The sequence below is a fragment of the Eublepharis macularius genome, chromosome 11 (genome assembly GCF_028583425.1).
Source record: "Eublepharis macularius isolate TG4126 chromosome 11, MPM_Emac_v1.0, whole genome shotgun sequence".
In the NCBI taxonomy this organism is placed as follows: domain Eukaryota; kingdom Metazoa; phylum Chordata; class Lepidosauria; order Squamata; family Eublepharidae; genus Eublepharis; species Eublepharis macularius.
The window spans coordinates 84,271,016-84,532,536 of record NC_072800.1 but is presented as its reverse complement, the minus strand read 5'-3'; the positions used below and the strand labels follow the sequence as shown (position 1 = coordinate 84,532,536).

At 42.4% G+C, this 261,521-nt stretch overlaps 3 protein-coding genes across 11 annotated transcripts; 2 read left to right on the top strand and 1 right to left on the bottom strand.

Annotated features, from left to right (window-relative positions):
* Window positions 1-18,014: 18,014 nt before the first annotated feature.
* Window positions 18,015-53,120, top strand: GALNT11 (polypeptide N-acetylgalactosaminyltransferase 11). 4 transcript variants are annotated; one of them, XM_054991460.1, is made up of 12 exons: window positions 18,015-18,170; window positions 30,498-30,694; window positions 34,131-34,254; window positions 34,774-34,940; window positions 35,702-35,827; window positions 37,684-37,933; window positions 38,511-38,628; window positions 39,743-39,895; window positions 40,595-40,813; window positions 44,618-44,722; window positions 50,777-50,914; window positions 52,502-53,120. In XM_054991460.1, the coding sequence occupies exons 2-12, from the start codon at window positions 30,691-30,693 to the stop codon at window positions 52,631-52,633; spliced, it is 1,536 nt and encodes a 511-aa protein (XP_054847435.1). In that variant the 5' UTR covers window positions 18,015-18,170; window positions 30,498-30,690; the 3' UTR covers window positions 52,634-53,120. The 4 variants fall into 4 exon arrangements, with proteins under 4 accessions (XP_054847435.1, XP_054847433.1, XP_054847432.1 ...); XM_054991458.1 differs by having other exon boundaries at window positions 18,087-18,170; window positions 30,368-30,694; XM_054991457.1 differs by lacking the exon at window positions 18,015-18,170 and adding an exon at window positions 29,791-29,871 and having other exon boundaries at window positions 30,368-30,694.
* Window positions 53,121-54,480: 1,360 nt separating this feature from the next.
* Window positions 54,481-252,643, bottom strand: KMT2C (lysine methyltransferase 2C). 6 transcript variants are annotated; one of them, XM_054991675.1, is made up of 60 exons: window positions 252,039-252,643; window positions 192,787-192,875; window positions 185,253-185,391; window positions 181,227-181,436; window positions 177,606-177,751; window positions 173,556-173,665; window positions 148,023-148,185; window positions 146,822-146,993; window positions 145,611-145,725; window positions 143,026-143,198; window positions 142,211-142,371; window positions 140,175-140,279; window positions 136,001-136,713; window positions 130,246-130,365; window positions 128,426-128,542; window positions 126,541-126,642; window positions 125,496-125,600; window positions 123,821-124,002; window positions 123,388-123,552; window positions 120,401-120,510; window positions 114,760-114,825; window positions 114,044-114,256; window positions 110,277-110,405; window positions 107,997-108,116; window positions 102,164-102,294; window positions 101,139-101,325; window positions 100,397-100,501; window positions 99,991-100,038; window positions 97,141-97,278; window positions 96,926-96,958; window positions 96,407-96,532; window positions 94,408-94,546; window positions 94,027-94,241; window positions 93,517-93,590; window positions 92,540-92,722; window positions 89,894-91,897; window positions 88,594-88,895; window positions 85,556-87,351; window positions 83,772-83,883; window positions 82,668-82,746; window positions 82,143-82,206; window positions 80,486-80,718; window positions 78,432-80,132; window positions 74,816-75,028; window positions 72,735-72,899; window positions 70,341-70,482; window positions 69,525-69,672; window positions 68,205-68,383; window positions 67,962-68,098; window positions 66,598-66,850; window positions 66,144-66,283; window positions 64,887-64,994; window positions 62,954-64,073; window positions 61,236-61,372; window positions 59,103-59,245; window positions 58,670-58,838; window positions 58,317-58,433; window positions 57,663-57,736; window positions 57,270-57,378; window positions 54,481-56,412 (listed from the first exon to the last, which is right to left on the bottom strand). In XM_054991675.1, the coding sequence occupies exons 1-60, from the start codon at window positions 252,221-252,223 to the stop codon at window positions 56,320-56,322; spliced, it is 15,027 nt and encodes a 5,008-aa protein (XP_054847650.1). In that variant the 5' UTR covers window positions 252,224-252,643; the 3' UTR covers window positions 54,481-56,319. The 6 variants fall into 6 exon arrangements, with proteins under 6 accessions (XP_054847650.1, XP_054847652.1, XP_054847653.1 ...); XM_054991677.1 differs by having other exon boundaries at window positions 59,115-59,245; XM_054991678.1 differs by having other exon boundaries at window positions 89,918-91,897.
* On the top strand, window positions 207,727-208,842 carry LOC129337742 (CAAX prenyl protease 2-like). Its single transcript, XM_054991681.1, has one exon. It carries the CDS (start codon window positions 207,814-207,816, stop codon window positions 208,759-208,761), a length of 948 nt encoding a protein of 315 aa, XP_054847656.1. The 5' UTR covers window positions 207,727-207,813; the 3' UTR covers window positions 208,762-208,842.
* Window positions 252,644-261,521: the final 8,878 nt, after the last annotated feature.

The window sequence follows — 261,521 nt, the reverse complement described above, 5'->3', positions numbered from 1 at the left end:
GCCCCGCAGGCAAACCATTTTCCCTCAGATCTAGCCCCAGTTTAGAATCTCAGTTTGTGTAAACTCCGATTTATCCAGGTGCCTGCATTTGAGTGTCACAGCAAATTGGAGTTTGATTCTAGGCTAGGAACAGTCTTTCTCCACACATGCGGAGAATAAGGAGCAAGCAAGGGAGTAGAGGACTTCACAACAATCCCCTGACTGTTGTTATATCTGAGTTAGGGTGGCCAACCCTGGGGTAGGGTTGCCAGCCTCCAGGTAGCGGATTGAGATCTCTCAGAATTACAACTGTTCTACAGATGACAGAGATCAGTTCCCCTGGAGAAAATGGCTGCTTTGGAGGGGGGATGGTATGGTATTATATTCCCTTGAGGCCCCTCCCCTCTCTAAACCCCACCCTCTCCAGCCTCCACCCCCAAATTCTCCAAGAATTCCCCAATCCAGAGCTGGCAACCCTACCCTGGGGAGGGACCTCAGTAGGGTCATAAAATCCAAAGCAGCTGCTTCCTCCAGGGAAAATGATCCCTGTTGTCTGGCAATCAGTTATAATTCTGGGTGATCTCCAGGCTCCACCTGGAGGTTGGCAACGTTAATCTAAATGCAGTCATAAAGGCAGGCCAAATTCACAAGTGCCACTTCACTCTTCACCCTTTCTCCCACCGCGTCCACACCCAGAACACACAAAGACAGTTTTTCAATGCATACCTCTCTGAGCCAAGCTACAAGTGACAAATGACACTTGCCTGGCAAGTGAACAGGCTCATGTGTATTCCTCCCTGTTCCCTTGCCGTTCACTTGATCAAGTGGAGCACAAGTGAACGGCAAGTGAACAGGGAGGAATACACGTGAGCCTGTTCACTTGCCAGGCAAGTGTCATTCATCACTTGTAGCTTGGCTCTCAGGTTCCTGACTCACAAAAAGCAGAAAGGCTGTTTTCAGTACATGTCTTAGATTTTTTAATCAGTTGATAGGCCAGTAGGGCCTGAGCCCAGAAACCCCACCTTTACTTAAGGTCAAGATCACACATGCTGCTTTTTAGAGATCCCACCGTTAACGTGCACATGTGAAAAACAGAAAGGCAGTTTTACATCTGTTTGCACAAGATTTTCCTGGGCCCTACAAAGCACATCTGGTTTGGTGCAGGAACGCAACCCCGGTCCATCTTTTTCAATGTATGTGAATCCGGTCACAGAGTCCCTAGCTTTCTTCTACCAAGCCTTGTACTTGGACTGTTTTTGCCCTGAAGAACAAGGAGGCTTTATACGCTGGCTCCTGATCGACATTCCAAACAACAAGTTTGCTCCAACACAGATGTCTTAAAACTTGGCACTTGGCGTTGAACCAATGTCAGTGAGAGCTTCTTCCAGCAGGGCTTGGAAGAAAAAAACGATCTGTGGATGGCACAGAAATCTTCAGTTTGGGCAGGTTTTAAAACAGCCCCAAACTATCAGGCCTAGGAAATGGCTGCTGCTCTTTTCTGCATCTTTATTGCGGAGTTAACCATAGCCAGCCTCCTGGATCATACACAAGAGGGGGCCAAGCAGCAAAGCCAAGCCAAGGAAGCCAAAGGCCATGAACAAAATACTACTGGCAACCATACCAAAACTACAGCCTGTGGCTTGTTTTTGTCAAGGAGCACAGACATTCAACAGGCAGGAATTGCCCCCAGCTGCAGGAAGCAAGTTTTTAGCAGCCTATATATTCTGCTAACTGGGAGAATAGTTAGAAGCATTAGGTGGCGCTAAAATCTCAAATTCTAAAATCTCAAATTCCGTAACAAGCAGTCTCCAAATACTGAAAGTAGAATGAGTTTGACATTACCTTGTAGAATCTGGAAGTTCTTTGGATCAGGAATATGGTTGCCAGCTCCAGGTTTGGAAATTCCTGGAGATGTTGGGGGTGGAGCCTGGAGAGGGTGGAGTTTAGGGAGGTGAGGGGCCTCCGTGGGGTATAATGCCATAGAGTCCACCCTCCAAAGCAGCCATTTTCTCCAGGGGAACTGATCTTTGTCATCTGGAGATCAGTTGTAATTCCAGGAGATCTCCAGCCACCACCTGGAGGCTGGCAACCGGGAATTAGCCAAAGGGTTTTGTTTTCTTGTCCTTGCTAAAATAGTCACATGATAGCCATCAGGCTGGTGGCAGTTGAGGTGAGAAGCTGTGTACCCACCCTGGCAGAGTTGCCAGCCTTCAGGTGAGGCCCAGAGTTCTCCGGGAATTAAAACTGATTTCCAGACTACAACGATCAGCCCCGCTGGAAGAAACGGCAGCGTCAGAGCGTGGACTCTCTCTGCTGAGCTCCCTCCCCTCTGCAAACCCTGCCTTGCCCAGGCACTGCCTCAAAATCCGCAGGAATTTCCCAAGCTAGAGTTGGCAACCCCAACCATGTCTTCCCATGACACCAGGGTTCCCAGCCTCCAAGCAGGGCCTGGAGTTCTCCCAGGTTTGCAACTGATCTCCAGATTAGAAAGATCAATTACCCCGTAGGAAAAGGCACTCTCAGGCAATAGCCGTCATGGCATCAAATCCCCGCGGAGTTCCTTCCCGAAACACCATCATCCTGAGGCACCACCACTAAATTGTCAGGATTTTTCCAAAGGCAGAAATGACAACTCTGTGTGAAACATACAGTCACTCTGGGCTAGGCTTTCAAGGTCATTTGCATATGTGGCCTGATTGGGGATCAGCCCAGCATTCTAAACAGTTGCTAAGGCAGTCATTGAATGTGTCCTGAGGCAAAATGCACCTCCCAGTCTTCCCCTAAAAGTTCACTAGGGTTGCCAGCCTCCCGGTGATAGCTGGAGATCTCCCAGAATTACAACTGTTCTCCAGGCAACAGAGATCAGTTCCCCTGGAGAAAATGGCTGCTTTGAAGGGTGAACTCTATGGAATTACACCCCACTGAAACCTCTCCTTCCCCCCAAACCCCACCCTCTTCAGGCTCCGCCCCCAAAATCTCCAGGAATTTCCCAACCTGGACCTGGCAACCCTACTCTGGGCCCTACTTGATAACTTCTTCTCAAACTAGCAAAGTAGGGAGACTGGGAGCTTCCTTGAGCCAGCTGAGCTTTTGGTCTTCCTCCTTGCAGGTATTTAATTTGGGCATAGCCAGAGGCACAAACCTTCTTTTCTTGATGCTTGCACCTATAAAAAATAAACAAACCAATAAAAATATACAGAAGATAATCAACACGGCCCAAGCAGCCACACAGAAATACATCCAACCTGATGCTTCCAAGCCCAGAAATCCTTCACCAAATTAAGGCCAAATTCACACGTGCTAATTCATGTGCTTCACAGCCCCAGCGCTGGACATGAATGTATGTAAAGCAGAAAGGCAGTTCTCAGTGTACTTGTTTTTGAACAGACGAATGATCGTGCAGGCAGGCCGATGCCAACCTTCCTGAGCATTATGAGTGATTTCTGTCTCACTTCAACTGCTATGATGACTCTCTTTTGTTCTCTGTACTAAAGTTGCCAACTAGACTGGGGGGAAATATGTCCTGCCCCTTTCATAGAGGCTTAATGAGCGGAAATTGGCAGCTGAAGGTTTTCATGGCATGATGTTAAATAGCAACACCTGAGCATTGGTAGCTGAGCAAGGGCGCTTGACTCTCCGAAGCTTATATCCTGGAAATCTTGTTGGTCTTTAAGATGTTACTGGATTCAAATCTTGACCATTGCTGCAGATCAAACTGAGATAGAGAGACACTCAAAAGGACATTTTGAAAAGTCTGCAACCCTGATATGCACCAGTCACCCATGCTGGCTAGGACACTGTCTCTTGCTCTTCAGCGTCACTGGACTTTTACCGTGCCTCTGCCTTATGCTCTCTGTTATTCTGTTCATAGTACACTGTATCAGTAGGTGCAAAGGTAAAAGATACCAGCCAGAAACTGGCCAAGAACGGCGTCATTGTGGGACACTGGGGCTGGAATCCTAAGAGCATATTCCTGGAATTAAGCGCCGCTGAATTAACATGAGGCTTACTTCTGAGTAGATCCACTTAGGATTGCTTCCTGGGAAAACAGTAAAAAGTCCAGTAGAACCTTTAAGACTAACCAACTTTATTGTGGCATAAGCTTTTGAGAGCCACAGCTCTCTTCGTCAGATGGATCTCATTTATTTATTTTATTGGGGAAAGTATCTGAGCCTTGTGTTCTTTTGTTTCAATTTTTCATTAAAGAGGTCAAAGCCATTACAGAGTTAAAAAGAGTCCAGTAGCACCTCCAAGACTAACCAATTTTATTGTAGCATAAGCTTTCGAGAATCAAGTTCTCTTCGTCAGATACATGCATCTGACGAAGAGAACTTGATTCTCGAAAGCTTATGCTACAATAAAATTGGTTAGTCTTGGAGGTGCTACTGGACTCTTTTTGATTTTGCTACTACAGACTAACACGGCTAACTCCTCTGGATCTTTGATTACAGAGTTAGTATCCTTTTCTTTTTGTGAACAAGCTCTGCCAGGCCGACCTTGCAAAAGAAAAGAGTGGAGGAAATTCTACTTGTTCTCAAGAATCCACATGTATGTCCCCCCAGCTTTGCACGTACAGGCAGGAGACCTTGTAGGGGGTACTGGTGAGACCTCCAACATCACACACTTGTCCCCAACCCCCTTAAAATCCTCCCATTGGCCCTGGCTGCCAGCATGTCCCTAGAGACACCTTCCTCATACTTCAAGAGTTCTGAAGTAGACAGTCACTTCCTTGAGCAAGATATGGGCTCAGTAGCACCTTAAAGACCAACTAGATTGGCTTTAGGGAGCTCTGACTCTTGAAAGCTCATACCCTGCCAATCTAGTTGGTCTGAACTAGAGAGCCAGTTTGGTGTAGCGGTTAAGAGTGTGCGACTCTAATCTGGAGAACTGGGTTTGATTCCCCCCTCCTCCACTTGAAGCCAGCTGGGTGACCTTGGGTCAGTCACAGCTTCTCGGAGCTCTCTCAGCCCCATCCACCTCACAGGGTGTTTTGTTGTGGGGATAATAATGACATACTTTGTAAACTACTCTGAGTGGGTGTTAAGTCATCCTGAAGGGTGGTATATAAATTGAATGTTGTTGTTGTTGTTGTTGTTGTTGTTGTTGTTGTTGTTATTCCAAGGTGCTACTGGATCCCAATCCTGCTCTTCTATTACAGACCAACACGGCGACCTGCCATGAAATTAAAGTCACTTCCTTCGATGATTAAGCCTTAAGAAACATCACCACACACTGAATGTTCAGTTATGCTTGAAGAACACTACTTAAGACTTACAAGTCGGAAAAGTAGAGCAAGAAAGAAAGAAAAGAAAGAAACTTGAAAGTATTTATTGCACGGCTTTTTTCTGGGAAAGAGGTGGTGGAACTCAGTGGGTTGCCAGCACAGGGGGCAACTCCTGGGAGGAGGTGGTGCCCCTGGTACCATATGCACATGCACAAAGTGCGTGCACGTTCCCGGGACCATGCAATGACATCATTTTGGGTCAGCTGGAACAGGGGGGGGGGAGTTTTTTAAAGTTTAAATCGCCCTCAGAGAAAATGGTCACGTGGCTGGTGGCCCCACCCTCTGACCTCCAGACAGAGGGGAGTTTAGATCTAAACTCCCCTCTGTCTGGAGATCAGGGGACGGGGCCACCAGTCACGTGACCATTTTTAAGAGGTCCCGGAACTCCGTTCCACCTCGTTCCAGCTGGAAAAAAGCCCTGATTTATTGAGATTCTCTTGTGATACCGTAGAAAGGGGATGATGGTTCTTCCTCTTTGGTTTGGGCTCCACCAAAACTGTGCCAGGCCCTTTGTGGAAGATAAAACCCTTTGTACTTTACTTGAAGTGTATCTCATGCAATACAGACCAAGTAATAGTGTGTGGTCTTTGGATGCTAGGGGATGAAAAAAGTGAAAGGTGAACTTGGGAGAAACCAGATATTGAGTGTCATTTCTTTAAAAACTGTGCTTACATCATTGCCTGTACATTAGATCCCATGGAAGAGTGAAACAAGTCCAGAGTTCAAGGGGAACATAAAAGCTACCACCAACCGGCTCCTGTCCCATAATGTATTCCTGCTGTTCCTTTGTTTATTTGTCCGCTGTATTGTTTTGGAGCCCCATCTAGTGAAGGTGTTGAGAATTACATCTGACTAGTGGACGAAAGAGACAAGTATTCTGTGTCTATTGGAAGGTACATCAAGTGGCTTCTTCCACGTGTTTCTCCATGGAGCTCTTGTTGCTCCTGCGAATGCAGAACATTTGCAGTGACAATGGGTTGTCCACATGGCACTTTCCCTAGCCCGCACTTTCCTTGCCTCAGCCCCTCAGGGCCGCCATTCCCCACACCTGTACCACCAGAGGATTCTATGGGGCTTTTTTCTTTTGAACCAAAACTTCCTAGATCACTACAGTGTTCTAATGTTATAGGATTAGAGTCTTACTTTAAAAAAAAACACTAGGAATTCAGAGGAACAAGAAGATCAGGCCAATAGATTGTTATAATGCTATAGCGATCTAACAATTGTGAGTTATGTGCTGTCAAGTTGTCTCCGACCTATGATGACTCTATGAATTAAAGACTTCCAAAATGTTCTATTGTTAACAGACTTGCTCAGATCTTGCAAACTGGAGGATGTGCCTTCTTTTATTAAGCCATCTTGTTTTGGGTCTTCCTCTTTTCTTACTGCCTTCCACTTTTCCTAGCATTATTGACTTTTCCAGAGAGTCTTGTCTTCTCATGGTGTGACCAAAGTACGATAGCCTCAGTATATAAATCGAATGTTATTATTTCTCATTTTAGCTTCTAGGGAGAATTCAGGCTTGATGAGATCTAGTACCCACTTACTTGTCTTTTTGGCCATCGATGGTATCTTCAAACCAGCACCACATTTCAAATGAATCAATTTTCTTCCTTGTCAACTTTCCTCACTACCCAACTTTCACATCCATACATGGCAATGGGAAATACCATAGTTTTTGGATTATCTTGATCATGGTCTCCAGAGAGACATCATTATCTTTAAAATAGTAAAGAGTCCAGTAGCACCTTTAAGACGCAGATGCATCTGATGAAGAGAGCTGTGGTTCTTGAAAGCTTATGCTACAATAAAGTTGATTAGTCTTAAAGGTGCTACTGAACTCTTTACTTTGAAGTTTACAGAACCCCCCCCCACACACACACCCAGCAGAGGGGAGGGGGCGCCTGGCGAGAGCCCAACGCCTGCACTCCCCTCCCAACCGCATGTTCTCCCTCCCATAGACTGCCGCTCTGTAAACTTCAATTAAATGGAGAGCCAAGCTGCAAGACCAGGATGCCTACATTTCCCATCAAAACTTGAGGGAAGCTGACAAGTGTCCAACCTGTGTCAGGCGTCACTTGTAGCTTGGCTCTGAGTCAAAGTTGGTTTGCCATTGTCTTCCTCTGAAGCGTCTTCCTTGAGGGGTCTTCCATTCAAGTGCCAACCCTGCTTAGCTTTCGAGATCTGACAAGATTGGGCTATATTTGCCTTCCTTTCTCTTTACCACTACTGAACCATTAAAAATGTTTGGGAGATCCATTCATAGCTTTACAAGGCATCTTGTCTTAGTCTGACTACTTGGAGCATAAGAGAATGCTAACCTATGTATCTCTCAAATCAGCTCAGACAGAAGTTCTTTCAGGATCTTAATATTTGATATTTTTATAGCACATTTCCTAAACTCGCAAAAGCACTTGATATCCATTGCCTCAGCAGTTATTAAAATAACTCTGTAAGATTATATCATCATCATCCCATGCTGTAGATGGGGGGAGGGTGCTGAGAGTTGGCAACTTGCCTAAAGCCACCCCGTGAATTCATTGCTGAAATGAAATCAGAGTCAAGGATTCTTGACTCACAATTCATTCTCTTAATCATTCCATTAGGTCACTTTCCTGTTAGGGAAAATAGAAGGCAGAAATTAAGAACATAAGAGAAGCCATGTTGGATCAGGCCAATGGTCCATCCAGTCCAACACTCTGTGTCACATAGTGGCCAAAACCCCAGGTGTCCTCAGGAGGTCTGCTAGTGGGGAAGGGACACTAGAAGCCCTCCCACTGATTGCCCCCCCCCCCCAAATACCAAGAATACAGAGCATCACTGCCCTAGACAGAGAGTTCCATCTATACCTTGTGGCTAAGAGCCACTGATGGACCTCTGCTCCATATGTTTATCCAGTCCCCTCTTGAAGCTGTCTATGCTTGAAGCTGCCACCACCTCCATGTGTTAATCACTCTTTGGGTGAAGAAGTACTTCCTTTTATCCTTTCTAATTCCACAGCAGCATCCTTTTCTACTTTTCTACTTTTACTGTACCAGGTGAAAGTTTGCCTATGATGCAATTATTAAGGCACAAAGCTGGGACGGGGGGAGCAATTCTGTAAAGACACAAAGCAGCTTGCTGTTCACCCAGTTCAGCTATATCACCTCTGACCAGTACTGTTTTTTCATCAGAGAAGGATCTTTCTCCCTGTCTGTGACCTGAGGTGCCTTTAACAAGAGATGCCACCACTGAACCTGGGGCCTTCTGTACGTAAAGCACATGCTCTGACAACTTAGCTACAGCTGCAGGGAGCAACTGCCTAGAAGAGGATGGTTAACATTACAATCCTTGAGCATGTACGCTCAAGTAAATCCCACTGAGTGCAACAGAACTTAGTCTCTCGTAAGTGTGCTTAAGGTTGCAGCCTGATTGTAGCCTGTAGCTCACAGCTCTCCCTACACTCATCAGGGGTGCTTTCAGGTCGTAAAATGGGGAGGCGAGTCAAGAGATTTGGGTAGGGCTGATTCCTCCCATTTTGTCTAGCCCTGGGGTTGCCAGGCCCCCTCAACCTCCCAGCGGGGAATAGGGGCCTGGCACTTACCTTGGGGGAGAGGGGGTGTGCATGTGCAAAGTGCGCGCACACGCCCCACAAGTGTAATGACATTGCTTTGGGAGTGATGTCATCGCGCGGCCCCTGGGAACGCACCCAGGCTCTGCAGGGGCTCAAAACAGGCCTGATCCATGCTGAAACGGGCCCCTTTTGAGGCACTGCAGAGCACAGGAGTGCTCCTGTGCTCGCAGCGGCCCCGATCCAGGCAGCTGCTTCGCACAGGAGCGTGCAGTGCCGCGGGAGAGCACTCAGGGAAGGTGTGCGCCCCCCGCTAGTTAGATAAGTGGAGGCGGGGTGTGCGGAGTGGGGGTGGGGGATCCCCCGCCCCGGTCAGGGAGTCTGGCATCACTATCTAGCCCACCAGTTAACATCTGCCTTACAAGCCCCGCTTTCTGTGTCCTCGCCTTCAGAGGTGAAGTGGATGGCAACCAGAGACGGGGCATTTTTAGTAGTGGCACCTCATGTACAGAATGCCCTTCCCTTGAGGCTTGATTGGTGCCTGCCTACATTGCTTTCTTTTAGGCACCAGGTCAAAATGTTTCTGTTCACCCCAGCTGAAAATTAAGGGGATGATTTTGTTAAAAACTATTTTCATCTGGAAACTTGTTGGTGGTGAGACTTAAAAAGGAAAGAAAGAAGCAGAGTTTGATATTAGTGGATTGGAAATAAGTAGACAGACTTCTAGCTCTAGAAAAATAAGTTTACCACATATTGGAAAAAGGGTACATTTGGTAAGAAAATAAAGAATATCTAACTAACTAGCTACGTCTTGATGGCTAGAAAGACTGAGACACACTTAGAACTGAGACTGAACTGACTGGACAAAGAGCAATAAAACCTTATTATATGTTGCTAGCTAATTGCCCCCCAATAAACTGGCTCATCCAATAGACAATCCTAGATTCCTTCACTAGGACTAAAGATTCCTTCATTAGGACTAAAGACTAAAGTTTCCATGGCGGGAACTTTTACTCGAGGCCTAAGTGGTCCTATGCTAACTAGCTATCTGACTAAACAAACAGAATAACAATTTAACTCTTTCATGACTGAACACAGGACACTTGCAACAATCCCAACAAAACTTTTAAAAAAATTGTTAGTGGTCTGTTTTATAGTCTATGTTTTTATGCTGGGCTGGGTTTTAATGGTGGGTTTGAATTAGGGTTAGAGTCTTTTAATGTTGTATTTTTTATTTTGTAAGTAGTCTTAGGCAGGATCCTGAAGAAATACTTTTTCTCAAATAAAATAAATAAATAAATAAATAAACAAGTAGGGAGGAGAAAGATTCACAGCAACGCTTATAATAATAACTGTATTTATATACCACAATGCCAGACAGATTAGTGCTTCACTCAGAGCAGTGAACAAGTTAGTGTTGTTATTATCCCCCACAATACAGCTGGGGAGCTGGGGCTGGGACGAGTGGCTTATCCAAGGCCACCTGCTGAGCTCATGGCAGGAGTGGGATTCGAACCAGTAGAGTGCTGATTCGCAGCCAAACCACTTAACTACTGTGCTACAATAGCTCTAATGTTTTTCCCAAAAAAGTTTTCAAAAAGAGTTGGCCATACCAAGTTGCGTGATTTCAAACTACCAGTAGCCCTAATGTATTCCTTTGCGTTCCTTGCCGAACTTATATCCATCGAAGGGCACAGCTTTGATAGTATGAATGTGAAAGTTTAGCACGGAGAGAAGATGATTGAGAGGTGATATGATAACCATCTTCAAGTACTTGAAGGGCTGCAATATAGAGGATGGCAATGGAGTTGTTTTCCACTGCCCCAGAAGCTTGGACCAGAACCAATGGCCCGAAATTAAATCAAAAGAGCTTTCAGCTAAACATTAGGAAGAACTTCCTGATAGTTAGAGTGGTCCCTCGGTGGAACAGGCTTCCTCAGGAGGCGGTGGGCTCTCCTTCTTTGGAAGTTTTTAAGCAGAGGCTGGATGGCTATCTGACAGCAATGCTGATTCTGTGAACCTGGACGGATCAGGAGGGGAAGGGCAGAAGGGGTTGCATCAGTGCTTGGTTTCTGTGGCCCTTCTTACATGCCCAGGGTAATGCTGATCGCCACCTTGGGGTCAGGTAGCAATTTTCCCCAGCCCAGTTTGGTTAGGGATCCTTGGAGGTGTTTCGCCATCTTCTGAGCATGGAAAAGGGGGGTCACTGGGGCAGTTTGGGGGGTAGTTGTGGGGGGGTAGTTCCTGCATTGGGCAGGGGGTTGAACTAGATGACTCTAGAGGTCCCTTCCAACCCTATGATTCTATGAATGTTTTGCATTCAGCTATTACTGAATGCTTGCAGTTATATGACATTTTAGTACAAGTGATGCTTCGTTTAAAAAGCAAAGCAATTCGTGCCCCCAGTACTGTGAGACAGGAACGGCTAGGAATGCCACAAATAATGACTATAAAAAGTGCTAGTCTTCTGTTAAAATGAATTGGCCTGATAATACTAAATGCAGCTCCCAGCAGAGAAGTTATTGGTGTTATTAAGCACAGACTGTTCATATTTTGTACCATTGCTTGCTTTTAAAGTTTTCTAACGTTAGTTGTTACCTAAGTCTTAGCGGTGCAGCTCCCACGAATGGCACCCTCCCCAAAGCTGGAAAAGTGACAGGTGGAAACCGGAAAATTCTTTTCTTTGCAGAAAATGTGCAGCAGGTTCGAAATATGAGAAATTACTGGAGTGAGAGTGGGGAAGAACGGCCATTAATTAATTCAGTTCTTGAACAATATGTACTTCTAAGCTGCTTGAGCACAAGAAGAGTATTAAGCGCATGTGTTCCTTTGAGCAAACAATCTTTTGTACAAGATTAAGATTCCTGTGACGCTGATTAATGTGGGCGCAGCGCCGTCAAGCCAATCTTGCTGAAAGTGTTATGGAGAACAGCCCCTCTGTTATGAGACCAAAGGTCTGATTGTGGGTTTAATTGTGCAGGTTTTCTTAGCTTCAGAATGTGACCTAATTCACATCAAGGCAGTCTGTGCTCAACATTTGGGGGGTTTTGTTGTTGTTCTTATTCTTTACTGCAAGGTTCTGTTTTCTTGTTTTGCAGTCGTCGTCCCCCCTTCAAAATAACCCTTGCGGAAAGATCAACTTTTGGACAGTTAATAAGTGATAGGCGACACCAGGGCTTTTTTTCAGCTGGAGCACGGTGGAATGGAGTTCCAGCACCTCTTGAAAATGGTCACATGGCCAGTGGCCCCGCCCCCTGCTCTCCAGACAGAGGGTAGATTGTCCTCCGCGCTGCTGAGCGAGGGCAATTTAACTTTAAAAAACTCCCCCCTTGTTCCAGCTGACCCAAAGGGATGTCATTGTGTGGTCCTGAGTTCCACCACCTCTTTTCCCAGAAAAAAAGCCCTGGGTGACAGACACTTATTTCTGAATTAAAATTAGAGGCACATTTTCTCACTTGCACTCCAAAAGTTTCCTCTTAAGACTGTGTATGTGAGTTCCTTATCTTCAGAGGTTTGTTTTTTTTTTTTACTCGTACAAGACCCATTTGTGCACATCATACTGCGTACCCTCCCGCCGGAAAAGGAGGGAGCTGTGGCTCTGCTTTGCTTGCAGAAGGTCCCAGGTTCAAGCCCCGGCATCTCCAGCTAAAAAGATCAGACCGGAGGTGATGTGAAGGACCTTTACTGAAAGACCCCGGAGAGCCGATGCCGGTCTGGGTAGACAAGACTAACCTTGTTGGACCAATTGTCTGATTAATGATAAGGAAGCTTCATGTCACATGAATCATGTGTGTTCATAGTCTTCGCTTTCATTGTCCTCTCTCCTGACTTTTCTCTCTGATGGCCCCTCACTGAATCTTCCCTTGCCTTCTGAAGGGCTTGGCTTGTCCTACTCTTGGGCCCTTCAGTGGCTTCACCCTTCTGGAGATCTGAGAAGTACCCCTGGGAAGCTGTCCCTGCTTCTCCGCAGTGCAGAAGTTATTCATGTCCCTAATTCCTACCCCCAGGGTTGCCTCCCAGCTGATTGTCAGATTGTGAGCCATTTATTTATGTATTTGTACCCTGCTTTTCCGCTTGGCTCAAGGTGGCTTGCAAGTTAAGGGCCAGTCAAGTCTGGCCAGGAGGTGTCACCTTAAAGGCATTGCGCAAATGGTTCTGGCTTGCTGAAAGGACACCGGGGGCAGCTCTGTGGACCCCAGCACCACCCTTTTGTCCCTTGATTTCCTGGCCTCGCTATTCTGCATGGACTTCCTCTGAGGACAAGTAAAGTGCCCTTCACATATAGCTGCCCTGCCAAGAAAGCTGATTTTCTTGAGTTCAACTGATGGGATGCCATAATTTTTAAGCAGATCAGCCACGTGGGATGCAAGCCCTTAACTGCTACAGCTGCCACCCTGGGATGAACCCATAGAAAAGCATCTCCCACAGTGGGGCCTTAACATATAGAGGGACACTTCATTCCACTGCAGTTTTTCATTGACAATTATCTGGTACCAGTTTGGTGTAGTGGTTAAGAGCGCGGGACTCTAATCTGGAGAGCCGGGTTTGATTCCCCACTCCTCCACTGAAGCCAGCTGGGTGACCTTGGGCTAGTCACTGCTCTCTGGAGCTCTCTCAGCCCCACCCACCTCACAGGGTGTTTGTTGTGGGGATAATAATGACATACTTTGTAAACCACTCTGAGTGGGCATTAAATTTATCCTGAAGGGCAGTATATAAATCGAATGTTGTTGTTATTATTATTATACCACACTAGCCATGCAAAAGTGTCTGGATGCTTCTATGAGCTCAAAGTGACTGCCTACTGCATCTCTGGATAGTTTATTGTTCAGGCCTTGCCTCTCTCAGGACACAGTATGGGAATTAATGAGAAGGGAAGGGAATCTATTTGAAAATCCTACCCTATTCCTCTCCAAATTTCCCTCCAGGATCCAGCGGTTTGACTTCCAGAGACTTGACCAGGCATAGGGGTTCACTCTACATGAGAAAGACTCTCTACATGAGAGAGACTCTCTACACAAGACGTCTTGGCACATGTTCATCAAGTGTAGGGAGACACAATGTTAGCGGGGAAGCGTAGTTTAAAAAGAAAGAGGTGGCGGAGATTGCTCCTCAGAGGGTTTGTTAATTTCATTTTCACCTCTGGGAAGGCTCTGTCAAATTCACCTCTCCAGTCTGAAACTGTTGGGGTTTGCAACCAGAGGGCAGCAAGGAATGGAAATGGGCTGGAGCTGCCTTCCAGAGCTGGACTTGGACCTGGAGAGGTTATAATGAGCTGAAGTTTCCCTTCTGGCATTTCACAGCCCCTTCACACAGCTCCAGTGTATAGCAAAGCCTTTACCCTGCAAATGGGCTCAGAAAGCTGCAGCAGGGGATGGGAGAGCTCCTGCCTTTCCCTTAAGCTTTTTTCCCCATGCAAAAAGAGTGGTGGGGGGGGGAGCGTTTTCCCCTTTCTGCTGCCTTATGTGCTCACAACACCTCCCCGTGGAGTAGCAGAAATGGGGAAATGTTTCCATCCACACTGTTTTTTCATGGGGGGGGGAAGCTTGGGAAAAAGGCAGGGTCTCCCCCTCCTCCGGCAGCGGCTTTCCCACCCATTTGCGTTCTCCTTTTTAAATAGAAGCCAATCCCTGGAGCTGATGTGTGTCTACATGGAGCACGGGTTGGCTCCGTGGAGAAGCTGTCAAAGAAGGAACGAGTGACGCTGAGTCTCCAGTGCGCTCAACATTCTGTGCTCCTCGCGGATGCTCAGGCCATTTCAGAGTTCTTTTTTCTTTTGAAAGTTGCATTTTTCTGCACCCCTGGTGGTGATGGTGGTGGGTCCTCTGAACATAAAGACCTTTTCTGAGGGTAGACCCACCGTGCTGATTTCGTGATCATAAGGGAGGGGGTGCATCATCTCTACTGTTAAGAACGCTTGTAAGCCTGCTCTTGAGTTCTGCAAAATGGACTTTTGTTTTGCAGAAGCTGGCTACATTATTTCATCCTTGTCAGGAAACGGAGCCTGTAAGAGCTGCCCTTGGAACTTCCTGCTATTTGGGGAAATGAGGAGCCTGGTGAAATGATTATATAAATCTCCATATTCAATGCGGAAAAGACGGCAGTCGTCTTTAAAAGAGAAAAAAAACACAGTCATTGGAAACACCTGAAGCAGGCTTTTAAAAAAATGATCAGGGTTAAGAGGACGAGTTGCTGTGAAGATAGCAATCGGTCCTGATATACATGCCCATAAAGCAAATCAGAGGTAGAACTTAAACAGGGGCCTGCAGCCTATGGCTCTATAACCAAATGGGGCTCTGATACATAAATCATATGTGACCCCAGAAACCTAATGAAAGGATTCCATGTTTGGGCCGTTAGCAGAGTCTATCGTTTAGCAGGGGAAGCGTGATTATAGGTGGTTGTGAGCTGGTTCTGCTGGTTGGTGTGTGTGCAGGAGAGAAAACAACAAAGCATACACTTGCTTATATTGAGAAAGAAAAGAAGTGTTCTTTATTATCGGAACTCCATAATTTGATAAGAAAGGAGGAGAGATCGATCCTATCTACCTATCTAGTCTAAGGATGGGCATAGATGCTAGGACAAGTTCTGCATCCATGCTTCCAAGAGAGGGAAGAGAAGGTGAGAGATGGTGCCTGGAACAAAGCCAGGAAGAGGGGAGAGAGAGAGAGAGAGAGAGAGAGAGAGAGAGAGAGAGAGAGAGTGAGTGTGTGGGGGGAGGAAGTCAGGAAGAGGAAGTCCTGAGAATAGCAATCTACATATCAAAGGATAGTCAGGGCAATAAACAGAGTGCCCTGATCTCTCTATCTTTCTCTTTGGTTTGTCCCCCTCTGAAACCTGAGGAAAGGGACAGTGCTGATTCTCCTCTCCCAACAACTACAGAACCAAATATAGCTCTTTTAAAAAGTAATTGAAATCTTTACGTAAAGACATATTGGAGTGGTAGGTGAGATGCTAGAACAACCAGTATGTGAAAGGAATGGCAGCCCAAGATTTTTACGGGACTAAAGGATTTCTTTGAGATGCTTTACAGAAAGAGAAATGGTAAAGGTGAATGGTTGCCAGGCGCAGACAACACGCAGATTTATGCCAGTGCACAAAAGCAATTGCTGAGGTTGCTCCTGCATATATTGATTACTTATTGTGAAACTTTGTGTGTGCCACTTTGTAATAAGAAACTGTGACAACTAATGGTTGGGCTGCAGAAACTTTACAGATTATATGTCAGCAGGTCAATTATCCATAATGTCAACTTGTATCATTTCAGTTATGCAGATGGGTTCTTATACTGGCTCTTTGTCGACCTCTTGCTTTGAATGTTGGTGTAGTTTCGATCTTTAATTGCAAATTGTATTGGTCATTGAATGTGATCAGAGCTTTTTGTCTGGGAAAAGAAGTGGTGGAACTCAGTGGTGGAACTCAGGACCGCACAAGGATGTCACTTTGGGTCAGCTGGAATAAGGGAGGAGTTTTTAAAAGTTTAAATCGCTGTCAGCAAAAATGGTCACATGGCCAGTGGCCCCGCCCTCTGACCTCCAGACAGAGGGGAGTTTAGATTGTCCTCCACACTGCGCAGAGGGCAATCTAAACTCCCCTCTGTCTGGAGATCAGGGGGCGGGACCAGCAGCCATGTGACCATTTTCAAGAGGTGCCGGAACTCCGTTCCACTGCGTTCCAGCTGAAAAAAAGCCCTGAATATGATCACATTGCTGATCATATTGATTTACACTATGTAATCTGCCTTGAGTCTCAGTGAGAAAGGTGGACTATAAATAACAATTTAAAACTAAAACAATGCCAAAAATAACAAAGAATCTTGCGGTACCTTAAAGGTTTAACATGTTTATTGTGGTAGAGGCTTCATGCATCTGGCGAGCAGTGATTCATGATAGCGTCTGCCAAAAGGCATTCCTTATTAGTCTTCAAGGTGCCACAAAGATCTTAGTTGTTTGGGTTGCCGCACAGGGCTACTCCTCTGAGATTTATCTTTATGGAAGGCCCTGCATGTAACCTGTAAAGTAAAAATTGATCAGCCTCATGAAGAAACATGTGCAGATATGGACTGGCAGCATCTTTTAAAATAGAAAACAATGGAGCTTTGTACAGTCATGCACCTGAAAAAAGTACTTGGAAGTCCAAGAAAATGAGAAAATTTCTGCATCAGTGGAAAAAAGATTTAAAAACAAAAAAACGGTCTGTTCCTTTACCTATATAATCTCTTGTCTGTTTATCTTAAAGGTCAATTTTTTAAAAAAAAGTTGGGATTAGTTTTTAATATTATCAATAATAAAATGAGACAGATAAAACAGAAAATTTGAAGAGGTACGTCTATGAAGGGAATATTGTAGTTTTAAAATATTTGTTGAAAGTTTAAGTGAAATCAATATTAGACTGGAGTAATTCTGCTTAGAACTGAAATAGATCAAGATGGGTAGCCGTGTTAGTCTGTCTGTAGCAGCAGAAAAGAGCAAGAGTCTAGTAGTACCTATAAGACTAACAACATTTGTGGTAGGGTATGAGCTTTCGTGAGTCACAGCTCACTTCTTCAGATATCACATAGAATTCAAATAAACTTGCAATGTTTGCGTACTGACCTGCACAGAAACCATAAATGTATTTATTATTTATTTAATTATATTTATAATCTGTTCTCCCCGCAGTGGGCTCAGAGCAGAGCACAACATGAAACATGGTAGCATAAAACAATACAGAATTACTTAAAAACATAACTGCACAATCTGCCAAAACAGAACCTATCTATAAATATATATTTATATAATATACATTCGTAATAAAAAAATAAAAATAAGTAAATAAAATAAATAAAAATGATTTTTTCAATTTCTTAAAAAAAATAAATCAACTAAAATTTAATTGGTGGGTTAGGAGGAGAGTGCCGTCAAGTCACAGCGGACGTAGGACGACCCCTGCCGGGGGAGCTGCGAGGATTCCTCTCCTTTGCTCTTGCCACCTAATTGCTGAGCAGTTACATCTCACGCATGCGCGAACGCCCCCTTGGCAGACAGCAGTCAGTAGAGCGATGCCTCTAGCGTCTTGGCGACCAGACGCGCGCATCCGGGCGAATCGAGGCGGGCAAGCCACGTGGCCGGCCGGGACCAATGAGCTGCGGCGTCAGCGGCGAGGCGGTGCCGGCGAGCGAGAGGTTTCTCTCTCCTGCCTGCGGGCGTCGTGACGGTTGGCGGCGCGCGCAGCTGCGGCTCTCCCCCGCCCCCGTTCCCAAGGGAGCCGTCGCGTCGCCGCCTCCTCTTCAGGCGAGGGGCAGGCGGAGGATGGTCCTGCCGCGGCGCCCGGCTGCCCAAACCCCCGGGCTTCTGGCTGCGCGGCGCCGCAACGCGGGTGAGTCTCCAGAGAGCCGCGCTGCCGCCTCACAGCGGAGAAAGGCGACGGTTGTCCCCGCCCCTTGAGGGGGGAGGAGGGGGGGTCTGGAGACAGCCGCATCACACCCACCCACCCACCTACCCACACCCGCCACGTTCCCTGCAAACTCAGCGCGGGAGCGTCGCCTCCTCCGCCCGCCCGCCCTCCTTCGCCGCGGCTGCAGCCGCTCGGGATCAAAACGCCGCCGTCTTTCGGGTGCCACAGGACTCTTGCTCCTGCGGACTCGCGGCGCAGAGGAACCCCGCCCCAGGGGTAGGAGAGTGGATGAGCGGTGGGGATGCGAGTCAGCACTCTGCCGGCCCGATTCCCACTGCTGCTGTGAGCGCTGCAGGCGGCCTTGGGGAAGCCGCTCCTCTCCGCCCCAGCTGCAATGTGGGGATAATAACAACGGGGCTCTGAGTGGGGCACTGATCTGTCTGGAAGAGCCGTATATAAGTGCAGTTGTTGTTATTAGTCTAGCTTTCTCATCTTGGTTAATGGTTAGACTGCAAGTCAGGACTCTGCTAGTTCGACTCCCAAGACTACCAGGAGCTCTGCAGGTGGCCTTGGGTGAACCACTCCTCTCAGCCCCAGCTGGAGACAATAACACTGATTTGTTCAGGTTCCAAGTGGGGCACTAATCTGTCTAGAAGTGCAGTATATAAGCGCAGTTGTTGTTATTATTAGTCAACCTTTCTCATAGTGGTTAAGTGTTCGGGCTGCGAGACAGCACTCTACTGGTGCAGTTCCCACTTCTGCCATGAGCTCTGCAGGTGGCCTCAGCTGGATTGTGTGAGCAATAATAATGCTGACCTTATTCATTACTTTGGCAGTGGTATATACACACAGATTGTTGTTGTTACTGTTATTATTGGGCTTTGATTGGGATGGTTCTGTATGGGATTGCTCTGTGACACTGCTGCTCCGCTGCAGTTATTAGGGTTAGTTTTGAGTGCAGTGGTTCATAGAGAGTTTAGCTTATGTACACATGTACATACATATAAGGTCCCTTTTTTAGACGCCTTCAGGGAGCTCTGACTCTTGAAAGCTTATACCCTGAAAATTTTGTTTTTTTTCTAAGAATCCACTGGACTCAGATCCATCTCTTCTACTGCAGACCTAAATCTATATTTGTTTATTTTTATTTATTTATGACAATAGTTCAGTGTAAAAAAGGGGATTGACAAGAAATCCCTTTATCCTTTGCGGAAAGATTGTTTTTGTCTGTGTGTCAGACTTAAAATTGCTTATGGTGTGTTTTCAGTGTTTCTTTGGCTCTGTATTGGATCATTGCTGGCTTTAAATCTTTGCACATTTGCATTTAGGTACCCTGTTACATTGTTTATTGGAATGCCTTTGAAATTGACTGTACTGATTTGCATTGTGTAATCTTCCTTGAATCTTGGTGAGAAGGGTGTACTGTAAATAAATAACAATAAGTCCAGAGGAGTTAGCCGTGTTCGTCTGTAATAGCAAAATAGTAAAGAGTCCAGTAGCACCTTTAAGACTAACCAACTTTACTGTAGCATAAGCTTTCGAGAACCACAGTTCTCTTTGTCAGATGCATGGAGGGTATGAAGAAACTGGCCATATATATAGGTGGTGAGGGGAAAGGGGTGTAGATGCAATGAGTTGCAAAAGTCATGAAAGAGGTGGAGTGCACAGTCCAGGCTGGGTGTGACCCCTCCCCTCCATAGCTGAATCTGAATAGAATGCCTGAAAGGCAGTTACTTCTGATAATGAGATGGCCAGTTTCTTCATACTGTCCATGCATCTGATGAAGATAACTGTGGTTCTTGAAAGCTTATGCTACAGTAAAGTTGGCTAGTCTTAAAGGTGGAACTAGACTCTTTACTATAAAAATAAGTAACAGCTACTCAGATGCAGAGGAGTTAGCCGTGTTAGTCTGTGGTAGCAAAATCAAAAAGAGTCCAGTAGCACCTTTAAGACTAACCAATTTTATTGTAGCATAAGCTTTCGAGAATCAAGTTCTCTTCGTCAGATGCATGGTACAGAAACTGGTCAAATATAGAAGAGGAGGGGAGGAGAGAGAAGATGCAGTTAGGGGGGGAGAGGGAGGATGCAACCAAAACATTCCTTTGCTAGTAAATGTAAACATCTCCTTTTGGTGTGGAGATCAGTTGGCTTGTGTGAGGCTTCAAAGGAGTTTGCCGTGTTAGTTTGTAGCTACTAAGATGAGGCAAAAAAGCAAGATTCTGGTCCAGTAGCACCTTAAAGACCAACAGAAATATGAGCTTTCAAAAGTCCAAGCTCCCTTCTGATGAAAACTCATATCCTGGATTCTCTTTGTTGGTCTCTAAGGTGCTGCTGTTCCGAATCTTGCTTTTTGCCTCATGTAAGCAATTTTTACTCTCCTTATTCTTGCTGCCTCAGTAGTCTTCCTGTTCAGGACCACTGCTTTAAAGGGCTACAATGTAACATTTTTGTGCTACACAGTCATCATAGTTAAAAAGCTATATACACATGTGTAGGATTCCTCCCCTGCCCCTTTATAGGATGGTAGGAATTCCAAGTTTCTCATCTTGAAAGCTGCCTGCTTATATTTCAAACCTGGCTTGTGTACATGATACTCTGAGTTAGCTTCCAGTTTCCATTGTAGTGACAAGCTGATATGAAACTTACTAGACCAGCTGCAAAAAGCAGTTGTTGGTGTACTATCCTTAGCAAATCAAGGCTTGACAAATCCTAGGTGCCAGGTCAACCTAATACCTAAACATTTCATTTTGGTATAATATTTTTTAGCAATCATTTTATTTTAGTGCCTCTCAGTGGAAGTAGAAAGGTTGGATCTAGTCTGTTTTTCTGCTGTTGAAAAAGGGAAGGAGTCCTCTCAGACTACCATGGGGGTTTGGGGTCATGGGACCTGTATGTACTAAAGGCATGTGTAATGGGGGCTGTAATAAGGAGGGGAATTGGCTAAGATTGAGTGAACAAGCTGGATGCATTGATCGTATAATTCCTGTGCTGAAAAATCTGCTCAGTTTTGTTTTTGGGGCAGTTAAGTGCTCATTCTCACTTTACCTAAATGGTTTTAGGCCAGTAAAGATAAAGTTTCAAAGTCCTGCTTCTAGCCTGCAGGTTGTTCTACGGATACTATTTTAGGTTGCTGACTCTTGTTTTTCTATTGCTAGTGGGATTTTTTGTTTGTTTCATTGCTGGTTTTAATATTGATCATTTATGCTTGTTTTTATTGTTTTATTGTTGTTAGCTTGTAAGTTGGCTTGAGCAGGTTTTGGGAGCAGCACCATGTATTTTTCTGAACAAATTTACATCATACCAATCATAGCCAATAAGCTTGGATCCCTGGGTGCAATATAAAGCAGGGACAAGTGTGTTCTCCTGTTGCTGTCAGGATGCATGGCTTTGTTTGTATTTTGTCCCGTTCTGATGTTTAGAGCTGCATGAACATTGTATGTAGACAAGTCTGACTTTTATCTGCAAATACTTGAAATAGATTTTAACTCATTTTTAAAAATCATGGCAGTCTCTAATATGTTATTTACTAGCAAAGCCTTTGTTGGCAGGGTTTTGTGTATTCTTATGGCTGGCAGACTCTTGTTTTTAACTCTTCAGTTTACTTATCAAAATTGTCTATCCCTCGTTCTCATGCAAACTTAAATAACAGTAAAAAGTCTATTTTATAACTGCTAGCATACTACAAAACATCAATTATTAACATTAACATCAATTATTATAACATACTATCAATTACACTACAGGACAGTTGTACAAACTTGCAAAAAACAGAATGATTTCCATTCTTACAGTGTCTCATGACTTAGGTTTGTTGGCTCTAATAATCCTTGCATCTTCTTTGGCATAAGGTGTTATGCGACAGCGATGGCTGACTTGGAACAAGAATTTCATTATTACTGCAGCAGACACAATCATGAGTCCTGTTAATCTTTAAGGTGCCACAAATTTACTAATGCGTATGCTTTCATAGGCTAGATAGAGCCCATTAATCCAGCCTTTATATTTAGGGGGGGGGATGGGAACAGTGGTATCGAACATCGTCTGTGAGGGCATTTTTCTGCTGAACAGAAAGAAACGCTCTTCAACAGATCAACTTGTAATCAGAAATTGCTGAATTGTTTATCAACAGATTTAAATGTATTAAATAGATCCAATACTTTTCTTAGACTGCACTTGTGTTAAGTGGCTTAACTAGGTAGACCGTGGGCTATTGCCAGTTATAGTGGTTGTGAATGGTCATTGTGCTTATCTTGTATACTTCTAAGGTTTGTATAGAAATGTCACAAATTCTTGCCGCTTGTGGCCTTCTCATCTGCTGTTATTTTTTTCTTTGTTTCTCTCCTCTCCACCTTGCGTGATTTTTCTGTTGAAGAGATTTCACTTCACCATCTGATGAAGTGAACTCCAGCTAAAGGTGTAAAACGCTGAACTCTGTAATAAACCACATTCAAAACTCCGGACTCTTTAATCATGTAGTGTCATTAAACACATCATGGCATTTTGTTGCCAAAATTACTCAGATTAAACAATAAGCATATTATGTTGTATATGTCTATAGTATACATAAGAATTACTGTTATCTAAGGATGTGGATTGTCATATTAAAATTAATGGTACACATTGTGAGTAAAACCTTGCTGTAAACATTTCACTCATTCCAAAAGGGGAAAAAATCACAAGTTTTTTTAAGTGCTTCCCAAAACGTCCTGATTTTTTTTCTCACTGGACAAATTGGGATGGTTTTCAGTATTTTTCTCACTCAGAATGCACAATATGAAACGCTTTGTCTTAAAAAAAACATTCTACTTACTTTAAACGGGGAAGTATTTCCCCTGTGCTTCCCAACCTTTCCCAGTTTTTCCACTGGACAAATTAAATTTTTTTTTCATACTAACCTTTTTGAGTAAGAAAAACTCTGTCTTAACAGACGTCTTTTATTCAGAAAGAAAGAGAAAATGGTGCACAGATTTTTTTTTTTTTAGTGTTGCCCCAAATTTTCCCACTGGAAAAATGGAAAGTCCTCAGAAAAAAGCTGTTTTTTCCTGTCCCTTTGAATCTCTAGCTTCAGCTGCGAAGACCTTGTGCTTCATACATCTGTTGGTTTTTAAAGTGCTTTTTGCTGCAAGAGACTGACATGGTGTGTTTTAGTGCAATTGCAAATCCATCAGAGCTGGTCACGTTACCCTGAGAACTGATTTGGCAGATGATTGAAGACTGTATAACCGAACATGAACAATTTGATGCATTGCAATTGCATCCTCCTCCCTTTTTTGGGAGCGGAGAGTGCTTATTGAACTATTAAAACGGGGGATCATACTACAGCTCTTTTTTTTTTTTTGCATATACTGGTAGTGTCAGTGCTACTGCTGATATGTTGTATAGGTACGTCTCATAATTATTCTTTAAATTGTGATTGCTGCATACTGGCAAGTGTGGCTGAAGTGGGTAAGAATTTGTAATTGTGTATAGGGCACTTTGAAGATGAGGGGTAAAGCAGAATATAGGAAGGAGAGCTATTCTTTATCCTGTGATTGCTAAAGTGAGCCTGCTAAATCCCACAAAGTGTAATCTTCTGGCAGGGACGTATTTAGTAGCGTGGTGATTAAGTACTGCTTATTGAAACAGGATAAAATCAGGGAAGCAAAGTCTAAACTAGGCAAATTGTGTATAGGAGCACACTGCCAGAATAAGGCATATTGTAATATTTCTGACATAGAGCACAGACTAGGAGGAGCCCTGTCTTATTTTTTAAATAACTGAACTGTTACAGAGATAATATTAAATCCAGAATATAAAATCATACAGTATATGTGAAATATAGGACATGGCTTGCATGTTATTGCTGAAGGCTTTTTAAATACATAAATGAACAGTCATGCCTTTAACCAGATGTGCAAGTGAATGAAAAGTGCCAGAAGTAAACAAAAGTTCCTAATTTAAGAATTCCCTGGGTAGGATGATCCCATGTGGTTACAGGGTGGTGATGATTACTCATCATCTGCCTTACAGCCTCCAGTATTGAGTCATGTAGGATTTCATTCTGTTTCAAAATAGTAAAAGAGTCCAGTAGCACCTTTAAGACTAACCAACTTATTTCTACCATAAGCTTTCGAGAGCTACAGTTCTCTGTCAGATGCAAGGCATATATTTTAAATGACAAAGAGAGCTGTGGCTCTGGAAAGCTTATGCTACATATACGTTGGTTAGTCTTAAAGGTGCTGCTGGATTCTTTACTATTTTGCTACTACAGACTGACACGGCTCACTCCTCTGGATCTGTTCTGTTTCAGGTAGCTGTGATGGGTTGGATTCCTCTATCATTTCAACATTTCCTGTTCCAGGAACTTGGCCTTGGGTCCATTGCTGTAGTTGTACCTATCCATTAAGGACAGGTAGGACAGAAGGCCTTTTCTCTGGCTCCAGCTTCTGGTGAGGATGTGGCCTGATCATGATACAGCAGTTTTGCTGAAATGCAGCATGCCAGGGCCTGGTCAGAGCCTTAACACAAGGTCTCCTGGGAACTGTGTTACCCATCGCACAAGGCGGGAGCCATAGCAGAGGATGCACCTGTACAGACAGAAACATAAGGGCAGAGAAGGATGGCCAAATGGCATTTAGGATGATGCCCAGTGCTGCGTGTTCAGATTGTCCCGCTTCTTTAAATTCAGCGCATTCTGTTCAGTTCCACGCTGAGGATTTGGAATTGGTGAGATCCAAGCTATCTCCAGGCACAAGAAATTCAGATTCACTCCAGATATGGGTAGACAGGCGTATATTTTAATTGGTTCCTTACATCTGTCCTGGAATAGCTTATAGATTTCTGCACATTTAATTAATCAACATTACCAGAGTTATCAGAGTAACTCTATTACAGCATGCTTGTGGTACTCAAGGATTAAAAGTGTTTTGAGGCATCCTATAAAGAAGAACAGCAAACCCAACAGTCATTAAATTGTTTTGAAAGTGAGTACCTGTTACTTGACAATTTTTATGGTTAATGCTCAGCCATGGGAGTGGTTGCTCCCAAGCAGGGCTGGGAAAATATTTCCGATTCCTAGGGGCTAGTATTGAGTATTAGGAGTAAATCTTGTTAAAAAGCTGAATGATTCCTTATGTTCTCAAATACCACCTGTTAATATCTAGGAGCTAAAATGGGTGGGTACCTGGGATTTTTACAGCTTTGCTTATGTTGCTCTACAGCATGACTGTGGTACAGCAAACATACAACTGCACAAGGGATACACTTAACAGATCTTTTTTTATTTGTTGGTATCACCTTTCTGGTTTCAGTAACTGTTTGTGTTACAGTGCTTAATAAGAGAAGGTGTTTGTGCATGTTGCTCTGGATTGTGAGTGCGTTTTGGATGGGATTAAAGGGCTGGGACATTGGTTGTAATTCTTTGGGACTTTTAAGGGACTGTTCAGAAGCCAGTTTGATGTAGTGGTTAAGAGCAGAGGACTCTGATCTGGAGAACCAAGTTTGATTCCCCACTCCTCCACTTGAAGCCAGCCAGGTGAACTTGGGTCAGTCACAGCTTCTAGGAGCTCTCTCAGCTCCACCCACCTCACAGGGTGTTTGTTGTTGTGGGGATAACGATAACATACTTTGTAAACCGCTCTTGAGTGGGTGTTAAGTCATCCTGAAGGTCGGTTTATAAATCGAATGTTGTTGTTGTTGTTGTTGTGTGTCTTCCTTCCCCTCCTGCTCACCTATTCCTGAGTGAAAGCTAACACCCAAAACTACAATAGGCCCTTTGCATACCGGCTCTTCAAATACTGAAGACAAGCAGTAGCTGAGAACGTGATCATAGGAACGAAGATCAATCGGGAGAATGCAGAGAACTCAGAAGGCCAGTCTGTGCCCTCTAGTCTTAGAGGCCTTTAGCTGTCCATGATCTGAAGAGTTGCTTGTGATTGCAACCCAAGAGCTTGTGCTTATCCAGTGGAGTTTTTATATTTTCTTTTGAACAGCAAGCCGATGCTCATTTCCAGTAATTAACCACTTTTCAAAATTCTGTCAGGGCAGAAGAACACAGTGAAATAAACCGAGAGCCCCCGTTGAGTTTGTGTCCCCTGTAATGTGCAATAAACTTACCCTAAGTCCTCATATCATCATGTGGTGTGTTTGGCAATGAAGAAGAAGAAGAAGAAGGTTTAATTGTATATGGCCAAAGGCCATCACAATACAAAGTGTTTGGCAATGTAAATGCAGGATACATCTCGGCCAGCAACAGTTTCGGATGTGGAAGGAGAAGGATGTGATATCCTGTTCCTATGCTTGTTGCCCTGTGTGGAATTTGCCCTTCTATCCCTTAGTAGCCGACCGTATCTCCTTAGCACAGCCTGCGTTCACTGCATATGGCTGTGCTTGCTAAGCCCCGGTAGTTTTGAGTGAAGAAATATTTAGAAGAAATATATTTATCTAATAAACCACTACTACCTCTCTGTTCCAAACAGGATTTTTGTAAACTGGCATGTTTAGTCCATTTGCGTGTGTGTTCTAATCAGGATGTGGATCTGTTCGACTGTATCATGGCTTACATCCTCTCCCTTTTTCTGATGCCTTGGGATCAAAATCTCAGCTGTTGAATGCACCACAAGCTGTTCTGTGCTTTTTTCCCATTAAAATGGAATGTATTTTGGGGTTCTATTGCTATCGAGTAGACTTTCTATTTTTATTAGCAGTGATGCTTGGGAAACCAAAATAGAGAACCAAGAGATTTCATTTTAAAGAGGAAATTTAGAAAGAGGAAACAGGGTGCAACTAAAAAAAACAATATCCTTGTTAATGCATGTAGTATGAATCTCGATTCTAACATGTTTCAAGATACAGCTTGATGGTAAATTATGCAGCAACCATGTGCAACATAACGTGGTCTGGTTCTGCTCAGTGCATGGGTGGGAAACTGCATAGGAACTTTATGTATGCTGCCTTGAGATCCGTGGAAGGAAACTGTATTATAAATGTAATAAATAACATAAAGCTAATTTTTATAAGTAGACTATTAACGAATTACCTTGTTGTACCCATATCGGAAGTACTGTTTATGGTTAATTATTTTACATAAAGTAATTTATTCAAGCCAATGGAACTGAGTTATGCGTATTGCCCCCAAAGCAGGTGTTGGTTCATGTCAGACTGATGTCAGACTGAAACTACTTGGATGTCAGACTGAAACTACTTGGTCTAGGAAGAAGAATATGTAAGGAAGCTTGAGCCAGAAGATTATCCATTAGGGAATTTGACCATCTGATTGGGGATAGATAAAACTTTTGGAGTTAGCGTTTAAAATTACGTAAACGAGTGTGAGTCAGTAGAGAAATGAAATCTGTTCCAAGTTATAGTATGTTTTAGATTTCTGCTGTGTTTTATTCACCGTTCCTCAGCCCAAAGAAGCAACAAATGAGTATGACATCTGTGTAGGAATGACTCCTTGAATTACTTGCACTTCCTTAATAGTTCCTGCCAAGGTATATTTTGGGAAGCTACAAAATAGCCCACACATTTGAAGAAGGCAAAGAGAAAAAATAGGCATCTTTTGAACGGAGTGGAAAAATGTATCCCGTTTGCTCTTGTTCGTGATAAAACTGCAACACATGTTTTGACGTTTACCATGCTACATAACCAAGAATTCACACAGAATGGTATTAATTGATGAATATGTGCTGATAATGTTACAACTGCTTTAAAATTATATAAGCTTGAGAAATTCCATGCTGTATTTTGGACAGTAAATGTAGAAGGATTTCAGTTAGGTTTTAAGCTGTGCTTCCCCTAAATGTCAGTAGTAGTAATTATGGTTGGTACGTATTTAAAATTTAATGTGGGTTAGTTGTGGGCATTTATGCTCCTCAGCCATGCTGTTGTAAATCGTGTTGGTAAAAGGTACAGTTTTATTCAGCTCCTTTTCAGTGCAGATTATGGATACCAAGGGAATTCTAATCATCATTAGTGATGCTGATATAAGCCTGCAGCTTACCCCGATTCTATTCACTTGTACAGGTGTTTGCTTGTGTATATTTCAGTCTGTCCATTTCTGTTGCTTCTGTCATTCTTTACTCATGACTGTACTTGTTTAAATCTGCTTCATAATTGTCATGAGTGCTCAGAGATAGTTTAGCCATTTTAAAATGCCCACAACCACCTGTGATTTACTTTAGTTAAAATATAAGCAACAACTGTAAATGTGAAGCAGTTAAAATATGCAAAACCTTACAAATTGAGTCATCTGGAACTTGAGGCGGCTGTGGCATTCTGATGGGGAAGGAAACTGTCCCTTGCTTGAGCGCTCAGCTACGTTACCAGCAAATCCTTATTTATGTGTATACTCCTATACCACCTTTTTTTGCTACAAGCAGATTCAAAGGCTTTTTACTTCATGCATTCTAGAGCTAATTATAGAAGTTCTTAATCGAATGGGGATGAACACTGTTACATTCATAAGGAAAGGGTTTGTCAGTGAATCAAATGTGTTGGATGCTCGAGCTTACTGCTCTGCCACACCCTGTACCTAGAGGAATCTGCAGCAACCGTGGAGAATGCCATGGTGACAGTCACCAGACCTAGTGGGACCCTTCCCCTTTCCTCCAAGCTTGTTCTATGCAGCAAGCCAGCTAACTGGCATCCATCCAGCAGAGCTAGCTCCCAGCAGCTAGAGGGGACAGGACGGGAGGCACCTGAGGATGTCAGCTGGCAGTGCCAGCTGGTAGAAACTCAACAAGAGCTGTAGTCATCAAGCTGGTTGGCTGGTGAGGTGGATCCATACATGCCCAAAGACACAAAGGTGTGGTAGGTGATGGCGAAGAGGGGCTTGCTTCTGGGCAATGCCAGATAACTGAGTGTCTGGATAATCAAGTTGTACATAGCAAAGCTTTTACTCTACTTGCTTCTAAGTTAGAGGGGAAAGTACTGTGAATTATTAAGGGAGAAAAGACAGCCAGGTATATAGCTACTAGGGTCATGTTGTCATTAAGAAGGTGCAGGAGCTCCGTGGCACAAAGTGGTAAGCTGACATACTGCAGCCCAAGCTCTGCTCATGACCTGAGTTTGATCCTGGTGGAAGCCGGGTTCAGGTAGCTGGTACAAGGCTGACTCAGCCTTCCATCCTTCCGAGGTTGGTAAAATGAGTACCCAGTTTCCTGGGGGTAAAATGTAGATGACTGGGGAAGGCAAAGGCAAACGACCCTGTAAAAAGTCTGCCAAGAAAACGTCGTGATGCGACATCCCCCCATGGGTCAGTAATGACTTGGTGCATGCACAGGGGGCTACCTTTACCTTTACAATATAATATAAGATAGAGGAACCTGGATATAAACCTTGTATATGGAAAGGGTTCCCTAGAATTGGTTTGGCTCCTAGAAACTTCCCACATAATATGTTGCATAACCCCCAATTCAGGACCTATTCAAATGTGTACCCTGTTAAAAATTAGTTGCTGACCAAGGCAACAAACATGTTAAGTGACTGTAAATATTTAAACTTTCTGCTTAGGCCAGCTTCTAGCATCTTGCAGCCTGACTTTGCCAGTAATCAGTGAACTAGAACTTCGCTTACTGACCAAGGTCTTTGTGCTGCTTCCTTTCTCTCTTTATGTTTGTCTTGCACTGCTTGTCCCAAGTGCTGACAACACTGGTGGTTAGAAATCTAGAGCAACCTCTTCTCTGCCTGGACTTGCAAACAGAAGGTAAAATGACTTTGGCAACTGCTAACTTCCCATTTTAACAAAGTTTTGAAGAAGTCTTGGAAAACCTTGCCTACACTGAGTTATTTACTGGAAAAGAAACAGAAGGCAAAGGAAAATGGTTTCCTCTGGGATATTGTTATGCTAAGCAAACTCTTCCTTTTGTGCTTTGTATAGTGCTCTGCAGTTGTATGTTCTGCAAAATGCCATAATTTCTTTACTTAAAGTAATCTCAGCATCAAGCAATGTTGCTTTGTGTTGTGGCATTTTAAAGTTGTTGGTACAGTACAGACCTGGAACACTAATTACTTAATGTGTGTCTTTATAGTTTTGTGTAGGAGGAAGGCTGGTATTCTTGGATACAATTTCTAAAATACAGTGTTAATCTGGAAGAGAGAATTTTCTGAAAGTCCGTCTTTTAAAAACAACTAGCTGGGAAAGTCTTATCATTGTAAGCCTCACTCTGTTTTCTTTGATTTATTTTTCTTCTTAATAAAAGGGGATTGAGAATGTGCCACCCACAATGCTAGGATTACAATGGGAAGTGTCACGCTTCGCTACTTCTGCTATGGCTGCCTCTTCACATCTGTGACCTGGACGCTTCTGCTCTTTATTTATTTCAACTTCAGTGAAGAGACCCAGTCTTTCAAGAATGTGCCCGTCAAGGGGTTTGAGCCTCAGAAGCCATTTCCCAAAAAATTCTATCCCCGTTTCATTCGTGGGCCAGTCCCTGAACCTCAGCACAGAGATGGCAAGATCAAGCATCCGTTTGGAAATGCTGCACAGGATGCTATCAAGGGTGACGCTGAATTTTCTCCGGAAATGGGTGAGTCTAAGGGATTAGTACTGTAGCATAATGAAGCAGCTCAGGAGGTTGCTTTGATAAGGAAATAGACTTGTAGTCTTTTGCAGTGTTTGCTGTATTATCATCTTCCATTACTGCTTTGTCTTCTACCTCTGCAACCCACTTTCTATATTAGAATCATCGGGTTGGAAGGTACCTCCAGGGTCATCTAGTCCAGCCCCCTGCACAATGCAGGAATTTCACAACTACCTCCCCTTCTCCACACACACCCAGTGACCATGCCCAGAAGATGGCAAAACACTGTCAGGATCCCTAGCCAAACTGGCCTGGGGAAAATTGCTTCCTGACCCCAAGGTGGCAATTGGCATTACCCCTGGGCATGTAAGAAGGGGCCACGAGAATTAAGCGCTGATGTGACCCTTCCTGCCTTCCCTCTCATGATCTGCCTAAATTCACATTACCGTGTCTTAGAGAGGTTTTTTGTGTGTGTTTTGGTTTTTGCTGTTGCTGAGTCCTCCTGCATGGCTTATTGGAGATCTTTGCTGTCTAATTTAATTGTTCTTTAAGCTTTGTAATCTGCCTTGAGGTTTTATTCCGTTTGCGTAAGCTAATAGAGAAATCTAAGATATGAAACTACGGAATGCAGAAAATAAGAAAAAACAGGTTTTCTTGCTACCTAAAATTGAAGGCTTTAGACTGCTTCCCTGAGATGGATCACCTTTCCCACAGCATGGCATCTGAGCTTGGCAGAAGGATGGCAGGAGCGTGTTCCTTTCAGCCCTGTATTTCAAGGGTCACTCAAGAGCAGGGAATTCCTTATCAGTCGAGTCAGAATGTGGGATGCTCATTAATATTTCCTGCTAAAGGAGGGTTTGATCAATAAACGGTTGTATCCCCGGGAGCTTTGCACCCATCCCTTTTTAATGCGGAGTGCAAAGAAAGCCTTGGGGAAGTTAATAGATGTCAGACCCGAAAAAAACTTTCCATGGATCCCTGCTAGGTTGACAGTTGTCAAGTCATTGTGACGAGTGACTGGAGGTGACACCTACATGCTGACTCCCCCCCCCCCCCCGCCCATGGGGAATGCTTATATGTGTTTCTCACCTCCATTTAATGGAGCTTGCAGTTCATCTGAAAATTTAACACAAGACTTGGCCTGTTCTCTGTCTAAAACAGGAATATTCTATAACAGTAATGGACTAAGTTATCATTGATACGCTGTGAGAACCCACCTTTATTATTTTTTAAGGACAAAGGTAAGCTAGAAATGTCTTAAATGAACAACATCTGAATTGTCTACTTCTTTTCACATAGTTGACAAACCGGGAAAGAATGGGAGCCCCATGTTAGAAACTGATATTCCTTTATCCCTTGAAACCCAGCAACTTGCCAGGATTAGTGAGGGCCAAACATTTAATTATAAATTGCTAGGACATATTTCTAATGAAGAATGCAGAGGCCATTAAATTAGATCTGCTATTTTATTAAAAGATTAGAACTGGATCTGATTTTTCTCTTGTTTAGCTTAGGGATGTGCCAAGTATACTAGGGCTGGTTGTCAAGTGAGAACAAACATCATCTGATCAGGTAATCATGTTTTGCTTCATTGTGGTATGAAAGTTCAGCATAGTAGTGTTACTCCATATAAGTCTCTTTCTGAAGGCTTGTATAATATGTTCTTGCATTCATACAGCTGAAAGACTGTCTAGTCAAACTGGAACATAGGAGATCCAGAGCTAGAGCATGCCCAACAAATGGCTGTCCAGCCTCTGTTGGAAGATCTCTAGTGAGGGACACCCCCAACTCCCTGGTTAATTGGCTCTGTTACGGAACTGTTCAGCTGAAATTTGTCATCCTGGAACTTAAGCCCATTAATACTAGTCTTGCCCTTTTGAGCAGCAGAGGACAAGGTTTACCTTCTTCTGGGTAACAGCCCTTCAGGTATTTTCAGGTGGGTAGCCATGTTTGGTCTACAGTAGAAGAGCAAGATTCAAGTCTGGTAGCACCTTAAAAGCCCAACAAGCTTTCTAGGGTGTAAGCTTTCAAGATATTCCACAAAGAGAGCTTTGACTCTTGAAAATACCCAGGCTCTTGACTGATACCCAGGAAATCTTGTTGATCTGACATTTGAAGAGCATCTCCCCTGGTGCCCCAGTTTTCTAATCTTGGCCAATTCCTACAAACTCTCTTTTTACCGGATTTGACATTTGTTAAATAGTACATTTGCATTTATAGTCCACCTTTCTCATTGAGACTCAAGATGGTAAGGCATACCAAGATAAATAAGACAGTATTTTTCTCTTTTTTTTCTTACTCGGTTTTTAAGCAGCCTGGGGGGCTCATTTTTGATTGTAGAAATAACTTGGAGAAATAATTAATCTCTCCCTTCCCAGTTCTGTGATCCAGCTCCATATTGGAGGTCTTCTTATGGCTGCTTTTTAGGACCACATTACACTTACTGAGTTCCAGCCACCGTCATGCGACATTTGGCTTTAAGAATCCCAAATTCACTGCATTTAAGCTTTAATAATGCTTGCTAAGTCCTAGGGACTGAAGAATTGTCTCCCTCCTTGATTGGCCTTCAGATAATACAGCTGTCAGTTATAATGCCATGCTGAAACACCGCTAGTTTCAGTCTTCGGGTATGTGTCAGAATTCCAGCTGCTCTTATTTATGACCAGTAATGAATAAAGGCTAATTCTACCATTAAGCTGTGAGATTTAGGATATATTTAGAGGGGAGCTTTCCGTATAACTGAACATTCTGGAAGGAGTGCTTTTGGGAAAAAAGTCGTAACTGGTGCTCCTATCTATACTATACAATCTGTTTTCCTCACTTGCTTGATACTTGTAGAAAACTGGCAATGTATTTGGAAAGTACAACTTCTTTCAAGAAATGCCCTGTCCAGTTCTGCTATTTTGCCCTGCCAAAAGAGACAAAATCTCTTCAGAGCGCTTTAGCCACTGAATGTCAGCTGGCGTTAAACTTCCTCCCATTGGGCACGGCAGGAAAACCTAGCTCTAGAATGTTTCAAATTGAGGCACTTCACAGGCATGGAAGGCTGTTTGCGTGGCTACAGATGACCCCACGAAGGTAATCAGTTAAGATGATCACTTACAGGCAAGCAGTCTGTTTGTCATTTTGCTCCTTCCTCCCCTTCCTAATATGCCCTGCAACCCAAAAAAGAACTTCTGGAAAAGAACGCTGTAGTAGCCCCACAGTGCGATGGTAGTTACGTGCATCTTAGCTCTGGTTTTAACGAGTGGGCAGTCTTTCACTGTGGCGGCTCCATGTCGATCTTTTCCTTGACCTGTAAAGAGGTACTGTGGAGGCAGTCTGTTTTGGGATAGTTGGACTTTCCATTTAAGAAATCAGACAATAACGTTGTGTGTGTGTGTGTGTGTGTGTTTATACACATTTGAGCAATGATCTAATATTTTCCTTTCTTCTGTTGCAGGAATGATTTTTAATGAACAAGATCAAGAAGTAAGAGATTTAGGCTATCAAAAACATGCCTTCAATGTGCTCATCAGTAACAGGTTGGGATATCACAGAGATGTGCCAGACACAAGAGATCCCAAGTATGTTTCTGCGTTTTCTCTATAAAGTGAATGATTGGTTCAAAAGTCTTATGATGATAAACTTATGAAATAGTTGTCCTTATGGCAGGTGGTGGGAGTGGGATAGAAAGCAGGCTTTTGTATTGCAAGGCAGGGACTACTGTGTCATGTGCAGTGGCAAACGTACTTACCATGGGATAAGATCCTGTTAGGGAGCTGGTTTTGAAACTTCGTGTTCTTATTCTCTGAAAAAGATCGTAGGCTTAGGTGGATTGTAGTGGCAAAAATAATAAAGAAATGTCTATATCCAAAGTAATGGTAGAAAGCACAGAGGCCAAATCCTTCAAATGGAGGGTTAAGAAAACAGCTTTCTGCTGCCTTCAGCAACCCACCTGCTCACCCCAGTTTTTAGGTTCTAGTGGCTGCTGGACATACAGATTTTGATTCTGAGAATTTCTGTGAAGAAAATGGAGTCGTTTCTGCTTTGAAATTGCCTGGTGTTTTGAAAGCCTTGTTGTAATCTGTGCCCTTTTTTTACAGGTGTAAGGAAAAGAGTTACCCTCCTGATTTGCCATATGCTAGCATTATAATCTGTTTCTATAATGAAGCATTTTCTGCCTTGCTCCGGACAGTTCACAGTGTCCTAGACCGAACTCCATCGTATCTTCTACATGAAATTATCTTGGTGGATGACAACAGTGAATTAGGCAAGAGTCTCTGACATTTTCTGCTAGTTTTGTACAGTGTGATCCAGTGCTTAGGTTTGGGTTGGGCTAGAAAGAGCTCACCTGTGGGCTCTGCAGTTCTGCCCAAGCAAGTCACTGTCTCAGCTCTGCTCTTTATGAACTAACAGAAGTTGCATGGAATCGTTACAGAAGTAATGGTGTTGCTGGGGAAAAGTGGTGGTCCCATAGCACCTTTTATTTAAGTAACTGGCACCTGCTTGGTCAAATGCTTCAATGTTGTGTGTTCCTGATTCTTGTGTGTGGTCATGAAAAATTACTTTCAGGCTTAGAGAAACATTCCCAAATACAGGTCGTGATCTGGCTTTCTAGGCAGCTAAAATCAGCTGGTGGTTGGTTTAGACTAAATTTGGCCAAAGGAGAAGGGGATGACTGGAATGCTCTTTCCCTTTTTTGTGAGCACAGAGAACCAGTACAGGTGGTCCTCTAAACCATTGTCAGGAGGACTGGAAATATTTCTCATCGAAGCAGACTTGGAAACATGTTGCAAAACCGTAACTTTTAGTTCTTGTGTTAATCACAAGATGATGTTAATCATAGTTCTCTGATTTGGATGTACTGGCACACTGGTTAAACAGTGTTAAGATGCAAAGACGCAAACTGAAGTTGCTGTGGGGGAAGGGAGAGCTTAATAGTCTGAACTGAGCCAGGGAGCAATTTCTGAACTGCTGTTATAGTCTTGTCAGCCCTGAGACATATTATTTTGACCCCGGTTTATTTTCTAGGTGACCTGAAAGAAGATTTGGATGTTTATATATCAAGAAACCTTCCAAGGAACGTAAAACTAGTAAGAAATGAGAAACGAGAAGGATTAATTCGAGGGCGGATGATTGGTGCTTCTCATGCGACAGGTGGTGCCCCGTTTCTTCAACATTAACTAGTCCCTTTATTTCTTCAGTCCTTCCAAATCAGAATAGTTTGACAGAATCACTTGTGCAACTTCAATAGTATAGTTAATGGATAACATAATTTTTTTCTTTCACTGGCTCAACCTTACTGTGTTTGGTTCTTCCCTAATAGTCAAGTGGTCAATAAATGGTGATACCTTTAGTGCTAATTGAGGGCAGCCATGAAGGGGTCAGACAGTGTTGCAAAATAAGCTTGTGGCCCTAGATTGCTGTCTGGAAAGCGGGGTAAGAAGTAGAGTAGCCCCTGAAAAAACAGAAGCTGGTTTATCCCTTCTGTAACCAACTTAAACATGGGATTTCCCTTACTGTCTAGAGACGTCTCACTTAAATTTGTGACAACTGCAGTGGAAGGGTAGGAGGAAGGTTGCCTGCTCCTGATTTTGAGATATGTTAAGAGGGGGGCTAACAGTTTGTTCTTGTAAATGTTTCAATTTAGCCATAATGTATACTTTCTGTGAAAAGTAAGGTTTAGAAAATGCAGAACTGCATTGGCTTGCTCCTGTGTCCTGAAAGAAGACCGATCCAGCCACGTCTCGTTAAATATGGACTGATATATTCTGATGTTTGTCATAATGGTTTTAAGGCAGTTGACAATACTCTCTGCTCCTTGATTCACAGTCGTCTCGCTAGAGAGGTTTGCTGTGGCTCTAGTAATTGGGTTAGAATATTACTTGATAATCTCTGTAATCAGCCTGCATTAGCGTGCATCAGTGATAACGTGGTGTTAATTCAGGAAATTTTGTATTGTGACGGGTAATGATGGTATAAGCTCTTCCTAATTAATGTGTGTTAATCCTCTACATTGCGGTAATATGATTCCATTGAAATCCTTGGCTTTACGATACCTCAGAATGATAAGAGCATTGTTTGGGTTCAATGCTGCAGATTAAATGAGGATGCTTTACTTTCACTTGTGTGGCATGGTCCAGCATATCACACAGGATTTTAAAAATGTAGTCATTCACTAGAGATGTATGCTTTCTCAAAGTTTTTTTTTTAGTTTTCTTTTAAATATTTATATCCCACCATATGTCCTTAGATTCCAAGTGGCTAACAAAATAATAGAAGTTGCAAGGACCCAAACATAACAATCCATCAAGCACATGTTTTTGCTTTTAGAATTGCAGGTTACATACTCCATGGCAACTTTTTCAAAACAAGCAAATAGAAGTTATACGACTGCTGTTAAAACTGGCCTGATTCCGAAGGGGAGAGGCTCATACAAACCACACGGAGTTCTGCCCGTGTTGCTGCATTGCAGACAAATACTCACGTGGGCCAGATGTGAAACAGCTGGGATAGATAGATGAATGCTGAGAGCTGAGAACTATGACGATATTGTGCCGTCTGTTTGTTTCAAGGTTTCCAGGCCTTGAACGTTACTATGATCACATTTCTCAAGGCTCTTTCCAAATGAACTAGAAAGAATTTGGGACTACCCCCTTTAAAGGCTCCTGAGCCTCTTTTTGGTAAAATGATCCAGAGGAGATAGCCGTGTTAGTCTGTAGTTGCAAAATAGTAAAAAGTCCAGTAGCACCTTTAAAACTAGCCAACTTTATTGAGTCATAAGCTTTCGAGAACCACAGCTCTCTTCGTCAGATGCATCTGACAAAGAGAGCTGCGGTTCTTGAAAGCTTCTGCCGTAGTAAAGTTGTTTAATCTTAAAGGTGCTACTGGACTTTTTACTATTTTGGTAAAATGGGAAGAGATTTTGCAGCTTGTGAAACTATAGAACTCTGAAGGGTAATGGTGGTGGTATTTCCTAGTTCTCTGTGGCTGACGTGCTTTTGCCTTCTCAGGGAAAGTGCTTGTGTTCCTGGACAGCCACTGTGAAGTGAATGAGTTGTGGCTACAGCCTTTGCTAACGCCTATCCGGGAATCACGCAAAACAGTAGTTTGCCCCGTCATCGACATAGTCAGCGCAGACACGCTTACCTACAGCTCTTCCCCAGTTGTCCGTGGAGGGTTCAACTGGGGCCTGCACTTTAAATGGGATCTCGTTCCTTTGTCTGAGTTGGAAGGCCCTGAGGGACCCACTGCTCCAATCAAGTAAGACTTCTCCTAAGTAGTGAAAGATTTTATCAGTTGCAAGCATTATATACTAAGGAACTTCCCTGTTTGTTGTGGAACAGTGCTGGATGCTAAGCTTTATAGGCGTAGTCAAATTGAAATGAAAAGGGCAAAACTGATAGATGGCGTCAGATTTCTTAACAAGCTGCTTATCAGATTTCCTGATGTGTGTAAAACATCTTTGTCCTTCCTGGGGGGAATCTGTTTAACACCTGATCAGTAATCGAACAGTTGACACCTGTACTCTGATGCCAGCTTTGCTAGCAACTGAGGTAACCCTGTTGAAAATTTAAACATTAAATTAGCCTTACATTTCCCCCCCTCAGGTTTGACTAGCTTTTAGTATAACTTATGAATAGTTACACAGTTATTCTATAAGATATTCCTGAAGGTTGCGCAAAACAACTTTGAGGTATGTAGTAGAGGAAGGAGAGAAGGAAAAACAAAATTCAAAAGAGAAGGTGGAGAAAACAACTGCTGCCTGCCTTCTCTCACATTTAATTTCAGCTCTGTGGCCAGAGGTTTTTCTTTCCTTCTGTTGCTGTTCTATTCGCAGGTCGCCTACAATGGCCGGAGGCTTGTTTGCTATGGACAGAGAATATTTCAATGAACTTGGGCAATATGATAGCGGCATGGACATCTGGGGAGGTGAAAACCTGGAAATATCGTTCCGAGTACGTGCCTTCATTGAGAAGAAACTTCCCCTTTTCCCCCCTCGGAGTGCTTTTGGGGCGGCAGCCTTTTCCTGCTTGCCGCAGCTCTGCGCGAAACTATTTCTAGTGTTGCAGAGCAGCATGACCTCCGTTTGTGTTACCTGAGATTCCTTTGATCATCACAGCTGAATGTAAGAGTCTTGCTTCTGGATGGCTTGAAGGAGACTGCAGACCTCAAGTTTGACATTTGACTGAAGTCTGAAAAGGTCAAAGGTCATCCTGGGCAAAGTGTGTTACAAGAAGAGAGTGTAACTAGCTCTAAAACTGGGTGGAAAATAAGTTTTTTAAGTAGTCTAGTCCACCAGTGACTTGTTATCTCAACCAGATGTAGCTGGGTAGGATTATGTTAAGGCCCAGTGCAGAATCTGACAGCACCAGACAAATGCAGTGGAAATGATGACTTGTGAAATAAAGGCAGGCATTCTCCATTTGCACATATGGTGTTAGCTATATTGGGGGGGGGGGGAATGACAATTCCTTGGAGATCACTGAGGCCAGAATATAAACTAATGGAGCTGTCTGTTTCCCAAAGCAACAGCTCCAAATATTTTCTTCTTCCTCTTTTGTGTAGTAAAAGAACACGAGTTATCATCTAGATCTGTTCCGCTTCATTGGCTGTTTTTTGCTTGCTGGATCAAGAAATTTTAAGGGCAGAATACTAGACCTCAGTGTCGTCTTCTCAAATGGAGTGTCATTGTGGTATCAAGGAAGACAGTATAGACTCTAGTGTATGAGAGCTCATTGTGGTAGTAGTTAGCGTCTGTCTGAGTAGGACAGGGAAGAGCCAGGTTCAAATTCCCACTCTAGCATGAAGCTCACTGATCTTGGGACCAGGTGGTTGCTAATCTGCTTTACAGGGTGGTTGTGAGGGTAACATCGAGGTGGTGAGAACCATGTATCGTACCCTGTGCTTCTTGGAGGGTGGGCAGGATAAAGATGCCTGTTCACAACGAGAAGCTCGAGAAATGGATAATCATCATTAGAAAAGAATAAATAAACTAAATCTATTTTTTCTAATTGTATACTTACATGTAATATCATCTTTATTTTACTCTCCCCTGATGTTTCTGGGCAGATCTGGATGTGCGGGGGCAAACTTCTCATTATCCCATGCTCCAGAGTTGGGCACATCTTCCGCAAGCGCCGTCCTTATGGCTCTCCTGGCGGGCGGGACACTATGGCACACAATTCCCTGCGGCTAGCACATGTGTGGATGGATGACTATAAGGCAAGAAAACCGCTGCTATAATAGTAATTAGTACACACTGTAGGGGGGGTGGGTAGGAGTATATCTGGATGGATGGTTATAGCACAATGCACCATGGAAGTGCTGTTGTCAGTCTAGAGAATCTGAGGATTTGGGGGCCAAAGAAGTGGTAGTTGTGTTTTCACCTCTTTCAAGGCTTCAAATTGGAAGAAATGTCTGGAGATTTGCAGAGATGTTTCAGGAAAGGAATGTAGTCTAGAGACACAAATGGTGGGAACTTAGAAAACCATATCTACAAACTGTGTTGAATGGAAAAGATGCAGGTCCATGCTGAGCGTTCCCTTAATATGCACTACCGACCAGACTTTCTGTAGATGAAGCCTAGCAGCAGTTAAAGCAATATATGCTGCAATCCTACAGACATTTGCTCAGAAGCAAGCCTTAATGTTGTTCAGTGGGGCTTACTCCCAGGTAAGTGTTCTTAGGATTGCAGCCATAGTCTCAGGTTGGAATTGCATGTTATGGGAGATACCTGATTGTAGTCAAAGCTCGCTGTGGCCTTTGGGATATAGGATAGCATGTTCAGACTTCTGTACTTTATGCCTCCAGGGACTTCCAGTATTGTGAATGAATTCTCTTTTTAAAATAGGCTTAAGAGATACTGTACCTAGAATCCTTGTTCTGAAGTGTAATTCTCTCTTCTTCCTCTCTTGAACGTAGGAGCAGTATTTTGCCCTAAGGCCAGAACTAAGAAATAGGAACTATGGCAATATTACTGATCGTGTGGAGTTGAGAAAAAAACTGAACTGCAAGTCATTTAAGTGGTACTTAGACAATATATACCCAGAGATGCAAATTTCTGGGCCTAATGCCAAACCACAGCCTCCAGTCTTTTTTAATCGAGGGCAGAAACGACCCAAAACACTGCAGCGTGGACGGGTAAGCACATTGTGCCATCTCTTCAGATTACAGATCAGTCCTTCCTTTCAGATGTAGTTTTGAAGCTTGAGAAACCTTATGTGAATTAAAAGAAATAATATTATTTCCGTGTAGCAGTCAGAAGGGTGCTGCTTTGGAGAAACAACTGCTTTGAAAACTAGTAATTGCATCCTGTAATTCTCTGATCTAAACAAAAACAGAGCTGGTCCTCTACAAGAGGGACTTTCATATTTGTAGTCCACCAAAGTCATTTGTGAGACCAAAAGTTCTGTGGAACCTTTCTAATGAGAGAGACTCCCTAGGAGGGAACACATACATGGAAATGTTGAATCAGAACTGAACCATTAACGTAGTTTCCTCCCAAGAAAGATCTGTAAGTTGGAGCCAGTGGAAATATGATGTCATGGATGCATGTGGCTTTTCTGTTTTGAAGTGCATAAGAGTGTTTAAGCTTTTGCTGCTGTAGATCTCCTCCACGTGGCTTGGTGATTTGTGTCTCTCCCCCCACCCCCCAAGTCTCCAGTCCTTATTTCTGGTACAGGCTCTGCAGGAGACAATGAAGTTTCACCTGTGGCTGCAATAATACAACAACTTGATGATAATCCTACAGAAACAAGACTATTACTGTAAATTCTATAAATAATACATCATAAGAAGAGCCCTGCTGAATCAGACACAATGTTCATCCAATCCATTTCCAACCTTGCTCGGTCTTCTGCTCTTAAAGAGCTAGCAGCGCAGGTTGGAAGCAAAACAGAAGTGCAGAAGTGTAGCTCTCATCTTACTTCCCCGAGTTTTATCATTTTCCTCTCGATGGCTCTTTGTATCACTAGATGCACTACTTTCCAGCAGGGTGGCAATTACAGTAGTAGCAGATGGGAGTTTTTTCCCCCTCTTATGCCAGCTTGGTGTGCAGTGACCTTGCTATTAGTACTCTAATGGAGCTGAAAGGAGAAATGACTGCAGGATTGAAGAGGCAAGAGGAACCAAGGAGAAGCTAGGTGGAGTAGTGGTGACCTTAATAGAGTGGGATAGGTGGCATGGCTGAAAAGCCCTGACGGCTCAGGGTTTAGCCTGAGATATCTGTCGGGACTCAAGCCGAGATGCCTTGCCGTTACCCCTCTGCAATCGCTTGTCTGCTTTGCTGCTCTTTATTATAAATAATGAAGGAGATGGGTAAGGAATGGCTGTGTTCTTGAAAAAGAGCCCTCCAAACGATGTTGTTATGAGCTCGTGAGAACTGGGTAAAGAACTTTCTTTTGGCTCACTTATGTACTAAGAATGTTGAGAGATGCTTTAGCTGGAATGTCAGGGGTGGGGTGCTAGCTGATCAAGGTAGTTTGCTTCTGTTGTACACTACGAGAGAGGCAGGATTGAGCCCGCTGAAATAAATGGCTGTGTTAGATGGCGACCTGTGTGTGGTTACCATTAGACACTAAACAACTAAAAGCCTAATGAGACAATCCAGAGTTTCTCCAGCCTGATTTCAGAGGACAAATTGGGGAAACTCTGCATTGTACTATAAATAGCACACACCAGTGCTGGACTGGTGTAATAGCAGAACAGACTTCTGCTATTACTGAAATTTTTTTGCTAAATGTTTTTCTACCATTTTTGTAGTGAAACTAATGCACTAACGCACAAAACAAAACAAAATCAAAAAGCACTTAAAGAGCTGTACAAATTCTGCATGTCACACAGTCACAGAGCACGTGGTAACTTGAGCATTGCTTGTTTTAGTTAATATTGGATCAATCATTATCACACAATCTCCCAAAAGCTGGGAATCAAGCTGGGAAAGAAGCTGGTAGTGGTGTAAACTCTCACTTACTGTACCCTTTACACCATATTGTATTAACTTCCTTGAAATTGCACCTATTTAGGGTTTTCTGAAAGGTCATGACTATGTTTCTTGAACTTGCAATTAAACATTCCTTTTCTCCAAATCAGCACTGATGTTATGGATATGTTTTACCAGTAAATTTTCAGACCACATTGCTGGTTTCTAGGACTGAAAATAGAAATTAGTATGTGAAAGCATTCTAACATTGGGTGTGCATCTGTTTTAGCCAATAAAAATTATTCAGTTTCAAATGCAGCTTTGCATATTTTGCGTGCTTTGTAATAGATTTTCGAAACATAAAAACAGAGGCAATAGAAGGTTGAAGTAGCACCAGCCAGTGATTGGATCCATTGGAACATTTCCATGGATGGAATGATTTCCACCCCTGAAGCATAACCTTCTTGCCTCCCCCTTCCTGTGACAACCCAAAATGTCCCCCCCCCAGCCCGCTATATTGTATGAATTCGTTCAAGGCACCTGTACATGTGGCCATCACTACTTTCTGTGGAAGTGAGTTCCCTAAATTACCCATTGGGTGACAAATGTTTGGCTGCCATCTTTATTGGGTGCCTGCAAGTTCTAGTATTATGGCCATTTTCTCAACAAAATGCAAAATTTTATAAGCCTGTGTTGTGTCCTCCCATTTAGTCGACCCCCCCCCCCCAAGTTTCAGCTCTTTAGTCTTTCCTCATAGGGAAGTGTTTCCAACCAACCCTTGATAATTTTGATTGTGTTCTTCTGTATTCTTTCTAGTTTCTATTTTGTGATGCAGCAGTCCGAGCTGTGCAGTTTTTAAAAATGTGATTACAGTACAGCTAGCTGCATTTTCCTGGAGCAAATAATATGAACATCTACTATATTTTGAATACCTATAGTGCGGTGATAGCTGTTTAGGACCAGTTTTTGTAACAGTCTGTTTAAAATGTAAGCTGCTGAGCTTCTGGAACATAAAACCTAGAGATGTATAAATATGTCTTCTTTCTTTCTATAAACTGGTGTTCTTGAGCAATTATTACTGTGAAATTGCTGCTTGCTATGAAAACTTCTTTGTGTTAAGGGATAACTCCCAGAGTGCTTATTCACCCTGTTTATTCCTGTGAGGCTTGGGCAGGTGAGCCCAGCTGAAGCTGTGAAAGGTACAGGTAACCCCTGGATCTTGTCTGAAGTAACAGCACCATCTGAACCACTAGTGGAAGTGTTTGTGATGTGAGTCCAAATGTTCACGATTCATTGTAGCTTTTCCTTTTCAGTGTGAATAATAGGCTCAGAATTTACATTCAGTTTGCTATCAGAAGCTGGTCCAATTGGAACATGAGTCCTAGATTAAAAATGGATTTTAACAAATGCTGTTGTAAAATGCTTTACTGACCTCTGCTGTTTGTACAGAGCAAAGAACTCACTGTGGCCTACCTGACAGGAAAACTCTGGACCAAGCTAAATGTTATTCCTAAACGCATGTAATGTAATTCCAGCTGCATTCAGATGCCACAGCAGTTTTAGATTAAACAGGAGTGTGTCTGTATCAGGCAGAAACTCAGCCTGTGTGCTTGTGCTCTTCCATCTCTCTCCCCCTTGTCTGTGGAACTGGGTCGAAATCGCCCTGGTTTGATGAAGTTCCAGTTCGCTGTGCTGAGCAAATTGGCACTTGTTTACTCCTTACAACCCAGGATTGCAAACCTAACCCATTATTCAGTCTCAGTTTGTAGACAGTAAGCTCCAGTTTGTTCAGAAGTCTGTATTTGAATGTTCTGGCAAAAGGGAGCTTGATCAAGTCAGCAGTTTGGGGTCAAGTTCTTCACACAAGGGGAGATGAGAGGGGGATGTTTTGAGTACAGCAAAAGTTGTGTTTGTGCCTGACACTGACATGTCTGTGTTTAGTCTCAGATGGTTGCAGCATCAGAGTGCAGCCGCTTTGGTTGCTCACATTTCCCATCATTTAAGTGGTTTTTTTTCCCTTGCAGCTATATAACATCCAGACAAATAAATGTCTGGTTGCCCAAGGCCATCCAAGTCAGAAAGGAGGACCAGTTGTGGTCAAGGAGTGTGACTACAGTGATCAAAATCAGGCAAGTGGCTTGTGGCCAGTGCTTTGATCTCTCAAGTGTCTCCTGGCATGAGTTTCCTATTGTTACTTTATTTTGGTCAGGCTACTTTAGATTGTGACAAAACCCATGCAAACATGGAAAGAGACACTACCAGGAGTGTTGCCTGCCTGTCGCTGTATGTTTTGGGTCATCCATATCTTTATGACATTTGAAACACGAGGTATCCTGTTTATTGCCCATATTTATTTATTTATTAAAATGTTTTTTTACAAAAATACTTCAAGCTGGTACTCAATCAAAAAAAATCCCCGAAACAGTAATTAAGACCAGTATAGAACAGCTGAATGGAACTGAGTAAGAAATAGTAGCCGTAATCACGATCGTGTCCCTGGTAATCCAAAGAGTAACTGGATCTTAGCCACCATTTTTGGTTCTGCTTCAGGATCATTTTCTAGAAGAATTGTTGAATTTTCCAGTCTCACACTGTAGTAGCAGCACACGTAAAAGCCTCAACAGCTACAATAGAAAAACTGTTTTAAAAAGACACATTGGAAGATCCTCTGTTCCCAGACAGTTTCCCATTGGGATCCGTGAGTAAATAGAATTAGATAGACTCAAAGATGCCATATTTGCTTCCTCTGGCTTCTGGAGCCATATTTGGTTTTGTTGGCCAAGAGTGGTCAACTGACCCTCTTGTCATGGCCATTGGGCCTCTCATTTTCACTTAATTGGCTTAATGCTTTTCTTCATCTATAAAACATTTACAAGTATTACAGTCCCATGCTTCTAACAAATGAGGTAATCTCATGAATGTGTGTACTTAAAAAATTGCAAACTAGAATATTAAGACGGCCCAAATTTATTTTACTGTTCTACAAGCAGTGTTCCATGCAAACGTCATGTTGGGTAACCTGAACCCAGTTTTGCAGTTTGTGAATATTTTATTATTTGCTATAAATTCACAGATTAAATCTGGTCATTGTGAATGTTGAATAAAAATATTCCACATATGAACATTTCATTTATTATTGCTACTTGCAAGAAATAAAATGTTAAAAGGAGAGCTGCAGACTTTAGCCAACGCTGGATCTAAAAGCTGGAGCCTGGGCAGTGGTCATTTTTCTGGGTTTCCAATAAAATGGTACACAGTTTAATAATAAAATGTACTAATGGCATGTACTAATAAAGTAGTACAACATTTAGCTCCAGGTTAGTTTGAATCTCACAGTGCGAAGTGAGCGGCTACAGGGATTTTGGATGGCATTCCTTATTCTTTGAGGGTGAACCCACAAAGGTACCCTCCATCATCGTGGCTTCTCTGCAGAGCCATGTGGGAACTGTGTATGCTCAGGAAGCCACGGAATGTTCTGGAGCTTAATCTGAGCGCAAGGTACTTTCCTTCAGTTGTGTTCCTGCCTTCATGTTATGTGAATGGTGGGGGTTCCTCTTAGTTCACGTTTGTTCCCATGGAGAAATGATGTTCTTCAGAGCATGTATATCTTTTTGGTTGGTAACTTTAAGGTTTAAAAACAGACACTATAGATATAAAAATATTGGACTTTTGTCTTCTTCTGCTTCTTGGGAAGATGGCCTAGAAAAAAAACCCTGTTCAGTAAATGTTCCTGCTGTGAGACGAAAATTCCATTCTCCTTGCCTTCGATTGGGCTCCGTAAACAGTCACAATGGAGCTCTCAGCCATAGAGCCTCTCGCCTTAAAGCAGACCCTGGCTGATACTGATGTGCCAGCAACTCAGTCACCTGCCTCAGAGGGCTCCACCTCAGACAGGAAGACCCGACCGTCCTCGCTCTTGTCAGTTCTGAGATCGGACACAAAGACTCTGCCAGATGATTTGTCTGCCAGATCCTTGTCGCAGCCACTAACAGTGAGAGGCCTCATTGTCGCAGTCAGTTGGAGGCTCCGGCAAAGGGTGAAATCTGAGTAGAAGAATAAGTAATCTCTGGACAGATCTAAGCAAAAGTGCCATTCTTTGACTGCAAACCAACTGGCCCCTGCTGAGCTTGAAAAAATTCAGGATATAGCCCTGCTTCCAAGGACTCCATCCCTGATGTCCATCACACAGCTCTGGTGAGAAGGACCATGTCAGCATCACCCAGTCCTTGTTGGCTCCACAGCTGAGAGACTCATCTAGGTGGAGAAACCAGAAGTCTGAACCTTCTCTCGGCTCTTATGTTGGTTTAGAGATCCCTTTAGAGCCATTACTGGATGAGAATATTTCTGATATCAACCCTTTGCACCCTAATGAGGACTTGAATATTACATCAGCCTTCCATTGTAACAATATATGCAGCAGATTCTCTTGAGTTCCTGTCTTAAAAAAAAAAAGTCAACCTCAAGCCTGTTCCATTGCAGAAATATGCCTTTCCCCTTATATTTCTGCAAGGGCATGGGCTAGAGCCTCACCTTTAAAAACAAAACAAAAAACGAAAGATGGAAATTCAGAGAACCTGCTGCATGCATTATTACAATAGTAGGCTGCTATAATGCAATGAAAAAAATTAAAAATTGGGGTCCAGGGGAGGGGCACCAGAGAAAGCAACGCGATTTGAAAAGAGTATAGCCACTGCTGCTTTCGGCTCCATCGCAACAGAGATCCGTTTGCTCTGCTGGTATCAGCCTCCTCGCTCTGGGTTAGCCTGCATAGGGCTGTCCAGTTTGGACCGGTGTGTGCGCGCGCACACACTTAGGTATGAGAGGCAGAGCTGTTCCCTCTTTTAGGATTCCCCATGTGTTCATTTTTGATCTTTTTTTAAAAAAAAATCCAGCCCTTATATTGCTACAGCGTTATAAACATATGCAGAGAAAAAGGGAGGGTGCTGTGACATCACCAGTGATTTCACCAATGACAACAGCACCTCACTTGGAAATCCTGATTATTTAAGGCGCATACAGAACAAAATAAACAGAATCCACAACTGTAAAAATGCAAATGGAGGGCAGACGTGGAAGAACTGTGTCCAGAACCATCCCAGTGTTTGGGCATCGACTGCTAAGAAAATCAGGAATAAGTTGTGTGTGCAGAAAAGCCCTCAGACTAGAAACCTGTAATTGGCTTATTGGGGCCTACTGAGAGCAGGACCACTTGGCTGTTATCCACGAGCCGCTCAGGGACTTGGACCTGCAGATAGACTGGGACAAATCTTGCCTGGAACCCACTGATAGACTTTATACAATATGCTCTCCCCCCCATGATATCAAGTTCCTCCAGTGTTGACTTCAGTCAGCACTCACATTCAGATGCTGGGAGGGGTAGAACCTTGCAGTCAGATTAAGCTCCAGAACATTCCAGAGCTTTCCAATGTGTACAAATATCCTATATGTGACTACTCTCTGTAGATTTGCTTGTAACTCCCCCCCCCTTCAAGGCTTTCAGAGATCTATGCAAGGAGGGAGAAACCAAATACGCTTCAGAGCTGAAGTGTGAAAGTAGTTGAGGGGTGGCAACGTGGCGATGAGCCATCAAGTAGAAGCAGAAGGCAGTGTGTCTCATGCAGAAGGGCCCAAGTGGGATCAAAGGCACCTCCCGTGGAAATGTTTTTAGGTAGTAGGGCTGGGGAGAATCAGAGAACTGGTGCCAGTCCGATACAGGCTTACCCACCACAAGGCAGGGCCCAGAGTTCTTCCAGAATGACAATTTATCTCCAGGTTACGGAGATCGGTTCCCTTGGATGAAATGGCAGCTGAGCTTCCTCTCCAGATACTACCCCACATCTCCAGGAATTTCTCAAGTTAGAGTTGGCACGGCAGCCCTAGGCAGATTAGAGAATACAGTGGCAAAGGTGTGGCTTCATATAAGGCTGCTCTCTCTCTTCCTCCTCTCAATGGAGGTTAGATCTAGATTTCCAAACAAAAATCAGGAAGGAACTGGAAACTTGCTTTTAAAAAACAGGCTCATTTGCTACACCCTAGAATGTTGGGATCCGGACATGCTCACGCATGCATTTATACATGCTCACATATGCACAGTCATAGAGAGGGGTACTGTTAAAGACCTGAATGGATGCATTCTGTACTGCTAAGTTTGTACTTTGGCCACTAAAGGCAAGAGTCACTTGGTTCCTATGTCCAATACCTGCCCCCCCCCCCCCCGGGTGGCTCTTCTCCCTCTGGCCTCTTCTCACAGTAGACATTCAGTGTCTTACTTCTCTGAAGTTTCTGACACTGCTGCTTATTCCACCCCCCCCCAAAAGGATTATTCATCTTCATATAACAGTTAACTATCACAAGGAACATTTGGGGGGGCACTGGTTTGCATGTTCTGGGCTCCAATGACTAGTCTTACTGTGGAAGGTACCTTTTAATCTGGCCAGCTAGCAGTTAGTCTTCTATAAGAATTACACTGAGCATGTTTAGTTCAATTGCTGCTGCCAGTCTTTAGGGAACAAAAGCAGAGATTTATCACCACCCTCTAAATCTGAATTAAGTGGAATAGGAAAGTGAGCACTTAATGCTAACAGCACAGTGCACTATTAGAATGCATAACAGATAAATTGGTTTCAGAGTTGGTGGGTATACTAGGCTAGTGAAATATGAGTCATCCCTTAATCGCTACTTGTTGTTTGCATCTTTTAAGCTTACGCTTGTGAGTCCTTATTGGACTTGGAAATACTTCTGTATAGGCTGGGGCTGTTCTAATTAATATGTTGACAACCCAGTCCTTGAAAAATGACCTTGCGTATCAGTCTGTTCCAAGAGGCTCTGCTCCTGACCCAGGGTGGCTGTTTCAATGTTCAGAAATTCCTACTTTCCCAAACAGGATAAAGCTGTTGGGCAAACCTAACAGGAGGTTTGTCATAATGGGGTACAAGTAGAGGAGGTGCCCATTCCCCAGGTGCAGAGATACAGGCTGCAGACCCATGGCCATGTTGGGGCGGGGGGAGTTAAGGTGAAATGGTAGATTATGCTGCCCTCTATCTATGACATGTACCTATATGTGATATCAGCGCTTGTGAGATGTGCTGCCCCAGCCCAGGCCTTACTGTAGAACAGAGCAGATGTGCTTATGCAATTAGATGTGGACTTGTAGTTTGAGAAAGAAGTATGTGTATTAATTCATCCATCCATTTATACCCTCACCTTTCTCCCCAATGGGGAGTAAAAGCAACGTGCAACATTCTTCTTTTCTCCATTGTATCCTCATAAAAACCCGGTGAGATTGGTTAGGCTAAGAGTAACCGGCCGAGGGTTATCCAGCGGGCTTCTATGGCGGAGTGAGGATTGGGTCTCCCAGACCTTAGTCCCAGTAATCTAACCACTACACCACAGTGGCTCTTGATCTTTCCTGTGTGACATGCTCTTATGAACTACCAGACCAAGAGTTTTTTGTGCATGGGTTCTTAAAATACAAGACAAAGTAACCTGACTTCTTATATGAGACAACAAAACCAACCGCTGTTACTTTTCATGCAGGAAAATGCAAAACCTCACCCATTTTCCCGTGGTGCCAGTGCCTCTGGCAGATGCTGAAAGACGTTTTAGCTGGTGCTCATCAGAAACTAAGGCAGTTGATTGTGGGGTTAGTAATGGTTAGGCCACATCTGTTGGGTGAGAGTTTGCAAGAGATGTTGAGAAAAAGGTAGAAAAATAAAGCGAGTTGGTCTGTTTATAAAATAGTTACAGCTACATTGGTACATGAGAATTTTTTAAAAAAATCAGAATATCATCTTAAAGCCAATCAAAGTATTTCAGACTAGTTAGCTTTGTAGAACTCTTATTCAGGTTGAGTATTATGTTAAAGTAATTTAAAAGGATAGGTGGTTTGGGGACATGGTTTAAAAAGGGGCAGTGCGGCCCATTATGTGATTTTAGATGTAGTCAGCGTAGTTTCAGAATTAAGATACTGTAAAAAAATTTCTTTCATGATGGAGATCACGTGTACAGAATGAGATTGCTGTGTCTGTGTGTGCACGCGCAAACATGTACCTATGGGAGGGGGCTTTGCGTTTCCAGTTTGTATTGGGCCCACGAGAATGCTTGGAGCTAGGAATGAATGTAATTGGATACTAAGAGATTCACCTTAAAACACACAGCACTAAACTTACTATTCCTGTTCCTAGGTATGGCTTTACAATGAAGATCACGAACTGATCTTAAACAATCTGTTGTGTTTGGATGTGTCTGAAACGCGCACTTCTGATCCACCACGCCTTATGAAATGCCATGGATCCGGAGGATCTCAGCAGTGGGTGTTGGGGGTGAGTGTGTTCTGAATAGGGATAGGTGGAGAAGGGAGAACAGTGTACGCTGCTTTGGGCTCCGCTGGGGGAAAAGGCAGGATAGAAGTGCAGTAAATCCATAAATAAATAAATAACTTCAGTGCTCTGTGGATGGTATACATCTTAACTCTGAACATGGGAAGTAACAAGGATTTCACCATGTTGACTTGCAGTACAGATTTCTGTAACATGATCTGTAAAACTTCTAGACACTAAAATCCTTGCTAGCACAAGTATTTTGGCTACTAGAAGGTTTACAGGCCACACAGTGGAGTCTGAGGTGTACGTGATCCTTCATATGGGCTGTTGCCACAAATTATGTATATTGCATGAGTATATCCAGCCAGCGGGATACATCCCTGTAGGAAACAAACATTAAGTCTAGGCATTAATTCACACAGCTGACTCTCCAGTAGCTTTGCAAACAAACTGACACAAGCTTCTGAATCCTTATATTGCGCAGCTACTGATGGCATCACTGTGTACCACCAGAGCCAGATCAGCTGCTTGGCTTTCTGATGAGCTGTTGATGGCAGGAGTTGGCTAGTGGAGCAACAGCGGAAGAGAAGTCATGCTGAATATGGCTAGTCACAAGCTAACGCTAATTTTAGAAGACAAAATAGGTTTATCTGAACCTGTTTCAGTTTGACTTGCAGCTTGGTTGTGCAACAACCTTGGTTGCCTTAGTGGAATATGTCTGCACCACGAGATGGACAGGCACAACGTTAGCCTGTGGATTCTCTGGAAATTCTCACGTTTGGGCTACCATTGACCCATGGAATCCTGTAGTGACTTGCCGGGATGGGAGTGAGGGGTGCTGCTTTCTTGTCTTCAGTTTGATTCCTTGGAGGTCAATTCCAGAAGGTGATGCTGTGAGATGCCATAGGGGCTGACTCTGCCTCCCATGCTAATTAACGCTTGAGGTGAGGTGCCAGTATCTAGCTGGCATCCAGCTCCATCACTTGTCTAAGGAGGCTGTGAAAGTCACGGGCCAGTGCTGGAGATCAGTGACTGAACGTGGGTTAATCCTGAAAACACTTCCCTAGGAGTAAGTCCCACTGAATAGATACGACTAGGATTCTGAGGAGAATCCTGACTTCTGTGCTTGATTTAGAGTAAAGCAAACGTAAAAGTTATTTCTGTTGGAATTTGAGTAAACACTGAAGCCCTAGAAAGATTAGCTCGCTCTACTTAACTGGCAAAGCTTTTAGAATAGCCTTAATGTCGGCACTGGATTTTCAGCTGTTTTACCTCAACTGTTACTTGATTGTTGTTGTGGGTTTTCCGGGCTGTATTGCCGTGGTCTTGGCATTGTAGTTCCTGACGTTTCGCCAGCAGCTGTGGCTGGCATCTTCAGAGGTGTAGCACCAAAAGACAGAGATCTCTCAGTGTCCTGTCTTTTGGTGCTACACCTCTGAAGATGCCAGCCACAGCTGCTGGCGAAACGTCAGGAACTACAATGCCAAGACCACGGCAATACAGCCCGGAAAACCCACAACAATCATCGTTCTCCGGCCGTGAAAGCCTTCGACAATACATGTTACTTGATTCTTCTTCTCTCTCTAGAAAAACAATCGACTCTATCAGGTGTCCGTTGGGCAATGCATGAAGGTTGTCGACCCGCTTAGCATCAAAGGATATGTGACCATGGCCATTTGTGACGGTTCCCTTCCTCAGCAATGGCGTCTGGAGAGCTGAGGGTCAGAGCAGGTGTCTTTCTCACTAGCCGTTATTTGAACTGAGAATTGGGAAAGGTCTCTGTCCCAGACCTGTTATTTCCAATAGAGACGAGTATTTTTTAAAAAACTACTTTAGATGGCGGTTTTGAAAGCCAGCATCGGGCTACAATGTTTGGGTGACACACAAGCAGTCGGCAGCTTCATTGCAATCTGTCTACACCAGTAGAAGTGCCATTAACAGTTTCTTGGTGTTCCCTTGCATACAGAGAAATGCTAAGTAATAATTAAAACAGTGTAACTTAATTTTTGAGAAATTTCTTGCACAAGTATCATGGTACTACACATGTTCATTTTGTGTTTTAATGGCTGAATTATTTTAGCTGAGCAAGAAAAAATGTTTTATCTTAAAATCATTTGTATATTTAGTTTTAAAAATACCGTATTACATAATTAAAAATTTTCTGTTTTTTGTTCTGCAGTATTTAAAATAAAGTTATTACAATTTATTTTGGTGCTCTATGGATATAGCATTTTAAAAGAAGTGTGGTGTTTTTATTTATTTGGTAGCATCATTGTTTGTTGTCCTTAGCCTCTAAGCCAGGAGGTTAGCAGAAATGGATCTAAAACTTTGACGGTGGTGGTGTAAGATGCATGTGTGTGAGTACGTTTCTCCCTTAGGACTGAAAGCGATGGTTGCATTAAAAAATTCAGAACAATGAGATATTAATTTTATGAAAGGATTTCAGTGCTGCTGTTCTAAATATTGCTTGAAATTAGAAATGAACAAGCAGGACTTGCAAGGCCTTACGGCAGTCATCTCATTTTCACTATTTCCTCTTTCCTGGCTGACAGCCCCTATAACCTTTCCCCTCTCCCTGCTTCCTTCTCTCCTTCCCACCCACTAGATAACCTGTCTTGCCTGCCCTTGTCTCCAGCTTTCCCTCACCCTGACAAAATCTGGCTGGGGCCAGTCTTGTGGGTAGTGAGTCTGTAGCGTTCACCCCAGAGTCTGTCCCCAGTTAGTTCTCCTTCATTGGGAGGGGAAGGACACAGGACCTTTTGCAGGGTTGCTTTGGCCTCCAAGTGTTCTCCCCAATTCAGCCCAGGCTTTGTTTGACTGAAAGCAAGGCTTAGAAGGCTCAGTTATATCACTGTTGTTGCCTGACAACCTCCAAAATGGCCACTGACTGCATAGTGGGCATTCTTTTCTTAAACCTACAGACATTTCTATTACTTTGGGAAGTTTTCATTCCCTGTAGAGAATTCCCCCCTTGTTGTCCCTAGCTCCATTTTGCAGATCTGTTGATCATTTATGGTGCTGTTCAGAATTAGATATGACGATCAGGGGACCTGCAAGGACTTGTTGGAGGGCATCTCATTTCTCCTTCCCCGCTACTTGCTCTTTCCTGGCCCTTAAAGCCCTCCTAGCCTCTCTTCTTTTCTTACTTCTTTCTCACCCAACAGCCAACCTACCCCCCCTCCCCCACGTTCTATCTGTGGCCTGGTTGTGTGGTGCTGGCTGCTGAGGTGGGCCGGGTTGCATGGTAGGGAACCCGCAAGGACTTGCGAAGGAGCCTCATGGCTGGGCTAAGAAATGCTTGGGACAGAGTCTGTTTATTATTTCTACTATCTCTGAAGTTCATCCAACTTCCTCTACAATTAGTCTACTCTGCTTTTCTCTCAGTGATTAAAATACGATCTTTGCAAACTGGTTCCCGGTACGGAACTGTGGTAAAAATCGGACCTGGTCAGTCATGCTCTGGTTGCCCAGGACACATGTGGAAGTAGGGTGTTCAGGATTTGCTGCATCCCGATACGAAGAATAATAGACATTCCCAAATAAAAATATAGAAAGGGGGGTTTATAGATGTAAAATATTTTATTTGTAAATGCTGATCTTCTAAATCTGTTTCCACAAATTTCAAAGCCCATAACACTCTGTATACTTCAAAAATTCATTTTTTGCCAACATTAGATACTATACAGAACAGAAAAAAACCTGTAGGACAAATACTGGTAGGATGTTGGAATATTGTACAAGAGAAGAAAAATATTCAAGAAACAATTTCATACAGCTATTTATCAAGAGAAAAATATATACAATTGATTTATTCTGTAAGATAAAAATACATCATGCCATATACATTACAAGTTCAGAACTGTATCACTGAATATACCAACAGTTTTACAGTCCACTTTAGTTGTGCACACAAAAAACTTCATTTTTTTAATATTTAGACTGTGAAGTGTCAGTACCAGAATTTAAAGTACAAAATAAAAAACTAACCTGGTTCAAAATGTTGATTAGGTTTCTACAAGCAAACACAAACAGTGTTTATTTTTTAAAAGAAATGTAAACAAAACAATCCATACAAACACATTTTAAATTACATTTTCCAAAACCCTATTGCCAGAGTCCTGCAGCTGAAAACACAATTACACCTAATTTTTTTCCTTGTTTTTCCTTTTAAAGAAGGCAGCTATTGTATTAGACTTACGCTCTCACTACACATTTCTATTTTCATTACATGATTTTAGTGTAAGCTGAACAGTCATCTAATCTCCGCTACTTTTTGCTGGAAAAAAACCCCATTCAGCCTCTATTTTGGGTGGTTTTAGCAGTTATTCACAGTTATCACAAATCCTAAGCACAAAAAACCTGATTTAAGAAATAGGGATGTAACAATATAATACAAATAAAATAAATCAGTCAGTCTAAATTTCCTCAGACGTCTACAAAAGTCATAATTGTAATATACATGCTATCAGTCTTAAGGGTTACTTTAAAAAGTTTATTAATAGAGCACAATTGAGCCTGCTTTAAAGATTAAAAAAATAAAGTAAAACCTCTCTTTAAATTGAGATTTTGGTTATTCCATAACATCTGTAATGGCATGTTTAATAATACACAAGATCATATTGTAACATCCCTATCAAAGTTTTATAATAAGCACCCGAACTTCTGCAGAGTCTGGTAGCATTTGGTCAATTACTATTTTTTGTATACTGTACTGTTTTTCTCAAAATATTTACACGTTTGTACAAAGTAACAGGTTGGTTAGTTCTGCAGGTAACAGCAGCAGCAGCAGCTTGGCTTCTAACTTTTCCTTTTAAAAATAGCTTCATTCACTTATTTCAATAATAAATACAAAAAGTTTCTCTTATTTTACAGAAATCAAAAACTACAATAAACTGACTCATGGAATCAAGTATTTAAATGTATTTTAGTGCAAGTTATTTTTCCCTTAGCTCTATCCCTAAGGAAGTCATTTCAGTACATTCCTTGTTCAGTGGTGTCTACTTTTATTTAATTATTTTTCTGTATTTAGAGGGCCTGCCCCTTTAATAAGTAAGGCTGTGGCCAGCACTTTGGACGTCTCCCTTTCGCTGGTGATTTCAGTCTACATTCATTGATGCCCCACCGCCCTTTAGCAGGTCAGCCATCGCTTTTCTGCCCAAGTTCAATGATTTCTCCTTAGTGAGTTCATAAAGTCAAAAGTGCTGGACCGGTCTGGAGATCAGTTTCACCTCTGTGTGCCTGGGCAGTCAGGCAGCTCCACCTCCTGCCAGCGTCTGCTTCCGGTGCTTGCTTTACACGCAAGTTGTATCTTACAGAAGTGATTTGCTTTCATATCCCACCCTCCCAACCCCAAACATCACTTCTTCCTTGGGACAAGCAACCCTCTGAGACAGCAAGGAATGCATCTAGTTCATCCATTTCCGGCAGTTTACAGCTCCACAGTGACATGGAATCTTGTGCTGGTCATCTTCAAAATCAAACTTATAGTCATAACAAAGCTGAAAGAAAGGAATGGTTAGGGATGGCGTTAGACGCTCTGGGCCTTGCAAACACCAAACCCATCAGCCTTTGTAACTGCATTAAAAAAAAACATTCTCCGTGCCATTATGTTGTTGCATTATAAATGGCTGATGGTGATGAAGGAAGAGATCAGCAGCGTTTTCCTATGTGCACAGTACCTATGATGGCATACCCCCACAATGGGTACAAGGGTGAATGAATGGCAGTTCTGAATCCATAATGTGATATGGCAGTGAAAAGTTATTGGGGAATTTAATGGTCAAGAACTATCTCAGGTAATACTTTTATTTACTTATATGTGGGGGAACAGTAATTTCCAAACTAGCTCTAACTAACTTATTATTAGAGCAGGCACTTTTATACGTGTTTTCTTGCAAACTCAGGGCTGAAGCCCATGTGCGTACTGACGAGCCAGAATCCTCACACGCGGAGCAAGTTTCAGAGAGAGAAACATCTGAAAGTGCCCGCCAGAACAGTTTTCTCGTTCTGATGTACTAACTTTTTAATGGGAGGGCACACAAATCATACTAAAAATGAGGTAATACGAACCCTAAATTTACCAGCATTGTAGATATTTTTGTGTTTCAGCATAAATGCTTTGAGATGCAGGTCCTCGTGTAAAGAAAAATCTAAAAATAGTAATGTCTCAACAGTCTAGCACTACGAACAGGCTTCTGTTGTGGTTGCTGAAGGCAACACAGAGAGTAGTGAATGACCAGTTGGCAGAGAAACTCAGTAGACTTCTAAAAGGAAAAAAAATGCTAGTGGACAAGATTCTTGCAGCTTTGACTAAGTGGTCTGAAATAAGAAACGGAGTATACTCTGTAAATCCCACCTCCTCTCCTTTCTGGATTCTCCTGCTGGAGCTGATGATGATCTTATGTCCCCTTTCAAAGGCTACCACTTCAGCCACACAGTTTGGTGCACAGGAATGGTTGATATACCTATGAGAAAAGAAGCCCAACATTTGATTTAGACCACGGAATACATAAGCTAATTTTACTATGAAACAGCCACAGCCACTGAGCTCTGTTTAAGTAAGTAAGACGGCAGCAAAATCAAGACTGTAACAAGTAAGCAGTTTTACATTCCAGTGAATGCATGAATACTGAATGGGCTAACTTAGAAACCACAGAAAGAGTCCAGTAGAACCTCTCAGGAAACAGTCAGTGAAGGGAACGTGGCTGAACTCCAAGCATGAGATCACTATTTCAGTAGAGCCACCCACCTGGCAGGACCTCCTGTCAACGTGGCATCAATGACATGGTCATTGTCAATGCGGAACATGTACACCCCACGATTCTGAGCGGGAAGAAGAAAGAAAATTCTGTCAAACTGGTACAAGCAAAGTCATTCATTCGAACAAACGAGTGACTTGGGATAGCTAGCTCCAAGGTCGAGTTTCTGTTATAATTTGTACAATTCTTTGGTTTCCTAAGGAAGTGGAAATGTGTGCATTTTACTTATGGGAAGCACAGCATTCTTGTTCTGTAACTATGTAGAAATATCAAATATAAAAGACCCCCTACAGGGCTATGCAACTACAGGCTCAAAATAAGCCTTGTCACAGACACTTAATCTTAGCTATGCCCCTGTATGATTACTGGATGGACACACACATGTGCACAGGAAACTTAAGCATTAGGAGCTCATTGCCATATGCGCCCAGATCTCACCTCATCTCTCTCACAGACTCTACTATATGAAGCATAATTAATATTCGTTAACTCTTTCAGGCAATTCTCCAGAATGCTACAGTCTCATCACAGAACAAAAAGAACTTGATTCACACACTTGTCACAATTCACAGCCGTGTGTGTCTTCTAAACCTCCAGTTTTTGTTAGGCAACATGAACAACAGTCAAACTGCCTTAAGCAATACCTGAGATTCATACAGCTTCTCTTTCCTGTTAGCTACTTCATTGCGGATGATGGTTCCAATATATTCAATGACCATGGTGTGCTTTTCAATGTCTCTAGCAGCATATAAGCCCAGGCCCTACAAAGGCAATTAACAACAGTTATACCAAGGTTGGGCTACAAAAGCCCCTTCTGGGAACACCTAAGTACTGAAGTGTACACAGGGAGCTAAATGCACTGAGGATAAATGTTTAGGGGATAAGGTGTCAAAGTTTAGATTATTAAATTAATAACTTTTAACAAACTGCCAAAGAGAAATAGCACTAATATGACCCAGCATTAATACCTTCTAGACGCAGAGGTAATGTAACTGACCTGAATACGTGAACGTGCCAAATACACATTGGATTTCCATTCAGTCTTCATTTTTCGATACTGTGAGGACTTTGAATGAACAAACTGTTTACTGTAAGGTGCATTCAGTTCTCCGGTAACTGTGCTCTGAAATGATTTTGAAGTGCTGGTGCTATTCAAAGTATGAGGCCTGTAGTTATGGGTCACAGAACAGAAGAGACATACAAGGAAAACTGAAGATCTCTCTGAATGTTGTGCATTTTGAATTTTAAAAAAATTCCAGACAGACACACATTCAAAGCCAGCTAGCGTAGACGACAAAGCAGCTTCCCTGGCTTGGACATGCACATACACAGCCAACGACAACAGGGTTTGTAAGCAGCACACAGAAGCACAAATATCCTACGCGGCCTATAAACCCTGGGCTGTACTATGTGAATTTAAAAGAAAATACCTTAACACAAACCTCTTGACATGGGTACTCATTTTTGGCTCAGAGCGGGCACAGCCTGTGGGGTTGATGGCCAGCGGGAGTTCCATGAGTGGATTTCGGCCGTACCGGAAGGTGTAATGCTCACAAGCCTCAACCCCAGGAAGCTGAAAATGACCAAAGAATCACATGTCAATGTGGGTGCAGAACAAACAGCCAAGGAAATGGCTGGTGTGATTTAAGAATGAGAACAGATGCTACAAGCCATGGAACTAGGTGCTTTGCAAATCTCAGTTCTTCCTGATTTTCCTTTAAGCAAGTTCCCAACCCCGTCTTTTCAAATCCTGCTCAAAAGTCTCACCACCATTCTTGGCAGGGTGTTGTACAAAGATTACCTGCCCCTTTTCCACTCTATCGCACATACATCATAGTCACTGAAAGGGAGGCATCTTTCCTGTATTTCCTTTCTTACATTTTTTGCAATCTCCCTCTAACAGGGAATGTACAAATCAAACAAAAAGCATATTAAATACCCCCCCCCCTCTGTATACTACACAGACAGGGAAATGGGAACCACAGACCACTTTTCTCCATGTATCGCCAGACTCTTGACATATGAAAAGCCTGCCTCATCAGATTAGTGGTCCATCTGTCCAGCATCCAGTTTCACACAGTGGCTAACCAGTTACTCTGGATGGCCAGCAAATAGGGCACAGGGGCCAAAGCCTTCCTCTGATGTTGCCTCTCATCATTGGTATTCCAAATGAAGCTACAGCAGACAGCTCAGAGCAGACAGTTCATTTTCAGTCCCTTTCCTCATAATCCCCATCACGGAATTTGCCTTTTTGACCGCTGCTGTGCAATGAGTCAGCATTTTCATCAAGCTGTCTGCTACCACTCCAAGATCTCTTTCCTTACTGCTTAGCTGGAATTCATATGCAGATCTGATACCATCAGACTTGGATTCAATAGGGACTTGAGGCTGGTTGGCTCACTAGAAAAAGCAATTGTACACTACGCAGATTCATCCTACTTTTCCAGTTCATCAACAGTTGGATTCAATCTACACCTATTGTTTACTTTTGTAAGTGACTTTGAGTGCAGCATAATATGACACACCTTGTCCATGGAAAAATCTGGAGTTTCTCACCTAAATTTGCAGTAATTCCCCCCATAGTGCCACAAAGTCCTTGTTATTTTGGCATCAGGAGACTAACCCTATCTACGACACCTCTGGAATTAATCCAAAGACAGACATGCTAAAATATTGTTTAAACCAATCTCAGACCCTTAATGGAGTGATAAGGGGCTGCTATTCTACATATGCTTCCCTGGGAATAAGCATCACTAATCGCATTGGGAGTTATGGGGCATGGGACGCGGCTGTAAATGCCATTATTTTCAATAGGACAATGATGAGCCTAACTTCCTTTGGACTGGGCCAAGGAAAATGGCAGAAAGGCATAATTGGCACATGGCAACATGTATAACATTAGGCTGAATGAGCCTTTGATGCTATGGCTAATGAGGGTACTGGATCCTGGGGTAGTGTTATTGGAATGGATACCTGGACAGAGTTGGCCCTAGGGCTTGTTCTGGGAGCACTGGCTGAAATGGACAGTCTTTATGCAAGCGAGTAAAGCGGACACACATTAAAAAAGGGAAACAGAAACCAACTTGGGGTGTGTGTGTGTGTGTGTGTGCTTCCAAACTCTGAAATTCAGTAACAGAACTGAAGGTTGCAGACTGCCAAATGCATAGCGGGGCCTGTGGAACAGGATAGAAACACCCCGATCTGGAATCCCTCTTCCACTGACAGAGCAGTCCACATCATGCTCTCAGAGTAGACCACTCTGACTGGATCTGCGTTTCACCTGTGTTCAATAATGTCATGCAACATACCTTGTCATGAAACACTAGGCTTTCAGGCCTCATTCTAATCATGTAATCTCCACCACAACCACCCATGTTTGTAGCTATTGATACAAATCTCAACCAGCTAAACTTAACACTCTGGCTCACAAAAACTTTCGTGGTTTCTAAGGTGGTCATCAATACTTTTGTTGCAATGCCTGGTTCAGTTCACTGCCAAACATTAATATTAAGCAAGAACAGGTCAAGAGCTAGTCTGGTTGTAGAGCTGAGGAGGCCACTCACTGATTCTGCTATTCTTGCTACTGCAGAGACAGTCAAACCAAAGAGGTCTTCGCCCTTCAGATATGCAGGGAAGAGCTGGAGCATTTCAGAATTCTTCCTTACACAAACAACAGGATCCAGGATTTTATCCCAAACACCTACACAGGAAAAAAATAGAGTGAAGACAAAAGAAATGCAGGAAAAAGAACAGAACTCTTGTCTCAGTTTATATACTGTCTGAAGAACATGGCCATTTTGGATGCAGCAGTAAGATACTCTCTAGAATATACGAGGGGAAAGATGGCACATTTCTCTGACAATGAATTCTTTACACTGATTTCATTTCTACATGGAAAATCACATTTGCCTTGCATGCATCCTGCCATACATGAGAACAACAACAATAACAACAACATTCGAGTTAGATACCCCCCTTCAGGACAACGCTCACTGAGAATGGATTACAAAGTGTGTATTGTGTATTATTATCCTCACGGCAATCACCCTGTGAGGTGGATGGGGCTGAAAGAGCTCCAAGAAGCTGTGACTGACCAAAGGTCACCCAGTTGGCTTTGAGAGGATCGGTGGGGAATCAAACCCAGTTGTCCAGATTAGAGTCCTGCCGCTCTTAACCACTACACCAAACCGGCTCTCAGCACACACTTGTACATTCCTCTACTTTCTGTAGCACATCTATATGGGGAAACAGTATGAAGTCACAGATGAAGCTGCCTTACACTGAATCAGAGCATCCATCAAGGTCAGTATTGCCTATGCACCCTGGCAGCAGCTCTCCAGGGTCTCATATTACCTCCTACCTGATCCTTAACGGGAGAGGCCGGGGACTGAATCTGGGACCTTCTGCATGCAAAGCACTTCCACTGAGCCACAGCCCCTCCCCAAGTCACTGCAAAGGATAGTAATTGTGGGCATTCACAATTTGCCACACTCAGGTGATATGTGAAGGAATTTGTCTCGTGTGGTGGTCTTGCATATTACAGGCTGCCTTCAGCCTTGCCTTCCGTCATTAGATAATTGCACGAGGCCAGGTCTGGTGCCAGGGTTTCTGGCACCTGAGGCCAGGGGGATGGACGGATGGACTTCAGGACTGCTCCAGGTCCTGCGCGCGCACATTCACCTGGACTGCGGGCAGCTGGGATGGAGAGCTGGGAGGCTACCGGCCCAGCCAGATAAGGCGGGTGGCTGAGGAGGTGTGTGTGCATCCTCCCAGCCCTCCCACTTTGTTGCTCCATGCCCCGCCCCAGACGCCTACCGCACCTGGCCCATGACTGCTGCTCCCGGTGGGGGGCGTGTTGGCAGCGGCGGCGGCGGCAGCGCGGGAGAGCTGGGAGGCTGCAGTGCAGGCCAGGTGTGGCAGGCGGCCAGGGCAGCGCGTGGGCAGCTTCCCATCCCTCCCAATCAGCCGCCCGCACACTGCTGCCCCCAGCCCTGGCACCCCCTCTGGCGCCTTAGCACTGGAGGTGGTTGCTGGGCTTGCCTCAATGGAGGCGCCAGCCCTGCAAGAGGCAATAGAGAGATCTCTGTAACTAATAGTCACAGCTATTTAATTCCTGCAATGGAATGAGGTGGCTCACATTAAATATTTTCACATTAATTTAGTCCAACCCAGGATAAAACAAAGACGAAGCCACTTGAAAATGCCACACGGAAGTAAATAATATATGTGGTACTTGAGAACATGACAGAAAAGTAACTCCTCTCACAGATTAAGGTGTTACCTTTTGGGGTTGAATCGGTAAGAACCACATCTTCATGGCCTTGCTCAGTAATCTTGATGACAAAAAGGGGGAGGCCCTCTTTCTCTTCAATAGAACACAAGTAGCGACATCTGCGGTTTGCGTATCGTGTGCTCCAATATAACCGGCTGGCCTCATAACCCACGGGATAAAGTACCTTTGAGGAGTGGAAGGCCTGCATCTGGTGTGGCAGCAGCTGGCCGATAGTATGGAAGATAAGACTCCCCACCCGGAAGGTGTGTTCTCGGTCCCCCCGTTGTACTATGCTGGCAATCTGGCGGACTTCATCGCGCTGAACGTAGACCCGCCTGAAGACTGCAAAATAGCTGAGTTCTTGCTCATGAGCTCCCTTTGGTTTGTGCATGGGGCAAAGCATGGTTTTGTCTTTAAAAAACATGCATTGTGCTTTAATGGCACAGGTAAAGTGATAAATATTGGTACACCTTAACCTGTGACAGCCGCTGGTGGCACCCATCTTGTGACAGAACATGCATTTCATTTGCAAGCCCCTTCGCAGGGCTAGTTCCACATTTATTAAGGCACCAGCTTGTGTCTCATAGACCTCCGTAGACCAGAGCGCACAGTTCAAATGGACCCAAAGATCTAAGTCAAGGTTAAGAAGTCTAGCTGGTCCATCTGTTAATCCATCGCCCTCTTCGTGACAGAAGCAACACTTTCGGTAGTCCTTAGGTACAGGATCAGGTCTGATGGTTGTGCCCAGTTTCCTGAGGAACTCGTCTATCTCCTCCTCACAAGGAGGCCTAAAGGTTCCTTTAGGAATCACAATTTGTATGTTCCACTTCTTCCACTTCATTCCTTTCCACCTCTTATTTAATGGGCGACAGTCATCAAGACCATTGGGTATTGTTCTCAGACGGGGTTTTAGTTTCACTGTGACCTTCAGCTCATCTGATTTTGGCTCCACCCTGGCTGCTTCAAAAGCAGGAGGGAAGGTAATAAGGGGCGACGATGGTGGAGAAACCTTTTCCTGTAGCTGAGGGAGACAATGTACGTCCAATGTGGAGATGTTGTTGTTATACTGATGGAACACTTTGGGGGGTGCCTCCTTCATGGGGAACTGTGGCAAGGAAGGAATTAATTCCTGCAAAAGAAAAGTAGGAAGCATTTCATTAGTGTTCAGAAATACACGTTCACACAGTATTATGTAAAGGGAGAAAAGCTACAACTGGTAACACACTGGAAGCTGTTAACTTGATTGATTAATATCAGTTCTTTTTACTAAGTGATAAGTTTTCTTAATTAGATAGCATCAAACTTGCTACATGAAGACTAAATTACATTTATAATCCAAGAGTTTAAGACACAGAACTTTATCAAGTTGTTTCTGGAGAGAGGAACCAAAAGAATCTGCACTTTCAATATTTGTGTATGAATTATTGTTTTGGTAAAGGTTTAGGAAACATTGTAAGTTGTTATAGGTTGAATGATAAGAATTAGTATTTGCTTATGTTGAAATAAAAATTAAAAAAGAATATGCACTTTAGAAGAACTGGCATTAAACCTCTTTGGTGAAACACTGAACAGAACAATTACATATGTATATGGAGTGCCATATATGTACCCCCATTTACTTTTGTGACGCCAGCATAGGGGAAGCTCCTGGTAGACAATGCCCTGAAATACAACTGAAAAATTCAGACCAGATCCCAGGAAAAGTCACACACATTAACTCTATACATTGACAGTATGAAACAAAACTAAAGGACAAAAGTTGCCGAAAATAATTTGAATTAAATGAATTATTTCATCCTTGCTATTAAATCTTCAGTATTTTGAAAGGTAAACCACATAACTCGCCATATAAATGTGGATTATTTTAAATTAAACTTTAACGCGTGCTTTATTAAAGAAGCAGCTTCAGGAGGTTGCAGGTATAACATGCTTGTGAATTTACCTTGCTCTCCGAATGTTTTGCTTGCATGGATGCTGAATAAAGAACAAAGCAGTTATTGCTACAAAAGACAACATCCTTCTCCATTCTCTCAGACTTCTCTCTAGAATCCTGAAAATGAAAACACAAACAGCGTAAAAAAAAAACCTCAGGAAAAAAATGTTTAATGGGTCAGCCGTGATTTAAAAAACAAAATCTCCATTTTTATAAGAATCTATCTTATGTTAGTGTGAAATTTTAGAACCCAAATGCTGCAGGAAGGGCTTAACATTTTGAGATCTTGACTTTTCTAATAAGATAAATGTAAAGTCCCACAACAGATTTTCTTTCCTGACAAACAAAACTGTGAAATTAGGCAAAAAACTTTAAGAGGAAAAAAATCTTTTCATTAAGAAATGCAAACTTATTGCTTTGTAGATCTATGTTCACAGTAACACTTCTTCAGATAAAAAATTGGTCATCCTCTAACTACTTTACAGCAAAAGCATTTCAAGCCAAAATTAAATTAACTGACAATAATAATTTGGAGGCATGCCAAACTTCCAAAATTGTGAACTGTTCCAATTTCAGTATCCCAGGAGGAGAGCTTCTGGGGAGGTCTATTTTTTTTTTCTACAGCCACTAAAACAGCAGAAATTGAATGAAAGATAAAAGTTTGGTGAACTCCACTTGAACATATAAATTGCTATGTCTACAGTGCTTTGTCAAGTCATCTCTGTACTAAGGTAAAGGTATTGTGATGTACTAAGGTATTGTGATGCGACGTCTCCTCTGTGCAAGCACCGAGTCATTACTGACCTACGGGGGGACGTCGCATCACAACGTTTTCTTGGCAGACTTTTTGTTACGGGGTGGTTTGCCATTGCCTTCCCCAGTCATCTACACTTTACCTCCAGGAAACTGGGTACTCATTTTACCGAGCTCGGAAGGATGGAAGGCTGAGTCAACCCTGAGCCAGCTACCTGAACCCGGCTTCCGCCAGGATCGAACTCAGGTCGTGAGCAGAGCTTGAGCTGCAGTACTGTAGCTTACCACTCTGCACCACAGGGCTCCTCATCCCTGTACTACTAGAAACATATTTAGAAAAAGTGAAAACTACTGAATTCTTTCATCCTCCAAAAAGAAATAAAATAGAACATCTGTAAATAACTTATACAGTAGAGTGTATATAAATGAAAACAATCTGCGTGCACACATACATATTTGTGATCTTAACCCTATGAGCAAAATAAAATAAAACCACACTTTTTACAATAGTACCTGCTTCAGAAAAGATGGATCCTTGAAAGACTTCCGCACACCACTGCCCAGAACTACCACCTTACAATGTGAACACCACTGTGGCCTCAGTACTGAACCATCAGTGACATTTGGACTGTGAGCCTTATAACCAGCCAAACCTTAAGACAGTAAGAACAAAGTTTGTTACAACGTGCAATTTTAATAAAACATTTGAACCTACTTGACCCTTTCTTCTTCAACCCCATATTCCTCACTAGTGCTACCCACTGACGTTTCAGTAGTTTGGAACTGAATGCGACAGAATGACCGATACTTCCCACTGAAAATAGTATGACCCTCATTTTGCCTAATCATCACCATCAGAACATGCTTTGAATTATGGAAGTGCAGCTGAGTTATTCTCTAGAATCAAATTGTGTTCAAGTTTTAAAAAGCACTTATCAGAAACTCTCAACAGTACAAGCCAACTTACCATTACCGTTTGGTGGAAATGATACATTGGGTTGTTTTAGTCCATAAGGCCCTGTTAGTCCAAGAGAGCCTACAGGGCCTGGCTGGGGTCCATGAAGCAACAGTTGCTGCCTGTACTCAAAGGCTGGATTTGCTCTGTGAGTGTTCATCATTCCCACTGAAGAAGGAACATCTAGGGCATTGCTGACTTCATAACTGTTTGGAATTCTGACATGAAGAAGGCTGGAAAATGCAGCTACCACACTGCCAATATTCTAGAGGAGAAAAAAGAAGAAACTAGAGATGGGCACAAACCAGGAAAATACCGAACCATGTGGTCTGGGGTTCGTTGCATTTCACGAACCATAAACTTTCATGAACTTGCCCCAGTTCGCGAACCAGTTCATTTGGTTCGTAAAAACGTCACTTCTGGGGCAGCAGAAGGTCTGCAGAAAGCCCTCCCCCCCCGTTGCCAAGGAAACTGAGTGATCGGTGGGAGGCTGTCTGTAGTAACAAACCAAAAAATGAACCAAACAAACCGGCTTAAAGTTCGTGGCAGTTTTTCAGAAATGGGCACTGACGAAACGCCGGCTCACAAACTATGAACCAGCCCAGTTCATGACAAACTTTGGTTCATATTTTGGTTCGTGCCCATCTCTAGAAGAAACCCACACACAAGGTCAGCATTCACTTAGAATCTGTATATAAATATACATATTAAACACATAAACAGGCCAGAGGCAGAATCAGGATATGAATGTGTGTGTGTGTGTGTGCATGCATTTTCTGAAGCGTTGTCCTCCCTCCTTGAAATACGGCCATTTGTTTTGCCAACTGTTTCGGGAAAGGCTGCAAAAACGGCCAGAAATGAGTGCCCATTCAGAGGGAGCTACAGCCGACTGGTTGTGGGGCATGGCATCATCACACTGCCTTATACAAGTCTTAGCTTCACTTCCAGAAGAATCCTGTTTCTAAAAACTGGCCACAAGGTTGCAGATCATGAGAAGAAGCTACGGCAAAATGTAAAAAAGGATTTCCTTTTGTGACATCCCACTCACTGCCTCTCCCTCCAGTCTTTCACCTTGAAACTTTCATGGGTAAAATGCAGTACAATTAAATATACTGCACTGAAATCAGAATTTAGAACAGTCTTATTGCAGCAGATCATTCCCCAAAAATAAGATTAATAGCCATTACATCTACAGAATGCTACACACTGTATATAACTTTATCACAGGTTAGGCATGATTTGCTCCAAGTCTGAATGCAAGCAGGTTTGCTTCTTTTACTTTCTCCTTCAGAGATTATTTATCTCCATTCTGGGCAAAGGCATATGGCCATTCAGGGTGATTTCCAAGGTAATTTGCTGGAACTTCGTTTCCTCACCTCCGCTGCTGTGGGATGTAAAGTAATTGCTACCGATACAAGGCCAGATTTTGGACCATTTGGGATAGGTCCAAGCTGCGAGCCAAAAAATCCAGAGCCAGGTTCTGTTTTAATAAAATTCCTTTTTGCTTCTGAACCTTAATGAAAGAGAAAAAGGAAAATTAAATATGCATGCAGCTGAAGTAAATGATACTGCAAGGGCAGAAAATCAGCATATGCATTTAGAATATAAATGGGCATTACCCTTTCCAGTACTGGCAGGTAGGATTGGAATAATAGGAGACGGAATAGGCTCTGGGATCTCTTCCTTGACTGCTGACAGATCAGGATACCTGCTTATTTCCATGCCCAGGACACTCTCAGGAGATGAAGACGGAACAAAGCTGTCAGGAGTATCTCTATCACCACAAGGATCCTGAACTCTGGGAGGAAAAGAAGAAAACTAGAAATGGTATTCATGTTCTGAAGAATGACGAGAGACAGATAACAGGATTCAAAACAAGCAATTTGATGGAAACTGCAGTTCTGTTGGGTTGTTTTCAAAATAGGAAACAAGCTGTGATGTCAACGAGTATAAAATGTAGATCTCTCCCATCAGAAATTCACTCTCTTTGGCCCATGCATTTAGTTATTCAACCAGAATACTCTTAATACTATTTGCAAGGTACTACAAGATAGTGCTAATGCTTACAAGAAAATTACAATTCCATTCAGTGTAATTAGAAAAGAACTCATCCTCCTCCAAAATTTTGTATGTGGAAAAAGTGCCATCCAAACAGGTCCACCCTCCCCTCTGATTTACATGCCACACTCTCACATAGTAGAAGAGATTTTTAAAATCCCAGACTTGGTGCCCAGAGAATGCCCAGATGCTTGACCTAGCCCCAAGGAATAGGCCATGTCCCTGATCTAGTGGGGAATGATTAGATTAATATAATCTAGATTTGAGGACACAAAGCTAAGGCCTAACTAGGTAAGAGAACTAAAAAGATTTCGAACCCTGAAAATATTATCAGTGAGAATAGTAAAAATATTCATGACCTGAAATATTAGCAAGCTATGCGTACCTTTCTTCTAGTCACTTGTTGAGCCCTCCTTTCATGAACAGCTCTGACATTCCCAACCTGAGCAGTCTATGGCCTGATCTACCTAGTCTTGAATGAAAGATTATCTCTAAGAACAAACCACATCTTTGAGGTTTATAACAATAATAATAACTGGGCTTATATACCATTCTTCTTGACAGATTAGTGCCCCACTCAGAGCAGTGAACAAAGTCAGTGTTATTATTGTTCCCACAATACAGCTGAGGAGCTGGGCTGAGAGGAGGTGCTTATCCAAGGCCACCTGCTGAGCTTGTGGCAGTAATGGGAGTTGAACTAGCAGAGTACTGATTCTCAGCCCCACCACTTAACTACTATGCTACAGCGGCAGTTTGCACAGGAAGGAACAACAATTTGACATTTATAGCTGAGAGCAGCCTTCTCAGGGCTATTAGCAGCAATGAAGAGTCCAGTTAGGCTACCAGGCACCCGACACACAGCGAAGGAAGAAAACACTTACCGTAGCTCTTCGTGATTGTTATGAGGTGGCGTTGGAAGGGAAGCAGGAACATCCACACTTTTAGGCCCCTGAGCCATGGCTCTTGCTAACAGATCATCCTGAGGTCTGAAAGGCAGCTGAAACTGTTTGGGTCCTAGAGTCTTGGTAACTGAAACACAGCAAGAACTAAATAAATAACCTAACACACCTAATGATACACAAGAAAAAAAATCTGACCCTGACTTCCATTCATGCTTCCTTTGCTTATTATATTCAGTTTGCAACGAACCCTCCTGAAAATATACCACACACACTCATTCGAAAAGGGAAGACAAAACACTACTGCCCTCTGTTTAGAGAATATGGCAATGGAATTTTCATACATGTTTATCAGGAAGCGGTGGGATGCAATACATAAAGAATGGAGGCCCTTTATTAAGATTTTCACTTATTTTCAAAGAAGGACAGAGGTTTCCGTAAAGAAGCAGCTTCCAGGATGCTGCCTTTATCCAACTCAAATGACCACCACCAATACCTAAAAGCTATTATTGCCCTCATGCTCAAGAATTGCACGATACAAGCATTCTGCAATAATTTACAAATGCATCTCAAATGCACGGAATCTCCACATCTAGAACACAGTTATCTACATCACATTAAGTTTATTCTGTGGTGAACACTGAGTGTTCACATAATTCTTCCCATAAATTCTGCAGAGAATGTAAACAAAATCTCAAAGCATTCTGATATAAATTCAGTTAAAAATTCAGTTAAAAATGTACAGTAAAATAAACCCTGATTTCATTGTGGACATACTTGGCATATAAAGCAACTTACCGTCATGTCCCCCCAGCATGCCAGCCTTGCTAGCGAGTTCCTCAGTGGTTGCAAATCCATTGACCATTTTTTGGCAAGCCACAGGTGGGGGCGTAGGAGGGAGTGAGGCTGGAGGAGTGGGAGGGTTGCTCAGGTTGTTCTGCTGCAGAAGCGGGAAGGACTTCAAGTTAGTTTTTAAGCAAACATATTTGAAAGAACAAGCAAAGTATAATCCACTTCTAAGACTCAATTATAAAACCAAGAACCCCAACAGAATACCTGTAATATTTATTTTCTCAAAATTTATAAATAATGCAACAATTGCTCGACTAAAACATTGTGTATCAAGTCAAAACATTTGATTTTGGACTGAGAAGCAAAGCAGCAAAATTCTTGATCAATCAACATTTCCAATGAAAGCAGTTCTTTTATTAAATAAAAACCAGGACAATTTTGCAGTGTGCTCGATGCTGAGCAATGTGCATTTATAACTATGTACAGGCGAGCATTTCCCCCTTAGCATTTCCACGGTTCTGTTCTAGGCATGGGGGTGCGGAACATTACTCAGCACCAGTGACCCTGCAGGCATTCTTGCTTTACTCTCATTAGGTACTGCTGTAGGAAAAGTCCTGTCTGGAAAGAGACAGTGGCAGGACAGGAAAAAATAGGCCCCTGCTTCCAAGCAATGACAGTTTTACATGACGTCTTTCACACCTGAGAAGTAGTTATCTTGTACATAGTCTGTGTTCATAAATACAGAATGCAGTGTTTAAAAACTTTACTGAACGAGGCAGTCATCGATGACCTGTTGGTCAAAACCGATCACCCAGTTTCCCACCCTAGAGGCAAAAGAGGGATGTGGCTGAATAGCCTTTTGTGTACAGTGAGACTGGCAGCGAGCTACAGCAGGGAGGGAGCATAAGAACTTGATCTGCCACTCCTGACCTGGGAAAAACTATTTATGGGCATCAGCTTCACTTGCTGTAACAGTCATAACGGTTGAAACAATTTTGTACTGAAGGAATTCAAACTGAGATCTGCTAGATTTTTTAACAGGCAATTTAAAAAAAAAACATGGATATGCAGCCAAATGCTTTATTTGCTTTTTCTATAAAGGCTATGATCACACAATGCTATGTGTAGAAAAGAGCAAGAGTCCAGTAGCACCTATAAGACTAACAAAATTTGTGGCAGAGTATAAGCTTTCATGAGCCACAGCTCACTTCTTCAGATAAAGTGAGAACGTGAGTCCATCTGTCCTTATATCTTGGGAGAGTGGAGTGATTTCAGATACCAAATGACAATAGCAGGTAAATGACAATAGCTGGTGAATAACAATAGCAGGCGTGATTGGATGGGGGGTGGTATGCACAGGGGTAGTGGGTGTCCAGAAATTAGCACTGGTAATGAGAACCATCTCAGGTTCTTACTCCTGCTCCTCTAATTTATACCATCACGTGTCAGCAATGCCCTTTGAACCTCTACACAGGACAAACTGGCCAGTCCCTTTCACAAAGAATTAATGGACATTAAGTCTGACATCAGAAACCACAACGTTCAAAAAACAGCGGGGGAACATTTTAATCTTCCAGGACATTCAGTTGCTGACTTAAAACCTAAAAATAGCAGTTATCCTGCAGAGGAATTCCTGTCTCATTACCAGTGCTGATTTCTCCACACCTACCACCTCTCTGGATATCATTGACTGCCAAAAAGACAAATAAGTGGGTTCTAGACCAAATGAGCCCTCACCTAGATAACTCAGGTGAGCCTGATCTTGTCAGATTTCAGAAGCTAAGCAGGATTGGTCTTGGTTAGTAATTGGATGGGAGACCTCCAACAAAGCCCAGGGTCGCAGAGGTGGCTAACAGCAAATTACCTCTGTTAAGTCTCTTGCGATAAAAAACCCACCAGAGGTCACCATAAGTCACCTCCATCAGATCAAATGAAGCCAGAATTCTCCCTAGAAGCTAAAATGACTAAACTGATGCTACTGTACTTTGGTCACATCGTGAGAAGACAAAACTCGCTGGAAAAGACAATAATGCTAGGAAAAGTTGAAGGCAGTAGGAAAAGAGGAAGACCTAAAATGAGATGGCTTGACTCAATAAAGGAAGCCATGGCCTTCAGTTTGCAAGACCTGAGCAAGGCTGTGAATGATAGGATGTTTTGGAGATCATTAATTCTTAAGGTTGCCCTAAGTTTAAAGCAACTTGACAGCAGTTAACACACATAAATAATGTCTTTAATATACTCTGGTATTTCTGTTCTGAATAAGCACAAAATTGATGACAAGAGGGCATCAAAACAATCATTTTAGATACATCAGGCCCTTGTCAATGACCGAGTTAATCCCACTGCTGTGCTTCTAACAGAATAGAATTTCTGGAGAAACTAATATAGGAAAAAATGTACCTTGTAAATTAACTGAGAATAGTAATCTGATACCCCATCAAGCGTAGCACTACCAAAGCTTCCCATAAGGCGACTTCCACTATTCAGATGGCCACTGCCATAAGGAAGGAAGTGGGCAAAACTCACTCCAATTATTGGCTCCATTAGAGGTAGCAAAGAGAGTTGCTGTAGGAAAAGATGAGTAGTTATGATTCGAACTAGCATAAATCATCACAAATGAACCGTGAATTTTCACTCAATTACACAAAGATGACAGGTATCATTAGAAACCCAGTTTTCCTCCACTTACACAGTAGCACTCAAGGAATTCTGTCAGTAGTTAATTTGAAGCCCTCGTTAAAACACTCCCGGGCAGATGCCAGGGTCATCCCATCGTACTCTGACCCTTTCACCTTCTACCAATACAGCAGAACGCTCAGACGTTACAATCAAGGGCCATGGCTCTCCAAATGTCAAGCACCAGCTCAATTTCATAAACTCTTCTTAATGATAAATGATATATTAACAGGGAACATATAATTAAGTTCTTATTAGAACGTAATTATGAATTACAAATGGTCAAAACGTAATTGGTTTTCATAATTTGGAATCTGTAGTAGTTCCTTTGCCAACTTAAGCATTAAATTGTGCTGCCATTTCTCTTTTTTCACTTCCTAATCTCATTTATGGGTCGTCAAACTCCTTCTTGCCAACAGACTTTCCCGTTAGCTCTCTTTGCTATGCCTGCCTCTGCCTACCTTCCTATGCCCCATGCCCCTGGCTGCTTTCTTCCCTTAGCGCTCTCAACAAGCACAGACACTCATCCTATCTCTCTATTCAGTTAGTTTATCTGGGTTCTGCTGATCTGAACCGCCCGATTTCAGATAATTGCTAGAAAACCTCTTGGACCGGGTGCCCAGAAGGGCTTTTTGGGTTGGTGTCATTGTATCAATAAGCCTGTTCTTTTGGAAATATAGTAGAATTAGTCCACTACAGAGACATATAGAGAGTACTGATGGTATCAAGGCTATACAGACTCATTTAGAGATGTGTGCCTACCCATTCCCACACAATATTGTATGCTTTGGGGGATTCTAGTTATTCTGCAATACAGCAAACATTAAAATACATATAATCAAGGGCTAAAATGTAAACATTTCACTGAAAGGAGCAAGAAGATAAATACACATCACAATAAATACAAGCTGTGGATTGCAAGCAAATTGGTCTCCATATGTGGACATGTTTGTGTGTGGTTTCCCCATTGTGGTGCAGTTGCTGATATAGTACAGTGGCAACGGAGCTTCCACATGGCAGGTTTCCCCATCTCAATCTCCCAGCAGTAATCATCTTCCCCTCCCGCAAGCTACAGGGGCATTTTTTATTTTAAAAAATTGTCAATTTGTGATATCAGTATACTATTATAACAATATGTATAACTGACTCTCTGAATGCCCAGCATTTAATCTCTCTTCAAAAAGCAAGTCTCTAGTCCCTTCCATTTTAGAGATATGCCTTTCCTTTTATACCTTCACAACGGACGGGGCTAGAAACATTGTTATAACTGTATCCAACTGCTGAAAACAAAACAAAAAACCCTGGTGGCAGGGGAGGACATGGTTGCTGCGTGATCATTATCAGGGAGGCTGCCATACTTTCCTACTCATACAGCAATCATCCAAGCTTTACTCAATCTTTCCGAAAACTTTGCAGCAAAGAGAAATATTGGAGAAAAGCAGGAGAACTCTGGGAAGTGCATGAATGCACCGCAGATGCTATAAACAGCTTCTTCAAAACACTGAAACTAGGGCAGATAACTGTGGAAATGAGCAAAGATGCTGAAAACATAAAGCATTGTACAGCATCTTGTACAGTACAATGTGCTGGATCCCATTCTGTCAACCATAATGCTTTCCACCGGCATAAGGAGCCTTCCCTTGATGCAAGAGGTTCTTCCGCTGGTGGAAGTGCCCCCTCCTGCACTGTGGGAATGGATCCATGAGATCCAACACATTAAGAGCTTCACTAATGGAACTGAATTTTTTACTCTTTTTTAAAGCTTATTTGTGATGTGTTCCCCACCCCCATCCTACAATGCTCACCTGTTTTAACTGCATAAATGTGTCAGCATTAGGATAAATGGCCTGTTTTTCTTCCTCCTCTTTTTTCCTCTTCTTAGATCGAGGAGCTGTCTTTTCACCTGCCCTCTGAGTTCGTTTGTTTCGTTGCTTTTTCATTTCATGCCCTAAATCTGCTCTCTGAAGTTGGCTATTACTGCATCCAAGTGTGCCTTGCAATGGATTTCCTAATGATTGCTTGTGGAAAAAAGAAGATAAAAGGTATAAGCCATATCAGACATGTATTTGAACATTTTTTTAAAAATTAAATTAAATTTTGGAAGATAGCCTTCTTGCCAAAGTGCTCATATATAAGAACAACAAACCTGCTTTGTTACTTTCCATAGTACAGTGTCATTATAATTAAACAGCATGTACATATACATGTTCATTCCAACAAATGGGAAGAAAGAACGTGACCATAAAGCACCATCCCCGACTTCCCTCTTCCATTATGCTTTCTTTACCCATCTCTCCCAATTCTTCCTCTCACAGATGCCAGGCAAACCCCTTTGCCTCTGTGCCTGCTTCTCATCTGCCCCCTCCCCTCATGCCCTGACACTGACACTTTCTCCTTTCGCAGGCCTAATCAGATCTCTCTACAGCTCCCCTTAACCCTGCCTGCTTCCTGCTTTCCCAGACTACCTGCTCCCTTTGCCTCACTTTACAGCCTTCTCATCTCTCTCTCTCTCTCTCCATTTCTTACACCCTTTCAGAGGTGCCTGCCTTCAGCCCATAAATATGAGGGAGGGGTGATTTACTAGATGCTGCTGTCATAGTCCCTCGAAGGATACACAGGGGAGGGGCTCTCTCCCCCAGAGGAATGGACAAAGGCTCCTCTAACAAATCTTCCCTGCTGGTGATATCCTTCTTGCCCAAGAGTACAGAGTACAGAAGGAAAGAGTACAGAAGGAAAACATGGGTAAAGACTTTCTAATGGTGATTATTATGGAGAAATATAGTATACAAAAGCATTATTAATGCTGACATTTTCTCAAAATGTCAGTTAAGTCACCTTTTCGGTTTTGTGAAGTGAGATGCTCCCGTTATTACAGTATAGTTCAGGCACAACTAAAGAATCCACTGAACTGGGAAGACAGCCTCAACCCACACTACAATTGGTGCTGCATATGAACATTCTGTGTGTGCCAGTTTGTGTCTTTAAAACTACTCAGGTTTCTTTGCCTGCCTCTTTCTCATCTCACTTCTTGGATGAGAAAGATTTGGCCAGTTATCCATGCTCTGATCACATCCGGATTCAATTACTGCAACGTGAGCTACGTGGGGTCTTTGAAGACTCTCTGGAAACTTTCAACTAGCGCAGAATGTAATAGCAAGATTACAGTCTGGTACTTCTGCTCAAGAACCAATGTCACCATTCCTAAAAGATCCAGAGTTCAAAGTGCTGATCCTGGTTCCTTAGGACTGTGTTTTCCATGCCTGCCCATACATCAACATCAAACCAGAGGCCCTGCTGAGAGCAGCATCATTTACTTGAAGTGGCCACAAGAGAAAGGAACTGGTTCTGGAACTCCATTCCCATCCTCTCATGCCTGACGCTTCTGTTGTCTATAGTTTCAGGTACCAGGTAAACACAACTGTACTCTGCCAGGCTTTTAATTATTAGTTTTATATTGTGTACGTCTCACCTTCTCCTGAACTTTGCAGCTGTATAGCAAAATTTACAAAAATTGGTACTGGGCCAATCAGCAACAAAACACAGATTTTATGTTTTTTTAAATGTCACAGAAATAATTTCTCAATTGTATTTAAATGCAGTTCTCTACATATCATAACAACATCAAATACAATGACCACAGCTGTTAAAGACTAACAGAGGGTCAAAAGGAACTCATCATTACAAATATATCAGAATACTCATGCTACAGAAACACCACCATCAGATTTTTTCAAGAATTTGGTTAGTTTGCTTGTTCTTTTGTTTGTTTTTACAGTATTTGACTGAATATTTCCACTGCAACAAATCAGCTCTGTGATGCAGGATTTTAATAAATGCTAAACTAGTTGGTTTCCCAAGAACCAGTCATAAAAAAATTACTAAATTTAAGACAATATGAAAATCACTTAAAGCCATAGAATATAGTTGATTTACATTCAACTTCTACTACTAACAGAAGCATTTTAGCACAATAACTTGATCCCGTGTTCAAGCATTTAAGCAATTAACACGTTACAATAACCACCACTATGCAACACCAATCAAATTATCACAAAATATGGGCAAACTTTCAGGTTCTCCAGAACTCTTCGTTAGACTGGATGTTCAATACAAAAAACAAAAACAAAATGTGGGGGTGGGAGGGAGGCAGGAGAAAATGCTTCAGAGCATCATGAAAAGACACCAAGTCAGCAGCTTGTTGCATCTTACAATGGAATACAGGATGTACCGTAGACCTAATTGGTTTGGAGATACTAGGGGTGAAATAGGGTTCAAATTGCACCAAAGGCTGTTGGGACAACAAAACAGAAATAACATTTTCCCTCTAAGAATATAAAAACTAGCAGTTAATCCAAATAGTAGATTACTGAAAGGATGCTGTTTTTGAAGTTTATGAATAGTAACTCATTGACATATTTTCCAGCTAAGAATTGCCGTATATCTAATGTTCAGCACTGCTATTCTCCAGGCACCTAAAGCAGCTGTTGACCACTGCCATTGCTATTCAGGTAAAAGATTATTCTGTTATGAAAAGCTGTCCAATGCTGCATTCACACAAAATAAAAAAGGAACAGCAAATGTAAATTTGCAGTTTCATTAACTTATCTGCCACGCAATTAATGGAGATATCTGAACAAAACCACATTCAGGGGCAGTGTATCATATGACTGGCACAAGCAACAGGTGATGGCCATCATCTGCATTGTTTTGTTATAAGTTTCCAGAGGCATCTTGATGGGTGTTGTTGATCACACAACATTGGTCTAGGGAGACTGTAATCTGATGTGACCAGATAATTCTCCCGGTTTCAGTTAGCCGAAACATCAGCTTATGAGATCAACGCAGCAAAAAAATACATACATATGGTTGGGATCCAGACTAAATAGGCAAGTTCCACTGATGCCTCCTTCCCACTGCAGACCCTCCCCCCCATATCTTTCCTAGGGGTCCTCTATCCCCCAGGAGTAGCTTTTTGTGGAGATGAGTGGGCTGCAATTGGAGGGGGGCAAGAAAGTTCCAGATTTAGGCTGGATCCCACCCATTTATACAAACATACATACTCATTCCACTCCGATCTGTTATACTTAACTTTAGCTACCCTATATGTTACAGAGGAAGAGCAGAATTTGAAACTGTGATTGGCTTGTTCCAGCAAGAGAGGATGGGCTACTGGAACTATGTATTCAAACACAACAGGAGTTGGCAAAGGGGTTTGTGCTAGGTTCATATTTCTTTACTTCCTGCTTTAGGAGGTGACCCTTGGAGGAAGTAAAAGGCTTGTTACCCCTTAGATCTTTTTTTATTTTAGAAAGAGGGAATTTAACTCTTAGATGTTGGCCTTTTAATAATCAGTACAATACATTATGCTGCATAATGTTCAATACTCTGAAAGTCTGGATGTTAATAAAAATACGTGCTTACCATGCTGCCTTCAACCGGGTCCCGCTTTTCCATGAATTTGCTCTCCTCAGTACTCTCTTCTGATGGGAAGCTGCTTTTTGATTTCTGATTGAGAAGAGAGGCAGATTTTTTGTTCTTAAGCAAGTGTTTGAGGAGTTCATTCCCCGATTCCCCTTTTGCTGCTGGGATGCTGGCAGGTTGTGCCTGACCCTCTGACGAAGGGGCAGGCTGCGCTGAAGCTTTATCCTCTTCCACTTTAATGCCACTTTGATTCTCCATCTTAGGCTCAGCTTGACTAGGGCATTGATCAGCTTCTGTCTTTTCCTGTCTAATTTCCTGAATGCTCACAGAGGCATCCGTCTTGACCTTGTCTGTCTCTGGCTTTACGCTTGATTGCTCAGGCAATTTGTTTTGTGGCAAATCGCTACTGGGGAGCTGACCTTTCAGTTCTAAGGAAGACTGACTCTCGGCAGCATTTGGAGTTGATGAGCCTGGCAGCTCCTCTGCCTCCGTCTCCCCTGGATGGCGTGAAAGTTCACCAGGTGTACTAACTGTTGGGGTGGAGACAGAATCCGAAACAACTGGCGTTGGGGGTGCCGTTATATCTGAGTGTGGTGTAGACGGGGTATTTATTGACTCAGCATCATCCTCTTTCTTCTTTTTTCTTGTTCTTTTCTTTTTTCCCTTTTCCTCTGGAATGATATCAGAATACAACTGAATGAGAGACTGATTTACTGCAGGAAAGTTTGTTCCATGGGGCACACTAGTGTCCTGACCACAGGGGGAACCAGTGGTAGCTACCGGAGAAGCTGCAGGCACACCAGGAGCAAACTGAGGTCTAACTTGGTACTGAGTAAAACCAGCCCCCGAGACACCTCCATGAGATTGTTTAACAGAATGGAAAGTGGGGCTTCCATTTGGAACAGGGGGTGGATCAGGTCCAAAAGGGGAAGTTCCCACGGGTTGTCGCTCACTACATTGTAGAAAGCTGGCGGCAGCAGTATTCAATGGTCCTTGCTGCAAAATGGGTCCCATTTGTTGTTGCTGCTGCTGTTGTGGAGACTGCTGAAGAGGCTGTGGAGGTGGCATGAAATCACATGGCAAGTCAGAATTGAAGAATGGTATCTGAGACAAGGAAGGCCTGCCATTTACTTCTGAACCGATTGTGCCATGCTGCTCCATTTCCATTCTCTGCTGCAAAGCTCTCTGTCGATCTACCTCCTGCATAAGCTGAATCCGTTGCCTTTCCTGCTGTTCTCGCAAACGCTCCTTACGTTCTCGCTCCTGGAAGCTTTCGCTGAATGGGTTGTTATCATCAAACTCTACACGCGGTGGTGGCCCTGACTGCACGCTTGCACCAGCAGCCGAAACAGAAGTGGGTGTCACGGGATTCACCGGCAACTGTGTCAGTGGAGGCTGCAGCCTTGGTGCATTGTGGGGGATGTGTGTTGGGGCAGCATTGGGAGGCTGCCACGCAGGCAAATTTGGCATCCGAGGCTGGTTGGGTTGTCCAGGAATGCCAACTGTATGTTGCTGATGCTGAAGCTGCTGTGGTACCATTGGGAAGCTTTGCTGACCCATTGCTGGTGATGATCCTCCTGGGACCATGGGAGGCTGAGAAGACATGCCAGGCATCATTGCATGGGGGCCCATGCCACATTGCTGCTGCTTTATTCGGTATTCTTCAATGAGTTCCGCGTGTTCCTTTTGTTGCTTTCGTATCTACAATGTAAAATTGTCATTAACAGATATTTCATAGGATCATGCTTTATATTCCTCAAGTTGCAGCATATGAGAAAAACAAATAGGAAAAAGATCTTTAATTTTAACACCTGGGTATAAACACTTAACATTTTCTCTAGCTTGAAAAGCTGGGGGACATTAGTTCCTACGACACGTATAATTCTTGGTTATTTGTGGTATATAATATATGCAACATCATCCAAAAAAAGGGCACTTAATTTACCTCCCTTTTTTGTCATTTTTAAAAATTGCTGTTGTAACACAATCTAATTAGCAATAATAGAGTTCACCTGTGTTCTGCCAAGCCCACACCCCTCCCCATAAATCCCTACCTGTTCCAGCTGCTTTTGAACCATACTCTGCTGCTCTGTGACCTGCTTGAGCTGCTCTGCATCTTCCTCAGGGAACTCTCGGCCAGCCTTTTTTGCAGTACGCTGTTTTGCAGAGAGTGCTTTTTTTGATTTCCTGTGTGCTCCAATTTGGTCTTCGAGGAATTTCTGCTGCATTTGAAGTAGCTGCTGTGTTTCTTGCAGCCATTCTTCATATTGCTTCCTATGTGAATCATCTGGGGGGGGGATATTTTTTTAACAATATTTTTAACAAGGATTCAAATAGTAAAAAGGGGGTTTGGTTGGTTTTATTTTGCAGATATATGTTTGTTCTTTACCAAAGATATTATACAGATGCTTTTCCAAATAACAGATTTTTGGAGATTTTGAACCTCTCCCCCAATCTTATTTTCAGAAAATAGGTCCTCCCTTTCAAAATACTCCCATAGCATTAACATTTGTTTTTGTGACAAGAGTTGAAATGTAAAAAAAAAAAAACTGAAAAGAAGGAATATAGACACTTTATTTTGTATGTATAAAATCTCTTATTTAAGACAGCATTGGCAGCTGCCTCCCTTTTTCCTTAGCCTGATTAAGGATCTGTGTCACCATTTTGAAACTGACAATTAAGAAGCAAAAGCCTTTTTTGCTCTGATTCAGGAAAACCTATTTGTACAATGAGCTGAATGCTTAAGATGTTTATGGACGTGTAGACTGCACTTTTCCAATGACAAATAAAAGAGCCCAGTTTTGTAAAAAGTTATTTCACTTCTACCTTCCCTCTTTTGTTGTACTTCCACATTAAAAATTGTAGCAATAGTTATGTACATAGTTCCTGTACATGTTAAAAAGAAAAGTAATTGATCTAAACATAATTATAAGCTGATACTTTCTCAAGTTTTGTAAACCTTGTTCCAAATTTTTGTTGCAATGAGGCATTCTACAAAATAAAAGCTATTATTAGTTGATGTTTTTAGCAAAAACACAAATTATTATTCTATAACTCCCTATTATACCATATAGGATGTTTTAGCTTGAGTTAATGAATATAATTTATTAACTTGTGAAAATTATTTTGTGGTTGTTGTTAAACCATGACAAAATTCTAAATATATTCCCAGATACTGGATTGTTTTACTGAATTCTTATCTCCAGTGATATAATTATTGAGTCAACCTATTTCACAGTAGTAGTGCAAAATTATAGATTTTACACACAAGATTTTTAAAAACAGAAATAAAAATCTTTTCAATGCTAGTTATTCTCGTTCCATGATTTCTTCCATACCATAACTTTAATATTTTGAAATATAAAAGCAAACTTTTGTTTAATATCTTCAAAAATTCAAATTTATTTAAGGCAAAACAGATCTCTCTCTTTCAAAGCAATATAAACTGTTTTCTGATGATTCCATAAAGTTATTTTTTATATTACATATTTTATATGACAGTCTTTCTTCTCTGTTGTGTTGTGTTTCAAACATTTATTATGAATGGGTTAAGAATGTCTTGGCTATTTTGTTTATTTAGAAGTAAATGTCAGAAAATTAGTGGTCATATAGATAAAAATTACATATATTTTGAAAAATAACATAAGCATGAAGATGTTTTTAAGTATCAAGCCAGGATCACATAGACTAAATTAACAGTGATATACTTACTTACAAAACCAGGACCAAAATTTGGAGGGTTTGGTCTAGAAATCTGAGGTGTTAGGCTGCCATCCTTAAGAGAAAGAAACAAACAATGCCAGAACATGGTAACATAATTCTGTTTTATAGCTGCCATAACGAGGCATGTGGCAACCTGTAAGAAGCAACAGGTTTCTGCCACTGGATATTCCATTGCACGTGCCAGAGGTTGCTGCTGAAACAGGGTTATGTACATGGGCTAAAGGCACAGCTCCAGCCCCAGGCTTTAGAGCCTACAGCTTCACTTCAGGAACTGCCACCCCACTTCAAAACAGATGCTCACTGATATCAGAGGTAACACTCCTATTGTGAGGTGAGGCAGTACTTGAAGATCTCTGAAAGATGAGGCCAGTATTTTCCCTCCATGTTCATGAATGATTTGGATCCAGGCTCATCCAGCACCCCATCTATTACCTTGCATTGGCTCTTAGATTATGATTCACTTTAAGAAAAATTAAGCCCCTTTAACAGATAAATTTGGACAGATTACATTACCTGTGTAATTGCTTGCTGTACTAGATTCTGGCCTTCGCCACTCTGAGTTCCTGGCACCGACTGACCCATAAAGGCAAATCTAACAACATGTAACAGAAAAACAAAAGTTTGATTTATTTTACAACTTGCATATCTGATATAAAATAAGCAAGACAAGTTCGATGTCTCCTAATGTTACTAATTTTTCCCTGCCTGCCATAGTCTGGCAACTTGCACTATTCTAAGCCCCTTTTTCTTTTCTTCTTCAATGGTTTTGGTTATATCCCACCTACAAATCTTAACAAAGCATGATATTTTGTTGACATTACTCTCTACTTCTTGATCAGTGACCATCTCAGCTGTTCTGCCAAAGGATTGGCCCACTGTACATGAAGGAACGATAGTTAGCTTACCCAGGGCTTTTTTTCTGGGAAAAGAGGTGGTGGAGCTCAGTGGGTTGCCCGCGGAGAAAATGGTCACATGGCTGGTGGCCCCGCCCCCTGATCTCCAGACAGAGGGGAGTTGAGATTGCCCTCCGCGCCACCAGCCATGTGACCATTTTCAAGAGGTTCCAGAACTCCGTTCCAGCTGAAAAAAAGCCCTGAGCTTACCTGATACAGACAAGCCAGAAAGCTGAAGCCTAGCTTCAGAAAAGCCCAGAAAGAAACAGACCCAATCAGGCACTGTTGGTTATTATTTCAAGCATTTAGATCCATTCATGGTGATTGTTGGCACAACTGTCTATTACCTTGATTAACAAAAGGTTCTTTGGTAACATCAGACTGTAACCAAACAAATTTTACACCTGAAACTGATACTTCTTTTGTGTCTAACATGCCTACATCTTGCTCTCCTTATTTGGAAAACTTTCTGACATAAAAATCCCCTCCCAGTCATGCTTTCTCTCCACCCTAGCTTCTTCCCCCTTCCTTAGTGTGGAGAAAGTTCCAAAGGCCCAGAAACGCTGATGCCTCCTCCTCCTCCTCCTCCTCCTCCCCCGGCCTAACTAATCTAGAGGTTACACTGAAGATCTCTACAGCCTCCTTCCAATCCAGGAAAATCAGTTTCTGTTAGTTTCTATTATTCCTTGGGCCCCATTATCAATTATTTATTATTTTTGCCTACCTGTTCATGACCATTGGAGGCATTCCCATATTGTTCTGTGCCATCACTTTATTAATCCCTTTAAGAGCCACCATTTTCGCTTTCATTATAGGATCAGTGATTGCATCAAAATCTATGAAACAAGAGTTTAAGACACTTGTTAAATCTGCAAAATATTTCACTTATACAAAGCTGCTGGAATACAAAGCCCTATTAGTACAAACCAGTTCATCACTTAGAATGAAAACCTTTTAAAAGTATTATACAATGGCAACAGAAGGAACTGTTTCATAAGTATTATTTTTTTTCAGACCACATAAGTGATGACTACACTCCCACAGAAACTCCCACAAGAAGAATGAGATTCACGTAGCAGTGAGGGCTAATCTATCAAACTGATGGTGGGATGCCAACTAGCATCACAGCAAAGCAAAGTTCTGTTGGGAGCAGTACTGCTAAGATGCCAGTTCCCCTTAATGGTGGCCCTGAGCCAGGGCCAGCACTGTGATATCCTGATCCCAAGGAGAGGAGATGCAACCGTACTGCTGCTTAAAAGGCGATGAGGAGAGATGGTGCCTGATAATGGAATGTGTCAAGTGCTTCTTTGATGCCTGCATTTGCATTGAGCTTTTTTCAATCTCCCCATTTCCACTCTGGGGGCTTCTCTCAAATGCTCCTTATTACTGGCTTTTGACCGAGCCAGTCTCCTCCTCTCCCCTAGCTGTCAACTCAGCCTGTATCCTGTAGTCTGTGAATTTGCTTCGGCCAAGTAAGCTCAGCATTTTCACAAACCCATTTCAATAAATTGAAACTAGAGCTGGAGTAATTATTCCCTCTTTAAGGTTGGGCACATTTGTTCTTTTGAGATTATAGTGAGGCTACAGTTTAACCCATGATCTTCTGCGCATCTACAGAGCATGCAAGTTCATTTGAGCCCTGAATGAAGTCTGTGCAATGTCACTAAATGCCTTAACATTGTTTCTACACATCATGTGGCAATGGTATACAAGTGGAGATGTGCAAAAAATCAGGATGGTGAGGAGCGGGTAGACAATTGGTCCTGCACCTGCTCCTGCCTCCCCCCATACACAATATCTGCCCATCTCCCTTTCTCTTCCTCTTTGTACACTAACTTCCTCTTTGTATGCTAACTCACAGAGCTTCTCTTCTCCCTTTTCCAGTAGCCGCAACAACGAATGGCTGATATCCCTATCTGTGAGGTTGGGGCCTGGCTAAGCCTAATGACCACGTCTACCATCCACGTATCAGGGCTCACACAGTAACACTCAGCAATCCATTGGGGAGAAATGCAATTGGGGAATAATGACCCTTCACTCATTATTTTATCAAAGGCCAGAAACCTTTTTCCTGCCCTGTCCAACCCTCCATTTTTTGTTCTCCATTTTGAGGAGACTGGCTCAGTCAAGAGCCAGTTTGGTGTAGTGGTTAAGAGCGATGGGACTCTAATCTGGAGAACTGGGTTTGATTCCCCACTCCTCCACTTGAAGCCAGCTGGGTGACCTTGGGTCAGTCACAGATCCCGAGCTCTCTCAGCCCCACCCAGCTCACAGGGTGATTGTTGCGGGGATAATACTTTGTAAACCACTCTGAGTGTTAAGTTGTCCTGAAGGACGGTATATAAATCGGTTGTTGTTATTATTATTTTCTCCACGCCAATCAAACAAACAGGATATAGATATGACATGTGAGCCATTGGTGGACATGTGTGGCACTGACAGAGGTTTGCTGGTTTCCATATACATTGGACAATGAATGCTATAATTAGTACTATACGAAAAACATACCAATGTTGGGAAAAAATGGCTCGGAACGCTGGCGAATCATTGCCTGCATCTGTCTCTGCTGCTGCTGCTCTTGCCTCTCTTGATCCAAAAGATCCTGCAGCAAGAGAGGCTGCTCCTCTAGCAGAAGGGGCCTCTCTCGATTTTGCTGCTGAGCTAATGTCTGAGGGAGCACCATCTGCTGGGAAGGAGGCATACCACCGGGACCAGGACGATTTCCGGCAGGCATGGTTTGATGTCCAGGGTGCCCTGTCCCCAAGTTATGGTTAACTGGCTGGTTAGGGATAAAGCCTGGATTCAATGCTGTCCCTTGAGAGAAACTATGGCTTATCTGTGGAACCATGTTCACATTAGGAGGTATTGCGTTTTCCATGGTTTGACCAGCAGGTGTCATTAAAGTTTGTGGAATACTTGAAACAGGGTTTGTCTGTGCTGCTGGCAGAGTGTGAGGTGGAGAGCTCAGTGGCCTGGCCTCAGGGTTTTCTGAACTCTCGTTAGCTAGCAAACTTGTAAGAACTGGAGTAGATCCAGAAATATTGCAAGAGGTTGTTATACTTTGAGCAGGGCCTTGGGCAGCACCTGGACTAGACACAGCAGTTTCCTCTTTAGTACTTGCTTTGTCCGGTAGCACCACATTACACAGCAATGTGGATTTTTTCTCGCCCTTGAGTAATTCTGTTTCAGCTGTAAGCTGTGTGCTTAGAGATGATGCATTTCTATCGCTTTTTTCATTTTCAGATTTAGTTTCCTCTAATGTGCGTGGAGAGAGCACTTCTGTTTTAATCTCAGTGACTTCGACAGTTTTTTTCTGAAGAGCAAGCAAGTCTGCAGGACCTGTGGCGGCTTTATTATCTTGAGGCTTCTGCTGAGCATCTTCTGCTTTGCCCTGTATATCATCTATTGGGACACTGAGATCCAGCTCCTCATTAAACATACTTTTTTTGTCACCCAAATCAAGTTCTGGATCCGTGTAAGCAATTATGTCAAATTCTCCTGATCTCAGGAGGTCATCAAGATGGCGATCATTCGTTTCAAGATTATCTAATGTATCTAGCTCATCTCCTTTTCCATCCTCTGGGTCCAGATTTAGATTTTCAAGATCTTCATCAACTAAGTCCTTAACCTCAACACCATCAAGATCTTTGACATCTAAGTCTTTCACAGTGGAATCATCAGGATCAAGCTTTTCTTCTAACCCATCAGTGTGTTGGTTTGGAATCCGTAAGCCACTTGTGTCAGCGGATGCTGATGCTGGCAAAGGAGCTCCTGAAAAAGGCTCACTAACTGGTGGATGGTTTAAAGGGCACATTACTAGCACAGGATTAGGATTCACTGGATCTTGCTGAGATGGTGGTAAATGTTCCAAGCCTGCTGACACATGCAATGGATTATTTAAGCCTTGTGGGTTATGTCTTGCTGGCTCCAAATGTCTTGAGCCTTGAAGGTCCTGCCGAGGTACAAACCCTGTACGCTGTTGGTGCTGAGGAACTGTGTTCATGGCAGTAGTTGATGAAGAATTAAAAGGAAGCCTTGGTCTGCCTTCAGGTGCTCTGTGACATAACTCAATAAATGCCTGACCCATTATATTGTGTTGCTGAACCTGAATACCTTGTGGTGGAAAATGCTGAGGCAGCCCAATAGGGTTACCCATTTGTGGTTGGTTTGGTAGTCTAGGCATATCTATAGACATGGATCTTCTTAGCTGCGGTGGAACACCAGAACGTTGCATTTGTTGTGGAGATCCGAGGAAACGTTCTTGACATGGTGGAGGACCACGACCACCTCCAGAAAAACCAAATCTAGGGGAAAAAAGATGCCGTTGGTTGACTTGGATGGTCTATTGTAATATATTTAACATAAAAAGCCAGGCTTGCTGGCTATTGTTGGAGGCAGAATATTGGACTTGATGGACTTTGGATTTGATCCATAAATCAGATCTCGTGTATATATTTTAGTGAACACAGAATTAGAAGCAAAACAGATTAATTTGAATAAACTAGAAAAAGCGAGACCCAGTACGGTGTAGCATTTAAGAGTATTGGTCTAGGATCTGGAAGACCCAAGTTCGAACCCCTGCTCTGCCATGGAAGCTTGCTGAGTAACCTTGGGCCAGTTACACATACTCAACCTAACCCATCTCACAGGACTGTGGTGAGAATGAAAGGGACAATGTTGTAAGCCACTTTGCACCTCCCCTGGGGAGAAAAGTGAAGTAAATAAATAAAAAGTGCTGATTTAAATAAGGCTCATAACTTTCTCATTCTATATTCTCTGAATTGTATACAAATTGGCTGTTGTAACAAAAACATTTGTGTACAACTTCTAATACTACCCAAAGCTACTCATGCCTTTTGTATTACAGAATTTATCTACTAATGAGTATAAGTTTGAAATTAAGGTCCTCTGCTTGGATCTCTCCCTGTTACATGGCAAGGACAGTAAGCGAGATCTCTTTCTTGAAGACTTGTAATCAGAACTTTTTAGAAGCAAAATCTAGCAGTTACCAGAACAGAACAGAACAGTATCAGTCCACGACAAGGAAAGTTGGTGTTCATGCTGCTCAGGTGACAGAGTATAAAATCTTCATAATTTGAATAATAACATGATACACATTCCATGATGTCATATTTATAATGCCTGAGGTCACATAAAAGCTTGTTTTTACTAATATCGTTTGATGGAAGTAATAGATTCAGTTTTAACAATATGGGTTGATCAAACGGATGGACATTTCTGGATCCAACTTCATGGTTTGGACCCAATTTTATGAGTACAGACTTTAGTATCATTTTAAACCAAATTATTTTACAGACACTATAATATAACTGACATTAAAAGGTTTCAAATATTTTAAAAATATTATGTATCAAAATATTATCACATATGCCTTGTTTCATTAATAACAAAGCTGTCAATAAATATGGTAAATGACTGCAATAATTCTGGCTGACAAAATCATCCTCAAAAAGTCAACATAATCATTTTAAAAACTCAAAACTTTATTCAACTTTATTTTATGATTCATAGTTCAAGAAGCATACCTAAAGCCATGAGGCCTCACTCCCATGCTGCCCAAATCTCCTGGAAACTGGGGTCGATTAAATTGTCCATCGACAGCAAAACCCTGGAACCTTAACCCACCAGGTGGGACCATGGATGACCTAACGTTGCCAGGGTAGGGTGGAGGAGGCCGGTTGAAAACCTGGTTCAGATTTTCTTGCGGCCACTGTTGAACAGGTGCTGCATGAGGTGCTGTGACAGGTTGTTGTGGTGTTTTCTCTTGACGTGCTGCATTCTTCTTTTGCTGTTGCTGCTGTAGAATAAGTTCACGTAATTTCTGGCGCTGTCATGAAGCAAAAAATAATTAATCTTGTTAACATTACATTTGCAATAACTTAATGAACATCTCCCCAAGTGCAGTCTCTTCAGATCAATGCACACACACTGAAGTGAAGATCGCTGGTAGACTTCACTCCTTCACCCCACCCTACATCTCCTTCCCTTAACCACGGGATCAGGATACACTGACAGTAACTATGTTTAAGACTAACTAGGCTCCTCCTTGACCAGCATTTTAAAGGGGTTAAAAATTCTGATTATGGAACATAGCTATTCTTAACCACGGAAATATAGGTGATGAAGTATCCCCCGACTGTGTTTATAGAGGGAGAAAATAATTCAAGAAGAGATGAAGGAATAGGGGATGGAGTATATGATCTCATGCCCTGTTCCCAGTCTCTGAACCAGCCCTCTTTTACAGATGTAGTGGCTTTTCAAAAAATCCCACAGAATACTTCCAGCCAATGGCATGATACTGGGAAGAAGACAATTGATGTGACTGTATCCCCAAGCAGCTCCCTCAGCTTTCCCTGCTACCAGGAAGAACCAGGATCCACGAGGGTGAAGCATAACCTTGCTCTCCTCAGGTCAAGAACATTGGATGATACTTGGCTCTGGTTGCAGGATGGCACACTTTGGAGGCAGGAGCTGTTGCCGTAAAAGAGGGTTGCAGAGAGGACATTTTACGTTACCACCCTGCCCCGTGCCTTCATAACAGTTACCACTACCTTTAAAAAAATCTTGCTATGTTTATTGTAAGTCAACTTTCTCTTATTGTAAGCTGCCTTGAAGGCCTGTGGTCTAGCAGAAAGGCAGCATATAAATAAGATACTAGTAACAGGATAACAAGTTTACTTTTGTAGTGCAAAATAGGGCTGCTTGTCTCACATAAATAGAACAGAATTTACTGAGACAGTAGAACTGCATTGTTTCTAAAAGTAACTGAGAGATCCTTTAAATTACTGCATTTCATAGTTTTCAGTAGCACATTATCCAACACACCTGTCTGAGTTTCTCTGCATCTACCTGTGACATCGTATTCTGTGTACTCGTTGCTCCTGTTGTCGGTGCTGGGCCAGGAACTTGAGAGGTTTGGGGAAACTGTTGCCCCTGCGAGCTAATGGAAGAGTTTGCAGATGAGCTGAAGCTCCCCTCAGATCCAGACCTTGGTTGATCTACAACTTCATGGGGAAGCTGAGCAGTTCCAAAGGTTTCTGGCTGAGGTCTTGGAGTCCCTGGAGGCTGATCATAAGGGTCACAAGATTGGGCTGCCGGAGCATGGCTAAAAGAATCTGTCACAGTAGGTCCGGATGTCCTTGGAGGCTGAGTACACGGATCAGATTGCCTTACAAAAGCCCCAGGTAAAGTTCTATTCTGCGATGCCTGCAGATAAGGATCTCGATTTGGCATTAGAGCTGGTCTACTGTAAGTTTCTGATAATCCAGGCCTTGGAGTTGCTGGTGGCTGAGAATACGGATCATTACTAACTGGTCTTGGTGTACCTGGCGGCTGGACATATGGGTCAGAATGCCTTTGATTAGCTGGAACCTGAGCAAATAAATCTGCTGACTGTGCAGGCCTCGGGGTAGGTGGTTGATGCATATATGGATCAACAGTAGAGGGCCGTGGGGTACCTGGAGGCTGAGCATAAGGATCTGTGACTGGCCGTGGTGTACCTGGAGGCTGGGCATAAGGGTCCGTGATTGGCCGTGGGGTACTCGGAGGCTTGGCGTAAGGATCCGTGACTGGCCGTGGGGTACCCGGAGGCTGGGCGTAAGGGTCCGTGATTGGCCGTGGGGTACCCGGAGGCTGGGCATAAGGGTCTGCGGCTGGCCGTGGTGTACCTGGAGGCTGGGCATAAGGATCCTGAGCAGCTCCCCTTGAAATAGTTCCAGACTGAGAAAAAGAATCACTCTGGTTTCGTGGTACTCTCTGAGGATGGACAAAAGTCTCTTTTATTGCTGTGTGGGGAGTCAGAGGGGGCTGGCTGTACAAGTCATTAGATGGATTATGTGAAAAGCTATCCACAGGCCTTGGTGTCAACACAGGCCGTTCATAGGGATCCACAGTCATCCGTCTTGGGGTTGAGGGCATCGAGGCATAAGGATCTTGTGGGGACTGAGCAGGGCGCATTGGTGTTTTAAATGTACCAGGACTTCCCTCAACAATAGAAGCTGGAGTCAACGGAGGCCGTACATATGAATCAGCAGGAGATGTTCGAGGCCTTTGAAATGAATCTGTTCTAGGAGGTGGTTTGGCGAATGGATCATTGTTTGCTGCTGTTATAGAAGGTTTCCCAGAAGGTTCTGCAATTATTGGTGACCTTGGTAGCCCCAAAGGTTTGGAGAATGGTTCTGCTGCCACTACAGGCCTGGGTGTATCTGGAGGTTTTGCATAAGGATCATTGCTGACTGGAGACAAAGAACATGAATCTCTGACTGGTGATGGCCGGCTTCCTGTTGATTCAGATACCTGAACTGGCCTGGATAAAGGGGACGGGGGTGGATGGATATCTACTGATATAACAGAATTTCTCCTGACAAAGTTTTGATTTTGGTTAACAGGTGGTGGCCTGGGTGTTCCCACCATTTTTGCATATGGGTCAACCGGAGAAGGCGGTCGGGTGTTAGAGGAGCCCGGAGAAAAAATCTGTTGTGAAGGAGCCTGAGAATGTACATCTTGAACAGGCATTCTATTTGGTGTCGCAGGTGGAGGTGGGGGCTGCGGTTTTAGGAAAACGTCTGAAGGAGTGGAAGTAGGGGTACCAGGCAACTGTTTTGTAAATAAGTCTTTGTGGAATGTCTGTTGTGCAGGAGACATACTTCCATTACCAGTTTGAGGGGTTAAGGGACTCTGCATCCCACTGCTAGGTGTGTCTGAACCTGACTGGCTCAAAAGCTGTTGTGACCCAAGCTGCTGTTGTAGTTGCTGCTGCTCGTTTTTTACTTGCTCAAGTTTCTGAGTTGCTTCAATTTTAGCTTGCTGTTTACTTTTCTGACGCATTTGCTGTTTTGAACAAGAAAAAGAAGAGACTGTATATCAGCTATAGGGAAAATAAACAAAAGCAAGGAATTAAATTGAAAGATTGGGGGTTTTTATCTGACATTGCTTGGTACCAGGGCCAGTGGTTTAGGCATACCACTGAACGGATAATGGCAAAAGTGCATCTTCTGAAGATCAGAGGATATATTTTAAATGCAAATAAGCATGATAACCTCTTTAACAGCTACAGGTGTATTGGGAATTCATCCAGAGTACAAGTATTACCTGCAACAGAAGCTTCAGATATTATGTGTTCCTGTTTTTAATTTCTGACTACATGTAAGACTTTGCCCATGGTAGCAAGGCATATGACTTTACAGAGCAAGCAACCCACCAAAGTAAATTCTCTTCATTTGAGTATCAGTATAAAATTTGAATTCACTAGTAGAAAAGTCACAGGGACGGTTTCACAGAATTCTCAACAAGAGTTCAGTGGTTAGATGGACGTGTTGTCTACACTTTCTTATGCTGCCTACCCTTGCTACGGTCACAACATATACAGGACAACATATGGACTGCTATTTCCTTTTCTGGCAACCAACCAAAGAGCAGATTGTTTTGCAGCTGTAAGATAGGGGGGGGAGAGGAAAATCAAATGCAACACACCTGTCTAAATTTCCATTCTTGCTCATGCTCTGATTCCCTCTGCTTTAATGGGTCCTTAAAGAGTTCAGAGTCAATACGAGAGCTTGGATCAATGCTATCTTGTTGCTGCTGCCTTTTCATGGAATCGTTTGACATTTGCACTTTGTTGATTCGCAGAGCAGCTCTATTATCTCTGGCTTTTTGCTGTAAAAGAAGAAAGATACATACGTGCAATTTTATCTAGTTTTAGGTTGATAAATACAAGCAATGCATCTGACTACAATTCCTACAAAAATACCAAATTATTTATGGTATTTAATTGCACATATGAAATAAGAAGCTAGGTCAGTTGCTTATACCTGGAGCTACTAATCTCCATAAAGATGTAATATAGGGTGGATGTGTTTACTGCAAGTCAAATGGAGGAGAAAAGTGTCAAATGCAGGAGAAAAGACTAGAATTCTGTGCTATGAGATACAAGGAGAGAACAGAATATGTTCATATATCAACTGAAGAAAATTTGGGCAAAATTCCAAATCAAGCTGAGCAGCATAAAAACTGAAAATAACAAATGTAAACCAAGGAATATGGATATTGCTTCAAGCAAGAACTGTAAGCAATAATGGGGCTTTTAATTATTTAACAGCAGCTACAGGCACTTATTTCTGGTGGATAATCTTGATCATACTGCTCAAGAGCACCATAATGTTCTCAATTATTTTCAAAGGTTATCACAAACTAAGCTTCTGGAGATGCAAAACCAAAGTCACAAGGAAGTCCATGTACTGGGTTTCTACCAAGCTTGAATGGCCTGAACAGCAATTTAGGAAACCAGACAAGAAACGAACTCCAAAAATTAACCAGAAACTGTGTTTTAAAAAATATACTGTGAAGCACCGATATCCTTTTTACCAATTTTAAAACTTAAATTAAGTGAAGACAACTTAACAGAAGACATGTATAATACTGCTATTTAAAATGTTGCAAGTGTTCTTTACCACATATGGAGCTCTCTCCTGTGAGCTTGCTTTTCTCCACAGTTTAGCAATCTGCTTCACTCTTGTTGCCCAGTCTAAGAGATTGGAGGGATAAAAAGGAATGTGGTTTGTTATTTTGTTGTGATTAGGCAGCTCAGTAAAGTACAACTAAACAGTTCCTGTTCTTTATGAAATTATTCAGAGTTTTTAAAAAAATCTATACTGTAAAGATACTGCCTTGACAGATCTTATCATTTACTTCATTTATACCATAGCCTTTTTCTCCCCAATGGAGACTCAAAGCAGCTTACGTATTTTTCTTCTCCATTTTATCCTCACAACAACCCTATGAGATAGGTTAGGCTGAGTGTGTGTGACTGGCCCAAGGTGACCCAGCAAGCTTCCATGGCAGAGCGGGAATTCAAACCTTGTTCAGCCAGATCCTGATCCTAGTCCACCTCTGAGTCTCTAACCACTACACTTCACTGACTTTTTGTAAAGCTATGCTTAACTCTAAAGTTTATGACATACCTGGGAACTCTTCTTTGAGGTTCGGAAAATTGATATTTGTGTACAAAACAGGTGCCACTGTTGCCATTTCACCAAGTGCTTCCTCCTTCTCCCATTTCAGAGTGCTTCTCTGTGCATTAGACATGGTATCACCTTCGCCTTCCAATGGAGCAGCAGATGGAACCCAAGAATTAGTGGTATCATTCATCACTGCATTAAATGTTGCATTCTTATCCCTGAGAAAGGGAAACAGAATTATTTATTTGCATACTGCTAATGGTTTAAGTTATTCTAAAAGCTGGGTAAAGGGGAAAAAGCAGATCTCACTAACAACACTGTATTAAATTAATGTCATTAAAGCAGATAATTTTTGTATAAATCGTGTTTCTCAGTTTTACTCACCTAGTATCTGTATATGATGGTTGTGCTATAGCAGGAAAAGTGCCTAATCCACCTCCAGAAACCAATGGGTTATGAGAGAGATGGGGGGTTGGTCCAATCATTCCATTCATAAGTGGAACTCTTGAAAACACATTATCTCCTTTAAAGAAAAGATGAAAATCTGAATGCCAATTTCTAATTGTATCCAATACGCTATAACAGGAAAAGTGATTTTAACTGATGGTAATTATCAGAATTAATATAGTACTTTGGAACATCCAAAGCACTTTACATATTTTACATTTGGTTTTATACAGCATTAAACTAAAACCATTTGCAGAGATCTTATTTGCACACTCCAGAGTAATAATCATATATAATTTTAATTCTTTTTTGAAGAGCATGTAAGAAGCATGCATTTCAGGGCCTTCATAACCTTAAATAATTTTGCTTGTCATATTATGCTGCTTTGCATAAATAAGACAAGCTACATAGTTTCTGAAAGAGAGATACAAGAGCTATTTTCATTTATATGTATGCATATCATTAATATTCTGTGTAATAGAATTAAATAATGGAATGGTCATTAATGAGAAATGAACCCAAATCTGATGGATAGATACTATAAAACAATGACCTGCAGTTCTCCACATTGTTAAAGTGACTGTCCCTTTATAGTCTGTTTCTCACATCTCCCTTTCCCACAACTCGTAGCTGAATGCTGCCAACCCAAGACATCGATGAGCAGATAAGGACTGCAGGGGCCAATAAGTTCTGAGGCCTCAGACTACTATTAGAGGACTGTAGAGCTGGAAGTGAGCACCAAGCTATATAGTCCAATTCCCTGCGCTAAAGAAAGATCTTCCACACCTGACAGATAGGAACACATATTCCAGGAGAAGGTTTAACAGAACATATCCAGATGGCACAAGCAAGCAATGTAAAGTATGACAGCGGAAGATACAAAACCCCACAATTTTTCAAACGATTCAGCCACAGAAAAAGTTCTTCCCCAACTTCAAATATGGTAAAATTAGACCTAAGGCACAAAAGCAAAACTTATCTGTTGAGCTTCCCTCAAGAGAAAGTTTTCTTAGCACTTTACCTCTTGTTCTCCCCATCTGATATCCTGCCTCTAGATGTGGCCATCTCTGAACCCTCAATGGGATGGGGAAAACCCAAAATCTAAAGGGAAAAAAATTTCTTCCTGACCTCAATAGGCCACTTGAGAGACATCAGATGTAAAAGGTACCACAGAATACTCTTTGAGTTTAAAAATTAAAATTGTACTAAGGAGATAGGTTGTTCCAGAATAATCTCCTTCGTAACAATGATATTATTTCTCAAATGGTTAAGTCCATGATTTATTACTAGAAAGCATGTGTGGCTATTGTTTAAATCATCTAAACCTTATAACCACACAAAATCGGCCTGGGGGAAGTCATAATACAGTTACTGAGCATTTGATTCAAAAATTCCATGCATATATAAAGTATAAAGGAATACCACCTTCCAGGTTTATCAAAATGTTCTAAAACTGTTCAACCAACCTGACAATTGAAAGCCCACAAAGCTTGAAAGGAACAAGTTTTATAACTTAAGTTAACCAAAGTGGTTTAGAATTCAAGTTCAGAAGTCCTCCCAAGTCCTCTTTACACTTTGCAGCCTAACACAAGGCTTTCCATTATCTCTGTGACATCAGAGCAGCCAAGCAAACAAAAGCAAGACGGCCCATTTGCCATCAAATCCTATCAGCCACTCACTTTCTAGCCAATACTCACTGTGAACGTGCCAGTATCTCTACACCTACTGAAAAGCAAACAAAGTCTGACCTGCATCTTTTCTGAAAAGGCAACATGACATACATCTAAGCAATGTAACAAAAGAGTGGAAAGTTTTATTTTCATAATAAAAAAGCACTGTTTACTTTAAAGTTCTGCTTTTTTTTTACAAAATGGGACAATCTGTCAACTGCCATACTTTTTGAAGGAAAACTTAAGAAGAAAAAGTAAGAACAAACCTTGATTGTGCAAATGTACGAGCTGCGGGGGAGGCGGAGGTGGGGGCTGTGGCAAAGGAGCTGCTTGAGTGGTCGCAGGACTCAACACAGCAGTAAACAGGTCTTCAACATCCTTTCCTCCCAGTTCTGTAAAACACTACTTGTGAGTATATGGATATGGATGCACACCACAAAGTTCTTAAAAGACAAGATACCAAACAAAAGGCCTTTTCTGTGGTATTTGTGGACCTCATTCTTGAGAGGTGTTCACCTACCACAGCCATGTATGTCTTTGTTTTTCTTGGTTTGTGTAGCTAACCCTCCCCCCTCCCCTCTTTATGTTTTTAATTTGTGCTGTGGCCGTTAGCTGATTCTCGTTGTGCATTTTTAAAAAAATCATATTGCAGTATTCGTTGCTTTAATTTTTGTTATTATGTTTTTTATAGCTTAATGGAAATCACTTTGAATATCTGCTCAACAGAAAGGCAGCACAGACATATAAATATAGACAAAAGAATACTAAAAAGCAAGAAAACATACCTGGAATCTTGTACAGTTTACCAAGAATTGCACCTGGACAGAGTAAAAGCAACATCAATGTTAGCTATCAAAGCACACTGCACTTATGCCAGATGGAAAAAACAATTTAATTTCAAGAGTTGTAAGACTAAAGTTCATCTAAAAAGGCATGCAGATGGCAATCTTATAAAATAGCAGGTATCTATGTAAGGCAGTGATGCAAGACAAAGATTTACCATCTGTGACCATTTTGTCCAGTTCGGGGCTGAGGATTCCATCTAATTGTTCTTCACTCAGTGGCCGGGCAGTCTGACTGACACATTGTGGAGGCAAAGAGGAGGGATCATCAGAGATGGGTCCAATATCTAGCCCAGCTGAAGGAAGGAAGGAAGGAAGAGTACTGTCAGTCAAAGTAGGAAATGCCAAAAAATAAAATCCTAACTGGTTTAGGAGGAATGCAGTCTACCAGAATTTCCTCTTTTCCATTTTAATAAATGGAAACCACTAACTTGGGATTCCAGTTTAACAAATGAATAAAAAATTGGAGCACTTGAACTGATTGCTGATACTAATTTTGGTCACTTTAAGAAATGAAGATTTTTTTTTTTTGCTAAAGATAATCCAAACCACGCTTAAAATTACTTTTCATAAGTCTCTCCTATTAACAACTTCAAAATAACTAAAAGGGAGCCTATATAACATAGCAATTGGGATATTTTAAAGTTATATAGTGAAAGCATTTTTGAAGCAATAGCTGCTGAGTGGAGGCTTTGCTGCTGGCGTTTAGATTGGAGGAGGAAAACGCTTTATTTACATTTATAAACTGGGTGCCTTTTTCACAGTTGCCGTGTCAATATATCAGATTCCTCAGGGCTACACTGATGATGGAGGCTTCCTTTTAATGCTCTTTTCTTTCAAGTGTAGGTAATGAAAGCTATCAACTTGCAGATGGAAAGAAACTTGAACTTTTGACAGTTTTCTTTGACCTGTTCTGTTGTCGGATGCTAGTAGACTGTCAGTGTGCTGCAGTGGTTAGTGTCGGGGTAGGATCTGGGAGACCCAGGTTCAAATCACCACTCTGCCATGGAAACTCACTGGATGACTTTTAGTCAGTCACACACTCTCAGCCTAACCTATCTTACAGGGTTATTGTGAGGATAAAACGGAGGCGAAAAGAAGAGTTAAACCATTTTGGGTTCCCATGTGATGGGAGAAGTGATGGATATAAATGAAATTACAGTACCATCTTTGAAAAAAAAATAGGAACTACTTCCTAGGCCTCTTTTCTACTGACTCCAGTGGTAAAAGTAGCTTTGCAGCAGTGCTGGAAGTACCACTAATATAAGAGGCAGGAAAACCTATTCTAATTGTTTCTTCTTCCTCACTGAAACTTCCTGTTATGAATGGCTTTTAGCCCACACTGATTGCCCCACTGTCATCTTTTCCTGTGTTAACAGGCAGCTCTAGGGGGAACTGGAAGGCAGGAAAGACCCACTTCTACCAGTGCCTAGAGCTGATAGGATTCATCCCACGATATCTCAGTAGGAAAAAAAAATCTCATGAACAGAATATTTAATACATTTTAATTTGGCGATTCTTCTCCCCGCCCGACCCCCTTTTTGCATTTTTTTGTTATTCCTTCCAAAACTGATCATGTGTTAAATGCAGCCCACAATACAGTCCTGGATCCTAATTACCACAAGCAGAATGGGGATCTCCCTCTATTACCACTTGCATCCCTTGAAAAGCTATCCTGAGGCCTTTGTAGGTTATGACAAGGGCACAGAAAAAGGGCAGTTACTAAACATCAAGAACCTGTATGAGCACGAGCAGAGACACCTTCTGCATCTTTGGACTCAGGCTTTGCTTGGGAAAATCATGGAACCACCCTTGGGAATTAAATGCACATTGCTGCAAACAGCTTTATCTGTGCTTCCTCTTAGAACACACCAAACACTTACTCGTCTAGCAAAAGTCTACACTCTGCTTGGCTGTTCTCCGCAAAAATTCTTCAGTGGTTCTTTTCTGCAACAAGCCAAATACTAGTGATTGTTGGCCAACACTTCTTGAAGTTTGAGGCTGCCCCTGATTCTCTTTAAAGTATACTGCTCATTTCTGAAAGCAAACCTTGTTCTTGTTTACTTGCTTGCAACTTCTTTCAATATCTGCCTGTCCTGAATCACCTTTGATCTAGTCCTTGATCCTCCTTGCCTGTGACGGTGTACTGAGCTCCTCCCTTTCACTGATGACTCACAATTGTGCTATACCTATTCCTGCGAGCACTGTAAGGTAGGACAACATGTCCTTGTATTAGATCAACTACTGGACAGCTGGACAGCTGCCTGAGCTCAACTCAGTTTTAATAAGTGCACATTATAGGAGCCTGATTTCCAATGTGTTTCTGATATCTCTTATGGCCCACTCTTGACTGAATGATACAGACATCAAGAAGACTGCTTACAGAAGACCCCCTTAGTGCAGAGTGTTTTGATAAGATGGCCAAGATAAATCAAAGATTTGTACAAGTCTTCTTATTTAACATAGATCTGTACCTAAAGCAACACATATACCAAAATAAAAATACAAAGTTGGAGTCGTTATAAACAAACCTTGCTTTTATTTCAATAAATGGCTCAAACTGTATGTGTTTCAGGTTTGCAACGGCAGATTAATGTGTCAATGACCACTCAAGGCCGAATTAAAAGCAGCAGTTAATCTTATATTCATGCACCACAAAATAAAAAGCCAATCTGCTACTGTGATAAGAGACATGTTATGCTTTATAATACATACTCAAATTGTACTGCAAAATGCGTGCACTCACACATACACACGTAAATAGACCCCAACTTGTAATTATTCAAAACATTTTCAAGAAAATTTTCACTCTACCAGGTGCACTGTACAGATAGGCTGAGCAAGACTTTGCCCACTTTGCCAGAAATGGTGAAAAATCAAAGTATTTTAGTGACTGATGAAAAAAAAAGCTGACATTTACACATGCACACACCAAAAAATTAGCTGAAACTACTAGGAAAGATAACTACTTCTAACGATGGATCATCATCCATGGTTTATTTTCTTACCAAATGGGGAAGATGAGTTCTCAACCTGGAAAGTGCATAAATCAAGACCTACAGGATCCAAACCAGATAAAATGGATGATTATAATAAGAAAAGGAAAAAAAAAGACTGAAAAAAGCAAGAAAGAACAAACTAAAAGTATATACAGCTGCATGCTGAAATAGCACATGGGTGTGACAGACACCAAAAGGTTTTTTTTTAAAAAAAAAAATCTTATCCCCATACCAGTAGCAAAGCAAAGTGCAAAGTAAAATAAATAGGAAATTTATTGATCAAAGTGAGACAGAAGAAGTCCTTTGCTAGTTGAAACACAATTAGGACAAATGCATCTAGAAATGACTAATTGCATAAAATTATGACCAGGGCACTGGATGAGTCTGTATACCAAAACCAGCTCTAGAAACATACCTGAATGATCCCCAGATTTCACCAAATCATCAGAAAGTATTCCAAGAATATCTTCATCAGTGTTCAACACGTCTGAAAGCGCTGCTAAAGGATCATCTGAGGTACCTACAGAAAAAAATTGTTCATTTGTCAAGAGACAACACGACATCAGATCAAGTGGGAGGCAAGTTGCAAGTCCATACCAGGCTCAAAGAAATTATGACTGAGACCTAAAAGTAGCTTTTCCTTCTAATGTCATGCTGAACCCCACCATAAGTCTACTCTACCCCAGCTCAGATACCCTGCGAACACATTTTCAGTTAATCCTCATGTTTGATACCCTAACGGTCACAAGCTAAACTTGCTCTTTCACAAAAGTATTACTTCCAGCTGGCCTGAGGACATTCCTAAGTTCTTTATCTTTTACTTAAGAGAGCCTACCACCAAAGTCCTTTCTCACACAAAAGCATTCAAACTAGATGAATGTATTGGGATTAATATCTGAAAATACTATATGGTTCCCATAGTTTAGGATCCAACTTCTATATTAATAAGATAGCTATTCAATATATTCCTCTTTCCCCATCCCTTCTGCAACTTTGCTTTTCAACAATCTCATAAAAAATCCTTCCATCCAAGCACTTCTTTCAAACCCTTTCCAAGAACTGTCCTTTCTTTCCAAGCTGTGCACACACTCTACAAGCCTTCCACTTTATAGCCCTTACCGATTATCAATTAAATCCAAGTTTAATTTTTTAAATACCTTGTGTTCCAAGTTTTGATGGAGCTGGAGTAGAAGATGAGCTGGGTAGTAGGTCTGAAGACAGATCTAAGAAGTTTGTATTCAAATTTACTTTGCATGAAATGTTAAGGCTTTCTTCAGATAAGTTATCTAAACTTGGTTTACTATGCCTACTGGTGTCTAGGAGGTCTTTTCCAAAGAAGGCTTCCTGCAATTAAAAATAAGCAAGATTTTAATGTTTTAAACATTCCTTCCTTAGTAGTTCACAGAATTCCCCATATATGAGAAACAGAATGGAAAACAGATCCAGAGGAGTTAGAATGGAAAACAAACTGATTACTTAATGCATAGTATTGTTTTTCCTCAGATTGTATTTATTCTGTTTTTCACTATTTGCTAGATGAAAAATTCAATTAATTCATAAGATAACTAGTGACTCTTACATGTAAAACTTTAAGTTCCACTTTTGATTCAAAGAATTTACTTAAAATAATAAATAAATAAATAATGAATGTAATTCTGACAGATCTCTGTCTTTTGGTGCTACACCTCTGAAGATGCCAGCCACAGCTGCTGGAGAAACGTCAGGAACTACAATGCCAAGACCACGGCAATACAGCCCGGAAAACCCACAACAACCAAATGTAATTATTGCCAATTTTATATCTAAACAGGCATGAAAAGACTATTTTACAAGAATCAATTAATACATTTCTCTTGCAGTATGGCAAACTTAGATCCAACTGAGGATATCTATTTTTATGAAATACATTAACAAACACAGGATGTTTTTAAAATTATATGTTATTGTATTTTCCTGTAAAGCGAAAGAATTAGCAGATTAGAATGAAATAGATCATTTTCATTTTATTACTTAATAGCGTGCAGTTGTTTAAATGATCTCTCCTTATGCAAAAACCAACTCAAGAGTGATAATGAGTTACACATTAGAAAGCAAATGTTTATGTCTTACACCCATTAACAGTTTATTCAATATATGCAAATGTTAATTTTAAGCAGCCCACTTTGCATAGCAATGACTGTACCTGCAAGTATACAGGAAAGGTTTCTTCAAGCTTGTTTTTCTTTTTCCTGTAACGTTTTTTAATTTTCTCTATATTTTCAGGAGTAGGAATAGATTCGTCCACTGGTGTATCTGGCAGCTGTTCACTCCAACCTAAAAACAGTGAATATGCACAACTATGTTAACATTTTATTTATAACCTTGGCCTATGTTTAAGGTGCACTGATCCTGCTCTGCTGAGAAAGGGCATTATTATTGAACTTCTATTTTTTTATCTGTTAATTTCTCATTTAAGCAGTAACATTCTAAATTTGAGATAATACACATTCCAACGACAGAATAATGTGGTGAATTGTGCGTGTTCTTAATGTGTCTACTGATGTCAATGAAATTAAACAGGACAACATTTTCTTTTATTATTTATAGATAATGACATCTATCAAGACTTGTGCACTGAGGAAAGTTTTGAGCTGTTTGTACTGGACTGCAGCCCCAACTTCCTTCATATGGTAAAGTTCTTCCCAGGAAATTTAAAAGCAACTTGCAACATGACATGACAAGTCTGCCATTGAAAGTTAAAAAAAAAAAAAAAACCTGGTCATGTCCAAGCTCATGGGTGCACCTAAAATAACTAGGTCCCTGAATTTAAGTCTACATGTTTAATCCAGGAATATCGGATATTTTAACATGACTACTTTTATTTTTACTATGAAAACCCACACCATTTGTTTGTATCCAGTGATGCATCCATGGAAGTGTTTCCTATACCCTCACTACTCTACTTCTGATACCTGGAGAGAGGGTGAAATCGCCACCTCATTTCTCTTCCATCAGTGGAGCTGGGCAGATGCTGAAGGGAGTACTGGTGGCAACTTCATCTGATTCCTCTACTGCATTGCAGCCCCTAACTGATGTTCATTATTGTATTTTAGCTGTTGATTCGTGCCACACTCAGAGTGGTGAACAAAGTCACTGATGCTTTTATCCCTACAATACAGCTGGGGAGCTGTGGCTAAGAGAAGTGGCTTATCCAAGGCCACCTGTAGAACTCATGGTGGTAGTGGATTCGTACCAGCAGAGTGCTGAGTTACTGCCCAACCACTTAACCACTACGAGAAAGGTGGAGTGATCATCATCGTCATCTCCATGCCTATTCCTCTGTGCAAGTCTTATGACCCTATAGGAATGATCTTTCCTAGGGTCAGGAGCAGAAAGAAGGCAAGAAACCAGCATTCCATAGATGCACCACTGGGTATAGGTCACCAGTCTCTCTCTCTCTCTCTCTCTCTTTCTCTCTCTTACTTGAAAGCTTATTCTGGCTATTTTGATTTGGTTTACTTTCCTCCTAAGAGAAAATTTATTATGTATTAACAGCACTTTATGTACAACATAGAGGAATGGTTTCTATGCATCTATTCCAATGCACTAGCATTTTAATATATGGTTGTGAAGGGCTAAAATAGTAGAGGGTAATTAGTTGCATGAGGCAATTTATTGTGTGGTAGCACTTGGCACAAATGATAAATATTTCTTTATAAATTAACACACAAATTGATTTTGAGAAAAAGGTTATTCCTTTGAGTAGGTTTTTTTGCTTAGCTGGGTTTCTGTTAGTTTGCTTCATGATACTCTCCTTTCTTGTCATGAAATGAGGCAGGGCAAGGACATCTGGGGGAGATAGCATTTAGCAGATATGGTGATGCCGGGCCAAAGTGGAGTCTTTCAGACTACAATCAGACTGGAAACTAACCTGCATCTCCAGATGGCTGCCGTCTACCATCTGGTGTGAAAACATCACCATCTCCTTGATGTTCCAATGACTTTCTATTGGACCAGGGAAATGGTGGGATCTAGAGGTCCAGAACCTCAAGCCTGAATTGGTTAATCTACCTCGGGGTCCACACGAGTGAACCCCTAAAGAAGTGCTGTCTCTTTGTTGTGTTTGTGTTGTGGGAGATGGAAGACTCTCTCTCTCTCTCTGTGTCCCCCATATGATGAGCTATGCGCCCACCCTTCTGGCTCAGCTGGAGCCATACTCCATGGAACCTGTAAGACTTTTTTAGCTAGCAACCTTTCCCATTTTCTCTTTTTTTCCCTTAGATTGCCGGCTTCATTGTATTTCTGTATTTTGCATTACTAATTGTGCCTAGTAGGTAAATTAAATAAAGTTATTTAATTTGAGATGCTGTGCCTTGATTCCTGCTACAACATGGCCCAGCCATTCTCTATGCTACTGAGCAAAAACCCTGAGTGGCTGTTTCCTCTGGGGCAGTTATGGAAGGGCAGGGGGTATCCCTTGGGAGGGGATAAATCAAAGATATCCTGGAGATGGTAGTGGCACTACAGTGAGAGGGACACAATCCCATCTACATGACACATATCTTCAGGAAAGTGTCTTCCACAGTTGTCAGCATGGCCAAATAAATTCAAAGCTAGGTGCATGAATCTGTTTAGAATTCTACATCCTTTGCACAGCTCTTATTCAATTCTGTCTATCACATTATCCATTATCTCTTACAGATGATTGTCAGGGAAAGAATGCCCTGTATGGCACATCTGCATATGGTATAAGTCACTAGTAACAAAGCTGTATGTTCTTATCAGTGACAGATGCTACTGTTAAATGAATAGAAATTGTTAGTGAATTAAACCTCTTGCACAGGCACATCATTTAAACATTTTTGGGCCTCATTAATTCCCTTTGTATGGTCACATTTTGATTAGCTGGGTTGTTATGTGCTCTTCTCAAGCACAGCTAAAGTGTAAAAAGTGCCGCTTGATTACTGAAGTGACACCTGACTGTATTTAGCACCTTCTCAGGTGTTAAGGAAATGTCTGCAGGGCACAAGACATGCGACCCACGTATTATCACTTACAACAACAAAGGAATAAACAAATGAAGATTTCCAACAGATGGAGGAAAATTCCTATTTGTAACAATCAAAAGATGACAGACCACCTAAATCCAAATACAAAACCCACTCTGTAATGTTAAACTGCCCACTCCTGCACATCTGCTATATCAACAGGGCACTCCATTATAATCAGATCTCCTAAGACAGATTTATTAAAAGACAAGTCCTAATTTTATTAGTATTTACAACAGCACTCAAAAGTGTTATTTGAGATCAATCTAACAGACTCCAATTTTTGGTAAAGCCAAAGCCCTGATTCATAACACAGTCAAGTTTGGCATTCTTATGAGTTTGGGTACATATTGTTTGGGGGGGGGGGTATTTCCAGTTTTTTCCCTCCTTTACTGAACTGCCTGAAGCACCACCTTCTGAGAGGTAATCTTGAGTGTAAACGAGCAACATAAAAGAGATGTCAAATTTCCTGAACATTTCGAGCCATGAGGAAAAATGGAAATTTGCAAAAATTGTAATACATGCAATACTTAACTTTTGTATAAAGCCTAAACTTATTTTACTGCTTTAAACAACATGAACTTAACATACAAATTTGTATTATTTGGCATATTTCTAAAATTTATAAATATAAATACCTACAAGCTTAACTACAAATACATCTAATATATATGAGAGAGAGAGAGAGAGAGGGAGACAGACAGACAGACCCCCTTTATGCCACTTCAGTACATATATCTTAGTTTCTGTAGTATGGCAGGTAGTAATGAAAGGATGAAAAAACACAAAATTTGTAGTAGAGAAAAGGAAGTCTATTATTTGGACAGAAACAATTGCATACAGTCACAACAGGACTAGCAGCATGTTTGGGGGAAACTTCGTAACGCTGAAAACACTAGGATTTGAGTTCAGTGGCACCTTAAAGACCAACAAGATTCTCAGAGTGTAAACTTTTGAGAGTTAGAGTTCCCTTCTACAGACACAGAAAACACTGAAAGATTTTATAACATATTATCATCAGACACACAGTACATCAGTTAGTGACAATATCAGTCAAGTTTAAGCAATAAATATATCCTTTAAAATACTGTGTATGTCTACAGTATACACAGAAACTATCATTACCGACTGACAGGGCCGGCGTCCCCATAAAGGCAGGTCCGGCCCCCGCCTCGAGCACTGAGGCGCCAGAGGGGGCACTGGAGGGAGTGCTGGGGGCGGGGGTGTGCTGCGGAGCTGGCGGTGGCAGCGCTGGGGGCTGAGCGGGAGAGATGGGAAGCTGCTCGCACACCACCCCAGCCGCCTGCCATGCCTGGCCCGCAGCTGCTACAGCCAGCCAGCCCTCTCGCCCCACGCTGCCCCCGCCAACACACACCCCTGGCTGGGCGCAGCAGCCATGGGCCAGGCACAGCAGGCGTCTGGGGCAGCGTGCGGAACAATGGAGTGGGAGGCCTGGGAGGATGCACGTGCACCTCCCCAACCACCTGCCACGCCTGACTGGGAGCGCGGGCAGCTTCCGTGCGCCATCCCAGCCGCCCGCCAGACCAATGGGGCCAGCTTGTTATGTGATGACATCGCACGCAGTGACGTCATCACGCAGTCCAGGGCACGCACGCGCACTCTGTGCACACGCGTAGGGGCAGCAACAGACCTGGCGCTGCCCCCAGCCTCGGGCGCCAGAAACCCTGGCGCTGCCCCTGCCAATTGATGTAGAATGTCTCGCATAAAGATCTTTAGACTACGGATTTCTGAGTTAAGTAAAGCATTGTAAAAAGCATCTTATTAATTTCAAACCAAAGATTTCATTATTTGATAGTACGCCCCCTAATTTCCCATTTTTAATGTTAGCATTTTTAAAAAGTTGCGGGGGGGAGGGGATTTTTTCTCAAGGTCTTCACGCCTCTAGTCACAGTGAACCAAACCGGAGTATGAAACTAGGGGAGGCAAGATGAAAAGCTGAAACCCCAAGTTACAAAACAGCAAATGTCTCATTGCTTGTGCAAGTAAAACAAGTAAGGAAGTAAGAATGCTACAAGCTGGGGACAGTCAGAAAGTGGAAAACGCTAGCTCCTTGTGGTAAAAGGCATCAGGTTGATTAACAATTCCAGACAGGTGCAGGGTTGCCTGGGGTTCTGTGAGCATGCCAGGGGTCTTCTCCAGAAGCTCGTCATTCTGACTTGACACCCGACAGGACTACATACGCCTGTTTTGCAACATGCTGTACAAATATGTAACCAGTTAGTCCCTGAGTGAAAAATGTACCTCTACAAATTGTTACACAAAGGACAGAAGACACCAAGATATCAAATATGATGACCTTATTCAAACAACTAGCTCAGTGGAAAAAGCCAGTAAAAGGACACAATCTAATATAAATTTACAAAACTATGGGTGTAAGGAAGTTTTAAGATTAAAACCCAGTTATATCTCAAGGGGGGGGCGGTATTAGGGTCACAAGACCAGCAAAGTAAAATACAGATAAAAAGAACAGTTTTTAAATCCTTAAAATGGGTAAATACATAAAAGATAAAATCATATATATGTATATGTATCTAACAGTAAAAACTCACTCACTTCGTTAATTCACTTCCCAGCAACTGACGTTTCCTTCGTCAAACGATACCCCTTTCTGAGTGCTTTCACACAGAATTTTGCAACTGCGTAAGATACAGTTCTCTGGCTGTCCTCTAAAAGATATACCCGAAGGGTTTTGGGACTAAAATCCATGTAATACTCTAATGGTTTAAATCTATAGAGTAGTGGGATAATAACCGAGTTATATGATCTTGCAGGCATGAGAATTTTTAATGATGTTTATGGATTATAATGACTCTTAAGGAACGACAGGCAACACTGATAATACAGATATTAGAAAACAGCAATTCATTCAATAAAACTACAGTGCAATAATATGTAGTGATAACAGGAGATAAATGAGGAATACTGTTGCATTATACTAAAGGCTCAAGATGCTTAATGAGTACCCACTTTCTTCTCTGTTAGGCATATGTTCAGATACAGAGCCGGAGGAATCTTTCCTGGAAAGAGAGCGCTTTGTTTTTCCTTGTCCTGTACGACTCCTCTGGCGCACCATAAATCCACCAATGCCTGTAAAAACATATACAGCTTAAGGTATTTGAAATAAAACATATTGTGATTTAAAATGTTGTCATCTCTCATGAACACAAAATCAAGGTCCACTTGAAGCATGATAGCAGAAATCACTGCACGTTTAGTGAGCACCTGCTTCTACTCTGTAACAGGAAATAACTACATGCGGGATCCCCCATCCCCAGTCACATGTATATTGTGGGGACATGGATTCAGGAGCCAAGATTGACCTTGGGGCATGTTCCCAAGGCAAAATAAAGACGATCAGGCTGGAAAGCTGATTAGCCTCAGGCAAAGCCCAGAAACTGTCAATAAGGTGTCAGAATTCTTTCTGAGGTTTGATTCACCACAATTACATCTGAAGTGTTGAGGAAGAATAGAGAACAACCATAGAAATGTCAACTTCAGGCATATTCTGAAGGTCAGAGAGATTTTGGAGGGAGACTTTTTGAACATGTCTAAAAGAGGCTGGAAAGGAGATTTGTTGAGGAGCTACATTAGGAAAGGTTTCAGCTACCCCCGTGTGATGGAGGCCTAAAGAAACTCATCTTGGGGAGTCAAGAGCTTCAGGACATTAATATTTTTGCTAACAAATCTTTCAAATTCTAGTGGAGATACCCTATTTACTATAATCCTTATGCACATGGGTATCAGAGCCAGAAAGATGTTCTTTGTATTTTTATTGAAATCAAAACAGATACAAGGCCAAAACGTCCATGAGAACTTTCCAAAAGAATGAGGAGGGATCCAGTTCCACTCAAAGGAGCAATATTCAGGTTCACCTCAGATCTGGTCATTGGGCAGGTGGCGAATTAGCAAAGAGGAGAAGAGCCAGCTCCATGGCAGGAAGCTGTCCTAACTGTCTTTCGCCACAATAGTGCAGAGTGGCAAAATGGTCCTCTGCTCAGTACTCCCCTCCTGAGGAAAGGAGAGACAGAGTCGTATCGGAGTGGGAGTTCCCTGTCAGAGACAGAATGTTCCTTCTTCTTAGCTGGGTGCTGTAGTGAAACCAGTACATTCCTGACCTACTATCTTCAAAGAAAGGGAACGACCATTAAAAACAAGCAAGGAAAGAAGAAGGGGGAAAAGGATAATACATAAAGGTGAAACAAGGTCAACCAGGGAGAGCAAGGAAAGAGACACTGTCCTCACTGGTCTACGTAAGAAGCAGACCAGAGTAGGGAACTCTCACCCTTCAGGTGCTTTGACTGCCCTGAGGAAACTGACTACACACTTCTAGAATGGCCCTCTGCCCATATTTAAACAAATAAAATAAACTCTAATGTTAAAACTAGATTTTCCTCTTGCACCTAAGACCCAGGTGGATTTAGAAATCTGACTGATTCTGGAAAATATTTAAGGTGACCTGCAAAAGAAGGAATTCTACAATTTAGGGCCATAAAGAATACTCTCTAGTTCCTAACTTAGACCTATGGATTTATAGAGATTGGGTATCCTTAACTGCCCTCCTTCCCCAAGAGCCGGATGTGGTTCTTCCCGTTTGATTTTCAGTGGCCCAGATGGGAACCCAGCAGCATGTTTCTATCCAGCTGTTCCTTCTGTATTTGTAGAGAATACCCAGTGAAATGGAAAACACTCAATCTTTTCATCTCTAGCTGTGGTATTAAACCTGGTGACCCCCAGATGTGGAAACCATAAACTTCCCTTCCAGATGGATGTAAGCCTGGATTTACAAGGGATTTTGCCACCTGAATTAGTAGTTTTTGATATAAATTTATAGATGCTGTGGTGGCAGAAAAGACACCTCATGCTGTGGTAAAGGTATTTGCTATAATAAAAATGAATGGTGTGCTGAAATATTATCAGGAGATGGCTCGTGGGAGTTGCACTTCCTTAACACACACCTCAATAGTAGTAGCATCCATCTGCAACAAATGAGAAAGGCAGGCCGCAATCTAGTCTTTAACAGCGTAATGGGGGCAGGATTCCTGCTGTTTGGTAACTCTGGAATGTACATCTTTATAATCGGGCTATAAATTCAGTTATAACCTGATTAGACAAAACTATGGCATACATGAATGAACAAACAGGTCACTTCTCAGCAATTACCCTTCCTAATTTTAAAATTAAATAATTACATACATTCAATAAATATAAAGCTAAAGCCTGCGCATATATCCAAGGCATATACTCTACCAGGTCTGTATGGTTTTCTTTTTCTCTTCTTGATTCCCTCAGTGCCTTCTACTCCCTTGGGATCATCATCTGCAGGTTCCCGCTCAGGGCTAGTATCTGATTTTCCTTCACAATCCATGAGGTCTCCTTCTAAAGAAAAAATTATAATTAGGAGGAAGCTGTCTGTGTATTTGTTAGCACACACACACACACACACACACACACACACACACACACACACACACACACCTCGCTCACTCCACACATACTTGGTAAGGCATATATCAATCAATTCGCATAAAAACTTCAGTATCATTGTGAAATCAAATTTTAAATACAGAGGACATCAACCTTTTGTTTCAATTGTCTATCAAAGTTGTGCTATTCAGCCAGCCAAGGAAAAAATTGTATTCATTTGGTTTACTTCATTTCTACCTTGCCTTTCTACCTAATGGTGACCCAGAGTGGCTTACACAGTTCTCCTCCTCCCCTCTATTTTATGTTAACAACTGTTCTGTGAGGCAGGTTGGACTGAGAGTATGTAATTGGCACAAGGCCACCCAAGCAAGCTTCCATGGCAGAATAGGAATTTGAATCTGGGTCTTCCAAATGCTATTCCGACACTCTAACCAAATGCATAAATACACTGGTGACCTTTATATATAAAGTCACTTTACCATAAAAGTTTAATATTCCTTTTGTTCTTTGAGGGTCTGTTTCTAGGTCAGGATAAATGCAAGTTCACCACCACTCCCTAAACTACTGAATGACTGTCTGAAAGAGGGGTCACGAAGCATGCCAGTTCCACATTCTTGCCCACATGTATTGCTTGATTATGCAGTCTGATAATGACAAAAACAAGGCTGCATTTACCTGAAACTGTTGCTTGTCAAATGGTCTTCTGTGCATGCACACATAGGAACTGTGCAGGTGTAGGTCAGCCAGCCTGTGTAGTTCCCATGTGGGACTGCACAGAGGCCACAATGATGAAAAGAAGGTAGCACTTACCTGTAACTGTTTGTCAAGTGGTCTTCTGTGCAGTCCCCATGTGGGACTGCAAAGAAGCCATGACAACGAACCCTATTTCCTACACTGAAATTGCAGTGGAACTATGTGCACACATATGTGTGTGAAATGAATGCATGCATGCATTCTTTTCTTTGGCTTGCCTTAGAATCCAGGGGCAATAAAGCATTCCCAACCTAGCTAAAGTTTGTTTATTATACTTTAGAATGCTTAGTAACATTTTCTTAACAGGTCAAAGTTCTTAAGAACTGTGGAATATAAATCTCAAATTAAAAAAGGACAAAACCATTCCTTGTTCAACTAACATTACTTGTTCAACTGAGGATAGTAGAGAAACAACAGTTTAATATCAAAAAAGGAGGGCCTAGATATTAGCAATACAGAATACATGTTTTCTCTCAGATTCAGTCCTGGCATCTTCAGCTATATGATCTCAGGTAATACGACTCAGAAAAATTGGAAAACTTAAGTGAGCCATTGCTAGTTTGAGTAGACATTACTACACCAGGTGGAAAAATTCAGCTGGTTCTCATGCACAAGATTGCATGGCTGAATCTCCAATGCTCTACCCATAATATGCCTTTTATTATATTTAATGCAGTTAATACAAAGCAAGGTGTTGTGACTAGAGATGGGCAAGAACAGGGGGGAAAACGAACACGATGTTCATTGCCATCCACGAACAGGGATTCATGAACATCGATGGACATGACATGTTCGCGAACATGTTCGTAGTTGGGAGGTTCATGGGAACCAGAACAGCCCCCTTGGGACTTAGCTGTTGAGCCGGGGAAAGGAGAGTCCATAGGTCTCCCCCTTTCATGTCATGTTCTCTTCACAGTGGCAAAAACTGGACTGTCTGCTGGAAACTACTTTGAGGGGATACAAGCCAAAAGGAAAGCCAGAAGGAGTTCAGACTGAGTTCAGACAGTCCATGCCTATGTTGCCAGGGGAATTGATTGAAAGGCGCCAGACTCTCTGGCTTTACGAATGGCTGACGAAAGCCACGAAGAGGGCTTGGAACGAGCACATATTCGCCGGGAACAGGGCCTCACGAACAGCTTGCTCGCAAACAGCAGATTGGCCTGTTCGTGCCTTTTTTTTGTTCACATTGCTGTTCATGCCCACCTCTAGTTGAGACCCCTTCACATTGCCACCCCCCACAAAACCTCCCTTCTCAGGGATACAGGCAGCCACAACTCACCACCCAATCAGGGCTCTCTTTACAAGGCAGAGAGCCCTGATCTTTTCATACACCCAGGCCCCCTCTTTCCTTCTCTCAGAGATATCAACAGACAGGAAAGTCAGTTCCTTATATTAACCACTCCTCAACCAGTCACTGCCCAGGGTTGTTGGGTCCACCCTGCTTTACTTTTTCTGCTGCCACCAATTTCACAGATCTATATTTGTAGAGCCGCCAAGAAACAGATGGGACTGTGCACGCGTATGCATTTTTTTTCCCTAACAGACCACCTTCAGTCAGGAGGGCTTAACTGTGAAGAAGGAGTGAACTTTTTATTAAAAGTTTAACAACACAGAACTGGTTCATACATAGTTCCTTCTCACTTGAACTTTTGGCTTTAGAGTTTATGCACACTTCAAGTCTTTTGGTTACTATGTGCAAGGTTCTCTCTTAGCTAGGGCAGACTCAGCTGCGCTCTCTGTTGTTTAAGATCCTCCTCTGCTGTACAAAGCTTTCTCTCAGCTCCCTAACTCTCACTTTTAACTGCATTTTCCAGCTGCCACAGCACCCAACATTCAAACAACTCTTATTGGCTGCCTCTGAAAGAGGTACAAGCAGACCTGCCTGTCACACAAAGCAATGCTGCATGTACATAGAAAACACTTGAGAGATAATGGTGAGACAGGTACCCATAATCCACTTGTAAATGAATATCCACATTATTTATTTCATGGCTTGTCGTTACGTAGGCCTTTCTTCAAACCTATGGTTTGTCATCACATTCTGGCATGTTTAATACATTCTACAGATTGCTGACCACATCTTTGTGGGCACTAATCTCCCTTTGAGATATTACAACTATTCACTGGGAAATTAGTAGCGGACAAGCCACAACTCATCAGTTAATGAGTTCGTCCAAGATGCATAAATCTGAATGTACACTGATTCATAAAAAACATTGTCTAAAAGGAATCCATAGCACCAGAACAATTTACTGTTATTATCAAAAAGAGTCCACTACTGGACTCTTTTTGATTTTGCTACTACAGACTAACAAGGCTAACTCCTCTGGATCTATTACTGTTATTATGGTACTGTTTGTATTCCACACTGCAGTTATTCACATTTTGCAAGAAGGAAAATGAATCTGACAGACTATAACTTACCCATGAGTCCTTGGCTGAAAGAGGTTGCAAAAGAACAAACAGTATGGAATGGCTTCCCTATCTGACTTTCCATCAATTTTGGAAGGAAATGGGATATAAATACATAGATTCCTGGGAATGTATAACAGGGCTGCATAAATAGCTGAGCTGGAAGCCTTTTCTAAAGACAGTTTTATTTCAAAAAGTCTGAACTACATACAACCATATGAAATTGTGTTACATTGATCATTGGTCTGTTAAGGTCATTATTGTCTGCTCTGACTGGTGGAGGTTGTCAAGTAGAGTGTCTCAGATAGACACCTTTCACATCACCTTACCACTGGTTTCTTTTTACTAGAGATACTAAGGATTGAACCTAGAATATTTTGCATGGAAAGCAGATATACTTCAACTGAGTTATACGCCCAAGTTACCTCTACTGTCATCCATCTCACCATCCCTTGAGTGTTCTGATTGTATATCAGGCGGTGTTTGGAGTACAGCCACGCTATTCTGGTTTATAATTTTCAACTTGAGCTTTGGCTTTGTCCGTTTTCTTCTTGGTATAACAGCACTGAGGCTCTGTAACTGAGACAGTCCCATTTCCGTCAAACAGACTCCATCCTGAGTGTATGTCTTCGGTGGGTCTATGAAATTAGCATGAAGCATAACAGAATATAAAAGCCCTTAATTAAAAAGTTGCTTACAAACAAGTACATTTATTATTGCTCTTCAAACCCCTTCCCCTCTTTAAGGAATAACATACCACATAACCCATTCTAATACGACAGCAAGTCTTCCTGATCTGACAGCAAAACTACATTGTTTCCTTGTGATCTTTCTGAGTGCTTACTGCAACTACCTGTTCATGGTTCTCCAGCTTGCGCTATAAACTGTTTGTGGATCACTTAAACAAGAAAGGACTCCAATAAATTTTAAAAGAGCACTTGCACATTTAAAGTAAATCAAATTCTAGGTGCTTTAAAGATAAAGATCTAACTTAAAAATAATGCCATTAACAAGAAATGACAGTATGGCAAAAAATAAAGGCAATGTTCATGAGACATACTGATAATGCAATTTAAAAAAACCAAATCGGCTCCAAAATGAAACCATGTTAGAGAAAAGCAAACAAGAATGTTAAATGTACCAAGTTCCTTTGCCTTTGTTATAATCTGGGCTGCAATTAATGATTCACAACATTCAGAGGAAGGCACTGAAAAAGAAAAAAATAATTACTGGATAACTAAAGGATTATATTAATGTTACCCTTAAAAATTAATATTCTCCATAACTTCTATTTTTGACACCAATATCTTTGCTATTGTTACATAACTCCTGGCTAGAGATGGGCACGGAACGAAAAACAACCAAACTGCTCGGTTCGTGGTTCGTTAATTTCCACAGAACATGAACTTAACGAACTCACCCAATTTCCGAACCAGTTCAAGGTTCGGGGATCAGGGGAAAGACTAGGATGGAGGGGGGAAGGAAAAAAGCACCCTTTTCCCAAACACCTCCCCAGTCCCCAGTCAGTAAGAAAAACAAGAAAGCAAGAGAAAAGAGGCTTTTCAGCCCCTTTTCCAATAGCCAGAAGTGCAGGCCAAAGATCCAAGTTCCAATCCCAATCCCAACACCACAGCAAGCCACCAAGCTCTCTTCCCTCTCCCACTCTAGAGAAACTGAAACCAGGAATCACATGGCTTCCCCTATTTATGGTTGGCAGAAAAACCTGCCTAACATGGTTTTGGTGTTACCATGGCTGCTGAAGGCCCATCTCCTCAGTTGCCTTGGAGATTCTAACCCTCCCCCCCTTTTCCTGGCTGGATAGGCCAGAGTGGGAGCTCTCTAGTTGGCAGGGACAGCTGCCAATCAAGCTTGGAGGCCTCAGATTGGGGGCAAGCTAAAGACTGCCACCGTTGCCTGGGCTAGGGAGTATTTGGTGCCAAAAGTATCCGAACTGGCAATCATACGGCAAGAAAAGTTCATTTGGTTCAGAACAATGCAGTCCCACAGAACGCGTGGTTCTTTGACTATGAACCGGTCGTTCCGTACGGAATTTTGTTCTGTAGTTTGTTTTGTGCCTGTCTCTACTCCTGGCCGTTACCATCAGACATGATAGAACTGTATTGTTGTTTTTTTAATAATTTAACCTTGAGGCTGACCTCACTGGGAATTGACACACCTTCATAACTTTTTGTATACTTGTACCAGGAATACAGGGAAGGTGGCATGGTATAGCCTGATCTCATCAGATCTTGGGAAACTAAGCAGGGTTGGTATTTGGATGTACAGGAAGACTCTGCAGAGGAAGGCACTGGCAAACCACCTCTATTTGCGCCCCCCCCCCCCAGTTGGAATGAAGAGGCAGACACAAGAGTTGGGAACTAAAAGGGCCACTTTATTGAATAACAACAGTATAACTTGTCAACATGGCAAGGGCCTAACTAGTGGTACAGGTCCGGCCCTGGGGTCCTTCTTGGACCTCTGCCTTATAGAGGTGGGTACGAACCAGGAAAAACCCCAAACCATGCAGTTCACGGTTCATCCCGTTTCACAAACCACGAACTATCACAAACTTACCCCAGTTTGTGAAACAGTTCATGGTTTGTGGTTCGTGGGGTTTAAATACCCCTTTCCATGCTGCTGCAAAGCACCAGAAAAAGGGGCATTTCACCCCTGCAGGCTTGAATCAGCTGCTTGTCAGGGAGGTTTTAAATGCCCCTTCCCTGCTGCTTTGCAGTAGCATGGAAAGGGGCATTTCACCCTCACAGGCTTCGATCAGCTGCTTGTCGGGGAGATCCCCAACAAGCAGCTGATCTGGGGATCTAAATGCCCCTTTTCCTGCTGCTTTGCAGCAGCATGGAAAGAAGTATTGGGGTTTAACACAAACCAAACGAACTGGTAGACCAGTTCATGGAAGTTCATGGAAAATGGGCTTCCATGAACCGCTAGTTTGTGAAGCACGAACCAGCCCAGTTCGTGAGGAACTTTAGTTCGTCTTGCAAGTTCATGCCCATCTCTACTGCCTTGACCAATCTGGGCGAGCCACTCTCTGCCCCAGATGGGAATCATCTATTTTATGGCAGGGCTCTGGCCTGGCCAGGCGACATGGTTTCTCCCCTTAAAGTTCCACCCCCCAGCCACAAAGCTGGGGGAGAACGTATTCTCACTTGCCTTGAAAGCCCCTTCCTAGGGTTGCCGTAAGTTGATTGTCACTTGGCGGCACATATGGATAGACCGGGAATACAACAAAAGGCTCAGTATGTAAATTAAAAAAATGATTGCTTACTAATAACAAAAGAAAAAAATTCTGAAAGCACAAGGCCCAATCCAAAGAAATTTACGATCATCAAAATCTCACAGAAAATAATGGAATTTACAGTCCTATGTATTTTTTGCTCAGAACTAACTCCTACTGTGATTAATGAAGCTTACTTCCACGGAAGGGCATACAGAATTGCAGCCTATTATCACTCAGCTTTTAATGCTCATCAATTTAAGCAAAATTTAATCATGTATTTCTTTCAATTAATTCCAGAAACGTAGCAGTGTTAGTCTTTTGCTGTCAAAGTAACAGACTCTTTTGGCAATTAGGGGTGGTAACTGCAAAAACATATCAGAAGGCTCAGTTTCTCAGGACAAGGTGTATCTATGTGCATAGGCAAAACCAAAAGGCAGTCAAAAGAATGAAGAATAGGTATTGACCACTCCCATCTGTTGCAGAACTGGAAAAGATGAATTTGAATAAGTGAGCATAAACATGCAAAGAGAAACAATTGCTTTCTGTAGTGAGCTAACCATCCTTAAATGCTTATTGAATCCAAGTCTAATAGTATCAGATCTGCATATGAATTCCAGCTCAACAGCAGCTTCTCCCAGAAGTCTCCTCTTGAAATGTTTCTGTTGGATTACTGCAAACTTTAAGTCTATTACTGAATGTCTAGGGAGGTTGAAATGTAAATGGCAGAAGGTTGAATGAACCCTTGATACTTTTTTATGCAACTGGATCCTGTGGCAGTGGATGCAGCAAAAGAGATAGCACGAAGGTTTGTTGCAGATTCCACTGGCAAAATTGAACAGTGAATGAAAGAGAATAAACTGACCAAATCAGATATTAAAATTTGGAACACTGAGAAACTAGTAAAGGAGCCTTTCAAAACCAGGGTATGGGACTTCAGCAGAAAAGATTTTAAAGGGAAAAGCTGCTGAGTTGGGATTTATATGCAGATTTGGTATTATCACAGTTGAAAGGGTTTTGGGATGGTTACCTAACTACAGAAGATAATTCCATTGGGATAGCTGTGTTAATCTATTGCAGCAAAATAAAAAGAACTGTAGTTACAAGCAACATATGCATGGATTGCTTCAGATGGGTAGTTAATGTTCATCTGCAATAGATAAGCAATTTTGAATCCCATAGCACCTTAAAGACCAACAAAGATTTCAGGGTATAAGCTTTGGAGAGTCAAGCTCCCTTTGTCAGATGGGTGGGAGCGGACAGAAGTTACAAAGAGAGGCCGAAAATATTTCAAAGGGAGAATTCAATGCTAAAGTATTCATCACGAGACTGAATACTATCTCTCTCCCAGATCTGAAGATATATTTGGGTTTACTCACTTACTATGGGTGTTAATAGCTCAGCATGACCCACACTTTGCAGATGTTAATTTTGTCTGCTTATCACATTTTACACTGCACCTTCCTTGATTAGATTTTATGTTTATCCCATTCTGCTTATTTTTAACATATACGTGTGACCCTCATACACTCTATAGATTGATTTCTTTTTGGTCACTATTTCAAACTGCCTCTTTTTGTTACATCTTCCCACACCTGCCCATCCATTGCTTGTAACTCTAAGTATAAATTATGGCTAGGATGTACTCTCCAGGCATGTGATAAAAGTAAGCATTGTCTCAGAAAAGTTTATGCTGGAATAAATTTTGTTAGTCCTTAAGGGGTCATGGGCCTTCTGTTTTATTTAACTACAGAAAGCAATTATTCCTCCCTACAGGTTTATGTGCACTATTCAGATACATTCTAGTCTGCCATCATGCATCTGATGAAGCATGTTACAGCTCATGATAGCTTATATTACAATAAATTGGTTAGTCTTTAAGGTGCCTCAAGATTTTCTGTCATTTTCTTCGGATGGCGAGGAAAATGGAAAGTGGAGCCATCCAGCATTCCAGTGGTAGTACTAATTTCTCTCACCCCTGTTGGTTTAAATGCCACTTCCTCACCCATTCTGAAAACCCTGACAGGAGTCAATGAATTTTAAAAAGCAAACAAAACTAAAATTTTAATCTGATTAGATTTCCTTTTTGAAACAGTAGGAAACAACATTCTTTAGAGGCTAGAGTCAGGATAATTGGTGGGGGTGGAGGAGCGAAGGGTACATCTCAGAAACGAAACAGCAGTCTCATTTGTTTAACAAACAGTGAGAATGAAGGCAAAACTTGTTAATTTCTAACTTAAAGGGCAAATAGCAGCATAAATAAGGAGGGATCTGGACTAACAGCTAGAAGATTTACCATATGAAGAAAACCAGGATCATCACAGGCCACCATATTGAATTGAGACATTAATACCTCACCATAGTTTGAATGCAAAACTTTTGCGTCTTGCATATACAAATGGCCAATTATTAGAAGCACACAAAATTAAAAACTCCTCTAAAAGAGAAGAAGTTAAATCTAATGGCAAAAAGCACCTTCAGTAGTCCCCAAATAATCATACTTCAAGCACCATATAGCCTCCTGATCCAAGGCTAACAAGAAAATTCATAAGAGTGGTGGACATGATCCTTCCCTTGGCTCCTCTCCACATGCATAATCAGAGCTAGTAGCAGCATCCCAGGTGTCTCTCTTCCAATTGTATGCATACAGGTCGCTAACAGAGAGACACACTAGGAATACTGATACTGCTTCTTGTTCATTTAGCTTGGGCCCTTCTGGCCTGGGAAGACTAGCAATAGTGGCAGCTGCTCTTCCTGGTGCTGGTTTGTTCCAAGCAGAGACCAAGAAGGTCTGGCCTGTACTTGAAACAAACAGCTGCCATATTCTGGTTGTACTACAGATTCCAAACAGAGAGGGTGGCTGGACCAGGGTTGAGGAGCAGTCCTTCCCAACTATCTTGTAAATTGCATTAGCTTATTTTCTTGGGAGAGTTACAATTACATGAAAAGAATGGACATATACAAGGACTGCAGGGAGAGGGTGGCATGTTAGAACCACAACAATGTTTTCCAACAAAGCTGGTCTTGCTTGTGTGACCCTCTCTCTACAGGTCTAGGGCTGTATATAGGGAAAGAAGTAGGGCACAAGATACAGATGGATACAAAAACTTTTGGCAGTCCTCACCACCATTTAGGGTAGTAAACTTAGGGTAGTAAACTTCAAGTGCATTTTTATTTCTATTATTGTAAGCTTGAGGGAGGGAACCCCTAAACGTACTGGGTGAAGGTATGCCAGCTATCTAACACTGGGTGTAGAACCCTGAAGAAAACAGAACCTTCTTTTTTCAAAATCATGGGATCTGAATGGTGTGGCATTTCATTTTTCTGATATCATATTTCAGAAGATTTACATAGCCATTGGGAACAACAGAGATCAATCCATCTCTCTACTGTACATTGTTTGTATTCACCATTCTGTTAAAAAGACAAAAAAGAATTCTTCTCTAAAGAAGCACCTTGGCAATTAATTCAATATCTGCAACCGACAGAGATAAAAATGTGTTGAAAAGCTTTGCAATTGTGCTGGATATCTGAAAGAGAAATTTCTTACCATTTGCTGGTGGTATATACGGCCTACACATAGAACAGTCAAAACCACTGTCGGCTGTGTTTTCCACTTCCTCTTCTGTGTTTAAGTTTTGACAGACTGCATGCATCCATCTGCAAGTTAAATGGAAGAGGGGGGAAAAGATGAGCTGAATGACACACAATGTACCAAAAAGATCACTCAGGCATTTTTGAGATTACAAGCATGAAAGGAATACAGGATGTAAAGTATCTGGATGAAACTATATTAGATTTTCCACGTGGGTAAATTGAAATACTGAAAAACGATCAGTTCAAGAAACACCTACTTTCCCCTTACAATTAAAAAAATATATCCAGCCTGAAGACAATTTTTTAAATAAACATATCTTTTTAAATAGTTTTTGGTTCTGATAAGATACTTTACTGACCCTGTGCATTTTGTTCATAATGAACATAAGAAGCTGCCTTAGTCAGGCCCCTGGCCCATACTACTGACTTCCAACAGCTCTCCAGGGTCTCAGGAAGAGATGAGACTTCCCAACATCTGCCTACGATTTTTTTTTCACCTGGAGAAGCCAGTGATTGAATCTGAAACCTTCTGTGCGAAACTTTACATGCTACCACTGAGCCAGAACTACCTTTCTAATAGGCCAACACTTCTACCTCATTTTGTCCTTTCTTAAGATCATGCCTTGTTTCTTTGAAGCCACACATAGTGTGGAAGACAAATCGGATCTGTATTTTAGCAGTCTAATTACCAGGGCTTTTTTTCAGCAGGAACGCGGTGGAACGGAGTTCTGGAACCTCTTGAAAATGGTCACATGGCTGGTGGCCCCGCCCCCTGATCTCCAGACAGAGGGGAGTTTAGATAGCCCTCCGTGCCGCTCAGCGGCATGGAGGGCAATCTAAACTCCCCTCTGTCTGGAGATCAGGCGGCGGGGCCACCAGCCATGTGACCGTTTTCTCCAAGGGCAACCCACTGAGTTCCATCACCTCTTTTCCCAGAAAAAAAGCCCTGCTAATTACCACCTATGTCCCACAGAATCAATCAATATCAGAATGTCCACAACCATGGATAACTGGTGAGGGAGGTGAGGTTCAACACTCCCATTCTTTATTGCTCAGTGCACAAAGTGTGCTGTATTAGGAATGTTTAAAAGGGATAATGAATCCAACTTCAACTGACCTCACATATGTGTCCTAACACCTTGTTCTGTTCAAATATAACACAGGGTTTCAAATGATTTCTATTATGAAAAGGAGAAAAGGGAGAGATATACAGAGAAAAGAATTCTAGCTGTGCAGATGCATATTAAAAATCAAGAGAGTTACCCTTGTCTGTTTTGGGAGGGGATGATTTTAAAAAGGACCAAGTTTGCAGAAAAATCTGACCCCCCCCCAATAAAACAACAACCAGTAGAGAGGTTAACACACTCACCCAACAGAATCAGGACCGGTGTCTTTAAAAAAACAAATGCCTTCAGATGTCAGTGTCTATTGCTAGGCAACTACAACAGTATGGACAGCTTTCAAACGTTGGTTTCTGTCAGTAAAATGTGGGACAGGTACAAGGTCCTTTTCCAGGGCTGCTTTGGCCTTCAAGGGAGAACACACCAGCGCCAGGGCCAGTAGCCACCAACTTGCTACCATGCAACTTGCATGACTCATCCAGACCCAGCTGCTTGCTACTGTTAACTGCAGCCAAGCCACAAAAGCTAGTGCAGCGGTAGCGGCTAGAATTTTAGACTAGGATCAGGGAGATTCAGGTGTGAATCTGCCCTTTGATGAGGAAGCTCATTGGGTGATGCCATAGGTAAAACTGAATTTTCACTGAGCAAGCAATTGTAGGAATGTCATGTTATTTTCACAAACTGAGGCTTACATCCAGGGCAAGTAAAAATAGACATGAACTGCACAGGGGAATAAAAACACACACACTTGCCTATGGGAGCGGCAGGGTACATAGGGGCTGGGAACAGCATCTGCACATACCCCCTTCAGCTCTGCTCACTGCTGTCGCTGCCCCACCTCAAACTCTCCCCCTTCTCTCCACTGCAGTGCAACCACAGCACAGCTCTGCTGAGTAAAGAAAAAAGCCCTTTAGCAGTACAATTCTAAGCAGAGTTACTACTACTGAGTAACTCTGCTTAGGATTGCACTGTAAAAGCCTTAGATAGTGGTGGGAAAGGGAGCAGGTGAGTTTGAAAACGCAGCTCTGCTCTGCCTCCACCCCTGAAATGGTTATGAGAAGAGAGTCCAGATGGGCACTTCACCTGCACCTATCCTGTAATTTCCCCTCTATGTGAGTGAAAATAAGGTTTTCATTTTCTCCAAATTAAAAAAAAAGCAGAATCCAGACTAGTCATGCCATTGCAGGGGAAAATCACAGTGTGGAAGCAGAGATCATGAACCAAACTCTAAAACTCAGGAGGTGGGACACTGAAATCAAAAGACCCACAATCATCTGGTAGGCATGCTTTTTGGCTTTGCAAGGCATCTGTTTCTTCAAGCATTGCATCTGGTATTCGTATTAAGGAGATGTTGGTTTTAATAACATTTAATAACGTTTGATTTATATACCGCCCTTCAGGACAACTTAACACACACTCAGAGTGGTTTACGAAGTATGTTGTTGTTATCCCCACAACAAACACCCTGTGAGATGAGTGGGGCTGAGGGAGCTCTGGAAGAGCTGTGACTGGCCCAAGGTCACCAGCTGGTTTCAAGCGGAGGAGTGGGGAACCAAAGCCAGTTCTCCAGATTAGAGTCCCGCATTCTTAACCACTACACCAAGCTGGCTCTTCTCTTTCATCTGTGATATAAGCTGTGGTTTTCTCCTTCAAAGCAATTATTTGGGTCAGAAAACACCACTGATTTTCACAGCTCTGTTAAAGAGAGCGAGTAAATTCTAACCACCACACTCGTAACTATACCACTTCTCATCCTACATCACATTATGAAGAAATGATTGTGCTATGAAAAATAATTCAGTGTATTAGAAATCCTGACCTGTCACACTGCCTGCACTGCAGAATAAGTTCTTCTTCTCTGTAATTGCAGCCACAGACTGGACAGGTAGATAAACTTGCACAAGGAGCACATTGTGTATAATTATTCTGCCATTCACATCTTAAGCCGGGAGAAGTTGCTCCACAGTGTCTGCACCAAACACACCTACAAAACACAAAACAAGAGTGGCTTTCTTAAATTGAACACACAATGTTATTTGCTTAATTCTCCTAAAGCATTAGTAGAATATACAAATCCTGGAATAATCTAATAATTTTTCCCTCAATAGTTTAGGATTGAAATTAGACACAAACAGACACACATACACCTTGAATAACTGTGCACCCAGCACTATATTAACTGAAATACATATTCCAATGGGCAGATAAAAAAGTCAACAGTGAACACAACAACAACTGAAGCCATTACATACCATTTGCATTTCCACCCTCCTTTAGGAACTGTTTGCAGTGGTGGATCTAGGCAGTACGTGTGATAGCTGATATCACAGTCATCGCAAAGGAGCAGCCGTCCTGGGTCGGTAGCCTTCCCGCAGGCTTCACACACGGTGCACTCCAGGCACCTCCAACCTTTGTGCAGCACCACTTTTGTAATCTACACAGAAAAAGACAGCCTGCCAGTTACTCTCAGAAACCCCACAGGAATCTCAGTAGTTTTATTAGTTTTTATTACTATCCATTTATCTTCATCCTTTCGAGAAAGTATTTTGTGTGTGTGTGTGTGTGTGTGTGTGTGTGTGTGTGTGTGTGAGAGAGAGAGAGAGAGAGAGAGAGAGAGAGAGAGAGAGAGAGAATGTTTGCAGTCCTTCCCACCCACCCCCACCCCCGGTGAGAAGTGCTCCAGTCCAAACTACTGAAAAATCAAAAAATCCTCTTGCAGATGTACGTTCAGTGGCAATGTGTGTTCAAAGAGTTTGGATGAAACATCTGCTTTCAGAAAATCCCTTGACTGGATTAGGGGATACACATTCTCAACTGCTGAAATTTATTTTTTATTTTTATTTTTTTACTTCATTTTTCTTCAGACCACAACTGGTTTACACACTATCACTCATTTGAGAGAGTGATGTGTGAATCAGCATTTCATTCACAAGCACAATTTGCAAAGTGAATGACATTCTGGTACAAGACTTAGGAAATAAATGGAGACTTCTTTGAAAGCAATACTTGGTGATTCCTAATCAAAATTTTTAGTATAAGAGTTTTCCACACTATCCTTCAAAGCATGCTTACACTAAGTCCTCTGTTGTGGAATAATTAACCTACAGCATAGTCAAAATAATTATGGGGATTAAAATAATCTCTTCACCATTGTGAATACTCCTGAAAAAGCACCACATGTACAGGAGATGACCAATATATGAGAGTGACAAGGAATCTATGTTATCTGATCTTGCACCCAAATTCATACAATAATTTGAAACAATACACTTCGTAACACTATCTCTGAAAATGTGCTATTAAAATAACATTTTGAAAATGCATAACTATTTCATTAAGCTTATTCCAGACTTTAACTTAAATGATGTGGCACATGAAATAAAAAACACATTTTAAATAACAGCACTTCTAAAATGAAATAGGCTCTTTATACTTTTTATGTTGCAGCACACAGCTTATCAGCTGTGCATAAGCCATCTTACAACTACCCAAATTTAATTTGCACACATTCTCTCCTAGCCTAATGAATGTAAAACATTAATTAACTACTCTACTTGCTGTCACTTCTGACAGCCAACAGACAAACTGAATTAATTGAACCTTATTGCCTTCGTAAATGAAGATGCAGTTTATTTTTTTTTTCAAAAAAAATCCTGCTATAGGATTTAAACCTATATTTTAATACTTTCCTTTAACGAACTGCTGGATAATAATTTCTATTTATGGCTGCAAAATTACAGAAAGGTTAACTTCACTTGCAACTATGAAATGTCATTTAATTAAAGTGTTCTGCAAGCAGCATACAAATAATGGTCACATTTACAGAGGAGTATTTAACAAGCTAACAACACTGCTAATAATGTCAAAACTGGAATCAGCATGGCATGTTCAAGTAGAATACGTCTACAATTATTTCAGAGAACTCACCTTAATACTGACACAGTAGGGATGGTAACACTGACCGCACTGGGAGCAGGCAAGCAATCGGCCCTCTGCACCTTGGCCAAAACTCCCACAAACTACACACATATCCTAGAATATAAAGAAGATATTTTCAGTTAATAGCCAGTACTAAAAATACAAAGATTCTGATGCTGCTCTAAGAGTGCAATTCAGCATTCTTTTCTATCAAAATCTGGACATTTTAGGGGGCTTATGGTCTTCAGTAAAATACTTATTAAAACTAGGAAAACGTATACAACAGTAAGGCATTAGCAACTTTCCAGTAAAAATTAATTTGTTGATTAACAGTGCCACCCGAGTAGAGTTACACTCTTCCAAGTCCATTTACAAGCCAATGGGCTTAGTTCGGTGTGACACTGCTTAGGAACGAACTGTAAATATATTGGCTGTGCATCTGGAGTCACACCAATGTGCACTAGACGCACACACACCCATCTACAGTTTATGAACGTATATACAGATTCACATCCAGAAAAGTATCCCATTAAAAACAAGGCAGTATGGATCCTCTGGTGCTCATTTTGATATGTCTCGTTTAAGTCATGGTTCTTGATGCAGTAAAAGTTGGTATGCAGCCACCTCGTTAGATGGAAGTGTCTATCTTGCTACACTGTGGTTTCTTTGCCCACTGAGGACACACCACAGCACGGCATGGCAGAGTGCATCACTACAACTGGTTCAACAAAAGGAAGATGCATACCATTTATCCCCCTCCCCCTTCAATTACTGAAAGAGTAAGAGATGAAAAAGTCTGTGAATCTCAGACCCTGCGTCTTTCATGCTGACCCCTGGCTCTGTAAGAATACCTTGCCTTATGTGCAGGATCTGCTAGCGTAATAGATGGAGTACTCAGTGACTAAACCCCAAGAGGAGGTTAGGAGTCACACACTGCACTGCTCAAGCTACCTCCACAAGGGCAGTTCATGAACAGCGCATGAGCACCAATCTGAGTTTACTAAAGCAAACATCAACAGGTGAGAAAATAATAAATATTAATAGACACTGCAACCTGATGCAAAGTAAACTTGTCACTGCTGGAAAACAGTACAACGGTATTGTGCATTGAATTTTCTTCCTCGTCTTTGTTAGAAAAAGTGTCCATATCCATGACCTACACACACAAAACAACAAAACATAAATTCACCACATATGATCTTTTAAATAAGTGATTACCAGTTTTTAAACCTGTTTGTTACTTGTGTTATACAATATGTAGGATTATTTCAGAAGGCTATAGACATGTATTAGAAAACAACATATTATTCAAGGGCTTCCTGACATAAAGCTTGATGGGAAGCAGATCATTTCTGACCTCAGGAAAGTAGCAGTTTCTTCTAGGTTTGCCGCAGATGGCTTGTCCCTTATTCACTTCCTTATTGAGATACTACCCAACAAACATCCCTATTTGGCTCTAGGGGGCCCTGTTTCCTTCCCCGGCAATCAGCGCACACATTCTTAGTTTAAAGATCAGCAAGTTTAAAATAATAAGGAAAAATATCTTAAAGGGAGGGAAGCCAAAAGTAATTTGAATGGTCAAAGAAACTCTCACAGGGATACATGATATTAAGAAGATTTATGGCCAGATTGCTCATAGTAGTGGCAGAAGACAAAAAAGGAAACCATGGAAAAAGGCAAACGCAATGAGCTTTTATATTATAAGTGTCTGAATGAACACACACACACACACACACAAAATAATAATGTTGGATCAAAAATATTTCCTTTGCAGGACTTGGAGCAATTTAATTATATATCATTACTGTGCTTAAAATTAAGATTTTTAGATTACATACTGGCAGGGGTGACCCTGCTTAGCTTTCAAGACCTGATGAGATGGCCCTCTAATGGCCATTTAAACTTTTCCTGCCGGTTGCAAGTAGGTCCCTTTAAACTATCAGCTGGCAGGCGGCAGGGGGAGATCCTTTAAAGGGCCCACAAACCCCACCCCCAGCCCCACCACACCCCCAGTCCCAGTCCCCACCCTCCAGCCCCACAATTACCATGATTCATGCTCCGGCAGGTCCACGGCCTCCTCCCCCTCTTCCTGCGAGGGGCAGCAAGGCCTCCTCCACCACTGTGCAGGCCTGCAGAGGGACGGAGGAGGCCAAAAACGGCCTTGCTGCCCCTCAAATAACCGCCACGCAGCCATTTAAGGGGTGGCAAGGCTGTTTTCGGCCTCCTCTGTCCCTCTGTGGGCATGCAGAGCAGTGGAGGAGGCCCACTGAGGGATGGAGGAGGCCGAAAATGGCCTTGCAGCCCCTCAAATGGCAGCATGGTGGCCATTTGAGAGGCAGCAAGGCCATTTTCGGCCTTCTCCATTGCTCTGCAGGCCCTCAGGGCGGCAGGCCCACAAAGCAGCAGAGGAGGCCCGCAGGGCGGCGAAGTAGGCCGAATATGGCCTTGCCACCCCTTGCGGGAGGAGAGGGGGGACTCCGCGCGCCACAGGGGAAGGTAAGTGTCGGGCTGGGGCTGGGGTGGGGTTTGGTCAGTTTAAAGGGCCCTGCCACCGGCAGGTCCCTTTAAACTATCAGCTAGCAGGTGGCGAGGGGGGGACCCCCCCCACCTGCCAGCTGCTAGTTTAAAGGGACCTGCCACTTGCAAGGCAGGAAAGAGCCCTTTAAACTGTTAAATGCCCCTTTCCCTGCCACTGCTAAGCAGCCAGAAAGGGGCATTTAAACCCCACAAACCAGTTTGTAACTGGCCCCAGTTCCGTGCCAGTTTGTGGTTCCTGGTTTGTGAAATGAACCTCATGGTTCGGGGTTTTTTTGGTTCATGTCGATGTCTAATTCCAATACATAATGCCGGATTAGAGTCAGATAATTCTTTTCAGCTACCAATTTTGCTTGATGAAACCAATTTAAATTATGCACTATAGATACGTCATGGATTCTTACCCCCGGAGTAAGAACAGACCCAATTCCATTCTTCAATTTTGATCTTCCTCGTCCACCTCTTCCAGAAAGGCCTGCACCACGTGGTCTCCGCTTTCCAGGAAACCCCGATCCACGACCCTATTTAATGTAAAGTCAGAAATTTAGAAGAACAAAACAGCCTTCAGAGAACTCTTTAAGAAATTGAGTTGATTCTTCTGAAGCACCCAACTGTGATGATCAGCAGCAGTCTAAGACTCCAAACCATTTACTACAGCAGGCGTACAAAGTGATTAGATCTTGTTTTACAGGATGCCAAGAGGTTTGCAGCATGGATGAGTTCGCCCTTATTTATTAATTATATTTATACTTTGCCTATCTTATGGGCCCAGGGTAGATTTCAAAAATCTTCATTAAAATACCTATCTCTGATCCCGCTGTCTAGTTTAAGCAATACGTATCGATGACCTGAAGGGAAAGTAAGTATTGCTTTCCACTCACTAACAATAATTTTAAAACATCTTCTTTATTCCAGTTTTGTTCATCTTATCTCCCCCAAATCACAATAAAAAAAAGACTTGGGATAGTACATCTCAGTCCTCAATAACCTGCTATGAAATGAGAGACCCAGTTCTAAGTAGTATTGCAGAAGCATTGCCATAAACCTACACCAGAACATCCACAGTACCACCACCCTAGGTATATGTATGTTTGACACACATCCTTATAAAGGTATCAGCATGTCCTGATCATTAATACTATCCTCTGAAATTAATACCATCCTCTGAACTTATAATCCATTGAGAAATGTTTCCATATAAAATCATATTAGTAACACAATCAGTGACAGCAATCTATTAAAAGATCATACAAGCTTTATATCAGAAAAAGGAAAAATGTAGGAATGCTTTTAAACCAGAAAAACAAGAAAAAGCAGCAGCACAGAGCCAATAGGTCTTACTAGCAAGAAACATGCAATAACTTTTGCTAACACCATTAATATACATTATTCTTTCAGACAGTGCAAGCTAACAAAATTAGTCACAAATTAGCAGGTAATAGTAAAATTATGTGAAAAACTGGACATCAATATCAGCTCAGATATAAAACAAACCTATTTACTGATCTCCAATATTAGATTCCTTAATTTTTTTTTCAGTGCTGCAACTGAGTTTACTTTTTAAATGTTTTTAAATGAGACAAATCTGACTGTATGTTAAAAGTAGTTATAATGGATATCTTCATCCAGGAGTGGTTGTTTTGCTGGGGAGTTTTGTGTGACTCCTGGAAGGGATGACAGAAGTTATTCAGTGTAAATGCCAGAACTTATGACAGCCTGTAGAGTTTGGGGGCACCTTATTTTTAAGGCTCCACTTACACCTTCAGTCTCCATCCAGAAGACAGTGGTGATTGAGGCCATAACACATGCCCTCGTCACAGTGTACAAGGTGCAAGATGAGGCCTAAGTGAGTTACCTAAATCTGTCCTAGGAGTTAATGTGTCACTGTTTCACAACTAGTTAAGCTTCAAAAGATCTTTACTCCCAATATTTTTTTAGGAATTTTAAAGATATGAGCTCTTTAGGGCCAAAAGGGAGGTCAAGCACAACACAGAGTTGAATTAGCAACTCACCAGATATGTTTTGTGTATTTATGCTATTGGCAAAAACATATCTTCCTATGTGTTTGGTGAAAGCACATGTATTAAAAGTAATGCAAAATACATAAAAACCAAATTTAAAAGATAACATGTTAATGAAGTTGGGTTTCAGGAGAGTTTTCACCAATACCTTTTTAGCACACAGATAACAAAAGATAACAAGAATATAAATACAGATTAATTACCACTTTGATGCTCCACATGGCACTGCCAGGTAGCAGTCTGGATTTAAAAGTTTCCCGACCTTCTGAAATGTCTGGGGACCAGGAAGGTGGGCTCACTGTATTATGGGTACTCCAAGCCCCCTAGATATGTCAGGTGAGAAAATAGATGTATAAAACTCAGCCAAAGGAAATAAAAATAAACTAAAGGCTGAAAATAAAAGTTCAGAAGGCAAAGCACATGCAGGCACACAGATATACATGTACTCAGCTTAACAAGCAAATGGACACTGGGAGAAGTTTCAGCATTCCCATTTACAGATGATTCCAGTCAGACTTCAGTGTATATATAAAAAAAATTATAAAATAAATATAAGAAACAAGCACTGTCAGAAAATAAAAGGTCATTAGCATGAATAAAAGATGAAGTGTGATTAATGAAGGTTACATCTAGACAGGGATGGGAAGAGCCACCCCCACTGTGGAAATGGCAGCAAGCGGGATGGAGATATGCAGGAGCAGTGTCCGTATGCCTCAATCACATGCCACTCACTACGGGCACCTCCCTTCTCCAGCACTTTCAGAAGTGCTGACTGGACAAGAACCTTGCCAGGTCTCCCCACAGCCTAGCACTGTCTCCCCCACAAACAGCAGAGCTTACTGCTTTCCCATTAAAGGGTTAAAAGGGGTGAATGCAGGAGCTTACTGCCATAATTTTGAAAATGGTGCTAAGCTCCACCCTCTCCATGGATTGGCTTCTGCCTGCAGCCACTGTGCCATCACCCCTTTAAGTCACAGCAAAGGAGGTTTTTCTTTCATTTGACTTAAAAGGGGGGAAACCACTGAAGCCTCACAAGTCATGCTTGACGCCAGCTGGGTGACCTTGGGTCAGTCACAGCTTCTAGGAGCTCTCTCCCTGTGAGATCAGTGGGGCTGAGATTGTCATGAGGATAATAACAACACACTTTGTAAACCACTCTGTGTGGCACTAAGTTGTTCTGAAGGGCAGTATATAAGTTGAATGCTATTATTATTATATCATCATCATTTGGAAGCTCCTCTCAGAAGTGGGGGATATGCTGTGTTTTATTTGGGGATCACAGGTCAGTTTTCTATATTTTAGTCTGCAGTGGGGACGGGGAGCTGACAAACTTGGATAGTGTATGTAATTTTTGAGTTACAAATGAGATAAGCCAAGAAACACAGCTGGAAAAGAATTATTATAATAAAAGGCATGCTACGAAAATGAAAAATAAGTTAATAGTTAAGATATCTATGAGTAGAAGATTTACTCTGACAATGTTCACTTAATCATTCAGCATAGAGTAGTGGTTAGAATGTTGGACTAAGATCTGGGAAATCGAGGCTTGAACGCTCATTAAGCTATGAAAGCTTGCCTGGTGATCTTGGACCAGTCATTCTCTCACAGCTCAATGGTACTTTGCCAGGTTGTTGCAAGGGTAAAATGAAGGAATGCTGTTTTAAGTTACTTAGGGTCCCCGCTGAGGAGGAAAGCAGAGCATAAATATTTTAATACATCTCATTATTGGAAAAGCAGAAAGAGGGCAAATGCAGAACTTAAAGAAAGATAGGGGCATGTTAAACTGCAGTAGCTATTCATAATAGTAATACACTCTACATAGGTCTCCACTTGAAGTAAACTCAGATACTCCAGTTGTTGAAGATCGCCACAGCTTGGTTATTATCAGGAACTAGGTGGAGACTGCATATTACTCCTATTCTGCAATCACTCCGTTGGCTACCCATCTGTTACTGGGCTCAGTTCAAAGTATTAGGTATCGCATACAAAGCCCTTTATGGCCTTAGTCCCCCATATCTACAGGATTGCCTCTCTTCTTATGTTCCGTATCAGCAGGTTCACTAATCTGAACAGGGCCTTTTGCAGGTGCCACCCTGCTTATGGGCAAAATCAACTGCTGCTCATACATGTGCATTCTCTGTGGTGGCCACCATTTTAAGGAATAGCATACCTGAAGAGGCCAGGAAAGCTCCCACTCTCCTGGCTTTCTGCAAACTATGCAAAAATGCATTATTCTAGAGGGCTTTTTTACTCAGATAGGAGGAGTGTACGGGAAGGAAATGGTTTCAAAGAGATGCACAGGTAAAGGGACATGGACTATAGACTATACTGTTTACTGTCTGTTGCTGTAAGTATGAGCCTACTGAGTAGTTTCTACATGGTTTATGATGTCAGGTTGAGAATGCTTATGTTCTGTTTCAGCTCTGTATTGGATTTCTGCTTGTTTTCAAATCTCTGCAAGTTTGCCTTTGTATACCCTACTACTCCAGTCATTGATCATCTCTGCTGTAGCATGTACTGACTTACACTATGGAATCTGCCTTGAGTCTCAGTGAGAGAGGTAGACTATAAATAACATAAATAAAATAATAAAGTAATGCCCCAGAATGTAAAAACAAAGAACAGTCCTGCTTGATCATGCCAGTGGTCCATCTAGTTCAGCCCCATTTCACACAGTGGCCTACTAGTTGCCCTGGAGGACACAGATGCCAAGGTCTTCCCTGATACTTCCCTCCTAGCACTGTTTTTAGAGGTTTGCCACCTCTCCGAACATGGGAGTTTCTCTTCAGTCACCATGGTTAGTAGCCATGAAATGTCTGATCCTCTTTTCAAGCCAACTATGCTTGTGGCCATCAATACATCCAACAGCAGTGAATCCCAGAATTACTCAGTGAGTAAAGTACTTCCCTTTTGTCCATCCTGAGGCTACTGCCCATTGACTTCACTGGTTGCCACCAAGTTCTAGTGTTATGGGAGAGGAAGTTCTCTACCCTCTTTTTTCACCCAATGCATAATCGTATAAATAATAACATACTTTGTAAACCACTCTGAGTGGGCATTAAGTTGTCCTGAAGGGTGGTATATAAACCGAATGTTGTTGTTGTTGTTATTCTATCATGTCCCCCTCTTAGCCTTCTTTTTTCCATATTGAAAAGCCCCAGACTTTTCAGACTTTCCTCATGGGGAAAGATGCTCCAACACCTTAACCATCTTGGTTGTCCTCTTCTGCACTTCTTCCAGTTTATACTTTTCAAGATATAGCAACCAGAATTGGATGTAATCCAAATGAGGCCACTTTGTAAAGATATACAGGAGCGTTACAATATTGGCTGTTGTACTTTCAATCCCTTTCCTAATAATTTCCAGCACACAGTTTGCCTTTTTCACTACTGCTGCACATTGAGTGGACATTTTCATCAAATTGCCCAGATCTTTCCCCCTCTTGATCTTGGCCAATTTAGACTTCCATCAGCATATATTTAAAATTGGGATTTTTTTGTTCCAATATGCACTATCTACACTATCTACATCTATCTACACTGGATTTCATCTGCCACATTATTGCCCACTTACACAATTTATAAAGATCCTCCTTTGGGTTCCCAGGTGCCTGCTGGTGGCAGGCACTCTCCCAGGGATCCCTGCCTCTGCCCACCAAGTGGCATAATGAAAACTCAGGATGACGTTGCTTCCAGTAGTACCACAAGTGACATTACCTCCCTCCCAAAGGGTGTGAACAAAGATAAAGCAGTAAACTCCCCCCCCCCACACACACACACCTGGCTACTAGTGGAGACCTGGCAACCCTAATCTTTCTAGAGCATTATTTTGGTATCATCCACATATTTAACCACTATACAACCCCAATTCCAGACCGTTTATGAAGCAATTAATAACACTGCCCCCAATACCAGTTCACTGCTCACCTGCAAGACCTGTCGATTTATTCCAAATCTCTGCTTCATGATTAACAAGGTTTTAATTCAGAAGGGGACCCATTCTCTTATCTCATGACTGTCAAACATTATATACCAGGACTTGGAAAAGCCTTTTGTCAAGTTCCTACATCAGAGATTCCTAAGAGAAGTTACTAGATCACCTTACCTTATCTATAGGCTTGTTAAAGCTTCTCAAAGAACTCCAAGAGCTTGGTAACTATGCTGATTTCCCCTCAGCTAGCTTTGTTGTTTTATGTGCTTAACAATTCTTTGATAACAGTTACTTTTAATTTTCTGGAATAGCTGTTAGGGTAACTGGTCTGTTATTTCCTTGCTACTCTCTGGTCTTCTTTTTAAAAGTCATTGTAACATTTGCTACTCTCCAGGCCTCCAGCACAGAGGCCAATTTTAGCAGCAAATTACATATACTGGTCAGTAAATCAACAATTTCACATCTGAGTTCTTTAAAAAACCCTCGGGTTTATGCCACCGGGACCTAGAAAACTTAAAATCAAACCTAGAGTTAGCACAGAAGTTAGTCCCCTGGTTGCCAGGCCTGAACTGGCAACCAGGAGACCAGGTGGGGTGGGGATGTGGGGTCTGGCTTTCAGAGACAATGTGACATCACTTCCAGGTGAACCCAATTCCTCTAGGAATTGCAAAAAACTATGATTTAACCATAGATTTCCCACCTATTCCCAGAGAGACATGTTGTCATCTGTGGAAGTTTTTCTGGAAGTGATGTTATGCTATTGCTGCTGCCGATTTTTTAAAAAAATATTCTTTCTGCTTGAGTACCAGCAGGCACATGGCAACCCTAATTAGTACTAGGAAGAAACAAGAGGTCTGTAACCAGAGGATTAGTATCTTCTTTGGAGAGCCTTGCACCTGTCTACCAAGGAGGTTCTCAAAAGCAGGAAATGAAACATCTGTTAGGTGATGCTTTGGGTTTTGATTTAGGCCCATGAAAGCACAGTTCACAGAAACAAACTCTAACCCCCTCCCATTCCAGCACTAGTATTATTCACTCTAAAAGAAATCAGTTTCCTCAAAATTGCTTGGCTACAATTAATAAAGGAACACACATCATTAACAGAAGTCAGCAGGCCTAATAAGACCAGCGTTATAAGCATCTTTACAATTATGCATACATACATCATCAAGTTAGAACTGGATCACTACCAGGTTATCATATTTATGCTTTCACCATAAAGCATGTTTTCAAATAACATATCTGAACATGACATAGATTAAAGGCCCATATATACATTTTAAAAAGAATGCTACACCATCATTTTGAAGATTGCTGTTGCAATCTAGATCTGAGTAACTGCAATTATCACCGTCCGTCTTCTAACTGAGGCATCCCTGACTGTGCCTTATGCCATTTGATTGCATCATTTTTAAATTTTGTAACCTAATCTTACTACATTGAATATTGTATATCTTATACTATTCCTAACTGCATTGTTATATATTTTGTAATCCACCTCAAGCCTCAGCAAGGAAGATGGACTGTAAATAAAATTTATATGTAAGACATCTGATTTACCAAGTCAGTTTATGGACACAGCATTCAGTGGGTTGGATCCAGCCAACTTTTTCATTTAGTCCCTCTCCTCACTACAGCCTCCATCACGGCTTTTGTCCATGCAGGCCCCACAACCCCCAGTATTTACTTCTTCATGAGACCCCCTTATCCATTTTTCAACTGTGGAAAAGCTGGTTGGATCCAGCCCAAAGATCATAGTTATCATTAAGAACATAATTACAGTTTTTAATTCTGCTATTAATCTTGGTTATTTTCGACATAATTTGGTATGACAACAGTGTGAAGTTTTTACCCACAGCAATTGTAATCACAATACTGAAGAAAACCAACACCAAATCCCTCGGTCTCCATATTAGGCAGAAAGTAAAACATAACTCTCTTAAGACCATAAATAAAATGATGATTCCCATGAGATGATTAAATTATTAAAAATCGGGTTTGTTACAAGTTTCAGTAAAACTTGATTACCTGTCTTGACCTTGGCCTCCCAGGAGAAAACTTTCTTTTGGTGATAGCTGGTTTCCCCATGCCGATTTTTGGAGTGAAAGATACATATGCTGCTGGAAGAGTTGCTGAGGATTCTAGTGAGGAAGTCTGACTGCGCATCATGTCATGTGAAGAGCCTAACTCTAATGAGGCTGCTGGTGAGGAAGACACACTGGTCTTGTTTATTTCAACAGATGATGGAAATGAAGAGTATGTCTCAGCTGGTGATTTTAAAAATTTCTCTCCTGATGGTGAACTGTCAGTTGCACAACTTTCACTTGCAGGAAGCGAGGATGTTTCATAATTTTCAGGAGTGTTATCTCCTTCTGCATTTTCTGGCACTATCCTTGCTTCTGACTGCTCTTCTTTCCTAAGGGAGAGTCTCTCTTTGTTTACCAAAATGAAGGTTTCTGGCATCTTAGCTATGGCCTCGGGTGTCACAGGGGGAAGCTGAGATTCCTGCGTGGACACTTCTAATACCTCAGTACTTTCCTGTGATGGCTTCGTTTCCTCTGGTTGTTTGTCGGATGTTTGCTGCATTATATCTGGAATATTTTCAGCCACTTCCATCTCCTTGTCAATGTGATTACCATCAAGTGTGGGACCCTTTTCAGAAGATGGTCTCATTGCATCAGCACCAAAATGATCAGAAACTCGCTTTTCCAATTCACCATTCTTTTCATCTACCGGGATGCCTGGAACAATGAGGGCATCTTATTTTAGCCTCAAATGAATGCATTATTGGAAGAAAAATTCTCAGCATTTTACAAAATAAGATATGTAAATATCTAATTTTTTCCTGAAAATACAAGAGTGGATATTGGTGCAACAGTGACAAAATCTAGAAATTCTAGAGATACATGATACTTAAGTAAGTATCGTGATACCCCCTTATAATGAGACAAACTACTCATTTATCAAGATCAGTATTACTGACTCTAACTAGCAGTGGCTCTCCTGGGTCTCAGGTGGAAGTCTTTCACATCCTTTCAACTGGAGATACCAGGGACTGATCATTCTACCTTCTACATGCAAAGCAGATGCTTTACCAATGAGCCACAGCTGTATCCTTAAAACTTTGGCTTTATATTCTAATAAGATCCTACTCCAGCAGTTTATCTCAGAGCTCCTGTAAATGAGTTGGAAAACAAGGATTCTTTTCTGGTAGTTTGTAGTACGTTGTCGGTATGGTATTAAAGGCTGGCCTAAAATGTCTTAAATTTATATTCATTGCAGTGGCACATTATCAAAGCAAACAAAAATAGAATTGTTTCTTTGCTATTAAATAATTAAAACACTGTAACTAGAAGACTACACCTCTGCACATTGTTTTTTGGAGGAGAATTCCAGATGGTAAGAGGATGCCTGAGAGATGCAATTAAAGTGAACCAAAAGACACCGAAACGAAGAGCTGTTCTGGATCTGACCAAAGGCCCAATCAAGTCCAGTGTCCTGTTTCCACAGTTGGTCACCATTTTTTTCCAGGAGGCCCATAAGCATGGCATGAAGGCAGCAGCCTCCCATCATCGTTTTCCTCCTGCAACTGATAGGCTGTTACTGAATAATGGGTAGGAGTGGTACTTGTGGATGCAAAGCTTCTGGCCTCTGCCTCCCACTACAGCCTGTGCCCCTGGAAATCATGTCCCTGGTGTCAGTGGACCCAGAAGAACAAAATGAGAAGAGTGAAATGAAAATCTGCAACGGAATAGGAGAATTAGTGAAAATTCTAAAAGAGTCCAGTAGCACCTTTAAGACTAACCAATTTTATTGTAGCATAAGCTTTCGAGAATCACGTTCTCTTCGTCAGATGCATGGAGGGCAGAAGGAAACTGGCCAAATATAGAGGAGGAGAGGGGGAGAGGGGGGGAAGGAGGAGAGGGGGGATGTAAACAACTCCTTTGATATGGAGATGCAGACAGCTCCTTTTGGTGTGGGGATCAGTTTGCTTGTGTAAAGATTCAAAGGAGTTTGCCGTGTTAGTCTGTAGTAGCAAAATCAAAAAGAGTTCAGCAGCACTGCAGCACAAGCCCTCGATAACCACAGTCCTCTCCTCCAGATGCATCTGACAAAGAGCCCTCTCACTGGTTGTTGTGGGTTTTCCGGGCTGTATTGCCGTGGTCTTGGCATTGTAGTTCCTGACGTTTCGCCAGCAGCTGTGGCTGGCATCTTCAGAGGTGTAGCACCAAAAGACAGAGATCTCTCAGTGTCTCTCACACTGAGAGATCTCTGTCTTTTGGTGCTACACCTCTGAAGATGCCAGCCACAGCTGCTGGCGAAACGTCAGGAACTACAATGCCAAGACCACGGCAATACAGCCCGGAAAACCCACAACAACCATCGTTCTCCGGCCGTGAAAGCCTTCGACAATACAGCCCTCTCACTGTTTTTTCTGTTGGTGGAAGTATCTTCTAGACCTAGAAAATACAGTTACACAACTGAACTTTCATTTAACCACTGAATTTCCATGTAGCTATCATGGTTAATATCTTTCTATCTAATCCAGTTTTAAAGTCATGCAAGCTAGTAGTCATCATCAATACAACTGATGACAGTAAGTTCTATAAATTAACTAGATTTTGTATGAAGAAGTGCTTTCTTTTGTCTTGATTATACTGTCCATCAATTATATTTGGTTTCAGAGTTATATAAGTGGAAGAAAAAGTTCTCTATCTAGTTCCTCAATAAGTTGTCTATCTGGTTTCCAGTTATATTTGTATAAACCGCCACTGAGCCTCCTTCATCATCATCATTTCTAAACTATGACTGCAATCCAGAGGACACTTCCCTGGGAGTAAGCCTCAGTGAATACCATGGGACTTACTTCAGAGCAGACCTGTGTAGGAGTTCTCCCTAAAAGCCCCTCACCATTTTCTTATATGGAAGCCACTTCAACCTTCTGATCATTTGGTTACCTTTTTCTTCACCTTCTACAAAAATACATTTTCTAAGATGCTGGTACCACAGTTAGGTCCAATAGTCCAAACACAGCTGCATTAAAGATGCATTATGGTAACTACAGTTTTATGTTAGACTTCCTAATAATATCAAACATAAAATCAGTTTTTTTCACTACTGCTGCAGTCCGAGGGACAAACTACAAGGTAAGATTTTTAACGTCAATATACCTCCCCCTCAGGGGACAGTAATTTGCCTCAGCTTGGAGCTGCCCATGCAGCAACAAAATGGGGCAAATAGGTCCCCCCCACCACCGGGGCTGTTTCAACCCAGGAAACTGGTTGGGGGCAGGGGCCCCTCATCGCACCTGCAATGTAGCCTTGAACTAATTGAGCCCCTACAAATTTTAACAAGCTATTCCTGCAAGCAAATCAGGCAAAAGTTAACAACTCACTAAAAATTATATCATGATGACATTCAGCCCTGCGGTGATGTTTTCACTGAAGTATCACTACAGATCTGGACTACCTGTAAATTCTAGCAATCTTTCAACAATGAAAATTTTGATACCTCTAATTTTCTTCAACTAAAATATCACCGGTACAATGAAGTACATGTGCCCTGAGAAGCTTGAAGTATTTAGCAGCTGAATATTTTAAGACATGGGTGGGGGGGAGAGTAAAGGATGAATACTATAAGCAAACTATTAAACCAGTTCTACAGGGTAGTCCCTAAATCACTGAAACCTATGTTAAAAATTATTTTGTACTTTCACACATTCTTCAGGTCTTGGAGTATTTTCTAAGCTGATATAGTACATGGTTTTCATGGAAGAACCACTTTCAAAAAATACTTTTTTGTGCTGTATTGGTTAGAATGTTGGACTAGGATCTAGAATCACCATTCTACCATGGAAGCCACACACTCTCAGCCTAACCTATCTCACAGGGTTGTTATGAGGATAAAATGGAAGAGATGAGAATTATGTCAGCCACCTTGGTTCCTCCTCAGGGAGAAAGATGGGGTATAAATGAATAAATAATAAACAAACTTGCAAGCTTACGTACTTATAACTTTCTTACAGACTTCTCTTACAAAAATTCTCTTCTTGCTCATTACACGAGTCTACAATTCAGTAACTGACAAAGTCTAGAAACTTCAAACACTTTATTTTCTAAAATCAAAAACCTTCTCAACAAGCATGGCATAATCAGGAGCGCTACATAATTATATATTTTGTCTCGCTGCATAATGTTCTTACCGTCTATGATGTATCCAACGGATGGCTCTTGAGTAAGGCTGCCATCCGTTATTAGCTGGTCCTTGTTTACCATGTCATCTGCACCATTTTCTGTTTCCATTTCACCTGCACAAACGTAAGCAGCAACAACACAGTTTATCAGTTCTGATGGCTTTATTGCATTACCTACTGTTAGTAATTGCTGTCACAGCTTGACCTTTGTTTTAAGAATACAAAGAGGTATTTTGACAGTATGATTTCAATAAGCTTGTTCAGAACATTTCAAAACATGGGCAGAACAGTCGTGTTAACTTATTTATAAATTAAGGGAATGATTTTCATGGTCAGCTATAATACTACATAAGCTTCTGTCAGGAATAAAGTGTTCTAGCAACATGGCGAATTACATTCCCTTTACTTTTGCTTTAAGTATGCTAGTCTTTGTAGCTGCAAAATTAAATTGCCTTTGCACAGATTCCTATTGCCATCTAAGAACGATCCTGAAAATAACTTGGCCTCTTGCTGATTTCCACAGGCTTTAACAATGTTAAAGCTTCTTGCTGATTTCCACAGGCAACTTTCATCCTGCTTGAATGACTCAGTAAAACGGAGCACGAATTTTCCACTTGATCCGTAGAGCTTAACTAAGTTAAAGTTTCAAGAACAAATCCCAGTTTCTCAAACTAATAATCTAGCTTTTGGTCTCAAGCTCACTGTGATGTACCTCAACCAGAAAAACCTAACACATGAATGTATTTCATACTAGTTACACTCATTAAAATGCACTAAAGCAAGTAGGCATAGAGAAAACGCCTCTACAGGAATATTAAATTTTATGAGAAGATTCATAGAGGATATTATTGTAAAGAGGCGCAACGATGAAAGATCCCTTTTTATATGAAAAAGCCCAGCAAAAGTTTAAAATACTAAAACTGATTGGAGATGCTGCTGCTTCCAGGGACTGACTAATCTATTCCTGTATGAGACTCCAACATCATTACAGTGAAATTTAAACTTCAATTTGAATGAAATGATAATTTACACTGGTTTCAAATCTGTGGTAAAGTACAGAAATGATCTCTTGAGTGTATGGTGCAAAATAACTACATTAATCTAATAGCTTCATATTATTCTTTGTTGTTAAAATGCCAGTGCCATACTTCCCATGAGAAGAACATGTTCCACACTTTTTCTTCCAGTTCAAACTAGGACAAAAATATTGTAATACACTTTTTTCCCTGCATGCAATATGTTCTACTCTATCATTATTATTAGTGTATTGAGAAAATTTCTACATGGAGCCTGACTAAGGTGGCTTACAAAATAAATATAGTAAAAAAGTAACACTATTATACCACAAAACACCATAAATGTTCTTAATTAAAACCTAGCATTAAAATCCAGCCCTGGTATATAAACATAAAACACTGAGCAGCTTACCATGACTTTTACAATTTTAAGGGTAATGGCAGACTGTAATAATAGCATTAAAAGACCTATTCTTTAATTAAACGCCTGTATTAAAAGAAAGATTTTGATCAGGAGCCTGAAAGAGTGCATGCACCAGGCAAGCCTCAAGAGGAAGGGCATTCCATAGATGAGCTATCACCACAGAAAACACATGGGAGAAGGACAGCCAACAAGTATCCTGGCCCGAGTTGTTTAAGATAAGGACCAGCTCTCTGAATTGTGCCTGGAATCAAATGGACAGCCAGAGCAGAACTGACTTTTCAGCCCTTGAGCAACTTCCACAGATCCACCTGAATCAGACGTTAAGTATACTTCGTTTCCCAAACATGAGAATTCTGTCATAATTATCTCTGTGCTATAAACAATGACATGAAAGACATTTAATGTGCTCAAGTTCGGGAACTCTCTTCCAGGAGTCTTTAGTTTCGACTCACAGTAATTCAGAAGTTAGCAATAGGAGATAAAGAATTTTTTAAAAAATTCTTCTACATTTTTCCTGCACTGATTAGAGCAGGCGCTCCCTAGATATCAGAAGGAAGACAAGCAACAGGTGGGAGACAGATGAAACACTAGGTAATGAGTTTTACCTGGACCAGCTTCTGGAAGCAGCTGGGCAGTCTCCACTGCATCACATGGTAGTGAATGTACCCCATCCCCTTCTGAATGTTTGCAAAGACTGCAGATGTATTCTTTTAATTGAACATCCAGTTCATTATCAGGAGGTTTATCACACTCTATGTGAATCCACCTTGAGGGAAACATAAATTAACACATCTATTTAAATGTTCCAGTAAAATCCAGTATATACTGGAGGAAAAACTCAAATGATATTTTATAGATCTTGGAGCAAGTTGAAACAAATACCAAAAGGGGATCTTAGAAGTCAGAATGTTGATGGACTCAGCCAACTATCAACCACTACTGTAGAAATGATGCCCTATACCCTTCACACTCTAATGGATACCACAGTAGTTCTGTATATATAATTCTTTAGCAAATGTAACCAATAAGATTAATTTCTGGCTACATAAGTAATTGAAACAAGCCAAACTCATATGACAGTTAGGGTTATTTATTTGTATTAAAATTATATTCCATCTTTCCCCATGCCCATCATATAACAATAAATTCCCTCCCCAACGTAAGTCTAATAACATACAATAAATGCAAGTTATCCCTATGTGAGGACTGAATTTATCAACAGATGAGGACTTTAATGGAAAGTCTCATTACCAGCTAGACGTAGCTGCTGTGCATAAGAGAACATGGGAGTTTTCAATGGATTAGTGTTGGGCCCCACAAGTAAAGCAAAATGCACAAGTGAGTTCCCATTAAAAGTCTGAAGCCATTAAGAACAAGTGCCAAATTCATCTGATTAGTAAGACTGAAAGTTAAGGCTTACCTTTTGCACATATGGCAACGCAACTTGTCTTTTTGCAAGTCTGGATGGGATGATTTTTCACAGAAAGGACAAGGTAGGTTGTCATGTTGACGGTAACAACTGTCACACATGAGGCAGTTGTGATGCCACTGGCTACTAGACCGTGTGCCACATTCTGCACATACCCTGCAGTTCTGAAAATCACAGAAAACAGGCCCTTTTGTGTTATCATAACACTCTATGGCATCAAAATAGTGGTTGACTAGCATGTTTCATAAAGCTACAATTTAAAAATTCATTAGGAGGTTTAACAAGTCATAACTAGAAACCTCAATCACTGTGCACCACCACTTAGCACAAATATCTTTGCTGGATGCTGGTCTCCTTTGTTAGCAAAAACTCCTGCTGGTAGCCTCTGCATGCACCCTGGATCACGACCCTCACATTCTCCACTGACATACTTATGCCCAAATCCTACATTTCTTTTGTCTGAACGAATATCTATGCAAACATATGTCACACAATGAACATTCTGCTGCTGCGACTGAAGAAGAAAAGACACTGATCTCTCCTCAAGACACTCAGAAGAACTGTTCACTGCTGCCTATCATCATGGAGATATACAACAGAAGAGCAGGTTCAAACTCTTTTCCTAGGCCTCAACTTTCCCCTCCTCATTGCACTAGACTGAGGATTCGTATAAATTAAGATCCAGCTTTTTCAACTGAGGAAGTCTCATTTTTACACAAGTAAAGAGAAAAGAGATTAAATGCAAAACAGAATTCTACATTAAAAGCATTGTCACTTCAAAATGCTTGCTCTTCAGTTGGACCAATTTGGAAATTTAATAAATGCCATATAATCTATCAATAGCTGGCTTCTACATTGCCATTTCATGTATTAAAAAATAATAAAAATTGTTATTATAAGTGTGAAGTTCCTGGAATCTCTAGCTGGCAGAGGTTCTATCTAGCATCAAAAGCATCTGGCTGGTGTGCAATAAATTCCCAATCCAGAAATACAGGGGAAAGTAACTAATGTCTCAGAGACTATACAATGTACTATTGTTATTGTACTATTTGACAACTAAATAATAATATTCCAGCTTTATTCCAAAGCTGGTAATATTCCAGCTTTGATCATTATGAGTCACTTAAGGCTCTTATTCCAAAGCACTGTAGTTTACAAATCTACTTTCAGTTCTAGTCTAGAAACCCAGTTTGTAGGGAAGAAATAAACTCTAGTCTGTACAGGTGATCCTATTTTGATGTTATGGCAAACTGAAGTTTGATTAAATGATTCTGAAACCAGAAAGCCGCCAATTGCACTCTGATGGGTGGTATTCGGAGGGACACTAGCAGGGCAGCAAGTCTGATTAGTGTTTATTAGGAGTGTGCAGTGAAGAAAACTGTATTTTTTGGATATGGATATCCAGAATACTATATATATTTGGTATACCCAATATTTGGGTCCAAAAATGCTGGTATAGTATTCAGATTTATTTGGAATTCCCAATATATTCAGCTCCATTATTCCATATAGAGGAATTTTTCCAGGGGGCTGGAGGGCCATTTTTCAAGCAAGCTACACCAAAATCACAGAGAACCTAGTCTTGCCTGTCCACTAAAGGCCTGCCCCCATCAAGTTTCATGTTGATTAGATCAAGGGGTCCAGTTTTACTAGCCCCTAAAAAGGAGCCCCTCGGCCACTCTCCATTATTTCCTATGAAAGGAAAAAAACATTATTCAATGCCTTCTCCAGGGCAAGATAGAAGCCTAAAAAAGAGCTTTTGCCAAACACACAAGAGCAATCACACTGGCCAAGTCTCCCAATGTAAACAGAACCAACAAAGCCCAACAGAACCAACACCAAACCAGAGAATCCCAGCAGACTCAAACTGAAGGGACACAAGCCCAACAGAACCAGCATTACTCACAGATGCCGTGCAAGCCAACAGAACCAACATCAAATCAGAGAGTCCCAGCACCCAAACTGGCAAGCACATAGTACCAAAGCAGTCAGCCAGACCTGGCAATGACTTATGGCAAACAAGCAACACTGATGCAGACACACACACACAGTAATGCTGTCTCCCTCCCCCTCCTACTATAGCTTGGGAAACCTGCAAGGGGGAAGGAAACAGACTGCTGCCACCATTAAAATGAGATTCCTGGATAGTCCGGAATATATCTGGATAATTCAGGAGTGTAAATACTAATTTATCCGAATACACCCAAATAAGATAGCTATATCTGGATATATGTGAATAATATCAAAAAGGTATTTTTCAGGCATAATCTTAAATAGGATATACCGAATCACACATCCCTAGTGTTCATCACAAAAAAATTTCATCTTTTCCACACTGTGACACTGAGAGATCTCTGTCTTTTGGTGCTACACCTCTGAAGATGCCAGTCGCAGCTGCTGGCGAAACGTCAGGAACTACAAAGCCAAGACCACGGCAATACAGCCCGGAAAACCCACAACAGCCAAAAAAATTTCTGTTCATCACAGCTGGCTGCAACCTAAGCTTAAGTGAAGTAATATGATAAATGGAATATTTCTGTTGGCTTTATAAAATTCTAAATTATATTTAAACTCACTTTGCATTTCCAGCCATTTGTTGGTACAGAGTCCATAACTGGTTGTAAACAAAAAGTGTGGTACCCTTTGTCACATGTATCACAAACAAGCATCTTGTTGTCTTCTCCAGAATGCCTAAGAAAAAGGTCAGCAGTTTAAGTCTTAGTAGGCAAGAAGCAAAAAAAAATCTTTTAACACTGGTATCACTTTGGAACAAGGTAACTGCAAAACATGGTTCAAAAGAAGTAAGATAATTAAATGTGAGTCTCAAACTAAATATAACTAGAAGGCAGTAGGAAAAGTGGAAGATCGAAAACGAGATGGCTTGACTCAATAAAAGAAGCCATATCCTCTAGTTTGCAGGAACTGAGTAAGTCTGTTAATGAGAGGACATTTTGGAGGTCTTTCATTCATAGGGTCACCACAGGTTGGAGGTGACTTGACGGCACATAACCCCCCCCCCCCAACTATCACTTTTCTTCACTAGAAGAAAACATATGCTTATGATCCCATGTCACAAGTCACCTACTAGGTGCAATGTGGCAAGCCATGACTTTACATTGATGTTGCAAAGAGTAAGTGGATATGTATTATAGAACAAGTAGTTCTAATGCTCAGCGTATAAAGTGCAGTTGCCTTAGACTATTAGTGAAAAGTGAAAGGAGAAATAAAACTTGATTATTTAATAACCCATCTCTGAAACTATTTCCACCAACCCATCACCATTTCTCAAATCAATTCCATCAGGAAGTCTGTTGTGCAGGAGGTTGGCAAGAAACAAATGAATGGAATCCCTAATGTACCGTGGACCTCCACACTCACGGATCACAAATCATCTCTGACAAATGACCTTTTCCCCATGTATTTTCTCATCCCCCTCCACTCATATTTTCATTCTTCTCTCACTCTCTCCACATAATTAAAAAAAAAGATCACAGACCCTAAGCGCAGCTATTTTTATCTACTCTATAACCCTGTCCAATATTTAAAAACAGACTGCTAACTTGTCCCTTCTCCATTCCTGCCTTGGATAGTGCCTTTGTATCATTGTCCTGCCTTACAAGGATTGCTCCACCCTTTGTTTACCTCACTTCTGTTTATCAAGCCCTGGTACTTACAAGGTTGTTACAGGTTTCTAGGAATGATCCTCTTCTTCCTCTCCTTCCTATCATAGTTAAACTTTCTAATGTAGATGCCAGCATATGTAGGACGCTATTCCAGTTTCACTTACTTGCAGTTCTGGCACACTTTGCAGTCAGGACACTGCCAACCTGCCCGTTTTATAGGCGTCACTTGGATATCCAGGCACATCCCATGGTAATGCTGGCCACAGGTAGTACAAAAAAGCTGATCTAGGAGGTCTCCAGGGCTATCACACAATGCACAGTTTGCCTCTTCCTTTGCTACAAATTAACAGATGGCTTTTGAATCATGTTACAAGGAAATAAAACCTTTTCAAACTTCAAGGAAAAACCAAACAGATATAGCTTTAAATTACATTAACAACTTCATCTGAGTAGTATTCAATCATTATATAATGACTGCCATCAAGTCTACAAAATATTGTGACAGAATATATACTGAAATTAAAGGACAATTAGCTTTCATATGAATGCATCCAATGTAAAATGTGATTTCCCAATGAACTGTATACACATGTTAAATTCTTTCTTATTGAAATTCTACTTTTATCGTATTAGTACATAGGCTGTGTCTACATCAGTTTATTTATGCATATTTATTCTTCTTGATATTATTCAACATGTTATATTCATAGTCCAAACCCCACACAGTTTTCTTCCCCCAAGGTGGTACCTCTTTGCTGTTGCCTTTCATACTGCAGAAACATCCCGGCTTGCCCCCTCCCCCACTTCATTCCTAACAGTCTGCAAACGAGGCTGCAGAGCGACTCATCTATAATGTGAGTCGGATTCACAATGACAAAACTGTAATTCAGTAAGGGATTTATGGCGATGCTACAGGTGATTGGCAGAGGTGCGATTAACAGAAAGGTGTCTGGCTGCCATTGCCTGAATTGCTCTGACATTAACATCCATCACAGGGCAGGCAGAAGGTGCTAAGAATCAAGAGATAGATGAAGCAGGATTATAGAAAAGCAAAAGTTAGTAGTTTGAGAAGTTACCAAACCAGGGGAAGCAAAGTGCCAAATGAGGGCTGGATTTGGAAAAGAAGACGTCAGATTAATTGAATGCAAGGGAGTACTAGACCAGTATTAGAGAAGGAAAGGTACTAGTATGAGACAGAAGAAGTAGTAGTATTAGAGAAAGAAAAAGGAAAGATTGGAGAGAGGTGTGTATATGATCTGCAGAAGCTAAGGAAGGTTCAAGCACATGTAATGAATGGGAATACGCAGTCAAATCTATGGATGAAAGCCCAGTCACCTTTTATTAAGTCTGGCTACTGGTACTTACATCTTTGTGGAGCCTGATCAATGTGGTCTGGGCAAAGAAGGGAGAAGCTATTAAAATCCTGAAAAGTGCCTGCTCCAGCAGCACATGGGTAATGGTAGATCTGGGTGCATTTCTCTTCACAGCATTTGATAGTGGCTCCAAGGTGCTTGCAATACGCACATCGCTGAAAAATACAACAAGCATCCATTTAACTTGTTTTTAAAAATCAGACCAATAAAAAGTTAGTTTAAATTATAGCACTTAGAGTACTTTACTTACTTTAGCACTTAAATTATAGCATAAAGTACTTTACAAGCATCCCTAAATCTACTATAAAATAGTAGCCATAAGTGTTTTTAAAATACATTTTTTAAATAATTAATCTAAAAAAATTATAGTTTTATCCTCTGTAACAAATTATTCCAACTAAATAAATAATACCTTATTCTGGTAAGAGTGAAATGTGTTACATTCTCCTGCGAAACTTCAAATATGGATTGTTTCAATTTCTTTTAAAAACACTTAAAATGGTTATACAGTTCTAAAGATTAAATAGTTATATTTATGTCTTGAACATCTAATTTCCAATGATGAAAAAATGTATTTATTTGACTTATATGTAATTATCTAATTTATAGGTTGTTTTTCAGGTTTACTAGGTCATCAGTTTAGCAGCATTAACCCTTCAACTTTGTCTTGTTTCATCATGAGATTATCAACTAAGCAGTTTTGACATCAATTTTATGCAGAGGAATTACATAAATTAGATTTTCAAAATGAGAACAGACTGAAGAAACTTGAGAAAAGGTGGAAAAGTCCAACATATGTTGATTTACAGTACTTATGTAGGAAAGGGAGGAAATAAGAGAAAATAGAATCCCTAATTGCATTTAACCATCAAGACACATATGATAAAATTATGTTGACAATTAGATGCATTTGGCAACTAAGCAAGACATCCATTTTATGATCTATGTGGTACACATAATCTGAAACAAATAAAACAAAATTTAGGGATATCAACATTTGTTAAATATATAGAGCAAAGTGATAAAGCAGTTAGAACTGAAGTAATAAATCTCCACAGGGATTTTTTGTAACAGCTGCTAACTAGGTTTATTTTTTTTCCACAGCAGAATCCACTCTTTTACGACAAAATAAATTAGAAGGTACAATCCAAAACGCTAAAGTAAATTGTTATTGTAACTCAACCTGACCTTTGACAAGGAAAAGTTCAAACGGCACATGAACAAAATGTTTTTAAAGCTGTCCCATATAAAAAGTATGGAAGTATTTCATGTCATTTTTTAAAAAAATGTCAGAGCAAATTACACAATACATTGACAAAAATTAAAAAAGGATTTAATACAAAACAAATGGTAACCAATAGGTGCCTTGATATTGGCTGAAGATTGCTCTTCAGAGAATACATTCTTCTTTTGTGGAATAAAAAATCCACATGATCAAGAAAGCTGCCGAAACAAATATGTTTCAGCTAATACAAAAGTATTATCATTTTTTATTGTTTCTTGACTTGAAGAAAAGTTTTACTTAAGTGAATATGAACTAGTTAGCAAATTAAGACAAATTAACTCCACAGTTGTTTTAAAATTATTAATTTATTATTCAAATTACATAATTAATAACATTAAACACGAATTCAACATATCACACAGGTATAAAGTAAACTACATTTGTAAATATTCCTATGAATACTGTGTACTAGTGGTATATCTACAAATTATTACATCAATGAACTGTGTGAAGCAGGGCTTTTTTTCAGCTGGAACGCAGTGGAACAGAGTTCCGGAACCTCTTGAAAATGGTCACATGGCTGGTGGCCCCGCCCCCTGATCTCCAGACAGAGGGGATTTTAGATTGCCTGTAGGGCAATCTAAATTGTTGTAGGCCACCAGCCATGTGACCATTTTCTTCAAGGGCAACCCACTGAGTTCCACTACCTCTTTTCCCAGAAAAAAAGCCCTGGTGTGAAGTATTCCTTAAATTGTAAATATAAGATTTAGGTTCTCCTTATATTTATCGGAAATTTCTCATTAAATGTATATTAATAATTAGGATTTTCCATCCTTTTTACTTGAGAAAGTATCTTATCTGCTACCATAATATCACAGATTTTGTTGTACCAACCTGTCATGGACTTTTCCTTTTCTTTTGTATGTGTGCAATTTGTATATTGGCTGCTATTAACAACAGATTTATTAATTTCTTACTGATTGTGGTATTTGGTTATTTTCAATGTATCCTAAAATTATTGTCTTTGCCTGTAATGGAATGGAATATCCTGTAATTTCCCTAAATTCATATTTAAGGCTTTACTTTTCTACATTGCCACCAGATCTTCTCCAGCAAAATGTCAGAGATTAAATGTAATCTCACCAGTGTAAGATACTGTCTAGACATAAATTTATAAAAACATTTCTCTTGTGTTATGTGTAGAAGTAAAAGGTGAGTTTGGCTAAAGCTAAGCCCATACATTAGGTCCTATGGCTACACCTATAACTTGTTCCCATTTATATGCATAAGAAGGTGGATTCTAACATCTATAGGAACCTAAAACTTTTAGAGGGCAGAGATAGATTTTGTAAAACATGTGGGTTGTATTCATCTTTCAAAATCAGTTAATTCCCTACAGATGAGTTTCTTAAAATCTGAGGTGCTGAACAGATGCTGAATGTGAAAATATTGAAACCATAGAATCTTGAAGTGTGGAGTGTTTTCTTGCAGGGCTTGCCTTCTTAGTAAAATGCCTTGTTTATACATATCATGAATGCTGTTTAACTCATGCAGTTTATGTGATTCATATGATTTTTGTGTTATACTAAGCGGGAATTTTTTTAGCCAAAAAAGTCTGTACTGGGGAGATGTCCATTGCTAATTTGGAGCACCAATTATCTCAAATTTTAAGCATGTTATTCAGAAATGGATTGCTCCACAGTTAATTATAACTAATCCCCCCCATGATTTTCATTTCAGTTTTCTATTTTATTCTTGGCAATGCAACATATTTTGCTTTGGTCAAGCAATCCATCTTAGGTCTGCCCTTCTGTTTCTTGTTCCCTATCCTTCTTGGGGCCACATTTTTCCAGGTCCACACACTTTGAGCCTCTGATCACTTTTCTATTTGGATTTCGTTACTTCCGATTATAAAGAAGTCTTGAATAAATATCTAGAAATTCAAAATGCAGCCAATTTTTGTCTTATACTCAGCAAGCAAGGGAAAGGACTGTGTATTGTGACCCCTGAAGATGCATTAGTAGTTTCTGGTGCATGCAACTATAGGTCTCAAAAGAGTGAGGGCCTCCTTTCTACTCTGTTCGTAATACTGCTGTCCTCTACCTGACAACACTTCACTGTATCCAGTTTTACTAGACAGCAGATCTGGTACTTCACGTAGTGTGAAGTGACTTGGAGTTAGATACAAGGTAACAGCTACTATTTTTAGGGAGAGACCTAGTGCAGGATACATCTTTCTGAGGAAAAGTATGATTCTGAAAAATCTTTATCCAAAAACTGAAATCATGGCTGAATGTCCCATTTATTTCCATCAGAATATTCCAGCGTTGTAACATCAAACTGAGTAGGAGGAGCCAAGTCTTTTCCTTAAGTCACTAGATATGACTATACAAGGCTAAAGCCAGAACATCTCAACATTGTCAGAAACCTTTAGAATGCTTCTGTGCTATAGGTTGCACCAATGGAAATCCCCAAATGTGGACTACACAGAGACTCAAAGGAAGCAAACCATCAGCTAAAGGAGAGTTACTCTTAAGTACTCGATCCAACAATTTGCCAAACTATAAGAAATACCAAATCAGCTCATAGCTTATCTTAAGAGAAAGGCTACTTCAAGATAGCAGTAAGAGCCTGCATTCATACCAACAGCACAGTACAATGTAGTACAAAGCAGAAAAGGTGGATTCATTGGCTACCTCAAAGGTTCCCAATCAGCACCTCCCAATTCATTTTCCCTTGATTAAATTGAGCACAAATTCATCATAAATTCCAAAAGCTAATTTCTTTACATTAAACCTGAATAAAGCAGTTAGACAGCAAATATTAAAATGACCGAACTGAAAAACTAATGTCACTTCTAACTTAGTAAAAGGTATTGTAAATTTAATCTGGCTGCTGCTCCTGGTTTACTCAGCTCGACCACGTCGAACAATTTTTTTGTTCGACGGAACAATATTTCCTCAAACATTTAATACTCCTTTAAACAGTGCAATCCTACACAGAGTTAGCCTAAGCTCACTGAAATCAATGGATTCAAATTAGAACAATCCTGAAAAGGATTGCACCATAAATCTACTAAAGAATAGTGCAAGCTCCTGGGTTGCATTTTTATCCTTCACATTTTTCAATTGTATTACTTGGATTCCTTTATCTGATGTAGGGTTGCCATTCCCCTGCCCAGGACGGGGGATCCCCCAATCCCACAGTTTCCCCCCCCTGCACCCACTTACCTGGCTGGTGGGGATGCGCTCCCTGGGTCGACCCCTCCCCAGTCGGCGCAGCGTGCCTCCAGGCAGGGGGCGCGCTCCCGCGTGGCGAGAACAAGCAGCAGTGGCAAGAGCAGGCCGCTCTCTCCCATTCTTGCCGCTGCCGCTGCCCGCTCTCACTGCTGCAGCCTCTGTGTGCCAAATGAGAGCGGGCCACGGCAGCGAGAGCGCATGGCCATGGCGGGAGCGGGCAGCAGTGGCAACAAGGGCCCCCTTTGACGCGGGGGCCCCCTCTGACCCCACGTGATGACATCACTCCCAGAAGTGACATCATCATGCAAGCCAGGAGCATGAAGAAAGGGAGTCGAGGTAAGTACCGGCTCCCAATCCCCCACCGGGAGAGTACAGGGACCTGGAGATCCCCTGTTGAGGGACTCTAGGTCCCTGGCAACCCTAATTTGATGGCCTGTGTAGCACACTGGCCTTCAGGGTTACCATAGTACAAAATGCTGGTAATTCAGCCTCTTAGCAAGTACAGTTCCTAGAAATTTAAATTATTTAATTGCTGTATGAGTTTTGTGCATGTAATTCAACTATTTGGCCATCTTTAGTATTTGCTGGGAGGGGGGAAAACATACACATTTGCCAGCTTTTTCTAGTGAATTCCACAGAACATTAAGTTTGATACTTAGCATAAGCCATAACTGTTAAATAAATGATACCCTTTTGATAAATATACAAAAACATTGATTTTCTAACCCTTTAACTATGTCCCAAAACAGATGTGCACAACTGCAAAATCCATTTCCTTTCTGGTTTATGAAGTGCAGTGACATTTTTACAACGATGCATGATCCTCTCACCCAGGAGTAAAACAAACCATAATAATGCTTCACCATCTGTTTGTTAATTTTGCATTCAGTTAACTTTGCATTCCAAACTAATAATCATTTCTCTTTTAATACAGATTGTTCCATTAATAGACATGATAATTTTAAAGGGCACAGTATATCTATAACACTTCCATTGTTCTTAAGTATATAATCATCAGTGCCATTGGATAGAAGACATTCATTCCCCTCCGATACCCCTACCCACAGTTGGGCATACCTTTGCTTTCTTCCAGTTCTCATTGTTGCTTGCTCCTCTATACACTGACATACTAAAGCAGACAGAATTCTACACATTCTTTTAAGGCACTTCCACATGGAGGTATTTTACACCTCTAGGGCACACATCCACTGTTTGGCAGGAATGGGGTTGGAAACAGTGTTTTACACTGGGTTGTGCTACTCAATGAAGGATCAGGTTCATAATCAGGTATGGTTCTGAACCCATCATTGCTGCTGAAGTATATATTGGCCAAGAATGCCCTTTACCAGCATAAGATGGCTCACCAGTGGTAGCTGTTCTTGGAAATAGCAGATTTTGCTTCAGTTACACCATGGTAACATCAGGGCTGGATCGATGGGAGGGCGGGGGGGGGGGTAGTCTGCCCCCAGCGCCGCCTAAGAGGGGGCCCCAGGCGCAGCTGCCAGCCCCAGGAGCACGCGGGCAGCAGGACAGGGGGCGTGCATCCTGTGGGGCAGGCGAAAAGCAGCGCAGGTGGCTGGGAGGCCACCTGCACCATTCGCCTGCCCCGCAGGATAGGGGGTGCACGGTAAGCTGGCCGCCCCCTCTCCTGAGGGGCAGGCAAATGGCGCAGGCGGCCTCCCAGCCACTCACGCTGCCGCCACCAGCTCCGCGGCACGCCGGGACAGCTGGCTTGCTGCGGGGTGGCATGTGCCGCCCTCCGTGATGATGTCACGGAAGTGACATCACACAGAGTTGGGAGTGCATGCGAGTGGCCTGTCTTCGGTTGCCCTAGGCGCCAGCAACCGTAGATCTGGCCTTGGGTGACATCCAGATTAGACTCCTCTACATTAGACTGTGCTCTAGAAGTTGCCTAGAAGACGGTCCAGAAAATTCAGTTGTTTCAGAATGCAATGAGTACCAACTATCCAGCACTTTATCAGCTTCCCTGGGTTTCAATCTGTGGTTAACAACCAATTGGAAGTCTTTCACAAACTATTAAGCTGCCTGAACGAAATACCATCCATATGAATCTACCAGGGTCTGAGATCAGCTGGTGGGTTTCTAGCATTGCAAGCCCATGTTACCATAACTAAAACCAGCAGTCATGCTTCATAGGGCCTTCTGGACAACTGCACCCAGTCTACCTATTTGGTTGTCTGAGCTTCATTTGGCCCCTTCCTCCTTGGCCTTCTTGTGCTCCAGAAGATCTTTTAAATTGCTTAAGTCTTCTGCTTTCTGACCCTGCTGGTCTGTTTTGATTGCTGCTTGCTGGTTTTATCCAGGCTGCCATTTATTGATTTTATCTGTTTTATTGATTATTTATTTTTCATTTTTCGTATTAAAATATTTTTGTAAGATGCCTTAAGCTACATATAGAAAGGCAAGATGTAAAATTCTAAAAAAAAAAAAATCCAGTACACCACTGGTCTATCAAGGTTGGTGGCTGGCAACAGCTCTCCATGGTCTTGGTAGAGGAGTTTCTCTTCACCTACTTCTTGGTCTTTTTAACCAGAGATACTAAGGATGGAACACAGGACCTTCTTTCATGGAAAGCAGATGCTCTACCACTGAGTCATGGCTCCTCTTCCATGAAGAAAGTCCCCAGTACCTCTACTAAGAGCTCAGAGAGCTGCTGCCAACCATTGACCTTGGTAGGCCAATGGTCTGTTTCGGTATAAAGCAGCTTCATGTGTTCATGCATTAATATGTACAGCTTCAATTTCCAACAAATATAGGAAACAGTAAGTGACATAGCCTTTCTTGTATGATAATAGGTACAAAAATTCCAAACAATATCCTTTAAGAAATTATTGCAAACTTTTGATTGTACAAATTAAAAAAAAATGAATTGAGAAGCTAGAAAAACCTGGGTAGATTTCTGCATACTGATTTAACTAGGCTTCGGTCTTGCAAGAACAAAACCATGTACAACTAAATTTTCCCAGTATTTAATTAGCAACTGAGAGCTAACAAACATAGTCTTTGATTGGTTTCCATGGTTTTACAAACATTAACTTGGTAATATATGTACAGTTTTCACTAAATATTTTTTGACAATTTATGGTTATATATTTTTAAAAATCTATAATGAAGAACTATTTTAACCCCTTTCAGCTTATTTTTCTAAATATTCCTGTCAAAGCTTTCCAACTCAGCAAAATAACCAAATTCATGAGTCCCAAAAATGACTGTGTAAACCTTTTCAATAGTTTTGTTTGTAAAAAGTGAAGCCCAAGCATCAGCAGAGAGAATCTTTTCTGATTATAATTCATACTGTTGCCCTAAGTCAGAAGCGACCTGATAGCTCACACACACATATGCAACAAAGTCCAATGAAAAAGAGCAAGGAGGCATTCTTATCTTAAGGGGTTCTTCACTGTTAAGTAATTCTCTCTTGTTTGAGATGTGCCAAAGCTGATAATTTTCAGAAGTACCATAAAACCAAACCTGGGCAAACCTGGGCAGAACTGTGGATGTGGTAGAGAAATGTTAACACAGAAATGTTAACATAGCCTTATTTAAAGTGGAAAAAAGCATACATGTGAACAAAACACAATTTGCTCCGGTTTTCTAAAGGCTCTGCTGTTTAATTATTTTAGCCATTTAATGCCAGATTACAGAGACCTGAGCAGTGGTCAGCAATTTAATGACAGGACACATACTGAAAGGAGGTAGTAATGCTACAACCCTTGATTTTGTACAATTAAAAAAGTGAAATGAAGTGGATAGAATACCAAATTACCACATAGTGCTTAATAAGGTTGACATTTTTGTGGAAGACAAAATAAATGAACTGCCAATGTTAATGTATATAACAGGTCCAAATAAAATTAAAAGAACAGGATTATCACCCCTTTGTACAGATACACAGTGCCTGGTTTCTAGCTCTAACCTCACCTGCCTCCTGAGTTCTTTGACCTTTTTGTTTTTCAGATGAGTGAACGCTACTGCCAGGCCCGACCTTTTCTAGAGGACATATCCATCATCATAATAGTCCAGATCTGACAGCAAACAAACATTTTCAAGGTACCCAAGGCACAATCTGATGTGATAGATGCAATCTACTCCAAGAAATGCTTCTATTTCCCTTAAACTGAAATGTATCTCTTTCCATAATCAACTTAACAAACTTATACCTAATACAGAACAATACAGTAGTTTAACTCTGAAGTGTATTTGGCTCTTAGGCACAGTTCACATACACCTGCACTGGATACAGATACTGTATTGAGTAGGGCTGTGCAAGGGTTCGGTATCCCCGCTTCGGGGAAACCGATTTGGAATACCCCAAAATCCGAAGCGGCGGGGTTCGGGAATCGCTTCAGTATGCTCCGTGAAGATTCAGAGCATACTGAAGCGAGGGGGGGAACTCCCCACCCCCACCACCCACTCTCCCTGGGGCAACCCCTCAACCCCCCACCCCACCCGGGGAGACCTGCCCACCACCCGGGGAGACCCCTCCACCCCCACCCAACCCTGGGGAGATCTCTCCAACCCTCACCCACTTACCTGGGTTATGAGTTGGGCAGCGGCGGCAGCACAAGGCTGTGTGGCCTGGAGCCAGCCAGCTCCTCTGCTGCCGTGCCACCGCCCGGCCATTTGAGGGGCAGGAAGGGCCGGAGGAGGCAGATCCAGCCTTCCCCACCACCCTGCAGGCTCGGGCAGCAGTGCGGCGGCGGCAGAGGAGCCAGCCTGGAGCCACCGCAAGGCAGGTGGCGGGGGAGGTGGGGGGTTAATGTTTAAAGGGCCCCGCCGCTGCCTGCAGGCAGCGGCGGGGCCCTTTAAACAAGCCCCGAAGCTTTCCAAAGCATTTCCGAATGCTTTGGAAAGCTTTGCTTCAGTATTCCGAAGCGGGGCCAGCATGCTGGTCCTGCTTCGGAGAATACCGAAGCTTTCCAAATCGGGTTGCTTCGGGTAACTTTACCCGAAGCAAAAAGCGACGCGCACAGCCCTAGTATTGAGCAAAATAATTCATCTAAAGGTCTGTCTTCCACCCACAGAGGTCTGCATTGGATGTTAATGCATGTGAATAAGCTACACAATATACACACATATGGATGTGGGTTCACTGAGACACATGCAAATACAGATTATCATGCCCAGCTTACTAATTCAATGCTTTGTTTAACACTTTTAGGCAGTTTAGATGCCAACGTGCATCCTACATAGCATTTGCGTCTCAATACAGATGGGAGCGTGCATCCCAAAATACTGCAAGCAGTCTCCTTATGAGTAGCACTATCAAATACAGGCTAGTACTCACTAAACAAAGTTTATAGTTTTGCAGTTCCTCACAATGAAATGCCTTGTTGTACAGAATACTGTCTAGACTAGTACCAATATTTATTTAAAAGTTTTACTTAAGTATTCAAGGTCCTATTATCTAACAAAATCTTGCAACAATCCTGTAATGTAAAATGCCCAATATATTACAAATGGGAGAACAGGGCTGATGCTAATAGATATTTGTCTAAGTTTGTGATTTACTAACAATTTGCTGTTCATTAAGAGTGTTAGGATGACTTCAAAGACTCCTATTTATAGACACAGAAATCTATAGGATAGTGGCCTTAATCTCTGCACCTCATTCTTAAGGTTCACAAGTTGATTGAGAAATGTCGTATCTTCCTTTCTCCAAGTATTTTATCTGTTATTGTTAAACTATGTGTAACTGTAAGTAATTAGAGAAAATTAGTTTCTTGGGGTGAGCATGTGCATATACCACCACTTCACGCACAGCTAGTTTTATGGCTTATCTTTAATAGTCAGATCCTCCAACTGCTAGTTTAGTCTGCAATAAAACAAAATAATGTTTTCTAAAGATAGAAAAATATGTCATAGAACAATAAAAGTAGGCACAGGAGATCAGATATAATTACCGTAAATATTTAAAATTTCTTTCTAGAATACAGATTATATTAAAACCACATATTACTGCTAAAATTTATAAATCAGTAAGAAAAAAAATCTATTCTACACTACAAGCTTATACTTAAGGAACAGAGACCTGTTTAAAAGTTCATTCCCAACACCCCCAAAATACAGTCCAATAAAGACATTTGATCATGGGTTGAATTCACACCACCTTGCACTCAAGGTTTCAATCCTGCATGTTTTACCATAGTGAGCATTTACTGGTAATCTTTTGGGGATACGTTTCCAACCAATATCCCAGAAGTACCTAGACAGTAAAGCCACAAATGCATACAATTTTTGCAGTTTACCCAAACAATCTGTTTCTTCAATATTTATGGTCAAATAGACTCATACAGACTTACAGAGGATTAACTGTTATAGTTTGTTATGCTGAATTTTGTTTGTGTGCTAAAATCCTGCATGATTATGATTTAATTTCAGAAATATATTTACAAATAGTGCCATCAGATTCAAGTGACTACTCCCCCTACCTGAAAAACATACCATTGGCAAGTAATAAATGCAACTATGGTCAGTACATTTAACACATTGTGATACAACCCCACCCTCCAAATAGCTGTCACGTGTCTAGTCGGGTACCAGTTAACAATAATCACATACTAAAACGTAAGTCTGATAGAATATTTACTCGAATACAAGACCAGGGCTCATTTGAAGGGGGAATGCACAGGAACGCAGTTCTGGCAGTTCCCCAAAGAGGTCACTCTCGGCCATTTTGGGCCCGTTTTGGCCTGGATTGGGGCCGAAATGGTTTTATGGGCCCCTTTTCAGCCATTTTCAGCCCCTTTTTGCTAGTTTGGGCCCTATTTCGGCCCTGAATGGCCAGGATTGGTTCCAAAACAGCCAGGATAGGTGATGTCAGGGGGTGTGGCATATGCAAATCAGTTATACTAATGACACATTTCCGGTGATGGCAAGAGGCGTGGCATATGCTAATCCGTTATGCTAATGAGTTCCTCCAGCTCTTTTTCTACGAAATGACCACTGTACAAGACTACTTTCTCCTCCCCCCCACAGGTACAGCATCAAAAAAAGAGGGAATCATGTAATACTTGCATAATGTGCGTCTATGTATAAAATATTTTTAAGGAGTCATCTTACATTCAGGGTCATCTTTTGAATAAATACTTTATCTATAGCACACTGAATGAGATATCTAGGAACCATTCCTATTAAAATAGTAAGAGGAAACTTATATAAATTCTATAAGTAAAATAAAATTGTAAAATTGCTTTTCAACCAGAGAAGCTGAAAGTAGCACCTAGGCCAAGCTTACCCAGCCACCAAGCCTCATTAACAGAATAAGCAGCACATTTAGAAACTGCCTGGGCTTACAGCAAAACTAGCTGGGTGACCTGAAAGTCTCACCTGTGCTGGAAAATTCAGGAATAAAACAAAAAGACCATGAAACCAGGTGCTTTGTAAGGAAACGCCATCTCAACTCTAACTCTAGGGCCTCCAACTACGTAAAGAAAAAATCTACCAAAAAGTAGTTCTTTTATTGCATCCATTATATTTTTAAGTGTTTCCTACTCAATTATGCAAAAAGGAATAAAAACTCCTTTAAAACAAATTATAATATGTTAATTCAGAACTCTCAGAAAACAACTTTGCTAAGTGCTGGCAGATAAAAAAAGCCTACAGTGGAAATTCCTTGAGGAACACAGGTCCCTTTATGCATCTCCGAGGGGCCTTTCAAGCCTTTGTATTTGCACTGTTGCGGCTTCTCTGTCAGTTTCTCTATGGATGCCCTTGCCATTCTGTCTTTTACCAAAGCATTTGGGCTTCCAAGCATCTGTTGTACTTCTGATCTTATTCAGCATCAAACCCTCTTTGAAATTCCTTTGTAGCAACAACCTCTCTTCCTTCATTCTAGTACCCTGACATACAAAATGTAGAGTTCAAAAAAGGCCTTTTTCTACAGAATTGAAGTTAAGAAAAGCAAGTGAAAACTCTTACAAGACTGCCTCTACTTGCCTGCTTTCCTGCCAAGAATGCATTCACACAGAATATCTCCTACAGGACATTCATTTGGCACTGTACTCTGAAACTGGGAGCAGTACTTCAATGGAGAAAAAATGGTTGGCTAGAAATAAACTTCTCCCTCTCTCTCGCTCTCTTTTTTCTTTTAGAGCGGATAGTACCAAAGCAGATCTTAGAATGAAATCGTTCTTTGCTGTTAGTGCCTCTAAAGCATGCTACCTAAATGCATGTTATTCAACGTGGAATAACTAAAAGTATTCCACAAGCAACAATGACAACCACTCAGGAAAATTGCCACAGGCATAGGCAATGCAATGACCACGCCCACACAACCCTCACTAGCAGTTGCAAAGGACATACAACAAAGGGGGGGGAGAAAAGATGGGAAGAAATGGAAAAGCCACAGAGGACCTATGCTATGGTCTGCTTCATATTTATGTATACTGGTGTTAGCAGTCATACTACTCCTTATTGGAAGGACAGCTTATGATTATGAAATATTATACCTTCCTCATGTGCCATTAGCACAAAATACAGCCTGGCCTAGCCAAAGGCAGATGCCAACCTTGGCTGGGGTTGGAAATTTACCAGAAGGTGAGTCAGGCTGATTAACGCCCAGGAGAAGGACTTAAGTGAAACAAAAAGGTCTTCCAGGAGTTCCTGCTTGATCCCATCAACACCCTCCCGTATCTTCCTCACACACCTTTTGTAATCTGGACTATTTGGGGACCTGATAAGCCCTTCCTATTGGGCAACAGGACATCAAGCACCTTTCTCACCTATAGTTCTTCCCAGATATACTAAATCAAGCCTTTCCCAATTTATTGTTGCACTTCTGGACAAGTAATTGTTTGGGGGGCAGAAGACTTAATTCTGCCCCAGGATACATTTTGCTCTATAACTAGGTTGCCCCCAGCCATATGCTCTGTGTGTGTGTGTGTGTGTGTGTCTCTCTCTCTCTCTCTCTCTCTCTCTCTCTCTCCGTGGATTCTATGCACACCCTCAGATGTGTGTCTGAGGCTTCTTCTTTCTGCTGTGAAGGGCTGGTCGCTCAAGCTGCTGTTCCTACAGACATCTTCTCTCCGTCTCCTAGACTGATAAATATCACCCGATCCTGAATCTCTCTCCCTCTTCCACACTGACTTTCCCAATTAGCCTTGTGTGTGTGTTGTGTATATTCTGTGAAATTGCTCCTTTACTGCTCCCTTAATAAAAACCACTCCTGTTGAACACCCGCCTGGTTCATTCAGAGAGTTATCTAAGGGAACAATCCTGGTATATATTGACAGAGATCCCAGTTACCCCTACTCACTGTGTCTCCTCGAATGCTAATTCCCCGAGCTCACAAGGAGACCCCCCTCATTAGGGTAACACTGGCACATGACTGACAGCCAAACAAATACTATAAGAGATCTGTGAACTGATCTCTCATTTTTAAAAAAGGGATTGACCGTGGCATCATAACACAAGAACAGCCATGCTGGATCAGACCAATGATCCATCTAGTCAAACATCCAATTTTACACAGTAGCCAAATGTCCATGGAAGATCTACAAGCAGGGTACAGAGGCCAAAGCCGCCTCTTGTTATTGCCCCCAGCACTAGAAGAGTATTACAGCCTCTGAGCATAGAGATTCCATGTAGCCATCATGGCTAACAGCCACTGAACGACATCCTCCATGAGCAAGATCCAGGTCCAATACATATATGATGAAGGACTTTTGAAAGCTCATACCTTCCTCTTCTGAAACCAAGTGTGGCCATTTTAGACTTTCAGGGCAAATTTAATAGCACTGGGATGACTGTTCTCAATGAATGTAACAACACATAACTACACTAGGCCCTGAGAACAACTCATGATCAAGTCCTTTAATCAGCTCCATGACCAACTGTCCCAAGGCATAATCACTTACAGTGTCTAGAAATTTGTTTTTTTCTCCTGACCTGAACAAACATTTTCACAGTACCCATGAGAATAATTTAAGTCATATTACGTAACTTCCTCCTCTAGTTCCTCTTTTATATGAAGATGCCAGAGATTGAAGTAGGAACCTTCTCCATTTCAAGATCACTCTGACAGTTTTGGACATGCAGGTGATTTTAGGCCTGCTACTTCCCCCATAGCAATTTCGTTGGAATCTATTCCTCTTAGGGTTTTTTTTTTACTTTATCAAACCCTATTCCTGCTCTGACCTACCAAACCACTTCTTCCTCAGTATGTCTCTTTCTCTCTCCTTCCTACATAGGTCATACCCAGGAATAGTCATATCCTACTGATTTTCCTCATTCAACCAAGTTTCTGAAATGCCCACTCTGTCTATATTTTCATTTAGCACCAAGCACTCCACACTCCAATTTTAACTCAGAGGCTTCCAGCATTTTGTATATAAACTCCTAAACTTTGTTTTCTCCTCTAAACATTCTCATCCCTCCATGGCCCTTTGGTCTCCTTAACAGTTGTAATTTCCTGGCACACTCACTGTCAAATTCTAGCCCATCACCATCTAGGTTACCCATACCAGTTAATCCATTATCACTTAGGGATGAGTCATCCTGAACTGGATGCTCTCCAAGCTCCTGTTGGCTTTCCCCAGAAATCCTTTCCACATGAAGCTGCATTATACCGACTCAGGCTATTGGTTCTGCCAAGGTCCATATTGTCTACTCTGGCTGGCAATGGATCTCCAGAACCTTGGGCTGGAATGTTCCACATCATCTAACACTTGATCCTTTAACTAGGGACACCCGAGACAACATGAAATCCTCCGTATGCAAGGTATGTGATCCACAGCCCCTCTCGCCCAATGGTAGGAAACATATTTTGTATGCTAGTCTGATTAGGCAGTATCTAACTTGATATATCAATACTACATTTAAGACAGATTCATGATTGTTCATGTGTCAAGGGAGTAGCAGAAACCACAGCTAGCATCATAAGCCTTCTCAGTAGGGGTGTGTGATTTGGTACCCATATGCCGAATAAAACACCAGATATATGCCTAATCAGCATAATCTGGCTAAAATGGAGTCAAATAAGAGAATCAGGAGGCTAGATTCTGATTGGCTGGATAAAACCAAGTTTATTGGCTTTTATCTAGCAAACACTGCAGGACGGCTTCTCCAAGCTTCCCCCCTCCCTTTTCTTTCAGGCATGGAGGAGAAGGTGAGATGGTCTCCCTCGGCTGATGCCTGCACAACTCCTCATGCTCTGGGCTGGTTCCTCTCAGCCTCTCTGCCTGCAGCCTCCTGCTGGCCTCACACCACTCTCCTGCCAGGGAGCTTGCTTCGGTGCTTCAAGCTAATTGTAGCTCGCATTGCTGCCCTCTCACTGCTGCTCCACCTCTGCTGCCTGCTTTTCTCCACAAAGGTGGTGGGTTCCCACCTCCATCCCCAAGCTCCAAAACAGCCCTTCAAGCCACTGGTGGCCACCTTTTATACTCCATGACTTATCTGGCTTGATTCTCTGGTTTGACATTGGTTCCTTTGCAGTAGTTTGGTTCTGTTGGGCTTTGTTGGTTTAGCTTGCATTGGGACTGGCTTTTGGCCAGGGGCTTGGAAACAATGGAGGGGTGGCTAGGGCAGCTTTTTCAGAAGCCCACAGAATTGGACCCAGGGTCCAATCCTCCTGAAAATTGGGAGGGGGGTATTTAGCGTACAGGAAAAAGTAGGTTCTCTTCAAATCTGGTGCAGTTTGCTTGATATATGTCCCTCCAGTCCCCAGATAGTTTTCTCCATAGAGAATAATGAGCAGATATATTTGGGATTCTCTAATCTTAGCAAAACATATTAGAGAATCTGACCCAGATATCAAGAATACGGACTATTTATGGTATTCTTGATACCCAGATCTGGATTGAACCAAGTCACAACTTCTTGGGCTAGATTCCCACCCCTATTACCAATGTAAAGTTACTCCAGTAAAAGAGGTAGTGTAAGTATACATATTCCCATACTACCATTGTGGGAACTCTGTTGATGAGAAAGAGCTCTTTTCAATGTTTTTTCCACCTGACATGATGGGAAATTTTTATTATTATACATTAGCAAATGAGAGTGGCAAGAACAACTTGGCACCTTATGTATTTTCTGCGCAAAACTGTACTCAGCAGAGCTGAGCCCTATCAACATCACCCCATGCCATACAGCAGCTGGGCTCAGTGGAATGCTGCCCAGCACCAAGGGAGTGCCCTCCTCATGCTCCCTGGGCTACACAGCCAATAAGCTTAAGTGACTTCTCTTCATCACCAGATGCTTCAAGATACTCATCAAATTTTCCTGCCCATCTCTCTAAAAATTTTCTTTAAACTTCTTTAAACAAATGAAGACACATTTTTACTTACTGATTTGCAAATAAACAACCCTATCTTTGTTAATGAGAAAGGGCTCTTTTCACAAAAATTGAGAAACCTAAGACATATTTATATGCACACAGGGAATAGGGCCATGCAGAAATGAAATGGTTCTGGAAAATGTTTTGGATAAGGGATTTGGACTATAGACTATACCACTGTGCTCTGCCTGTTGTTGTAGGTATGCTCCTACTATGCAATTTCTGCATTGTTTAACAGGACGTTTAAATTGTTCATGCTTTGTTCCAGGTTGTTTGAATTCTGTTTCAGACTTTTTCTTGTCTTCACATTTCTGCAATCCAACCTAAACTGCTATGTTTTTACTTGGTGTCCAATGCTGTTGATTGTATCAAACCTACACTATGTAATTTGCCTTGAGTCTCACTGAGAAAGGCAGACTATAAATAACACAAATAAAATACGCTTGTCTCTTCATTACTCTTACCTCAGAACACAAACCTCTTCAAAGTATTTTTAAATCCACTGCTAAATTATTCTTTTTTTTTACAAACAAGTCATTGATATAAGTTCTCCATACATATTCTACCCAAATATCATGTCTCCATTCAGCTTCACAAATTTAAGCAGCTATTTTGTCCTCTAGCACAGATTTGTCAAGCGATAAAGCCATAAAATGTCAGGAAGCTGCTTGAAGGAAATCTTTCCAACCAACGGCAATGATAAAATCGTACTATTTGTGAACTATTAAAAGCAAGACTGAGAGAAAAACAGTCAAATAGCCAACCCCGTGGCACAAAATATTAAAAATGAATATATCATATGTATGACCAAAAAACAGTTGCATTGGTTTCAAACCCTGAATATTCATGCTCTAAATCCTAATAAAGAACAAAACTGAACACTGCTAGTTTGGAGAAACAGGTTAAAAAAACAACAGGATGACCTATATAACGGCAGCCCTGTACATGTCAAACAGGGAAGAAACCATGTTCAAGCATACCTGTAAAACACATCAGTAAAATATCCTCATACAGTTTGCAATCTCACAATCAATGAAGCCAAGTGGACATCTTATTTGTTAATCAGGAACACTACCAAATCCAGAAAAACTGTAACATACTTTTAAGCAGACAACACTTTAGTAATTAGCTTTCAACTTAAAAATATTGTGGTAGGAGAAAAAACAGGGTTAACATACCTGTAACTTATGTTCATCGAGTTCTTCTGTGCTGACACACATGGGGACTGCGCAGGCGCAGGCCAGCCGCCGGAGAATTTTCTAGAGCTTCCATGGCTCCGAAGGGGCCGTTTGTCGCGCGCCTCAGCAACCGTTTTCCCGCCCAAACGGTCACGTGATCCTCCAGCGACCAACGGCCCCTTCCCTCAGTTCTCCCTTGCCGCCGCTTGACCAACACACTTCAGCCATAACACCTTAAAAACACCAATTTCCGTTACAGCCATCACAATATCGTGCATTGGAGTTCACAGCGGGGTAGGAGGGAGGGTTGTGTGTCAGCACAGAAGAACTCGATGAACATAAGTTACAGGTATGTTAACCCTGTTTTCATCTTCGTTCTTCTGTGCCTCCACACATGGGAGTGTACCAAGCTTCACACAATAAGGAAGGCGGGGGTGAAGTCCAACATAATTTTATTGAACAAACAAGAACAACAATAAATAGATATGCATATATACATCTATGTAAAAAACCGTGTAAGGACACATAAATACTCAACATTTACATATACACACCCCCAGGTACATATATACACACTTTCACTCAAGGGTACCCAGCAGGTATGCCAAGAAGGTTATCCCAAGACTCCCTCAGGAAAAAAGGGAGTGTAAGACAGCCTTAGCCACAGATACATCTTGCTCCGCATTGACATCAACGGCGTAATGCCTGACAAAGGTGTCTGCAGAGGACCATGTGGCTGCTTTACAAATGTTAACCAGGGGCACCCCCCTGAGGAGTGCCGAAGAGGATGCTTGGGACCGCGTGGAGTGGGCTCTGACATGAAGCGGGCAAGCCACCCCTGCCAGGGAATAGGCCTTGCTAATGGCCGTCACAATCCACCTAGACAGGGTTTGTGAGGAAGCCCTGTTACCCTTGTCCTTGGCCCCAAAACATACAAACAGGTGAGGACAGGAGCGGAATCCCTTCGTCCTATCCAGGTAATAGGCTAGGGCCCTCTTCAAGTCTAGGGAATGGAGGGCCTTTTCCCCCTTAGAGGAAGGTTGAGGAAAAAATGCAGGCAGTGAGATCTCCTGCGAGAGGTGGAAGGCGGACACCACCTTGGGCAGGAACCCGAGGCAGGGACGCAGGACCACCTTGTTGGGATGAAACACAAGAAAGGGAGGGTCAGACCGCAGTGCTGACAGCTCACTGACCCTTCTGGCCGATGTGACGGCCACCAAGAATGCTACCTTGTAGGATAGCATATCCAAGGGGCATGTAGCCAAAGGTTCAAAAGGAGGCAACATGAGACGTGAGAGCACCAAGGACAGCGACCACTGAGGCACTGGCGCCGACACAGGTGGGTAAAGATTGTACATGCCCTTAAGGAACTGGCGGGATCGTGGGTGAGAAAACACCGTAGCACCCTCTACTCGGGCGTGAGCAGCTGATATCGCTGCCAAGTGTACCTTGAGGGAGGACACCTTCAAGCCCTGGCCACGCAAGTGGCACAAATACTCGAACACAACCCCCAAGGGACTGCTATCGGGCACCACTCCTCTGGCAAGTGCCCAGAGCTCAAACCTGCGCCACTTGGCCGCATAAGCGCGCCTAGTGGATGGCCGACGAGCATTCAGGAGGACCCTCTGTACCTCGTCAGTAAAGCCTATCGGGGAGGAACGACCCGCCAAGCCATCAGGTGCAGCTTCCTGGGATCGTGGTGGACCAGGCTCCCGTTTAGGAGAAGGTCTTGCCGAGGGGGCAGACTCACATATGTCCGTTGGGACATCCGCAGGAGCTTCGGGAACCAAACCTGCCGTGGCCAGAAGGGGGCCACCAGGATGCAGTCCGTCCCGTCCTCCTCTATCTTGCACAGGACCCTGGGAATCAAGGGGAATGGAGGAAACATGTAGTGCAAGCCCTGCGTCCACGTAAACTGGAAGGCATCCCCAATAGAGAGGGGGTCGCTCCCTGCCCTGGAACAGAACGTGTGGGCCTTGGCGGTCGCCGCAGTGGCGAACACGTCTATCACTGGATGACCCCACATCTGGAAGATCGGCCCAACGCACTCTACGTTCAGTTCCCACTCGTGGTCCAGCAAAGGGACCCTGCTGAGGGCATCTGCCCGGGCATTGTCTGACCCAGCCACGTGTATAGCACGGAGCGATACGCCGTTCTTGATAGCCCACTGCCAAGTGAGTGTGGCTTCCCGGCACAGGGCCATGGACACTGTGCCCCCCTGCTGATTCACGTAGTACATGGCAGTCGTGTTGTCCGTCTGCACCAACACCTGACGATCCCTCAGTAGTGCTGTAAGAGACACAAGTGCGAAACGAATGGCCCTTAGTTCAAGCACATTGATATGGAGGGTCTTTTCCCTGTCAGACCAGACATCCTGCACAGACACATCACCACAGTAAGCCCCCCATCCCAACAGAGAGGCATCAGTGGTAACCGTGATGTCATGGTGTTGATACCCAAAAGGGGTCCCTCTAAACAAGTTGTCATCAGACAGCCACCAGTCCAAGGAGGAGAGGATGACCCTCGGGATAGAGAATTTGAGGGACGGAGGGTGCAGCAGAGCATCGTACCTCCGCACAAACCAGTTCTGGAGAGGGCGCATACGCAGCCTAGCGAAAGGCACCACAGAGGTGGCCGCTGCCATATGCCCTAGTAAGCACTGGATAGTGCGCACAGACTGGAACCGGTTCCTTTTAAACATGGACACTAGACCCCTTAGGGACCGAGCCCTCTCCAAGGGGAGCAGGGCCTTACCCTCCACAGAGTGTAACAGTGCACCAATGTAGGACACCTTGCAGTTGGGCACCAGCTTGGATTTCTCCAAGTTCACCAGGAGCCCCAGGCGTTGGCAAGTGCTAAGTACCAAGGCAATGTCCTGCACCAGCCTAGACTCCGATTCAGCCACGATGAGCCAGTCATCGAGGTACGGAAAGATGGTACAGCCTTCTTCCCGTAGGAAGGAAACCACAGGGGCCACACATTTAGTGAACACTCGTGGGGCAGTGGACAGGCCAAAGGGGAGCACCTTATACCGGAAAACCCTTTGCCGGTAAACAAAGCTCAGGTACTTCCGGTGCTCCTTCCGTATGCCCACGTGAAAGTATGCGTCTTTTAAGTCAAGAACCGCAAACCAATCTCCCTGTTTCAGCAAGGCGATCACAGCCGCCAACGTAACCATTTTGAATTTGGTCACCTTGAGGAAGGCATTAAGGCCCCTCAGATCTAAAATGGGACATAAGCCCCCATCCTTCTTAGGGACCAGGAAGAACCTAGAGAAGAAACCCTTCACAGATTCCTCATAGGGCAATTCTTCCACAGCACCCTTGGCCAAGAGCGACACGATCTCCGCATCCAGCTCGGCCATAGTGTTATTGACAGCTGTCAGGGGTGAACCGCATCTAGGCAGCTCAACAAACTCCAGCCCGTACCCCAGTTCAACAATAGTTAAGACCCATGAGTCAGATGTTATTGACTCCCACTCAGAGAGGAGTGGACTAAGTCTGTCCGAAAAGTTCGGGGATACGGCTGGCGCGACTCGTCAGTACTGCCTCCCGGCGCCCTGCTGATCTTTCTGCTGGGCCGGTTGCTGTGCCTGATGAGGCTTGAAGGGCCGACGCCTCCTCTGCTGTTGTGCGGGAGGGTAAGGCCGCTGCTGGTAGGCAGGATACTGCTGGTAGCCCGGCCGCTGTTGCTGGTACCTGCCCTGGTAATGGTAAGGGCCAGACCGGGGAGCGTACCGTGACCTGGAGGAGGGCTTGTCCGCTGGAGCCAGACCCAAAGACCGCGCCGTCTGTCTGTCCTCCTTTTTCTTCTTCAGGGTCTCGTCGGTGGACTTGGAGAACAGCGAGTCCCCTTCAAAGGGCATGCTCTCCACCCTGGAACGCACCTCTTGGGACAGGGCCGTCGACCGCAACCAAGAGTGGCGCCTGAGGACCACCGCCGACGCCATCCCTCTAGCAGCAGTGTCAGCAGCGTGGCTCCCAGCGTTCATCTGCTGCTTAGACAGCCTCACAGCCTCCGTCTGCAGCAGGGACACCACAGCCTTCTGCTCAGGAGGGAGGTCTCGGGTATAGGATGCCAACTTCTCCCAGAGGTACAGCTGGTACCCTGCCATGATGGTCTGGTAGTTGGCGATCCTCAGACCCAGTGAAGAGACAATGTACTGGCGCCTGCCCATGGCATCCAGCTCCTTGCCCTCCTTATCGGCAGGCACCGAGGAGTGACCCGATCGTCGGGGGTTGAACTCCTCTGTGACCAAGGAGGAAGGTGGAGGGTGCTTCACCAACGCCGGCCAGGTGCCCTGCTTGATCTTGTAAAGCTGCTCGATGCGCTTGGATGTTGGAGGGTGATCACAGGGCACCTGCCACACCTTCTCCACAATCTCCTCAATACCCTCGAGCATGGGGAAGCCAACGTACGCCGGATTGTCTCCGTAAATACGTTTGAGGAGCTTGTCCTTGGTCTGGGGGACTGCCGAAGAGATATCCATCTCGAGAGCCTTGGCCATCCTTGCCATCTGGTCGGCGTAGATGCGGAGGTCCTCGAATGGCGAGTCCGCCGATGGCACTAGCTCCTCAGCTGGCGATGGTTCGGACCAGGACTCCGACTGGCAGCCGCCAAAGCTCTCCACATCCTCCTCATCGGAACCGAGCTGGGATTCCGGAACCTGGAGCGGAGGGGGAGCCCACGCCGACCTCGATGTCGAAGGCCTCGGTTCCGACACGGAGAAGCCCGCAGGTGCCCCCTCCCATTGGCAACGGTATGGCGAGGGGAGGTAGGAAGCCTGTCGATGCCGGGACGCAGCGGACCGGACTGATCGGACACTGTCCCCGGAACCATGCCGCTCACGACCGACCGGAGGTGGAGACAGACGGGCAGGCGACGGACGGCTCCGACGAGGAGACGGGCTCGGTTCCAGCCTCGGCGACCGAAGTGGAAACGATGGTCGGCTCCGACGGTGCGGGCTCGGCTCCGGCCCCGACGAGAATTCTGCGGGCACCGTCTCGAAGGCCATCGGATCCGGCACCGGCACGGAGATGTCTTCTGGCTCCGGGGAGCCCAGATGAGGGGAAGGCGTGTGAGGAAGCACGATGACCTCCTCCTGAGGAGCGGGACGCGGCGACCGATGATGCTTGGTCTTCTTCTTCTTCTTCGCTGGTTCCGAAGAAGACCTCGGAACCGACGCGCTCCTCGCCTTCGAAGGGGACCTCGGCTTCGACCTCTTCGCCTTGATCGGGATCGAACCGGTCGTCGGTTCCGACCGGGGACTCGGTACCAGGATCCTCGGTTCCGAAGCTGGTCTCGGATCCGACCTGGTAGATGACGCGCTACGGGGCGGCCGCACCGGTCCCTGCGCTGGAGAGGCCGCTCTCGACGCCGAGGTACTCGGGGGACGCGGTTTCGACCCCGACCTCGCGGAGGCCACTGAGCCAGCTCTTGAATGCCGTTCGGCAGAGGGGCTAGGGCCGGCCTTGGGGGAGGGCAACGGTGCGCCTCCGGACATGACCTTCTGCCACAGGGAGGAGTTCAGTCGGGCCTTGCGCTCCTGCCGGGCCTTGCTGGTGAAGCCCTGGCAAATCTTACAGGCCGACACATTATGGGTCTCCCCCAAACAAAACAGGCACAGTTCATGGCCATCGGTCTTGGCCATTTTCGTGTGGCATTGGAGGCAATGCTTGAAGAGAGCCTTTGAGGCCATCTTCAGGGGCACGCGAAAGGAAGGTCAAAAACAGTCCGAGTCAAATTACCGAGTCCACAACAAAGTCCAAAACGAGATCCGAAGAATAGTCGAGGTCACGAAGTCCGAAGTCAAAAGCCAAGCAATCAGTCAGAATAAAGCACGAAGCACAAAAAAGCACAGAGCAACGAAGCTCACGTTCTCTCCAAGCGGCGGCAAGAAGAGAACTGAGGGAAGGGGCCGTTGGTCGCTGGAGGATCACGTGACCGTTTGGGCGGGAAAACGGTCGCTGAGGCGCGCGACAAACGGCCCCTTCGGAGCCATGGAAGCTCTAGAAAATTCTCCGGCGGCTGGCCTGCGCCTGCGCAGTCCCCATGTGTGGAGGCACAGAAGAACGAAGATGAACTTATGGCTGGATGCAAATGTCACAACAAGCTTCTGTTTATTAGCAATGAGCATGAATGTGGCTTGATGCCATGTTCATGCACTCACTTCCTTCCCCACATCATGCGTGTCGAACATAACTGAAGGTTTCCAGGTTTGGGAAGTCTTCAATCAAACTTTAATTGCTGTGACAACTGAACCCAGGAGACTGGGAAAACTGGAGTTTATGTCCTCCCCACAAATCAGGATACTGAACTGGCATTAAACCACGGTTGAGAAACCCAGCACATGAACATAGCAGGAAACCACGTCTGTGCTATTCATGAATTCCATGATATCGGAATGAAGCCTTTGCAAAATCTGTATTTTGGGGGAGGATGGTGGGCACAAGAGCCAGGACCCTGTTCTGCACATTCAAGTGTGACTTCAGCTTGGTTCACTTGAAGATAATTCCACCCCCTTAACTCACACCCAACTGCTTTTGAAGCTGAGAGGACTTTCAAAAGTGGTATGGCATAGATGGTGGAAGAACAAAATGAAACAAAAGTCCAGTGACAACTTAAAAGACCAACAAAATCTATTCCAGCATCTGATTAAGTGAGTTGCAAAAACTCAATGCTGGAATAAATTTTGTTAGTCTCTAAGGTGCCGCTGTACTCCTGCTTTATTTTGCTGCTACAGACTAACACACTTACCCATCTGGAATTATCAAAGGACAAGTGTTATTACTCACATTAGTACCATTGTGAATTTATAGTGTGTGTTTTATGTAATTTATACCCTGGCTTGCTTTTACTGGCTTTTTAATTGACTTTGTTTGATAGAAATTACTGACTTACATTGTTTTATTGATATGTTTTATTGTTTGTTTACTTGATTTTGTAATCTTGATGTTATCCGCCTGTTATCTGGAGAAGTGGCATATATGTTTTCTAAACAATAAATAAGAACAAAGTATTTCATCAGTTTTACGTTATGAACTTCCCTGTATTATTTATACACTGCTTTTCAAAACTATCTGAGGAGTTTGTAAACCTATTTATTTTAGTCAGGATCAAACTTAGCTTGGCCTATTATGTACACACATCGCATTGTCTGAGTGCTTCAAAATGTAGAAACCACCTGAAGGACTCTTTTTGAAAGAACCCTTCTACTCTGCATCTTTATGAGAAGGGAAGAATAGAAAACAATTCATGGTTGACTTGGGACATACATAGCTGGCAAAAGATTTCTTGGGAACATAATGTGTACCATTTAGATCATCGCAAGAAGCAATTCCAATTATTACCAGAATACTTGTTCACAGAAGAGGTCTCCTTTGGAAAAAGAAAACGCTCCTCTTTTCTATCTTTTGTTCTGTCAACATTAATATTTGTAAAACATGTATCATGCAGAGGAAAACATATTTTGAATTAAGAAGATGTAAATGTCATCACTGCATTAGTTATGTGATTTTTTTTTTGCATTCACGACATTTTATACAATTTCAAACAAAGCTAAAGTGTGGAAACGTAATTAGTTTCAACTCACTTTTGTGCTCCCTGAGACTACAGCTTTGTCCACGTTCACTGGTAGCGGCTCTTCAGTCTGGCATACTCCCAGTGACCATTCCGCACAGCGGTGATGAGCCCAACAATGACCTAAAAGATGATGATCAGCAAAAGAATTGATCAGTTTTACAGTCTTTAATTTATTTATGTAGTTAAAACATTTTAAGCCACATTTCCATCCAGTTTATGGTTCCCAAGGCAGTGAGTAATAAAAATATTAAAACATGAAACATGAATAAAACATTAAAACACACATAAATTTATAAAAAACAAAACAGAACACATGAATGAGAGGAAGGAAGAGTTAATGAAAATCAGTAAGGGAATGCCAGACAAAACAAAAGTCTTCACCCACTGGAGTAAGACAATGACAGAACGGGATAATCTCAGGTTGCCACCCATCTAGCTTCAGACAGCAGGTACACCCAAAGTATGGCCTCTAAAGATTAATACAGTGGTTTGATAGGTTTATATGGAAGTTCGTAGTCTTTAAGGTATGCTGGCTCCAAACCATACAGAGCTTTAAAGGTCAATGGCAGCATCTTGAATTGTGACTGGAAGCAAATTGGAAACCAGCATAGATGGAACAAAACTGGAGTGATATGGTCCCAATGGCCACAGCATTTTGCACCAACTGTAGTCTCTCCATTCTCTTTAAGGGCCGCTCCATGTACAGCATGCTGCAGTAGTCCAGTGTTACCAGGGTATGTACCACCACAGCAGATAATTTTTGCCCAGGAAAGGCAGCAGTTGGCTCACCAGCCAAATCTGGTGAAAGGCATTCCTGGCCACCATTGCCACCTGCTTTTCCAGCAGGAAACCTGGCTCCAGCAGAATCCCCAAGATATAAACCTGCTTCTTTAGGGTGAGTACAACCCCATCCAGAACAGCAGACATCTCAATTCCTGGGGCAACCCTTTCTTCCACCAGTAGCACTTCCATTTTGTTGGGCTTTAAGTTTCATTAGCCTTTATCCATCCCAAACTGCCTCCAGACACTTGTTCACAATTCCCACAGCTTCCTTGGGATCCGCTGGAAGCATGAGACAAGCTGAATACCATCCACATATTGGTGATGACCCAGCCCAGATGACTTTTCTCAGCAGCTTCATACAGATGTTGAAAAGCATGGGGGACAAGATGGACCCTGTAGGCCATAGGCCAAGGGGCTGAGCAGCAGTACCCCAGACCACCTCTGACACTACCATCAAGGTAGGACTGAAACCACTACTGAATGGTGCCTCCTGCCAGTCCTAACCCTGAAAGGCAATCCAGAAGTATACCATAACTGACAGTACTAAAAGCCTCTGAGAGGTCCAGGTGAATCAACAGGACTGAACTGCCTTTATCCAGCTCCTGGCACAGGTCATCTACCAAGGCAACCAAGGCTGTTTCAGTCCCGCAGCCAAGCCTGAAACCAGACTGAAATGGATCCAAACAATTTTTTTCATCCAGGAATCCCTGGAGTTGTCCAGCAACCACTTGTTCAGTCACCTTGCTATGATACATCTGAGACTGGACAACAGATATTCGAGTCTCCTAGATCCAGATCCCTAGCCAAACTGGCCTGGGGAAAATGGATTCCTGACCCCAAAGTGGTGATCAGCATTACCCTGGGCATGTAAGAAGGGGCCACAAGAACTAAGCACTGGTGTAACCCCTTCCTGCTGTCCCTTTCATGATCTGCTCAGGTTCACAGAATCAGCATTGCTGTCAGATGGCCATCTAGCCTCTGCTTAAAACCCCCCAAAGGAGAGCCCACCACCTCCCAAGGAAGCCTATTCCACTGAGGGAACGCTCTAACTGTCAAGAAGTTCTTCCTAATGTTTAGCTGAAAACTCTTGATTTAATTTCAACTTGTTCGCTCTGGTCCGACCTTTTAGGGCAACGGAAAACAATTCCGCACCATTCTCTATATGACAGCCCTTCAAGTACTTGAAGATAGTTATCATGTCATCTCTCAGGTGTCTCCTCTCCAGGCTAAACATACCGAGCTCCTTCAACCTTTCCTCATAAGACTTGGTCTCCAGACCTCTCACCATCTTCGTTGCCCTCCTCTGGATGCATTCCAGCTTGTCTACATACTTCTGAAATTGTTGTGCCCAAATGTGAACACAATACTCTAGGTGAGGTCTAGATGACTCACAGCTTCTTACAGCAAGAATTGGTAGAGAAGTAACAGTATTTTTTCTCTACTACTGTATTCTTAGAAGTGACATATTTGTAATCCAAAGATCAAAGAGAAATTCACCTCTGCAGCTAGACGTGGCTTCCTTGCCTTGTTTTCATACAAGAGCCATAAAAATTAATTAAACCATGACCCAATTATTTTATTTCACTTGACCATTTTTCCATAGGGTGTAGACTCATGTCTCATTTTTATATTGAAGGATCCATCCCTTCCCCTTACTACAGCTTAGCAGCCAATCTATTAGGATGTGAAAGCCAAAGGCAGAGGTTGTATACAGGCCAACAAAATATTTCAGCAGTACCTGCCCAATGGTCAGCATTGTGCTTTCTCAGAGTGCATGTTCTCCTAATGGTACACTACACCATGACTCATGCATTACAACAAACCATAGTTCACCACTACGTATGTCTGGAGAATTGCTAAGTTTGCATGCTTCATTCTCGCCTCACACACAGCCAACTAATAAGTTACTTCTGCTTTGACAGAAAACCAGTTGGGATGTAGCAAGAGAGTACAGCTCACCAGAAAACTAGAGGGTAGTTCAGAAGGCATTTCACAAAAGCAACCTTGATGACGCTAAGCAGCTTTGGACCTGAACAGTGCCTGGATAGGAAATTTCTTGGAAATACTATGCATGTAACTTTTAAGAGCCAGGCAGGTAGAAAGAAGTAATAGATAAGATGTAATAAGAAGTAATAGATAAGATGTAATAAGTTCTTTTAAAAAATCACTAACCGGTCACATGCAAGCCCCAGAATTCCCTCAGCCTCCTTCATAAAGTGACTAACCATGAAGGTTATGAGTGAGCCATACTAATAGTTTTCTTGTAATTTTAGCTGCGGAAAGTTGAGTATGACTTAGTATGAATCATTAGCTTTACCAAATCTCAGCTTCAAATGTTAGCATGCAAATATGTTCAAGTATGTCTACAAACAACTGTAATTCAGTTCTGCAAAACTAAGAGGTAAGAGCAGAGTCTGAATTCATATATTTTTATTCTGCAAGTAAATATGTTATTGTTCATATTACTGGGGAGAGGCCGAAGCACAGGTGGTTGCATGCAAATGTTCCAGGCTCAGCCTCTTACATAAAGTCTCTCAGGTACCAGGGCTAGAAAGACTTCTGCCCAACACCAACTGAAGTAGATAGTGTGCTACAGTATAGCACACCTTCATACACATAAAGTACAACATCAAATAAAACACAAGTGAACGAAGTCATTTATATGTATTGTCGAAGGCTTTCACGGCCGGAGAATGATGGTTGTTGTGGGCTTTCCGGGCTGTATTGCCGTGGTCTTGGCATTGTAGTTCCTGACGTTTCGCCAGCAGCTGTGGCTGGCATCTTCAGAGGTGTAGCACCAAAAGACAGAGATCTCTCAGTGTCTCTCTCTCGACACTGAGAGATCTCTGTCTTTTGGTGCTACACCTCTGAAGATGCCAGCCACAGCTGCTGGCGAAACGTCAGGAACTACAATGCCAAGACCACGGCAATACAGCCCGGAAAACCCACAACAACCGAAGTCATTTATAGCTTGAAAGAAAAACTTAAGTGTTTTAAAATTTACACAACAATATTGATTATAAGTCCTGCAGTATACTCTTACGGAAATCAGTATCTGATCTGCAGGTTCAATACTGATGTTGTGGAAGAATACATATAACAACTTCTAAAGGCTTATATTTATATGGTTATAATACTGCCGCTATATTTTACTATAATGTCTAGCATTATGTCTAATTATAAAAACACCTATACTAATGAAACAAACATTAAAACATGAACTGTTTTGATAGCAGTAGCATTCTGCTCATTAAGCATCTCGGAGACAACACGTTACCTGTTGGCTCAAATAAGGCTTGGACATCAATGTCATCTGGTAGGCCAACCATTTTGAGTTCATCCCAGAATCTGACTACCTGATCATCAGGAGTAGTTTGAGTGCTTGTACTTGTGCATGATGTTATACTCAGATGAGACTTCTCTCTACATGAAACACAAGAGTTGGTTACATATTTGGAACAAACAGAATTTGAATTACAAGGTAATTTGTGTTATGTTAAAACATTGGAAACAGATAAATGTATAGAACAGCATTCAAGCAGCTGACAAGTATACTGAGCTGATCTAAGACGTGGCTGCATTTTGGATTCTTATTTTATATTGCTAATAGCTCAGTAGTCCAATTGAAAGTGTTGGCTTATTCTAGGGCAATTCCAATTTATAATGGACATTTTATATCGGATAAACAGATCTACTTTTATTATACAGCTACACTAACAACTACACAAGTAGCTTCCCACATAATTTTTCATTCATTTAGGAATAGGATTACAACAAACTACACACATTCTCAAAAGGGGAACAGGAAATGGGAGACTATACAGAAGAAAAATAACCAGTCACAAAGACTTTTGAGATTGAAAGCTGCAGCTCTGTGGAATATGAGGGAACAAAGAAGGCCACTGCAGAGGAGAAGTTTACGATAAACTATTTTATTCTGGTGCCCCAGTAATGATCATCTAAGGGGAAAAAGATGCGTCTTCTCTCTATGAAATTTGCATAAATATCAGTGAATCACATAAACAGAAACAAGCAGCTGGGTAACATATTTGTGTCTCAATATTTCACTTGGGAAGATGTGGTGGATGGGATCATATTAAGAATTATTTGGAATCAGAAAGGAGCTGCCCCCAGCCAGCATAAACTGATCATTCCTGTGACAGATCCCTCACTAGCCTATTCTCTCTATCAGAGCAACTTATTTCAGAAATTTCTACCCTGTAAACTTGTAGCCATATCTTATAAGGCAGTTTCCGACATACAGCAAAAGCATTAGGTAACATTATATATACGTAATAAAATCAAGAGTTAGAAATAATGATGAAAAACACCCAGACTTAGAGACCAAATACCGTAATACCGCCATTAAAAATAACCCATTGATTGGGGGACAAACTGAAAAAGAAGGCATTTCACAGATGGGTGCTTCACGCACTATAGAAAGGAGTGGATCCCAGGAAAGTCAGCCATGTGGGGTAGCAGATGATGTCCTTAGTACTGCTTTCTGCCCTTTTAACACCCTTCAGATGTTACAGAAAGGCCAAAGTTGACACTGGAACAGCGGGTCTCTATCTTTTCCTATTCCGTGGCAAACTGCATTTATGTGAATCTACGTGATTTGTGGTAACCTTTCTGCAATGCCTCTGGCCTTTTTTCATACTGAGGGCACAAGTTATGCAAAATGATCAGTGTAAGGCTACTGTTGTAGTATCAAGTCCATGGCTCTGTGGTCCTTCGAACATATGGAATATAGACAACTGCCGATGGACTTAATGTTAGATATTTGGAAACCTTTTATGGATGATTTCTTACTATTGTTGTCAAATGCTTATTTGTGTATAAGGTTTAATTTTTTATTTTCAATAAAAATAAAATTTTAAAAATTCCATGACTCTGTGATCCTTTTACAAATATACCACACATCTTGATTTGGATCACTAAAGTTTTACCTAAATGTTTACTCCTTTTAACAGAAAATGCATGTAACTTGAATGATCACTGTATCCCACACCAACCTGCCTGAATCCCAACAATGAGGAAGGTCTTCCTGTGGGAACCTGCCTTGTCTGGGGTGAGGCTGCTGAGGACTTGTAGGAGAGCCTTTTTAGCTTCCATCACTAGGTTGTGGAATTCCCTACCATGCATAATAGATAAAGGATCCCAGAGTCATGGACTATCTTTATAAGCCTTCCAGACAAATTGAAAACTTTCGTGTTCCAGAATACGTTTCATAGGAGTGACTGATGGACTGATTGGCAGCAACATGTCCTCTTCTGTTTTATGTTGTGACTAATTTATATAATAACATTTTAAGATTTACAAATAGTTTGTTTTATGATTGTTATGAGCCAACCTGAATGCCCTGTATCTACAGCAAAAAACCAAACTAAATAGGTAAATCATCTTGTATTATACAAAACATTTCCATCAGGATAAATTGGTAGGCAATAGAAAAACAAATCAAGGGAATGCAGGATAACATGACAGACATTTTTTAAAAATCAAGCTTTTAGTTTAAATACAAACATTAGCTATTTGCTTGTTTCATAAAAGAAAGCAATCTATAGAGGCACTGAGAAAGACGTCAAATTGAAAATGAATAGTATACTGATAACCATTTTTAAGCATAAATGCTCGTTTATCTTATAAAAATGTCAAGTTAAGTTGCAACTGATAAGAACAGATTCAGAATACTTTAAAAATATTTATATAGCCATACAAACATTTACAGTGCTTTCAGTGTGATATATGACTTTTTGATCACCCAGGTTTTCCTTAAAATAGTCTACCTTAAGTCCTTTTAAAAGGCTGATTTCTCTTTGTTATTGTTTCATTTCTTACTTTACTGCTTCATTCTATTGGCAGGAGTCCAGGGCTCACCACCAATCAGAGAGCTCCAACACAACAATCGCTTTAGTACCTAACCTTGGATGCCAGCCAGCATGGCACTTGGGTATGATTACATCACCATCCTCGGGGGACAGAGCTGGGTAGTTGTTCCAAGCTAAATTAATTTTGCACTTTCCCATAGGCTACAAAACCCTCTACTAAACAGCCAGCACAACAGAATCCAAAGGGTAGCAAAGCAGCCCATTAAGAAAGTGACTAGCTAGGATAAAACCAACATAAATTCAACATCAGAACTATGTTTTTTGAAGTCTGCTGAACAAAAAGAAACCCTCCACTTTCCAATAACTTGATGTACTTTATTCCATTTCTGTAACAATAAAATGTAGTTCACATTGAATGAAAATGCATCACTTGTTATTTCTCAAAATAATTATTGATCTATTGATACAGACACTAGCACACAAAACACTATGTTAGATAACACTAGTGGCTACAAAATGGGACGACTACACAGAACGTTGTAGTCATCAAATTGCAGGCTACTTCTTACAAGTTTTGCAGAGAAACAAGACTAGAAAGTTGACTGGACTAATAGCAGCCATTTGTATCATGTCCTTCATTCAAAGGAAGACAAAGTTGTAATATTAAAACAACTTGTGATGTAGGTATAAACTGAGAGACAACAATTTTTGCAATTATCTGAGCAGTGATATGAAATGGGATTTCCCACGTTAAAGCCCATCACTCAAGTCAGTGCATAACAATAAATGAACGGTGGCACTTCAGTATCTTTAGCTGCACATCAAAATTTTATTTAGATTCTACTTTTACCACTTCTGCAATAATACTTTTGATAAAGACATTCATATTTTACAAGTCAACATGTTTGATGATTTTGGCTTCTGCTTAGACAAAACATGCAAGACTATTGCTAACAACTTAGAACTGTGTCTATTTTTAAAAACATGCTACTACTACACATTTACTTACACAGAACAGCAGAATATCAAATAAAGAGTTTTATTCTTTTAAGGACGGAAAGCCTTACTTCTTTTGTCCTTTTGATTTGCGTGGGACTGAGTTCTGCCTTGGAGTACTCTCAGAAATGCCACTGCTGCCTTCCCCAGTTTCGCTCTTCTTTAAAGGCTGGTTGTTCCATGGAGTGATAAACCCTGGTGTCGGACTGAATTTTTTTAGTTCTCCTTGTCCTAATGAGCTTCGTTCCCCACAGTAACAAAAGGCGCAGAACTGTTCTCTGCTAGTGATAGCGAAAGAAAAGAAGGATTGACTTTTAGAGGAGTTTAACTGAAGACACAAATATAGAACTTTTTTGACTAAATCAATATCTTGCTATCCAACAGAATATTAATGACTACTGATGAACTATTAAAAATGTGAATTAAATATCTGTCATCACATCAAAATATTCACCCATGTTTTGGAAAAAATGCGGAAAAATAGGCACGTTTGCCCACCTTTGGTGGCAGTGCCCTAAAATCAAAACATTCTGGGAGGAGATTTCAAAGCAAATAAAATTAATAACAAACGACATAACCTTAGAGCCTCAATTAATCTATGGCAAGGGGTAAACGTGCTAACACCTCAACGAGATTTAATTAATAACCTACTTGCTATAGCAAAATCCTCAATAGCATATTTTTGGAAAAATCAGTCTCCACCATCCTTGAACCACTGGTACTCCAGAGTGTGGGACCAGCTCATTATAGATAAAATAACAGACAATTTATCGGCTAATTCCTCTACATCTAACTATTATGAAAAATGGTGGTCTTTCTTAGATTTTATCGACAAAACCGAAACACTCCCTCCCAACCATCTTTATCAAGATATATTGAAAGTCTAGCACTACAAGCTAAACTATCTATACCAATATATTGTGAATTTTTTTTGTGGTGTGTGAACTACAAATTACAGTAAACAAGTGTTTTAAATGTTTTTCTTCGAAACCTGCAATCTTATTACTCCATGTATTTGCTATTTAATGTTTATTGTTATTGTCTCCGTTCTATAATTAATAAAAGTTGTTGAAATTTTTTTTAAAAGTGAATTAAATTCAACTTCATTTTTGTTTATAACCACAGAAGCATCTCTTAAACAATGAGAAACATATTCCTACACCAGTATTTCTCACACTTTGAGAACTCATACCTATTTCCTAAACCCTATCAGATATATCAGCCTGAGAACTGCTTAACTGGCCCAAGGTTACCCCAATCCTACTCATAGCTGAGCAAGGATCTGAAACCAAGTCTCCTAAACCGTAGTGCAATTTTCTAACCACTATAACACAATGGCTCCACTGTTCCTTGTGGGACAGATACAACTTCTAATCACTCCCCAAGACATTTTAGCACCAGATGCAGAAAATCCAAACAACGTCCCGTAGGACAGTAACCAAAATCTTACATTTCATTCGGCCTCATAGTAAGGCTGGCCCAGCAACTATACTGGACAAATTAGGCCCTTTCAACACATCCTTAAAGGGAGGGCCCACTCATTGAACACTGGTGGCTTTTCCCCTTGACTTCAGACATCTCTGTTTTCAAAACGGTCGCAGGCTGTTTGGCTTCAGCTTTTTGTTAGCACCTTTTCTGGAAGCGCATTTTCCTGTGTCCCAAAAAGGTGCCGAAAAAATGGAAGCCAAATTTCCAAATGCATTCAGCTTCTGATGGTGCTTTCTCAGGATACACCTCCCTCCCCTTCCTCCCTCTTCTCTCTATTTGCATCCTCTTCACTGCAAGTAATGACTAACCAAGGAGAACTATATTGCTTCACCCCCTTCTTGAAGAGAAATTTAAGAGGTAGTGAGGCAAAAGATCTTGCTTAATAACATGCTTTTATTTAATTTGCCAACACACATAACAGAAATTGCTTGACACAAAACATTCAAGGCCTCCTTACACATTAGAAGAATCATATTTGGTTTGGACGAAATGCCAACCCACCTTGTGTTTAACGTATTACTGTAAACTTACCTTTAAAACAGTGTGTGTGTGTGAGGGCGTGGCCATGGAGGAGGGGTATTTTCATTACTGATGATCCCGCTTGTACTTATTTTGTCTGACCAAAGACTTATTTTGCTCTGCACATCCCAAACTTGGGAATCACAAAACTGGTTTTGTTTTCATAAGAGCTTCATGATTTCTGTCACTGTGTGAACTACGGACACTAATAATGACCCCTATTATGACTTCTATACAGACCCAAAAAACCCAAAGATTTTTGTAGCATGATTCTATCCTTGTTGACTCAGATGTAAATCCACCTATTATTAATGGGGCTTTTTTGTTTGCAGGCATGCAAAGGATTGCTGCCTTAAGCTTTGAGCAAATAAAGGATCTTATGAATATTTTGCAATTCAGCTTGAGCAAACAAAAGACTAATTTCATTTCTCAAATTAGGGATTAAGAGATTTTTTAAAAGCCCTTTTCCACATTCAAATGTTAGAAAGTATTCAGTATTGACCCTTCAAATAGGTGCTGAATAAGTTAATAAGAGACTAACTAGCAGGATCAAATATATTTGGTATATTTTTAGAATAACATTTTATGATGGGGGCCAATGAGCAATAGTTGACCTGGCATTACTCATCACTTCATATTATATTAAGATGTTAGAGCAATGAGATCATTATTATTTCTTAGTAGGCACTGATGAGGGTTAAAAATTTTAATTCTGCTTTAACTGAAATCTCTAACTGTAGTTGATTGAGCAAGATTCGGGTCCAGTTGCGCCTTAGAGATCACTAGATTTCCAGGATGTGAGTTTCTGAGAGTCAAAGCTCCCTTCGTCAATCAGACCTGTGCCAAATCATCCAAATCAAATGTCTGATGAAGGGAGTTTTGAAAGTTCACACTCTAGAAATCTAGTTGGTCTCTAAGGTGCTACTGGACTCGAATATTGTAGTTGATTACTTCAGAAACAAAATATATTGCATCGTCCATTTTTGTATGCAGTTTTCCTGTTTTAATCAATACATGCTAAAAACCCACAGCAAAAGAAAACAGTGTATGTCTCTATCACCTCTCTAACATGGAATGGTAGATCACCCTCACAACTCCTTAGTCTCATATGTGAAAAAACCCTAGAGCGGCAAAGACACAAATGTCCCTTTAAAAATGCCCTGTCCTTTCTATGTGTATGAGTATTGGTGCATGCATACACCCCAACTGACATAGAATCATGAAAGATTATAGTCCTAACTTTTCTGGATTTTATTAACAACACTAAAAAAGGAAAAAAGTGCCACCATTCTAGGAATATTCAACATTTGTAAGTAGAATAAGGACCAGCTTTGCTTCAAAATCTGATTCAGGTCCATCTTTCTATCACAAACAATAAAGATAGAAAGTATTAATCTTTAAACTCTTTACAGTTTCCATTTTATTGATACAAGTGCTAACAAGCAAGTTAACAGTAATTGCATGTTGTCTGGTGAACTTCTGGAATGCCATTAAAATGTTAAGTGCATCTGCGTTTTTCTGTGCAGCACATTTCATTAGTGGTGTATTTGCACCCTAAGTTTAGGGGATAAGTAGCAAACGTTTTGTTTTTAATCAAAATAATGCTTAGCATTTATTTATACTTAAGCAATGAAGCAGGCACAGGACTGCAATACAGAGTATCTAGAAAAATGGAGACCAGGGAATATCAAAACTGAATTTGTGAAAAGAAATAAAGCGTGAAATCTATTACAGAGTAACTCCCCTTTGGAATTGGAGTATTCTGAAGTAACAGGGTTAAGAATAATCATATAAGCAATTGGCACCTGTATATAAAAAGGCATGTATATTTATTAGCAAAAAATATTTACATGTTAAATCCATAAACAAATTGCAACAGGTCTTTAAATCTGCTGAGTAATACTGATGATTTCTTGTGCAGTTTGTTAATAGGAGGAACACTTAGAAAGAAGCTGCCCACGCAGGTTAATGCTTCAAAGCAAAAAGTAACAATGATGAAAGTCTGCACTCCCATCATTGTGTGAATCACTTGTTCAGGCGACAGCAGCCTGTTCCCCAGCAATGATCCAGCATCTATCTCGCTTTCTAACCTGGTTTTTGCTTCAACACCAATGGAGGCAACGGAGCCTGCAGACTCCTCAGACACGGAGCGCTGAAGAACTGGTGTTAGCTTCTTGTTACCATCCACTTCGGTTTGGGTGTCCTCCTCTGAAGAGTGTTCTTTAACTTCTGCTTGACAAAAAGAGCAAATTCATTAAAGGTTCTACTTTAAAACGCTAAAAGAGAATCTCATTCTTTCGTTTATTTAGATTATTTTCATTCTGCCCATCTTCTACCCCAGGAACATAGAGGGAATCTTACAAAATCAGAAATATAAGCTTAATAAAATCCAACAACATAAAATACGTTAGCATTAAAATACTAAAATAGCTTGGCATTATCATATTTGTACATATGTACATTTATGTTTCAAGATATGACCATACAACACTAAATGTTAAAGCATTTACATCCCCTACCATCAATATTTATTGACTTATGTCTCTGATTATATTTATATCAGTATGTTTACCCTTTTAAATTGACAAATAAAAAAATAAAATGTTATACAACCAATACAGACAAAGATTGTATTTTCTAGTTCACTAATGTATGCAGAGGCAGAGGTGTTAAAGCTCAAATGGATAATTTTCCCATGGAAAGGGAAAGAGTTAATGGTTGTAGTGGGTGTGGTTTCAGAGTCACAAAAGAAAGCTGAAGAGAAAGTGAAACTGATTTTGTAATCCACAGAGTTTCTGGCAATTCCTAGAGTGGTGTGACATCACTTCTGGGTTTTCCTTGGAAGTGATGTAACATCATGCTGACAGTAATTTAAACTTTTTCTCTCTCTTGCAGGCCACCGAAGCTGTGGAGAGTAACAGAAGCTGGGGACAGGAGATCCCCCACCCCAACTGGGAACATGGCATCTCTACTTGTTAAAGAAGCAGAGAGGCGTATGTACATTTATTAACAACAAAGCCTCTTATGCTTAAGAAGATAGGGAAATTACAGAGAGAACCTGGATGAATTTGTTTACTCCATTCATCATTGTGGAAGATGCTGGGCAGTTATCCAAGTTGGAACCACTATCTGGGGGGAAGATTTCTTCAGACTGAATCAGCTAAGCAGTTCAGAAGTCCAGATGACATATACTCAAGGGTTTTTAAAGAACTCACAAGAGAAACTTGTTGATCTCCAAAGAAAAATATGCATCTTATCACTGAAATTGGCCTCTTTACCAATGGACTAGAAAGTAATAAACTTAGCAGCAATTTTTAAGAATAATATTAGCCAGTTATCCTAACATCTCTTCCAGACAAATGTTATATTATTAAAGACAGCGTTATTAAGCATATAAAAACAAGCTGTAACTGAAAGAGCATCCATAATGATAAAAAAAAAATCAGGGCACCTTAACTATGAAGAAAGGCTAAATCATTTGAGATGTTTCTGTTTTACAAAAAAGAAATGATTAAGGTAGAATATTAAAAATCTGTGCAAAATTATGCACGGAGGAAGTGGAACAAGAACTCCCACTCAAAATACTAGAATTGGCACTGAAATGTGAACAGTGAAATGTGAAGCAGGCCTGATCAGCAGGTCAGTCTCATTTTGTTCAATGGGGCTTAATCCCAGGAAAATGTTCTTGGGATTGCACCCTTTGTTTTCAATATCCTTGTATTGCCAAGATTCCAAATCATCCTCACAACAGTCACCCTGTGAGGTGGGTGGGGCTGAGAGAGCTCCAAGAGGCTGTGATTGACCCAAGGTCGCCCAGCTGGCTTCAAGCAGAAGAGTGGTGAATCAAACTTGTCTCTCCAGATTAGAGTTTTGCCACTCTTAGACACTACACAAACTGGTGGAGCAGGCTAAAATCCACAAATGTGTATCCCACAACAAAGTAAAATAAAAGTCCTTAAATTGCTACTAGATTTGCTGCTGTTCCTTCTCCATACTGTAAACATAGGGAACTATATTGAGTACTTCAAGGTCAGAAGTCCATACATCTTAAATAGACATGGGCATGAAACAGAGAAAGCCTAAAATGAGAGTTTTGTGTTTCATTGCGATCCACGAATCACGAATCTTCATGAAATTGACACATTTGCCGAAACGATTCGTTAGTTTCGTGATTCATCAGAACCCGGGGCATTTCAGTGGCCCTCTTCATACCTGGAGATGTCAAACTCGCGAGGAAACTTCAGCAAGCTCTCCTCCACCCACCTTCCCAGTTTGCAATATGTTGATCGGGAAGGGTGGGAAGGGAAGTGCTGCCAGACTGCATGACTGAAACGGGCTGGGAGTTGCTGGATCAGAGGAGGACGAAGGACCAGCTGTGGTGGAGCCGGGCCAGGAAGATGGAGAGAGGGGTGGGGTGGAATAGAGGAAAAAAGGCACCCTCACCCAAAGACCTTCCCACAGCAAGGCCAAGAGCTGGAAATAAGAGGCTTCTTTCAGTCTCTTTAAAGCAGCCACCGCCAAAAGCACAATCTCAAATCCTTCCACACACTCTCCCACTCCAATCCCAGCAAAACACTGACATAGATCAGAACAGGAGGTCTGTGGTTAGCTAACAGACCTGCCTAGCAGGGTTTGGAGGGGAGAGATTGGTGTGTCCATGGCTACAGAAGGCCCACCTCCTTGGTTGCCTAGGGGATTGGCCCCCCAGCTCCTGACTGTATAGGGCAGAATGGAAACTCTCCAGATGGCTAGGAGAGCTGCCAATCAAGGGTAAGTGGGCTATGACTGGGGTTTCCAATGGTAACAAAAGGTCTGGGCCCATTGTTGCCTAGGGAATAAATGGATCAACGCCAGCCTGTCTGCAATTACAAATCGTTCATGAAGCTAACAAAACAGGCCAAAAAGTCGTGAATTTTATGATAACCACAGCCCCACAAAACGCTGTTTTGTGAAAAAAAATGCTTCATATTTCGATTCGTGCCCATGTCTAATCTTGAACAGTGCAGTGTTTACAACAGGATGCTAGTCTGAGGAACCACACAGCTCAAAACCCACCTCTTTTGTTCAGTTTACAAAGGTGGCTTGCCTAATTTAATCAGGATTAAGAGCGTTGCTGCGTGATAGTATTAAAACCAAATCATTTGATAATCACCAACATGAGGCTGGATTCTGTAAGTCCTCTCCACTGATTTATTTAAGCATTTCTATCCCTCTTTTCCTCCTTGGACTTAAGGCAGCAAGCAATGCCACAACCAAATTGCAATGATAATAGTCCAATTAACAAAATTAAAATACAGAAGTCAAAATACAAAGTTAACGTGGACTTGTGAGTCACCATACCAAAAAGGTTGGGAATCCTTGTTCCAAGTGACTGACTGACTCCAGAGAATAACCTTGCTTCCACATTTTGAATCAACATGAGCTTGAGACATCTTCAAAGGCAGTCTCACATACAGTACATTATAGTAGTCCAATATAGAGTTTATGGTAGTGGGGATCAGCATAGCCAGGTCAGCAGATGTAACTGAAAGAAGCCACTCCTAACAGCAGCTCCAACCTGCTCATTCATTAACAAGGCTGGGTCCAGGAACACATCCAAGCTTTTAAGCTTTACTATGGAATGCTTAACTCCATGTAAGTCTGATAAATCAACACTAGCAAAACTTTCTGCCTTCCCAACCAGCATCATGTCTACTTTCTCTGTATTAAGCATCTATTTGCTTACCACAACCTGAAGACACTGGCCCAAGACCTGAACAGCAGCCTTTGGAGACTTGGATAATGAGATATAATACTGGGTACCAGCGTATTGGTGACAAGTTCAACCCTCCCCAAAGCTCCTGATGATCTCAGCCAATGGTCTTACATAAACATTAAAGAGCACTGATGATGAAATGGATCCTTGGGGTCCGTCAGACTCTGCCTCTCTTATAGTAACTCTGTTTCCTGCCAATAAGAAACAAGCAAAACCAACACAGGTCTGTCCCTTTTATTCCAAACCTTGATACAAGTCAATGCACCAAAACATGGTCAACCATACCAAATGCTGCAGGTAGCTCTACAAGTCCAACTAGTGCTGTTTGCAGTCCCAAGTCTGGGCCAAAGCCAGACTGAAAGAGGTTAAAGACAGATGTTTCATCCAGAAACAACAACAACAACCGATTTATATACCACCAGAATGACTTAACACCCACTCAGAACGGTTTACAAAGTATGTCATTATTATCCCCACAACAAAACACCCTGTGAGGTGGGTGGGGCTGAGAGAGCTAGAAGCTGTGACTGACCCAAGGTCACCCAGCTGGCTTCAAGTGGAGGAGTGAGGAATCAAACCCAGTTCTCCAGATTAGAGTCCCGTGCTCTTAACCACTACAACCAAACTGGCTCTCTCAAATACCTGCACTTGATCTGCCACAACCTGCTAAAACACCTTGTCCAAAGGCTAATATTAGACAAAGGTCAGCAACTGCCCACATCCCTCTTATGACTTCTTAAGAAAGGGTCTAATCACAGCTTCTTTGAGCTACAAAGAAAACACCCCTTTTAGAAGGGAGCCAAATCCATCACTTATACTTATTTTTACAAATGTATACCTCAGCTCTCCATAAACTCAGTGTGACTCACAATACCAAAAATTAAATCAACATGGCAGAGCACAACAAAACATCAAAGACAACCAGGCAAAACACACACACACAGAGAATCCAACAGAATAAATCTGGGAAAATCTTGCAGAATAAAAAAGTTTCCCAACCTTTCCAAGAAACAACCCTTCAAACAATCTCTAGGGGACTAACAGGGCAAGGAAGTGGCCAATGACCAAGTAACATGGGACCAGGGTGGATAAAAATCAATGGTTTTTTTTAAAAAATCAAAAAAATCAGATTTTTTAAAATTTAAATCGGATGTTTTTTATTTAAATCGGATTTTTTTGATTTAAATCGGATTTTTTTAAATAAAATGCTTTTTGAGGAAAATATATTACCATCCAAAGGTTATTCCATCATGAAATAAAGATTAGTTTTTAATTATGTAGAATAAGGCTGTATATGTTTAATTTTTTTGGTAAATAAATTCCATTAATCCATTCACAATGTCATGCTCTTCCAGAGGTTTTTGTAAGATTATTGGGCAGTTTCTCTGCCTACAAGATATTATCACAGATGCTTGGTTTTGCAGTTCTCAAAACTGAATTTGTGTCAGCTCAGCAGAGATCACATGCCTCTTCTTTACAGCAAAAATGTTATAACATGAACAGAGTTTAGAAAAAGACCTTAAAGACAATGCTGCAAATGTATCCAAGATGAGAAGAAATTTAGAAGAGCAGGAAGGGAATACAAAGCTAATAACATATGGTTGCAGTGCTCATTTGCTGCACCTCTTAGCCAAAGACTTAAGTGTTCCAGAAATAAAGACTAATGTTGTTGAAATTGCTAAATACTTCCGTAACAATCATTTTGCTGCAGCAGCTCTGAAAAGGATGGGTGGAACCAAGCTAACGCTCCCACAAGATGTTAGATGGAACTCTGTGGTGGACTGTTTTGAGCAGTATATCAAGAACTGGCCTATTCTGATGACAGTTTGTGAACAATCTTCATCTACTTGCATATTAAAGTTATACCAGCAAGAATTAGTCTTTATGTAGAAAACTATGATTTAAATCAAGCCTTACTGACTAGTGATTTAAATCGTGATTGAAATCAGTTTGATTTAAATCAAATCCAACCTGCATGGGACCTTGCAAAAGATGTTCACACTTTTCTGGGGGAGGGACGCAAACGTCTGACAAGCTGGGCTCTTCAATATTCCTTTTAAGACATGGGAACCAGAACTGTACAGAATTCCAAATACAGCTATTCCAAGGATTTGCATACGAGCATCACTATACTGGCAGGTTTTCTCTCAATCCCTTTTCCAATTATTCCTAATAAGGAACATATCTTTTCATCACCGCTGTACAATAAGTCAGTATTTTCAGTAAGCTATCCATCACTATGCCAATATCTTTTTTGGGGGGGTCCATCACTACCAGCATACTCAACAGCATATATTTGAAAACAGAATTTTTGCTAACTACCATGTGCACTTTACACTGACTTTCAATCTGCATTCACCCAATTTGGAGAGGTCCTCACAAGCCACTTGTGTTTTCATCATCCTAAACAATCTGGTGTCATCTGTCAAACTTTGCTGTCTCACCATTTCCAGCTCATGTATTAATAAATAGAATAGTACTGATTCCAACTCAGATCCCTTGGAGATCCCACTGCTCAATGCAAAAACTTTTCCATTTACCTCAGTTCTCTGCTTCCTCTTTTTTAGTCAATTTATCAATCCATGAAAGACCATCTCCTCTTATTCCGTGACTGTTAACTTTCTTAAAAGCTTTTGGTGAGGTATCTTCTCAAGCACATTTTGGAAATTCAAATGTGTAATGAGTACTAGGGTCACCCTTGTTTCATGCTTACTGACATGCTCAAAGAATTTTAAGAGCTGGATGAGGCAGGATTTCCTTTTGCAGAAGCCATGCTGATTCTTCTTCTGCAAGGCTCTTTCTTCTATGTGTTTAACAATTCTTTCTGGAATAACATTTTCTATCACTTTATCTTGGACAGATGTTAAGCTAACCAGTCTGTATTTTCCCAGTCTCTACCCATCCACTCCTTTTTTAAACCCATCACAACTGTTTTCCAATCTTATACCAAAGAGGCTCACATTAAATGACAAAACAGATTTTTTTAATTAGAAGATGAACTTTATTTTTTAGTTCTCTAAGAATTCTTCAGTGCCTATCATGCAGACCTTGGGATTTATTAATTTTTAATGTTTCAAACAGCCCTGGGTCATCTTCTTAGACACATTTATTTCAGTCCATTTTTCATGCATCTCCCTGAAAATTTTGGTTAAGGGACAGATATGTGTACAACATCTTTTACAGTTGAGACAAATACAAAGAGTTTGTTCAGTTCATCTGCAATCTCCCTATTCTCCTTCAGCAATCTTCTCATGCCACTGTTACCTAATGGTCCAAAAGTTTCCTCTGCAGGTTTGCTGTATCAGATGTAAAGAAGTTCTTGTCATCCGCTATTATTGCTTCTAGATTTCACCCTCCTGACTCCTCATTTTTGAAAAGTTTACTCTTTTGAAATTAAATGCCATTATGTTGGATTTTTCACGCAACTTGCTATTCGGGTGTTATGTTCAATTTGATATCCCTGTGATCACTGACTGTTTCTTGTTGGGTCATGCACTCTTGCCTCCTGCACCAGATCCTGAGTAATACTTAGAATCATATCCAGGATCACCTTCCTTCTAGTCAACATAGATCAGGAACCATATATTCCTGAGAATTAACAGCAGTTTACACATACAGAACAAATGAAGAACTATGATGAAACTTGAACACTGGAAATTACAGCTACAAAAAAATCATTTGTTCCCAATGGTTCAACTAGTAGCAGAACCTTTATATTTTTAACATATGAGGCTCATTCATAAGAGGATCACAACCATCTAGATGATGAATATTTCCCTGTATGAAACAAAAATCTGTACTGATCAAGAAGATGTGGATGTAGGGAAAAGGTAAAAGACAGGAAGCATTGCTACAGTAAATGCTTTTACCAGTTTCCGCAGTGTTTTCTGTTTCTGCTGCCTCCAACCCATCCATGCTGTCTTCATCCTCCACTGCAGGTTTTCCTCTACTCCGAGGCCTATGAAATAAAATAAAATGACTGCTCATAATACGAAACAAAAATCAGTACATAACTACTAACAAAATCATTCTACGGAGTAAAGTAAATACTATTAAATTAATTCTAGAATGATTGTGCTGGTTGCCTATATGCTTCCCAACACTATTTAAAGTGCTGGTTATGGCCATTAATGCCTTAAACAGTCAAAGACCAAAGTACATAATGGATTTCTTGCTCTCATAAAAGCCTGCCTGACAGTGCAATCCTATGCAGAGTTACTCCAGTCTAAGCCCATTGAAGTCAATGGCCTTAGACTGGAGTAACTCTCCACAGGATTGCACTAGAAGAACTAAGATCTTCTCTGTAATCCCTCATGTTCCAAAAAAGCAACTTCAGGCATGTTGACGGTATTCTACAAACTAAAGTGGGGCTATCTTTTTTTTTTTTTTTTTGCTTTTGAACAGCAACTCCACTCTTGTATTCCATTTCCACAAACCACTTTGAAAGTCTACTAAAAATTAGTTTGCCTTCAGTGGGTGAGGGGCTGTTGTTCAAGACAATGTAAGCCCAAAGCCTCTTTGAGGATATGGAACTAAGGGTACAGTTTGTGGGATCCTAGCCATAATATGACAACTTAAAAGACAGCTGACAGTTCTAAACAGTTTAGCAAAGTGACTTTTAGAGACTGCATGCGTGAAAAATCTAGTAAGCAAAAACAGTACTGCAAAACTAAATGAACAGAGGAACGCAAAACTAAGTGAGTAGAAGTAAACACAGTTGTAATCTTCAGAGCATTCACTACTCAGGCTTCTAACCTCAGGTTATATAAACTTCTGTATTTACATCCTACAGTGAATGCATTAATATAACCATAATAAAATATTTCACAGAAGCCTTCAATAATATTTCCTATTATTCAGACAGTGGATTTGTGTTACAATCTTAACCACAATTACGTGGAAATAATTTAATTCAACATGGCATACCTCCAAATAAATGTGTTTGGATTAATGGCACTGCTGCCATTGCACGTTTAACCACTGTGTCACCCTCATAAATATAACAGATGTATCTATTGAGATCCATAGTTTTGAATCAAGTTAAAAATTGCACCTGTATTAGATAACAATAGAACTGGGCAGCTAACATATAGTTTATAGATTTTTTTCAAAAGTACTCTGTAATACAAACTCCAAAAAGATGATAATCAGGTGCTCAAAAGAACCAGATCAAACTAAAAATAGTAGAAGGAAAAGGCTAAATGGAAAAAGAAAATTTTAAAAGAGACCAAAAGTTAAACATCTAAAATACAAAACAAGCTTCATAAGGAGCAAGGCTGATGTGAGAGAAACAGGCAGAAGGACTTGATCTACCATTTGTCAGTCTCATTTCCGAATTTCTTGGTTCACATCCCCAGAGAAGCTGACTGACTAAATGCTCCATGATAGGTCCAAAGGTTTTTATTTATTTAGTAAAATTTTATCCTGCCCTTCCTCCAAGTAGTTATCTTTGCCTCCATTTTATTTTCACAACAACCGTATGAGATAGATTAGGGCTAGGAGTAAATTTCATGGCAAGCAGGGAATTAAACCCAGGTCTCCTAGCTCAACGTTCTCACCACACTGGTTTTCAGATTTAAAAACACTACAATCAAGCAAATGCTTGTAATTGTCATAGATACCAAAAACAAAAAAAGGATACACAACAAATCCAAGGAAGCATGCTTGTGAAATTAAATTGAGTTAGCATGATATTGGCTCTGGGTAGAGAGAGCCTGTTTCTTTTCATGAGTAAGTTTCTAGCCCAGCTCGTACAGACTTTTAATTGCTTTCCCTTCCCTAAATATTAAGATCCTATTATATTACTCCTGTAAGAAATTTTTTAGTCATTCTTTTAACATTGAGATAATTTTGCATGGGTAAACACAAGAAGAAATATATACAGCTTTTAAAAATCTGGATGGATAATTATTTCATGATTACTCCTTCTGAACAAAGTTATTAGAATTAAAGGGCGTCCCACTCCCAACAATAATTAAAAACATGAAAGATGGGTTTTCATACTATCACTGAATAGGAAAGGCAGTCAATGTGGGGGAATAGCTGAAGTCCCTGAAAAGGGATTGAGATGGAAGAGAGATTAGTCATAACATCTCCAGCACCTATGCAAGACTAGCAGGAAGGCACAACTAAAAATTAAAATGGTACTATGAATTGGTTACCGAAAATATGACACATACTTATTCTTATAGAAAAACACTCTGTGATTAGATAAAAATATTTTCCTTCTGTTTATTTCACAGGTTATATAAACTTTTGTATTTACATCCTACAGTGAATGCATTAATATGCAGAGAACTGAATATACACATACACCTTTTAAATGTGCCACACTGCTGATTTCTCAACTGTCTCCCCTTCCCAAACACATTTTAAGCAATGCATTTAACATTAGCAAAATCACAGGTTTGAACTAATTGAATATAATTACTTCTTTTCAATAGAGAACATACCCACATCTGCTGTTTTCATGCAATTTTCCTCTTGTGCGTTTACTACAAAGAGACCTTTCAACTACTGCACAGGTTTAAAATAGCTCCATTAGAAAAAATACAAAATTAGAAGTCAGAAGAATATATTTATACTTCAATTTAATTGGGCTTTAGTATATGAAACGACAGGAATCTATCTATAATCTACAGGAATACAGTTTTATAACTGAAGCTACTTCTACACAGAGATTTATTTCTCTGCTTTTTGATTCCAAACTAGAGCATTGGAGGGGTTGGGGGGGGGGGTTGCATCCACACATCATCTTCTAATTATCTTGTTTCCAGGTCTCCCTGTCCTCAGGATGCTCTTCCGTTTGCTTGTGTTACTCTGATCTTGTAGGGAAGAATAAAAACCAAGTGTATTAGCACGTTGTGTGGAAGCAATGGCGTTCACTTCCCTGCCTTACAATGGTCCTGCCCACACTGGCACCATTTTTTAGCCATCAGCCCCTTGTATACATAATTCTCCTTAACATGCCACCGATTTTAATGAATTAGTAACAGCTATAACACCATAGCAAATGCTTTAAAAAAAAGCACTCAAAAAACCCTCCAGTGTGGCAGGAACAAAAATGTACAGAAAATGGCGGCTGCAAGGCGCTGATGAAGGACAGTGCACAGAAAACTCCTGCATGCAAGCAGAGTTACCAATGCACAAGCTTAAAGCTTTACATATCAGCAATGGAAATGAAATTAACATGGTGAATCCTCACTGCATAGAAGCAGCTTTGGTTTTTCAAAATGCTTAATAAAAAGTTGCTCTAAAAGGTGAACTAGACCATGCTCAACATGGATAACTAAAAACTATCACCTCAGGGCATTGCTTCTTATAGTATTCTAAGCAGTATACCTTAAAAATCTATATCTTCATGTAAAACAATTATGAAACTAGAACCATTTATGTGGTTTGGGCAGGAGACCCAGGCCATGAAGTACTCTTGTGTAAGTCCAAACTACAGTTGTTCAGCTACAGTATTAGAGTAGCCAAGGCTGTATATTCTACAAAAATGAACACACTTTGTGCACAATAAGATGAATGTATACAACAAGTATATATTATTGCATACTGCAAACTAAGCACACTGCAGGTTTTCCATTTATTCTGCTCCTGCTGAATTTAGGGATAGACTCTATTCACCTATTAGCACCAGATACCCTTCACAGATCCCTTCCTGCCTTCTGACATTTTGGTACATACAGATTCAAACTTGTCACTACAGTAATAAGGTGCCAAGAAATGTGCTGAGGCTCAGCATAGTGAACTGCGTGCCCAACCTTCAAATTCTGAATTGACAATCCAATGCGAATTTTTTGGGGGGCATAATTCAACAATACATGCCAAACTTTGTAAATTAATTTTGCACAAAGACGGACGTGTCAGTCCAGAAACCAAAATTACTAGGGACAAGTACTGGAGCACTTTGCAAGGACTATAACATAACACTGGAATAATCAGAAGTGGAGAGCCAACATGGTACACTGTAGTCAATAATATCTGACTTTGACTCTAGACATTTACTTTTAAACCCCACAGCCACTATAATCACTAGAGGGTGTTGGATAAGTCAGTATCTCTCAGTTTAACCCATCTCCCAAGGTTGTTGTAAGGATTAAATTCCAGGTTCATCACCCTAAAGGTCCTTGGAGGAAGGACAGGATTTAAAAACATGAGGTTCCCTGTAAGTGGCAGACACAAACTGTAATGATTTTAAGTAAATGGGTGCATGTGTCTTTAAATGCTTGGTTTGAGCTAGGTGAAGAGTGGGGGTGAGGGAGGGATGAGTGAGTGATATGATTGGTTGATGACTGAGAGTGTGGGCGGAGTGAATGCAGTCTGAGAACGGACCTTTGGACACTTACCGTGAAGGGTCCTTCTCCTCTGAGGAAAGGAGGACATCTTGGGTGATTCCCACCATCCAATCAGGGAGGCAGGAACTAACTTTCTTCCTCTTCCTGTCTAGCCTGTGGGACCACCCTCTCTTCAGTTCAGGTGACTCCACAAAGCAGTAACATTGAATTTATCATTCAGCAACTGTTAATACTGAGAGAAAAAACACCTGTTGCATTAACATGTACTGTAAATAAAGCATAACCCGGAGGAGGTATAAGAATGAGGCAGCAGGGTAGAGAAGGACGGAGACCCGGGGAGGGCAAGATGTCCTCCTTTCCTCAGAGGAGAAGGACCCTTCACGGTAAGTGTCCAAAGGTCCGTTCTCCCTCTGAGGCGGAGGACATCTTGGGTGCTCCCAAAGCAGTTTCCAGTTTCTGGGTGGGATGTGGTCTTCGTCCATGATCACGCACTGCAGTACTTTTCCACTACAGTCGCTGTCCGCTGAATCATATAGATTCGATTTGTAGCATCTTAATAAGGTCAAGACTGACAAACTTGCAGCCTTCTACAAAAGTGTTCCCGTGTAACGCTGCACTGGTAGTAGCATCCCTCAAAGAGTGAGCTGGTATCCCACAAGGAACCTCTGCAAAAAGAGTTTTTAGGAGTTTTGATAGTGTATGTTTTGCTATTGGCACCTGCTGCTGCTGAAGACATTTTCTTCCCTAAACTGAGATGAGATATATTTAAGAACAGTAAGACTGACTTTCTAAATTGCAATATTCGGAGCAGAGGCCTTAATCCTCCTTCTGACATCTAGGTTGTGTCAGAGCCCCTCCCTAGTCTATTTAGGGTACAGGTATAAATATGGTAGCCTTATCTCTTGCAAACTATGCAGTTTGGAATACAGTTTTGGAAGACAGTACGAGGCATCACCTTACTATTGGGAAAGATACAGAGTTCAGGTCTGACTAAATCTTCTGGCAGACGCGAACATAATAAGGAAGATAGTCTTCATTCTCAGCCTTCTTAGGGGAACATCCTTGACTGGTTCAAATGGATGCTTGGTCAGGGCTGTGTAAAATGTCTACTGAGTGAGGGCTTCCCAATAAGAGTTGTAAATTCTGAGCATAAACTGTTTTCTGAATGCTAGGAGAATGTCGGCCACCTCTCAGAAATATTCCCATCTTAGAAAGGTGTTCCTTTCTATTTCCACACGGTTAAGCAGAATAAGTCTAAATGAGAGAGCCAAATCGGCCCCTGCTGTAACTTGACCGGATAGGTCAGTAGGATGAGAGGTGGAAATATCACCATCTGTTGGAGGGTGGAAAGGCATGGTCTGTTACTGGTAAGGGTAGTAATACATAGAGGAGGCCTAATGGCCACTGCAATGTCAGGGCATCTGCTTGTGAGTAGAACAAATCTTGTCATGTACCCCAGTAGTTGATGGCTGTGTTGGGGCGCACACAGGTTCATTAGGTGTTGTGAAGTGCAATGTTATGAGATGTTTCTTAAGGGACTATACCCGTTGTCCCCTCAGCCAAAGAAGTGGCAACAAGGCATCCCTCCATCATCCATGGACCCAGCTGCAGCTGAGGACCCTTCAGCAATCAAGGGCCATTGCTGAGACCATTGGAGGAGGGGAAGCAGTAGCCAAGCACCTCTGCATCTTGCCTGGCCAGTTCAACTAACAGTACTCTTATTTGCACTTAGCAGCTGTCGCACAGAAGGGAACTCTGCTGCAAATAACAGTACCAATAGAGGCCGACAACATCTCGAGGTAGAGTGTCAGCATGGTAACCTATTTCCAGTAAATAAAGAGTTGACTATCATGGCCCAATGGAGGAACAACGATGAGGGCAGCAATCCAGGAAGATATGGAAAATCAGTAAGAGAACAATGAAATATCATTCACTTGCATACGTGCTGCTGACTTATTGCCTCGATGCATTTTGATGTATTTTGTAAGCCACTACACAAGCCACATATCCCAGGGTAAAAATCTTTAGGGTTTTTTATTTTAATCTTTTCAGCTGGGAAGAAACACATATTTAGTTGCCTTTCACTGTTCATCTTCTAGGTCTACAATACTGATTTTGCATTTCTTCTAGCTACTTAACAACAGTAGATATTTTAGTAAAAATGCTATGGAGATCAAATATACTATATGCATTTAAGACTTTTATTTGTAGATCAATAAATCCTGTAGCACTTTTAGCGTGCAACATGCTTTATAATCCCCTTCCTGGATTAATATTCAAACATGCATGAAAGGCTGATGCTAAATCAAAAAAAAAAGGAACAGGTAAGGGACTAGGATCACGCTTTAGAGGATTTGTCCCAAACCAGCTGGCAACACCATGGTAGATCAAGGGCATGAAGTATGGCCATGGCATAACGTCAGATTTGATGAAAAGCTATGGGAAATGTGTGATTTTTGCACAGCTTGAGAGACGTATTATGAACCTTTACTATTTAAGTACCAGGTTCAGAGCATAAGTTTGCTATTCTCAACATTTTGTTATTTCCCCTCCAAAAAACTTCCACCCTGATTGACTATTACATGATATGCAAGAGCTTTTTGACTGCTAGTCTTAGTGCTAACCCTTCTCAGCTCCTCCAGGGTAGAATATGCTGTATTCTGATTAACTCCGTCCATGCCCTCGTAAGATTCATAGTTCTTTCCATACTCTTTTTGAGTGACTATTTTTGAAGATCTTAGACCCTTTTATTATTCCCCTTTAGCATGTCCTCCTGATCTCCCAACTTTATATGCTGTCTTTTCTATTTTGTGATTACTGATATCAGTAGCCAAATTTTTCTCAGTCCTTTCACCCCTTACGTTATAATTATTTCTGCACTGACTCATGGAGGTTCGATGGGAGAAAGGAAAGGAGAGGAATTATGGCTCCAAGCCATAATTGACTGAGACAGAGTGGTATAGTAAGTAAAGTGTTGGACTAGGACTTGCAGGTTCGAATCCCCTGTTCTGCAACAAAGCTTGCTGAGTGACCTTGGGTTAACCTCTCTCTCTCCCCGCCCCATAACCTACCTGAGTTTTGTTGAGAGGATGAAATAAGCAAATGAGAACCCACATACACCAGTCTGAGTTCCTTAACAGACAGTGCAAAAATAGTTATATTTCATTGCTGGGAACAACCTGGAGACTAGGTTTTTGCAAGCTTCCTTTAAGCTTAGCTAACCATAATTCATTGGCAGACTGTACAGAGTACTGTAGTACCATCTCTTCTGCATGCCCAATAAAAGAGTGAAGAACAGAAGAGTTTCCACAGGTTTTTGGTTAGACTCTGGACTTTATTTCAAGGATTAGAAATCAAGAGGTATAACTGAAAATATTCTGTCAAAATTATCAAAGTTACACTGTTATCACTTTTTGCAACTTGTTCATTGTAAAATTTCACACCAAGGCAGTAATTGTCAGGGACAAAATTATACAGCAATTAGGACATGACAGCAAAAGCAAACAAGAACTGAAAATGGGTTCGACACTTCTAGTAACAAGCAGGTAATTATCACAGCAGCCTGAAAGGGGCATAATCAACTAAACTGACATCATCCCACCCACATAATAAATGTGAAATCTCTTTACATCCATGTAGCTTTTACCCACAGCTGGTAAATGTGGCTAGTGAAGTCTCCATGTCTGTGCCTCCTTAGCAGCAGTTCATTCCAGATAATTACTTTAACCTGGATATTTCATATAGTGCCAAAAAACCTTGTACAGAAAGATGTCTTTCTCAAGTAGAATTGCCAACCTCCAGGTAGGGCCTCGAGATCTGGAATTACAACTGATCTCCAGACTAGAGAAAACAGTTCAGATGAAGAAAATGGCATCTTTGGAGGATGAACTCTATATTCTGTTGAGGTCCCTCCCCAAACCCCACCCTTTCCAAGCTCCAACCTCAAATTTCTAGGAATTTCCTAACCTGGAATTAGCAACAATGCAAGAAGGTATATTTTTGCACTAATTTGTACTTCCTTCGCTGATCACGAAAACACAAATTAATGATTTACACTGTGAGTGTATACACACATACACAAAAAATCTTGGTTTTTTTCCATTTTCTTTTAGTATGCAATCGTATACCTACAATATTAAAAACTGTACATACAACAATTTTTCTGCAAGCTGTGTGCTGCTACTGCTCAACTACTGATACATTTTCTAAATTTCTGGGAGGTAAGATTATTAATATTTGTATCTAATTTTCAAATACAGACCTTTACCAAGCTCATTTCAGCACCCCTATATTATCAAATTCTACCCAAGTCCTCCAAATTGCTCTCCCACCCTTCACATTTGCTTCTTTACTCTTTCAAACTGAATGGAAAAATTTAAAAGGAAAAGATTTGAGATTCTTAGTTACTTTCAGGTAGGCAGCCATATTGGTCTGCAGTCGAAAAGCAAGATTCAAGTCCAGTGGCACCTTAGAAACCAACTAAATTTCTAGGGTATGAGCTTTCGAGAGTCAAAACTCCCTTCAACAGCTCTGGGGGGTGCAAACTACTGATATCATGCTGCCATCCACCCTACACTTCAATCCTACCATAGAGATTTAGTGTTTTTAGTGAGTATTTCCCCCAAAAAAACACAGCAAAAGGTGATTAAAAATCTCCCATGCCTATCCGCTTTTCATTGGTGAAACACACTGTTTAATGTACAAATCAATAATTTATTGTAATTACAAAAAATATTTTTGTTAGGTGCTTTAAGAAGATATTTGACATCGAAAGTACAGAATATTTATTCTCTAAGCGAATAAAAAATCACGTCAAACTGAATACACGAATGGACCACAGACTGAACAGACTCTGGCCTATAAGCAAGAGACCACCATTGAACCATCTAGTCCTGCATTCTGTTTCATGCAATGGCCAACCAGTTGCCACGGAAGGCTAACAAGCAGGGCACAGAAGTCACAGCCTCCCCCCAGATGTTATTTTTCAGGACTGATATTCAAAAGCTTATGGCCTTTGATGACAGAGGTTCCCTTTAGTCACCATGGAGCACCTGATGGGCCTCTTTTCCATGAATCTGACTAATCTAGCCCTTTTAAATTTATCTCTGATAGTGGCCTAACTTTTAATTAAATCACCACGCTTCATTTTCTCCTGCTTCAGCCTCTTATATTTATAATATTCTATAACTTTAATCTATTCTATGTCAGTTGCACACTGACACTCTCCCATAACATAAAAATGAATTTTGATTCACAGACATAATATAGAGAAGAACCCCCTCACACAAAAACAAATATCCTCTCACTTTTATGAACACACAGACAACACCCCCCCCCCCACACACACACACCCTTCTTCCCCTCTCCCAGTAAGGCAGTCAACAGAAGTCTTTTAGAGATGATGGGGTGGACACAGGTGGCCGTTTGATTCCATTGTGCCACAGGGATCATTTGTAGCTGGATTGTCTTGTCCACAGAGGAAAATCCAATTGTGAATTATTAATGTCAAGCCCTGTTCTCTGCGTCCCACTTTCAGACATGAAGTGGGTAAATGGTTGCCAGCTTCCAGACAGGGAAAGGAATGCCGGGAATATACAATCAACAAGGTCTTCAAAACTTATAACAATTTTTAGTGCAAAGCGTGCAAAAGTGCAGTGTGCCAATCAAATAAATATAATTTATTCATACAAGTAATAAATATGAACATTCATTAGTCCGTATTATTCATATAAATAAATTATATTTATTTGATTGGCACACTGCACTTTTGCACGCTTTGCACTAAAAATTTGGTTATAAATTTTGAAGACCTTGTTGATTGTATATTCCTGGCATTCCTTTTCCAGTTTCTGACTACCCGGGGTTTCCCTGCTCTTGTTGTAGCTTCCAGACAGGGCCTGGAGTCCTCCTGGAATTACAACTGATCTCCAGATTACAGTGATTAGTTCCCCTGGAGACAATGACAGCTTCAGAGGATGGACTCCCCATAAATATCTAGACATTTCCCGAACATGAGTTGGCAACCCTAAACAAGTGACAACTATAGATACTGTATTCTATTTACTTATGAGGCACCTCAAGAAGGTCTCTGCAGAGGCTGCATACATATATTTTCTAAATAACTATAGCACAGCAACAATGTGATTTTCAACAATGTGAGAATGCAGCCCCGTAGGGTTCCCAGGGGCCCACAGGTGAGCAAGGGGGAAAACTAATGACCAGCAGAGGCTGCAAGCTACCTAGTGATCGCCTGCCACCAGCAGGCACCCCAGGCAAAAGCATAGTGTGCATGCTCCCAGCAGGCGCGATAATGCCACTTCTGGAAGTGACACTGTCATGCTGGCCACAAGGGTGCTCCTATACATCGTGTGGGGTTGATTTCCAGAACTGACATCATTGCACAGAGACCAGGAACACGCGGGCAAAGAAGCAGTAAGTAACAGCCTCCCCACCTTGCCGGTGAGCCCAGGAAATCTGGCAACCCTAAGCCTCAGTGATTCAGTGGTAAAAAGTAACCTTCACATTTTAAGGGCCACAACCTACTCTGTAATCCAAGCGTCCTTAACATTATTGAGCCTACAGGGACTTACAGCCTTTTTAGAAAGGGTAGTGAGTACTACCACAGACCTGCTGTCACAGGGCAAGCAACCATCAATCACAAAATGGCTACCACAAGGTAGGACCCATAACACACTGGAAGGTTCCAAGTTAAGCATCTTTCCGTGACATGGGCAGCTGCTTCAAATGACACTCTGAGCAGATACAAATGCTTTGAGCTTATCTAGCCATTCCCTTGCTAGTCAGTCAACAACAATTGTCATTAATGTTAATTAATAAAAAAGACAGGCCAGATTGGGAAAAAAAATTACAAATCTTCAGAGAAAAGGACATGGGGTAGAAGAAGGCAGCAGAATGGATGTCTCCTTTTGTTGCGCTCCTTTCCCGATTATTTGCCATTATCCCAATTACACAAGGCAGATCTCTTGTAAACGCTTCTGATAGAGGCATTTTGCTCATTTTTTGTTTCCTTTGTGTGTGAAAGCAAACATTAGAATTACCTGTCAAAATTATGATCACTACTACATTATGAAGGCCTGCCTCTGTATAACTGTGGTTCTGCTTCCATGCACCCTCCAGCTTCCCTTAATCGAGCAGGCCCCTGCTCTTGGCCCCAGTCCATTGGGAAAGGGGTTTGTAGCTTCACCCTAGACCCTGTCTCCCTGGCCCAGAGCCTCTCAACAAGCTGCTGGAGAGAACCCTGGCCCACTGTTCTTTGCTTGAGGGTAGGCTGTGGCACACACAGACCCGGAAGGGCTGCATCTTCCCCTGCGACAGCCCAGAGGTGGGTGAAGCCTGACATATGGGTCAGGCAGCATCCCCTTGCATCACAGCTTGTCTCCCCAACCTTTGCTTCACCTATGGGCAGATCCCCAAAGTTACATGGCCATCCCCTGTCACCATACTCATGAGTTGGTATGTTCAATGCATGGGCAGCCTTAAAAAGACTGCACAGACTGCTGCCATTATCTGTGGCAATAGGGGGCGCTCTTCATTGTCGGAGGTGGTGGCAACTTCCCCTTGGCACCTCTGGACTGTCCCAGCAGGGAACAACGCTGCCTTAGAAATAAGGATGGGGGGGGGGAGAGACGGCAGTATTTCTTTCATCCTTGTACATACCTTTCCTCCAAAGAGCTCAAGGAGAGATGTATGGCTCTCCCTTTCCCATTTTATCTCAACAACCCTGGCAGGGGCAGGACACATCACAGCAAACAATGGATCCTCTTGCCATAGCAGCACCCCACAGCACTAGCTCAATTTCCTCCTTTTTTCAGACTAGCTGAAAATAAATGGGCCTCACTGCTCAGCTTACCAACTTGCCCCTCTCTTGCCCTTTAGCCTGCCTCCACCCCACTAAACCCTACTACTTAAAGCAGAATGGGTACTGGTTCAGAATCCTTACATCGGAGATTTTTTTTAGTGAAGTTGAAAAGCTGAATTTTAATTTTTGTTATTTCAGCCCCAGTTGTTCTTCCTGCTGGTGCACCTGCTCCCCTGTTATTTATGGCCCTGAGAGAAAGGGAGGGAGGGAGGGGGGGAGGAGTACGTGATTCCTAGTGCCAGGCTCATCAATCCTGTAACAACAAACCATGGATTGCAGTTATCTGTGAACCACGCCTTAAATTCTGGCCTGCTCAGTCTGAGTAATGTCTCTTGAACATAAGTTGCTCCCAGTCTGCCCATTCCTGTTGCTTTGACTCCTGAGCCGACAGGCTGGTTCTTTATTACCTAATGCTCCCAACCTCTGATCCCTTTGGACCACTTTCCAAGGAGAAAAGGCAAAGAATAAGAGGGACAGATCAAGTAATACTAGGAGAATGGAGCGGACCTTTGGACACTTACCATGAAGGGTCCTTCTCCTCTGAGGAAAGGAGGACATCTTGGGTGATTCCCACCATCCAATCAGGGAGGCAGGAACTAACTTTCTTCCTTTTCCTGTCTAGCCTGTGGGACCACCCTCTCTTCAGTTCAGGTGACTCCGCAAAGCAGTAACATTGAATTTATCATTCAGCAACTGTCAAGACTGAGAGAAAAAACACCTGTTGCATTAACATGTACTGTAAATAAAGCATAACCCGGAGGAGGTATAAGAATGAGGCAGCAGGGTAGAGAAGGACGGAGACCCGGGGAGGGCAAGATGTCCTCCTTTCCTCGGAGGAGAAGGACCCTTCACGGTAAGTGTCCAAAGGTCCATTCTCCCTCTGAGGCGGAGGACATCTTGGGTGCTCCCAAAGCAGTTTCCAGTTTCTGGGTGGGATATGGTCTTCGTCCATGATCATACACTGCAGTACTTTTCTACTACAGTCAGTGTCCGCTGAATCATATAGATTCGATTTGTAGCATCTTAATAAGGTCAAGACTGACAACCTTGTTGCTGCCTTGCAGACTTCTTCTACAGAAGTGTTCCTGTGTAATGCTGCACTGGTAGTAGCACTCCTCAAAGAGTGAGGTGGTATTCCACAAGGAACCTCTACGAAGAGAGGGGTTTTTTTGTGTTTTGTTTTGTTTTTTAGGAGTTTCGATAGTGTATGTTTTGCTATTGGCACCTACCACTGCTGAAGACATTTTCTTCCCCAAATTGAAGGGAGATATATTTAAGAACAGTAAGACTGACTTTCTAATTTGCACTGTTCAGAGCAGATAGGCCTTGAGCCTCCTTCTGACATCTAGGTTGTGTCAGAGCCTCTCCCTAGTCTATTTAGGGTAGAGGTAGAAATATGGTAGCATTATCTCTTGTAAACTATGCAGTTTGGAATACGGTTTTGGAAGACAGTACGAGGCATCACCTTACCATTGGGAAAGATACAGAGTTCAAGTCTGATTAAATCTTCTGGCAGACGCGAACATAATAAGGAAGATAGTCTTCATTCTCAGCCTTCCCAGGGGAACATCCTTGACCAGTTCAAATGGATGTTTGATCAGGGCTGTGTAAAATGTCTACTGAGTGAGGGCTTCCCAGTAAGAGTTGTAAATTCTGAGCATAAACTATTTTCTGAATGCTAGGAGAGTGTTGGCCACCTCTCGGGAATATCCCCATCTTAGGAAGGTGTTCCTTTCTATTTCCACACGGTTAAGCAAAATAAGTCTAAATGAGAGAGCCAAATTGGTCCCTGCTGTAACTTGCCCGGAGAGGTCAGTAGGATGAAAGGTGGAACTATCACCATCTGTTGGAGGGTGGAAAGGCATGGTCTGTTATTGGTAAGGGTAGTAATACATAGAGGAGGCCCACTGCAATATCAGGGCATCTGCTTGTGGGTAGAACAAATCTTGTCATGTACCCCGGTAGTTGATGGCTGTATTGGGACGCACACAGGTCCATGAGGTGTTGCGAAGTGCAATGTTATGTTTCTTAAGGGACCATTCCCCTGTTGTCCTCTTAGCCAGTCTGCCTAGGCATTGGATATGCCTTTGATGTGTGACCATCCAGCTAGGTGACCATCCTCCCAGGTAAGTATCCTTGCTGCCACCTTGTTTCGCCTCAAGATCTTAAATCCCCCCTGCTTGTTTATATATGTTTTGTCTGCAATCTTGTCCATACAGAGCTCTGAACTGGAGCAGGGCCAGACAAATTGCTCACCTTTCTAAGTCATTGATCGGGAGACGTGCCTAACCTCATTCTTACACCTGTAAATATTTGTTGTTCTTGAGGGATCATGAATCTTTTGCTTTGCATTGGGTTGGTGACCTTGGCTCAGACGGGTTTTGATCTGAAGTGGTATCTGAATGGGAAGATCTGTCTTCTCCATGATCTGTTGTTAATAAGATCTAAGAAAGGTCTGAAGTGGTCTTACCTATAGATGACCCCAAGGGTATTGCATTGTAGGTGGCCACTAGCCAACCCATCAGTTTCAGTAGTGTCATGAGAAGTGATTTTGCAGGTCGCTGCACCCGCTCGGCGGGCCAGTCCAGGCCCGCCCCAGTCCCTTCCTCCGCAGTGCTACCGGCCCCGCTGACTGGCCTCTTCTTCTTCCGCGGCCCGGAGGCGGGGATCCTCCACGCGGCCCTGCCTGCTTGCCTGCCTGCCTCTCCAGCGCTCCAATGTCGGAGGAGGCGGGCGCCGGGCCAGAGGGGTCGAGCTCGGGACTCTGCTGGGCCTCGCTGATCTCCTGCTTCAGCCTGGCCTGTTCCTACGTGGGTAGCCTCTATGTCTGGAAGAGCCACCTGCCCAGGGACCACCCTGCTGTCATCAAACGTCGATTCACCAGCGTCCTCATTGTGTCCTGCCTGTCGCCATTCTTCATTTGGGTCTGGAAAGAGGTGACGGGTATTAAGCCAGGTACATCCCTTCTTGCCCTGATGGGCTTTCGGCTTGAGGGCATCGTACCAGCAATGCTGCTGCCTTTGTTGCTAACCATGGTCTTATTTCTTGGCCCCCTCATCCAGCTGTCTATGGATTGCCCTTGGGATCTGGTGGATGGTTTAAAGGTTGCATTTGACTCCCACTTCTGGGTGCTCTGTCTGACCGACATGCGCTGGCTCCGCAACCAGGTCATCGCACCACTTACAGAGGAGCTGGTGTTCCGTGCCTGCATGTTGCCCATGCTCGTCCCCTGCACAGGATTGGGACCTGCTATCTTCACCTGCCCACTCTTCTTTGGAGTCGCTCACTTTCACCATGTGATTGAGCAGCTGTGGTTTCACCAGGGAAGCACAGCTAGCATCTTCCTCTCAGCAGTGTTCCAGTTCTCCTACACAGCAGTTTTTGGAGCATACACAGCCTTCATCTTCATCAGGACAGGGCACCTCGTTGGGCCTGTCCTCTGCCATTCTTTCTGCAATTACGTTGGATTCCCTGCTGTGGGTGCAGCACTAGAGCATCCACAGCGCCTACTGGTGGTGTTCTTCTATTTGTTGGGTGTGGTCCTCTTCCTCCTCCTCTTGCACCCCATGACGGATCCAGCCTTCTTTGGACACCTCCCCATCTGCTCCCTGTCCAGGTTGACCTCTGCCACCAACAGTATCAGCAGCTTATCTCTCTGTTCTTGACACCAGCAGAGAACTTTTCTCAACCTCGCCCTTGCACACGGTGGCATATGGCTACACCGCAAACTTAAAAACGGGTTTTCAAATGGCTTTCTTGGCCTAGCTGCCCGCTGCATGCTGGGAGCTTTAGCTGGGGGAGGGTGCCAAGTGCTAGAGCCCACCTCCCACAGCTCTAGCATCTCATTCTGGGAGAAGCCGTTGGTTAAGCTGGATTACAGTTGATGTGCAGCTGTGCCGGCATTCTTGCACACCTCTGCCCTTGAGCCAGCCAGCCCTTTTTATAGATCCCTGGGGTCTTTTCCTCCCAGCCCCAAAGAGCTCTATTTTTATTATTAAAAGTACTTTAATGAGAAGAAGTGATTTTGCACTCTGATGACAGTCTCAGTCAGCTGTTTGGTCTTCCTGACCTTTTCTTTGGTGAGGGATAGAAAAAAGCCCTTTTGGTGACTGTGATCTAACCCAGGTGTTCAAGCTTGTAGGGACTGAATGGTGAATTGAGCGTTGTGGTGAGATTTTCTCGTGAACTTGAACTGATCAGGAGATCGTCTGGGTGCAAGTGAACATGAATACCCCGTCTCTGAAACGTATGATGAGGTTGATCAAGCATTTTGTGAATACTCTTGGTGTGGTGGACAGGCCAAAACAGGATGGCTCAGAACTGCAGCGTTTGTTTTTAACATAAAATCTTAGGTATTGTTGAAGGGCTGTCAGAATTGGTGCATGGAGGTATGGTTCTGTGAGATCTGTAGATGTTATGTGTTCTTCTGATTGACTGGTCACTGAGACAGTACAGAGTCCCCATTCAGAAGTGATACAATTTGATAAACTTGTTCAAAAAAAAAATGAGGTCTAATAACACCCTTCAGTCCCTATTCTTTTTAGGGACTGAGAAGATTGAGTAAATCCCTTTCTGGTGGGCAGCTTTCAAATTGTATGGAATAGCCTTGTGAGACTATTTGTAAGGCCTGCCTGCTTGTCAACCTAGGCTTGATGGTAAAGAGTAGTTGGCCTCTCACAGGGACAGCTAGACGGTCCTGTCTTAGAGATCCAGGTGTTAAGGTTGGATCTCTTTCCACGTGTGGAGAACTGTCTGTTTGATCTTGGGACAAGGTAAGCATTATCCCCACAATACAGCTGGAGAGTTGGGACTGAGAGGACTGGTTTATCCAAGGCCATGTGGCAAGTTCATGGCAGCAGTGAGATTTGAACCTGCAGAGTACTGCATCACTGTTCGGTTACTTAACCATTATACTACAAGTGGGGTCTTGAAAGGACCCCTCCCCCTTATTAAAGGACTGCCTAGATTAATCCCAGGATGGCCATTTGGAATCTTGTCTGGACCTTAGTAGTGTGTGTTGTGAATAAAAGGCTGAGGGCTAATGGATCGCCTCTCAGATTGAGTGTTTTTGGCAACACGTTCTTCTGTCCTATGTCTCAATCTAGATCTTTCCCAGGGCATCCCCAAATAGCTTGTCTCTCTGAAAGAGGTAAGTCAGGACGATATTTTTAGAGTGTGAATCTGCTGGCCATGCTCTTAATCAAGCGTGCCGGCTTGTTACTGCTGTCAGGACCATAATCCTGGAAGAAAAAGCTAAATGTATCCAGGATGATGTCTGTCTTGAAGGTATTGGCCTTTACATTTCTGTTTTCCCCTTCAATGTGGGCAGCTATTGTTGTACAGGAGGAGTTGGATCAGTTTCCAGATCCATACTCCTGACACTCTTGAGGCAATTGAGACAATAGCTGTAGCCTTAATAGCCATGGTCCCGGCCTCGTGAGCTCTTGTTAGCATGGCCTCTCTCCTCTTGTCTAAGTGGTAATTAGGCTCCCCTCATCGCCGTCCATAAAACTCCCATAGAAGTCAGTCAGCTCTATTGCCTATAGGCTTGAAATTCGTGGCGCTCAGAAGAAAGGCAAAAGTAAAAGAACAGGATAGCGAAAATGGAGGGAAGAATAGTCTGAAGAATCAAAAGTGGAAAGAGGAAGTCTGAATAGAAAAATCTAGTTAAGGAAGTGAAGTCAAATGGCAGAGCAATCTGCCAGAGCTACTGCGCTCCCTGGAGGCAGGAAAGAACTGAAGAGAGGGTGGTCCCACAGGCTAGACAGGAAGAGGAAGAAAGTTAGTTCCTGCCTCCCTGATTGGATGGTGGGAATCACCCAAGATGTCCTCCGCCTCAGAAGGAGAAAGGTATCTTCCTTACATAATGTGCACTTTGGATTCTATCTTCCTTCCCGTTCACCTTTTTCAGAGGACGGGTCCTCCTCTTCACATTCAATCAGGTCTTCAATTATCCTGCCCTCTACACCACTTAAGAAGCATGGGACAGATAAAAGAGGAGAGGAGCTGACTTCTAGTAGTCCAGATGTGGCACTTTATCAAGAATACTCATAGAATATGGTATTCTAGGTAGGGCCATATGCTGTCACTGTATTGGGGGGGGGGGGGTAGGGAAACAGTTTCTTTATAGTGAGAATAATCATTTATACAAACTGCATCCCACAGAGAATCTTGAGGGGTGGGGCTTGGGAATCTCAGCCCTCCGGAACTTCCTCCTGGACTCTCTTGGCTCTTGAATAGACTGATCCTGCCCTTTTAATTGCTAAGCTGTTTGTGGGTAGCTGGCTTTGGTGCTCATATTGCACAGAGGCTAATAAAATTATCAGACATAGTGATTACAAGCCCCCAAAAAGCCTTTAATAGGTGATTGGGAATTGGCATTTTGCTTAAATCTGTGTTGCAATATAGGAGAACACTGAAAGGTCTAACTGACTGCCTAGAAAGTGGGTAAATGTCATCTAAATACTTCTCTTAAAGTAAATGTTATAGCAGCTAACCAAACTATGACTGTCTGGAAGATTCAAGATGCCCACAAGGCAGGCAATTCATTTTAACAGATTATTTTAAATGAATTTCAGCCATTTCCATAATAGTGAGTTAGCATCAATCCTCTCCATTGGATCCTTCAGTTTCCCAATGTTAAACACAAATGTTTATATTTGTTCTCACAGGCAGATGTTTGACTTTATTAAAATCACTGACCATCAGAAGAGTAGAAAAAATTCAGTAAATCAAGAAAAACAGTAAGAATCACCACAAACCATTGCAAAACTATTCATACCTTAGTTCTAATTCCCAAATACTGGCGCATCATTATTGCTTGTAAATGCTAGCACTTCATCAGTGTAATGAGTTCATATCCAAAGCTCTCTCAACAGAGAAAAGGAGGGACAAAAAAGGAGCTGAGAGTCAACATCCCACACTGAAGTCCATAGTCACACTGAGTAATCATGGAAGGTCATGCTGACAACTCCCATGTCACCTCCAAGGCAGCTTATAGATTGGTGCCAGAATTTCACTATCAGTCAATCACTATCAGACTAAGAGAGTTTCAGGTGGATAGCCATGTTAGTCTGTAGCAAAAGAGCCAGGGGCTACTGGACCCAAATCTTGCTCTATCAGACCAAGAGTACTTTCACCAGTGATGCTAATAATATCTTTGCCTATTTAATGTTTTTCATTATAATTTGTAGAGTAATAAAGTTATATTAATACCTATTCCATAACAGAACTCTCTTTTGGTTATCTGAAATTATAAAGCTCACGTCAACAAAATTACCATTTTTCACATTAATCACTATACAGATCTTCTACCATTATTAGGATACAATGAAATGAAATCCTGCCCTCAGGTATAGTTGACGTATGACAACCCCTGCTGGGGTTTTCAAGGCAAGAGACTAACAGAGGTGGTTTGCCATTGCCTGCCTCTGCAGCCCTGGTCCTCATCGGAGGTCTCCAATCCAATTACTAATCAAGGCCAAACCTGCTTAGCTTCTGAGATCTGATGAGATCAGGCTCTCCAGGTCAGGGTTATTAGGATACAAAAGCTCTTCAAATACATACAGGTCTTTTGAGGGAGAAAAACTAAGGTGACAAAATCCCAGGAGCATCAGTCACCCTGGGGCCCAAGGGAAATGGGAACGTTTTATTATTTGTCTTCAGCCAATGTTTGGGTTGGATCTGACTGAGGTAAGGGGGACCTAGTGGGAATCTTTTCGGGGGGAGAGGTGGATTTCAGCAGTTCTGGTCTCATTACTGATGAATCATAGTTCTTGCCTAGGAAAAACGATGAACTCAGGCTCACCACTAGCAATCCTGACAGCTTGATGCTTAAAATTTCAGCATGCATAATGCACTGGAATACTTGTTTTCATGTTATGTTGTTTAATATGTCAGTCTTAGAATTGCTTATACTCTGTTTCAGCATTTCTTCAACTCTGTATTAGATTTCTGCTGGTTTTAAATCTTTGCAAATTTGCATTATGTACAAATGTCCTTGAAATTGACTGTACTAATTCACACTGTGTAATCTACCTTGAGTCTCAATGAAAAGGGGGGACTTCCGCAAATAAATAAACAAACAAACAATGTTACATGCTATTGATCTGATGGGGATCTATGTGATCTGTAGAGTGGTAGTACTTATTTTCTAGTTCTTCAGCAGATTAGCTGTAAGTGGTAAAATAAAGAAGGCCATGGCAGAGTCCTAGCGCCACAGCCCAAATGGAGGTAACTGCATACGGACTCACAGAGTAAGTCTTGGACTTCCTCAGAGTCTCAGCCATTGGCTCATGAAGTCTTGGAGCTTCCAAAGCTTTTTGAAAAGGAAAGAAAAAGAATAAAATATGTACTTAATATGGAGTTCCTTCAAAATCCTCTTCCAGTCCAAAAAATAAAGCCATTCTGAGAAGATGGGGAGCTCTAGACCCTGACTCCATCTTCTAACCAAGAAGTGGTACAATTCTAGATATAGAGCCTGTCCTCTAGAAACCTGGAAGAGAAATGGCCACTACACTGTTATTTTGGATTGAATTCCTGTTAAATCACATGGCATCTTACATTTCATGTACTGCAGCAACAGTGGAAGGCACAAGCAGCAGTCAAACAACCCAAATCTAGATCACTTTAGCTACAGTACCACAGCCCTCCACTGATTTATATACAGGATTTTTAATTACCAGCCATATTCGCTCTCTCTCTGTCTTTCTAATGGAAAGAAGTTAAACCAGTTGACAGAGGAATTCTAACTTGCTGGAGAAATAAATGCTTCTATTATATAAGCTACTTCTACCACGCCTTTCCAATACTACTGTCCAGCGCTGTTTGCAATAGTAAAAACTGCATTAAACACAAAATACGGAATTAAGACAGTTTTTAGAAAACCCCCAGCAGCATTCAAGCTCTCAAATCATCTGCAGCTGTGAGAATAATCAAGGTGTCCATGTACTAAAAGCCTGAAAAAAGAATAGTCTCGCGGTGCTGACTGATATTAAATATTGGTGCTCACCTTGATTATTGGGAAAGTACGCAGAGGTGTACTGCTACCACAGAAAATGCCCTCTATTTCTCTCTTGCCAGTTGCCACCCAGCTCACTTCTGGAGTCAGGGGCAATTGCTTAAAGCAAAGCTAACTCATATGATCAAGAAAGAAGGCTGAACTGAGTGCATTAAAAGAAGCTGGGCGGAATTTGAAGACATGTTGAAGCATTTGAGCAATCTTGATATCGACTGAAAAGGATACTCACCAAATGAGATTTTTCAATGAAGAATAAAATTTACTAGCAACAAAGACCATTGTGGGGAAAAAATACAACGGGCTCTAGAAAGGCGAGGGTGGGCAGGCAGGCATTCACTCCTCCTCCATCACTGATTCCAGATGGTGGAGGGGGTGGGCATTGTCATCTGTTCCATGCCTGATCTTGGCCATGTGAAGGAGTGGTGGGCTTTGCTACCTGCTCCATGCCTGATACATGCCAGGTAAAGGGGGGGGGGCATTGCCTTCTGTTCTGCACCTGACCATGGCTGAGTGAAAGGGGCAGGCATTGCTGCCTGCTCCGAGCCTGATCCCAACTGAGTGAAGGGGGGTGAGCACTGCCACCTGCTCCCCACTGGGTGAAGGGAGGAACAGGCACTGCCTCCTGCTCCGCACCTGATTCTGAGAGGTGAAGGTGGGCAGCGGGTTTTACTACCTGCTCTGCTCCTGATCCCAGCTGGCTGAAGGGAGTGCAGGCATTGCCACCTGCTCTGCTCCTGGTTCCAGCAGGTTGAAGGGGAGGCAGGCACTGTAGCATGCTCCTGACTCTGGTAGAGTGAAGATAGGGAGGCATTGCCGCCTACTCAGTGGCTTATTCCGGTAGGTTGAAGAGGGTGGGCATTGCCACCTACTCTGCTCCTTATCCAGGCTGGGTGAAAGGAAGAAGGATATTGCCTCCTGCTTTGTGTCTGATCCCAGCCAGGTGAAGGCGCAAGGTGGGCACTGCCACCTGCTCCACTCTTGATGCCAAATGGGTGATGGTGGGGGGTGGACATTGCCACCTGCTTTGCCTCTAATACCAGCTGGGTTAAGGCAGGGGAGGGCATTACCACCTGCTCCGCTCCTAATACCAGCAAGGTTAAGGCAGGGGTGGGCATTGCCACCTGCTCCACTCCCTGTACTAGCTGGGTTAAGGGAAGGGGCAGGCTGCTTCTGATCCCAGCTGGCTGAAGGAGGGTTGGCATTGCCACCTTCTCCGCTACTAATACCAGGTGGGTTAAGGTGGGGTGGGCATTGCCACTTGCTCTGCCACTAATACCAGCTCAGTTAAGGCAGGAGGAGGGCATTGCCACCTACTCTGCTCTTAATACCAGCTAGGTTAAGGCAGGGGTGGGCATTACCACCTGCTCCACTCCTTATACCAGCTGGGTTAAGGCAGGGGGCAGGCACTGCTCCCTGCTCCGCTTCTGATCCCAGCTGGCTGAAGGAGGGTGGGCACTGCAACCTACTCCTCTCTTAATATTGGCTGGGTTAAGGCAGGGGGTGGGCATTGTCACCTGCTCCGCTCCTAATACAAGGTGGGTTAAGACAGGGGGGCATTGCCATCTGCTCCACTCCTATTACCAGCTGGGTTAAGGCGGGGAGGCATTGTCATCTGCTCCACTCCTGATCCCAGTTGGGTGAAGGAGGGTGTGCACTGCCATCTGATCCGCTCCTGATCCCAGTTGGGTGAAGGGGGATGGGTATTGTCCTCTGCTCTGCTCCTGATCCCAGCTGGGTTAAGGTGGGGGGGCATTGCCACTTGCTCCGCTCCTAATACCAGCTGGGTGAAGGCAGGGGGTGGGCATTGCCACCTGCTCTACTCCTAATACCGGTAGGCGAGAGTATCACGAGCAAAGTCAATAACCAAAGAACCTCGTGAAAACTAACTAGAACCAAGAGTTAACACAATGATATACTACAATTAAACAGTAATAATAAAGTGCACATTTTCTGGAGGGACATGGTGCCTTGCCTAGGCTTCCCTCCTTGGCAGCGCCCTCTAGTGGTGCCCCAGGGTATAAAGTGAGTTGTCTGAAATACGCTTACTCAATGATATAGTAAGATTCTGCCAGCACAAGGTTTCTGAAAGTTACTCAATGGAGATGGAGTAAAATTGCCATCCCACACTCATGGATGATGTCAACTCATGTTATTTGTTTCAATTTGGAATCAGGTAAATAAAGTTGTTTGGATTCAATTCTAATTCAAGTGCATGCAGGTTCAGTAACTGGCTTGACACAACAGAGCTGGTCCTGGTTCAGGTAGAAAAATCTAAATACCATTCAAGTTACAATGGTAATTTAAATATGTAATGACGTTCTTTATATCACTATGGAATTGCATCCTAAATTTAACACTAGATGGTTAAGCATCATAGAAAGTCATGTATATCAGAAAGCTAGAATACAGTAGAGTGAAGAGAGAAAAATGAAGAAACCCAGGGAGTCAATTCTGAAATATTAATCATATTAGAAAGAGGCAATACAATTGAGGTATTTATAAACAGCTTAATTAAAGAAAACATTCTCTTTTCTCACTTCGTGCTATTAAATTGCCTTAAATTTCCCAGCACTTCTTTCCTCAGAGCTTAGAGAGAGAATGGTTGGCCCTTAGTTCAAACATTAGAAAGAATATTTTTCAACAACTTCCAGAGAAGCAAACAGTAGCTGAGGACTGTCTGGAAAAACACTCTGCAGAGCACAGAAACTCTGTCTTCTCTCCTGTCCTCCACCAGTCTGTCAGTCATCAGACTAGTGGACTGCAGCATTAAAGCAGCAGGCTTCCATCTTGCCTGCAGTTTCCCAGTCCTTGAAGCTGGGAGAGTACAGAAGTCTTGGTAAACCCACAATATATAAAACCTCTCTTAAATCAATACTAATTTTGTGCGCTCTCAATTCCTTCTGGCTGAAACGAGGGCATGCATCACCACTTTTTTTTATTGCATCCAATCCTTATTCTGAATCAGAAGCCTTTTAATTAGATTTCGTTCTCATTAGACTCCAACAGAAACTTTCACATAATTATTTGGATTCTCTTTTACTTTGGTGGGGGAGAAAGAGGAGAGATCAATGTTCACTTCAGTTTTCAGCTCCTTTTCCAGATACATTCCCCTCTAGAACAGAACAGTTAAGCACATGGAGCCCCAGAGGGGGGTAAATGCAGCCCCCCCCCGCCGCCACCCACTTCAGCTTGGGACAGCTGAAGCCCTTCCTCCCCTTGCTCCATGGTACTGAGTGGGCATAGGCATGCTTGGTAACGTTTTCAATAGAAAAACTGGAAAAAGGCCTTAGGGGTGAGATGGGATATTTCTAGTCTTTTCCCCTCTGCCTTCACACCTAGCAAGGCCTTCTAGTCTTACCTCCCTTCTCTCTCTACTCTCAAACTCCATTATACCTCTGCTTGTCTTTAAGCTTCAGCTCTCCTGCTTTCAGCAATCTATCCGATGTGAGAGACATTTGATATTATAAGAACACAAAAAGCACCGGAGGACTGAATGGTGGTGTCAGAGATAGGTAAGGGAGAGCTATCACAGGGGACTGGGGATCTTTGAATCTGCCCGTACTAAAAAGAAGAAGAAGTCTTCCTTTCTACTGCTGAGTGATGTAGCTTCAGCAGCATCCTGCGGCTTCACTAAGTATGTCCTGCCAAGACAGGAAGAAAGCGTGTCAGCAGTATGCGTGCGCACTAGCAAAAGGCAGCTATGGGATTCTGACCACCTGAGAATTCCAAACCCATGGTCTGAAGACCATTGAACTAAACAACTAGACTAATTTCAATTTCAGTTTATTCAAGCTTAACAGCCCACAGGCATACACTAAAACAAAATTTAAGAGTTAAAAATTACCATAAAACAAAGTTTGCCACGTCCACAATGCAGCTTCTGCAGAGGCTACACAGCAACTAGGCTAGTAAAAATGGCACTAGACACGTGTTTAAGATTCAACTGGTGATCTCTGAACACGTTAAGCTTCCTTCTACTGATTCAGACCACTGGTCTGTCAATATCAGTCTTGTCTATTCTGACTTGCAACAGTTCTCCAGGAGGTTTCACATCACCTACCTCCTGATCCCTCCACCTGGAGATGCCAGGGACTGACCTTCTACATGCAAAGCAGGTGCTCTACTACTGATCCATGCCCCTCTCCTTCTCTATGAAAAGACTTTGGTTTCCAGTTTCTTCCAAAAGCATATGCAGATATTTAACTTCTTGAGCTGAAATACAACACCCCTGAGATACCTAATTATTACAACACAGATACTGTACTTTGTGCAATATTTTAAAGTGCAATCCTAAGAAGAATTACTCCAGTCAAAGCCCATTGAAATCAGTGGGTTTAGACTGGTGTACTTCTGCTTAGGACTGCAGCATTAAGTTCTTTATCACACTGAGGCTTTCTGTTAACTGTATCTTAGATTTTATCACAATTTGTTACCATGCAAGTACAAACATCAAGCCTTTAATTTTATATTTAACACACACACACACACCACTACTTAGGGCGAAACGTTCATACCAGATTAGGGCAGGTGATAAGCATCAAGGGGGATGAGAGAGCCAGCCAGAATCCCTAGAGTGATACAACTGACAGGCAGGCCAATAAATTTGTTACCTATCACTATGATTTTCTGAGTTTACAAGCAAAAACAAGTAATTCAAAAAGGTTGCACATGTTTGTGCATGATTCCATTTTTGCCAGGCCATACACATTTGAAATACTACAGGCTGGTATACTAGAGCAGTACTATGAACACTCCGGGTTTTATTTTCCAGGTGTTCCATGGAGGGTGGACGGATTTTAAAATCCCATTTAAATCACTCATTTAAATCAAGACTGCCATTACGAAATTAATACCATTCCTGAACCAGTGTGCATACTAACTAGTTGCTGTAACAATTCAGAAAAGTTGGTTTGCCCTTGAATGACCTAGGAACAGAATACAACATCTTGCATTCTCGTGGCCATGTGCTCTTATATTTACTTAGAGACAATGGGCAGATTTTTGTTTGGCTCTTTGTAGAAGATTTTATTTAGAGAAATCACTTAGTTGCAGACTGATTTGGAAGCAAGTACCGTTGAACAAAACAAAGTATAACAGATAAAAATTCATAGGACTGTTCTAATAGTATCTAGAACCTTCCAAAAACAAAGAGTGGTCATTGCTGGGCAACATAGTGTTGTTTTATGAGAAAAATTAAATGCCTATGCTATTCGTTTAGTAGAGTTATAATTATTCACAGTTTTAGAAATTACTATTTTAACAACCTCAGGTAGATGGAATGCACACAATAATTCACAATCACCCATATACGTGGTTTACGTCAGTCTCCTCTCCTCCACTTTATCCTCACAACAACTCTGTGAAGTAGGTTAGGCTGAGAGAAATATATTTCCTAGATGGGAGCCCACATGCCTGCTCATCGACAGAGCAGCCGGTCACAGCTAAATAGGTTTGATTCTGAAGGCTTCTCTAATTCCTTGCCATGTGAGCATTGCAACATTACATCCTGAATGTTGTAAAGACTAGTGAGTCATGGACCTCATTGTTACAAGGGCACTAAGCTACTTGTAAAGTGGAATGCATGCAATGTATGCAGCAGCAGAACTCTTTGTTTCAATATAAGCTAAACTAGGGGGGAAAACCCACTCACATACTAGGGATCCAAACGTTCCCTGGTGGGGGCAGGGGATCCTCTGTTCTCACCCTCTACCTCCCACCACTCACCTGGCCAGCAGGTAGGGGGAAGGCAAGGGAACAGACCTCCCAGTAGTGTGCCCAAGAAGTCTTTTCCTCTGCCTTCCCCTGCCCCCCCACCAGCCAGGAGAGGGGTGGTGGAGGGCAGGTAAGGGGACCTGGCAACCCTACCACATACTAAGAGGGAGCATGAAAGGATATAATAGTGTAAACAATTCCGACAATATAAGATAGAGCAATTAAGAGGTCCATTTCTTTATTGGCTCTTACAAGTTTTCATATTTAATCCATGAGAATATCTGAGCTCCATCTATCAAGGAGAACCGTCCTTGTCACTCATAAGGCAGTACCTGGAAACTTTTTAGAAAGGACAGATACTGCAAGATCATTTAACATACACTGTGCCTTGCCATCCAGTAAGGAGGTTATTAGGAGAGCTAGACTTAGAACTTCCTTTCATAATCATGTCCAACCACAAAGGACAACATAATTTGAGATGGACAGCCACACTAGTTTATAGCAGAAAAATAAAATAGGAGTCCATCAGCACCTTAAAAACTAACAAACTTTATTTCAGTCTAAATTTTTATGGGTCAGAAGTCACTTCACTGAATGCATGAAGTGAACGAACATTTCATACTTCTGATTAAGTACGCCCTGCTTTATGAAAGCTTAGGCTGAAACAAACTTTAAGATGCCACTAGACTCCTGCTTTGTTTTAAACAGAGACAAACACACTAGTTCAGAACTAGTCAGAGAACACGGCATGTGATCCTGCTGAAAATGACATCATTCATCTCAGATTGGACCTCATAAAGTCAATTTAAACATGATGCTGCTGCAGCAAACACATCACTTTGCACTCACAGCATCTCATTTAATCTGCAGGCCACCCAAAGCCAGCTACACATGCCTAGCTAACACTCCACTGCAACAGGTTACAAACCTGTAGTATACTAATTATATAGATGACACCAACTTTATATCTCATATCCAAATCACCGCAGGATGCAGTAGAAAACTTGGGTTGCTGTGATCAATGGCTGAAAGCAAATAAATTGGAATTAAACCCAGACAACATGGAAGTGGTGTTCACTGGGAACATGTTCACTGGGAAAGCAGAGACCTTGAAGGACACTGTATTCCCCCTTTCGATGGAGTTCGTCTGACCCTTGCAGACTCAGTTAAGAGCCTAAGGTTTATACTGGATCCAGCATTACTGCTAGAAAAGCAAGTTAAAGCAACTGCAAAAAATGTTTCCTACAACCTCAGACTAGACTGGAAGATGACCCCCCCCCCCCGATCTTCACATGGCCGATATGGCCACCTGGATCCATGCCAATGTAACATCAAGACTTGACTATTGTAATGCACTGTACATAGATCTCCTCTCCAAGCTAACTTGGAGACTCCAGTTGGTGCAGAAAGCTGCAGCTCAGTTATTATAGGGAGGTAGGAGAAGAATGGATATTACTACCATTATGCAGGCTACCTATCAGTTAGGCTCAATCCACTGGCTACCTATCAGTTACTGGGCTCAATTCAAGATACTGGCTATCACATATACAACTCTTCATGACCTTGGTCTGACATATCTACAGGACCACCTCTCTCCCTACAGGACCACCATGGCAGCTTTACTCATCTGAACAGGGCCTTCCTCAGGTGCTCCCTTGCATATGAGCAAAGTCAGCAGCTGCCCATACACATGCATTCCCTGTGGTGGCCCTCATCTTATGGAATGGCCTACCTGAAGAGGTCAGGAAAGATCCCACTCTCCTAGCTTTCTGCAAACAATGCAAAACTGAATTACTGAAGAGGGCTTTTTTATTCAGATAGGAGGGCTGTACTGTAAGGAAGTGGTCTCAGAGGGATGCATCAGTCGAGGGATAGGGACCAGATTTTACTACTATGTGCTATCTCTTGCTTTGGATATGACCCTACTGAGTAGTTCTATGTTGTATCAGTCTTACAATTAATTGCACACGCTCTGTTTCAGCATTTCTTGAACTCTGTATTCGATTCCTGCTAGCTTTAAATCTTTGCATATTTGCACGTACAGACCCTATTAAATTGTTTATTGAAATGTCTTTGAAACTGACTATACTGACTCACACTGTGTAATCTGCCTTGAGTCTCAGTGAGGTAATGACGTAAAGTAAATAAACAAATGTACAACTGCTTTGCAGAAGTAGCAGCCCAGGTTCAATGAGATGTGGCATGCTTGAAAAGTTTCACTGGCAAATTCTTTTGCCTCGCTCCAGAAAACTTCACAAGTGTACTTCAGTCTGCAGAAAACTAAAAATCTGCAAAAACAAAGCAGGAAAAATTTAAAACCCAATTATATTTATATATTTAAAAAATGTATAAGCCTGAATAGAAAGTTCAGTCAACAGACTGTTTCTTTTAGAAAGATGGAATAACTCCTTCTGCATTTAGTACACTATCTAGTGCCATGGGAAATATATAGGTACACCACAATACGAGCAATTAAATACCTTAGGGTTTAGCAGTTTCAGTTTGGAAAATTCTTTTCTTCCAGAATGACTGGAAGAATTGAGTTACACAGTTACTCCTCTCCTCTTCAAAATCAAGCTGTTCCTCAGAGACAACATCTCATTTCTCATACCTCAATACACCCAGTGACAGAACACTTGCCTGTTAATATTGCCCACAAACCAGTCCTCAGTGATTGCTTTAATCAGGTGGCTTAAACTTCTTGGATTCATTTATCACTAATTAAAGATCCTCTAATTTTAAAAATCTGTTTATTAATCCAAGATACACAACACTTTCAAATAATTCTTCTGGTTATTAATGTGCTAAGTATCTTACAAAAAGGTGCAACAGAGATACTGAAGACTGACTAGATAACAGTATAGTGAGTCATTTAATACATTTTAAAACTTTCAGTATACTTTGAATTTTCTACCATATTTATTGAACAATCAACAAAACCGTGGAAGGAGCCTGTTCTTCAAATTATTCTAAGAGGCCAAATATGTTCATACATCACAGATACTTTAAATTACATTAACATTCCCTCAGTTTGTATCTTCTTATTATTTCCCACACATGTTTAGAAAATAAGCCTGTTAATCCACTTTCTTCTCTTGAACTGCTTAGCCGGCACAGGAGGCAAAGTATTACAGGAAAGCTGAGAGCCTGTTACCTTCCTCCTCCAATGGTTGAGGAATCTGCGATCTTTAACTTGGGAGAAAAAAACCCAAATGTCCCTTCCACTTTAGTTGCCACACAAGGAAAGGCTCTTCAATGCAAGCTAAGGAGAAAGTGACTAGCGACTTTGTCACATTGTACTGCCTTACACCAACCCTATCGTTATTAACCTAACTCATCCCATCCTACAGCACTAACAGCTCAACCCAAAAGCTGGCTACCAACACAGACTGGCCACAGAGAGAGAACAGAGGTGTTTGCAGAGACTTCAATGAGGTATAAAGATCAGGCGGGAGGAGAAAACCCAGCCACACAATATCTTTTCTCTCTGAGCTTCCTAGAGACGTATTACACACCTGCTCAGTTTTGGCCACTCCTGCATCCCTCAAGGAAACACAACAAGCATATAAGTGAACATTTAGGAGGAAATAAATGGGTAAAGATGCAACCTTGCATGGGAGACAATGATTGTCATGTCATCATGTGTACAGACATGAGGAAGAAGGTCAGAAAGTACTAACATCGTGATGAACAAAAACAGTACAAGTCCTTTAAGTGAGCGGAGGGAGGGTGGCTTTAGCAATGAGGGATATCTTCTGTTATAGTTTCATCAACATGTCACACAAAAGGACAATTCATTATGCAAGGACTTAGCCATTTTTCCCTTATGCATTCCGAAGGACATATATGGAACTGTAGCACAATAATAGCACAATAGCCAAGTAGGATCGAAGAGAACAGGGGAAGAGGGGAAAAGGTAGGAAACAGAGACACAAGCATATGGAGAGAAGAAAATATGAAGGAAGCAGGTGCAACGGGAAGGAAAATTGGTAGGGTTGGTTGGGAAGGCTAGCAAGGGAAAAAAATCTTCCATAGAACTATAAAAGTGATAGCATGTACACAACCAGAGATTTTTTTACTACTGCTAACATATGCTAAGCATGATCCCCATAGGAACTCTCTGTTCTCATTTAAAAACATTTTTAAATAAAGTCAAGAGACATTTGTTATTAATTGAGGATACAATTTAAACCTAAGACCAAGTAGGGAAGCAGTCAAACTAGAGCTTCCTCCGTCTTTTAATAGTCCAGTCACCAGTAGCATCTCATTTTTCCTTCAATAAAACATATCTAGATCAGCAGTAGTGGAAATAATTGAAAGTGAAACTATGCTTGTGACCTTTTTCTCCCATCTTACAAGCTCTTAGATTACCCCTTGCCTGTCTTTCACCTTTTTGTATATATCCATTATTCTTAAACAGGTTAAATAAAGTTTATTTCATTTCAACTTGTGGACTGTGAGACCAAATCATATGGTATCATCCATCAAAGGCTATGCTATCACGAACACTGTGGCTATCTCAAACTGTGTGTTATTCCTTGAATGTCCTGTTTTCTGTGTTGTTTGCTAGGACAAAAGAAAATGTAAATCTCAAAATAAAGTCACATAAGGAAATGTTTGAGGCTATAAATCAGACCTTTATGAATCACTACTCTTTAAGATGGCGAGATCCAGAAAACTGCAACAACCGTCAAGTTTCTTAATCTATCCGCTGCCACAAACAAATCCACATCTAAAGAAGAATGGGTCTGGGTTGATCTAAAGTGAGAAGTATTCCTGCCCAAATAAAGTCATAACAGCACAAGTGCAGGCTGGCTTGAACAGAAAAACCTGTGTTGTTCAAAGATATTAGAGTCTAAGAAATAGTAAATCCTTCTCTGCCCCTGAAGGTACAGTCGTAGATTCCAAGATAGGATTCAAACAGCATACTGATTTAGAGACTGATTTTCTTTTCCCGTCAAGAACACTTGTAGGCGAATGATGGTACTTTTATAGGAATCACCCAATGACTGAACAGTTTATAGTTAAATGAGTTAAACTATAACTCCTATAGTTATAGGAGGCAGTCACTTAAAGTCATCATTTTCTGCAAGTCTGACTTGGCCATTACTAAGAAAGGACTAGGTGGAAACTGTTAGGTAATTGTCTCTTGCAAATAAAATTTCTCCTCAGCACCAGCAGAAGCACAAACTAGAGCATTTATTTTCAACTGAGAGGGAACCTGGGTTACATCATTATTGTTATATTTACTGTATATTCCTAGCTGCTGTGAGGGAGCTAGAGAAGATACTTAGAGATAAAACAATGGTATTCCTCATTACGATGTATGGATGTGAAAGCTGTACAGTGAAGAAAACTGACAGGAAGAAAATTGATTCATTTGAAATGTGGTGCTGGAGGAAAGTTTTGTGGATACGATGGACAGCCAGAAAGCCCAAAAAGTGGGTAAGAGATCAAAGCAAGCCTGAATTCTCCCATCATGAGAAGACAAGATTCTCTGGAAAAGTCAATAATGCTAGGAAAAGTGGAAAGCAGTAGGAAAAGAGGAAGACCTAAAACGAGATGGCTTGACTCAATAAAAAAAGCCACGTCCTCCAGTTTGTAGGATCTGATCAAGTCTGTTAAAGAGGATGTTTTGGAGGTCTTTCATTCATAAGGTCATCATAGGTCAGAGGCAACTTGACGGCACATAACAAACACACATATTCCTAGCCCATATCATCTCTCGATTTTTCAGTCTTGCATTTCTTATAAAGGTTACCATTTATACACTGATATGTTTGAAGACTTAGAGATGTAAAATTTCTGGAAAATTTGAAACCATGGAGGGGGAAAAAGGAAATTTGGGGGAAATTGAATTATAGGCAATATTTAATTTCCTATTAAATATGAAGGCTTAATTACTTTTTTGCTTCTGTTTTCTCCCTGAAGAACTCAGGCACATCTACAGATAGTAGAAAATGTGGCAGGACACCTGAGTGGCTAATTGACATTGACAGAGAGGTTGTGGAGAGGCATCTGGCTGCATTGGATGAATACAAATCCCCTGGGCTGGATGGGGTGCACCCAAGAGTGCTGAAAGAACTTTCTAGAGAACTTGCAGAACCCCTGTTCATCATCTTCAAGGCCTCCTGGAGGACTGGGGATGTGCCACAAGATTGGAGAAGAGCAAATGTTATCCCAATCTTTAAGAAAGGGAAGAAGGATGACCCGGGAAACTACAGGCCAGTCAGTCTGACTTCTGTTGCTGGGAAGATATTAGAACAGATAAGGTCCCCCATGACATTCTGATGGGCAAACTGGAAGACTGTGGAGTAGACTATAGGGCAGTTCGGTGGATAGGGAACTGGTTAGAGGACTGCACTCAAAGAGTGGTGGTCAACGGCATTTCATCAGATTGGAGGGAGGTGTCCAGTGGGGTGCCGCAGGGCTCGGTTTTGGGCCCGGTACTTTTCAATCTTTTTATCAATGACCTGGATGAAGGAGTGGAAGGGCTGCTCATTAAATTTGCTGATGATACCAAATTGGGAGGAGTAGCAAACACCCAAGAAGATAGAATTAAAATTCAACAAGACCTGAATACTCTGGAGAAGTGGGCAGCTGTGAATAGGATGCAATTCAACAAAGACAAGTGCACAGTATTACATCTGGGCCACAAAAATGGGAAGCACAAATACTGGATGGGGGATACACTTCTGAGCAGTCAGTGTGATGCGGTGGCAAAAAAGGCTAATTCAATCCTGGGTTGTATCAAAGGGGCCATAGCATCGAAATCGCAGGAGGTCATAGCCCCTCTCTATACTGCCTTGGTCAGGCCACACCTGGAGTATTGTGTGCAGTTCTGGAGGCCTCACTTCAAAAAGGATGTGGCCAAAATCGAGAGGGTGCAGAGGAGAGCGACGAGGATGATCAAGGGTCTGGAGACTGAGCCCTACGATGAAAGGCTAAGGGCCTTGGGAATGTTTAGTTTGGAGAAGAGTAGGTTGAGGGGGGACATGATTGCTCTCTTTAAATATTTGAAAGGCTGTCATTTGGAGGAGGGCAAGGAGTTGTTCCAGTTGGCAGCAGAGGGTAGGACCCGAAGCAATGGGCTTAAATTACATGCACAAAGGTATTGGCTGGATATTAGGAAAAACTTTTTCACGGTCAGAGTAGTTCAAAAGTGGAATCAGCTGCCTAGGGAGGTGGTGAGCTCCCCCTCACTGGCAGTTTTCAAGAAGAGGCTGGATGAATACTTGTCAGAGATGCTTTAGGCTGATGCTGCACTGGGCAGGGGGTTGGACTAGATGGTCTGTATGGCCCCTTCCAACTCTGTGATTCTATGATTTTATGAACTTATTTTATTGATTTAGCAAAATATAAAAGAGTACTTTGACATATTTTATGAAATCTAAAAGTAAAAACATCTTCATTTTCTTACTGCAAATATACCCATACTTAAGAAAGAGCTGCAAACTGCTACGCTATGCTACCATAGCACATCTTTAATTTTCATCATCTGAGAGGTAGGAATACTAAAAGTTGAACAAATTAAACAAATGTGTATTATTTGAACAGAAATTCTGTTACAAATAAGTTGGACTGCCAGGAACTACAATGCCAAGACCACGGCTATACAGCCCGGAAAATCCACAACAACCAACATATTAGTTGCTGCCAAAATTATTTACATTTAAACAAAAAACATTAAAGTGTTATATATGTCTAAATGTTTTTGTCAGTGCTCCCAAACATTTCTCAATATTTCTAACTGAAGTTCTCACGCTTTTCTCATGCTATAAATTTTGAGTATGAAAAACCTGGTCAAGAAGCATTTTACTCATTTTAAAAGAGGAAATATTTCACAGGAGTATTTCCCCCCAAGTGTCCCCTAGATATTTCAAATTTTCCATTGGTCCTCAGGAAAAACAATCCCCTCCCCTTAGTTTTTCCATTCCCCCGCCCAGGCCTTCCCATCTCTATCAAGGACCAATCACAACATTAATAATTATACTGAAACGTTCACACTCTTACCACCATGTTTGTCAGTGTGGATGCACAGAAATAATCTGACTCATCTCATGCCTAAACAGTCTGCAAAGTGATCACTCAACAAACAGAGTTACAGAAAAGCTGAAACAACAAACAGAATTTCAGTAATGAGGCTGTTATTACTGGGAGGGGGAGGAGCACTGCAGATTCCCCTACTCCATAGTCAAAAAAGAGAGTCCGTTTGGTGTAGTGGTTAAGAGCGACAGGACTCTAGTATGGAGAGCCAGGTTTGCTTCCCCACTCCTCCATTTGTAGCCTGCTGGGTGACCTGGGGTCAGTCACAGCTCTCCGGAGCTCTCTGAGTCCCACCCACCTCACAGAGTGATTGTTTGTGGGGATAATAATGACATACTTTGTAAACCGCTCTGAGTGGGCATTAAGTTGTCGTGAAGGCAGTATATAAATTGAATGTTATTATTATGCTATTAAAAGTTCCCAAAGCTTCTTGTCTCATTCAGCTACCTCTTTTATGGCCAACTGTTACCTCACAGACAGTGAACATTAGATGCAATGCTGGACAAGGATTCATCCATCTCTAAGGGCCAGAGGTTTTTTTGTCCATCCCTCCACCCCCAGATATGGTCTCAATTGTTCCTCTCCCTTGGCAGGCTTTCCAGGGGTATCTCATGCTCCAAAAGTCCAAGGCTGCTCCCAGTGGTTCCTTGGCCTCCTCACTTTCCTCAGCTTTCAGCCTCAACTGCCCATGCTCTTGCCCCCTCTGGCTTCATTGTCAGTCACACACCCTGCTTCTCTACTGGTCTTCCTTGACTCTCTTTCTGCTTCTTTCACTCTCCTCTTCTCCTGCATGCTCTCCTCTTCCTTTGCCCTGCTCCCCTCCCACTGCTCTGCCACCACATCTCCCCAGCTAGCCTCCCAGCTGGCAAGACCTACAGTCATGACTACTTTGTGGGCCATCTGACTCGTGGCTTCCTACCACCCCACTTCTGCTGGTTCTGCATCTCCCTTTTTGGTGGGATACTCAGTGACCACCACCAGCCACTCCTACTGCTGCCCCCTAGCATCTCCTTGAGTTTCTGCTGACAGTGCCAGGCAGATACAGGTGGGTCACAGCTTTACAAAAGCCCATACATTTTATTTTAATTATGTGTATCCTTTGGCAAGATTCAGAAACCTCAACACCTCTTGCCTGTCAGAGTTCTTATTCGCATGCCTTCAAAATCTGAATGTTCAGAAAAGCAAACATTTTTGTTCTCCAAATTAATTTATTGAACAGATCCATATATTATACTTCTCAGTTTAAAAATTCCTTAGGCAATATGCAGTAACAAAGTATAACTTAAAGCCATACTGAAACTCAACTACCCAACAAGCAGGAGGAGATAAACTTTGAGGTTCAGCAATTTGAATATATTTGAACTCTGTCTTTCTTCAAAAGAACAAAAAAAGACAAGAAGTTTACAATATAGTATACTTTTTAAGTCCTGCCACTACCTTTTCTAAAAGGTAGTTTTCTAAAGGTCATTCCTTTTTCTCTCCTCCAACATCACTATCCCATAGTGGTTACTAGAACACCCCCCCAAGACCTCTTAAACTTTCAAATAGAGCTCCCCCACTGCTGAGTGTGGAACAGCTTGTGCATACAATTCATTGATGTCTACTGACAATAAGATCTGTGCATGTAGCTGCACGTGTAGTGTGTTGAGTCACAGCTACTTTGTCTCTCTGCGATCCACCAAAAATGCTTTTGTTGGATTCATTTCTCTCACACTTGTTTTTTACCTGACAATTCAATCATGAAACACCTGCAATTTTCAATTTTGTCATTAGAATCCTATTAAACACTGTCAAGATTTTTATTATTATTTTCTTCATCCAATTGTCAAGATTTCATTGTCTCTCCCAAGCCTAAAACTATCTACCTGTCAAGGATTTGCATTCATGTGCCTTTTTCATGCAGGCCCCAGCTATATTTTGACACCTCCCAAGTCTTCTGTAAACCTCCATTCATCCATAGTCCACTTCCAATTAAAATGCCTCTGCCATGTGTTGTAAATGTACACATTAAACTACATTTTGTCTTATGTATCTGATTTCCAGCCATTTCTCATTAGACTGTAACTTCCTCTGAGCAAAGAGTCTGCAATTGTTTGGGGGAAAAAACAGCATATAAAAGTCAAACAAGCACATGACTGATTATTCTCTTTTTTTGTACAGTAGTACAAGAGTACCATTAGCACAAAATACACTTAGTTCAGATCAATATTTTAATAGTGGTTTTACTCTAGAGGTGGACAACACAAAAGAATGACATAGTAAGAAACACTCAGAGCACTGGTTCTTGATGACCAATTTTTAAACTTGACTCAGAAAGCAGAGAACTGGCACCACCTTAACATGCAGAAACTAATCATCTCTTCAAGGAAGTGCATTTGATAGGCACTTTGAAGAAAATAGCAATGCAATATGTGGAATTATTAGTTTTATTCCCAGAATCGTTTTAAACTTAACATCTTATGTGCACTTGCATCCAAACTTCCAGTGGTATTTTGTGATTTCCCTAATATATACAAAAATACAGTTGTGTGACAAAGCACATGTCATACATTACACAAACAGTCCATCAGTATTGTCGCACCATCCTAATTTAATGCACAAAATGAATTTCTACTCAGAAGTAAGTCCCATTGAATGCAATGGGATCTACTATCATATTAGTGAACAGGTGTAGTTGTTTTTTTTAAAAGGCAAATATCTATCTTATCAGCTTTGTTGTTATCAGCAGCCCTTACTACTTCTATAACTAAAAGCATGTGGGGCGTGATGTTTACAATGATAGATCATAACCCAGTATCAAGCCACTCAGTTTCCACTGCTCAGGGATGGGCATTCCTCAAAGCTGCAAGGCTTAAAGCACACTGTGACAAAACAGAAACTGACACGGCAAAGGAAAAAAGCTATGGCCTAAGCATGAACAAGACTTAAAATAAAGGACGGGAGAATGATGTTGCAAGTTGCTGTGGGTCCCAATGAGGGAGAAAAGAAAAGTATAAACACCTCAGTACATAAATACCGACTAGATTTCAAATGGGCCACATCTTTTAAAAAGAGGGATTTTTTAAAGAAGACAATAAACCCTTTATAGTCTAGTTATAAAAAAACAAAACATGGGGGGGGGGATGTTCCTTGCCCAGCTGACCTCCATGGGAAAGAAGTTCTTGTCCCCATCCTTCCCCTCTCCTATAACTACCTGTGAAAAGAGAGAAAATGCATTCTCAGAGTCTGATTCTATGCATGATCTTAGAAGCGTCCCATTAATTTCAACAGGGCTTACACATAAGCAAGTCATAACAGAATTCCATGCTTACAACTTGAATCTATGCACATTTCTGTAGAAATAAGTGTGCCTAAGATTCTAGCCCAATCCTATGCATGTTAAGTCAGAATTAAGTCCCACTGTGTTAAGTGATTTCCAAGTAAGTGCACAGCCTCCAGAAGGTAAGGTTGCCTGGGGTGGGGCAGGAACTGTAGGGAGCCAGAGGGTAGACTATAATGGAGGAGGAGGGAAGGCAAATGCAGAAGATAGTATCAGTGAAGCTTTATTAGTCGGTCCAACTACTCTGACAAAAGCATACAAGCTAAAGCAGGCTACTTTACCCCTTTGTCTACCAAATGGCTGAAGAACAAGGTCAAGGTCTGACCCTGTTAACAGAATTTTAGTGAAGCAACTTCTAATTATTGGCTTTTGCACCTGAACAAAAAACTTACGCTTGCATTCCATGAGCTGAAGTGACATTTCAGTTCTTTCCCCTCCACCCCATCCTCTCACAGATGAAATGCTCAATAAGGGGAGAACTGCAGAGAGAAGTGAGGTATAAACAAAGCAAACAAATAATTCTAAAATTCGTGTTATGATTGAATTAGCATTTGACACCAAACAAGGAGAAGGCATAATTAGGCACAATTAACACCTTGCATAACCTTAATATTCTATAAAGAGGCAAAATACATAATGTCTTGCAGCTATCAAACTTCTGAAGAATTAGCAGGTGGTCAGTATGGCCATCTCTATTCTGTATAATGATATTTTTATACTGTATAGTTACTTTAAGCAATTTTCGTTCAAGATAAGTGTGCTACAGAAACCGCCAGGCTATGGTAAGATTTTTTCATAGCGACAGAGTTATCTAATTGCTGTAATGTCAAATGCAAAAGTGAAACAAAACAAAATAAAACTGCACAGAGCTAACTGCATTTTTCATGCTTCTAAGACAGAAATTTGTACAACTTTTTTAAAAAGGAGTAACTGACACTAAACCTACCAGAAGAATATCAGCACACTCAAACATGTATCGGGGGTGGATCCTATCCCTACCCTGCCACTCCACTGATCCAAATTTGAAGCTTTCCTCTAGTTTAAGGAGACTTCCTCCAATCTAAGTGGCTCTTTCATTGGAGGAAGGGGGACTTAAGTTGGAGGAAGGCTGGATCCACTCTAGCAGGTCCAAACAAAGTCAATGGACGTTTTATAGTACCAATATATGAAAGGGTTTAAAATTTACAATATGGTGGTATGCATGATCTAGTCATTCAGCATTTTTATTATGTCATCTTATAAATGTTTGTACACCTGTATTCAAGAGGTATGCAGCAACTGCTTTCATGGTATTTAGAAACTATTTGATCATGCTCTTTAAAGAGACATAAATGAGTGGCTTGTCATGAGTGCTGCTTCATTACTCTAGAACAGAATCTTGACCTCGGCCTGATTGTACCAGAAGTAAAAATATTTTCTATCACTGGACATTATACTGTAGGGATTTTCTAGCCATAGTGCAAGGGTCCATTTTATTGTGCATGAAAATAGTGGCAGAAATACTTAAGTATTACAACTCACAATGAACAGAACTATAATCTGCATTTCTATTAAGGCATAAAAGGTCTTATAATTACCGAAACTGTTCACAAGGCTGGCACAACAATAACCGTTTTGGAAAACCAAAACAGATCCACCTGCCTTCGAACAAGTTCAGTAAAGGCATTATGTGCTTTTAAGCTTCCACATTTAACAACATCAGAACTGCACTGTATTTCAAACATGCAAAGATCAATTGTATTCAATTCTTCATATCAATCACATATCTAGCACTAGGTACTTTTTAAAAGGTTTATATTAAGAAATTAACACTCCAGGTCCTACCTGAAGAGAACACCATCCCTACTGTGTATCAAGTTCGCTGAAACCAACTAGTTACATAACCCATTCTTTTACTTATGACCTATTTCTTACAGAAAACTGATCATTTTAATAGGCTTCAATACTTACATATACTTCATTTTAATATATTCCATATAAGACTTTCAAAAATATGTTAATCTGAGAAGAGACTAGTGTTATGCACACAAGTTTGCTTTTAAAATTACTTATGATTTGCTAAGATCTGTATAGGTAAGAGTAACATGGAAGGAACAGATCATACTGTAAGCTGTCCAACAATCCAATATTCAAGTTCAGAAAAACAACTAGCACAATCATTTCACCTACACCGTTTTTAAAATGATCTTTCAGATATTTAACCAAATGGCTTTTGTGCCTAAACGTCCTGCCAGCCGTTGCCAGAGCTTCTGTCTTCATCGTGGGGTATTAACTAACGAACGTTCAACATACACCGAAATAAGAACTTCACGACAAGCAAAGAGAACCAACGCCGCCGAAATATCTCCAGTATCAGTGACAACTTAGTTCTCCCGGTAACTTTCCAGGACTGCGCCTCGGGTCTCGCCATAAGACTATCATACAGCCTGCCATATATGGCCCCGGGGCTCCTGTCAGATTTTGCCCTTTAATACAAAGAAGTTAACGGCAGGCTACTCACCCCCGTCCAATTTCGCCCGTGCGACATCACCCGCAGCCTTGCAACCTTGTCACAAAACCCCCGGGGGAGACGAAGGGGCCGGCATCGACGCGCAAAGCCGATTATCCACCGAAAGAAGTTATTTCCATGTTAGAATCCAAGCCCAGCGCCGGGGAGGGAGAGGGGAACTGCTCAGCGCTCTCTTAGATCAGCCATATTACTCTCCCGAATCAAGCCACACTTCTCTTCCCAGGCGACTTCCCCAGCGGCCTCGGCAAAGGCGCCCGGGCGGCGCTCCCTTAGGCGAGTCCAGCCAGAGCCCTCATGGCAGGCGCTGCCCGGGAGGGAAGGCGATCCCCGCGCCCCAGAAACGCCGCGGAACTTCAGCTCTCGGAGGATCCCCCCCACACACCAAACCAGAGCCGCCGGAGGAGGAGGAGGAGGAAGAGGAGGAGGAGAAGGGAGGGAGGAGGGAGCGGGGCTGGAGAAAGTAGATCCGACTCCGCCGAGCATCGCCAACGTGCGGACTGGATTCTGCCCACCAAGGAGCCGGAGCGGCCAGTCGGCGCCGCGCTCCAAGCGGCCTCCGCCTTAACTCTTTCCCGACCGGCTGGAAAGGGCTAAAGCAGAGGGAGCTTCACCCTCGCTGGCGCCGCTCGAGCGAAATCAGGACCAGCCCGAAGAGGGTCCCGGGGCACAAAGCAACCTGAGCGCCGGGTTCCCGGGGAGCGCTGCGCCCCCGAACGCCTGGGAGCGGAACGCGACTTGCCCCCTCAGCTCCATCGCTGCCTTTCACTACAGATGGCTCCATCAACGGGAAGGGAAACCACAGCTCAACCCCTTCCTCTTTGTCTCCCCGTTTAAACCTTTCTACACGATCAGAAGCATCTTCCTCCTTCCCGCTGATAGATGTGAATGAAGAAACTAACTACAGCAGGGCAAGCCACTAAGGAGTTTTCATCCACACTGTTAACAGTTTCCCCACATGGTCCCCTTTCCAGTCCCTCAACTGGCTTCTGCCAAAAAACCTCTCGACTGCACAGAAACAAAGGAAACGTTATGTAACTCATTTCACTTGTCCTGATCTTGTCCTCTAAAAATATCACAAACTCACCCAGTTACCCTTCAAACACAACCAAACTCTTAAGACACGAGGTCAAGGTCGAAGTCCAGGAATCATTTTGTCTATCTCAAAACCCTGAAGAGTAAAACCATCTGTTCCCAATATTCTATTTCAGTGCCTTTTAGACATTAAAAATTAAACTACATTGACACGACTGCTTGGATAATCAGAACACCAACATTTTAAGCTTCTGGCTGAAATGTTAGTGAGTGTCCCATGGCTTAAAACAGGTCTTGGGTGATGCTTATGCAAAATTTACCATTTGGTTCTACAATTAACACTGGAATCCAACCCACTCGCTTGAGAACAAGCCTAACTGAAATCAGTAAGGTTTACTTCTGAGTAAGCAGGGGTAAGATCTGGCTACTCACTCATATGACACATCGTCCCTATCACATAGATACTATGTACAGAAGCCACCGTGCCTAGAGCAACTTGTGCTGTTTCCACATGAGATACTTTCATCACCACGGTCACCACATTCATTCACACATGGCATTTCCTGCACACTCCTCTCCTTGCAGCCACCATTTTCCATGCCACACCACCAAAGGGGCTCTTGTGGACTTTAAAAAAAAAAGGTAATTATCAATTTTTTGTAAAGCCATAAAAGCCTTCCATTGCACAGCAGGGGGGGGGAGCAGAGAGAATGGTGCTCATGGGGGCGATGAGAGAAAGAAAATGGCCTCAGTGTGGGCAAGATGTACAGCAAGAAAATGAGCACCATTCCTTCCACACAACATCCTAGCATGTGTGGACTGTGCTCTCTGCAAATATACTGGAGTAAAATAGGTTTGGGAAAGAGCCAACTGAGGATAGGAAAAACTTGGAAAGATTATTACAGTATGATGCTATGTGGAAGTTGCAAAAATAGAGCTTCAGTTTTGAAGCTAGTGCAAAGAAGAGTCTTTGCATGGAAGCAGCCTTGCACTGGCTTAGCTGCAGTAACACACGGTGCCAAGCAAATACAGCAGTTCTCCCTCTCTATGTGCTCAGGGTCTGTTCTGTGCCCTCTGACCAATTCTGTGCCATGCAGAAACATTTTGCCTGGCAACAGTGGCTCCTACTGAGGTAGCAGTGCCATTCTATTGTCCTACGCCACCACTACATTCTGTGTTGGCTCATAATACCAGTGTCACAATCTGTGAAGTTGTCCTGTAACAAATGTTGCCCCACTGCACTTGTGTAACATTCACTGTACCCAATTTCAGACAGAGCTGGAACTTAGAGGAAGCAATCCCTCTGAATCAAGCAAGCAGTATTAACAATAGTAAAGCATAGCTAAAATCTAATAAAGCTCAACAAGGGAAATACCCACTTCGTTATGGAGTGTAAGACTGTGTTTTATGCTGAAATGCCATGGTACTCTTTGTGAGAACGATGAGATCTCTGATCATCACTCCCCCCCTCCCACCTCACTGCACATGGAGTTTGGTATCTAGAGCAGTAAGTCGTCTTCAGCCTTTCAGAGAGAAAACTCACTCAAGTCAAAACTGTATCCTACTTTTAATTATTTTGTCATATAGTCCAGTTTTCTCCTTTACCAGAAGCTAAAAAGAACAGAGCCTGGTAGAAGTGGGAATTGTGCTGCTTATTATGGAGAAATGGGGAAAGTTGTAACTCACTGAAATTCTCTCTTCTACATAAGGATCAAGTCAGACTCACTTGTTAATTGCATTTGGTTCTCCTTTCATTCTTTCTCCATTTCTCCCTCTCTTAAAAAGCATATAGAAGCCTAAACAAAGAAATAGTTACAACACCAGTGCTGTGACCCACCTTAGCTCAAGGTGTGACCCATCAACTGAAGATTACAACATAATTTTTAGGTATCACTGAGGGTGCAGAAGTTTTTTCAAGCTTCCTCCCACCCCTGTATCCTGGGGCTACATGTCAGTAATGAAATGTCTTTCTGATCTCAGGGCAGAGCCCCTTCAATCAATGGATGAGCTTGATCACAACTTGGATCAGGGCCTTTTGAATTATGGCCCTATAGAATCAGCTACTATCTGACACGTGATTATGCAGCCCATGTATCGACAACACAAACATTGTACTTAAAACTGCTTTTAAAGTTTAGCTAATGTGGCTCTTACTGGAACGTTCTTTGGGACATGTATGGCATGTGACACACTTTGAAAGAAGGCTGTCCAACATGTGGCAAATGCCAGTGAGGGAGTAGTGGAGGGCTTAGGGGTCCATGAAAAATTAAAACTGGTTGTTAACATTTAAGAATTGCTGATCTAGAATACAGTTAGTTTGGCTCCCTTAAGCTCTGTATTAATACCAGACCAAGTTTTAGCAGCTAACATAAAAAAGGATAAGGCATTCATGAAATCAAATTTAAAATAAAAGCTAGCTAACATTACTTTCCATGATTAAGAAAATAAAATGGCACACCTCACATTCTTAATTGTATCAGACTAGACTGTTATCAAATTAGGTCTGCATGCAGCAAGAGCATTCTCCAATGACAAATGAAATTGTTATGAAGAAATTCATGTATCCGGCAAAAAAATTGTATGATCCAGTTGATACATAGACTGGGGCTGCAACACTAGGGAAGTGGCTGGATGTTACCACCCCTCCGCCCCCATTTCATCTTCTCAAGAAAATAGCTGGGCTGATTTAAGCCCCAGAAAGAGAAGGGCAGAAGAATAGACATAATAGAGGCACCTCCGATACGAACCAGGGGGAGAGGGGTATTTTTGATCAAGTGAACCTTCCTCTCTGGTACTATGGCCCTGATCCATACCCTCTCACTCACACATACACACAGTTGCTCTGGAGACATTACTTATGCTTTGAAAGAATGTTAAACACGTCTTGTGCAAAAATATGAAATTTACTCACACTGTAGATATGTCACAAAGTTGTTCCAGCCACTACTATTGGAGCAACTGGAGCACTCTATATATTTACACTTCAGTAAGAAAACTCAAGGGGGCAGTAGAACATTCAATAAGAGCCCCTATTGTTTGCAGAAGCATACAAACTTGTCGAAGCTACACAGAGCCTCTATGCAATTTCATCCAATTTCATATACACAAACTCAAAGCACCCTTAGGTTGCCTAAGTAATTTCAAACAGCCATTTTCCAAAATTGTAACTGTGTTTGCAGAAGCATACAAACTTAGAAGCTACACAGAGCCTCTATGCAATTTCATCCAATTTCATATACACAAACTCAAAGCACCCTTGGGTTGCCTAATTCAATTCTGACAGAAAATCAACTAGTAATTTCAAACAACCATTTTCCAAAATTGTAACTGAACGGGTCAGCCAGCAAGAGGTCCCGTTTCCGGTATCCCCTTCTTCAGAGCAGTTACAACTGTAAGAAATACATAAAAGGTATAAATCAATATAAATTAAACAAATCTCCATTCTGCCTTCATTCCATGGTTCTGCAAACTCCTACTTACATACAGCACATCAAACAGCATTTCTATCATGGTTCCAAATCGCTCACCGGCGTGTATAAAGGAGAGGGAGTAACCCACTCCTTAAAAAATGCTGTGTAATTCACCTCTATTGCCATTGAATGATTTTTAAAGGAACATAGTCCCCAGACAGTCCTCACAAATAAGATGTCAACTCGCAACTGACATTCATTCCTTGTGGTTCCTCCGTGTGCAGTTTGTAGATCCACCACGCTTCTTTTCTTAACAAGTCCCGTTGTATAAAGACTTCTTCCTTATAGTGGCTTACATGCAGGACTGTGTAAACAAAGTCATTTTCACGGTGTTTCAAAGCCATGAAGTGTGAGACCATAGGCGCGTCTTCCACTCCCCGACGTATTCTAGAGCGATGTTCCTGTATACGTGTTTTAATAGCTCTAGTTGTACAGCCTACATACATCTTATTACAAATACATACAATAAGGTAAACCACATTTCTTGTGTTACAGTTTGAGAAATCCCTCCAATACAGTCCCATAGCTTTAAACCTCTGGACAGGCATAACCAAGTCACAGCTGTTACAACCTCCACATCTATAATGCCCTTCAGGAAAATTCCTATGTGGTTTATGATTTATCAAGTCTGTGTGAATAAGCTGGTCTCTGAAGTTCCTGGTTCTTCGGTGGGCTATCAGAGGCTTATCTGTGCAACCCGGAAGATCACTTATTAAATGCCAATGTTTGTATACTATTTGTTTGATTTGCTTCGCTAATGGAGTGTAATCCAGTGCGAAGCAGATCCTAGTTTCTCTTTCCACCCCCCTTCCCTTTAAGAGATCTTTTCTATTTCTTTCTAATGCCCGTTGCCTGCCTCTCACAACAACATCTTCTGGGTAACCTTTGGATATAAACTGATCCCTCATCTTCCTTGCATGTATTGAAAAATCCATCATGTTAGTTGAATTCCGACGGAGGCGTAGGAACTGGCTGAAAGGTAAGTTACACCGTAAGTGGGGTGGATGAAAAGATTGGTAATGCAGCAGGGCATTCCTATCCGTAGGTTTCCTATAAGGGCGCACATGAACTACATTACCCTCTGCTCTATACACCGACACGTCCAGGTAGTTGATTTCATTACCATCAGCTGACCATGTAAGTTTGATACTATTGTGCACAATAGTATCAAACTATTGTGATGGTAATGAAATCAACTACCTGGACGTGTCGGTGTATAGAGCAGAGGGTAATGTAGTTCATGTGCGCCCTTATAGGAAACCTACGGATAGGAATGCCCTGCTGCATTACCAATCTTTTCATCCACCCCACTTACGGTGTAACTTACCTTTCAGCCAGTTCCTACGCCTCCGTCGGAATTCAACTAACATGATGGATTTTTCAATACATGCAAGGAAGATGAGGGATCAGTTTATATCCAAAGGTTACCCAGAAGATGTTGTTGTGAGAGGCAGGCAACGGGCATTAGAAAGAAATAGAAAAGATCTCTTAAAGGGAAGGGGGGTGGAAAGAGAAACTAGGATCTGCTTCGCACTGGATTACACTCCATTAGCGAAGCAAATCAAACAAATAGTATACAAACATTGGCATTTAATAAGTGATCTTCCGGGTTGCACAGATAAGCCTCTGATAGCCCACCGAAGAACCAGGAACTTCAGAGACCAGCTTATTCACACAGACTTGATAAATCATAAACCACATAGGAATTTTCCTGAAGGGCATTATAGATGTGGAGGTTGTAACAGCTGTGACTTGGTTATGCCTGTCCAGAGGTTTAAAGCTATGGGACTGTATTGGAGGGATTTCTCAAACTGTAACACAAGAAATGTGGTTTACCTTATTGTATGTATTTGTAATAAGATGTATGTAGGCTGTACAACTAGAGCTATTAAAACACGTATACAGGAACATCGCTCTAGAATACGTCGGGGAGTGGAAGACGCGCCTATGGTCTCACACTTCATGGCTTTGAAACACCGTGAAAATGACTTTGTTTACACAGTCCTGCATGTAAGCCACTATAAGGAAGAAGTCTTTATACAACGGGACTTGTTAAGAAAAGAAGCGTGGTGGATCTACAAACTGCACACGGAGGAACCACAAGGAATGAATGTCAGTTGCGAGTTGACATCTTATTTGTGAGGACTGTCTGGGGACTATGTTCCTTTAAAAATCATTCAATGGCAATAGAGGTGAATTACACAGCATTTTTTAAGGAGTGGGTTACTCCCTCTCCTTTATACACGCCGGTGAGCGATTTGGAACCATGATAGAAATGCTGTTTGATGTGCTGTATGTAAGTAGGAGTTTGCAGAACCATGGAATGAAGGCAGAATGGAGATTTGTTTAATTTATATTGATTTATACCTTTTATGTATTTCTTACAGTTGTAACTGCTCTGAAGAAGGGGATACCGGAAACGGGACCTCTTGCTGGCTGACCCGTTCAGTTACAATTTTGGAAAATGGTTGTTTGAAATTACTAGTTGATTTTCTGTCAGAATTGAATTAGGCAACCCAAGGGTGCTTTGAGTTTGTGTATATGAAATTGGATGAAATTGCATAGAGGCTCTGTGTAGCTTCTAAGTTTGTATGCTTCTGCAAACACAGTTACAATTTTGGAAAATGGCTGTTTGAAATTACTTAGGCAACCTAAGGGTGCTTTGAGTTTGTGTATATGAAATTGGATGAAATTGCATAGAGGCTCTGTGTAGCTTCGACAAGTTTGTATGCTTCTGCAAACAATAGGGGCTCTTATTGAATGTTCTACTGCCCCCTTGAGTTTTCTTACTGAAGTGTAAATATATAGAGTGCTCCAGTTGCTCCAATAGTAGTGGCTGGAACAACTTTGTGACATATCTACAGTGTGAGTAAATTTCATATTTTTGCACAAGACGTGTTTAACATTCTTTCATAGTGATTAGTTAGTTGGTAACGGTTACTTTGGTGTTTTGCTAGTATATACCGTTACTCTCTCTTTTGTATGTTGGGATTACTTATGCTTTGGCAGCTCCAAAACTGACCTCCCAAGTGATGTTTAAATTCTGTCTTGCACTTCTCATGTTACACTGAGTAGAAGCACATGCATCTGGGGCTGCTGTCAAAAATGGCATGCCTGTTAAGTTCTCTCCGTCAAGTGCAGCATCACTTACTTTAAATCATGATGTCCTAAGACATCATGGCATGGACATGACATGACATGGAAGACATGGGAAGTATGAGGAATGCTCAGCTTTCTGAAGCCTTGACATGGTGATCCTACACATGACAGGGATTGAGGGAAAAACTCAGCATGGAGACAACATTTTGGCAATATCCCCATGTCATTTATAATGTGCAGTTCAACCCTATAAATTGTCCCGTTCACTTCCTATATTCACAAGGAACATATTATAGGCTAAAAAGAAAAGAATATCTTTCACTAGTGCACACTGGAAGTTACCAAGTTCTATTTGACAAGAAGACCAAAATTATTAATTCAGTGCAGGTACTTAGAAATCTATCACCCAACAGAAAAATACAGAAAACAACTTCGAAATAAGCAACTGTTTAAGTTACCTGTATTTCTAACAATCCTTGTCTTAACTTATACTGAAACAGACAAATACCCCAATCCACTTAAGGGCACTTTGCAAGCAGAAGTTAGCTTTCATATGCACTTCCCTAGCTGGATGTCTACACATTTAAAGGCTGCACAGTTCCCACTTAACCATGCAACAGCCATGCACAAGGTTGCACATGTGCACCAGGGGGAGGGTCTCTTTCTCTACTCTCAAGATAAGCTTGTTGTGTTGCTTGAGAAATATTTCTGAGTGTGCCCAAAGTTCTTCAGTCAGGACATGAGTCACAAACACTGAACATAACAAGAGCCTTGCTGGATCAGACCAGTGGGCCATCTAGTCCAGCATCCTGTCTCACACCAGATATGATGGAGGGCCAACTACAGGTCACTGAGGCTGAGACCTTCCCCTAAATTTGTCTCATGATTCTAATATGCAGCAGCTTACACCATTGAATGTAGAGGTTCCCTATAGTCATCGATAGACCTAACCTACGGGAATCTGTCTAATTCCCTTTTAAAGCTGTCTATGTAGTGTCCATCATTACAGTCTCTGGCAGTGAACTCCACATTTTAATTGTTGTGAAAAGAAGTATTTCCTTTTGTCCTTCCTGAACCTACTTTCCATCAATTTCACTGGATGCCCCTGAGTTCTGGTATTCTGTCCACTCTCTCTACCCTGTGCTTCATTTTATAAACCTCTACCATGTCCACCCTTACAGAGCAATCCTAAACAGATGTATTGTCGAAGGCTTTCACGGCCGGAGAACGATGGTTGTTGGGGGTTTTCCGGGCTGTATTGCCGTGGTCTTGGCATTGTAGTTCCTGACGTTTCGCCAGCAGCTGTGGCTGGCATCTTCAGAGGTGTAGCACCAAAATCCTAAACAGAGTTACTCCAGACTAAGCCCATTGATTCCAATGGGTTCAGACTGGAGTAACTCTGTTCAGGATTGCGCTGTTAGGTATCTCTTCTAAACTGAAAAATCACAGACTCATCGGCTTGTCCTCATAGAAGGGCGCTCCAACCTCTCTTAATCATCTTTGTTGCCCTCTTCTGTTCTTTTTACAGCTCTGCAACTTCTTTCTTGAAATATCGTGACCAGAACTGCATACAGTATTCCAATTTAGACTGCATCATAGATCTATATAGGGGCATCAGAATATTGGACATTTAATTTTCTCTCCCTTTCCTAACTATTCCCAGCACAGAGTTTGCCTTTTTCACTACCGCAGTATGCTGAGCCATCCACCAGGACCTCAAGGTCTCCTTTTCTTCTCTCTGGTCTCATCAAGTTCAGACTCCATTAGCATATGTTATGACTGTCTACCAGATCACTGTTATCTACATGCTTCTTCACTTTCTCAGAGAACTCCAAAAGACTGGTGAGTCAAGACTTCCCTTGGCACAACCCATGCTGATTTTCCCTCAACAGGCTTTGTTCCTTCATGTGCCTAATAATTCTATCTTTGACTAGAGTTTCTGCTATTTTGCTTGGGGCAGACATTAGGCTAACTGGCCTATAATTTCCTGGCTCCCCTCTGGACCCCCTTTTTAAAAAATCATTGTAACATTTGCTACTCTTCAATCTTCTAGTACAGTAGATTATTTTAGTGACAAATTATATATACTGGTTAGTTGATCAACAATCTCACATTTGAGTTCCTAAGAACCCTTGGTATATGCCATCAGGACCCGGAGAGTTACTGGTTTTTAATTTCCCAAACAGATCTAGAACTTCATCTATCATCACCTCAATTTGCTTAACTCCCTCCCTGAAAATAGCAATGGTGGCATGGGTATATGCATCTCACTTTCCATAGGGAACACAGGTGCAAAGAATTAATTTACCTTCTTTGCCATCTTCCCATCTTCCTTTAGCAATCCTTTTATTCCTAGGTCATCCAAAGGTCCAACTGACTCTCTGGCTGATTACCTGCTCTGGATATATTTAAATAAATGCTTATTGTTTGTCTAGATGCTTTTAGCAATCTGCTGCTTAAATTCTCTTTTCATATGCCTAATTATTAACTTGCATTTCTTTTGCCAGAACCTGTGATCCCTTCTGTTGACTTAATTGGGTCAGACCTTCCACGTTTTAAAAGAAGGCGTTTTGCCTTTAATAGCTTCCTTGACTTGGGTTATTAACTATACAGGCATCCTTCCAGACTTGATAGTACCTTTCCTAACCTGGGGAATGTATTCTATCTGGGCTTCAATTAACATGATTTTAAATAGCTTCCAAGCATCCTCTGATACTCTTGAGTTTTCCTTTCAGCTTCCTTTCAACTCTTCCCTTCATTTTTGTAAAGTTCCCTCTTTTGAATTCAGTATTACTGTTTTGGACTTTAGGGGTAACTTTCTACTGACATGAATGCTGAACTTATGGTCACTGGTCCCAATTATCACAACATCTACAGCTCTCATCTCTTGAGCCCTTCTCAAAATGAAGAGCACAACTCCTCCGGTTGGATCTGTGATCAACTGTTCCAGTGCAGTCATTTATGATATCTAGGAATGTCATTTATACTGCATGACTTGAATACGTTTACTCTATCAGTATGAGGGTTGGGTAGTTGAAATCACCCGTATCACAATATTATCTACTAAGGACATAAGGTCAGGACTTTGTTTGGATGCTAGCAAGTTCACATACTTTTATTAAACCCTTCCTCCAAGGTGCTCAGGATGGCATACATCCTAATATCCTCACACCCCTTTGAGGTACCTAAGGGTGAGAGATGGGAAATCCCCAAAGTCACTCAATAAACATCATGGCTGTAGGGGAATTTTAACCCAGGTCTCTCCAGCCCTTGTCTAATATTCTAACCAGTCCTCCACATTGGCTCTCAGTAAAGACCTTATGCATAGACCACACACAATTAGATCTTGCTTCCTTCTTGTAGATGCCTCAAGATCTATTTTCTTCTCTACCCATGTAACTAAGCTTCTAAGTAACATCTTGATCAGTCAGTGACTGGAGTACCTTGGCTTTCCCCACTCTGATCTCAAACAGTCATTCCTCTTATTTCAAGGCATTCAAACAACTGCTGCATACAAGTCTTAGCATTTTAACAGTATTATCTAATGTCTGACATCTATATATGCATTCTACTTCTAAAAAATAACTGTGATTAATAACTGAGCTTAATATAAATTACTCAGCAAAAAAAGGAGTGTGCATGTGAAAAAAATATACAAAAGATACCTCCTGAATGTAAGGAAAAACAGGAAAATACAAGCAGGAAGAAAGCTTTCACTTTTATAGAAGAACAGCCATTGTTTTTCAGAACACATGTAGACCTGTATTGTAATTAGGCCTCATACAACTATGAGATTTTACATGAATGGCTATAAAATGTGGGACTACAGCAGAATCTGCTGCAAGCAGTCCACATTTCATAAGGAAGAGCCAGAGACTGGTTAGCATTTCTCTGCTGTTTTTGCTATTGCAGTGTTCCCTTAAGCATGGGCTAGAAAGCAGGAGTATTCCATGTCTGTATATCCAAAAGGGAGGAGAAAGATAATCAGTTATTTTCCTCACAAAAATTTTAAGAATATTACATCCATCTTCTAATTTCTCCTTCCTTTCCCTTGACCTAAGGATGCTTCTACTGTACGATCCATATTCCAAACTCAAGACTTTCCTACACAGAAAAAAAAGCTCCCAGGTGGCAGGGAAATCTACAGAGACATTTGGTGACAACATATACATACACACTTTGAAATCTCATTAAAAATCTAAGATGTAATAAAAGAACTAATGCTTAGGCACCTGGTATGCTGTGTCCACTAACTCTTTGTATTGTTCACAGCTGTCTTGTTGTTACCTTTTGCTACACCCATCTCATCGCCATCTGTTGCCCTCGTTTTAAACTTGAGACTATGAAGCTTCTTTGGATAGAATACGCCTTCCTATGTGAATATGCAGTACTTAACACAATGCTGCCTTAGCCTACTATGAAATATTTGTGTATAAGCAGATAGCGTTGAGAGGTGGACAAAGTGAAGAAAATAATAATCAAAGTAAGACTAACACACACTACAATAAACTTTTGGAGAGATTATTTTTTACATGTACCAACATTATACATCCATCCATACAATAAAAGCCTGTGAAATTCTACTCTCAAAACAGTGGCAGTTGTAAGAAGAATAGCAAATATTTCTAGCGAGCTCAACAGGGATCGTATGCCCATTCCCCTTCCTCTAATTCCCTAGAAAGTGTATTCACATTTGGTTTTATTTATCTAAAATACTTATATACCATTTCCCCACTATATGGCCTCGGTTTAGCTGTTTCAGGAAATACAAGAACAATGTGTCAATAATTCCTGAGAAATTCAACAAGTTATCACAATGACCCACAGTCCACCACATTGAATCCATTGGTTGTGATAGGATTAAGCTATGCTGGATTGTGGCCATGGATATTTTTAGTCTGATAGCATCTTCTATGTAGAATTTTAAAAATGGCAAAAAAAAAATTTATATACAGTTATTAAACATTGTTCACTTTTTATCTACTGATCTCTAAAAAGATTTGTACAACTGGTTCTCTTAACACAAGAAAACAATTTTAATGTTCACTTCACAAATGAGATCAAAGTGGAAGGTAATCACGTGAACAGGTCCTAAAGATATTTAAAATATTCTCTACTACACATAAGACAGGTCTTTAAAAAAACCTCATTTGCTGAACTCATGGTAGCAAGGGAGTCCAATAATATACTAAGCAGCGTGGTTCTACAAGGGTCAGTATTGGGACCAGAAACTGAGGGTAAGGAGCAAAGTGGCCAAAGATGGAGGGCAGATAAAATGTGGGTGGGTGGGTGGGTAGGAGAGAAAGAAGCAGGGAAAGGGCAAGGATGCAGATACTGCCAGGAGAAAAAAAAAAGAAAATAGTGTGGGAAGGGGGATACAGGAGAAAGTGAAGTGCCTCCCCTACAGTTCTTTGTGAGTTCCCCATTGTGTAAGTGGCCACGGCCAGAGGCTGGAACCACACAGAAGATGTGGTTCCAGCCTCTGGGGATGGGGTGGGGGTGGGGGAGAGATAAAGGTATGTTTGATGATGGTGGGAAGGAAAGGAGGCAGGAAAAGGGAAGAGACTATAGGGGCCTTCATGGAAGGAAAAAAGGAAATAATGATGGAGTGGAAAATGAGATGCCCCTCCCCAAGTCCTTGCAGTCAGCTGCTTGTATTTATTTACTATAAAATTTTTATTAGACATTATTATGTTTCAATACGTACTCTTATTTGCTTCAAGAAAAGCAAAATCCCATCACAGGAAGAGGTAGATAGGTTTCCTTGTCATTTATTTTTGCTTTGCCTCTTGGTCATTTAATATGCCAAGACGACACTGAAAGTTTATAGCAGTAAGACCTATTCCTTTGCAAGCATAAAAACAAACAAAAACTCCAGCCTTGTCAATTTTTTTCAGCTGCCATTTGTATGATCCATGAATTTCTGAATAAATACTAATCACCAGGGCTTTTTTTCTGAGAAGAGAGGTGGTGGAACTCAGTGGTGTAACTTAGGACAGCACAATGACATCACTTTGGGTCAGATGGAACAAGGGGGGAGTTTTTTAAAGTTTAAATTGCCCTCTGCGAAAATGCTCACCTGGCCAGTGGCCCCATCCCCTGATCTCCAGACAGAGGGGAGTTTAGACAATCTAAACTCCCCTCTGTCTGGAGATTAGGGTGCAGGGCCACCAGCCAGGTGACCATTTTCAAGAGGTGCAGGTACTCCGTTCCACCGCATTCCAGTTGAAAAAAAGCCCTGCTAATCACAATGAATTACATTAGAATATCAGGATCAAATTGTGCAGTTATCTCAAGAAGGCCTACAAAATGTTTACAAGGGTCATATTTCTGGACACAGTAACATTTAAATTGTGGCAAGAAAAATACTGTTAAACTATTAGGTTTCTCTCTCTCTTTTTTGCCACACAGTCAAGAGAAACTGATGCAACATTTAAAAGTTTTCATTTCACCTTAACTTTAGGAGCCTTTATTCACTAGTACATTCAATATTAAATCTATGAATTTAAACAGAGATGCAGAATTTTCAATAAAAATAATGTATCTATTAACTTCTAATTGGCAGCCTACTAAGTTAATAACAGGAAGTTTAAAAAGAAACATACTTTACCTTCCTACTCTAAACATATGGCTGTTGTGACACCAACATTTCATGACCAAGAAAGGTTATGGAAATGAAACAACAGAATATAATTTCCCCTATAATATTTGGATAGGATCACCAACTGCAAGCACAGGTTCCTGCCAGACCAAGGCTGAAAGAGTAGCCTCATTTCACACATATTCTCTCTCCAAAAAGATGAAAGGTTGGGCTGTAATTTGCTTGAAATCTGTCATAAGATTTATTTTGTGTTAAAACAACTCAAGGTAATGGGTTTTTCACTGATTTTGCACTCTGTAGTCTTAACAGATCCCTAATAACCACGAACAGTAGAGGACTTCAGCTTTTCTCATTCAGCTTCCCCAAATGAGCTGGGACAATCCACAGATCCCAGCTTTGGCAAGCACATATCATGACTCTCCCAACCTTTTTTGCCAAGTGCAGCACTTCACATTTGAGGCTGCTCCAGAAGCTCCCCTTAGGAGGAGTGTTTTGTTAGATGGCTTAGGAGTGAAAACTCCACTGCAAAAACAGAAGTTTCTCGTGTAAACTTTTGGAACCTAGTCATGATGGATGTGGGTTAAAATCATGTACAGGTATAGCTACATAGAGGTCTGGATTCAGGTTCTATCAACAAGCTAAATATCCGAAACTGGTATTTGATAGTATGCATTTTTAGGTAATGTTTGGTTACAATTGGTGTTTGAATGCAGGCAAACCCACTGAAATTGTATACAGTCGGGAATGAAGTAATAATGGTTGGCAGGTCCTATGACCTGAAGGGAATGCGCCCACAGTCACACAGAAGGTTCAGCCTTCCCTGAACACTTGACTGATAACCTAGGGATGCCCCTGGATCGCTGCACTGGAGGTGGTAAAAATGACCAGGAGCACTTTCCACCAGCCCCTTCTGTGGAGGAGGCTGCAAGCCTTTTTGTCAGATTCAGATCAGTCAACTGTCTTTCATGCCTTCATAAAATCAAAACTGAACAACGGCTGTTTTACGCTAGATTTTACAGTCATTGGGCAGGAATCATGTCATTGCTTGCATGCAGCTGGAATAGTTTGGTATCATGGCAAACAGTAGTGTTATTTACCAAACTCTACCTTTGGAGAGAATTAAAATACTACAGAGAATTCACAACAAGATAACCTACTCCCCAGCGTTCCAGAATGTGTAATGCCTTTATATTGCCTCTCAGACCCAATGTGAGGTGTTGGTTCCAACCAAGATGGAGCTAGATATCTGCGGCCTACATACTGGAGAAACCCGATCCTTCCTCTGTGCCATACAGTTCACCACGAGCAGACTTTGGAGAGGCAGCATAGCGCCATGGTGAGGATGTCAGACTAGGATCTGGAAGACCCTGGTTCAAATCTCCACTATGGTATGGGAGCCTGCAGGACAACCTTAAGCCAGTTAAATACTCTCAGTCTGACAAACCTCGGAGGGTGGTGTGAGGATAAAATGGAGAAGGCGAGAATGTTGTAAGCTGCTTTGGGTCCCCACAGGGACCCAAATGAAATAAGTAAATAAACAAATAAAAACTATCTTCCGTCTGCCAAGAATGTTTTTCAGCAAGAGACTCCCAGGACCAAGAGGAGCACAAAAAAGAGATATGCTGGTGGTGAGTCGCTGTCTGACTTGAAACCTGCCATATCTGAAGCATCACCCTTTTCCTTGAGGAAGTGCAATGTTTATATTCGGACAGATGTTTGGTGGCAAGGGACAAGCAGGGTTTTATATATAAATAAAAGAACACTAAAAGCCTATCAGAGTCAACAGAGTAGAACAGATTATATTTTCAAAATAAATAAATATGCTGATCACATACCCCTATACATACTCTCAATACTGACAATATATACTTATTGAAATTGAGTCAGATGAGCATGGCAGTATAGTGACTATCCCAAAAATGGGGGCCTGCCTTTCTACAAGAACACAAGGAAACTTAAAATACCTAGAAGTATTGAACATGCAGGTGTACAACTTTTGAAAATTGGTTATGGAGATCTGTGTGTTAAGAAACACTCTTATACTAATTTTATTCTAAAACACCAATCCAGACACAGACTTGCCCACAGACCTTCCTCACCAAGCAGCTTGCCAGATCCTCAATATGCAAAGTACACACACAGACTGTTTTGTGGTACATAATAAATCACTCACGTTATAACTTTATTTTCTAGCTGATAAACATTGCAACTTGAACTGTACTTTTTGAAAGTCATTCAAATAGAACACATGGCTAATTTTCACACTGCTATAGGAGTAATTCTTATGGCAGGATTGTCATATCAATCTTTAAGCAAAACTAAGGCTGCAGTCCTATGCATATTTAGTTGAAAGCAAGTATCATTGAACAAAGCAGAATTTATTTCCAGTATACATGCATAGGCAGACTGTAAATGTTCACTAATAGATTAATAATAGTGGTATATTCAGCTGAAGATAATACTCCCAAATGTTTTGTAAGATACTGGTGTACAATTTAGAAGAACAGAGGGAAAATGGCATTAAAAATACCATCCTTTAGAAATAAGGAAAGTTTTTTGCTCAGTTTCTTAATCCAAAAATATGAAAATTTCTCATTTCTGAATACCATCAGAAAAGTACTAAACAACTGCATCAACAGGATATAGGATTCCATTCAAATATAAAATATGTACAGTGGAAATAATAATTACCTGTACATTGTATATAGGTCTACCATCTCTACAAGTATAGGTTTCCTATAACCCTTTGAGATTGAATTGTTTTTTAACTAACTATGCAATCCTAATCAGAGTTACTCAAGTCTAAGCCCATTGAAATCCATGGTCTTAGACTGGAGTAACTCTGCTTAAGACTGACTGTTAGTGAGTTAACTTTTAAAGCAAACAAGCACATACGTGTTTTGATTTGGGGCAAACGTCTAATAAACTGTATTCCAGAAGTTAGCCACTGCCCATAAATACTTGTTCCTTCCAAATCTATTGGAAGTAGGCATACTATATACTTCAAAAACAAATGCAAAACTATCACATATTCCTTATATATTATTATTTGAACCTTTTTATACAGATCACAGGTGCTTTGTATAAAGGCATTCCCAAAGCTTTTCACAAAAAAATAAGTATGTTATTCTATAAATTATACTTTCCATCTCAAGGCAAACCAAGGCCAGAGGCTCACAGTCAAAGAGAGAAAAGGGCATCATCAATTCACTCAAGTTCCTAGCACTAGATATAAATTTAATTTCTTCACATTAACCATGGGGATGCCAGCAAAGAGAGAAAGATGGCAGTTTCAAGAGACAAAGCCAAAACAACACAGTCTCTCCCCCCCCCCGCCCCCCCCAGTCTCCTGTTGTTGTGCATACCCCAAGCTGTGGCTTTTGACAGCTCCCAGGGAGGAGGAGCTTCCCATTACACAATCGCCTCCCTAAGGTTGGAGGATTTGATGCTTGTATGCATAGGGAAGAAACGTGTTTGCAAAAGTCACCCTGCTTTGGCCAGATCAAACTATAATATCAACAAAAGCAACATTGCCTTAAGAACGCTCTTGAAAACCTCTCGGGTCGCCAGAAAGGCAGCAGCTGCGATCCTAAACAGACTTCCTTGGGAGTAAGCCTCGTTGAACTTAGCAAGGCTTCCTTCCGAGTAAACCCGCTTAGGACGGCAGTGGGAAAACAGGGAAGAGCTGAACTTAATGATAAAAAAGAGAGAGAGAGAAGGGGCACAAAGGGAGCCCCGGGAGCAGAAAGAGAAGCAGGAAGGAAAGGGAAAGCCATTTCCAACTCTCGGGTGGAGGAAGTTAAAAGTAAAGGAAATTGAGATGGGCAGGGTGGGTGACAAAGGGAGAAAGTGGCAGGGAGAGGCAGAAGGCGAGAGGGGGATTAAAAAGGGGGAGAAAAAGTATAAACAAAAGGGAGAGAAGGGGCCGAGCCAGGAAGGAGAGGCGAGGAGGAAGGCAAAGTGGGGAAGGAGGCGAGGCGAGGGCGCCGTTCTTGACATGGCACCTCCCGGGTCAGCGGGGAGGGAAGGCAGGAAGGCAGGCGGAGGGCGGCCTCTGACAGCCTCCTCGGGCGCCTCTCTCCGCGGCTCCTTCTCGCTCTCCCCCCGGCCTGACAGGCGCCCGCTCGCAACTTACTTCTTTCTGACTCTCTGGAAAGGGGAAGCGCCATCTTTGCGAGGCCGGCCCCTCGGTCTTTTGTCTGTGGCGGCTGCCGTGGGGGGAACTCCTGCCTCGGGGAGTTGTGGCGGCGGCGGCGGCGGCTCCGGGTGCTGCTGCTGCTGCTCCGCCGCCCGCGCCAGGCTCTGCTGCTCGGTTGACATCCTAGTCAGCCGGGCGAGAGAGACGCATGGAGGGTGCCGAGGAGGGAGGACGGGGCTGGCGGCGGGGACGCTCCTCCTGCTCCTGCTCCGGCGGCGGCGGCTGCTCTCCTTCTCCTCCTCCGCCTCCTCCTCCTCTTCTACCTCCGCCTCGCATTGCTGGCCTCAGCCGCCGCGGACCAGCGCGCAGGTAGCAGCATGGGGAGGGAGGAGAGAGGAAAGCCCGCCTCAGTCGCGACGCAAGGAGACCCTTTCGGGGCTGAGGGAGGGCGGCGGCGGCGGCGGCGGGGTGAGTGAGTGAGGGAGCGAGAGGGAGGAAGGAAGGGGAGACACCGCCGCGCTCGGCCCGGCGGGCAGGCAATGCGCGGCCGCGCCTCTCTGAGGAGAATCTCGCTCCGAGCGCCTCACAGGCCCCGGCTACAGGCGGCGGCGGCGGCTCCTCTCCCCGGCTGCGCCTTCGTGCCTTGGCCCGGTGCCCTTCCCCCGCCCCCAGGGGAGGAGGAGGAGGCGGAGGCCGAGGCGGAGGGCAGCTGAGAGGAAGTTTTGACAGCTCCTCCAGCTGCTGCTGAGGGGAAGGCGGCGGCGGCGGGGGAGCGGAGGGAGGGGAAAGAACGGGCACACATTTATTATTATTATTATTATTATTAATAATAATAATTACTAATAGCCATTCCCGGGTTTCTTCCCTTCTCCCCTCAGGCGGGCCGAGCCGGGAACTTTTGCTGGGGGGAGGGGCGGCCCCGAGGGGAGGCGGCGGCGCTCGCTCAGCCCTGAGGCGGAGGGTGGTGGGGCAGCTGGACGGCGGCGGGCCCGAATTCTGTTTGGGTTCGAGGCGTGTAAACAAGACGGGCCCGCCCCGCTGCCGCTCGCGCCCCTCACAGGGGCCGCCGCAACCGCCGCTTTTTTTAAAAAAAAAAAATGTGTTCTCGCAACTGCCAACGCCTCCCTCCCCGCGAGGCGAGCGACGACACCCGCGCGAGCAGCGCCCTCCCCCCTCCTTTCGAGGCAGGGCCCCACACTGCGCCTGCCCGAGGGGCCCGCCCACCGGCCCTCCCCTCGCGGCCTCAGCACAGACAGCTCATTCGACGCGCCGCCGCCGCTGACCTCACGGGCTCTGCTGTTGCGGCGGCTGCCAGCAGCGGCGGCGGCTAGGGCAAAAAGGCGGAGCGGAATCCCGGACGGGATGGGAGTTTCTCTCCGGATTAAGGAGGCGCTTTCAAGACTGAGCAACACACAGTTTCATCCCGGCTTAAACTTTCGTGGCCTCTCGTTGGCGGCGAGCAAAACACAAACAGGAGCTGGTGGCACTTTTGAAGGCTTCGGGAACGTTATTCCAGGATAGGCTAGGATAAAATTAGGTCGGAATAAAATGGTTGGTGGTCTTTAAAGGGGCAAAGGATTCCTTTGTATCTGATGGAGTTTTGACTCTCGAAATCTGGAAATGTTCTTTTAAGGTGTTACTGGACTTGAATCTAGGTGTTGTACTGCAGAACACTATAGCTACCCATCTGAGTTTATTTTATCTGCAACATACTGTACACATAAACATTTGCTATAAGTGTATGTAGTATACATATGCTATGTGTATGTAGTATATATATGCGAATTGTATATATGCATATACAATAAATGTGTTTAATGTAATATACAATAACTGTGCTAGACAGATTAGTACCCCGCTCAGAGTGGTAAACAAAGTGTATTATTATCCCCACATTGCAGCTGGGGAGCTGGGCTGAGAGGAATGGCTTACCCAAAGCCACCTGCCCAACTCATGGCAGTAGTGGGAGTAGAACTAGCAGAGTGCTGACTTGCAGTCTGACCACTTAATCACTATGAAAAAGGCAGACTAGTAGTAGTAATAATAACTGCACTTATGTACTGCACTTCTGGACAGATTAGTGCTCCATTCAGAACCTGAACATAGTATATTATTATACCCACATTGCAGCTGGGGAGCTGGGCTGAGAGAAGTGGCTTGCCCAAGGCTACCCGCAGAGCATGGCAGTAGTAGGAATCAAACGAGCAGAGTGCTGACTCGTAGTCCAACCACTTGGCCACTATGAGAAAGACAGACTAATAATAACTGCATTTATTATTGCTCTTCTAGACATACGAGTGCCTCACTTTGAGTAGTGAACAAAGTCTGTGTTATTATCCCCCGATTGCAGCCGCGGAACTGAAGCTGAGAGGAGTGGCTTAACCAAGGCTACCTGCGGAGCTCACGGCAGTAGTGGGAGTCGAACCAGCAGAATGCTGACTTGCAACCCAACCACTTAGTTTCAGCATGTGCGTGCGCAAGCCTAAACTGGAGCGTTCTTTCCATAGCGCGCCTGTGAATACTCCTGTGCAGTGTAAAAGTGAAAGGGCGCAACAGCGAAGGTTAGTGCGTAGCCGGGAACGGCGCCGCCTGGTCTTAACCGGCCAGGTAGGCTGTTGTTGCGAACCGCTCTCGTGCCCGCGTTGGGTCCAAATCGGGAGGATGAAAGACAGGAAAGCGTCTCTGTGCAGCGATGTTTGCCCACCAGTAGACACACGCTGCTCCTAAATCAACACGACAACTTGTCAGTGCACGGGAGGAACTGATGACTGGTCTGGGCAGTCCTCTTGCCAAGGTTGCAGCCGACCACAAAGGGGGGGGGGCGGGGGGAGTCGATTGCTATCCTGACTATTCATTTGACGGGGGCGGGGGGGCTAGGAGGCACCCAACGCAGAGCATGAAATCGCAAGCGAGATAAGCAAGGCGATAACACCAACAACCCTCGCAGTCGTGCGCCCTTGGAAGTCGACGGGGCTAACTGCTGAGTAAGCCTGGCTGGCTCGGCACGGGACCACAAACCCTCCCCTCCGCCTCTGCAGGCTTTCAGCGCGTCTCCTCGCGAGCGGTTTACAGCCTGCTTCTGCCCGACTGGCAGAGTAACGTCCGAGCGTGCACACGTGGCCAGTCGCGCTGCGTGCCCGGCGCTCCCGCCTCGCGTCCCGGCGGCTGGAGGGGCGGGGTGCGCAGGGGCCGGAGGCTTGTGTGACCGTTCGGGGCCGCCGTGAGGTCAGCGGAGGCCGGGCCGAGGGCGGTGCAAGGCGGCGGGCGGGACGAGGAGCCCGGCGGGTGGTCCGCGGACGCGGCCTTGGAGGGGCAAGGCGCGGGCACGCCCGGGGCGCCTTCATTGGAGGTGGGGGGGGGGGCCTGCATGTCCAGTGAGTCTGGCTGCTGCTGAAAGACGGCGGCTAGGGTTGCCAACCTCCAGGTGGCGCCTGGAGTTTCCCCGGAATTACAGCTGATCTCCAGATGACAGAGATCAGTTCCCCTGAAGAAAATGGCTGCTTTGGAGGGTGGCCTCTGTGGCATTAGACCCTGCTGAGATCGCTCCCCTCCCCAGGCTCCATATTCATATCTGCAGGAAAGTCCCAAGCTAGAGCTAGCAGCCCTAGCCCGGGTGGCAGTGAACTGGAGAGAGTCGGTGCCCGGGCTAATCCGACTCCTTGCTCCCCCTGGGATAAGGGCCTCGCCGCCTGGCTACCTGCCCGGATTCCTTGAGGCTCAGCGCAGGGTTAAGCCTCATTACACGGGATTTAGCATGTCCCAGAGTGCCGCCGGGAGTGGCTCAGAGGGGAGAGGGAGCTCTGCTCCCGGCCGTTGTCCGGATGTAGGGAGAGGGATGGAAGATTTGGGAGGTCGGAGCTGGGTGGCTGCCAAGAGAAGGAACCAGACGTGCGGGTGTGGGGAGAGGTGACCCCGCGCTTCTCCCTTCTAGCCACTTCTCCCCAATCCCCACCGCTAAAACTTCCCATTCCAGTTACTGAGTCCTGCTTTCACACGATGAAAGGGCCCTCCACCACGCACCTTTCAAAAGAAGCAGACTTCTAGCTGCAAGTAGGGATAAAAGTATCTTTTCATCCAAGTCTAAATTTGGACTTGAGTATTGTAAACCAAGTTAGGATTTTCCAATATTTACAACCTGCCCCACTTTAGCAGGAAGGAATTTTCTGTTGTTTTGGATCCAGAGGAGTTAGCCATGTTAATCTGCAGTAGCAAAGAGAGCTGTGGCTCTTGAAAGCTTATGCTGCAATGAAGTTGGTTAGTCTTAAAGGTGCTACTGGACTCTGCTATTCGGTTCTTTCGGAGTCGCTGACCATTGTGGCTCACCCAGTGTAACACACCGCTCCCCGTTTCAAAAGTACCTAGTTTGTTCCTGTTTTTTTCTTTTTTAAAAAATCCTTGCCCTTTTAAGAATCCCCACCCACCCTTTCAGGCAATAGCTTTAGGTTTCAGTATGATGTGTAAGTTACCACAACTGCTGAGTCATGCAACTAAAGTTATGAGCAATAAAAAGAATGAACCCTGGAGCTTTTCAGTGAGCCATAGGTACACAGATGACTTGGCAAGTGTGCATTTAAAATAGCCACAGACAGAGATGCTTTCAAAAGCATCCACAAAATAGACCGTCAAATAAATAATTTACATCCCAGTCTAGATTTCTGTCTGCAGTGTAGGTGCAATTCCTCTGTCTCTTTTGGATCTTTGGCCTGAATTTGGTCCAGAGTTAATTGAGAAGAAATGATTTGGAAAACAACATTAGGTGGACAGCACAAGTTGTAGGAAGAGAGTCCCAGATGTATCCTCCCCACCATAAAATCCAATTTCTAGCCTTCTTGGACCAATAAAGAAACCTGACAACCATCTAACAAACCAGATATCAGAAGAATAGGGGGCTATGGGACATCCAGTGTTAAAAGAAGTGGAGCTTTACAGCACAATCCCAAACGGAGTTGCTCCAGTCCAAGCCCTTTGAAATTGATTTATTTTATATTTATTGGACTTATTTCTGAAGGATAGGTCAGTTTGGGACATTTATACTGCTATATAATGTTGTATACCATTATATAACGTGTAACCCACCCTGAGCCCGCTCACGGAGAAGGCGGGCAAGAAATCTAATTAATTAATTAATTGTCAGGTGCCAGGAAGCAGTTGCCCTTGCCAGTGGGCCTTTCCTGTGGGATTCCCTGGGGCTACTGTGGAAACAGGATGCTGAACAAGATGAGCCATTGGTCTGATCTGGCATAGTTCTACTCTCACGTAAATATATACCATCCATGGCTGTTCTTTAAATTTCTACTACAATTTTTTTGTTGCCACTAAGTGGGAAATGGAGCATTGTCTTGTATAAAAAGTATCTGGGGCTCTGCATAATGGCAAATTGACCCATGGTGCAATCGTAAACAAGAGTGACAGCCTTGTAAGTCCATTCCAGTCAGTGGGCTCAGAAGGGTGTCAGGATTGTACCACAAATAGAAGTAATCTTGACTTCCAGGCTATTGCACAATGCCATACTCACTGCGTGATAATAGTAGGGAGTAGTCACAGGTAAAACCACCAGGTGATGGTATCACGATTTTAATTTCACAACATTTTATTGCAAGGGTGAGTGCTTATAGTAGCTCTATAAAAGGGCACCCCCTAGAGGCACAAGCAACGTCACACTCCTATGCACATTTACTTTGGATCAAAGTAAACTGAACTCTGCTATTTACTTCCGAGTAAACATGCACACAACTGAGCTGCAGTCCTACACATACTTTACTTGGGAATCAGCCCATTCCAAATCAATGGGGCTTACTTCCAAGTAAACATGATTAGGATCAGGCTGTGAACCGGGGGGGGGGTGCCATTTCCAAGAGATTCCACCCTGCCCAAACTATTTCACAACAGCACCATCATGTGAGTGCTTATTGGTTGTGCAACATCTGGATCCCAAGAAAAACCACCTCAAATGGTCTATATTGCACAACACAGTGGTGTCAGTGTGTCCGTAGGAGGGCTAAAGCACCAGAGGGAATAAAGGTTACATGACAAGCATACTTAATATCAGCAAGCCCAGAAACCAAAGCCCCTGTGCAGTGCTATTGAGGTTCCATTCATTTATAGGGCATCAGCAGGCCTGGCCTCGTGGTTATAGGGCAGGTTCAAGGCTGTACTAGGTCACGCTTACTGAAAACTTGCAGGCATGGTCCTTGGTTACTACTTTGTACCATTTGTTTACACCCTCATTGGAATGCTATGTTGTAAATAAAGCTTATATGGTAACGTAACACTGTTTCCTGTATTCGTTGCTCTTTACTTTCAAGTTTTCAGTCATAACAGGTGGTTGTTTTACACCATATTTGCTGCTTGGGAAACAAAGCAGTCATCATCACATATTGACAAAAGAATACTTTCTTGGTTTGTCTCGTCACACTTCAGCATGATCAAGAAATAGAAGAGCGAGTGCCGTGCAATAGTTAGGAGTGTCCAACTAGGGTCTGGGAGAACCACTCTGTCCCCACTCTGCCACGGGGAAGCTCACTGGGTGATTGGGGGCCATTCACACTCAGCCCAACCTACCTCACAGGGTTGTTGTAAGGATAAACTGGATGAGAACAATATAAGCTGTTTGAGGTCTCCACTAGGGAGAAAGGTGGGGAATAAATATCTAACTAAAGAACTCCGTGTAGACCTATGCAGATCAGAGTCCTGCCAGCAAAAGTAAGTGGAGTGCCATTGGAGAGACTAATTTTATGTGTGGCAGAAAAAAGTGTGATCAACATCTAGGGGTGGGATTCCAGAGGTGGGTAGCCTTGTTAGCCCGATGCAGCAAAACAAACCAGGAGCTAGAGGCACTTCAAAGGAGAACAGTATTCTGTCCCTGGTGTGAGCATTTGTGCCACTTCACCCAATGCTGGAATAAACCTTATTTGTCTCCAAGGTGCCCTTACACTCCTGAACAAGATTCAGGTCCAGTACCAGGATCTTGCAGACCAACACGGCTAACCACCTGAAACGAAACGGCACTCCTGCCTACTTACGGGGGATGGGCAGCTAGCACACCTCTGGGACTAGCACACAGCTGCGGAGAGCCAGCCCCATGGACTAGTCTGCACCCCTGCAGGGTGGGAAAAAGCCGGATGTCAGCCTCCAGGTGGTGGCTGGAGATCTCCCAGGCCACAGAGATCAGTTCCCCTGGAGAAAAGGGCAGCCTTGGAGAGTGGACTCTATGACATTGTACCCTGCTGGGGTCCTTCCCCTCCCCAAACCCCATTGTTTCCAGGCTCACCCCCCCCCCCCAATCTCCGGGACTTTCCCAACCGGGAGCTGGCATCCCTAGCAAGGCGCAAAGTGGCGCCTCCTGCTCGCAGGTCTTTAGGTGGGGCGCCAGAAGGCTCTTCTCGGCACAGCCCGTTCCCAGAGCCGGAGCCATCTGGCTGTCCCGCCAGGGAGGCCAAGGCAGCTCTGGGCTGAGCTGGGCCTTGCGAGCCACGTCCGCCGCTTCGTGTTCTCTCTCTTCCCTGCCCGGGCGCAGAGCGCAGGGCTTGGGCGATCCCCGGTTTATTCCCCCTCCGACGTCTCGCCTGCCTGGACCCGGACCCAGTCGGCGGCGATTTCAGCGCCAGGGCAGCGGGCGTGGCGGCCGGAACGTCGCCTGGGCTCTTCTCCCGCCGGGGGTTGCTTGGCTTGGAGGCGGCCAGAGACGAGCGCGGCTTCGGAACCAGAGGGCCGGCGGGGGGAGAGGGTTCCCGTGCAATCCTAAACAGAGTCGCGCCCGGTTGAGCATAGTGAAACCGGCGGGCTTAAACCGGCGCGACTCTGCTCAGGACTGCACGCCGCCGTCGCCTTCAGCGAGGCGGGCAGGGCGTGTTTCCCCCAGAGGCGTCGCCTGGGGCTCGGGAAAGGCGCGAGTTGTTGGCCGACGGAGGGGGCCGGGCCTGGCCACTGGCTGGAGGGCCCGGGCAGGGGCGGCCGAAGTACGGCAGGCGGCGAAGGCGGCGCGCGCGGCCAAGGCAAGGCTGCGCTCCAGGGCGCGCCCCCGCCCAGCGCCTCGGGCGGACAGCCGCCCGGCCCCCTCCGGGCTCGGAGGGGAGGAGCGCGCTCGCGTGCACGCGGCGGCGCTCGCCTCCTTCGCCCGGCGCGCCGGCTGCGCCCCCAGCACCAAGCGGGTCGGCTTCCCCGGGGCACGCGTCCCCCCCCCCGCCCAGACGTTCGGGGCAGTTGCAGGAAAAGCCCAGCCGGGCGGGGCCGAATCCCCCCCTTCCCTTCCGTCTCCCTCTCCGCCCCGCCCTAGTCCCCCACCCCCCGCTTGTTCCTATAGGCTCTACCCCCCCCCCCAGCGATCCGTCCCTTTTCATTCGCGGAGGAACCCGAAGAAAGGCGGAGGCACTACTTTGTGCGGAAGGATCACACGGTACTGGACGCGGTGAACTAAAAGAGGTCCTTGCCTAAGGAGGGGGGAAGCCCGTGCGCGGTTGCTGCGCAGTCTGTACACGTGTCTCTCTGGAGAAGGGAGATCTGGCTCTTGCAAGCCCGTTCCCTGAAAATCTTGTTGGCCTCTAAGGTTCCGCTGGACCCAAGTCCTGCTGCAGACCGCACAGCTGCCTACCTGGAACTGTACACGTGTATAGGGTCTCCCTGGAAGGCGAGGCAGTGCTCACGCATTTTGGGCAATGCCAGCCCTCTGACTCGCATCCCTCTTGCTCTGGGTATTATTCGAGTCCAGTAGCACCTTAGAGACCAGCTCGATTTCCAGGGTATGTGCTTTTGAGAGTCGAAGCTCTGTCACATTTAACGAGAGCTCATACCCTGGAAATCTAGTTCACCTTTAAGGTGCTCCAGGACCCGAATCTTCTTCTTCTGCTATAGCCCAACAGGGCTACCCACCTGAAACTACCTCTGGGTATTGTAATCTGGGCCTGATTTAAAGGGGAGGCTGGGGAAGCGACAGCAGGCAGAGCTGCTTTGCACTGGGTAGGGGGGAGCCCCTGTTTGGCCTCTGGAATATAAAGTCCTGCTGGAAAGCGCTCTCCCCAGCCTCAGGTTTCGATGGGGCTTGGGCCTGTTGACAGCAACAGCTGCCATACGCCAGTTTGCCGGATTTGAGCAAGGCTATTAACGATAGCACATTTTGAAGGTTTTTCAGTAGGGTCACCAGAAGTCTGAAGCAATTTGACAGCGCATAATACACACACACAAAATGATCCATGTATGACTTTTTCAATCAGTTGTTTGCCCACATGGTTATACTGTCAGGTCCATGGATGACCGGCTATGGCATATAGGTCCCTGTACCCTCACAGCAAGCACTCCAGGGTCTTGGTTGAAAAGGCTTTATTCAAGGAATCAAATCATGTTCATAGATACGTCCACAGGTTGATCAGAAGGTGGACAGGAATAACAAGAACTGTAAAGCTATGGTTGATTATAGGTCCCAAGTATTCATCCCCCCTCCCACCAGGAAAACGCAACTTTTGGCGTCCTGAGAACTCCCTAAAT

What these genes read in the sequence shown, in the direction of transcription:
- GALNT11 (XM_054991458.1), top strand. Translation starts at nt 30,406, where the DNA reads ATGGGAAGTGTCACGCTTCGCTACTTCTGCTATGGCTGCCTCTTCACA. An exon ending in GGATGACAACAGTGAATTAG is followed by an intron (nt 34,941 to 35,701) that starts GCAAGAGTCTCT and finishes TTTATTTTCTAG; the next exon opens with GTGACCTGAAAGAAGATTTG. An exon ending in ACCTGGAAATATCGTTCCGA is followed by an intron (nt 38,629 to 39,742) that starts GTACGTGCCTTC and finishes GTTTCTGGGCAG; the next exon opens with ATCTGGATGTGCGGGGGCAA.
- LOC129337742 (XM_054991681.1), top strand. Translation starts at nt 207,814, where the DNA reads ATGTCGGAGGAGGCGGGCGCCGGGCCAGAGGGGTCGAGCTCGGGACTC.
- KMT2C (XM_054991675.1), bottom strand. Translation starts at nt 252,223, where the DNA reads ATGTCAACCGAGCAGCAGAGCCTGGCGCGGGCGGCGGAGCAGCAGCAG. An exon ending in CCATGTGGAGCATCAAAGTG is followed by an intron (nt 128,543 to 130,245) that starts GTAATTAATCTG and finishes TACATTAAATAG; the next exon opens with GGTCGTGGATCGGGGTTTCC. An exon ending in TAAACTGTACAAGATTCCAG is followed by an intron (nt 96,533 to 96,925) that starts GTATGTTTTCTT and finishes AGTGTTTTACAG; the next exon opens with AACTGGGAGGAAAGGATGTT.